Source organism: Notechis scutatus, chromosome 3 (genome assembly GCF_049901735.1).
Source record: "Notechis scutatus isolate UNSWTSFEM ecotype Mainland chromosome 3, rNotScu1.2, whole genome shotgun sequence".
Lineage (NCBI taxonomy): Eukaryota > Metazoa > Chordata > Lepidosauria > Squamata > Elapidae > Notechis > Notechis scutatus.
This window is the reverse complement of record NC_142011.1, coordinates 195,904,183-196,192,540: the sequence shown is the minus strand read 5'-3', so window position 1 is coordinate 196,192,540 and position 288,358 is coordinate 195,904,183. Positions and strand designations below refer to the sequence as shown.

Genomic DNA, 288,358 nt, shown 5'->3' with positions numbered 1-288,358 from the left:
GGTTGAAGCTTGGCTGATGCAAAGTCCTTAGGAGATTGTGCCATGTGGCGAGTTCTGCTGCTAGATGGGTTAATCCTATTATGTCCTAGAGGGTCATGTCTTAATTCCATCACCCTGGAGCTGGAGGTCTTTTGTCTTGTAGATAGGCTGGTCCAGCCTCTCTTAATGGGCATCAAATATCTGCTAGGGACAGGGAGCTGGAGCTCCGAGTTTCTGTCTCCCTTTTATTTCTCTTCTAGAGGAAATATTTTATCCTGCCTTTTTTAATATTTCTCAAAATATTTCTTCTAGGAGGTGGGTGTTAACTTTCCACACATCATTAACATTATCATCATCATCATCATCATCATCATCATCATCATCATCATGATTTCTAATCCACCCAATAACCAAAAACACTCTGGGAAAATTACGAAGTTTCTTTAAAAATAAAAACTGTGGAAGCAATAAAAGAAAACACATCCATAAATAGTGTCAGAAAGATGTTTTAGAATTCAGAGTGTGAGCAGGAAAAACCACTTTATCCACATATCAAAGGCCAAGTGAAAATTTGGAGACCTGCAATAAGTGTTGTATAAAGAGAAAGGCAAAATACAAATGTAATAAATAAATATTTTCCTAAGTGTTTTCTCCACTGCTTTTTACTTCCAGTTCCCAGTTTGACAAACTGGCCGTTTGCTTTGACATAGATGTTTTCTGTTTTTTGTTTTTTAACAGGCTTTCTGTCTGCCAGTTAGAGATGGGCGGGAACTAAACTATTGTCTATTATGAAAACTGTACCTTTGTGAAACAAAGAGATTTCTTGTGTCTTCTGTTTTCTTTTTGGGTTACTCATCCACTTTGTTTATCTGCTCTTTGGGTCAAAGAACAAAACTGTCTGAAGAGTTCTTGATGAAGACATTGCTAGTTCAGCTTTATTACTCATTCTGGGTATATGCATGTTAAAACTAGATGGATTAGGAGTAGGCTTACTGTTCTAATGTGTAGGTAAGGACTACTCAGTGATTAAAGGTCAACAGTAAGTTGATTAAAAAGACAAACATCCTGTTCCAAATTAACGCCCTCCAGATGGATTAGGTTATATATTTCCTATCATTCTAAAACATATTGAAACAAAGGGAGCTGTAGTCCAACACCAGATACTATAGACTAGTTGAAAAAAAAACCTGAATGTGATCCTTGAGAATACCATGGACAGCCAAGAAGACGAACTAATGGATCATTGAACAAATCAATTCAAGAGTTCTTGCTCAAGGCTCAAATCACCAAGCTCACATTATCTTTCTTTGGACACCTTATATGAAGATGTCTCTGGAGAAGGCTGTGATGAGGTGGCAGGAAAGAGAAGAAGAGGACAATAAGATGGATGGTGTCAGTCACGGGGCAATGGATCCACCATTGGATGTCCTGAAGGACCATGATGGAAAGAGGTTGTCATGAATTCTACCAGTGTAGTCAGTAGGCATCCACAATGACTGGACGGACATAATTAGTCAATCAAATGCATTTATTTGTATGTATTTGCCTCTGAATGTGTGATCGTTGCATGAAAAGATTTATTTCTTGTTCTTCAGCAGAGCTTCCAAGTTGCTCTGCAAAAACAAGCAACAGCGGAAAAAATGATAAATAAAGAAGTACAGGTAGTCCTCGCTTAATGGCCACCCATTCAGTAAATGTTTGAAGTTACAGTGGTGCTGAACAAAGAGCACACACCATGGGTTGTCGTAGTTGGACTTAACACAGCATCCCTGTGGTCAGATGATTGCAATATGGGCTACTTGGCATCTGGCTCACAATTGCAAGGTTGCAGTGTGCCCCGGTCACATGATTACCCTTGAGACCTTCCCTGTCATCCTCCAATAAGCAAAATCACTGGGGAAGCTAGGAAGAGATCACAAATGGTGATCAGGTGAATATAGAGTGCTGTAATTATTTATTTATTTGGCATATGGTGATGTTACATTAGCCAGGATGCTACGGTGCTAATACAGAGTAGTACTTTGGCTACCCTGTTTGGTTCAAGCTCGCACGCTTTCCAAGGTGTGCTACGTGGGGAAAGCTAGCTCCATGTCAGAAATAAAGATGAATGGCATCCTGCAGTATCATCCAGGATCCTCTCCCTCTCCATTGAAGGTGCCTCACAAATGGGCAGCACAACTGGGAAGGCCTGGCAGGATTCTGACTGTCCACACGAAGCACCATCTCGCTTTCCCACTGAAGTGGTACCTATTTATCTACTTGCATGCAGTATGTTTTCAAACTGCTAAGTGGACAGAAGCTGAGGCAAGCAACGGGAGCTCACCCCCGGTATGCAATGCTAGGACTTGAACCGCTGGAGCAGAGACGATCTCCAGTGTCACTGAGCCACTGCACCTCTTGCGAGATTCACACCTATATTATTTTATGAACTAAAATACCCAGAAAAATAAAACAGCCTAGGCTAGCATCAGAAGGCACAACTGACTTCAGTTTAGGAAAATTTACACAGACATTTCTGTAATCTTATTTTTTAAAAAATAATGTTAAATTAAATGACTAACTGCTTTTTTGTCACAACAGGAAAGTAATAGGATAATTTTGAAACTTTGCAACTGGCAATTCTATCATATATGTGGGTGGAGTCCTGTGAGTGATAAAGTGATGTCTCAGGTGCCTCCGGAAATCTTCCTGGGGACAACAGGATGCTCTGTCTGTTATTATTTTTATTTTTATTGCTGTTTGTCACACAGTCAGCCAGATGTTCAGACTGGATGTGGCATTTTTATCCACCTAATGAGTCCTTTCTGAGAACCTGGTCTAGGTAGATGTTTTTGATGTGTGAAGGTGTTATAGACACCTTTGCAGAAGTACAACTTCCTTCCCCTGTCCTTACCACTTTCTATACAGGGACGATCAAGAGCATCCTGTCGTATTGCATTATTGTCCAGGCAGGAAGGCAGTGCAGAGGGTGGTGAGGATGGCAGAAAAGATGATTGGTAGTTCATTTCCTTCTGTCCTCAGGATCGTCTGGGATGCTACACATCCTCTTCACTATTTGTTTCCCTTGTTACTTTCTGGGAGGATTCATAATACCCGAAGCAGAACATCCAGATTCAACCACAGTATTGTTCCATATCGCATCAACTTTGTGAATTATCAAGTTTCCTCTTTCCGCTATGTATACAAAATGAACAATGATTAATATTTGTATGTATGTATATATATAGTGTATGTGTGTGTGTGTGTGTGTGTAGCACATGTATACGTGTGTTATGCATGTGTGTGGGTAGATATATACTTTTTGTTATGAGCAGACAACCGAATTTCCTTTTTAATGTGGGCCAGTTTGCTCACAGTAAAAAATGACAATCAAGGTTATCTTATCTTATGTAAGCTGTTCTAAGTAAGGCTGCCTTTTGCAATTGACTGAGGGTCAATGACAACTATAAAATGTGTATAGAAAATGTCAATGCCGATGGTGTTCAAGTGATGGCCCCCAAAGTGCCTATTGCCACCATTGCTGTTTTTTGCCCCAGTCATTCTATTTCTATTTGCAGATCTTCGTATTATTTTTTATCTTCTCCAGTTTTATTATTACTATTTTTGTTGTACTGGTTATTTTGTATTCCAGTGTTTTGAAGGCTCCAGTTAAAAAAAAAGAAATCTCGTAAAATGTACAACAACCGCCCAAACCACCAAAGTACTAATGAAGCTCCCAAATAGATCACGTAAATGTGTATTAAAATAAGCCCATGTATTGTTCTTAATACGCAAACACTCTTTATGTAGACCCAGCTTATTGCAATGCTGTATGATTAAACCTGGTACGGCCATTTTAAAAGAGCATCAGTGGCATGGACCTATGATATGAGAGGTGCCCCCTGTGACAAAACTAAGTTTCAATTTGATAAAGACAGCCTAGGTTTGGGGCAGAACTCTCCAAAGCGGAGAGTCCAAGGGATACAGTAAAGAAAACTCAAGGTAGCAGACATGGTGTGATCAAAGGTCAGACAAATTGTATGTGTGTTTTGAGTCACATTAGAAAACAGGTGGAGCTTTGATTGCATCATCTCAGCTATTGTTTTGACTGTTTTTGCTATGTGAGTGGACATTCCTGCTCCAAAACACTTTCTTATGAACTAGCAGCATTTAAATAGAGAAACACCTGGTAACTCCCGATTTCCACAAGACATTGGTTGGTGCTCCATCTATGCTTTGCTGTATACATGCAGCACAGTGGTGGGATTCAAATTTTTTACTACTGGTTCTGTGGGTGTGGCATGGTGGGCGTGGCAGGGGAAGGATACTGTAAAATCTCCAGTCAGAAGGTGGTATTTGACGGTTCTCCAAACTACTCAAAATTTCCACTATCGGTTCTCCAGAACTGGTCAGAACCTGCTGAATATACCACCTCTGATGCAGCACCATGTGAACTGAGATGCTGAACCCTTACAGTCTGGGCCTTTCAAAAAACAATAATAGCAATAGCACTTAGACTTACATACCGCTTCACAATGCTTTACAGCCCTCTCTAAGCGGGTTACAGAGTCAGCATCTTGCCTCCAACAATCTGGGTCCTCGTTTTACCAACTTCAGAAGGATGGAAGGCTGAGTCAACCTTGAACCGGTCAGGATCGAACTGCTGGCAGTGGGCAGAGTCAGCCTGCAATACTGCATTCTAACCATTGCCCCACCAGAGCTCATAAAATACTGTAGAGTAAAAACACTGTAAAGAGAGTTGTATCCAGGGTATGCAGAATTAATTATTATACAGGTGGTCCTTGAGTCATCACGACCATACCTGGAACTGGAGCTTCCATTGCAAAGCAAGATGGTTGTTACGTGAGTTATACTCAATTTTAGGATCTTTTTTGCCAGAATTGTTAAGTGAATTGTCATGGTTGCTAAGTGAATCACGTGGTTGTTAAATGAATCTGGTTCAGTGGTGGGATTCAAAAAAAATTGCTATCAGTTCTGTGGGCGTGGCTTGGTGGGCCTGGAGTGGCTTGGTGGGCGTGGTAGGGGAAGGACATACCGCAAAATCCCCATTCCCTCCCCACCCCACTAACCTGCTTTCCAGCTCCGTTCTCCTGTGCAAGGCAACAAAAGAAGACCCAGCCAATCAGCTGGGACTCAGGAGGCGGAGAATAGATGGGGGCGGGGCCAGTCAGAGGTGGTATTTGCCATTTCTCCGAACTACTCAAAATTTCCACTACCGGCTCTCCAGAACAGGTCAGAACCTGCTGAATACCATCTCTGATCTGGTTCCCCCCTCCCTTGTTTTTGCTTGTCTGAAACTGCCTGTGAAGATTGCAAATGATGATCATGTGACTTCTGGACACTGCAACCATCATAAATACCTGCTGGTTGCTAGGCAACCAAATTTTGATCACATGACCATGGGGACCTTGTGACAGTCATAAGTGTAAGGGCCATAGTAACTTTGAACTGTTATTAAATGAGTGGTTCTAAGTTGAGGACTAGTTGTACAATGTTCTTTAGATTTTGCCATTTAATTTTTTTTTTACTGTGGGGGTATTTTATTTTTATGTTTACTTGTGTAGACCACCAAGAGGCCTGGGACTGCAGCAGATAATAAATCTTATGAACAATTTACCTAAAGTAGCTACCTCACAAAAATGATTTCTTTTTTACATAAAATGATAACAAAGTACCAGGTTTATGTGACAGTTCTAGGATGAACTGTTTGAGTAAGTTAGTATCCTGTCAATACAGTTCAGAAAACAGAAAAACATTTACATTTTCCTTGTTAACATTTTTTAATTAAAAGCACAGTTGTTTGTTAAGCTGGTTGTATGGATTCCTTCATGTCCCCAGGCGTCATTTTTGCCTGAAAATATCATAACAAGGGCATGTGAAGTTTGGTGTCACATAAACAAAACTTTTTCTACAAGATATGAAGCAGTAAAAATATTGGCTTTGATATTCTCTGTCAAATATTTCCTCTTATCTGTTTCTACTAAAATGCTCTAGTATTTCTAAAACGATGCACTGCATGAACAGAATTGCATAATTGCTCCTGAAAATGGGAAGGAAAAGTGAACAAGGGAACGTAAACACACCTTTGCAAATCCCAGTGTCTACTGCATCTACAAACAACAGGCACAGGTGTGATGGTCTTCAGCTGTAGAGTATTTAGGCATGTGAAAGACATGATTGAAGAAGGAGAAGAATGATGTTAGCTGGCTGTCTGACAAAAGTTATGGAGCCAAAAACTAAAGGTTTCTCAGCTGATAAAACATTACCCAGACATATCATGTCTGACCTTGCTGGAACACCACAATTAAAGCCAGATAAAAACTACGCTGGCAGGATCACTACACACATCGCTCAGTCCAGCCAGCAATATATATATTGTTCAATGTTTAGATATTAAACAATGGCAAACTTCAAAAACAGTTAACTGGCAGAAAAAATGGGATTAAAAACAGGCAGAGAAGAAAAGAGTCACGAGTAATAGGCAAGAGGTAAGGGCAGAGGTTTTAATGTCAACAATTTAGATTATTTATCTATACATAGATAGCTCTGTAACTAAAGGCGCAGGACTTTTTGGGGCCATTAGAAACACTATTGTGGAAAATTAGCATAGATAGTTCCAAAGGCATGGCCTTTGCTTATTCCAGATTTAATCCTTTCATGTGGATAATGACCAGCAGACCAGAGATGGAAAGTAGGACACCAGGTGATCCCTCCTTGATTCTACACCATGACAGAAACAATTTGGCAGAACAGATATGATATATCCAACAGATTTAAGAATCTAAGAAGAGTTCTGAAGGGATCGGACAAGTGGTGGGATTCAATTTTTTTTTACTACTGATTCTGTGGGTGTGGCTTGTTGGGCGTGGCATGGCTTGGTGGGCACGACAGGGGAAGGATACTGCAAAATCCCCATTCCTTCCCCACTCCACTAACCTGCTTTCCAGCTCTGTTCTCCTGTGCAGGGCAACCAAAGAAGACCCAGCCAATCACCTGGGATTCCGGAGGCACAGAATATATGGGGGCGGGGCCAGTCAGAGGTGGTATTTGCCGGTTCTCCGAACTACTCAACAATTCTGCTACCAGTTCTTCAGAACTGGTCAGAACCTGCTAAATACCACCTCTGGATCGGACCATGGGTTCATCAGTATGGATAAAAAATCTGGAGATTTAATTGATGGTTTTGCATGTTTTGGTACCTCTTGTAAACACTTCTGATAGTGTAATAGCCAGTGGGAGACATGAAGAAGAGTTGTAGACCAGACAACCATCATGTAAAAGATACCTCAACCCACAGGAGGAAGGAAGGCATGGGAAACACTTCAGAAGGGACCTCCCTATTTTTCCAGAAATAAAAGGAAAGGAGGAGAGAAATACTTTCGGTGTGGCAAAATTCTGTTAGGGTAAACTTACAATAAAGATAGTCCGAATACTCCTGGTCACGTGTCTCGCCTGGACTACCTCGAAGGGCTAACAGACATGCAAGATGATGTAATAAACGCTCTGTAGTGGCGCAGTGGTTAGAGTGCAGTATTGCAGGCTGACTCTGCTCACTGCCAGGAGTTCGATCCTGACCAGTTCAAGATTGACTCAGCCTTCCATCTTTCCGAGGTCAGGAAAATGAGGACTCGGATTGTTTAGGGGCAATATGCTGACTCTGTAAATTACCTAAAGAGGGTTATAAAGCACTGTGAAACAGTGTGTAAGCGTAGGTGCTATTGCTATTATGGAAAAGGTGTGTCATGCTCCTGGTGGAGACTGACTCTGAGGGAAAGGAGGAACAATCTCTAGTGTATTGTTCCTCTCTGAGTTTGGCGGCCTTCCCAGTGTGTGTTCTGATATCTGTGGACATCTTCAAGCCCTTATCTTGCCTGGTTTGTGTTGGTTTTTTTACTCTTTATAATTTAAACGACATTTCCTCCTTGTAACTGCTTGTGTGGGAATTTTTTGTCTCTAGTCAAGGATATTTGGAGCTAGGAAGCAAAGTGAAGGAATAAAAGGGGCTTCACCTGTTTTTTGTGATTGTGTTTATTTTGTATCCCACCCTGGGTCACCACAGGTGAGGGATGAATACCAAATTATGGCATCCTCCCCTGCCTATTTTCCATTTTATCTTTCAATTCCTGTCAGGTTCTGTGCTCTGCCTTGACATTGGAAGGCTTAAACTGGAAAAAAGAAAGAAAGAATCTTGGCCTGAGCGCTAAATAAATCTCTGGGCCAGGCTTAGGGTTCATTGGCTTTGATCCCAGCTTACTCAGAGAATCTTTTAAAAAAATACCAATTATGTTTGATCAGCCGTTGCAGCTTTCCCCCTCATTCTGGTAAACCTTTCTCTGGTATTTCCTGTAGTTTAGCATTCATTCACCTTTTTTTGTTTTGTTTTTGCCTGTGTCAGATCATCCGCTTAAGCCTTATAACGGCGCACCTGGGCTCTTTCCAATCTATTTCTGATCTTGTGTGATTTCTTATGCTGACTGAGCAAATTCCAGGAAAGCCAGTGATACAGCAGGAAATGACGTGGTAGGTTGTGCCTTTCTCATGTTGAGTCAGAAATGATGTGGGATCATGAAGAATCAGGTGAAGAGGGAGCCGTCAGGAATTAGCATAATTAAGCACAGTCATTTCTTCTTTGATTTTCTAGAGATTTCCTTTTTACAAGTTCCTATCTTCCCAGACTGTGTTAAATTGCAGATTCTGTCCCTGGGCCCAGCTTTAGAAAATGCTTTGTTAAAAGTACAGGTGAGTCCTCAACTTGCAACAGTTCATTTAGTGACCGTTCAAAGTTACGACAGCCTCGACAAAAGTGACTTATGACCATTTTTCACACTTATGACCTTTGGAGCATCCCCATGATCCTGTGATCAAAATTCAGATGCTTGGCAACTGGTTCATACTTATGACCGTTGCTATGTCCCAAGGTCATGGGATCCCCTTTTACAACCTTTTGACAAGCGAAATCCATGGGGAAGCCAGATCCACTTAACGACCGTCTGACCAACTTACTAACTGCACTGATTCCCTTAACAACCGTGGCAAGAAAGGTTGTAAAATAGGGGCAAAACTCACTTAACAACAGAAATTTTGGGCTCAATTGTGATCGTAAATTGAGGACTACCTGTACACCAATGCATTACATTTGTTTCAGCTGAATTGGAGAAGGGCCTATCAAGGAGGAAGACTCTAGACTGCTGTTTCTCAAATCTTTATCACTTTAAGGTGTATGGACTTCAACTCCCAGAATTCTCCAGCTGGCATGACCGGCTGGGGAATTCTGGGAGTTTTTATCCATTTATTTATTTATGAATTTTATAGGCCACCTATCCCCTCGATAAGGTGACTCTGGGCAGCTTAACCAAGGATAACAATATAAAACCAATGTATAAATATAAAACCAATTAACATTTGAAAAAAACTATATAAAAACTAGAACTAAGGAGACCAATGGCACAGAGATGAGAAGATCTTCTTATCCTGTCAACCATCTCCAGCAGTGAGCAAATTCCAGGAAAGCTAGTGATACAGAGAAAATGATCTAGCACAGGGTCTCCAATCTTGGCCACTTTAAGACTTGTGGACTTCAACTCCCAGAGTTCCTTAGCCATCAAAGCTGATCAATGGCTCCCAGCAAAGCTGGCTCTGGGAGTTGAAGTCCATAAGTCTCAAAGTGGCCAAGGTTGGAGACCCCTGATTTCTAGCGAGCTGTGCATTGAAATTCACACATCCTAAAATGGTCAGCGTTGAGAAACACTGCTTTAGAAAAATGATTGTGAGCTTCTGGGTAAAGTGGGTGCCACATTTCTTCCAAGAAAAGAGACACTGTGTTTAAGATTCCCCCACCCTCAAATAAGAAATTATTAGAAAAAAGTTGTGCCCCTGTCAGCTGCATAAAGTAAGTTGTACACTGATTATTATTATTATTATATACAACTAGTCTTCAACTTACAATTGGAATTGAGCCTGGCAATTAAGGGTGTAAAGCCAGTCATCACATGGCCAAACCTCTTTTTTTTTTTTTTAGCAGTCATTAAGTACATTCCCTAGCCTGGTAATGAAACATTTGGAAACCAACCACAAGCTCGGAGAACAAACCTTCACCCTCAGTCATTAAGTAAACATGGCAGCAGTTAAGAAAATACCACGGTCGTTAAGTGAATGCTATGGTCATTAAATGAACCCATTGTGCACGACAGGCTAGGTTTTGCCAGAAACCACACAAGTAAAGGCCAGTTTCCAGCAAAAACATTGCGGGACATTGCAAATGAATGTAAATGCAGGCAGGTTGCAGAGCACCCAAAATGTGGTCCATAGATATAGAGACAGGTAGACAGATATAGATGATAGATAGATATAGATATAGATATAGATATAGATATAGATGATATAGATATAGATATAGAGATAGAGATAGAGATAGAGATAGAGATAGAGATAGAGATAGAGATAGATAGATGATAGATAGATAGATAGATAGATAGATAGATAGATAGATAGATAGATAGATAGATAGATAGGAAAGATAGATAGATGATGGATAGATAGATAGATAGATAGATAGATAGATAGATAGATAGATAGATATAGAGAGAGAGAGAGAGAGATGATAGATTGTTAGAAAGATGATAAATAGATAGATAGATATAGAGACAGACAGACAGACAGACAACAGATAGATGATAGATAGATTGTTAGATATATGATGGATGGATGGATGGGTAGATGGATGGGTGGGTGGGTGGGTGGATGGATAGATAGATAGATAGATAGATAGATAGATAGATAGATAGACAGAAGACAGACAGAGAGAGAGAGAGAGATGATAGATTGTTAGATGATAGATTGTTAGAAAGATGATAGATAGATATAGAGAGACAGACAGACAGACAGACAACAGATAGATGATAGATAGATTGTTAGATATATGATGGATGGATGGATGGATGGTAGATGGATGGATGGATGGATGGATGGATAGATAGATAGATAGATAGATAGATAGATGGATAGATGATAGATAGATGATGAGAGATGAGATGAGATAGATGATAGAGATAGATGATAGATAGATAGATAGATAGATAGATAGATAGATAGATAGATAGATATAATACCAATAAAAGACAAAAATAAACCTGTAGCCTTTGAAACAATAATAAAAGCTATGCATACATTTCAAGAGATGTATAGTGGCCATATTGGAGGCATCGAGGTCAGAACCAATTCTTAAAATCGGTTCCCCTTTTTAACTTCCTAGACCTCTGATGAATAAATACTCTCTTTGGTGGCTGTAACAGATGTCTCTTTTAAGCACTTAGATCTTCCTTGTCAGCACAAAAGGTTTTTCTTTTGCTAATTTACCCTAATGAAATATAAAGACAATTGATCTTTCTTTCTAGTTTAAACTGTCTCTCTTGTAGAAATCAAAAGCTGAAAAGGGATGCTTTCATATTATCCTGTTGGGCTTATCAAGGAAATGTTGTATTCTATTAATTACCCCAGCCGGAGGCAAAAGGCTGAGAACTCTGGGAGGCTATAATTATACCCCATTTTACAACTTCTTGTAATATTAGAGGACCTTTTTAAAAAAATCCCTCCGCCAAGCTTTACAAAAGCATAGAATCCAGCATCATGGTTGTTTCCCTCTGACTGTCTCTCAATAGCAGCAAAGCAAATGCATTTATAGCTGACCTACTATGCGTCTACTACTACTACGTGCTTAATGGGACTACAAGTATACACAAGCCCCTAGGCAGCAGGCTGATTTCTTAAGAAGGCGTAGTTGAATAAGAAAGGCTTCAATTGCTCCATTTGCTGCTGTAGCTACTAATGCAAGCTCCATTCAGATGACCACTGCAGTCTTTCAGGCCCTTAAAAAAGCCTCATTATTTCCTCTTTTTCCAATCCTCTTTCCCATAAGCCTCAGGTCAGGGGGAGAAAGAGATGGAAAAACCAGAGCAGGAGCAGCAGAATTGAATACTTTTCTAAGGGCACAACCATCAGCCAGCCTGAGGGGGTAGCATAAAGCAGACCAAAAGAAATGAGTTCTTTCTAATGAATTAAAATTGTTGACAGGGTCACTCAGTGGTGCTGTTATTACAGTTTACTGCAGGGTAAATTAAGGTGCAGGGATTGGTGGATTTCCCAGCCAGTGGGAGGAAATATCCACCAACTGTTTTCCCTAATGTCAGCTGGGCAGAGGCTACAGAAAGAGGCGAGTTTTAACAGATAGTTCTGGCAATAGGTTTAGTCCTCTGTCAAAACTTGAGGTATGAAATTAAAGGGGCGGGATGGCAGTTTTCTTTTCTTGCTTTGTCTGGGAGCTTCTATACACCCATGGATTGCCTGTGTGGAGTTCAATCCACATAGCTTCTATCTGTCTATTATCACCCCCCCACACACACGTGGTTCAGGAATTTACAGCCAGTTTCATCTAGTGGTTAAGGCATCAGGATAGAAAACAGGAGATTTGAGTTCAATGTTAAATTGGTGTCGGGTAAAGGTCAATGGAATTCAAGAGGGGTTGGACTTGGACCATTTATAGGAACGTAACAACTCTAAGCTAATGATATTCTTAACTCCGCCCACCAGCTCTGCTTGCTCTTCTATAGTCACCCACACAATCGCACCATCTCTCTTCTTCCTACATCACTTTATCACCTGTCGAGAGTCCCTTCTGTCTCTACTCCCCTCCATATCTCTCTCTTTCAACTCTTGCTGGCATCGTTTAAATGGAGCACACAGTCTATTTTTTAATAAACTACTTGAACTCTAAGGTCTGGCGTATTGCATACTCTCTCTGTGCAGCTGGGTACCCAAATTGACACAATTGCAGAGGTGGTATTCAGCAGGTTCTGATCAGTTCTGGAGAACCAGTAGTGGAAATTCTGAGTTGTTTGGAGAACCGGCAAATACCACCTCTGACTGGCTCCGCCCCCATCTATTCTCTACTTCCCGAGTCCCAGCTGATTGGCTGGGTCTTCTTTTGTTGCCCTGCACAGGAGAACTGAGCTGGAAAGCAGGTTAGTGGAGTGGGGGAGGGAATGGAGATCTTGCAGTAACCTTCCCCTGCCACGCCCGCTAAGCCATGCCCACCAAGCCACTCCACGCCCACTAAGCCATGCCCACAGAACTGGTAGTAAAAAAAAAGTTGAATCCCACCACTGCGCAATTGGTACATTGACTTTTGATTGCAAATCTCCAATCTAGGTATGTGTGAATTATCCACCCACTATGGATACTCTAGTTTTCATTTCTCAAGCAAATCTTATTTCTGGTGGTGAAGTCATGATCATTAAGCTGGGAATGAATCTACCAGGATCATTGTGAGGCATTTTCTAAAAATATCTTGGTTGAGCACTTGCTATTAATCACAAAATAATTCCTCCTTGTGTAAAAGGATGAGCAATATTAAATTTCCAACATGCTACACATCAAATGTTCCATAATCTGTTGAGTCTGAGTAATTCATACAGAGGGGAGGAAAGCAGCAAGACAGAGGAACATTTCTCGAATGGAAAGATGAATTTTCAGAAATGGTTTTAGTGCAATTGAGGATATTTTCCCTCTTCAGAAGGGGCAGTACGACTGAACTGAAGTCAAAACTATCCCCATGACAGTGTAGATCTTGCATAAGATTTCCCAATTAAAACCTTTCAAAGTTTTCCTTGAAGTTGCACGGCGAACAGCTTCTTATTGTCAGGAACTCCTGCCTTGGCCTCTCTCCCACCTCCTAGGAATTAGTCTTCATTTTCTTCATCTATATTGCAAAGGAAGGGTCTATGGCAAGGGTCTCCAAACTTGACAAGTTTAAGACTTGTGGACTTCAACTCCCAGAATTCCTGAGCTAACATGACTGGAGGAGGCATTCTGGGAGTTCGAGTCCACAAGTTTTAAACTTGCCAAGTTTGGAGACCCCTGGTGTAGAACATAGAATAGCAGGGTTGTAAGGGACCTTGGAAGTCTTCTAGTCCAAAATCCCATGCTTGAACAGGAGACCAGGTGGGTTGAACAGTGGTCGCCAACTGGTGGTCCACGAGAAAATTTTGGTGGCCCGCTGAGAAATGTCCCCCCCAAAGCAATTAATGCAGGCTGTGCGGGAACACAAGGCTTGCTGCTGACATGGCCCGTGGTAACACGAGGCTTATGTTGCTTGCATTGCAAACAACATGAGGTCGTGAGGAGAGGGGGGGAAAGGGCGGGGGGGAACTTGCCCCACTTGCGCCACGTGCCTGGCCTGGCTACCAGGCTGCTTCTTTCCACTTCTTTCTTCTTCTGCTTTTGGCTGCACGCAAGGAAAGCAGCAAAAGTCTTTCTTTCTCTCCCCCAAACTCCGTCAGAAATGAGTCTTTGGGACCCTGCAAGGCATCCTGCTCCAAGAGGCTGCACCAATGTGACAAGTCTCACAAAGACTCATTTCTGGCCGAGTTTGGGGGAGAGAAAGAAAGACTTCTGCTGCTTCTGCTGCTTTCCTTTCATGAAGCCAAAAGTCTCTCTCTCTCTCTCTCTCTCTCTCCCCATGAGAACAGAGCTGGAGATGGTATCCTTGCGATCCCAAATAAAGAATGATCGATCGGTAGGAAAATGGGGCGGGGGACTTTCTTGCAGGCTTTTTTGGAGATTTTCCCAGTGTCTCTGGTCTGCGGGATTCAAAATTATGAGTTTGGTGGTCCCTGAGGTCCAAAAGGTTGGTGACCCCTGGACTAGAAGACCTCCAAGGTCCCTTCCAATCTTCTGTTATTTTTGTGTTAATGTTACAAAATCTCTACAAAAGTTAAGCAAGCAATGTGAAAATAGCTCAGATTTTGCATTATTCTATTGGCAAATGGAATTATATGGGATATGAACACGTGATATGAACACTTTTAATCCTCGGTCATTGCTCATCTACAGTCGCCATTTTAATTACAATTATTCTGCCAATGACGATCCTATTCCAAATCTTTGTGTCACTCAGCTCAGTTCAAATCTCTGAACTGAATACTTTTGAGCTACAATAAGAAGTAAAACACGAACAGCTGTTACTGAATTATGCATTTTTTATGTTTTTTAATGTAATAAAATTCAATAAAGTTTATTTTTTTAAAAAAAGAAGTAAAACCCTAGAGGAAGCTAGGAAAGAATATAAAGTTAAAATTTCCATCATGAAACCCTACTGGCACTAAAGATTTTAGTGATATTTGCATCAACTGTTCCAAATATAACTAAATCATCAACAGGTTCAGAGGTGGTATTCAGCAGGTTCTGACCAGTTCTGGAGAACTGGTAGCAGAAATTTTGAGTAGTTCAGAGAACTGGCAAATGCCACCTCTGACTGGCCCCACCCCCATCTATTCTCTGCCTCCCGAGTCCCAGCTGATCGGCTGGGTCTTCTTTTGTTGCCCTGCACAGGGGAGAACGGAGCTGGAAAGCAGGTTAGTGGATGTGGGAGGGAATGGGGATTTTGCGGTAACCTTCCCGCTGGAGTGGGGTGGAAATGGAGATTTTTCAGTATCCTTCCCCTGCCACACCACCAAACCATGCGACACCCACCAAGCCACGCCCACAGAACTGGAATGGGGTGAGGTCCACGGTAGACAGTTTGAGGTTGAAGCTGTGAGAGGTTGAGGCTGTAACAACGGAGTCTAGTAGGATGTTCCAGGCATTGACCACTCTGTTGCTAAAGTTGTATTTTCTGTAATTGAGTTTGGAGTAGTTTACCTTGAGTTTGTATTGGTTGTTTGCCTGTGTATTATTGTATTTGAAGCTGAAGAAGTCGTTGACAGGCAAGATGTTATAGCAGACATTTTTGTGTACTGTGCTTAGATTGGACCACAGGCGGTACAGTTCCAGATTGTCTAGGCCCAGAATTGCGAGCCTGGAGGCATAGGGAGTTCTATTGTGAGTGGAGGAGTGAAATACTCTTCTCAAGAAATACCTCTGAACCTGCTCAATCATGTTAATGTCCGATATACAGTGCGGGTTTGTGAGTTTATTTTCTGAATGTTTCATTACCAGGCTAGGTAAACATCTTCAGCAAAATTTACGGGATGTCAGTGTCAGTGTTCTGTTTATAAGGGCTTCAGGTATGGGTGTGTCTTGTGACAGGGCTTGTGATGAGTCATCTGTGAGTCATCTGTGAGTCATCTGTGAGTCATCTGTGAGTCTTGTGATGGGAATTTGATAAATAGATTATCTCAGGTCTTGGTTGTTGGGAGGTGAACCCCTAATATGTGTGTGTGTGTGTGGGGAATTGTATGAGTTAGTTGAGGGTCAGTGCTGTCTCTGATTGACTGTGGTTGATTTGATTCTGAGGGGTTCAAAGGCTGGTTGTAGGTCCGTGTGTCTGTTGATGAAATTGCTTGTGTGGAGGCTTTGATGAATTCATGTGCGTGGTGGCCGGTAGCTTGCCTGAACATTTTTGTGTTGCTCCAATTGAACTGGTGCTATTTGGTGTCAGTGTGGGTAGAGATGACTTAGCTCTCTTGTGGGTGTGGAAGGGATTCAAGACTGATGATGCATTTGACTCCTTCTTCAGGCTCAGCCTGGTCATCTCCTATACCTTTTCTTGTAACTTCTCTCTCTATCTCCCTATTATATAGGTATAGATAATCCTTGAACTTATGATGAAAATTTTGAGACAGTTAACTGAGTTTTGCTCCCATTTTATGACCTTTCACGCCACCGTTGTAAAGTGAATCATTGCAGTTAAATTGGTAACACTGGTGTTAAGTGCATCTGGCTTCCCCTTTGACTTTGCTTGTCAGAAGGTCACACTAGGTGATCGCATGACCCCAGAACAACCGTCATAAATATGAGTCAGTTGCCAAGCAGCTGAATTTTGGTCACGTGACCATGGGGGATGCTGCAACGATCGTAAATGTGTAAAATGGTCACAAGTCACTTTTTTTTTGGTGCCGTTGTAACTTTGAATGATCACTAACTGAACTACAGGTAAGACCTTGACTTAGGACCAGTCACTTAGTAAACATTCAAAGCAGGGGTGGAATTCTACCGGTTCGGATTGGTTCTATAGAATCGGTTGTTATGATTCTGCACAGTTCGGGGAATTGACAAATCGTGGCCCTGGCTGGCCCTGCCCCTCTCTGCCCATTCCTCCCCTCCCAGTCAGTCCTTATCGCGCATGCCTGACATCGCTGATTGCATTGTCCCCCACCCAGTCACTCCTTAAGATATTTCTCCCCCCCCCTCCTGATAATCAGCTGTTCCAATGATCAACTGTGCATCCCCCCTTGCTCAGGAGGCTTCTCTAAGGCTCAGAATGCCCCAAAATGGAGCACAGGGGAGTGCTGCGTAACCCCACCCCCCATCCTCCATTTTCTGCCTTCCTGAGCTGAAGGGAAACCTTCTGGGAGCAAAAATCCCCCCCCTCAAAAGGCTTCCCTGAGGCCCAGGAGGCAAAAAAACAAACAAAAAAAACAAGGGGGGTGCTGCAAAAAAAGAAGCCACGCCCACCATCACATAGCCACACCCACCTAGCCGTGCCTACTTAGCCACGCCCACCAAACTGGTTGTTTAAAAATTTGAATCCCACCATTGATTCAAAGTTATAACAGACATCCCCAAAACTACTTGTGACCTGGATTCGAATTTTCAACATCTACCCTGCTCGGTATGGTCAGGTGGCCACATTTGGGGAGTCTGATGATGTGACCAAAGCTCGTCCTCTGTTATGTGCGGAGGCAAAGATGTTTGATCACATCTTCATGGATCCATCTTGTTTGTTTTTTTAACCATACCTTTTAGACACCTCTGCCCTGGGCCTCTAATTTTCACATAAAAAAAATTACAATCTATATTATAAAAAAGGAAAGGTGGCAAGCTGCAAAACAAAAACACCAGCTAGCTCAGCCTTTAGAGTAATCTTCTTTGAAGAATGCCTTGGGCCCAGGGAGCCGTATATTCTGCATCCCTGCTATTACAAACAAAATAAAACATACACTGCAAAGTTGCATTTATAAGTTACTGACTTAGCTCATTTTTAATGGGTCAGTGTATTGAGCGAACAGGCTGAGCTCTTACAGTCACAAACATCTCAAAAATAACGATGCTTAACATATTGCATGGAAGCAGCTTTTTAATTTACAGGGTAGAGGATGAACGTTATTATTAAAACAAAAACAATGCTTGTCATAGTGAAAACAGTATTTCCCCCAAGCTAATGTCTAGATTTGCCAGAGAAATAATAAGAGACATTTCTGCGCATATGTAGCCAAGACTCCAGTTCACATTTTCCAAACCAGAAGCATTAATTTCTCATCATCCTGTTGACTTCTGTGTTGGCAGTCACATTGGGAGCAGTGAGGTGGGGGGAAGAGTCAGAGGAAAAGGATTACCAGATCGTTTCCAAATCTATTCAAGAGCTATGGAGATAGAGAGAGAAAATATCTGAAACAGAAAATACGGAGATTCCCTACGGAAAATCTATTTTCTTTGCTAGGAGACCTTGGTAGAAATCTATTTATTTATTCATTTAACACACATTGTAAAACAGTTGAGTACGAGATCAGCGTGGATGTTAATGTCTAGATGTACTTTTTACTCACGAATGAAAGCAAATATACGAGTCCCAAGATAGCAATAGCACTTAGACTTATACACCGCTTTACAGTGCCTTTCCAGCCCTCTCTAAGCGGTTTACAGAGTCGGCCTCTTGCCCCCAACAATCTGGGTCCTCATTTTACCCACCTCGGAAGGATGGAAGGTTGAGTCAACCTTGAGCCTGGTGGGATTTGAACTGCCGGCAGTCAGCAGAAGTAGTCTGCAGTATTGCACTCTAACCACTGTGCCACCACGGCTCAACAGGATTATGTTGCCGGATCCAATCTGGGTCTGTCATGGGGATCTGAGTTTTAGTCTTCTCAGCGTTCGGACTCATGTTGGAGCCCATCCTCAGGGAACTTCACTCTACTGGAGTGTATGTTTTGGGCATGTCATATTTATGTGGTGCGTGGTTGGGTGTACTTTTTGCTGTTCTTGTTTTTAGACTGTGCTTTTAAATGTACAGAGACTGTGGGATCCCTGTTACTCTCTGAGCTTGGTTGCTTTCTTGCAATCGTTTCATTACCCAACTAGATAACATCATCAGTGCTTAGCATCTAGAACTGATTGGGTTATCTAGTTGGGTAATAAAATGTCTGCAAGAAAACAATCGAGCTCAGAGAACATCAAAGGTCCCACAGTTCAGCCCTGAGCTACAAATATTACCTTCTACTCCTATAGAAATTTCTGAAACCCCAGAATGAAGCTCTACCTAAAATCCGCCAAAGGGGTTCCCTTGGAGTGTGTGATGCAACTATTATGGTTTGTGGGACGTAGCATTATCTGATCATCACTGCTTTGATGACCAATAACTTCGCATCTCGCTGTTTAAGGAAGTTGCACAACATTCTCAGAGACTCTTCCCATCCTGCTTACAATCTTTATGAACTGTTGCCTTCTGGCAGAAGTTACAGAACAATTAAAACTCGGACCGCACGTTTTCTGAATTGTTTTTATCCCAGAGCTATAATTGCACTTAACAATAAACTTAAGGAGCACCATCAGTGAGCGGTTGGACAGTATTACTTGGTCTGTTGTGTGGATGCTTGTGTGTTTTTAGGAGGCGGGGAATTTTGGTGGGTTGGGAGGTGTTTGGGGATTGTCATGTGTGTGTGTATGTTGAGTCTGGTTGTTGTTATGTGAATTTTGTTGTATGTATACTGTGTATATACATACAATGACAATAAAGAATTTAATTCCATTCCATTCAAACTTGGTGATTGTGAAGGAACAGAAGAAACAGAAGGGAATACAAATGTGGTGATAATTCCTATATCTGATTTGCATAAGGTCATTGACTATGGCACTGGTGTCAAACTTAAGGCCCAGGGGCTGGATCCAGTGCTTAGATCTGGCCCACGGGACCCCCCTGGAAACAGCGAAAGTCTGGCACGCAGTGCCTCTGCCAGCGAAATCTGGCCTCCTGAAGCCCTCGGCCAGGAAACATGGAGCTCGAGGGGGCTCCGTTTTTGCTGGCAGAAGGCTGCAGGAGACTGTCCCAGCCAAAAACAAAGCTTGGGAGCCCATTTTCATGGGCAGAGAGCTAAAGCCACAGGTGCCCCGACACGAGTGATTTCAAGCTGGCCACGCCCACCCCTGGCTCCCCGAGGGTCAAACACAACCCTGATGCGGCCCTCAATTAAATCAAGTTTGACATCTACGGGCTACGGTAACTTTTAACCATTTTTAACCACGGTTAATTAAATAAACCTTTGATACCTGCATTTACATAAGAGCCATAAACCAGAGTATTTCTCAAAACTTATGCAGTGGTGGATTATTAAATAAAGACTTAAAATGTTGGCACCATTAAACGAACACCTTCTTCCCTATGTTTTCTTCTTTAAAAGCACTAAAGTTCGCATTTTAGGGGAGAAGATATGGCTAGGACTGCATTTTAAAACTAAAATTTATATAATAACTAAATACATCTAAAATAAAGTATTTATTTCCTCTTTCAAATGTTTTCCATTACCTGTGGCAAAACAACAAGAACTTGTAACAGATTATTGTTGGTTGAGAATGATGTTTGAGAAAAATATCTTAGTACAGGTAGACCTCAATGTATGACTACATTTAAACCAGAGGTGGTATTCAGCAGATTCTGACCAGTTCTGGAAAACTGGTTGCAGAAATTTTGAGTAGTTCGGAGAACCGGCAAATACTACCTTTGACTGGCCCCTGCCCCCATCTATTCTCTGCCTCCTGAATCCCAGCTGATCAGCTGGGTCTTCTTTGGTTGCCCTGCACAGGAGAACGGAGCTGAAAAGCAGGTTAGTGGGGTGGGGAGGGAATGGGGATTTTACAGTATCCTTCCCCTGCCATGTCCACCAAGCCACGTCCACCAAGCCACACCCACCAAGCCATGTAAAAAAATTTTGAATCCCACCACTGATTTAAACTCAAAATTTCTGTCGCTAAGCAAGACAGTTGTTAAGTGAGTTTTGCTCCATTTTCTTAATCTTTCTTGCCATAGTTGTTCAGTGAAACAATGCGATTGTTACGTTAGTAACGTGGTTGTTAAGTGAATCTGGCTTCCCCATTGATTTGTTTGTCAGAAGGTCGCAAAAGGGGATCACATGACTCCAGGACACTGCAACCGTCATAAATACATGCCAGTTGCCAAGTATCCAAATTTTGATCACATGGGGAAGCTGCAATGGTTGTAAAGTGTGAAAACGGTTATTTACTTTTTCAGCGCTGTTGTAACTTTGAAATGTGACTAAACAAATGATCGTAAGTCAAGGACGATTGACTAGCTAATAAACCTCCATGGATCATTCATGGCCCACAGACCAATTTTGAAAATCACTGCCACAAACAATGGTTTGCAAACCCCAGTGTTGATCTAGAAATGTTCTGAATTTGGCAGAGAAAACAACTGCAAGAATATATTTTCTATTATCTAAATTACAGTTAAATGTGTGGCAGAAAGTGGACTATAGGTGAGTGGTGTCAAGTTGGCCACGCCTACCCAATCACATGACCACCCAGCATACCCACCTAGTCACATGACCACCAAGCCATGCCCACCAAATAAGACACGCCCACAGAACCAGTAGTAAAATAATTTGAATCTACCGCTGCTTAAAGGCTCAAATAAGTACATTTATTGTAAAAAAAACAAAAACCCATGAAGCTGTTATGAAAGAGCCCCATAGCAACTGCTATGCTCTAGGAAGAAATGTCAGCAAAGGTGTATAATCAAACTTCTGATGCCTTTTTCTTCTACTGATTCTACTTGAAGGACCAGAAGTCATACTTCTCTTCTTCATTTTGCTACTGATCTCATATCAGGATGTTTATTTTTGATCGTGTGAGAACTAACTTCCATAGAACTAAAAATCAAAATAAAACACATTAAGATTCAGCGTGTCTCAGGATCACAGAGATATTTCATTTAAGGATGTTCAGTCAAAACTCCAAAACAAATCAACTTTCCAAGTCAAATCGGAAAGATTAATTGAAATGACAAATAGAATTTATTCAGTTTGAATCAAGAAGAATTCTTACCATGTCTGTGAACCAATTTAAAAAAACACAACAACTTGATTTGACAATTTGGAACAGTATTTTAAATTAAAGCATACTGACATTTCAAAATGTGAGGATTCAAATTGAAATAATGAATGCTTCAAATCAAAATGCTTATTAAAATAGGAACAGAGCCAGTCAATGCATCATGGGTGCAAACCAATCTTTGGGTGAGGAAAATCTGATTGTCATAAGAAGCAGGGGTCCCCAACCACCGGGTTCGGACGGTCCCGGTCCGTGGAGCACTCTGTACCGGGCCGCAAAGGAAAAAAATAAAAAAAATGGCGGCTTCTTCGCCCGGTGAATGCTGCTGGGATCGGGGATCAAGGACACAAATGAGAGAAGGGGAGGGAGGAAGCAACCGAAGCCTGTCCTGCTCTCTGGCTCAGTGGCTTCGGCTTCCTCCCGCCTCATTCCTCTCTCTCAGTCGGTCTCTCGCTCCACCACCAGCCCAGGAAGAAACTGCTTCAAAGAAGCCGGGGGTGGTGGTGGCTTTTCCTGTCGGCGCAGCTCTCCGAAGCCCCGTTTCACCCCCCGCCGCCAATCAATCCAGGTTCAATCCAGTGCTCCATTCTGCCTGCCTGCCTTCGTTTCTGGTAGTTTCGGAGCAGCTTCGGCTGAGAATAATAACTATTCGCCTCTTTTTCAGCGAAGCTGCTCGAAACTACCAGAAACCAAGACAGGCAGGCAGGCAGGCAGAACAGAGCACTGGATTGAACCGCGGCGGCGGGGCGGGCGGGGCGGGTGAACGGGCGCTTCGGAGGATCCAAAACCACCAGAAACGAAGGCAGGCAGGCAGGCAGAACGGAGCACTGGATTGAACCGCGGGCGGCGGGCGGGGCGGGGGTGAACGGGCGCTGGAGAGCTGCACTCCGAAACCACCAGAAACGAAGGCAGGCAGGCAGAACGGAGGATTGAACCGTGGGTGGCAGGGTGGGGGTGAACGGGCGCTTTGGGGAAGCTGCGCCGACAGGAAAAGCCACCCTGCCGGCTTCTTTGAAGCAGTTTCTTCCTGGGCTGGTGGAGGAGTGAGAGCGACTGAGAGAGGAACGAGGCAGACACCTGAGGGATGAGGCTGAGGGAGGGAGGGAGACACCTGAGGATGGGGCTGATGAAGGCAGGGCCGAGAGGCGAGGCTTCTCAGCCGTCCTGCAGGGACTATCTGTCGCTCAGGGTTGCAATGAGAGGCATTGGCGTTCTCCTGAACTTGGTGGTTTGCTGGCAGACGTTTTATTACCCGACTAGGTAACAACATCAGATGTTACCTAGTCAGATAATGAAACGTCTGCAAGCAAACCACCAAACTCGACACCCCCCGGTCCTTGAAAAAGTGTTTCTGAGTGAAACTGGTCCCTGGCACAAAAAGGTTGGGGACCACTGATATGAGAGATAAAAGGTTTCATTGCTTTCAAAAATACAACTCTTGTCATTTAGTTACCCCAATTTCCAGTCAATAGCATGCTGTTTGTTAACTATTAGAGTAGAGAAATTGTGTGTGCTACAACACCAGAAGTTTTTTAAGAAGAGATTGGACAACCATTTGCCTGAAATGGTAGAGGACAGTGATGGCGAAACTTTTCGAAACCAAATGCCCAAAGCACACACGCGCACATCCCCAAAATGCAGTGTGCGTGCACAGGGCTGGGATTCTACCAGTTCTCACCTATTCACTAGAACCGGTTGTTAACATTCTAAGCAGTTCGGAGAACCAGTTGTTAGAAGAAATCACTGGCCTAATCCTGTAAGGAAGGCAGGAAGGAAACATTCTGGTGTTGCTTGCAGAAACTGGCTCTCCATTAACCCTTTTTACATTCTTGGCAGGACTAGACTTCCTGTCTCAGGAACTTCTCTGGAGGTTTTTTTTTCCTCCTTTGCTGGTACTTTGTTTGTGTGGAGTGACCTTTTAAAGTTATAATGGCACTGAAAAAAGTGATTTATGACCCTTTTTCACACTTATGACTGTTGCAGCATCCCCACAGTCACGAGAGGCTAGGCGAGGAGATGCGCACCTCAATGTGAGTGATATTGAGTTGGCCACACCCAGCCAATAACATGACCACCAAGCCATGCCCACCAACTAAGCCACAACCACAGAACTGGTTGTTAAAGTTGAATCCTACCCCTGTACGTGCGCCCTGTGCATGCACCCCGTCCCCCATGCATGATGTGTGACCCCTTGCACATGCACATGACCTTCCCACATGTGTGCCCCACCCCATGCATGACATGTGACCTCCCACGCATGCGCCCTGCCCCGCATGCACACACAACGCCCCATTCATGCACCCACCCCACTGCGCATGTGACCCCTGCGTGTGTTTCCTGCCCCCGTGCATGCATGGCAGAGATCCAAAGACCAGCTGGCCGGCAAGAGGTGCGTGTGCATGAGTGGCAGAGCTGAGCTGGGCGATGGCTCATGTGGCCAGAGAGAGGGCTCTGCGTGCCACCTCTGGCACGCATGCCATAGGTTCACCATCACGGATATTGGATTTCCTGCTTGAGCAGGCGGTCAGACTAGAACCGTGATGGCAAACCTATGGCACATGTGCCACAGGTGACACGCGGAGCCATTTGTGCAGGCACGCGAACCCCAGCCAAACTTACCTGCACTGCGCATGCGCATGCCTCCCAGCTAATTTTCAGCCCACTTGAGGCTGTTTTCGTCTCCCTGAGCCTCAAGGGAAGCCTCTGCAGCCTTGGGGGGCCGAAAAACGGACCCTCCAGAAATACTGGAAGTGCCAAAATGGGCTCGTTTTCAGCTTCCCGAGGTTGCAGAGGCTTTGTTCGAGCCTCCATGAGGGCGAAAATGGCCTCCCCCGGGTTCCAGAAGCCCTCCGTAGGCTGAAAATGGGCACTTCCAGTATTTCCCACGAGCCTCGGGGGTGTGTAAAAACGGCCTCAAATGGGCCGAAAATCACCTGGGAGGCGTGCGCATGTGCAGTGCAGGTAAGGGGAGTTGTTGCGCTTGCATGCACAGGGCGGGCAGGGCGCATTGCATTGTGGGTGCCGGCACATGCATACACTTTCAGCACACCACAACAAAAAGGTTCGCTATGACTGGACTAGAAAACCTCCAAGATCCCTTCAATTGCTTATTCTGTTCCTTTGTTACTGTTAAATCTAACCTGCAAAAGTCTAAAGGACCATTAGATGGAAACAAAGTGCTTGAGTATCTCTTCACTGCCATCTAGTGGTTGTGTGTAGTCTGGCATCCTTGTCCTAGAATTTGTGCTTCATATACAGCTTGTCCTCCACATGCAACCATTGGTTTGGCCACCATTCAAAATTACAACGGCACTGGATAAACATTGACTTACAACCAGTCCTTGGGTTTACAACAGTGGTAGGATTCAAATAATTTAACAACCGGTTGTCTGTCCTAATGATTTCTTCCAACAACCAGTTCACCAAACTGCTCAGAAAGTTAACAACCGGTTCTCCTGAATTGGTGCAAACTGGCTGAATCCCACCACTGGTTCACAATCATCTCAATATCCCCACAGCCATGTGATCGAAATTGGGCTCTTGGCAACTAGCATGTATTTATGAGGTGTCGCTGTTTCCGTCCTTCCCATATGGCTTCTGAAAATCAATTTGGAAAGCTGGGTTCGCTTAAGAACTGAATGATTCACTTAACAATCGTGCTGGAAAGAGTCGCAAAACCAGGCTGGCTCACTTAACAACTGGCCTTGGTTAGCAACAGAAATCCTGATCTCAGTTCCAGAACTCCAGTCCTGAAGTTATCTGCCAAACTGCAAAAGCTACTCACATTTACAGCGGGGCTACAACTCAACTTCGTTCTTCACGTCTAAAATTAAAAGACAAGCTTTTCCTTTCCCGTTTATTTGTGGAATGTGGTAAATTAGTACATTGGCTTCTACAGAAAAAAAAAAAGGAAAACTAATTAAAGGAGTACATAATAGCATCCAGTCACCGCTATATTTGTCTCTGGCTGCAGCTTGACCTCAGGCCCATTCAGTTTGGTTCAAAGCCCAGATTCCATTCTATGCAGAGCTGTCTACATCACGGTCTATGCTACAAAAGGAAAGGAGGGGGTGTGTTGCATTTGCTGCTTGTCAGTCTCCGCATTACAACAGACATTTCATTTTATTCTCACTATAAAAGCTTTTTCCCCCCCCTACCGAAACCCAACCGCCTATTGTAACGCTTGATCCAAAAGCAAGTTGGATATTTATTTTCACAAAGTACCATTTTGTATTCTTCTCCAGCAAAGGACATATACAGGTAGTCCTTGATTACAATCACAATTGGGCCCAATATTTCCGTTGGTAAGTGAGGCAGTTGTTAATGGGTTTTGTCCCATTTATGAACTTCCTTGCATAGTTGCTGTGATGACCCGGGGTGTGGCACAAAGGCAACAGAGTCAGATAATCAGTAGGAGTCCCTTTATTAGCTCCAACTTTGCCCCCAATGTCCTGGTTACCTTCTGGCTGGAGAAAAACTCTCCCAGGAACTGCCTGTAGAGAATCAAGTCCAAAACGTGGTCAACAAAAACTGTAACTATAAGTCCAATCAAGGCAAAATGAGATAATTAGTCTGGCAGGGCAAGAGAAAGAATTCCAGATGTGAATGCACGGCAATAACTCAACATGGTTGGGAGGATGCCAGGAACACAGATAATCAAAGCCAACACAAGATAAACTCAAATTTGCTTCCAGCAGCTGCCACATTCCGTATGCATCTATTTTAAATTCTCTTCCCAGATGTGCCTAATGAAGGGAATCAGGGCCCTTTCCTCCCCCATAAGTCATGCAACCCACGTTGCTCTCTTCTCCATTCCTCCCTGCGTTCCCTAGAATGAAGAGGGGGTGGGCCTGGGTCTTCCTCTGAACTCCCTCTCATTTGTTCTACCTCTGCCCTGCTCTGCCCAGCCAGACTTTGCCCTTCGCCAGTTTCCTCCACAGCCAACGGAGTCACATTCCCACTCCCTGTGTCAGCTGTTGTCTTCGTTCTCGGATTCAGACTCCAACAGGGGCGTGACAGTTGCTAAATGAATCCCTCCAGTTGTGAAGTTAGGAGCATGGTGGCAAAGTGAATCTGGCTTCCCCATTGATTCTGCTTGTCAGAAGGTCGCAAAAGGGAACCACATGACCCCGGGGGACACCTCAAGCATCATAAATATGAGCCAGTTGCCAAGCAGTTGAATTTTGATCATGGGACCATTTGGATGCTGCAATGATTATAAGTGTGAAAAATGGTCATAGCTTAGTCACATTTTTAAGTGCCATTCACTAAACAAATGATTTTAAGTCAAAAGGACTGCCTGTAAATCTTGGGTTAACAGAATATGCCATGCCCAATTAAGGGAAATTATGAACTAATGTGATGACCTGGGTTTCTACAACATGCCTAATCATACAGCAATAGCACTTAGACTTATATACCGCTTCACAATGCTTTACAGCCCTCTCTAAGTGGTTTACAGAGTCAGCATATTGCTTCAACAATCTGGGTCCTCATTTTACCCACCTCGGAAGGATGGAAGGCTGAGTCAACCTTGAGCCTGGTGAGACTCGAATTGCCAAATTGCAGACGGATGGCAGTCAGCAGAAGTAGCCTGCAGTACTGCACTCTAACCACTGCGCCACCAAGGCTCAATATGTTACATTTGTGTTCTTAGATAGCATATTGTGTGACCTGCACCTGTATGAATATTCAATCCTTCCTTCCCTCTTCTTAGCTATATACGTATTGCTTCCTGTATTAGGCAGTATACAGGTAGTCCTCAACTTACGACCAAAACTGAGCCCAACACTTTTGTTGTTAAGTGAAACATTTGTTAAGCAAGCTTTTTCTTGCCAGAATTGCTAAGGGAAAATCATCACAGTTGGTACATTGGAAATGCTGCAACGGTTGTAAGTGTGAAACATGATCATGTGTCACTTCTTTAGGTGATGCTGTATCTTTCAACGGTCACTAAATGAACTGCTGTAAGTCAAGGACTACCGGTACAGAGCGTCTTCAGTTAACAATGACAATTGGTTAACTTGATGGTACATAATTAAGCAATTGTAGCATACTGGCGGCTTACCAGTGGGGACAAAATTGTACGTGAGATAATGAGAGGGATGTGAAATCCACTGGCCCATTTTACTGTGTTCTAAAGTAATTGATGACCCATCCAGACCGCTCTTTAAATTACATCTCATCTCTGTATAACTAAGCATATCCCCTGAACAGATTCACAATGGATGGTTCTCTAGTGTGTATTGGTTGCTTAAAAAGAAAGAGGGGGGAGAAGGAGGAGGAGGAGAAGGAGAAGAAGAAGAGGAGGAGGAGGAAGGAGGAGGAGAGGAGATAGGAGGAAGAGAAGGAGAGGAGGAGGAAGAGGAAGAAGAAGGAGGAGAAGGAGAGGAGAAAGGAGGAGGAGGAGGAGGAGGAGGAGGGAGGAGGAGGAGGAGGAGGAGGAGGAGGAGGAGAGGAGGAGAAGAAGAAGAAGAAGAAGAAGAAGAAGAAGAAGAAGAAGAAGAAGAAGAAGAAGAAGAAGAAGAAGAAGAAGAAGAAGAAGAAGAAGAAGAAGAAGAAGAAGAAGAAGAAGAAGAAGAAGAAGACTGAATAGTAAATAAATAGCTGGTTGGCAAACATCATTTCAGATTGCTATCCTTGCTTTGTTTCTCTGAAACAAATAAAGATTATTCTTCATCTACTTCTCCCAGACTTTCTCAAGCCTACCCAGTTCTAAGTCAGCCCTACAATTATGCTTCCTCCCAAGTACATTTTGTTTTCTAAAATAAGACATGAGAACTTCCCAGCTATCCTCAGCGGTGTCTCCGTGGGGAACTGTAATTCTCCTACGAAGGGTGTTCCCATCAGCTCCAATTGTCTTGACCCACTAAAGATTGGGTCAGCTTCTCATGCGTGTCTTTTTTTCTTCTTCTCATTTTTTCAAATGTGGATTTGTCGAGTTTGGATGGTCAGTTTTCATTTCCTTGAAATGTGAATTGGTTTTCACATACATTTCCTCAATTGATGACACAACAGTGATTGGTCTCATTCGAGACAACGATGAATCTACATACAGACAGGAGGTTATACAATTTGCCTCGCGGTGTAACCGGAACAATCTGGAACTGAACACACTCAAAACCGTAGAAATGATGGTAGACTTTAGAAGAAACCCTCCCATACTACCACCTCTTAAAATACTATACAACATAGTATCAACAGTAGAGACCTTCAAATTTCTAGGTTCTACTATATCACATGACCTAAAATGGACACCTAACATCAAAAACGTCATCAAAAAAGCACAACAAAGAATGTTCTTTCTGCGCCAACTCAGGAAGCTCAAACTGCCCAAGGAGCTGCTGATACAGTTCCAAAGAGGAATTATTGAGTCTGTCATCTGCACCTCTATAACTGTCTGGTTTGGTTCTGCAACCCAACAGGACAGACACAGACTCCAGAGAGTAATTAGGACTGCAGAAAAAAACAATTACTACCCACCTGCCTTCAATCGAGGACCTGTATACTGCACAAGTCAAAAAGGGGGCTGTGAAAATATCTACAGACCCCTCACATCCTGGACATAAACTGTTTCAACTCCTACCCTCAAAATGACGCTATAGAGCACTGCACACCAGAACAACTAGACACAAGGACAGTTTTTTTCCTCGAAGGCCATCACTCTGCTAAACAAATAATTCCCTCAACACTGTCCAACTATTTACAAAGTCTGCACTACTATTATTGTTATCTTCTCATCACTCCTTATCACCCATCCCCTCCCACTTGTGATTGTAGGACTGTAACTTGTCGCTTGTATCCTTACGATTTATATTGACTGTTTCCTAGTATGATTTGATTGTTGATTGTACCCTATGACTATCATTAAGTGTTGTACGTTATGATTCTTGATTCTTAACAAGTGTAATCTTAACGATCTTTTCTTTATTTATACTGAGAGTATTTACACCAAGACAAATTCCTTGTGTGTCCAATCACACTTGGCCAATAAAGTATTCTATTCTATTCTATTCTATTATGGATATAGATATCTGCATAATTTTCATGAGGTAATACATACATTCTTGTATATTATTTTTGGTGAATGTGCTAATTCAATTTGGTTTTATTTGCGAGGTTTATAACCTGCTTTTCCTTCAGGTGAAATCAAGGCAGCATATATTTTTATCTCTACAATTTATCTCTAGAACAACCCTGTGAGACAGGTTGGGGAAAGAGAAAGAGAAAGAGAGGGAGGGAGGGAGGGAGAGAGAGATTAGAGCCATATCACCTGGTTAACATTTGTGGCTAAAGGTGAACACCAGCATGGGGGTGTATTTGTCCCTAATTCAATACCTTAACTACTATATCCCACAGGCTTTCAACATATGTACAGGTGGCTCTCACCTCCACAATTCACAATTGAGTGCAAAATTTCTGTTGCTAAGCAAGACCATTGTTAAGTGAATCACTGCAGTTATTAAGTAAGTAAGACGGTTGTTAAGTGAATCTGGCTTCTCCATTGACTTTGCTTCTCCATTGACTTTGCTTCTCCATTGACTTTGCTTGTGAAGGTTGCAAAAGGATCTCGGGACACTGCAACCGTCATAAATATGAGTCAGTTGCCAAGCATCTGAGTTTTGATCACGTGACCAGGGGGATGCTGCAATAGTCGTATGTTGTGAAAAAGCGGTCATAAGTCACTTTGAACGGTCACTAAATGAAGTGTTATAAGTTGAGGACTATGTATATGGTTTGGGTTCACACAAAATGCTAAGGCTTCTTTCTCAGAATCTAACCCAAATTAAGACTGGCCAAGCTTAATATACATTGTTCAAATGTGATAAGGCTTTTTAACTAATCCAGTTAAATTGGTTAAGTTAATAAAACTAAAATCATCCTTCAGTTGCTTTGGTTTTGGCCTGAGAGTGAAGTTAGTCACTATCAGGAGTGGGCTGATAGGGGTTCATAGGGAGAGCCCCTAGCTAAGATTCTGTGCAGTTTGGAGAATCCCATTCCTGGCTGGTCCCACCCACCCCGGCCCTCCCCTCCCAGGAGTCCCCACGTGGCCCATTTTGGATGCAGGTCAGTGCAGAGCATGCACAGAGGCTCAGGGAGGCTGAAAAACGGCCCTCCCGGAAGTTCGGAAAGGCCGGAAATGGGCCCGTTTCCAGCTTCCAGAGAGCCTCCGGAGCCTGGGGAAGCCGTTTTCACCCTCCTGGAGGCTCGAGGAAAGCCTCCGGAGCAAAACCACCACCACCCCGCCATGGTGCAGGAGGTCAACTAGGCCACGCCCACCATGGCCACACCCACCCAGCAACCAGGAAACCTTTTCCTAGAATGTTTGAAGCCCGCCCCGGTCACTATGATTTATTGAGGTACTTGTCAAAAAGCAAAGTGTAGTTTGCAAAGAGTAGTTTTAATGCAATCCACAAATGTGAACCTTTGTTAAGTGAATTTTGTTCCATTTTACCACCTTTCTTGCCACAGTCGCTAAGTGAATCGCTGCGGTTATTCAGTTAGTAACACAGTTGTTAAGTGAAACTGGCTTCCTGTGCTGGTTAAACAGTATGTAGTTAGTTTTGGAATGAGAGCTGTCCCCTTAAGGGAATGCCTCATGGGAAATGTAGTCAATACCTCATGGGAGATGTAGTTCATGTCATGTGGTCACATCTGTACTCCTGATTGGTCACTGAATTGACCTCTGGCTCGGTTGGGGAGAGTTTTGGTCATCCTTACCTGGACCTAGCAACGTGCTGGAGTCTCCCCTTGCTGTATCATTATGGGATGAAGATAACTATCTTTTCACACTATGAAGACGACAATGCAAATATTGGACATTAATTAGATGAATCTCAGCAGAAATATAAATAAGTAAATAAATATAAATAAATAGATAAATATTGCCTGAGATGAGACGCTTCCCCATTGACTTTTCTTGCCAGAAACTTGCAAAAGGTGATCGCATGACCCCAGGATACTTCAACCGTCATAAATATGAGTCAGTTGCCAAGGATTCAAATTTTGTTCACGCAGCCGTGGGGATGTTGCAAAGGTCATTAAGTATGAAACATGGTTATCAGTTACTTTTTTCAGTGCTTTTGTAACTTCAAACGGTAACTAAAGGAAAGGTTGTAGGTCAAGGAGTATCTGAAATTGTGTACAGACTTTCTTAGTATATATTTCTTTAAAAAAATTGCTGAACAATTGAAAAATTCCCTAAAGATTGAATCTTGAATCATTGTTAAGTCACGATTGGTTCGAAATGAAATTGGTTTGAAACCCTTTGAATTTATTTGCTACCTTCGCATCCCACCATTCTCAATGATGTGCAGTAGTGACTCTGTGGTTTCTTCCCCAAACCCCAAAAACTTTAACCTTAGACTGTCTACTATTGACTTCAACCCCTTCCTAAGAGGCCTATAGGGGGCGTGCATAAGCGCACCAATGTGCCTACCGTCCCTGTCCTATTGTTTCTTTTATTTTTCTTATATGTACCCATTTCATGTATTCATAACTATGTATATACTTACCGTATTTGCCGGCGTATAAGACGACCCGGCGTATAAGACGACCCCCACCACCACCGGAAACGCCCTCCAGAAATCCCCGGGGCTGCAGCGGCAGGGCAGAGTGCCAGGGGCCGTGGGAAGAGCAGGAAGGCTGCAGCCTCGGGCGGAGCGAGGCGAGCGGGATGAAGCGGAAGCGACGCAGGGGATCCGGGAAGCCAGAGGCGCCTTCGCTGCGTCCAACAAGCATCCAAAGCCGGCAGTGGATATACCGGCGTATAAGACGCACCCCCACTTGGAGGCATGTTTTTCGGGCAAAAGTCGTCTTATACGCCGGCAAATACGGTATACCTATTATCTTATAAGCGATTGACAAATCAAATAAATAAAAAATAAAATAAATATTCTGGAAAATAAGAACGCAAGTCGTCCCTGCACAAAAACACAAGAAGTTGCACACACAGCCGCCAGCCTTGAGAAATACTTTCTGTTCACATGACTGAAGTCTCTCAGGCCATATCAAAGGTTACTTAGGGACAAAAGGAAGCAACTTGAATTCTCAAGCTCAGGATCCTCCCAAACCCCAGCTTTGATGTCAAAAATGGTGGAAGTGATGCATGCATTTACAAAATGCTACTAGAACTCGTGAGTGTTTTTTCCTCACTCAATTTTTTTTTTTGCTTTATTCAGCTATATTAGATGCTGCAGCCTATTCAGAAACTTCAGCAATTTTTAGGTTTTCGCCTTTACGAGCCATAGGAAGGATGAAATAACAGACGGAACTTCTTAATCAGCTGGTTGTCATTTACAGAAGACTTACCCTCACCCTAGCAGCTGTACAAAGTCAGAATAACAGAATAACAGAATAATGAAGTTAGAAAGGACCTTGGAGGTCTTCTAGTCCAACCCCCTGCTCAAGCTTATACTATTTGAGACAGGCTCTTCTTAAAAACTTCCAGTGATGGAGCGTCAATGACTTCTGGAGGCAACTTCTGTTCCACTAGCCAAAAGAATTACAGAAGAATATTTGGAAGGGGCCTTGTAGGTCATCTTATCCAACCCTCCAAGCCAAGTTACTTGGTGTTGTTCTCAGATTTACGGTCAGTTGCCCAGGAGAACAAACTGAGATTGGACCACCAACGGTTGAGGACAACATAGGAACAATTGAAATTTTGTGTGCGTCAGCAGCCAAAAATAAAATAAAAATCCAATGCAATCCTAGGTCACCTTAACAGAGGAATAGAATCAAGATCACATAAAGTATTAGTGCCTCTTTATAAACCCTTAATAAAACTACACTTAAAAGTACTGGATCCAGTTTTGGTTCCCCATATTATAAAAAAGATATTGAGATTCTGGAAAGAGTGCAGAAAAGAGCAACAAAGATGATTGGAGAAAGGGAAGCTAAAACATATGAAGAATGGTTGCGGGAATTGGGTATGTCTAGTCTAGTGACAAGAAGGACCAGGAGTGACATGATAGCAACGTTCCAATGTTTGAGGGGCAGCCCCAAAGATGCATCAACCTATTTTCCAAAGCACCAGAAGGCAAAACAAGAAACAATGGGTGGAAACTAATCAGGGAGAAAACCAACCTAGAACTAAGGACAAATTCATTAAGCAACTAACCAGTGAAACTGCTTGCCTCCAGAAGCTGTTGGGTGCACCATCACTGGAGATTTTAAATAAGGTATTGGACAGCCATTTGTCTGAAATGGTATAGGGTCCGTCTCTTACAATACCAGGGGGTTGGACTAAAAGACCTCAAAGGTCCCTTCCAACTCTGTTGTTCTGATTTCTATTTGCCGTGGTTTTTAAAAGTGGGAACGAAGATCTTTTAGATTCCTCCTGTTCCCATCTCCACCCACCCCAAAAGCAAATGAAAGCAAAACAAAAACCCGTTGAAATATATGAGCCCTGCCTGTGCCAGTAATGGGAAAACCTCACCAGATCCACATACAGATTAACAGAGTTGGAAAGGACCTTGTAGGTCATCTAGTCCAACCCCGCTCCTGCCTAGACCATTTTTGACAGATGGCAGCCCTGCAGAAGATCAGGAGACTGCAAGGATGGCCTCTGACCTTTCTAGGCCTGCTTCTTCTGTTTTGGAGGTTTTGTTTATTGAAGAACAGATAGCCCTGGAGACTTAGCGTGTTCCTCTAACATTGTTTATTTACAGATAGAGAAGCAGCAAAAGACAGAGGGGCTGTTTAATGATAAAGCAGCCTTCGGCTTCCTAACCGTCCAAACATACTGTAAATCTTACAGCCTGCTTGATGCTTTCTAAGAAGTCAGATTCCAGGAGATTTCCTTTGCTTTCAGTGGCAGCGTTGGGAAGCATTGGGTCCAGCAAGGATCAAACACAAGAGGTTAAAATCATCAGCGTGGGGTAGTTCGTTTATTGTAATTTCACAGTTTAATTTGAGTTTGCTCTGGGGGAGGGTTTTATATCTCAAAAGGTGGAATGTAAATATGGTGAACTTCAAAAAGTTCCTACAAGAGCGAGTGAAAGCTCTCCTGGTTGCAATGTTCGAGGCTTTGTAGTTTAGAAACATCACACACACACACACACACACACACACACAAAGGGAGAGGGAGAGGGAGAGGTAGGAAGGGAGAGAGAGGGAGGGAGAGAAAGAGAGAATGAGGACACAGTAAGCAGGGCAAAGGGGATTTTGGCCTTTACAAACTTAGAAGATCACCTTAAAATCACCTAATAAAACTGAGTAGGAAGAGATTTTTTGACAAAGGAAAGAACTCTTCACACAGTGCATATTTAAAAATGGAGTTCACGGCCACAAGATATACAGGTAATCCTCGACTTACAATATTTTGTTTAGTGACCAAAGTTACAACGGCACTGAAAAAAAGTGACTTATGGCGGGTCCTTGCACTTATCATCATTGCACCCCCTTGGTTACATGATCAAAATTCAGGTGCTTCACCACTAGCAAACATTTAAGTCTGAGGTTAAGTTTAAACTTTATTGTCATTGTACATCATGTATACCAGTGGCCCCCAACCTTTTTTGTGCCATGGCCCGGTACCGGCATCACAAAATGAACCACGGCCCGGTACCGACATCAGCACGCATGGCAAGGCAAGCCGAGCGACGACCCAGCCAGTTGTCCCCGCTTCTCCCCGCCACCTTCAACTCCTCCTTTGTACCTTTGTCGATGGACTTCGGGATGGCTTCGGGACAGTCGCTCGGCTTGCCTTGCCTTGGGTGCTGAAAGAATCCTCGCGCCTTAGTTTTGTTCGAAGCTGCCCCCCCTTTGATGAAACTAAGGCGTGAGGATTCCTTCAGGACCCAAACGCCGCTTTCCAACTGGAAAAGCTCACTGGAAGCACTTTCTCATCAAAACAAGATGGCGGCACCCAGCAAACCGGCGGCCTGGTAGAAAATGTTCCACGGACCAGTACCGGTCCGGGGCCCGGTGGTTGGGGACCCCGATGTATACAACAAAATTGGTTTAGCCTTTCTGGTGGAATCCAAAAAAGAAAATACAAGACATGATGAAGAGTATAGATCAGGGATCTGCAACCTGCAGCTCTGGAGCCACATGCGGCTCTTTTGGCCCTCTGCTGTGGCTCCCTGTTGGCTGATCCCACCACTGGCTGGCCCCTCCCCTCCCTGCCCCTCCTCACCTGGCCTGAGAAGGTAAGGGTGATGGCTGGGGATGGAGACTCACTCCATATTCCAGAGCAGGAGGTGATTGGGTGGGAGTGAGTGACGTGGAGTTGGCCACGCCCACCCAGTCACACCAGTTGTTAAATTATTGGCTCCCAGGGTTTTCTTTTCTGTGGGAAACTGATCCAAATGACTCTTTGAGTGTTTAAGGTTCAGACCCCTGGTCTAGAGAATAATCCCTATGCAAGTAATTGGGGGGAAAAAAACCAACTAGTCATATATTTCCGTATGTATGTGAAGTGATTGTGATTGTGTTTGTCAACCTTCAAGATTTTTCTCCCTTTGCTTTGCATCTTTCGGCTGTCATAAGTAATGGGGGGTGGAGTGGGGAATGGTTATGGGAAGTAAGCTGGAGGTGTTACAAACCAGAACTGTATAAGCTGGGGGGGTACACTCTTGCTTAGGTTTCTATCCTATGCTATGTGCAGCTGCAACCCTTTATCAAACTATGTCAAGGTCAATGGACAGAAGCCTCATCACCACCTGGAGATGCCCACATGATGATATACACAACTTTTAATTGGATGAGCCAATTGAACTATTGGGGGTGGGAACGTTGCCATTACTTTGTATATGTGATTTACGCGCCCATTTTCTCAGATTCAGAATTCTTTTGGTGCTACCACTTGATTTCCAGTAAAAGATATCTTTTCTCTGATTAAAAGAGTTGTTAGGGATAACATTGGTTACCTAACTTAGTTTGGGTAAAATAATATATATAAACTATGTTAGTGAGTTTAAGTGTATGTATCACTTTAAACTGTAAACCAAGTATTTTGGGTGAGGTTGTAAAATCACCATAAGAGGGAGCAAGAGAGCTCACTGTTTCCCGGCTTTTACTGGATTGCTGACAATGATGCATTGATGGTGATAACTGCGTGTTTGCTGAAAGAAGAAAAGAGGTTTGATTTTCCTTCATATCTCTGACTGCAAAAGAGATATATCACTGGACTGATTGATTGTAAGTTTACTGACCTCTTTTTCGACACTGGACTTTGCAAACTGAATAACCCCCGGACTGACTGAACTTAGTGTATGACATATGGACTGTTTGACTATGCTATAAATCTTGCTGGAATAAAAACTATTTAACTTGCACAGTGTATCTGTCTTACTGAGTGTAAGCTACTACAACGTTTTGTCTCACATATCTGCCTGCCTGCTAGACTGTCGTTGCACGTTCTGCTAGGGTGTATATCCCTAACAAGAGTCTAAGTATTTCTTTCTTGGATTTTGAATGGAGCACCAGCTGACAGTGTTTAAGAGATTTATGATGGCTGGGCATCCCAGGATCACATGATCACTATTTGCGACCTTCCCAGCCAGGAAGAAGAGACTCCTCACTAAATTTATTTATTGTCCACCTGTTTATTTACTATACTTAATTTCACTACAACTGGGAAAACTGGTTTTCCCAGTTGCAATGCATGGCTGTGAAAGTTGGACCATAAGAAAGGCTGAGCGCCAAAGAATTGAGGCCTTTGAACCAGAGGTGGTATTCAGCAGGTTCTGACCAGTTCTGGAGAACCAGTAGCGGAAAGTTTGAGTACTTCAGAGAACCAGCAAATACCACCTCTGACTGGCCCCGCCCCCATCTATTCTCTGCCTCCCAAGTCCCAGCTGATCGGCGGGGTCTCCTTTTGCTGTCCTGCACAGGAGAACGGAGCTGGAAATCAGGTTAGTGGGGTGGGGAGGGAATTTTGCAGTAACCTTTCCCTGCCACGCCCACCAAGGCACGCCCACAGAACTGGTAGAAAAGATTTTTTAATCCCACCACTGCTTTGAACTACGGTGCTGGAGAAGACTCCTGCGAGTCCCTTGGACTGCAAGGCGATCAAACCGGTCAGTCCTAGAGAAGATCAACCCTGACTGCTCTTTAGAAGGCCAGATCCTGAAGATGAAATTCAAATACATTGGCCACCTCATGAGAAGGAAGGACTCGCTGGAGAAGAGCCTAATGCTGGGAACGATTGAGGGCAATAGAAGAAGGGGACGACAGAGAATGAGGTGGCTGGATGGAGTCACTGAAGCAGTCAGCGTGAGCTTAAATGGACTCCAGAAGATGGTAACGGACAGGAAGGCCTGGAGGAACATTGTCCATGGGGTCACGATGGGTTGGACAAGACTTCGCAACTAACAACAACAATAATTTAGCTACAGATCAAAGGAAATAAAGCAATCCAGAAGTTTGTGTAGGGTCTATGTTGTGGTTCACCAGCAGCAGGTGCAGACGGCTGAGGTCTCGGAGAGTGAGGACTCAGATGAGGGGCCTGTGTGTGATGCAGGGATGGGGCCAGGACCATCAGGGAGTGGAATGCTACCTTTGGAGATTGTGGAGGCTGGCAGTAGTGATGAAGAGGCCCCCGAGGAGCCCGTGCCCAGTGCACATACGCGCAGGGCTGCTCGAAGGAAAGAGCAGCTGCAGCAGTCCGGGCGACTCGGGAGTAAGGCTGCAAGGTAATGTCCCCTCCCTGAGAAGATAAAAGCCTGCTGAGAAACCGCAGTTCTTTGCTGAAGGCTAAGAAGTTTGATACTCGAGCCTGGTGAACATTAGGAATATCTGAGTTGGTCTTTAGTTGGTTGCTTTGATTTATTGTTTAGTAATTTTATCTGGTGTTCTTGGCAGCCTTGCAAAAACTTGGCAAGGCTCTTTCTTATCGGAGCTAATTAGTTGGAAGCAGCCTTTTATATGTGAAGGACCAGGATTCGTAAATGGAACTTTAAAAGGTTGTGCTATTAACCTTTGTCTCATGTTTGCTCTCTTGGAACCAGGTTTGGGTCAGAACAGTCTAGCATCATCCAACAAAAATGAATTCCACACCTATAGGTAGTTGTCGACTTACGGCCACAACCAAGCCCAAAATTTCTGTTGCTAAGTGAGATAGTTTTTGAGTTAGTTGCACTCCAGTTTACAACCTTTCTTGCCACAATTGTTAAGTGAATCACCACAGTTGTTAAGAACACGGTTGTTAAGTAAATCTGGCCTCCCCATTGATGTTGCTTGGGAGAAGGTCACCAAAAATGGTCACATGACCCTGGGACACTGCAACAGTCATAAATCCATGCCAGTTGTCAAGCGTCCAAATTTTGGTCACATGACCCTGGGGATGCCGCAAGTGTTGTAAGTGTGAAAAACACTCATAAGTCACCTTTTCCAATGCTGTTGTAACTGTAGATGGTCACTAAATGTGACTTATTGTTTTGGAAAAAGGAGAAACTTTTGAGTATAGTGATGGAGAAGCCCGAGAAACTTTCAGTACTGGCTTCCATCAGTTAGTGCCAAGATGTGTAATGAAATAAAATAGTTCTTTGAGGACTTACGATGCCTCTGAGTTCGTTTTATGATGATTGCATTGCTTGGAACCTGATACTTTTGCAGCCTCATCTAGTGGCTGTGGGTAGGCTGTTTGCTACCTGTAAGCTGTAGAGTACCTGTAATTCTTTACCCGTGTAATTGGGGGGGAAAGTGGGTGAGAGAAGGCAGGAAAGGATAGATAAATGAAAAGTTAGGGCCTCCTTTAACATTTTCTGGATAATGCTGCATGATTGTAAGCTGTAGACTACCTGTAATTATTTACCCATGTAATTTGGGAGGGGAGGAGGGCAAGAGAAGGCAGGAAAGGATAGATAAATGAAAAGTTAGACCCTCCTCTAACATTTTGTGCAGAAAGCGAGAGGTTACATGACTACTTTTTCATGGAAGTTTCCCAAAGCAAAAGGATGTGACTTTACAGCTGTCCCAGATTCCAGCTATTTTGTTCTCCCCCTTCCAACATTTTCACCTTCCACTGAGCCTACTTGATTCTCATCTAAATGTTTTCTGACAAGTCCCTCTCTAGATGCGTTTCCTTTTTCCTAACACTTTCTGGCAGTGGGGTATACACTTCGGCAAAACCTTGTGCCCCTAACTTCCCTCTCATATTTGAGTGACATATTGAGGCCACAAATGCAGCCAACACTCGGAAACAGAATGCTGGAAATAGAGACGATGATGGTAGAACAATAAATCGTCCCTTTCCACAGTGGTACAGTAGCGGTTTTACTTTGTAACAGCAAAACGACAAAGCATTTTTGTCCACCTGAAAGTCTAAGGTGTTTACTATAGTTCTCCAGAGATGGTTAAGCACCCAGCATTCTTCATTGCTGACAACACAGGTACTTCTTGATTTATGAATGGTCACTTAGGGACCATTTAAAGATTCGACAGATCTCCCCAGAACTTCTTATGATCTGGTTTTAAAATCCCCCCATGGACATGGGATCACAAGTCAGGTGCTTGATAATTAGCCTGCATTTTAAGGCTGTTTATAATGTCCTGAGGCCAACTGATCATCATGTATATGTTCAGTGTTTCATCAGGCCCAAGCAACCTGGTTGTGATGACCTGTAGTCTCTCAAAATAACTCAAAACCCAAAACGTACATTAAAGTCCGGTAAGGCCTTCAACTTAACTTCACTGTTTTATTAGGCACAGTTTAAAGTCACAAAAGTAAATAATGAGGCAAAAAGAAAACCAAAACAAACCGCATTGACGAGAGTTCCGAAGCAAGCCAAGATAACTAATCATAAACTCCAGGGAAATAACCGAGGAGAGTCCATGGGAAGAACGCCAGCAAAGATAAACCGCTTTCAAAGTAAACACTAAACTTCGACTCCAGCAATTCTGACTGTGCAGTTACAAACTTATATACATAGCTCCCAGCTGCAAGCCACGAGGAGGATCATAGTAATCTCCTCCTGAGTAGACCTCGCTTTTCCCTGATCCTCTCCTCCCTGCGTGACTTAGGATGGATAGGGGATGGGCCTGGATCCTCCTCTGATTGCTCAGCCGGCCTCTGCCCTTCCCCAGCCTCCTCCACCACCTCTGGAGCCACACTCCCACTCCCTGTTGGCTGTTCTTCCTCTTCCTCAGAGTTAGTCTCCACCAGGGGCATGACACTGGTTTATTATATGCTACATTTTTCTCTTGGTGTGAAATTTTGTTCAGCTGCCAGGTGAATCGCTAAAAACTTCCTGTTGCACACTGCAAGGCGAAGTTGGCTCAGAAAACACTGCCCCAAAAGGACCTCACATAAATCAGATCCAGTTCGGTATTGGCTGACTTCACAGGATGCCTTAAACTATAAACTAGCCAATGACACCATCAGGGAATCGTGCAGCCAGTGTCCAAGTCAGAGACACAGAATAGAAGAATAGAATAACAGAGTTGGAAGGGACCTTGGAGGTCTTCTAGTCCAACCCCCTGCCTAGGCAGGAAACCCTACACCACTTCAGACAAATGGTTATCTAACCTCTTCTTTAAAACTTCCAATGTTGGAGCATTTACAATTTCTGGAGGCAAGTTGTTCCACTGATTAATTGTTCTAACTGTCAGGAAAGGCTGACAAGGACTTGTGGTTTTATATAAATAAATATATTTACAGTAAATAAGAGAGGCAAACAGGAGCATCATCAGGTAAATCAATGACAAGGAATAATGGATGGAAACTGAACAAGGAGAGATTTAACCTGAAAATAAGGAAAAACTTTGTGACAGTGAGAACAATCAACCAGTGGAACAGCTTGTCCTCAGAAGTTGTGGGACCGCCATCACTTGAGACCTCCAAGAAGAGGTTGGACTGCCATTTGTCAGAAATGGGGTAGGGTCTCCTGCTTGGGCAGGGGGTTGGACTAGATGACCTACAAGGTCCCTTCCAAATCTGATTATCTGTTATTAACGCAGCAGGAACATCACCAGCTAAATCACAGAGAGCACACACAACACACAGAGAAAGAAGACGGGGAATCAGGAAAACTCATCCTTTATCCTCACAGCAACAAATTACAGCTCAGATTCCCCCATGCAATGGCCAGCTCTCTTTAACCCATTAGCTATAACTGGGTGTTCTTACTCATTGTCCAACCCTTCAGTGCTCCGGCTATTAAATTTTCAAATGTCTCAAACACACCATAGTCTACCTATGGCCTACATTCTGACTTAGTATGTTGTACACATCCAAGCAACTGGGCTAATTAAGAAACCGCATTAGTCATGGAGTAAATATGTTGTGCGAACAGAGCTGCTCTTAGATATTATGAGATAAGAGCAAGATTATGTTGCCATGGAATCGGACAGGTTTTTATTCCAACACCCCTCCTCTTATAAAGGCAGAGTTGCTGTGTGCGTGTATCTGTGAGCCAGTGGTAATTTGATGATAATAACTTCTGAAACTGCCTTGAGGGTTTGAGAATGTTTTACAAGTAATGTTTGCAGGAAGCCACTCGCCTATAGCAACGTGATCTTCAGATGACCGATCAGCAGAAGGCTCCCCCATGATCTGGTTGACAGTTTCATGTGGTGGTGGTTAGAGCATGATAGACTAAAACCAGAAAGCTTCAGGAAAGCATAGGATGGGTATACCTTCTTGTCTATGGGTGGGAAGACTTTGATATTGCTTAATCGACTACACCTTTCTTTTTAATCTAGAATAGATAATAAATGGGAATAAATGGGGATAGTAGGACAGGGATGGTAGGCACACTGGTGCGCTTATGCACGCCCCCTTACAGACCTCTTAGGAATGGGGTAAGGTCAATAGTGGTTAGTTTGAAGTTAAAGGAGTGAGGGTTAGAGGATGTAACAACAGAGTTAGGTAGTGAGTTCCAGGCATTGACCACTCTGTTGCTGAAGTCGTATTTTCTGCAATCGAGTTTGGAGTGGTTTGCTTTGAGTTTGTATCTATGGTTTGCCTGTGGGTTATTGTGGTTGAAGCTGAAGTAGTCATTGATAGGTAGGACGCTATAGCAGACAATTTTGTGTACTAAGCTTAGGTCAGACCGTTGGTGGCATACTTCTAAGTTGTCTAGGTCCAAAATTTCAAGCCAGGTGGTAGAAGGGATTCTATTGCAGACTGAGGAGTTAGAGTACTCTTCTCGTGAAATACCTCTCGTGAGATACTCTATGATATAATCGTATGCTAAAATATGCAAGAATATACCCTGTTTCTCCAACAATATGGCCTCCCCCAATAGGAAGTCCCAGCATGTTTTATAGGCATGAAATGAAATTAAGCCCTTCCCCCCAAATTAAGGCCTATATTAAAACATGCGAAATGGGGGGGAATGGTAGGGGGGCTTGCCGTTAGGAAGTACTTTTGTTGCACACCCGGATATGGTGCTGCCTGCGTTGACCCCAATATGAAGTGCCCCACAAACGCCGAGGTCAACATCCAAACCATCGCTGCCTGCCTGCCCAAAGATGCAAGGGGGGGAATTAAGTCACCCCCGAAAAGACGGCCTAGCCATTTTTGGGGGGCTCAAAAAAAAAAGAAAAAAAAAGACCCGGCCTTATTATATGAGAAACACGGTACTTATTGGACAGGCTGCTTAAAACTGGAAGCATAATGACATCTTAGAAATAATCCCAAATCTGCAGTCTTGCTTAACAACCATTTTCTCCAATCAGCTGTCTTCCTGATTCATTAGATTGAATCCTATTATCCCTAGAACTCAGCCTGGGTTATAAGAGTTGAAACCCACAAATTTGGAGAGCACCAGGATGCAAAAGGTTGTTTAAGGGTGTCAGGATTCATGTTTTATAGTTGACAAAGGGTACATGACAAATTTTATTGAATCAAGTCAAGATCCATTCAGAGGTTTGGTGTTCTTTGCAACTTCTCAGTGGATCAGAAGGTAACACAGCAGCCATGGGTTTCTGGCTATCCGAACCTTTAATATTTCGTACCAAGGGCCAACCTATAGGGAGTGGAAGAGAGGGGAGAGAAGAGAAGAGAAAAGAAAAGAGAAGAGATGGCAACATGTCTCTTGACTGCGTTCAGAAACTAAAGGAGATATACCCTGCTTAAGATTTGAAGGAGAAACCACTAGAAATAGCCTGGTGGTAACTTGAATTGGCAAGGAAAGTACCTGGATAAGTGCTCCCTCATAAACATGTGAATGTGTCTGCATTCAGTCTGTCCCTAACATGGTCATTCACATCTTCCAAGAGTGTACTCATTGTCACTATAAACTGAATCTTGCTCTCTTATTATAGCCAGTCTCAATGAAAGTCTTTTTAGCATGCCCTTAGAATTGATCTCTTGGTCTGGTCTACCTAGTGGAACTGAGAACCTCTGGCCTGTTGCTGGAGCTGGAGCACAAAGATACACTGATAGAATTCAGAAGTTATTTTGGCTAACAAAAACGTGTACATACAATAGAAAGACTACTTTTTCTGATGTTTTGTCAGGCTTTCCAGATACACCAGACAGGAGACATGACTAGATGAACTGATTCTACTTAGTTGTAAGGCTACATTAAAGTAAACTGCAAGTCTGAAAGCACAAACTTTTAACCGTCACTTTTAACTACTTGATCCATTAGGACAGATCCTTCCTAAGTTTACCTGACTGTTAACTGACTGGGGGCTCCTGCCACTCTTATCTGATTGCTTCCTAGGTAGCATCTCTACCCCCTTGATGCTCAAGATCATTCACACATTACATTACAAGTCTGCAGTTTGGAGTTCACAAATGGCTTTGAAGTAGTCAAAACATTTCAGCCCCACCCCCTCTTTTTACTGGATTAACATAGATGTGAATACATCCATCTGAAGTCTCTGAATTTTGGTTCAAAATATGCTTTTCTTTTTTTCTATAGAATAACAAAGCATTGTGTGTGTATGAAATAATATAATACACACTACTATACTATACTAACTATACTATACTATACTATACTATACTATACTATACTATACTATACTATACTATACTATACTATACTATACTATACTAATTATGCTTTTTTATCTTAAAGAAAAAGAAAGAAAGAAAAGCATCTTTTGAGTCAAAATTCAGGGATTTCAGATGGTCACATCACCCATCTTACCTTATGTCCATATATTTATAGATATAAATATGACACACAATACTAAAAATATCACATATATAAATGTATGTGAATTGCATAGAACCAACAAGAATTTGAAATATTTTCTCTGATTCCCCATTTAGGTATATAAAATTGGTTTGCTGACAATTTAAGGCTATTTCTGCACCTTCCGTTTACTCCCACTAATCCCTTACAAAGCAGTTTAAATCTGATCTGTAATTGCTCTCATTTCTTCCAGCCTCAAATACACAGATAGAAGACGCAAGAAGCCAACACTCCGGCTGACCACTGAGCAAAACTATTGTCTGGATCCTGCCCTCTTAGCTCTCACCAGTCCAATACTCTCCTCACTCTCCCTCTGTATAAAAAGAACATACAATAAATGGCTACTATTCCCTCAAGTCATTTTTCAGGACATGTGTTTGTCTGCATTTCTTTGCTGGCTTCCAAAAGAACGTGAACAGTTTCTAAGAGAGGAAACTGGATCAAGGAAGGTCAATTGTAAAGATGTCAACAAAAACATTGAAATCCTCCGAAGCAGTGGTAGGATTCAACATGTTTTACTACTGGTTCTGTGGGTGTGGCTTGGTGGGCGTGGCAGGGGAAGGATACTGTAAAGTCTCCATTACCTCCCCACTCCATTAACCTGCTTTACAGCTCCGTTCTCCTGTGCAGGGCAACAAAAGAAGACCCAGCCAATCAGCTGGGATTCGGGAGGCAGAGAATAGATGGGGGCAGGGCCAGTCAGAGGTAGTATTTTCCGGTTGTCCGAACTACTCAAAATTTCCACTACCGGTTCTGGTCAGAATTTGCTGAATACCACCTCTGCTCCGAAGGTTTCCTGGCTGCATGGCTGCTATTCCTCTGTTACATTTAAAAGCCCCATGAGCTATGAAGGTAAAAACTGCCATGCTTGCAATTTGGGAACTGAACGCTTCTTGTAACGACTGTATGTTTAGCAACACACTAAGGCTGATTACGAGGAAGTTATTTAAGTTCTGACTGATGTTTTCAGGAAAAAACAAGCTTTGGGAATAGAGTGATGAACTGCTACTCTGATGAAGTTAGGAGGAAAACAACACAATGAACCTAGGAGCCAGAAGTTAGATGAGGAAACCGACATTTTCTCAGTGATTCAAAGAAGGAAAATCTAGCCTTGCTGCAGTTTCCAGTACAGCGAGTCCTCAACTCACAACTCATTCTTGTCCAACCTCTTTTTAAAAACCTCCAGTGATGGAGCATCCATAGTTTTAGAGGCGAGATATTTTACTGATCAATTATTCTCACTGATAGGAAATTTCTCCTTGCTTCTTGTCCTGCCCTCAAGTGCTTTGGAGATTAGGTCAATGAACTTTTCTTTTAGTTTACTGATGTAACTGCTGAGAATCTTCCTGTGATTGCAGAGGGATCTAAATGTAATACCTAAACAAACAACAGCTTCTTTTTGGAAAATGATCAACGTATTGAAAATCACAGTGTTGGACAGAAGTAGGAAAATTACTGGAATGCCACAGTCAGGCTGACTGCCATATAGTATTGTAGGAAGTTAGCACCCACCCCTCTCCTAGAAAAATGAAATATCCTATGAATATTAAAAAGGCAGAATATTTCCCCTAAAAAGAGAAATATAAACTAAGAAGCAGAAACCCACCTCAGAAGCAGAAGCTCACCCCACCATTGTTAATGGGCAGGCCATTAAGGCCTGGGCCAGAATATTCTACATAACAAAGGCTTCTACCCATCTCACCACCTGGCCTGGGAAGATTGCATCAGCCAGCACTTAGGTGAAGCCATGTGGTCCAGCTAAGACCCCCCCACCCCTGGGAGTCTGACAGCCAATGGGATACATTTCTTACACAGGAACAGGAAACACTAAGATGGGGCCCATCAGAGGGTATATAACTAAGGGTCTCTCAGCATCTTCGCCCTTCTTTTCGTTCACCCAACATCTTGAAGCATGTGATCGTCCTTTTCACTTTGGAGCTCCAGGCCATGTGGTCCTGTCCACCATTAAACCACCTTTCCAAACAGCTTCCATGTTTCCAGTGTCTTTTCCCCCACTTGGAACTGAACCCAGAAGGATAATTCTTCCAACAGTATGCTAGAAACCTATTTATATACAGGTAGTCCTTGACTTACAACAGTTCATTTAGTGACCGTTCAAAGTTACAATGGCACTGAAAAAAAGTGAGCTATGGTCATTTTTCACACTTACAACCTTTGCAGCATCCCCATGGTCACATGATCAAAATTAGGCCCTTGGCAACTGTCATGTATTTAAGACAGTTGTAGTATCCCGAAGTCATGTGATCATCATTTGTAACCTTCCCAGCTAGTTTCTGACCAGCAAAATCCATGGGGAAGTCAGATTCACTTAATGACTGCACCATTCACTTAACTGCAAGGATTCGCTTAACAACTGGGGCAAAAAACATCGTAAAATGGGTCAAAACTCACTTCTATATTCTTTTTATTCCTTTATTAAACTTGCTAACCATATTAACAACTCTCTTGCTTAGCAGCGGGAATTTTGGGCATGGTTGTGGTTGTAAGTCAAGAACTACCTGTAAACGGGAGCAAAGTCAAAGAGAAATAGGATTGTGTCCTGAAAACAGACCACAATCAGGTTTGGAGCCAACCCAGAAAAGATACAAAACACTCCTTAAGAAGTCTCCTAAATTGTGCAACGGTTGTTATATAACGGAAGGGTGTGATATGAGAGAAATTTGTTCTTGGTCAGAAATGAATTCAGAAAAAGAGGGTGTGGATTTCAACAAACCATGCGTGTGGTTAGTTGCTTGTCACGAAAGCCCTTCCTATTCCTATTCACCTGCGTGTTTGCTTTCCTTACCCACAGCCGCTGTATCTTTGCATGGCTTCCATCACTACCACAGTTGGGTGGTGGTGATGCAAGCCATAATCCTGTCTATCTACTTTCCCCAAAATGGCATCTTGCAAAAGTATTGTAGGAAGTTAGCACCCACCCCTCTCCTAGAAAATTGAAATATCCTAGAAAATATTAAAACGGAAGAATATTTCCCCTAAAAAGAGTAGAAACTCAAGAGCAGAAACTCACCTCAGAAGCAGAAGCTCACCCCCACCTTTGTTAATGGGTGGGTCCTTAAGGCCTGGGCCAGAATACTTTACATAACAAAGGTCTCCAGGTAAAGCTATAGCAATTGCCAAAAGCCGTTTTCAGTGCATCATCATCATCATCCAGCAAGGCTCAACCAAGCCTGGAACTCAGGACAGCCTACAGAGTTGCCCCTGCATGGCCTCATGGGAGTCTGACAACCAATCAGAATACAAGCTTCAATTCAAATCCCAACAAAGGTTATAAAACCCAGGCACTCTCAGCACCACAGCCCTTTCTTGATCTCTTCCTTCACCTTGAAGCATGTGATCATCCTTCCTTTTTCACTCTGGAGCTCCAGGCCATGAGGTCCTGTCCACCATTAAACCTTCCAAACAGCCTCCATGTTTCCAGTGCCTTTTCCCCCACTTGGAACTGAACCCAGAAGGATAATTCTTCCAACACCACCAGTTGGGTGGTGGTGATGCAAGCCATAATCCTGTCTATCTACTTTCCCCAGGATGGCATCTTGCAAAAGTATTGGATCTGGTCAACCATGTGAGTTGCCACCTGAAACCTGCCGAGTGAGAAGTTTTGGGAGGGGCCGTCCTAACATGTCCGAATGGAGTCATTCCTGGGAAAAACCAGCATATGCATGTAGCATAGAAATCTCAGTTGGGAGTCCACTTCAATGATGGGTCAAGAACTCACAGCGGGACCCACGAGGAAACAGCTGCACGCTACTACTAATAGTCCTACAGTAGTGGAAAATATTGTCAATGCAGCCCAGCATGTGCGGATAATCACATATATAAATTAGACAGGGAAGCTTAAGTTTATTTAGCAGGTTGTTGCTTTCTGGTTTAGCGGTATCAGAGCGAGATCAGCCTTCTTATTATTCATTGCCTAACTTTGCTCAAGCCCAGGTGTGGGAATTAGGAAGCTATCAGGGCCATCTAAGAGCCCACAGCAAATAATAGGTAAAAGTATACACATAAGCATAATGTTGGAGTTTTGTCTTTGCATTCGTTCACTGCTGCCAAGTGACTCGTGCAAACTCAGAGCACATAGCTGTACAAAGTTAGCACCCAACCCTCCCTTAGAAGAATGAAATATTTTGGGAAATATTAAAAAAGGCAGAATATGATATTTCCCTAAAGCAGAAAACTTCTCTTGGAAAGCAGCCTCCACCTTTCTTCATAGCCCCAGCAGGACTGGGCCAGCCTATCTGCAAGATAAAAGGACTTTAGCTCGAGGATGGATTCACTTAAGGGCCATATTATTCACTTAACAACCACATGATTCACTTAATAGCTGCAGTGATTTGCTTAAAACCTTTGGCCAAAAAGGTCATAAAATGGAATAGACCTCACTTAACAACTGCTTTGTTTAGAAATTCTGGGCTCGTATCTGTATCTGTATATTAAAACATCAATATTAAAATAATATTGGCTACATATTATTAATGAGGATATTAAAACACAGAGAGGGGCTTGGTGCCAACAATGCTGAGCTTTCAAAATTCCCTCAAGATTATGCCAGAAGATCTGAAGAGTCCTGAACTTGTGAGGTGATTCCATTATTATTAACGTTTCTCCATCTCTTATTGTCTTTTCTGCCTTTCTTCTGCTTTTACAGTTGGATTTTTTTTTTAAAAAAAATCATAATTATATAATGGTTTTAGGTAATGATTCATTATATATTTTGTTTTATTGGATTTTTGTACTCTGCCCAGAACCACTATAAATTTCATTAATAAACATCCAGAGTTGAAAAATGAAAGGATTGTAACCTTATTTCAAAAGGGAAGAAAGAAATCTATGCTTACGTGCAGGTCATTGAGGATTATTAGCCCAATGTCATACAAGTTTATTCACAAGGAAGTTCAATTAATGTCACTGGGAGTTTTGCCCAGGTAAACATAACATGCAACAGGTGTCCTCAGAATGAAACCGTAATGATTTTCCAGTATAAAAATGTTCTGTACTGGGCTAATTTATTGCCATGAATTATTTCTTTCAGCTACTCCTCAATTTCCTTTCGTATCATTAGGCAATTTTTCCTTAATGGGAACCCTCTCCCCCAGGAATATAAATTCTGGATCAGTAAATCTGCTTATGGAAACATTTCTTCAGATTGAAGGAATAACCCATGAGAGAGACACATGGCTGCAATGTAGTACAGGTAGTTCTCAGCTTACAACACTTCATTTAGCGACTGTTCAAAGCACTGAAAAATGTGATTTATGACTGTTTTTCACACTTAATCATCATTGCAGCATCCAAATGGTCACATGATCAAAATTCAGCCTCTTGGCAACTGGCTCATATTTATGACGGTTGATGTGTCCAGGGGTCATGTGATTCCCTTTTGCAACCTTCTGACAAGCAACATCAGTGGAGAACCCTGATTCACTTAACAACCGTGTTACTACTTTAATAACTGCGGTGACTCACTTAACAACTATGGCCAAAAATGTTTGTAACACAGAGCAAAACTCATTTAACAACCGTCTTGCTTACCAATAGGAATTTTGGGCTCAATTGTGGTCATAAGTTGGGGATTACCTACAGTCTGTAATTACTATGCTTTTTTAAACTCTGATTTATTCTGCATAGAATTGGGACATACAACAGAAATAGGAGTAATATAATTTCAATTATTTGTTACTTTAAAAAAAAAAATCTAGTCTACATTTTATGAGTATTCAAAGAATACCATAAGATCAAGAGCTTCCAGATGACCCTATATTTTTATTCAAAGAATAATATCTGGAAACTTAGTATCATCTCATAATTAATTTTTATTTCTAGCTCACTTTTTCCATGCAAGTTTAAAGTACCGTACCTGGATTCTATCTACCTGTGATGTAAGTTAAGTAGTGAGTGTTTGAATCAACCATGGAACCATTAAACAGCCAATTAATTTAGCACAGTGTACTATGTGAAAACAGACTGGTGGTTAATTTGTAGATCAGTATGGTGCGTAAACTCAGAAGATAAGATTTATTCAATAAATAATGGGATACAGAGATATTATGTCGCATTACAGGTAGCTTTAGCTGTGCTGGAGCCATGGTTTGCTCTATCAAAAGCATTTTCTGGGTTTGCATAAGTAACCAGGCTAAATGGATTTTGTTTAGCTTGTTTTGCTACGTAAATGCAAATACAAATGCAAATTCAGCCAATGAAGCTGAAACTTAAGATAGAACAAGTTCTAAAAGCAATGCTTTTCAGCCTTGGCTACTTTAAGATGGGTGGACTTCAACTCTAATTTAAATTCTTCGGTTATAATACCCACATATATTTCTTGATCAAGTAAGGAACAAGACTATCTTTTGTTTGTTTACCTTGTGGCTTGGAGGTATCTGTTCCTGTTTTGTCTGTCTGGTTATACCACTCCTGCTTAGCAGATGACAGAGATAAAAAGAATTGATGGGAAAGAGATACATATGCAGAAGCCATTCTGACTTTCTTATTTCAAACAGAATCTGGACATATTTCTACTTGCAGGCTGTAACAGACAATTTATCATATAAATTACATTTAAATACTCAAACTGGTGGTTATTTCCTTCTGAACACTTCCTTATTTATGTGACCCATGACTTTTGAACATTCCTAAGTATCATTCCAATAACAATTTATCTGAAATGAAAATTAAAAGATATGATGATTGGCCCATGGGACCTAACTTTCCAAACATTCTGTTCCTGTGTGCAGAATGTTGGATTTCTTCATACAAGTAGTCCTCCACTTGCAACTAATTATTTTTGCTACGTAAATGCAAATGCTAATTATTATATTATGTTGGAAGTTACAACGGCACTGAAAAAACTGTCTTGTGCCTGGTCCTTGCATTTATGACTGTTGCAGCATATCGACAGGTCATGTGATCAAAATTTGGGCAGTTGGCAACCAGCAACCAGGGCCACATGTTTGCCATTTGGCTTCCGACAAGCAGTCAATGGGTGAAGCCAGTTTCACTTAATGACGGTGTAATTGTACTGTTTAACCACTACAGCAAAAAGGTTATGAAATTGGATGCGACTCACTTAACAACTGCATCACTGAGTGACAGAGATTCCAGTCCCAATGGTGGTCATAAGTCAAGGACTACCTGTAGTCTCTCGCTCAAATACTGAGCATAATCCTGCATAGCTTTTCCAAGATCTGATAAGTTGCTGATGTGCCTTTCTGTAACAGATAATGCCAAATCAACACAAAGACAACTGAGGTAGGAAGAAGTGGCTCCATTCATATGAGGAGATACAGGCTTTTGTCATTTCTTTGGGCCCAAGTTTTGCATATGCAGGGACTCATATCCTGGACATAAAGTGTTTCAACTTCTCTCAGAGTGCTGCTATAGGGCATTGCATGCCAAAATAACTAGGCAGTTTTTTCCCCTCATGCCATTCCTCTGCTGAATACCTAGTTCCCACATTTATGTCTAAGGATGTTTACCCATGTAGTAGGGCTGTATTACTACTACTCTTCTTATCTTTTCTACTATCTTCTCCTATTGGTTTCTTATATTTCTTTGTTGTTTGTATGTACACTGAGAGCTTATGCACCAGAGACAAATTCCTTATGTGTCCAATCACCCTTGGCCAATATAGAACTCTGTTCTGTTCTGTTCTGTTCTGTTCTGTTCTGTTCTACTCTACTCTACTCTACTCTACTCTACTCTACTCTACTCTATTTTACTCTACTCTACAGCTTTAGCTGGTGTAGAATGCAGCTGCAAGAGTTGCAAATGGTTTTGGTTATTTGGCACATATAACACCACTGCTTCAGGGCTGCATTGATTGCCAATGTGTTTCTGAGTGGATTTCAAGGTGCTGGTTGTCCCCTTTAAAGCTCTTTTGTGGCTTGTTTAGTGTGTTCGAGTGATTTGCATTCAGGTACATGTGTTTTTGAGGGATTACAATTGGTTGATTCCAGTGGTGGGATTCAAATTTTTTTACTACTGGTTCTGTGAGCATGGCTTGGTGGACGTGGCAGAGGAAGGATACTGTAAAATCTCCAGTCAGAGGTGGTATTTGCTGGTTCTCCAAACTACTCAAAATTTCCACTACTGGTTCTGAACTGGTCAGAACCTGCTGAATACCACCTCTGGTTGATTCTCACAAGGCCATTTTTTCTTGTGTTGCAGGGAACCATCTCTTGCTGCTTGTTCACAGGCATGTTATAAGCTAGAATAGGATAGGAATAGGAATGGAATTTGAATTTGAATAGAATTCTTTATTTTGGACACACAAGAAATTTGTCTCTGGTGCACAAGCTCTTGGTGTGCATACAAACAACAAAGTGATAGGTCATATGTCATAGACCATACTTATAATCAATCATAATATGCAAGTGACTAGCTCGATAACTGTGCTTTGCTACGAAACTATGCAGTCGGGCTTAGTTTTTGGGGAGGAAAATAAGGGGGGAAAAATTCTGCCTGTCTACCAGCATCCATCGGTATTCATCTGGCTAGTGTCCTGTCAGCATGTGAGAGAGTTGAGGGCTGTTTGGAAACTGAAACAGTGTTTGCTGTGTGAGCAAGGAGACAGCAAGGAGCCTGGGTGTGGCTTAGCTCAATTGTTCTGTACTAAAGTTGGTTGCTGCTGTGAAATTAAAACTGAAACTCCTCTCCTCTGCTTGTGTTTTGCCTTTGGAACAGATTTCTTTTCAGGTGGGGAGGGGGAGTAGAACTCCTTAGCATCAGAGCGTGTTAATAACAATATATGAAAGACTAATGCTCTGATGGTCATTTCGAAAAATCCTTTCTTAGTGAGCACCTAGAAGCCAAGAGATGTGCCAAATTTCAAGTTTGTAGGCTTTATGGTTCTGGAGATTTTATTTATTTATTTATTTATTTTATTTATTTGATTTGCCAATTGTTTACAAGATAATAAGTATAAGTGTATACATAGTTGTGAATACATGAAATGGGTACATATAAGAAAAATAAAAGAATAAGAGAAACAATAGGACAGGGACGGTAGGCACGTTGGTGCGCTTATGCACGCCCCTACAGACCTCTTAGGAAAGGGGTGAGGTCAATAGTAGACAGTCTAAGGTTAAAGTTTTTGGGGTTTGGGGAAGAAACTACAGAGTCGGGTAGAGTATTCCAGACATTGACCACTCTATTGCTGAAGTCGTATTTCCTGCAATCAAGTTTGGTGCGGTTAACTTTGAGTTTGTATCTATTGTGTGCTCTTGTGTTGTTATGGTTGAAGCTGAAGTATTCATTGACAGGTAGGACATTGCAATGTATGATTTTAGATACCATGTTAAATCAGACCGAAGACGGCGTAATTCAAGGTTTTCTAGTTCTAGAATTTCAAGTCTGGTGGCATAAGGTATTCTACAATGAGTAGAGGAGTGAGAACTCTTCTTGTGAAATATTTCTGGACTTTCTCAATTGTGCTAATATCAGATACGTAATGTGGGTTCCAGACTGATGAACTGTATTCGAGTATTGGTCTAGCAAATGTTTTGTATGCTCTGGTTAGTAGTGTGATATTACCAGAGAAAAAGCTACGTAGGATTAGGTTAACAACTCTTAATGCCTTTTTGGCTATGTAGTTGCAGTGGGCTCTAGCACTTAGATCATTAAAGGTGAGTATTCCAAGGTCCTTTACAGAGCTTGGGTCATCAACAAGTTCTTGACTATTCAGCTTGTATTTTATTTTCTAATTTTTTTTGCCAATATGTAAGACAGAGCATTTATTTGTTGAGATTTGAAGTTGCCATTTGTTTGACCATTCTGATACATAGTCAAGATCTTTTTGTAGGGTAGCAGTATTGTCTGTGGTATTGAACAGCTTTACATCATCAGCGAAAAGAACGCAATTGCTCTTAATATGATCACAGAGGTCATTTATGTAGAGTATGAAGAGAGTTGGTCCTAGAACACTGCCTTGGGGGACACCACTATTGACAGGTACAGAATTTGATAGGACGCTCCCAATTTTGACCATTTGTTGTCTGTTTGCCAGGAATGCTTCTATCCAGTTATTCAGTTGTCCAGAGATACCATAGGATTTTATTTTTAGGAGTAGTTTGTCGTGTACCACTGAATCGAAGGCTTTACAGAAGTCTATGTAGATTGCGTCTATTGCTTTGCCCTGGTCGAGTTGTGTCATCCATGTTTTTGCAGTGTAAGAGTTGCAGATTACAGGATAGTTTTTTTCTGAAACCAAATTGTTTATTGGAGAGTAGGTTGTTTGTCTCTAAGTGGAGGATGATGGATTGATTAATAATTGATTCCATGACTTTACAGGTGACGCAGCATAAGGAGATTGGTCTGTAATTTTGTGATGTGTGAGTGGTCTTTTGCTTTTGTATGTGTGTGTGTGTGTGTATGTATGTATGTATGTATGTATATAGAATAAATAAAAAATAAATAATAGATACCAATAGGAGATTGGTAGTAGGAAAGATGGGAAGGTAAGAAGGCTGATATCAATACAGCTCTACTACATGGGTAAATATCTTTAGGGAGATACATTGGGAGAATTCAGCTAACAAACCAAGCTGAAATAAAAGCCTTGGACCCCGCAGAACGCACGGAGGGAGGGAAGCCCTTCAGCCGCGGCCAAATCCTCTTAAAATAAAAGCATCCAAGGGCCAAGTATCTCCCAGTCTCTCAGGTAGAGCTGGCAAAAAGGCAGCGACTCATTCCCGCCTTCTCGCAGCCTTTCCACCAATCAGAAGCGGCGGCCCGGGCAATTGGCGTCCCTGACGTATCTTCCCGGGGAATCTGTGCTGCCGGAGGAGCTGCTCCAGCCTCGCGCTTGCGTGCAGCCGGTCGCGCCTCGGTGGAAGAGGGGAGACGGGGTGGCGGGGAGGAGGAGAAGGAGGAAGGAGGGGTGTTAGCTGTGGAATCAGCACGGCCGGAGGGCTTTGCTGCGGGGGTGGGTGGGTTTTCTTTTGTATTTGGCTTCCCTCCCTTTTGGAGGAAGGAATGGACGTTTTTATGATGTGGGAAAGAAAAGAAAAGAAAAGGGGAAACCCCCCCCCCACAGTTAATCTGATGTGTCTGTGAATTTTTTTTTTAAAAAAAAGCACCAGCGATCCCCTTCCCTTTCTACCAACTCAATGCATTCCGCGCAATTTTGCTTTTATTTTTATTTTATTTAAAAAATAGCGCTTTGGGATTTCTTTTTGCTAAAAAAACAAAAAATAAGCGACGTGGTTTTCGTTTTTGTTTTTTTAAAGGAAAAACTGGAACGCGCCTTTTTTTTAGAGCAAGACGTAGCTCTCTCTCTCCCCCTCCCTTCCCCCCCAAATCCCCGGGTATATATATGTATATATGTCTTTTCTTTTTTGGCAAAAACCGGATCCGCAGCTGCTCCACATGAATAGTGGCTAGCGAGGGAGGAGTGGGAGGGCTGCTGCTGTGGGCGGCAGAAGCCCGGCTGGTGCATCCGAGGCGTTGTTCACCCGCTCGCCTCTTTCCTGTTGAAACCACCCCTCACACTCCTCCTCCTCCGCCCCCCCCTCCCCGTAGTCTAGAAACGGAGTGGCTGCTTTGCACGGGGCAGGAGCCGGGATGGCTATTCGTGGGGTGGTGGTTGCTCTCTGCCCTGGCGCGGGGGGCTTGCAAGCACCTTGATCGAGCCTCTCCACCGCCCGCGTCCGTGGGAGCTTCCTCGGGGGGGTTTCCTAAAGGTGCTGCCGCTTCCAAGTCGCGGGATCCACCCGGGCAAGCGAAGAGAAGAGAGGGAGTAGTTGGGGGCCGCGGGCTACAACAAGCCAGCCACAGCCTTGCCTTGAATTGCCAGCCTTGCCGCCTTTGCATCGTGAAGGGGGGGAAACAAAAAAACGAGAGCCAACCTCGGGATTATTATTTCTCCTCATCCTTTTCTCCCGCCTTCCTTTTATATAGAGCCCGTCCGGTCGGGATCCCAAAGGCGACGAGGCTCTTGGTAGGGGAGAGGGGGGAGAGAGGTGTAAGAAGAGAAGATCGCCCCCGTCGTTGCTTTGGGGAGGGGGTTCTCCTCAGAAGCTGGTGGGGGTGGGCAAAGGAAAGAAACATGGAGGCGGTGATCGAGAAGGAATGCAGCGCCCTTGGAGGGCTCTTCCAGACCACCATCAGTGACATGAAGGTAAGGGGGGCCTCGTGGGGCGGCGGTGGGGGTCTTTCTGGATGAGGGGAGACGCTAGGGGTGGGGTGGGGCGGGAAGAAGAGCCCCCCCCCCCGATCGCCTTTTGCAAACCCGCGCAGGGAGAAGGGGGCTCTACCTCCGTCCCACCTGACTCCTGGAGGTGGGTGGGTGGGGAGGTGGGTCGCTTTAAGCAAGGCAGCGAAGCACCCAAAGGCGAATTCCCAGGGCACGGAGGGAGCCCTGCCTTGCTTTGCCTTCCCTTCTTCCCGCGATCGGGGCCTTGCTTTTGGGGTCCAGGTCTCTCCCCGTGGGGGGTGGGCCCCCCAGGGGGTTTCCTTCGGGGTCCACGAATTCCCCCTTCCCCCTCCTGGGCCCGTGTTGATCATCCCTAGAGTGGTGAATGAATGAATAAATGTGCTTTTGGGAGCCGAAAGGGCGCAGCCTTTCCACTATGGCATCCAAAGGAAAAGCATTTCTGTGGATGGAAGGAAGTGTCTATATCAGGGGTCTCCAACCTTGGCGACTTCAAAGCCTGGTGGACTTCCAACTAGATCGGTCGTTGTGTAGAGTTGCACCTCTCCGTAGCTCTTGCTTTTAATCTCTCGATCGGAGGGAAGATCCGTCAGCGTAGGATATCAACTTCGTACAACGCAAAGGCTTGCCCTTGTTTAAATGCTCACGCTTGCCTTTCCTGGTGTCAAGATATGGGAGATAATTTTTTTTTAAAAAAGACATATGTCACCAATAGATCTATCTAATAGTATATCCGGGTTGCCAAGGCTTTTAACATTCCCAGCTAGTTTGCTGAAATGGAACTTCCATATTCAGTGGCAAGATACCTTTGAGGATCAATCGTGGGCCATTGGTTTTATGCCTCCCTTTTCAACCCTTGGGAGTCCTGTAAAAAAAAGAATTGGGATGAGGTCTGCTGGGATAAATCAAGCCAGTGTTCAAATGTTTGAGGGGGGGGCGGAAAAGCATTTGACCTGATTTGAGTGGCTGTCCTTTCATGGGATATGCTGGTTTTGTATAAAAGATACTGCCCTGTTTTTTTTTCTGTGTAAGTGTCTGGCTGAGAAATTATTGGTGGAAATAGTTTTTGCAGATAGTGAGAACTCTGGTGAAGCGGTTCAAATCCACTCTCAGCAACAGGAAAAGTCTCTGGAGTGACTTTGAACCACTTGTTTTCTCACCGCCTGGGTTGTGATTGTGGAGAAAAATGAAAGGAGGGCACAATGAGTACACTGTGGAATGAAAGGATATTAAAAAGCTAACAAATAAAAAAAATTAAAAACCCATTCTTTTTTAAAAAAAAAGCTCCCCCCCCCAAGAGGCTATTTGGAACAAGGTCTGTGGTCTTTCCTCTCCCAATTTTGCTTGATTAATGGACATCTTCAGTACCCCTCATCCTTATGCTGTCCTATTTGTCCACTCACCTAAACAAAATCCTTTTGTTTCTTTTGGCAAGAGCTTAAAGACACAACTGGACTGAGCCCAGAATTGTAGTTAAGGTAGTCCCTTAGTGTGACTTGTTCCCAATGGTGTCCACAGTGAAGCCTAGTCAGGATAGGCTCAAGGCTTATCTGGCTTTTTGTTGGGAAGGGAGAAAGAATCACATAGGTGAGGTGTGTTATGCATCCAAACTTTTGTGCATTTCTCACATAAAAGATCTTTGAGCACTTGGCAAGCCGTGCCAGCCCAAATAAACTGTAGGAAGCAAGAAGGGACAAATAATAATGATATAAAACAACTCCATATGTATCATGTATATGTGGCAGTACATAGTCCATGATAGTGCCAGCTTCTTGTTTAAATCCCTATGGATTACCTATATCACTTGTGCGCATCTTCAGGGTTGGCCCTGATTTCTTTCCTCCAAACCCCATTGAGTTTGCAAGGTTTTGTTCACCATCCTGCAGATTCTTGCTGTTTAGAACTATCTTGCATCCATTGAGGTGGGGTTGCACAAATAATTCCCAGTTACTTCAGCTGAATTGCACAACTGGAAGCTGAGATTGCAGTTGGAGAAAATGTGGAGTCTTTTCTTTTTTTAAAAAAAAAAAAAAAGCATGAAGCTGTGTGGGTGAAGAAACGAATGGTCAAAATTCAACTGATGGTGGCATTTTTTGAACCCTTAAGAAATACAGCTTTAATAGCATGGAAGATGGATTTCTCTCTCTCTCTCTCTCTCTCCCTCCCCTCCCTTCCCCTCCCCCCTCTCTCCCTCCCTCTCTCTGTTTCTTTTGGCAAAAAAAAACCCCAGGATTTTGGAAGTGCATCAATTGGTAGAGTGGGAACAGTCCCCATGAACAGTGTTAATCAGACAGTGGGCCTAATTCCACTGTTTTCTTTTTAAAAAAAGAACCTTTAAAACTGGATTCTTTTGTACTGCCATCTGAGCAGGACTCTGCAGATGTTAACAGGGCTGCTTGCTTCCATGTAAATGGGAGGGAAAATAGTATGTCAGGAATCTTGTCATAATGAACTCTTTGTGATGTGGCTGAATCTCAGCTCTCCCTTTGTTGAACAGCGTGCAAAATCTCTGGGGAAGGAGGTCCGGAGCAAAACCTGTAATCATTTTCATTAAGTCCATTTTAAATGCTTTAACAGATGCCTTCTTCCACCAGATGGACTCTATAAGTAGGCATTGCTAAAAGCCCGAGAGCTTTTATTCCCACTCTTAAAACAAGAAGCAAACATCAGTTTGGGAAAACCTTGTTTTGTGGCTACTTGCGATGGAGGGTGTGTGTACACCTGGAACGCCTCCGCACATCGTAGCATGTATTTATTTAATTGCTGGGGCTAGATAACAGAAATAAACTGGAGCGCTAATATCAGGGTGCCATTTTTGTCTGCATTTGTTAAAGGGGGGTGGGGGGGAATTCACGGAGAAGTCAAAAGATTTTTGATCTGTTTTCAATCTTGTGATGTCATTTTTTAGACCACAATCTTTGCTGACAAACTCCAGAAGAGGGAGCTGTGTCAGGCTCTTAGCAATTGCAGATCGGAAGAATCCTGTGACTCCTTTAAGACAAGCAAATTTGCAACCCCATATAAGCTTTCCTGGACTGGAAGTTGCCTTCCCAAATGCCCAGCCCTTTGGCTAAAGCGGTCTATTTCCAGAGCCAAACCCTTAAATGAAGCAGGAGGATGTTTTCCCTGTTTGCTGCTACTGACTTTGCTAATTGGGGACATGAGGAGGGCTTATTCTGGCTGTAATCCCTTGCACATTTATTTGAGAGTAAGAGTCATGAAATCCAGTGGGGTTTGCTTATCAGTAAATGTGACACAGGAGTGAAGGACCTGACCTTTTTTTCAGACACAGCAAAAAAAACAGTGCATGGGTAATGGGGCAGATAACCATGCAAAAAGTATTTTGAACTGGCTTGTGTGTCTGGTGATAGATTATTAGCAGGCCAAAAGGAAGAAACAAAATGCAGACTCACTAGGATGCATGCTTGAAATGATGAGTGAATTTAAGATAAGCACAATGATGTGGTTTTTTTTTCCATGGCAGTATCAGCATTGCTTTGTTTTAATTAAATGGCCGTATGGAGTTGTGCAATTTTAACAAAAACCTAGCATATCTGGCTTTCTATTGTCAGGCAGAGTTAACAGTGGGGCTCCCTTCTTCCCCTCAAGCCAACTACTTGACTCTATCTGTTTGCACTGGGGCATTGGTTGCTGGGGAAAAAAAACCTCCAAGAACCTCTCAGATGCATTTTAAATATTTCAGAAGGTAGCTTTAAATATTTGCAGGGATCCGTTCCGCCTGACGGGTTGAAAACCAAAGAACCTCTAGTATTACCTGTCACGGGATACCTGGGGGTGTAGCTCTGACAAGTTAAGGCAAAGACAAATCCTGTTGAACACCCTGTCCTGTCCAAGCTTGTTGGACATGGTTTTAAGTGCTCCAGTTGAGTTACCACCTTTGCGAAATAGTGGATAAATTAACCTTTGTTCAGAACAGAGGCCTCCAACTTTAAATGGCAGCAGCATGCTAATTAGGCCTTCAAAAGAGTTCAGTGTCTTAACAATTCTGATTTGTTACACTGTCCTTTTCAGCTGAAGTATTTTATTTGGGTATGACAGATGCTTTTTATCTTTTTTCCTGGTACTAAAATCTACCAGCTGTCCACATTCTAAGACTTCTGTCTTGGTTACATTCTTCAGATCTCATTTTAACCTTCCCTACTGATCCTAAATACTGGAGAGGTTAAGCCAGTGCTTTTCAACCTTGGCAATTTTAAGAAATATGGACATCAATTCCCAGAATTCAATTCCCAGCCTTATTGGCTGGGGCCATTCAGGGAGTAGGTACACACCTCTTAAATCTTTGAACTCTGATGCTGGAGAAGACTCCTGCAAGTCCCTTGGACTGCAAGGCCATCAATCCGATCAACCCTGACTGCTCTTTAGAAGGCCAGATGCTGAAGAGGAAACTCAAGCACTGTGGCCACCTCATGAGAAGGAAGGACTCACAGGAGAAGAGCCTAATGCTGGAATGATTGAGAGCAAAAGAAGAAGAAAAGGGACGGCAGAGAAGGAGGTGGCTGGATGGAGTCACTGAAGCAGTCGGCATGAGCTTAAATGGACTCCAGAGGATGATAGAGGAAAGGGACGCCTGGAGGAACACCTTCCATGGGGTCACGATGGGTTGGACACGACTTCGTAACTAACAACAACAATATCTTAAAATTGCTAAATTTGAGAAGCATTGAATTTAACTGTTTTAGGATGCCTAAGAAAATGCGGGGTAACCTTTTAAGTAAAGAACTTGAATATTTTAATTTTATTGAAACAAAAAGTTTGGAAACTTTAAACATAATTTCAGATGTTACAGTTCTTAAAGTAGTTCTTAGTTTAAATTAAATTAAACATTCCCTGTTTTCACCAGCTTTGTAATAGCAAATGGCATTTCCAGGATTAAAAGTGTCAACTATATCCACATATGTACTGTGTTGAGTGAACCATCAAGATGTGATTTGTTCAATAAGCCATGATAGAACATGGTTGAATGTGTTGTGCAAGCTTAGCCAGCAACATTCTGAGTGGCAGATGAAGAACTGCATTGATTATGGATTTATACAATCTGAAGAAAATTCAGAGTAGCTACTGCCTTAAAATTTGGCCTAGCAGAAATTTTATACTCTTCCTTTTTAAAAAAAACAAACAAACCTTGAAATAATTCAAGAAGTTGCAGAACATTGAACTGGGATCCCCTGAACATAGAAATATACATGCCACATGGTGTAAAGTTGTACAAATTGTCACTTTGCTGACCTCTTCTGCGCTCTAGTAGTTGGATCCCACTGCAACTTTTTGTAAGTGTGTGAGAAAATGCTGCTTTTAATGTTTTAAACTCAACTTAGTCTCATTCTCCCAAGTTTATGTTGGATCAGGGTCAAAAGAATTCTCCCCAACATATGCAAAATCACCAAATAAGGGATGTTTTATAGCCCAATGTGTTTTAAACATCTTTTCTTCCAAAGGCTATTTTAAGAAATGGGAAAAAGGGTTTAGCCTGAGGGGGTAACCACTAATAATGTACTGTATAGATAAAACTGATTTGTGTCCATTCCTACATTCAATGAAAGGCAAGATAACTTTTCACTGTTATCTTGTTATGTCTTATGATATCACCATATAAAAATATGGTTAATACAGTATTTTATTGGCCATCTTGTGTACTTAACATTATGTTAGGATTGTAGCCTATAGTTAAAGGGATAGAATAGAATTCTTTTATTGGCCAAGTGTGATTGGACACACAAGGAATTTGTCTTGGCACAAATTTATTTATTTATTTATTTATTTGATTTATATTGCCGCCTATTCGCCCATGGTGATTTGTCTTGGTGCAGATGCTCTCTGTATACATAAAAGAAAAGATACATTCATCAAGAGTCAAGAATCATAAGGTACAACACTTAATAATAGTTATAGGATACAAATAAGCAATCAAATCATACTAGGAAACAGTCCATATAAATCGTAAGGATACAAGTGACAAAGTTACAGTCATACAGTCACAAGTGGGAGGAGATGGACGATAAGGAGTGATGACAAGATTAATAGTAATAGTAGTGCAAGCTCTGTGAATAGTTGGACAGTGTTGAGGGAATTATTTGTTTAGCAGAGTGATGGCGTTTGGGAAAAAATGTCCTTGTGTCTAGTCGTTCTGGTGTGCAGTGCTCTATAGCGTTGTTTTGAGGGTAGGAGTTGAAACAATTTATGTTTGGGATGTGAGGAGTCTGTAAATATCGGGCCTAGTTTTGGGGGAGGAAAATGGGGGGGGGGGAACTGTGCTTCTGCCTACCAGCATCCATCGGTATTCATTTAGCTAGTGTCCTGTCAGTGTGTGAGAGAGTTGAGGGCTGTTTGGAAACTGAAACATGGAAAGTGAAACAGTATTTGTTGTGTGAGCAAGGAGACAGCAAGGAGCTGAGCTCAACTGTTCTGTACTAAAGCTGGTTGCTGCTTTGAAACTGAAAACGAAACTCCTGCTTGTGTTTTGCCTTTGGAACAGATTTCTTTTCAGGTGGGGAGGGGGAGTAGAACTTCTTAGTAGCATCAGAGCGTGTTAATAATAATATCGGAAATACTAGTGCTCTGATGGTCATTTTGAAAAATCCTTTCTTAGTGATTTTCTAGAAGCCAAGAGGAACATACTTGCCAAATTTCAAGTTTGTAGGCTTTACGGTTCTGGAGATTTTGTGATGATGCGTGAGTGGTATTTCACATAGATAGATAGATAGATAGATAGATAGATAGATAGATAGATAGACGATGAACACACCACTAATTCCAAAGTGAAGTTCTGATTTCATTTATTAAAGAGGCGTAGAGGGCCAGCACTGCCATTTCAATTTTGGCACCCATCATCATCACAGTGAAGTTCTTACCTCAGGGATCGTAAAGGCACATCTTGAGCCACTCAGCAGAAATTTATGGAGCCTTCTTTAGAAAGGTGGGATCATCAATGCTTATCTCCCTGGATGGATTACAAAATGATTTCTAAAAATTCTGGAGAGAGAGAAAATTTAGGGCAGTAGTGAGTCTTCCCAAGAATAGCCACGCGGTCAAAATCACTCCAGGAGCCCCAGCATGAAATCATCACAGAGCATTCCAGAACAACAATCATCGGTAAACCCAACAATGGCATTTGTGATCTCAATATCAGGAAAGCACTGGATCAAATAGGGGTCCGCGGGGCATAGCTGGACAAAATCTATTGCTCCCTTAGAATAATATTAATGCTTATCTTAAGCACTGGATGATTCTCCAGATGTCTGGATGAATAGTCCACAGAACTGAGTTTTGTGAATTGAAAGTAGAACTTTTTATGCTTTTATGAATGTTGCACTTATTTTCCAGAAAACAAAACACAGTTCTTCACATACTCATGTTGACTGCTAGGGATGATGCAGAAAGACTTTTTCCTGTGTCAGGTAGTCCTTGGCTTACAACGGTTCATTTAGTGATGGTTCAAAGTTACAGTGCCAGTGAAAAAAAAGGTGACTGATGACCGTTTTTCACATTTATGACCGTTGCAGCATCCGCCTGGTCACCTGATCAAAACTTGGATGCTTGGCAACTGGTTCGTATTTATGACGGTTGAAGTGTGCCGGGGTCCTGTGATCCCCTTTTACGATCTTCTGCCAAGCAAAGTCAATAGGGGAAGCCAGATTCACTTAACAACCGTGTTACTAACTTCACAACTGCAGTAATTCACTTAACAGCTGTGGCTAGGAATGACACAAAATGGAGCAAAACTCACTTAACGAAATAGCAATAGAAACGTGGAGTTCAATTGTGGTCATAAGCCAAGGACGACTTCCCACTGTTGAGAGAAATATGGGTTTCTACAGGACAGCATATTGGGCCATCTGTCTGTCCACGTGAAGTGGGTCATCGGCAGGACAATGATCTCAACATAAAAGCAATCCATAAGAAGGAAATACGACTTTGATATTTTGAAACAGCCATATCAACGCTTGAATTGAGACCCCCACGAAAGGATTGGAGCAGGGGCCCCTTCATGTCAGAATTCAAATATGAATCCCCGTAGAGGAATTGATTAAAATTCAACCCAGAGATAGGAATCCTCCCAATTACAAAAAGTGTTATATAATTAGTGCAGCAAAAGGTGGTGAAGTCAGCCTGAATTTAAAAGGGATTATTACTTGTTCACACTAACACGCTACATGCTGGATGACTTCGCTTAAAGGGAAGAGGAGCAACAAACAGAATCTTTGTTCCTCTGGTTAACCTCTGATAACATTTGTGGCAGAGATAAGCAAAATCCTGAAAGAGGGCAAATAACTTTTTCACAGAGTTATTATTTCACAGTTATTCCCTTCTTGAGCCCATATTTTTTTTTGAGTTACCATAATGCTTACTTTGGAAAAAAGCTACTCTAAACACAGCAACACTTAGTATGAAACATTCAGGCTTTGCTGCATTGCAGGTAGTCCTTGATTTACAACTGGTCACTTAGCGACCATTCAACGGATGCCCAAAAGATGGTTAACAATCAGGATTTGAAGTTCCAATGGCTGCCCCCCCTTGCAGTCACCAAAACTCATTCTTGGTGCTTGGCAGTCAACCTGCATTTACCGCTGTTTGCAGCATCCCATAATCACCAACCAAGATTTATAGGTTGTTTTTTTTTTTTGCCACAAACCATCATTTACTTCCAATTTCTGGCAGAAAATGTCCCTTAAGTGAACAATGGGTTCGCTTAACGACTCTGGCATTTGCATGGTGACCACCGCATTTGTTTTACGACCGCTGCCATTACTAAATGATTGCTGCAAAAAATAATGTTGTAAAATCGGGCCTGTCCCTCGATGACAAGGGCTGGCACAAGTTATGACCGCAGTTCTGGGCTCAATTAGAGTTGTAAGTCAAGGACTACCTATAGTTGTAATTCGAATCTGCGACTTGTGATTTTTCACACACCTTTCATCATGTTGGTATAACGATGACACTTATAATAGTGGATGTGTTGTGAGTAGGGCTCAGCACATATACCATTTAATTTTTACTAAAACATACACACACAGAGCTATATTTTAACAATTCACACTTGAATGTGTCACTTTATACTGATCTGTCTTTATTCTGCAGTTCTTCCCTCCTCCTGGAGATTTTCTTTCTTCTTTTTTTCTGCCAACACATTGTACTGATTCAAAATACAGCTGATTGTTCACTTGTTTGTTTGTAATTATGTGCAACCAACTGGTCTTCCTTGTTCTGCATTTCCTCGCCATTATAAACACTGCAGTATGTTTCTTTTCAGGCTTGGAAAGTGGGGAGGAGGGGAGGAAAAAACAACACCCTTCTGATTTCTCTCCTCTGATCTTGCGTGTTGATTTTGGAAACAGTCAACTGAACAGCTGTCACACATCAGGGTTTCTTTAAACCAATGGCATTGCTGAGTAAACGGTTAGCTATTTTTAGATGTTCGGGCAGTTGCTCTGGATGGAGGAGGCATAGTCCCTAAAGAAGGGGAGACGACTTCCAGAGCAAAATCTTCTCTTCCTTTGCATCATGTTCTAGAACAGGAGTGGGCTACTACGGCGATTTTACGACCTGTGGATTTCAACTCCCAGAATTCCTGGGAATCCTGCTAGGGATGCTGTCTGAGGAATTCTGGGAATTCTTGTAAAGTTGCCAATAGTTGCCCACTAGTTGTTCTAGAAATTTGGGTTCAACTCAGGTGCTATTCCATGGTCATCGTTGGCAGCTCAGGCCACTGCAATAGCTTTCATTATGACCATAATTAGGACAAGAATTTCCATTGCCAAGTAAGGCGGTTGTTAAGTGAACCATGCCAGATTTTATGACCTTTTGTGCTACAGTTGTTAAGCGAATTACTGCACTTGTTAAGTGATTCACACAGCTGTTCAGTGAATCCAGTTTCTGTTCTGACCCAAGCCTCAGTTCAAATCAAATAAACACAAAGTATATAGAAAAGCAAACCTTTTTAATGTGCCTCTGTGAATTCTGTTCATTCACAGCAAGGAGTCATTAAAACTAATTGTCCCAGATAAGAGCAAGCCCTTTCAAGGTTACGAAAGGCTGCCAAGAACACAAGATTAATTGCAGAGAAATATCCAAAACCAAAAGTCTCCAAAAACAAACCAGAATAGACAGGACTTGGAGTTGAAAGAACTCCAAGCAAATAACCTAAATAACCTTCCTGCAAATAACCCAACCCCTGAGGGCTGGGAGGGGCCATCACCTTGCAGCCTTACTCTCTAGTTGCCCCTGCTGCTGCAGCTGCTCTTGCGTTTGAGCAGCCCTGTGTGCATGCGCACTGGACACAGGCTCCTCAGGGACCTCTTCATCACTGCTGCCAGACTCTACAAGCTCCAAAGGCAGCACCCCACTCCCTGATAGTCCTGGCCCCATCCCTGCATCACACGCAGGTCCTCGTTCTCAGAGACCTCAGCTCAGCTGACCTCTTAGGAATGGGGTGAGGTCAATAGTGGATAGTTCAAGGTTAAAGTTTTGAGGGTTTGAGGATGTAACAGAGTCAGGTCGTGCATTCCAGCCCTTGACCACTCTGTTGCTGAAGTCGTACTTTCTGCAATCAGGTTTGGAGCGGTTTACATTGTATCTGTTGTGTGCTCTTGTATTGTTGCAGTTGAAGCTGTCATTGACCAGTAGGACATTGTAGCAGATAATTTTGTGTACTATGCTTTACGTCCAACTGTAAGGTGGTGTAGTTCTAGGTTGTCCAAGCCCAAATGTTCTTAGAGAATTTTCTTTGCTGTCGAGTCCCAACTTTGGACAACAAAAGAGTTTTACAGAATGAGTTTTTTTGCAAGGAATTCCGTCAATTGCTGTGGGAATATATTAGCCTTTAGACCTTTGATATGTTTGTGTAGTTGAACGCAATAGAGAAATTAAGGCATGATAAGGATGCTGGGTCAGACATAACATTTTTAAATGTTGCCAAGAGGTGTTGAGTTCTGGCTCTCGAGCGCTCTAAAACAACTTCTCTACCATGGCATGAGAAGTTCAGAGTTTTTTCGCTCTGCTTCTTTTTTATAGCAGAAGGATGACCAAGTTTAGTGGCTTAAAATTATAGCTGATATAGCAATAATATCAGCTATGGCAGTAATGCTGAGAATTTTGGCATCTCTTCATCACAGCTGGATTATGTCAGCATGACGTCTGTTAAGGAAAGTAATTTGCCTTATCAAGGAAGAAGGCCAGATGTATTTATTAATTTGATATTTTGCCCTTCATTCAGGAGCTCAGCTTGAGCATACCTGGTGTTTCTTTTTCCTAGTTTCTCCTAACATCAACCCTATGAGTTACAGTCATGGGATGTTTCGTTGAGCAACTAGAAGAAAAGTGAGGTTGTAAGCTGGTCATGGTCCTGTGATATTCCACTTAGCAACTGCAGCATTTGTCATCAATTAGATCGTGCAAGTGGCTGGCTGAAGCGTGTGTGCAAATGCAGCTCAACTTGCGCAGTCCAGCGGCACTTGGGTGGGTGTGCCTGCCACTTGCGAAAATCAAGCTATCTACATGCCGCTGGCCCGCCACTTGCACAAGGGCTCCATGCGCCTCCCCCTCCCCAGCCAAGCCGCAACAGTTGGGAGCCGCTGGTGTGTAGAAGAACAGCAAGAGCTGCAAATCTTTTCCAGGATGGAATTTGCTCTTTGCTTTCTGTTTTGCAAGTGGCCTTTTCCCTCATTGATTGAACGAAATATTTATGTAACAAATGTTACTTTGGCTTAGTAAACCCATTTCTTAATCGGCGAGCAATGCACGAGTTGACGTATCCGTATGGGCAAAGTTCTTTCATGCAGCATTTTGAGATGTTCCGTTTAGGTTAGCAGGTCTACAAATGCTCAGATCATCCTGTATGGTAGATTTGACAGCATTTGAACAACAAAGTGTTTGGCTGATTTCATACTGGCTGGGGAGTTGAAGTCCACATTTTAAAGCTGAGTTTGAGGAACACTGGTCTAGGGACTTAAAGCAGTGGTGGTATTCAGCCAGTTCGCACTGGTTTGGGCGAACTGGTAGCAAGGATTTGGCATGCATCACTGAACCGGTAGTAACTTCTGGCTGGCCACACCCCTGACCCTGTCGCAGGTCGCTCGCTCACCCCACCTGCCTGACGCTCACCCGCCTAGTGACTCCTTAAGGTATGGTTTTAACCCCCCCTCCCGATAATCAGCTGTTCCTACTACGATCAGCTGTACCGGGATTCCCCTCGCTGTCTTACTGCTTCACCCAGGAGGCACAGAAGGTCCCAAAATGAAGCATGGGGGTGTGCTGCACACCCCCTCCAGGCTCCATTTTTTTTCTCCTTCCTGAGCCCCAGGGAAGCTTCCTGGGAGCAAAAGGAGGCTTGCCTGAGGCCCAGAAGACCCAAAAAATGGGGGGAGGGCCTGCTCCATGCCTAACTGGCCACGGCCACCAAGCCACGCCCACAGAACTGGTAATAAAAAGTTTTGAATCCCACCACAGGTAGTCCTTGACTTGTGACTGCAGTGCAGCCCAACATTTCTGTTGCTGAGTCATTTGTTAAGTGATTTTCCCCATTTTACGACCTTTCTGGGTTCAGTTGTTAAGTGAATCACTGCAGTTGTTAAGTTAGTAACAGGGTTGTTAAGTGAATCTTCCTTCCTCATTGACTTTGCTTATCAGATTATCACAAAAGATGATCACATGGTTCCAGGACACTGCATCCGTCATAAATACATGCCAAGCGGCCAAATTTTGATCATGTGACCATGGAGATGGTGCAATGTTCATAAGTATGGGGGGGGGGAGGGAAAAGTCAGAAGTCACTTGTTTTCAGTCTCGTAACTTTGAACAGTCACTAAATGAACTGTTGTAAGTTGAGGACTACCTGTACAGGGTGTGTCCTTGACATGTGACTGGTTGCTTAGTGAATGTCTGAAGTTATGATGGATACCCCATAAAGATACTTACAACCTAATTCTGAAGTTCTGACAACTGCCCCCCCATTATATGACCATCTTTATGACTGTAGCATCCTAGGGTCGCATGATTGTAATTTATGAGGTTTTTGCCCTAAAGTGGCATTTATTCGTAGTTTTCAGCAAAAATGTCCCATAGTAAACAATGGATTTGCTTAATGACTCTGTGGGTTTGCTTAACAACCACTGCAAAAAGTCATAAAATTGGGTTGCTTTGTGGGTGGCCACATTTGCAACCAACATAACATACGACCGTAATGGGCAGCCCACATTATGGCTATAAGTCAAGGACTACCTGGAATAACATTGGAGGAGTAGGGAAGAATCGCAAATAATCATGTGTTAAGGGACTGTAATTTTCTCGTCTTAGGACCTTGCCAAAATTGGAAGGTATAAAGGCACCCGCTCCCTGCTCAGTGAATTACATGGGCAGATTTGTCCTGAGATGCTGTCTTGATATGTGATTTCTACCCCACCTAGAGCAGATACCTGTTTAAGATAATTATTTCTACAGCTGCAATTCCCAAAATATTATTACCAATGTATGCAATTCTAATGTCCCACTAAGAATAGCTGGCAAAAGTGTAAAAAGAGGACTCTTTCCTTAGCACTTCTAATAAAGGAGAATATTTGTAGCTCAGGGTTGACAGGAGGAATCCTTGGTGCTCTCTGAGCTTGCTTGTTTTCCTGCAAATGTTTCATCATTCCAGATCAACATAGATCAGGGATCCCGAACCCCTGGGCTGCGACCCACTACCACAGCCTATTCAGAATTGGGCTGCGCGAGTGGCTGGCTGTAGCATGCGCCCATGCACGCAACTCTACTTGCTTGAGCGGCGGGCTGGTGGACACTCACATGCGCGCGTCAGCCCATCGCTCAAGTCGAGCTGCGTGCAGGCCAGCTCACCTCTCGCGCAAGGGCTGTATGGGCACAGGTGCGTGTGCCAGCCCGCCATTTGGGCGGCTGAATTCCCCTTTCCCCCCAGCCAGGCCGCCAAGCCCCAAAGATTGGGGACTGCTGGCATAGATTAATTCCAAGGTTAACATCAGACCAACAATCAAGTAAACAATACCCCAATCAAGAAACTGCCAAAGACCAACAGTGAACTGATCTACCAAAGAATCTCTTAAGACTACCCTCCCTAACATGGACAGGGCAAGCCACTGCAATACCTGTAAACTAACAACAAACTGCACTCCTTACTATGGTACCAGGTTTTCCCGAAAATAAGACCCTGTCTTATATTTTTTTTGCCGCCAAAAAAGGCACCAGGTCTTATTTTGAGGGGGGATGTCATCCACTGACTAACCACTTGCGTGCATCACCTCCAGCCTTCTTTTTGCTGTCAGAGGTCTTCAGAAACTATTTCTTCTGCGGCCGGCAAGGCTTCCCTGAAGGCCTCTGCAGCCGATAACAGAGTTCTGGATCGATCTTCAGGAAAGCCTTGCCGGTTGCAGAAGAAATGGGCCGGCAAGGCAGGTGTTGGGGTGTGCAAGGCCTGGCTACAACTGTCCAAAGGTAAGTAGTAGGGCAGCTCTACCTCCCCCATCCCCCACCCTAGCTTAATTTTTACCCATGCACTCTGTAGTGGGTGGGGTCTTAATTAGGGCTTATTTTGGGGGTAGGGCTTATATTGGGCGCACATGTAAAAATCAAGCTAGAATTTACATTCGCGGTAGGTTGTATTTTCAGGGAAACGGTAGTAGTACTGATGGTGTTACTTAGTTTGGGTAATGAAATGTCTGCAAGAAAACAAGCAAGCTGAAAGCTCACCTTCAAGGACCCTATAGCATCTCTAAATAAAAGCCACATTTTAGTGATGTATGTATAATTCAGCTGTGAGAAGCATTTATTTTTCTAATTTTGTGCATTCATGCTACTCTCAGATAGCTAAGCAATTTTCTTCTGTGCTCATGAAAGAAAGTGCGAGAAATTTTGGGTCAGAAAAGGCCAGACATGAGATTAGTGATCATGTTGTTGTCTTCAGTCATAAAAGTTTTCCTCTAAATCTCTTTTATTCCACAGTTAGGACAAACAAGGCAGAAAAATACATTTAGGGCAACTGTATCTCAGGAGATATAGCTGAACCACCCAATTGTAAATCAGCTAAGTACAATTGATTTAATTTAATCAAGGTTGTGTAAATTCAAGACTAATTGAATTATAGCAATTAACCTGAATTAATGATCTCTTCAATCATTATGCTGGATGGATTCATCCCCCTTTTAACCTCTTCGGTTGCTTAGTAGCTTATGGGTAATATGAATTTTTTAATTTTTTAATTTAGTACTGAGGGACAGAAAATACGTAAAGTATTGTAGGGCAATATATTTGGAGTAAAAGATTGTGATGAGGTGTGTAACAACATAGCTGATAGGTTTAGAAAACTGAAAATGGGAAAAAAGCAACAATCTACACACATGAACAGTAAACTAGCTAAAATAAGAGCTTTCTTTCAAGGGATGGTGAGTTTTTAAATCTTGGTACTTAAAACACAATGATAGCAGTCCTTGACATTAGGATTATGCTAGAATGCAACCATTTTCCACTTGTTGTTCTCCAGAAAGTTATCATTTAGCCTATTTGGATATGCTTGTTTTCTTAATGACAAATGACAATGTTCCTTTGGTTTTAGACATGTGTCTTCTTGTGCCAGAGGAAGACGATTTGAGTGGCCCTTTCTCAAAATACAGGGTAGTGGTGAAAAATCTGTGCCCGTGTTTTGGGGCTATACCTATACCGTTGCCCTTTTCATTTGTTAATCTGTTCGAGGTTGCCTGGAATTAGAGTTTTGAATCACCTGACATTTGTATCATCTTATTTTGGTTTGAGGGAGAATAATTGCTGTATTAGGTTGCATGTGTTATTCCCTCCTGGATTTTCTCTCCCTAGTGAACATAATGAAAATATATATTAACCATGAAGAGAGGCAGAAAATTGCATTGAAGTATAACAAATAATAAGAGATTCATCTTCTGTTTGATAGATTGGAAGAGTTATCGCAGCCAGTTGGCACTTGTTAAGTGAAGAGGATAGAACATAGAATCATAAGGCTAGAAGGGACTTTGGAGGTCTTCTAGTCCAACCCTTTGCTCAAGGCAGGAGCCTTACACCATCCTGCTCAAAAGGTTGTCCAGTTTATTTTTAAAAACCTCCAGTGAGGAAGCACCCACACCTCTGGGAGATAAGCTGTCCCATTGATTAATTATTGTCACTGTCAGATAAATTTCTCCTTAGTTCTAAGTTGGATCTCTCTTTAACAAGCTTCCACCCATTACTTTTTGTCCTGCCCTCTGGGGCCTTGGAGAGTAAGTCAATCCCTTCTTCTCTGTGACAACCCCTAAAGTACTGGATGTTGTTGTTAAATGAATGGGATGATGTTCAATAGATTTCTCAGGATGAAAGAATCAAGGTTTTATCTTTTCGCCTTGAAAAAAAAAATCTGTACACCTACATCGATATCTACAAATCCCCTTCTTTATCAAGTGGGCCACACAGCTGCCCAGTTTATGAGCCGCAGAGCACATAAGGATGCCATTGGTGCCGTTAATGTGACCCTGATGTTGCTGTACATATGGTACATTGGTTAAGCTCTTGAACTACGGCAGGCCTAGTTAAGGTCTTAGTTTACCTCCCATCATGAAACTCAATGGGTGATCTTGATCAACCATTCAGCTCAACTTGATGAGTTGGTGATATGAAGCAAGGTTGGAGAAGTCTATGTTAGGCCATGATTGTCTGGAACAAGGGTCTTCAACAGTGGTGTGTTTCAAAATTGTCTACCACCGGTTCAGTGGGTGCATTTTGCGTGCGTGGACACACTTTGCATGTGCGCGCACACCAAACGCACGCTTTGTGCAGGCACAGAGGCATTCCAACCCACCTCCTGCAAGCCTGCACTCTCAGTTGCGTCAGCAGCTACCGCACTGCACTCTGCTGTGCCGCGCAAAGCAGCTGTGCTTCAAAAGCAGGGAATAGAGGTGAGTATGGTAGACCAGGCAGGCAGGTGGGCCCAACAGCAGAGTGGCGGAGAGAACTGGTTCCGTCTCCACTGCTCATCGGTGCTACCGGCTTGACAGAACCGGGCCGAACTGGTAGAATACCACCACTAGTCTTCAAACTTGGCAAGTTTAAGGCTTGTGGACTTCAACTCCCAGAATTCCTGAGCTAACATGATTGGAGGAGGAATTCTGGGAGTTGAAGTCCACAAGTCTTAAAGTTTGAAGACCCCTGGTCTAGAAGAAAGGCCTGTTATAGTTATCTGAGGACTAAATAAATAATTCGGTAAAGGATTAGGCTAAATGTTATGAAATCTCATACAACGAAAACATAGGCAAACACTACATGTTGTGTTAAGAAACAAAACACTTGTCGGGAAAAAAATCCCTGACAAGTGAAGTGGATGGTTTTGAAGCTTGGCGAAAATGAACCAGAGAGACAAGAAATCTGAGAATGCCTGAATGAATTGCTGTTTTGTTTGGAGCTTGTGCTGTAACAGGTGAGGCTGAGGCCAGAGTGGGAGTCTTACCTACTTCTTGGTACTTCAAAATCATCAACAGTTGACAGATCTTTTGCTCAGCCTAGAGCTGCTCCGATCTGGTTTCATGATTACCGAGAAGTGACTGATTCTTGACAGAATGGTGTCTTTATCTCATGGGTCTTTTGTGGTGTCTCCTGGGGAAAGTGGGATGATTCTGGAGTTGTTGAATTGCCCCAGAGCAATGGCAGCCTTCCTGTCAAAACCAAATCAGAGTTTGGGCTGAGTTTAAGGGGAAAGGGGATTAAGGAGGCTGGGAGTGGAGTTAGGAATTGACTTGCCTCATTGCATTCCCTCCAGACTTTGTGGTTCAAAATTTGGACGTGGGGAAGAAGAGAATTGCAGTTCATACTTAGAAGGATGCGTCATTTTATTTATTTGATTTTTATCTTGCCTTTATTATTGTTTACAAATAGCTCAGGATGGAGAACGTGCGTAATATTCCTTCCACCTATTTTCCACACCTGTGAAGTGGGTTGGGCCGAAAGAAAATGATTGGCCCAAAGACACCCAGCCGGCTTTCATGCCTAAAAACTAGAAGCCACTTTCTCCTGGTGATTGGCCCAAAGTCACTCAGCTGGCTTTCTTGCTTAGGGCAGGATTAGAACTCTCTCCTGGTGATTGGTCAAAGTCACTTAGCCAGCTTTCATGCCTAAGATGGGACTAGAACTCACCCTCTCCTGGTGATTGGTCAAAGTCTTCCAGGGTTTTCATGCCTAAAGTGGGACTAGAACTCACACATCCTCCTGGTGTAATTAGCCCAAAGTAATCCAGCCAGTTTTTATGCCTAAAGAACTCAATATTTTGGTTCCTAGGCCCATCGTGTTAATACTAAACCAAACTGTTATTCTTTATGTCTCAAATACACCAAATAATTTTATTTTATATGTTGGTTAACATATAACAAGTTTGGTTAACGTATAAACAAACGTAAGTCTTGAACCAGACCTCTATAATTAGTTGGCATGGATTTGTCTCTTTCCTGGAATCTTTTCCTCTGTCATCAGAGATCTGGAGCTTCAGGGGAAGACTTACCCAGATGGAGGAAGTCTTAGGAAGGCCTTCAAGTCGTCATACTTACAAAGGAGTTACTTCAGGCTGCTCCTTGCACTCTGGAATAAATTCTCTCTGCAAAAAGGCAGAGTTTTGCTACTACTCAATGATGTCACCCAGCCTACAAGACAATATCTGAGGACTAATCAGACTTTTGAGGCAGGTGCTCTTCCCGAACCTTGTTTTAAATAATGTTTTTCATGTTGTCAGTGCAATCAAATGAAGCTCGGTAGAAAATGTTGCACTTTTTAACATAACATAGTAGCTGATTAATGTGAGATAAAATATTGATTAGAATGGTTATATACTGTATGTAAACAAATAAGAAATGTATGATATTATTATGCGCACAGGATATATATACCCAACGGACACATTGTTGAATTGAAAGATGGTTTTACTTGTTTGTCTTTGTTGTAAAAATAAAAAAATAATAATTCACCAAATAAAAGAAAGTGTTGCACTTTTTCCAAAATTTTCACTCTGCATCCCCTGCTCCTGGTGTGATATTTTTCCCCTCACACGGTTTTTATAATTTCTGCAAATTTCATATCCCTGTGTACTAGAAAGTAAACGTGTATGTATGCAGGCCAGTGGTTCTTCAACTGGAAACAATTTGTCATTGTTAGTTCAGCATCCCGTTTGGGACTGCTGCTGCTGTTGAGACACTTGTGTAAACCAACAAAGTCTGTTTTTTTGTGGGTATACTGGAATAAAATTATTTGAGACCGGGAAAATGGGGTAATTGAATCAAAGAGTTTAGAAATCACTGATATATATACTATATCCTTATTCCTAGGTTGCTCTTTGGGTCAGTTTAAACAAATTTTAAAAATGCCATTAGTAAAAATGTGTGGGATTCATCGACTTTTGACCGTAAATAAACCCCACAGTTTTGCTCATAAGTTGTGATAGTCGTAAAGCAAGTCACCACATGACAGTACCCAATGTTGTGGCCTTTTGAGGGCCGGTTGTGAAGTGAACACAGCAATCATTAGGTGAACCCATTGTTTTCTATGGGTAAGGTGTTTTTTTTTGCCAGAAACTGGTAGTAACTATTGGCTTCCCCTAAACATATCATAAATCATGTGACTGCAGGACTGCTGCAAATAGTCGTAAATGTACTCAAGTTGCCAAATACCTAAATTGAGTCATGTGACTGCAGGGGGAGGGCCCTCATGAAATTTCGAGTCTGGGTTGTAAGTAGTTTTTATTTATTTTATTTATTTGATTTGATTTGATTTATCAATCACTTACAAGATAATAGATATAAGTATAAACATGAGTAAGAATACAGGAAATAGGTACAAATAAACGGGGACAATAGGACAGGGACGGGAGGCACAATGGTGCACTTATGCGCGCCCCTTACAGACCTCTTAGGAATGGGGTGAGGTTTTTCGAGATTGCAAAGCAAACCAGTCATAAGTTGAGAATAATCTGTATCTATATGTTTGAGAATTGAATGTCTTTCCATTATGGCTGATGATGGATTTAAAATTCTGTATAACCAGGTTCTATCCTGGTTGAAATGAATTTTAACAATCTTCAGTTGGTTGTGGGCTGATTGTGTGAACAGGTTGTTTGTTTTCCCCAACTCCTTTGTAAAGTTAAGAGTAACGGTTATTCCAAAGTAGCCTCCATTTTTGTCTACATGCAATCAAGGTTAGTTTACGGATTTGATTAGAATAAATTATTGGTTACAGGAACTGGGCATTATTATAAGATGAATTTTTCCTCCATCCTGAGTCTTTAAGGAAGAACATTGATCAGCATTACCTGTGTGTTTGTTTATTGCCACTGTGAATTTTTCTTTTTTGTAAGTTTCTTTAATATTTTTAGACATGGGGAAAGATTTGCATTGATCAAAGTTTTGTGCTTTTTCTCTTCCAGGGAAGTTATCCAATTTGGGAAGATTTCATAAATAAAGCGGGAAAACTCCAGTCTCAACTTAGGTAAGCTGTTCTTCTGTATATTGGCCTGGGCAGTCCCATGTGGTAGCAGGACATACCTTGCTTTTTTTAAAAAAATGGGTCTTCAAGAGTTGTAGACTGTTTGCGGGCATTCATTTTCAAGCAAAGCGGTGGAATTATTGGCTGTGCAAGGTTAATTTTGGAGCAGTAAGGAAGAGACACGTTAAACAATGAAGTAGGCTCCTTAAATACCACAAAAATCGAAGCATTCATTTTGGGCCCTTGTTTTAGGGAAAACGGGAGAGGTGGTAGCAGAATAAGGCTACTATGAATGGATTTGCCCAGTTTTCTTTTGATTTTTAATGTTAATTGTTTTTAATATTTTTAACGTAGAGGGCCTTTTAATATTTTTTAATATATACAGTAGATTTAATGTATAGGTATTGGGTCTCCTGCTTGAGCGAGAAGGTGCCTTCCAGCTCTATTCTGATTGATTGATTGATTGAACATTCTGTTTTATATCGTCGTTTTATGATGTTGTAAGCTGCCCTAAGTTGCTTGATAGTGAGATGGGCAGCATATAGATTTAATAAATAAATTTTATTCGCTATTGCATTCTGGTAGCATGCTCCAGATGCAACAAAGCAGATATTTGGGGACTGAATATAGCCACAAAATTGATCATTCATATCATGTATCAGTGTTTGAACATTTTTAATTTTTGATTATCAGGCTTCCTCTTAAGAAGGCCCTGTTAATTTTCTTTAATCTGTTGCATTAGCAGGGTTTAACCGATTTTCTAAGCATGGATTGTTTAACCATGGCTTGCTGAAGAAAGCAGAGTTACATGCTAAGACATTCGTTGTCATTGTCTAAGACACTCATTCAGTTGTTGTAGTTTATTAACTACATTGCATTTAACATATGAAAGCATTTTTCAAAAGCTGAGCAGGCAAAAACCCCAGAAAGGGGAACTTACAAGATTTTACATTTGAGCAATGCTGGCTGGTTGGGTTTAACATTAAAGGTAATTAAATTTACAGTCTAAGTTAAAGGGAAAGTGCAATAAAGCTAATAGAAGAAAATATTTGTACCTCAGGGTTGAACTGAGGGGTAGATGGTACTCTCAGCCTGATCGGTTTTTTGCAGACATTTCATTACCCAGCTAGGCAATATCATCAGTGCACGGATGATGTTACCTAGTTGAGTGATGAAACATCTGCAAGAAAAATAGCTCAGAGGGTACCAAAAATCCCACAGTGATAATGCTTCAAGGCATACTGAGTGGTTTTAATCCTTGTCTGATGCACTTACTGCCTTACAAGAAGCTTTTTGTATCTTAATTGTTAGTAAAACTGATCTTTTTCCCAGCTGGCCAACGGGAACTGAAAATTAAGAGAGGAATGAATTATGCAACTAGTGAATAATAGGCAGATCCGTCTTATGTCCTGTTTTTGTGAGGATTCAAAAGCATTAGCACCAAAAAAGGAAAGGAAAAGAAATCGGTTAGCAAAATCTGGAATATTACTTGCTCCTTGGAATTTATTTTCCCTTGCCAAAAAATCAAAGAACCAAAGAGTTGGATGGAGCCATGCAGGATAGCAAATGCAGATTCTGCTCAGTTCAGGAATCAGAATGGAAAACTCCCAGACATATGACTTACCAGCCTCTAGCGAAGAGAAGCTACTGTTGAATTACTCTTAAAAGATTTTTTAAAGTTGGAAAAACTGTTAATTCTGTCTGGAAAAGTGTAACTATTTAGAACTAACTAGTGTCCGGGAATGCTAATGGAGCAATTTTAATTGGTGTGTGAAGCCAATTGTTTCTACTAATAAAGATTTGCATATGAAAAGTAGTTATGGATTGGCAGTTATTTTAGAGGAAGGGAAAGAACATTGAAAGCTAATGTATTATAATAGTTAAGATACTCTACCATGTTTCTAGTACATCATCAATCTTGGAAACTTTGGACTAGACCTTTAGCTCAACCTCGCAGGATTATTGTAGAGAAGAAGAGGTCTCTTTAGCTCATTTGGGGAAGCTTGGAAATGGAAGAGGACCAAGAAGATTGCATGTCTATGAAGATTCTCAAACATCCTGGACATGGTTGTCCCAAAGGTGCTTTTTCCAAAAGGCAACTGGACATTTTTTTCCTTTGAAAATATTTCGCTTCTCATCCAAGAAGCTTCTTCAGAACTGTTCTTCAGAACTGAAGAAGCTTCTTGGATAAGAAGTGAAATGTTTTCAAAGAAACAAAACCAAGAAAGTCCAGTTGCCTTTTGGAAAAAGCACCTCTGGGACAAGAAGATTGTATGTTTCTTTCTATACCTATTTTTTTCCCCTTTCAAGTTAGTTTCCAGAACCATGTAATTCTTGGCAACATTTTTGGAATTGGTTTATCCTTGCCTTCTTCTTGGAACTACAACGGAGTAATTGACCTGAAGTCACCGACTGACTGGCTTTGTGCCTAAGGCAGGGCTAGAACTCACAGTCTCCTGGTTTCTAGCCAATTCTTTAACCACACCACCAAATTGGCTCTCCTTTTTGTAAACTTGTACTACAGAGGAAAAAGAACACACATGGCTATGAGAAAAGAGGACTAAGAGAAGCAAAGCTGTCGAGAAATACAATAAAAAACTCTGGTTTTACTGGAAAGAGTTACTTGGTTCGGGTGTGCTCTTTGCTAAAAAAAAAAAAAGCAGAGTAATTAGTATACTTGTAGGTTTGCTTTTGGTGGCAAATATGAAAATAAGGGGGAACCAGTGTAAAATGAGAAATGAAAAGTCCGTAACACGTACGAAGCAACAAGCATAATTTTTTGCTTGTTTCAGGATGATTTGATAGCAATTGGATCTCACTAACTTTGTGAAGCATCTGGCTGTATCTAGAATTGCATGAGGTGTTAACAGCTACTCCTCGAGTTACAACTACAATTGAGCCCAACTCACTTAAGCCCTGTTGCCTTAAGTGAGACATTGATTTAGTCCCATTTTATGACCTTTCTTGCCATAGTTGTTAACTGAATCACTGTGGTTGGTAAGTTAGTACCACCACTGTTAATCTGGCTTCCCCATTGATTTTGCTCATCAAAAGATTGCAAAAGGTGATCACATGACCCTGGGACACTGCAACCCTGTTGTAAGTCGAGGACTACCTGTGCTGGTTCACATATCATTGATTGTTGGGGACAATATGCTGACTGTAAACAGAGAGTCCTATAAAACACTATGAAGCGGTTTATAAGTCTTAAGTGCTACTGCTATTGCTGTTCTGAGCTATCATGGGCTTGTTAGGTTTGGGGTTGGTGTGTTCTTGGGCTGAGCAAAGATCCATGGTCAAAGGAGAAAATGTGACTGTGTATATGTGTGTAAGGCACACACATCATACTTGCTGAAAAGATTTTCAGAAGCAACCAGGATGAGTAGGGGACTGGAGACTAAAAACATACGAAGAACAGTTACAGGAACTGGGCATGGCTAGACTAGTGAAGAGAAGGATCAGGGCAGACATGATAGCAATCTTCCAATATTTGAGGGGCTGCCACAGAGAGGTGGGGGTCAAGCTATTTTCCAAAGCACCTGTAGGCCAGACAAGGAATAATGGATGGAAACTGAACAAGGAGAAATTCAACCTGGAAATAAGGAGAAATTTTCTGACAGTGAAAACTATCAACCCATGGAACAGAAGTTGCCCTCGGAAGTTGTGGGAGCACCATCATTTGAGACTTTCAAGAAGAGATTGGACTGCCATTTGTCAAAAATGGTGTAGGGTCTTCCGCTTGGGCAGGGGGTTGGACTAGATGACCTACAAGGTCCCTTCCAACTCTGATTATCTGTTATCTGTTACACAGTTTCATCTTTTTCTGGGCTGGCACAGCTGCTTCTTGGGTTTAGAGCAGGGGTGGGCAAACTACGGCCCGCGGGCCACATCCGGCCCGTTGGTCTGTCCAATGCGGCCCGCCCCTGAAAAAAATCGATGCCATTGGTCTGTCCAATCCGGCCCGCCCTGAAAAAAAATCGCTGGGTGTGGCGTATTGCCCTGTGCCGCGTGGCCCCCAAAGCTGCAAAACAGTGCGGAGCGATCTAGGGGTAGGAAAGAAAAGAAATTTGCAAAGGCCTCGGCTGGGAGTTCGAAATCACCTTCGAGTGCGACCTCTCCGAAGGTGAGTCCCCGCTGATCCCCTTTTTTCCGGGCTTCCAGGCTTAAACTTTGCAAAGGCAAAGCTTGCAGGCTGGAGCATCTTCCCGCCGAGGAGCGGGAAGGGTTCCACCTGGCGGGCGGGCGGGCTGCTTGGAGCCACCTAAAGCTAGGCCGCTGCTGGTGGAGCCTTGCCCTGCCTTGGTGCCCCGTTTCCCGGCTCGGCGGTCCTGCTCGGGCGGCACTTTAAAAGCCTGCTCCCAGCACCCGAGCAACTTCCCAGCAACTTTCGGCTTCGTTTTAACTCGCGGGCGCTCGCGCCTGGCCCGAGCCGCGCAGCAGAGGGAAGCCTGGCGGGCAGGCAGGCTGCTTGGAGGAGGCGACCGGCGGTGCTCCGGCAGCAGCAACAGGCAGTTTCGCCCGGGCTCCGCTCAGGTGTCTGGCTGGGGCTGTCAGGAGTTGCTACCGCCGGTGCAGCTCATGGCGGCTCCAGTCCCAGCGTTGCCTTGGGAAGGAAAAGGCAAAACCAGGAGCCGCTGAGCCTGAGCCTCCGGTGCCGCTGCTCCCATTGCAAAGCACCGCCACGGCTCTTCCTTTTTGCCTTTCCCTTCCCGAGGCAACGCGGGACTGGAGCTGCGCGGAGCCGCGCCGGCGGTAGCAACTCCTGACTCAGGGGCCTCCGAGGGGAGGGGAAGGAGGAGAAGAGGGGGAGGGAAGGGTGGGGGCGATTCCCAAAAAATCTTGTGCTGACCCGGCCCGTCTGTCAAATTTAAAAGTCAATGCGGCCCCCGAGCCAAAAAGTTTGCCCATCCCTGGTTTAGAGGCATTGTTTAAGATACACCCAACAGATGCTTCCTATGCATCACCATATCCATTTTTTACTTCTTGAACCCCTATTGCTGTGCTTCTATACTTCTATTAGATAAGCAGAATCATAACTCTGTTTTGCTATGCTTGAACAGAGAGGAACTATAAATGAACTATAATAGGCAAGTGCAAATTTATTTATTTGCATTTGCCTATAATAGCTCATTTTTAAAAAAGCACTCACCATAAAATCATGGTTTATTGTCACTCACAAACTGATGTAAGCTGTAGAATGAGGAAGTCAAGATACTGTTATCTTCTCTTTGTTCCTCAACTTGGAGATAAGGCACTTAAAATAGCACCAGCGTTAAGCTTGCTAGCAGCTGTAAAATCTTTAGTTTTTTTCCCCTCTGATTTCAGGATTTTGGATTATTATTATTATTTTTTCTTCCACCTGCTGTGTGCCCCTTTTTTTAGTTCATCCCCAAAGTCATGCCCCAGATTCCTTAAAATTTAAATTCGAACATGCAATTAAGACAAAGAGAAGAAACAGTTCAGTGTTTTTAAGTTTTTAAAGTGAACAGTGTCTTTTCACAAAATGCCTACTATATTTAGGGAGTGTCTTATATTTGACTGAAGGGAGAATCTGGGGAGCTTCTGCCACTCGGATTAGTTCTGAAATGAAGCTAAATGTCTATACAGATAATCCTCAACTTACAGCCATTTGTATAGTAACTGTTCAAAATTACAACGGCACTGTCATGCTCCTGGTGGAGACTGACTCTGAGGGAGAGGAGGACCAACCGACGGAGTGGAAGTGTGGCTCCGGAGGTTGTGGAGGAGGCTGGGGAAGGGCAGAGGCCGGCTGAGCAGTCAGAGGAGGACCCAGGCCCATCCCCTATCCATCCTAGGGCACGTAGGGAGGAGAGGATAAGGGAGAGACGTGGTCTACTCAGGAGGAGAGGGCTTTGATCCTCTTCATGGGCTGCAGCTGTGACAACTGAATAAGAGTTTGGACCTGCGTACTGGCAAACGCTGGAAACAAAGCGTGTTTTATTTTGGTCTGAAGTTATATTGGTTGGCCTCCTTCCAACAGACAGTGCCTTGTTATCTCCTTGAATTTGGTATATACTTCTCTTGTTCCATTGTGGAAATTTCGTCATTGTAGTTTGTTTTTTTATTTCACCTCTATCTGCTCATTAAATTCGGACTGTATTGCTTTCTTTTGAAGACTATTTTTGAGTACGTTTTATCTCCAGTTGAGTATTATTGAACAGTGGGGCCAAATTGGAGGCATTAAAGGACATTTATTTATGTTCTGGATTTTGTTACGTTTGTGTTACACCCTGGGTCATCACAGGCACTCAAAAAAGTGACCTATGACCATTTTTCACATCTTTGCTGCATTCCCACGGTCACATGATCAAAATTCAAATGCTTGGCAACTAGTTCATATTCATGACGATTGCAGTGTCTCGAGGTTGTGATCTCATTTTGCGACGTTCTGACAAGCAAATTCAATGGGGAAGCCGGATTCCCTTAACAACTGTGTCACTAACTTAATAACTGCAGTGATTCACTGAACAACGGTGGCAAGAAAGGTCATAAAGTGAGGCAGAACTCAGTTAACAGAAAAATTTGGGCTCAATTGTGGTCATAAATTGAGGACCGATAGAGTGTTTGGGAATAGGTGCTGAAAATTTGGCATGGCTACGTTTGATTTTTATTCGGCAGACATTTCAATTGAGAACCAAATCCCACTGATTCCGGATTACAGGTAGTCCTCAATTTACAACAGTTCACTTAGTGACCATTCGAAATTACAATGGCACTGAAAAAAGTGACTTATGACCATTTTTCGCACTTATGACCATTACAGCATCCCCATGGTCATGTGATCAAAATCCAGACGCTTGGCAACTGATTAATATTTCTGACGGTTGCAGGGTCCCAGGGCCACATGATCCCCTTTTGCAACCTTCTGACAACCAAAGTCAAAGGGGAAAGCCAGATTCACCGAACAACCGATTTACTAATTTAACAACTGCAGTGCTTCACTTAACAACTGTGGCAAGAAAGTTGGTTAAATGGGCTCCCCGGGCTGGTCTGCAAGCCAGAAATGTTGGGGAATTCTGGCCTAGTAGACTACTGAATCCTAATTTTACATCTGAATCAGGCCGCTCTGAGTTTCTATATGCTGTGGCTTATCGCAAATGGAACATAGCCTGAGTTAAGATGGTTAAAACCATCTTAAAATACTTAACTCAAACATGTCAGTGATGACTTATTTTTCCTGCTCATCAGCATCGTTGTAATACATCAACACGTCCTTTGACAGAGGCTTCCTCGGACAGATGCATGATTCAGAAGTTTTATGGACATCCTGTTTCCCTTATGACTTCCATTTATTCCAGAAGGAGTTTTGCGAAACAGTTTCACGATGGGTAGTTCTGTGGAATTAATTTTTGCGAAACAGTTTCACGATGGGTAGTTCTGTGGAATTAATTTTTGCGAAACAGCTTCACGATGGGTAGTTCTGTGGAATTAATTTTTGCGAAACAGTTTCACGATGGGTAGTTCTGTGGAATTAATTTTGCATTTCGATGTCCCTCATGACATTCCATGGGTGTTACCTCAGGAAGCCATTTCATCTTGACATTTACTGTAGAGGACATCTAAAGCAGGGGTCTCCAACCTTAGCAACTTTAAGCCTGGCGGACTTCAACTCCCAGAATTCCCAGCAAAGCTGGCTGGGGAATTGTGGGAGTTTTGAAGTCCGCCAGGCTTAAAGTTGCCAAGGCTGGAGACCCCTGATCTAAAAGCGCTCTTAACTTAAATGAAAGGAAGTCCTCCCTGCAGTTCATTTACAGAATATGAAGCTTCTTGACCAAAAGATTGCTTGCTCTGTCAGATTGGTCATCGAAGATGTAAATGTCTTGCAAAGGTGAAATGTTCTGTGACTGACTCATGAGACAAGCCTGAATAAACTCAATGTAAATGTTAAATTTCCATTTGAAATGTAAGCTCATTAAACAGAGATCCAACTGAGAACTCAGGAGAAGTTTGCTGACAGTGAGAACAATTAATCCATGGAATGACTTGCTTCCATAAGTTGTGGGTTGGAGATTTTCAAGAAGACGGTTATTTCTCTAGGATTGTGTAGGGTCTCCTTCAGTGGTGGGATTCAGGATTTTTTTTTACTACCGGTTCTCTGGGTGTGGCTTGGTGGGCGTGGCAGGGGAAGGATACTGTAAAATCCCCATTCCCTCCCCACCCCACTAACCTGCTTTCCAGCTCCCTTCTCCTGTGCAGGGCAACAAAAGAAGCCCCAGCCAATCAGCTGGGACTCGGGAGGCAGAGAATAGATGGGGCCAGTCAGAGGTGATATTTCCTGGTTCTCTGAACTACTCAACATTTCCGCTACTGGTTCTCCAGAACTGGTCAGGACCTGCTGAATACCACCTCTGGTCTCCTTCCATTGTCAGCAGGTTGGACTAGAAGACCTTTTATGTCCCTTGCAACCCTATTGTTCTCTGTTCTAAATAGTCTTTTGGGTTGATCCTAAATCCTTTTAGATCAGGTGTCTGCCATTTGTTTGATTGAAACAGGTAGATGTTTGCATGTCTCTGTTACCTTGCTTTTTTCTAAAATAAGCCACTAGTTTATCCTTTATGTAGTAGCAAGATTTACCCTGAATAGGGCAAAGATGTACCCTGAATACAGAATAACTTTGTTTCCAGAAGGGAAACGGTCTTATGAATCTTAGATGGATGGAGTTGGAAGAGGCCATTTAGGACATGAATAGTCCAGGCCACTCCAGCTTAGCACTGGAATCCAAACGGAAGCATCTGCAACCAATGGTTATCTTCCAGTGGAGCACATTCAGTAAAGGGGAGCCTTTTGGATCATGGCATTTGATGTTAGCGTTCTAGTTTTTAATCATTTAAAGCCATGATTTTATGTCATTCTCTGGAATGTCAAGATCAGGTCTTGGCTAATCTCTGGTGATATCGTATTTCCTGCTGCTAAAAAAATTATATCTCAGCTCTTCTTTGGATGGGATAATGTACGCTAAGCCATGATTTCCTAAATTAGCCTCAGTAGGCAGAGTTTACACAATGCTGAGCCCCAACTATGGTTTATAAACCAGAAAGGTTGGGTTCTCCTGACACACACTGGGCTCACATCGGCATAGACTGCCCTTCGTAAGGCCCCTTAGGTTTTGCTGGACTTAACTTAGCTTGTTGAATAAATCCCACATAGCTAGATAGGTTCATAATGCTAAGCGGTGAAGCATGCTTTACTAATTGCACCAATGGGGTTTTGCACAACAGGGCAAGTCAAAAACAAATGAATCATGTACTTCAGTGCAATGTGCAAATTCAGTCAATAAAATATGCATTTTTGAGCACCCTGTCTATTCTTTTTTAATTATATACTGTAGGTAATCCTTGATTTACAACTACAGTTGGGAGTGGATTTTCAGTTGCTAAGCAGTGTGGGTGTTAAATGAGACATCCCATGACTGGCTCTGGTTTTCCAATCATTTTTTACTGCAGTCGTTAAGGGAATTACAGTCATTAAACGAATCTGGCTTCCCCAATTGACTTTGTTTGTCAAAAGATTACTGGGAAGGTTACAAATTATGTGACTGCTGGTCACGGTATGTGTGTGTGTATGTATGCGTAGGGTTTTCTTGCTTGAACAGTGGGTTGGACTAAAAGGCCTCTAAGGTCCCTTCCAACCTCATTATTCTATGTTCTAGTTGTCATAAAAGAGCTTGTTTGCCAAGTGCCTGAATTGTGATCATGTAACTGTGGAGATGTGTGCGACAATCATGGCTTCGAGGACAAGGTTTTGTATGTCACTTTTTCCAAGACTGTTGTAACTTCGAACCATCATTAAACAAATGGTCATAATTCGAAGACTTACCTTTATTAATATACCTCTTACTGCTACATTTTGGACAATAAAGAAATACTTATGACCACCATGGAGCCCAACATTTCTCTTGGTAAGCGAGACATTTGTTAAGTGAGTTTTGTGCCCCCCCCCCCCATTTTACGATTTTTTTCTTGCCACGTTTGTTAAGTAAATCACTGCAGTGGTTAAATTAGTAACGTGGTTATTAAGAGCCATGGTGGCGCAGTGGTTAGAATGCAGCATTGCAGGTTAACGGTGCTCAGTGCCAGGAGTTCGATTCTGACCGGCTCCAGGTTGACTCAGCCTTCCATCCTTCCGAGGTGGGTAAAACGAGGACACAGATTGTTGGGGGCGATATGCTGACTCTGTAAACTGCTTGCTGGGAGCTGTAAAGTGGTATATAAGTCTAAATCAGAGGTCTCCAAACTTGGCACCTTTAAGACTTGTGGACTTCAACTCCCAGAATTCTCCAGCCAGCATAAGCTGGCTGGAGAATTCTGGGAGTTGAAGTCCACAAGTCTTAAAGGTGCCAAGTTTGGGGACCCCTGGTCTAAATGCTATTAAATGAATCTTGCTTTCCCCTTGACTTTTGCTTGTCAGAAGGTAGGGAGCAAATGAGATCGAAAAGATCATTACCATTTCTTTGTTCTATATACAGCCATCTTATTAGCTTCTTTTTTTACCGTCTAATAGTATTTTTTTCTCCTTGTGTAAGTGACCCAAACAGACTGCAACAATCTGTTTCTAATATTATGCTGTCTGCTTGTATTCTAGGACGACGGTTGTAGCCGCAGCTGCCTTCCTGGACGCTTTTCAGAAAGTAGCAGACATGGCAACCAATACGCGTGGTAAGCAGATGTGTCAGTTTTGGGTTTTTTTGTCTTTAACTTTAGCAGTTTGGTATGTGGACTGCAAAACCTGTAGGTGCTGTCTCCCTCTTCTCTTCTCTCTCTTTTTTTTTTTGTGTTAATTGGCTATTGGGACCCATGGCATATCTGTTAAAGACATCTGTGAGTATTCCGTTTTCCCCTCCCCGAGTGTGAATCTCTGCCCGTGGCTTCAAAGAATGTAAGCCAGAAACCTGTCACTGAAACCTGCTTGGTGTGAATAACGGGCATGTGTGGTTTCATTGGCCATCTGAATGTGCTATTGTGGCTTTGAAACAAAAGGGCTGCTTCGTTTTATTGGAAGAGAAATTTATTGGGCCAGATTAAGTCTACGGTCTTGATTTTTGGAAAGAGTGGGGAGGAAAGCCACAAATGCATTAAACGAGATGCAGTGTAAATATATATTTTTCCTCCCTCCCTCCCTCCAAGAAGTAGAGGAAAATAAGCACAAGTTGGATCAAGCAGGGGTGTCAAATTAGATTTCATTGAGGGCCTCATCAGTGTTGTGTTTGACCTGGGGGGGGGGGGGGCAGGGGGCATGGCCAGCTCGACCTCACTCATCGAGGCTCCATTTTCAGCCATGATGGCCTATTGCAGCCCTCTGCCAGCAAAAATAGAGCCCGCGGTAGGGCTGCACGTGTCCCCCCCTCCGGGCTATTATTTTTGGCCACGACGGCCTCCTGCAATCTTCTACCAACAAAAACAGAGCTCCACTTTTGCTGGCAGAGGCCCCACGGGCCGGTCCTTCACTGTTTCCAGGGCAGACCCGCAGGCCAGATCTAAGCACCCCGCAGGCCGAATCTGGCCCGCCGGCTTTGAGTTTGACACCCCTGATGTAAGGTGTCCTCCCTGTAATATACAAGACAGTCCATGAGCTGAGATGTAGCTACTTTCTCAGACTTTAGCTACAGGCTTTTCATATAGTAGAATTCTTAGGTTCACCTGCTTATGTTTCCAAATGAGTAAGTGCATTTGAAGCTGACTCGTCAGCATTTCTTAATTGATCCCGTCCAATACGAGACCCACTGAAAATGCATATTCACCGCAGTCCTATTACCTGGCTTTTATTGTGGGTAGGGTGGTTTCTCCAATCCTTCTAGTGCCTTGCAGTTGTTTTGAGACTTCACCTCCCAAAATTCCAAACTGAGTAGGAAGATTTGAAGGTTGTACCCATTGGGGAAATGTGAAGGAAGGATTATGTGTGTCTTCATCAGCAAGAAAAGGTTGTGGCTGACCTGGGTGCATTCCTTTGCTAATTAACAAAGCATGAGTTTTTTGTTTATCTTAAGGTGCTATATTTCAAACCTGTGTGTTAACGTTTGCTTTACAAAATTCTGTTTGTTTTACAAAGTTCTTTCTAAGGTTGATAGAATTGCTATTTAGCGCTACCATTGGTTTACTTGCCCTTTTGAAGATTGGTTGGCCTTCACAGATAAGCTTTCTAAAAATATATTTTAGAAATATATAAAGACTTCATCTCATAGATTCTCCCTTTCCAAATATGCAAATATGCATTTTCTGGAAAATGTAAATAATACACAATTGATAATAATTCTGGGAGTGTCAACCAGGTTCAAGTTTCACCTTAAAAGAAGTGCACAGGTAACTTTAGTCATTTTCTTTCAGAGTTTATTTTATTTTATTTGTTTGTAGAAAAGGAGGTCTCATTTGAAGCAGTTAAAAACAGCCATCATTTTGTGCAGCTGTAACATTCTTGGATTTTTGGCTTAACATAATATGAGAACCCAATTTCTGTGGTTTAAAAACTGTGGTTTGGGGCTTGGTGTGACATAACCCAAGCTGAATGTGCTTAGCCAGCAGCTACGGTTAAAACATATCTGGCTTAATAGGGTGATGCATCCTCTTGTTACATTGCGCAGTAATTGCTGCACATTTCATGCATATTACCAGCAGCAAATTTCAAGTTTTCAGTGATGTAACCTGCTTGTCTGTTTCTCTTGTAAAAAGAATGTCATATTATCACATTGATCTCCCATTCAAGTAACAATCAGATCCATCTTGCTCAGCTTTTAAAAGTCATTTGGTGTTAGCTACATGTTGTCATCTAGTTAATGATTTCTATATGACTTATACCCGTGATGGCGAACCTATGGCATGTGTGCTGGAAGTGGCATGCAGAGCCATTTCTGCTGGCACATGAGCCGTCGCCCCAACTCAGTTCTACTACCCATGTGCGCACGACTCCTGCCAGCCAGCTAATTTTCGGGTATCTGCCGTGCATGCATGGGGCGGAGCACCTATGGGAGACGCGCATGTGCAGGGGGCAGGGGGTCGTGCACGCATGCGCAGGGGGCGGGAGGAGCACGGGGGTCATATTATGGGTGCAGGCACGCATGTGCATGCACTTTTGGCACGCAACTACAAAAAGGTTAGCCATTACTGACTTATACTATGTATGATGTACGGGTACTTCAGTATTTTGGGGGTTGTGGATAGACACACTGAGGAAAATTTAGCCAAGTCAAATTGTGCGTACTATAAAACCATGTTTTACCAGAATTTGATGCAACGGATTACATGCTGCAGCTTAAATATCCTCTGCAATTTGTGTCATGGATATAACAATGCCATTCCGCCAATAACACAAATTATATTATTTGCATCAGTTTCCTTCCTTGTCAAGCAAATAATGTACGTGCCATCTGTTCTTTGATTTGAAGACTTTCTTGAATAATAGACATCCCTCCGTTTCGTTCATCTGTTAAACCAGGCACCCCCATTGCATTTTCATATACAGGCAGTCCTTGACTTACAATCGTAATGGAACCTGCCCACCATGCTGGTAAATTGTGATAGTCTTAAAATGGATGGATCACAACCTTCTCTCCCCGGCTTCCAAAACAAAAAAGTTAAGCATGATTGACTGGGGACAGTTTGGCTCAAAACTGGAAGTGCTGGCTTTTTAGCAAAATTGTTGTAAAGCAATGCGGTCACAATGCAGTCACATGACCAGGGGTGGAACACAGCCGTAAATGTGTCTATATTGCCAGTGGAGCCTTGAGTCCAGAGGTGGTATTCAGCAGGTTCTGACCAGTTCTGGAGAACCGGTAGTGGAAATTTTGAGTAGTTCGGAGAACGGCACATACCACCTCTGACTGGAGATTTTACAGTATCCTCCCCCTGCCACGCCCACCAAGCCATGGCCACAGAACCGGTAGTAAAAATAAATTGAATCCTGGATTCCGGTCGTGACCCGATTTGGTCGTGTCCGGAAGTATGAGAGGCTGCATATATGCACAGTAAAAAAAAAAAAATGGCAGCAAAGGGGAAATCAGCACCAAAAGGGAATCTTTCCGTGCCGATTTTTTTTTCGCCACCCGATTTGGTCGTGAACAGGAGCATTCGCTACCTGAGGTTCCACTGTGCCTGACATTTGGGCATGTGACAGTCCCCTCAATCCCTTGGAATTTTGAATCTGGGTCATAAGTAGCCCCAAGGTAGATAAGTCATAATTTTGAACTGTCACTAAGTGACTGGTCTTACATCAAGGACCTATATGTGTTTATTAAATTTGTAACGCTCTTTTTAATAACTAGATTCTCCTTCATACTGATGCCATAATATGATCAACAGTACATTGGCCCCTCCAAAATACTAAAAACTACAAAGGACAAAGTTAAAAAAAAATCCAAAGGAGTAGCCTTAGATTCTATACTGCAGTTCCTCACATGCTGATGTTTCAGTATGTTTCTGTTTGTTTGAGTTTCTGGTAGTTTCTTCCTAAGTCATGTTTATTTTTTTTTCCTTAATATTTTGCAGTTGCCATTGAGAACTTCTCTGTGTTATGTATATCTGCCTTCTGTTAGAAACAAGTTAAAAACCTGCCCTGGGTTTTAGCTTTCATATACGTCCTATGTAGGGTCTTGGTTTCCATAACCATCTGTCTATGAGTGCTTCACAAAGTGAGGTCCAGATACAGTTTGACTATGAGGTTTATGCCTACGCTTCATTTCTTTAGGAGTTCTGTAGCATGGCTTATTTTCAGTGAATTTCTTCACATAGGATTATGGTTCCTATAGTGATGACTGTCTAGGAATAAGTTATCATTAAGATAATTGGGTGTAATGATTTTAACCTAATATATGCTGCTTTTTATTAAGGTTATTCCTGGAGGAAATGCATTATGTTACGCATGACACAACCTTAAGTACCAAGATTCTGTTTGCTTTGCTGGACTAGACAAATAAATTAAGCTGTCATCTTTTCCCAAATATAATGGCTTTAAGGAAGGCATAGTTGCTGCGAGTGCAAATTTTTGGACAGGCTCTTGAGCTTTGGTGGAATTTTGGGTTTATAAAAACATAAAACTTCCTCTTTCAGTCCTTTCTTCAAAATGCTTTAGCCATCTACTCAGATATGGTGGTTTTATATTAGAAGAAGTCACGGGGTGGGCTTCAAAAATTGCAGCAATGGGTTTTCTGCCGGGTTGCTGGGTGGGTGTGGCCATGGTGGGCGTGGCCTAGTTGGCCTCCTGCACCATGGTGAGGGGGGGTGTTTTCGCTTTCCCCAGGCTCCGGAGGCTTTCCTCAAGACCCCGGGAGGGCAAAAATGGCCGCCTCTGGAGGCCAGAAATGGGCTTGTTTCTGGACTTCTGGAACTTCTGGGAGGCCTGTTTTTCCCCCCTCCCTGAGCCTCCGGGCGGGCCTTGCACTTACCTCACATCCAAAATGGGCCGCATGGAGACTCCTGAGATGGGGTGGGCAGGACCAGCCAGGGGTGGGATTTGGTGGTTCTCTGAATCAGCCATAACGTTAGCAATAGGTCCTCCTGAACCCAGGCGAACCCATAGCAGCCCAGCCCTGGAAAAAGACAGCCTTTTGACCTAGGCACCATTTTGTCGTTTTCTGTCCAGCCTGAAGAAACTGGTGGGATCAGTTTTGAAGTTTTGAGAATTCAAGTTTTGGAATTTCTAGATCAGGGTTTCCCTCCATTGGCAAGTTTAAGATGCATGCATAAGATGCGTGAACTTCAAGTCCCAGAATTCTGCAGCTAGCCATGCTGGCTGGGCAATTGTGGGAGTGGAAGTCCACACATATTAAACTTGCCAAGATTGAAAAAACCTGATCTAGATGGAGGTTTATGAAATGATAAATTGGTGCCCCTAATCTTACAGAGGCTTTAAAACCTCGTTAATAAACCCAAAAATCAGTTTTGTTTTTTTTTGTTAAAAAAATTAAGGCACTCGCTTTACCATGACTCAGTTTTTAATTGGATTTATATCCATCTCTATCAGGGGCAAGGGGTTCTCTCATTTTATCTCCATTACAAAAATCTGTGAGTAACTTGCAGTGAGTGTGAACAGTTGACCCACACTCCTCCAGCTAATTCCATAGTGGAGTGGGATTTGGAGCAGTCCAAAGTCTTAAGGCTTTAACAACTATATCATATTGTCTCGTCTTACTTTCTTTATCTCCAGGCTCTAAAGTGGTGACGGGTACCATAATCAGCTTGGTAATGACCTATTCCTGCCTTAAATAACACTTAATTTCCAAGTTGTTAATTTGTTCTAAGGAACATCCCTTGGCACTCATCCATTGCAGCACTGCATCCTTGTGTAGGATTTTAAAAGGGCAATGCGAAGGTACGCCCACAAAATGACATGGAAATACTGTATGTGTTACAAGGTGTGGTGTATTTGACTTGCATGGAAGCATTCCTTTTCTGTGGGTAGTTGAAACAAAAATGCTGACTTACTCTTGCCTAATGCAAAAAAAAGAGGGATACATTGCAAATTTTATTTTGAAACCCTAATGAGCTGAAAGCTCTCTTGAACGGTGCTTATTGTAGTTGCTGGAAGTTGCAATCTATTTTAGGGCCCAGCCAATCCTGCTGAGAAAAGGGTTTTATCCTTGAAAAGTCAGCAGGAGACCACATGAGCTGTTCATCAGCCTTTATGAGCACTAGATTTGCAAGAAAAAAAGGGGCTGTATACAATAATCCTGTGTACACTTATTATTAAACAGGTCTAAACTACTGTTATGATCCGTGTTTTATGTCTTCACCACACCTGAAGTTTACCTGGTACGGCAATAAAACCTTTGTGAGTTCAAAATCTGAGTTGGTGGACTCAACAAAACAAGTCCTATCTCTCTTCTCTTAATTTCCTCATAGACACAATGCAGTTTTGGAAATGTGTGTGCAATAGAATTTCTGATTTGATGAATTCTTCTCCATTCCAACCATATCTTTTTTTTTGGGGGGGGGGTTCAATTTATCCAGTGGGTTTTGTTTCTTAGGATTTGTGAAGGAGAACAAGGTAGTGTAAAGGGAAATATCAGTAACCTTTCTTTGGGGATACTTTTCCAAGTTTAATCAAGTCACGATGTCAGGACTTGGGTTAGCAGCCCATTTTAGTCTGTGAGCTTTCGGGCGGGTTGCTACCGGTTCACACTGGTTCAGGCAAACCGGTTGTTAATTTTATGGCCAGTTCAGCTAACCGGCAAATCCCATCCCTGCTGGCTCTTCCCACCCCACCCCTCCCAGGAGTCCCCATGCAGCCAATTTTGGATCACAGGTAAGTGTAGGGCCCATGCGGAAGCTCGGGGAGGGGGAAAAATGGGCTTCCTGCAGGTTCCGTTTCCGGTCTCCAGAGGGTCGCTGGAGCCCGGTAAGGGTGAAAACAACTTCCCCCCATGGCCTGTTTTCCCTCCCAGGGTGGTGCAGGAGGTTGACTAGGCCACGCCCACCCAGCAACCGAGTAGAGAACCGGTTGTTAAATTATCACCTCTTCAAGCTTTATTTCTATTATAAAGGGGATAAACAGTGACCATAGAGGTAACTTATAGATCAAATCTGCCTTCACCCTATATCCTGAATACATGATGGACCACCAGCTCATTTCATTGACCAGTACCTCCCTGCATAGTGCTGGAGAATCTTGTTGTGGTTGTGTTGCAAATTTGTGTCTGATGCTTTGTGACTCCATGGACCACAGCACAACAGCTTCCCCCGTTCTCCACTGTCCCTTGGAGTTTGCTCAAATTCATGTTCATTGCATCGATGATGCGGTTGTGGTTAGCCGGCCGCAGGTGCGGACGGTAGAGGAGAACGAGGACTCAGATGAGGGGCCGGGACCATCAGGGAGTGGACTGCTGCCTTCAGGGATTGTGGGGGCTGGAAGCAGTGATGAGGAGGTTCCCGAGGAGCCTGTGCCAAGTGTGCGTGAGTGCAGGATGATTTGTAGAAGAGAACAGTTGGAGCAGCACAGGTGACTCGGGAGTAAGGATGCAACGTAATGGTGTGTGTCGTCCTTCCTCCTCCTCCCAGGAATATAAGCCTAGTTTGCAGAAGGCAAAAAGCTCTATGGACCCAGCATCATGTGTAGAGACTCTGGCTTATCTGAAGAATTCTGTCAAGGCTTTTCTGGTTGGACTAATTGGCTGCAAGCCATCTTTTATCTACAAAGAAGTTTATTTGTAGATTAAAGCTGTGAAGTTTTGAGTTGCTGCGTTTGTTTGAGATTTTCTTGATGGTAACAGGGTTGGGTCAGAACAGACACTATCTAACCATCTCATCCATTGTTGTCCCCTTCTCCTTTTGCCTTCAATCTTTCCCAACACACCGGGGCCTTTTCCAAGGAGTCCTCTCTTCTCATTAGGTGGCCAAAGTATTTGAGCTTCAGCTTTCAGTATCTATCCTTCCAAAGAACCTGCCTTAACTCCCTGCATAAAATGTATATGACTTATTCCTATTATTCTTCCCCCTGCCCCAAGTGTTTCTCACCTACCCAATGAAGACCTTTACATCTGATCATGTGAGCATTGGAAAGGATTGAACCCATGTTCCATGAACCATTGTATTATGTCTGGGATTGTTGGGGCAGAGCAAAGTACAATGCCTTACGTTCCGTTTCGTTTAGGCCTTGGTTCAGTCAGCAGGAGGTGAATTGAAATTGATATTCTTTTGATTGCCTGTTTTAAATATTCACGTAGAAGAAGCTTGGAAGATGCGTTTTAAGTACCATTGTTCCCTCTTCTACTTCCGTTTTGCCCCCTTCCTCTCTTTCCAGGAGTTTGCATTTATGAGACTGATGGGGAGAGATTATTTGAAAGCCGAGTACTTCCTCCAGGATGGGACAATTGAGCTTCAAAGTACAATTGTTAACAAATCCTTTGATACTCCCTTTGATGTTTGTATTTTTCCTCCCCGTTTCTCAATACAGCATGCCTTTATTTTCTTTAGCTTTTTATTCTGTGTTATTGAGAAGTAGAATTAGAAAGGGTTTTAACCTCTCTCTGAATCACCTCCCCACCCCACCCAAAAAATAGACAACTGGACTCAGCAGACGATGGCCAAGGTGTGTGGGTACTTAACTATTTAATGTGCCTTGCACTTCTTCAAAATATGCTGAACTAACTTTGCATTGTACATGTTAATTGTTACAAGGAGTTTATATACCTTTTAGGGGGAAAGGATCTTTGATTCCGGTCTTGGATGAATGACTAATCAAATTATGAGAGTGAACTTCGATGTCGAGAGCAAGCAACTTCACCTCTAAAAAGTAAATCTGGTATAAAATTGAATTTGAAAACCATTTCAGAATTACGATGGTGCTGAAAGTTATGAATTAGGGTGCATGGATTTGTACCGCATGCCAGCTTGACTTTTCCCCCTATATATAGAATCTGCAGTATCTCTAAATTTCAGGGAAAGTGCAAGTCAATCAATCAATCAATCCTTTAAGAAGATATTTTAATGTTAAAAATTTATGGAGAACCAGGAGCAGCAGCTACAAAAAATAGCTTTGATGGGTCTGGACAATTTGGTTTTTGGACCATTTTCTTATTAATTAATTAATTAGCAATAGCACTTAGACTTATATACCGCTTTATAGTGTTTTACAGCCCTCTCTAAGAGGTTTACAGAGTCAGCCTATTGACCCCAAACAATGTGCTTTTTGGACCATTTTCTTATTAATAAATTAATTAATTAATTAGCAATAGCAATAGCACTTAGACTTATATACCGCTTTATAGTGTTTTACAGCCCTCTCTAAGCGGTTTGCAGAGTCAGCCTATTGACCCCAAACAATTTGCGTCCTCATTTTATCCACCTCAGAAGGATGGAAGGCTGAGTCAACCTTGAGCCTGGTGGGATTTGAACTGCCGAATTGTAGGCAGCTGGCTGCAGCAGAAGTAGCTTGCAGTATTGCACACTAACCACTGCGCCACAGAGGCTCCTTTAATTAATTAATTAAATTTATATTATTATATTCTTCCGTGCAAGGGCCAACCAGATGCTTTGGGAGGCATAACTTTTGTTTGTTTTTGGCTCTGCTTGGGCTTTTCGGAATTAAAGTGACTGGTTTCAATAGAAGAGACTATTTGTAGCTCAGGATGAAACTGCAGGGTCCTTGGTGCTCTCCGACTTTGGTTGTTTTCTTGCAGACATTTCATTATCAAACTAGGTAAAGCATCTTTGCTTTGAGGTAGCACTGATGATGTTATGCAGTTTGGTAATGAAACGTCTGCATGAAAACAAGCAGGCTTAGAGAGCATCAAGGACTCTGCAGATACTGGTTTGTACAAAGCATAATTTGGAAACCTAACCTTGTGTGTGGTTGAATGGCTTAGGGAAAAACTAACTCTTTCCCAATTAAATTAAATTATATTTTAGGTTAACATTGTGGCCTGGTTCCCCTTACATAGTTTTAATGGCTAATCTTTCCTACAAGATGTTAGATTGTCCAGTAATGTGCATTTACCTACATTTAATAAAAAAGTTTTTTTTGACAGTATCTTAGATGAAGTTCCCACACCCACTTAAAAAAGTAGCATGGAAACACATCGCTGGAAAGCATTACTTAACATAACCTAATAATTAAAAAAAACTGAACGATCTAAAACAATGTGTATTTCTGCACTGGAAAAGGTTTGGTTCAATGAATGAGCAGTTTATAAAACCCCATCCAGCTTTTCTTTTTTCTTTGTTTGCTGACAATGACTGTTTAATTCGATCCTCTTGTAAGAGGAGGAATTAAAGAATGAAAGAAATCAGCGTGTTTAATCTTTAGTTACAGTTGGAATCCAGTGACTTGCATTGTTTTGTTCTTGGCTGAAAGAACCTTGTATTAATCTTAATTAGTGGTGGAGGAAGCTGCCCACAACATTACAGATACCCTGTCTATTCTTATTCATTGATTATTATTTTTTCTTAAATTAAGACTAGAGCTAGCTGAGAGTTCACACAGTCCCAATTAATACGGCCCAGGAGCTTTTCCTGGGAGGATATTTCCAGTTCAATAGGTTAAATAGTCGCTATGGTAACCAGCATGGATGCTTTTTTTTCCTCCTGTGGACCTTTAAAAACACAATACATAAACTCCAACAGACTTTCCTTCCTTCTTTGGAAGCCTTGGATTCTTTGAAAAGATTATATCACGTAAAGAAAGTGTACATTGTGGAAACTAAATCTAAAGTAAGTTGGAAAATACTATTTTGTATTCAAGCAATAGGATGCATATTTATGCCAGTGGAAATGAAAAGAAGGTGCAGGGCAGATTACTAGTGTATGTAAATAAGGCATAGCAATGATGATATATCCCTAATCCCTAGCACCACGTAATGGAGTGAGCTCCCGTTACTTGTCCCAGCTTCTGCCAACCTAGCAGTTCAAAAGCATGTAAAGATGCAAGTAGAAAAATAGGGACCACTTTGGTTGGGAAGGTAACAGCATTTTGCGCGCCTTCGGCGTTTAGTCAGTCCGGCCACATGACCACGGAGAGGGATCTTCAGACAGCGCTGGCTCTTCCGCTTTGTAATGGAGATGAGTACCGCCCCCTAGAGCCGGAAACAATAGATACAGCAATTGGATAATCTAGTCATTCATGGCCAGAAGTATATCCTATCTAATCTTTTTTCTTAAGTTTAAGGTGAATAGGGTACATTTTTGGCCTGTAAAGCATGGTGTTGATTTGAATTTGGAGAGTTATCCAATTGAAGCTGCCTGAATTATCTAATTTCTTCTAATCTCTTTAATCCTGAACTGTGCCCTTTTTCAGATTTCTTAAAGAAAATGTTTACGATAGACTCAAGCCCTTGTTTACGTAAGGGAAATAGAAAGATCTAAGCTTTGTCAGCATTCTTTGGACGGGACACTGAAAAAGAGGAAATCTGCCCAGCACTTTCTAAATTGCATAAGACTTCTGTTTGGAAATGAGATCTTGTGCTCTGGTTTAGGATATTCTCCCCCACCCCCGCCCCCTTCCCTGCCTGGGACCCATTGCAACATTCCCTAGTTATTCATTTGCATAAATGGGGCTTAGCATGAGCCCAGTTGAGCTGTTTTCAATTCCTTTGATGGCGATGGCACCATTAACAGTCATTTTCAGAAGGATGCAAGCTACACCGTGGGTCAGGCCTTGCATTTAAAGATAAAACACTTTGTGTAAAAAAAAATACATTGTGATTAAAAGCAGCTTTCTGTGTGTTTCTTTTTTTCCTCGGTCATGCCTCCTTTGGTTTGAGGCTTACATTTCAGGAACTTTTTTGCAGCTAATATTTTAAAATCCTGCTTACCTTCCTTTTTTTTTCCAAGGTGGGAGGTTTTCTACTTTCCTAAAACAAATCTAAAACATGGGATGAAGATGGAAGTTCAAAGGAGAGAGCAAAACCTGCATTTTTGGAAAGTGTAAAATGCCCAGCTTTTTCAAATGCTTGAATTTTACTTCTGATCTTTAAAAAAAAAAAAAAAAAGATTGGGGGTAGGGGGGCAAATCTCAATTTCTAAAATATTTATAATTAGGGCTATTTTCCCCAGAGAAAGCAGGGCTTTTGTTACTTTCAAGTCTTGTTTCCCCATCAATTTTTGATGCGTTAGAAATCAGGTAATGGGTGCCATGGCAACAGTAATTGATGCAACCAAACAGAAGAAGGTTTTCTTTTCATAAATCTGACGCATGGGATGGCAACGGTTGCCAAAAACATGTACTTGCTGCTAATTATTAAAGGAAAGCAGCGTGTTTGTTTAGTTTCATTATTACTTCTCAGTAGATAGTATTCATGTTGTCCGTGATTCTTAAGGTGGTATACAGATATTAAATAGCTCTTGATTTCATAGCCAAATGCATTACTAATTTGGGCATCTGGTGGTGATGAATGCCGTGTTCTTCTTTTTATTGATTTTGGGTTCTGTAGGAGATAAACAGGCTGAGCCCGAGGGAGGGATCAAACATATCATCAGTCATGAGTCCCTGCGCTCCCACAGGAGAGCTTAAGTGCAGCCCACCTTGAATTCCTTTCTTATCTCCCACTCATTTCCCTTGACTGTTAGTAGTTCAGATTTTCGTAGAGAGCTTAAGCTTCCAGTAAATCTTTATGCTCATTTGAACTGCCGGAATCTCCTGATTTCCCTGGTGCTTGACAAGATCCCTGCATTAACTTTAATGGATACCATAGAGTTATAGCCTTGCTACAATAAGGTTAGGAAAATACTCTGCATTTCACATACCTCTGACAAGAATCTACCTCCATTCCAGGCTACAAATCCCCACAATCATTCTAGAGGTTTTTGGATAAGCGAACTATTGTGGCTACATAAAGATTTTGGCTATCCTTCTTTATACCAGTAGTCCTTCGTTTAGTGACCGTTTGAAGTTACAGTGGCATTGAAAAAAGGAACTTATGGCTGTTTTTCACGCTTACGACCATCGCAGCATTCCCACAGTCATGGGATCAAAAATACTGGCTTGTATTTAGAATGGTTGCTTGGCAACTGGCTTGTCTTTATGACGGTTGCAGTGTCCAGGGTCTTGTGGTCACCTTTAGCAACCTTCGGACAAGCAAAGTCAATCGGGAAGCCACTCAGCCATGTTCCTAACTTAACAACTCTAGTGATTCACTTAGCCCTCGTGTCAAGAAAGGTCATAAAAAGGGGCAAAACGCACTTAACTATCTCACTTAGCAACATAAATGTTGGGCTCAATTGTAGTCGTAAGTCGAGGACTGCCTGTACCTTTCCCAACTTTTCTGATTTTTTTTCCCCCCTGGGCCTTTCTTTTTAATAACCTTGCATCAAGCTTCATCGCTGGTTTTAGGTCAAGGATTTGAACCAACAATTTCATAAGGAAGAAGCAAATATTTCAAGGAATTGGACAAAGCCTGAGGCAGGAAAAAGATGCAGCCAAATGAAGCATAAAGGCCGCCCAGATTTCATTCACATAAGCACACAAAAACGCCTCTTTTAAAGAAATTCTCCTGTTCTTTTTTTTTTTTTTTTGAAAAAGATTCTTGGCACAAGCCTCTGGTTTGTGATGCAAATTATACCCTAAAAATTGAAATTGGATGGGCAAACCCGTTTTGCACCCTTCTGCCTGCGTTATTTGTGTACAAAACAAGGTCAGGGGTATAAGAAGTCCTAAGATGATGGGTTTGGGAAATTAAGGGTTGGCACATCAAAAGCAGCTTCATTTCATCCTTGAACACAATGGCCAGTGGCGCTGATTTTCTTGCTTAGGCATTTCCTTCTCTTATGATGCAGTCTTCCTTCCAAAGCTGCTCCTGAGCCCTGCTCTCTGATGTCCCCTTCATCCCTGGAGGATTAAGGCCTCTGTGTATTTTCACACATTCCTGTTGTACAAAAAGTCTTGCTCATTAGCGGAGGTTTGTTTCGTGCATGGGCAAGGTTGATCACTGTGGAACACTTTTACTCAGGATGTGCTCCTTATTTGTATGCTCAGCTGCATCGTACGCCCTTCACATAGTCTATCTTTGTTTTTTTTTCTGTGCACTAGGTTTTTCACAAGCCAGTTATTTATCTTGCTGTTTTGTGCCAAGAATCAACTTGTCACAACAAGGCTTCCCCCTCTGCACCTGCCTTTTTTTCCTCCCCATTCCTGCTCCCTCTTCCTTCCTTTCATTCTTCCCCTCCTTTCTCTCTCCCTCTCTTGTCCTTCTTCCCTCCCTCCTCCCTCCTTCTTCCTCCCCTTCTCTCTTCCTTCCTTTCATTCTCTCTCTCCTCTCCTCTTTGTCCTTCCTTCCTCCCTCCTTCCTCCTCCCCTTCTCTCTTCCTTCCTTTCATTCCTCCCCTCCTTTCTCTCTCCCTCTTTTGTCCTTCCTTCCTCCCTCCCTCCTTCCCTCCCTCCTCCCCTTCTCTCTTCCCTTCCTTTCATTCTCTCTCCCTCTCTTGTCCTCCCTCCCTCCCTCCCCCCCCTTCTCTCCCTTCCTTTCATTCTTCCCTCCTTTCTCTCTCCCTCTCTTATTCTTCCTCGCCCCCTCCTTTCCTTGCTCTTGGTTCCTGTATTACCTGTACTCTGATGAATGGAACATTTTCAATAGAGGGAAGCCCACCAAATATCATATAGTTCAAAATGGATTGCAGAGTGTATATAAAACAAGCCTTTTTTCCCCCCATTTTCACAGGCAAAACTGGCTTTTTCTCTGAGCCAAAGGAATATATTACAGAAAAAAATCTCAAGATTTTTCTTGAGATTGTGGTTCTTTTTCTTTGAAAGAACAGGTTGTTAAGGCTCTATTATAAATGCTAACCCCATTCCATTTCCAAATGCTATCTCCGATTAATGAGGATTGGATTACAAAAGTTATTTTGTTGAGGAATGTTTTTATGCCGGTGTCATGGATTTGGTGCATGGGCAACCCAAATATTTTGATTGAATTGTTGCTTGAAAAGTTCAGTACAAACATTGCTATCTTTTACGTTAAAAAATTTTTTTTTTTCAAACCCCCCCCCCCCAATTATTTCCACATGAAACAAATAATCCAGGCTTTGAGGTTCATGACTTAGGGAAAATGATTTTTGGTACACTTTACCGCTTTATTGATCTTTGCAGTGATCAGCGTGCAAGGCCTCGGTTGTTTCATGTAATCAGAATATCTATACTGACTCTGTATTGGAAGATCATAGACTTCATGTTTGCCCAAAGCTCCATTATGAGAAGGCTAAATGAGAGAGCTAAGGGGTCTAGTTTAAACTTCAATAGATAGAGTTTTTGATTTCCTCTGTGTGAAATCAGCTCTTCATTAATTTTAAAGCGGTACACTGCAGCAACAGATAAGTTATGCAAGTTAGCTCACTACAGAATTCCATTTATGTAGGTCAGCCACATCAGATTCCCATTTTACGAGACCCAAATCCCATTGATTAATGAAGATTATGTAAAATATTTGCAATTGTCAATGAATACTGATTGATGAGTGCCTGTTTTCAACGGTAAGGCCAATGTCCTTTTAAAAATGAAAGGGCATTAATATGTAACCAGCTGGTATCTCCCTGGGTAACTGGCAGTGGGCACAGTAGAAACTGCTTCTCTTTGCAATGGCGGCGCTTGGAAAGGTTTTCCTCAGCTCCTATCATAACACTTCTTTCTAAGCAAAATGGGGGAAAAAATTTGCATTATTCCCTGCTGCGAGTGTCTGGGCTTAGGGACTGGTTACTATAGAAACTAATGTTGAAGAACTGACTGGGAGTTCGTCCTCTGAGTTTGTGCTGATTTCACAGTATGGTGCAATCCGGCGTGTTGTGATTCCTGCCCACCCTCGTTCCTTTTCCTCACAGGAAGGAAAAACAACACAATATTTGACTTTCGCGATAGAGGCACCAAAAGAGATTTGCTGGTGGGAAAGAAGAGATGCCAAGACAAGTGAATGGCAGCCCTTTGATTAAGATATATCGTAATTTTGGTGTGAAGTAGGTTGATACAAATCCCTGGGCAAGTGGGCTTCACTGAAAAAGTTGTGAATCCTCTGTGAATTTGAGGGTGGGGTTTGTGTTACCCACCCCTTTTCTGACTCTTGCCCTCAGTGGAAAAGAAGAACAGATGGGATATAAAAACAGTATTCCTATGTGAGACAAGACAGTAGATGAGCGGTGGTGGCACAGTGGTTAGAATGCAGTATTGCAGGCTGACTGCCCACTGCCAGGAGTTTGATCCTGACCGGCTCAAGCTCAACTCAGCTTTCCATCCTTCTGAGGTCGGTAAAATGAGGACCCAAATTGTTGGGGGCAGTTTGCTGACTCTATAAATCACTTAGAGAGGGTTGTAAAGCACTAAAGCGGTATATAAGTGCTATTGCTAAGTGCTATGTAATCCTGCTGTATTACCTTCATTACTGATTGAGGGCTGGCCCGGTGGGTTTGCATTTTCTTGCCTTGTGACATCTCAATAAATGATGTAAGTGATATATGTCTGGGAAAGAGAACAAAATGGAGTGAATTGGCCCTCCCTATTCCCCCCAGGAAGTTATATCGAACTTAAACAATGCTGCCATTGATATTTACACTACATATTCTCCGTATTTGGGTCATTCAGAACGGCATAGAAAGGGCAGTGTCCAAGCCTCTGCTTCGCTCACAAGCAGCAAACTGAGTGCCATTAACTTGATTTTGTGTGCTGATGATTATTTTTTATATAAGTAAAAGCTTTGGTTGATTATGAATGAACTATAAATACATTAAAACATAAAGGTTTTGCAAATGAGTAAGTTTTTTAGTCTGGGGATTTGGGAAGTGACTCTTGGTTTATTTGGGTATCTTGATTGAAATTCGTTATGGTAAAAAGAAATCCTTTTCTCCCTCTTTTCTGGTTGCATTTTGGTATAGTGAAGGATAATTGAAAGTTTGAAACCGACCCTGATTTTATAGGTGAAGAGTTCATGCATTTCACCATCTGCAGTTCCTACTACAGTGGTACCTCGGTACTCATTGGTTCTGGGTAGTACCAAAATGATGAGTACCAAACAGTTTTTTAAGGAATAATATAGTGAGTCACAAGATAACCAACACCAGCAAGTTCTAGATTGTGTGTTGAGTACCGGGACAAAATATTTGCATCAAAAATGCATCGAGTACCAAAATGGATGAGTTTCAAAATATTTGAGTATCACGGTACCACTGTGCTAAAGCTATGGGTGTGAATTAGTTGTTGCAGCGTCGTCTTAAAATACAGGTGAAACTCAAAAAATTAGAATATTGTGCAAAAGTTCATTTATTTCAGTAATGCAACTTAAAAGGTGAAACTAATATATGAGGTAGACTCATTACATGCAAAGCAAGATAGTTCAAGCCGTGATGTGTCATAATTGAGATGATTATGGCTTACAGCTCATGAAAACCCCAAATCCGCAATCTCAGAAAATTAGAATATTGTGAAAAGGTTCAATATTCTAGGCTCAAAGTGTCCCACTTTAATCAGCTAATTAAGCCATAATACCTGCAAAGGGTTCCTTGAGCCTTTAAATGGTCTCTCAGTCTGGTTCAGTAGGAATCACAATCATGGGAAAGACTGCTGACCTGACAGTTGTGCAGAAAACCATCACTGACACACCCTCCATAAGGAGGGAAAGCCTCAAAAGGTAATTGCAAAAGAAGTTGGATGTTCCCAAAGTGCTGTATCAAAACACATTAATAGAAAGTTATGTGGAAGGGAAAAGTGTGGAAGAAAAAGGTGCACAAGCGGCAGGGATGACCACAGCCTGGAGAGGATTGTCAGGAAAAGGCCATTCAAAAGTGTTGGGGACTTTCACAAGGAGTGGACTGAGGCTGGAGTCAGTGCATCAAGAGCCACCACACACAGACGGATCCTGGACATGGGCTTCAAATGTCGTATTCCTCTTGTCAAGCCACTCCTGAACAACAAACGTCTTACCTGAGCTAAAGAAAAACAGAACTGGTCTGTTGCTCAGTAGTCCAAAGTCCTCTTTTCTGATGAAAGCAACTTTTGCATCTCATTTGGAAACCAAGGACCCAGAGACTGGAGGAAGAATGGAGAGGCACACACTGCAAGATGCTTGAAGTCCAGTGTGAAGTTTCCACAGTCTGTTGATTTGGGGAGCCATGTCATCTGCTGGTGTTGGTCCACTGTGCTTCATTAAGTCCAGGGTCAATGCAGCCGTCTACCAGGAGATTTTGGAGCATTTCATGCTTCCTTCTGCAGACGAGCTTTATGGGGATGCTGACTTCATTTTCCAGCAGGACTTGGCACCTGCCCACACTGCCAAAAGCACTAAAACCTGGTTCAATGACCAGGTTACTGTGCTTGATTGGCCAGCAAACTCACCTGACCGGAACCCCATAGAGAATCTATAGGGCATTGCCAAGAGAAAGATGAGAGACATGAGACCGAACAATGCAGAAGAGCTGAAGGCCGCTTTTGAAGCATCCTGGTCTTCCATAATACCTCAGCAGTGCTACAGGCTGATAGCTTCCATGCCACGCTGCATTGAGGCAGTAATTGCTGCAAAAGGGGCCCAAACCTACTACTGAGTACATATGCATGCTTATACTTTTCAGAGGTCCAATACTGATCTATTTACAATCCTTGTTTTATTAATTGCATGTAATAATTCTAATTTTCTGAGATTGTGGATTTGGGGTTTTCATGAGTTGTAAGCCATAATCATCACAATGATGACAAATCACGGCTTGAACTATCCTGCTTTGCATGTAATGAGTCTATCTCATATATTAGCTTCACCTTTTAAATTGCATTACTGAAATAAATGAACTTTTGCACGATATTCTAATTTTTCGAGTTTCACCTGTACAGTAGAAAAGGCGTTTATTCCATCAAATTGAATTCAGATGCCTTATGGAAGAGTTCTGCGTCCTTTATTTCACAATTGGCACTGGCACGTCTCTGAGAGTATACTGTTGACGTTAGGCCAACTGAAAATGAATTTTAAAAGATCGTGCATAAGAAACAGATGGATGACACAGGTAATCGTAGACTGGGGATAAGGCGAGGATAGCTGGAGGCATTTTGTGGTGGTAAGGGTGGACTTTCCAGCTGCACATGAAAGAATGTGCATGAAGTATCCTTACACATTGCAATTACCAGTTGTAAGATTAATAGTCCTATAGTGGGGGGTGGGGAAACGTTCAGTGAATCTATCAGCAGATAACTGGGGCTTAGATGTTGTCTGTGCCAGTAGATTTGATGTCACCATGATTCTTGCAATAGGAAGACTAATTATAATACTAAAAGCACATCTTGCTGTTGGCTTTCTAGTGAGGAGAAGTCTTTTTTAAGCAGTTAACAGATGAGGAGATAAGAATGCTGCTTAACTTGACAGGTTGTTACAAATAGTTATTTTGGTTGGTTCTTCCCGAGCTTGGAAGATAGTTGGGGTCTGTGGGTTTTTTTCCAGTCTGCTTTTAGTAATGGCCTTTTAAATACCCCAATAGCCGAAATAGAATCTTAAGATGCTGCTTAACAGGTAATCCTCAATTTACTACCAGAATGTTTGTTACTAAGCAAGCGAGCTGCACCCAATTTTACGACTTTCCCGTCATGATTGTTAAGCAAATCACTGCAGTTGTTGTTATAAGTGAACCACACAATTGTTAAAGCCCAATGATTTTGCTTGTCGGAAGCTGGCTGGGAAGGTCACACATGGCAATCACATGAACCTGGGATGGTGTAATTGTTGTAAATACATGCCAAGTGCCCAGACTTGATCATGTGACTGTGGGGATGCTACAGTGGTCATACGTGTGCGAATAAGTCACTTTTTTTCAGTGCCGTTGTAACTTTGGATGGTTGCTAAATGAATGGCTGTGAGTCAAAGATTACTTGCAAATCAGTTGGTGGATTTCATAAAAATTGTGTGGTTCTTGCCGTTTATCTATAAATAACAGAAGGTCCGCTTAAATTGTTGCATGATCCACGTTAACATAAATATTTAACATGGTAATAATCTCTTGTAAGTCTTAAGTCTTTGAATGTGGAACCCAGTGGCTCAGTTAACACATAACACTAAACCATAGTTTGTTTTAATCATGCTTTGTTGAGTAAATCAAAAGGATTGACTTCACACAACGTGCTGAAAATGAAACAAAACCCATCACGGTGAATACATTACTAAAAGATAGCCCAGTTGCGTGGTGTGTGTATATTTTGTCTAGACAATAAATTGAAGGGTTTATTTCTTTTTCTTTTGAGAAAGCAGGTTGGGCAACCTATTAATTTGCTCTGTTTATTTTCGATGCATTTAAGTTCCACCACATGGATTCCGTGGGTGGCTAACAAAATACGGTTCTTTACTTTGTTGTTCCCTCTCATCCCTTCAGAAACCACCAGAACGCTTTAGCAAATCCATTTGGCAGCTCATAAAATGTAATTTCAGTTATCAGTAGAAAACATTGAGTGAGTCCTCCGTATGTTTGAAAAAAAACAACAAACCTGATCAGCAACTTTATGAGGGTTTTTTTTCCACAATTGTTAAGCAAATCATTACAGTTGTTAAGTGAATCGTGGGGTCATTAAACAGGGCATGTTGCCTGGATGAAGGTGAAGTTGTGGAAAATGCACCTACTCTATTAGGCTGGAAACAAATAACATTGAAGAGTTCAAACGGCTGAAGCAGTGTTTTCAATAGTTCTACTCTCTGAATAGGATTTAGAAATAGTCCTCAGCTTGCAACTATTAGTTTAGTGTCCGTTCGAAGTTACAATGGCACTGGAAAAAGGGACTTATGACATTTTCCACACGGTATTTGTGGAAGTGTTTATGTCACCTTCATTGAAACTGGCCTTCAGATTCCATGTCATCTCTGAATGGGTTGGGTGTGTCTATTCTCTTTTTAATAGTGGATATGGATGGATGGAATCTAGTATTTATATTTTATCCTTTATTTAAAAAAAACAAACCAAAAAACCCCTGTAGTTCTTTCCATGACATGCAAAACCTAAACCAAGTTGAGGCTGAAATTTTACAAGTGGACCCCAGCTTATAGCCATAATTGGGGCCAGAGTTGCGAAGCAAGGAAGTTCTTAGGGGAAGCATGACTTTATGAGGGTTTTTCCCCCACAATTGTTAAGCAAATCATTACAGTTGTTAAGTGAATCATGGGGTCATTAAACAAATTCAGCACACACACCCCCCCGACTTTGATGTCAGCTGGAAAAGTTGCAAATGGTGATCATAACAAATGTGGCAAGAAAAGTTGTAACGTGGGGCAAAACTTATGTTGCTAAGTGAGAAATTTGTGAAGGAATTTCTCACCTAGCAACATAAATTTTGAGCTCCATTGTGATCATAAGTCACTGTATTCTGAAATTATTAATTCGCTTTCTCTTAGCAAATATCACTTGTAACAGCATTCAGCCATCCTATTAAGCCAGAGAAGCTACAGGGTTACTTAGCATATTGGCTGCACCTAGATGTAAGCTATGGGAAACTAATGTGGTGCGCGAACCCAGCCATTTATGGTTTAGTCAACAAGCAGTGGTTTAAAAATGCAGGTGGTGTTTTGTATTCCCAAGGTACTTTATTTTTGCAGTTAGAAATGTGAATGGTTGAGAAGAGAGTGCTGTTTTTATTGTTAAGTTGTCTTTGTTTTTCCCTGAGTCAGTTGAGGCATGCGGTCATTAATCAGAGAACACTGCAGTATCACAAAATAAAATATATCAGCAGCACAAAGAAGAGAGAAGATAGCACAAAGGCAGCCCTAGTAATGCAGCTGAAACTGCATAATGCAGTAACTGATTTTAACATCTTTAGCACAAATTACAGTGCGCTGTTGAGTTGCTAAGTAGCTGGTTGACGGCATGTGGTTACTTCTGTAATTAATATATTTGTGCATCACTTAAAAGAGATGGTAAGGTAGAGTCCTCAGTCATCTTTTGGATAACATGTCAAGGGCTACCATCCGAGTGCAGGCCAAAGACAAATTAAATTTATTAGATGGAATTAAAAATAAAATTAAGCTAAATGAAACACAGACCCTCCCAATTATTTAATAATTCTCCCTTGCTTGTCATGTTATCACATGGAAGTTATAATTTGGTGGAAAAAACACGGAATGAGCCACCAAATTATAACTTCCATGTGAGCTCTTTCCAGATTAATGATTGGATGCATGGACCCAATCATAGACCATGGGTGTCAAACTTGATTGTGTCACGTGACCAGAGGTGGTATTCAGCAGGTTCTGACCAGTTCTGGAGAACTGGTAGTGGAAATTTGGAGTAGTTTGGAATACCACTTCTGACTGGTCCCGCCCCCATCTATTCTCTACCTCCTGAGTCCCAACTGGTCGGTGGTGGGTCTTCTTTTGTTGTCCTGCATAGGAGAACGGAACTGGAAAGCAGGTTAGTGGGGTGGTGAGGGAATGGGGATTTTACACTATCCTTCCCCTGGAGTCGGGTGGGAATGGAGATTTTACAGTATCCTTCCCGTGCCACACCCATCAAGTCACGCCATGCCCACTAAGCCACGCCCACAGAACCAGTAGTAAAAAAAATTTAATTCCACCACTGCATGTGACATATTTTTGTTTTGCGGAGCTGGGATGGGCATGGCCGGCCCACGGGCTGGTTGTAAACCATTGTTTCTCAAGGTTTGGGCACCTTTTAGTTAGGTTAGGTTAGTTAGTTTACTTTATTGTCATTGCACCTCGTATAACGAAATCAAACACCCTCTTCAGTGCACATCGTGACCATGACCATGAAAATAAACACAAACACACATCCTTCACCCTCCACACAGTGAACCGACCCCCCGACCACGTACCAACACTGCACTATATACAGCAGAATTCAAAAGAGCTACTGCCCTGGAATAGAAGCTGTTTTTCAGCCTATTTGTCCTTGTTTTTATTATCCTGTACCGTCTGCCAGATGGTAATAGTTCAAAAAAGGGTTCCCAGGATGAGGTGGATCTTTGAGAATGTTTTAAACTTTCTTAAGGCAGCAGGAGCTATAAAGCTCTTCCAAAGAGAGGAGAGGGCAACCAATGATCCTCTGGGCAATGACGTTAACTCTCTGGAGCGCTGTCCTATCTGCCACTGTGCAATTGGCAAACCATACACAAGTGCAGTAAGTTAAGATACTCTCTATGGTTCAGCAGTAGAAGGTCACCAGCAGTTTCTCATTCAATTGTTGTTTCCTGAGAAGACTCAGATAGTATAATCTCTGCTGGGCCCTTTTGACCAGTGCTGCAATGTGAGCATCCCAGGTCAGGTCCTCTTTTATGGTAACACCCAGAAACTTAAAACTGACCACTTGCTCTACTCGGTCTCCAAGGGCTGGATGTCTGCTCTTACAGTGTATCAACTTTAATTCCCAGAATTTCCTAGCTAGTTTTGGGAATTCTGGGAGTTGAAGTTCACGCCTATTGTAGAATCTGGCACCTGTGCATAGAATCATAATTAGTTCGGTATTGTCACCAAAATGCAAAACAACTATTTAAGAATTCATATAGGGAGAATATTAGATGGCGTGAATGAACACAAGTATTTATTCTTGTAATAAAATTTGTAGGGAAGCTGTTTGCATGCCTGTGTAATTAGTTCGCTTCCGAGAATTTTAACAATTTCTGAATTTACAATTTGAACACCCATTAAGTCTTTGCCTTGGCACATCTGATTTTCAGAATTCCTGCTATAAAAGTATTTCAACTAGAACTGCTACTGCAGTGTGTTGGCACAACAGTGTTTTTCTCCTGTGTGGCATTGTGAAGCTTCTAGGTGCCTACTACTTAGTTATCTACTACAAAAAAGATGACGTGGTATAGTCTTAGCCTTGGAGACTTTTTTGGCATCTCTTGGTATTTGTAATCATTCGGACACCAAATACAGCATATTTATTCTTTAAAAAGAAATTCATTGGAACTGAATTGCAGTTACTTCTCCCAAGAATTCTCAAGTTGGATGTGGAAGAGAGATTTTGCTGTTGAACTGCCTGGTCAATTTTGCAATTGTGAAGCTTCCTTAAGAAAACAGTTTAAATGTTGTATAAGGATGAATGCAAACAATTTGGTATATTGTAAAGGAAAGATCTGGACTGCTGAACGTATTGATTTAGCACCCAATAGAAACAACGGTCCCCAGTTTTCCTGTTACTTTACAGAATAGGAAAGTAATCTACCTGCCTATCAAGAATGGGGCGGAGGGGGACATTAATTTTTTTAACTATGTATTAGAAGCAATTAAATCTGTATTTTTCAATCTTTTGAGAGCATGCAGTTCTTTAAAATAGCAATGAATGGACAATACTTGAAAATTGTTTTTTTATATGCAGAACATTTAGAACTGTTTCTTGAACGTCTTCTGGAACAGAATATACATAGGTGGTCCTTGACTTACAACCGGCCACTTAGTGATCATTTAAAGTTACGATGGATTTTTTTAAAAAGCTACTGGTGATCCATCTGTGAGGTTTATTTATTTAGCGTATGGCATATCATACATCGTATATCATAACTATCCGTGAAGTTACAATTGCTGCACGCACATATACCTCCTCTTGGTCATGTGATCGTATTTGGAGCGCTTAGCAACTAGCTCACATTTTACAACATCCCAGAGTCATGTAACCACAATTTGCGACACTTTTGCAGAAAACTGCAAAAAACACCTATTGGATAGGCCGGATTTACTTAACCACGTTGTTTTGCTTAACGGCTACATGATTCACTTAATAAGCATGATGACTTGTTTTTTGACCATCGCAAAAACAGTTGTATAGTTGAGTCTGTTCCCATGGAGCTTTGACTTACGACTGGGCTCTGTTAGGGTCATAAGTTGGGGGCTACCTATAATGCTGGGTTTCCTTTTCCAGTCCTGCAGTGCTCATGATTTTTTTTTAAAAAAAATGATTCAGTATCCCTTGAAAGTGGGAGAATGACTTTTTCTTCTCTTGGGCATTCTTTTCTCTCTCGCCTTTCCTTCTCTGTCGCTGTATATATCGTGCTTTTATTCTATGTCACTTTCAGGTATTTATGTTAGGGAGATATGTGTGAAAACAAACTTGGTCAGGGCTGGGCAGCCATGGCTAATTTACAGCCGATGGACTTCAACTCCCAGAATTCCTGAAACAGCAGATCACCAAGTTTCCATAGTTGACTACTAGAGTGCCAGAGAACTATGGCAACATCAGCCTTAAAACGGCGGATCTGAATTCTCAATTTCTGATGACTTTGTGTATGTTCTTCTTGCAAGGAGCTTGTCAATGGCCTCTCTTCAAAAGTTATTTGATTTCCCATTTTAGAATGCAGAGCTGGGATTTCTCGATGACTCCCATCCTGTTGCCACAAGGTCTACTTCCGTTGAACTTTTTGAGATCAGCCAATATCAATTCATTTTTGCCACGGAGAAGCCAAGGCAGTTGTTTTGGTAGTCAAGGGCAGGAAGAGAAATAGGATGAGCTGCTGGCTCCCTTCGTCCTTCCTTAAACAACTCCTTCCCTTCCTGTCATTAGTGCTCTACCAGGAAGGGTGGGTGTGGGTGTGGATGCAGGCTTTGCTTTTGTCTCCTTATTGGTGCTTTGCATAGTTAGTTAAAAAACATGAAAGGGATGGAGGGGAGAATAGATAGCGAAGAAGAACTGGACTTTATAGTCCTGCCCTAGGCGAATTGCTCATAAAAGCTTGGAACTGTGTTGTAAATCAGACAGCAGGGGAGGAGGAGAGGATGGTGTGTAAGCAAAGCTCTGTTAAATAGAGTTTTATATTGAATATTTGGCGTAAGAAATTTACTTGCTTGCTTTGAATCAAGGGGTGCAGATGATAACTTATAAAAATAACTCTTACGATTCTACAATTCTTCTTTATCTCTGTTGGAACATGAATGGTTTTCAAAATGCATTGAAACATTTTAAAAATAAAATAATATCCAAAACTACAAATGGATTTTAAGTGGATTCATATGCTTGGTCATATTGAGTTGTCTGCCGTTGTTCATGCATTAAAAAGATTTCATTGCCAATTTTTGCATTATCTTGGGAGTTCATAGTTTAGTGCCTGTTTGAAGTTACAACGGCACTGAAAAAAGTGATTTGGGATAGTTTTTCATGCTTGCAACCAATTTGCATGATCAAAATTGAGACACTTGGCAAATGGCATGTATTTGTGATGGTTGCAGGGTCCCAGAATCATGTGCCACAAAGTCAATGGGGATGTCAGATTGATTTAACAACCACGTTACTAACTTAACAGTTGCAGTGATTCACTTGGCAAGAAAGGTCATAAAATGGGACAAAACTCACTGAACAAGTATCTTGCTTAGCAATGGAAATTTTGGTCGTAAGTCAAGGATTATCTACACATTCTCTGCATTAGCCTGCCACCAGCTGCAAAGAAATGCTGACGCACCACAGACTGGACAAAACTCCCCAATTTTGCTTCCTTTGAGTAAAATCTTCTTTGTCCATAGCTAGTCTAGCTCCTATCCTTTGTTCTGCAGTTGGAAGATAGGCTTTTCGTCTCCCATTTATTGAAATTCTGGAGAGGAAAAAGTTAGAGCAACCTGACACTTCTGTGTGCATGCTTTAGTTCACATGTGTCAAACTCGATTTCATTAAGGGCCACATGAGGGTTGTGTTTGATCTCAGAGGGCCAAGGGTGGATGTGGCCATGGTAGGCGTGACACAGGACTTGTATTGGGGGCACTGTGGCAGTCAAGTGCTAAGGCAGGACTTCTCTGAGACCCTCCCTCACTCATAATTTCCTTCCTTCCTTCCTTCCTTCCTTCCTTCCTTCCTTCCTTCCTTCCTTCCTTCCTTCCTTCCTTCCTTCCTTCCTTCCTTCCTTCCTTCCTTCCTTCCTTCCTCCCTTCCCTTCCCTTCCCTTCCCTTCCCTTCTTTTTGTTCCTTCTTCCTTCTCCTTTCTTCTTCCTTCCCCTCCTTCCTTATTTTTCCTTCCTTGCTCTCTTCCCTTCTTTTCCTTTGTCTTTCCTTTTTCCCTTTCTCTTTTCCTGTCCTTTCTTGCATGCTCAAATGCAAAAGGGGAAACGTTTCTCCTTTTGTTTTGTGTTGCATTTAGTTTGTTTTGCTATTCCTCTGCTAGCGAAAATGGAGCGCGGGGGGCCGAGGTACCATGGGCTGGTCCCTTGCGGTTTCCAGACCGGCCCCGCGGGCCAGATCAAAGCACTTCGCGGGCCATATCCAGGCCTGCGGGCTTTGAGTTTGACACCCCAACTTTAGTTCATGCTTCCTTCCAGGAAGCAATTGACCTCTTGTCACATCTGGGAAGTGTACTAACAAGGTGTGCTTTGCAACATCACTGCAAGCTTTTATGTGTTCCTGCTTTTTAGTAAAGCGATGGGTAAAATTATCAGGAGACATAAGGGCCTCTCCAGATAAATAAGTGGAATTGGTAAGTGAGTGAGGAGCCAGGAAGACTGCATGCAACTAATAATTCAGCTATCATGTTAAATTATACCTGGTGAACAATTTTGGAAATGACAAGGAAAAATGGTAATCTGTTGTTTAAATTAACACACTATTGTGCAGATGAATAGGTACATGTGCCAAGATGAAGCTGTAATTAGCGCTCTGAACTGAACCTTCTATTTTTCAAGTGTCTCCAACATAGTCTGGAAAGAAAAGCCAGTACCGAGACTAAAATCTGATTAGATGGAGGGAATAACAGTTTTGATCTTGTGTTTAAAAAATGAAAGACAGAACTACAAATAAAGAACCAAATTTCTCTGTGATTCCTCCATCGGAGACTATAAAACAGATCTACTTAGCTGTGGCCTGTTCTTAAACTGTACAGACTTTAATGTAGAGTTTGGAAGCAGCATGATTGGCCTGTTCCCATCTGCCTGCTTTTTGTTGCCTCATGCAGTCTAAACTTCAGTGAAAAATTAGGTGGATAAAAAGCAAATTGGACAAATCTAAGCTTATACTGAATTTAATACTTTTTTTTTTGATACAGATAGTCCTCGACTTACGACCAGTTGCTTAGCAACCACTTGAAGTTACGACAGACCTACCAAAAGCTACTTACACGTTCCAATTTTGAAGTTACATTGGCTGCACACACACACACACACAAGCACACACATCACATGATCACATTTTGGGCAGTTGGCAACTAGCTTACCATGAGGCCGTTTACAGCACCTCATAGTTACATGAGTGCCATTTTTGACAATTTTTTTTTGCCAGTTTCCAGAGTTTATGGTGGCTCAGTGGTTAGAATGCAGTATTGCAGGCTACTTCTGCTGACTGCCATCTTTTTGCAGTTCAATTCTCACCTGGCTTAAGGTTGGTTCAGCCTTCCATCCTTCTGAGGTAGATAAAATGGGGACCACCCAGATTGTTGGTGGCAATAGGCTGACTCTGTATAGACTGCTTAGAGAGGGCTGTGAAGCGGTGTATAAGTTTGCACTATTGCTACTTATTATTTTATTGGCAAGAATACCCATTGAGGTAAAATTGAATGTAACAACTGAAGTGTGTACTGAATAACTGCCGTGTTCACTTAACAGTCATGGTGTTTACTTAACGAAGTGCAAAAAAAGCCCATCAAATCTGGTCTGGTCACATGATGAGCTGCTTAACGACCGTACCAATCTACAACCGGGCTCAGTTACAGTTGTAACTTGAGGACTATTTGCTATCTATCCTATCTTTATGATTCCAGCTGCATTCCAAAACAAGGACAAATAGGAACCAGTGGGGCTTTTTGGACAATATATAGGTAACCCTCGACTTACAACGATTCATTTAGTGACCGTTTGAAGTTACAACAGGACTGAGAAAAGTGACTTAGGGCTGGTTTTCACACTGATGTCCATTGCAGCATCCCCATGGTCTCGTGATCAGAATTTAGATGCTTCGCAGCTGTCTCGTATTTATGACCGTGGCCATGTCCCCCGGGTCATGTGATCCCCTTTTGCAACCTTCTGACAAGCAAAGTCAATGGGGAAGCCAGATTCACTTTACAACCATGTACAACTGCCTCGCTGAGCAACAGACACCTTGGGTCCATTGTGGTCGCAAGTTGAGGACTACCTGTAGTTTTCAGATAGTTCCTTGGACAGAACAAGATTCATTCTGTGCACATTTCATTTTCATGCCCGTTTATGGACATTTGTATCATGGTTGTTCAATATGGCTGCTCTATCAGAGGGGGATTGAGCTGCATTCTTTGTTTTGTCTCGTTTAACAGGAATTTGAGCAGGTGATTAAAGCTTAAAATAATCCCCCTTTTAATGAATGGGGATTCCTTGGACATAATCTATATTTAACTGTTGGAGTAAGGTTGGGGGTGTCTTTCTGGACAAGAATAAACAGCTGTTGCATACTTGACAAATAACAGCTGAAGGAGGCCAGTAGGCCCCTTGTGGTATTCTCATAGGTCACCAATGCTTATTCTACTCTAAGCATTGATGACCCACAAAAAAACTATGGACAAATGGTTGTGGGAATACCAAAAATAGTACTTAAAACAGCAACAGGCTCTCATCTCATAGCTAATCAATTGCTACTTTAACTGGTGGAGTTAAATTAAGCTTCAGTGGCCATATGCTTTATCCACAAGCTACTTATTCATTACTACAACTGGAATATGGCAGTAAACAATAGAATGCCCTCAGTATAAAATTAGAATGCTGAAGTAAAATAAAGCAGCAATAAAAGTAATAAGCTTTTAACAGAATTATTTTGTTCTCTATAAATTCTCTGAAACAATTTTGTTTCCAAAGTCTTACAGTAAACACATAATGTAGCAAATAAGACAAAAGAAAAAAAAATACAAAGCAAATGGTTGCGATTTTCCCTCACTGCAGATATAAATATAAATTCACATTAAAAATTTCACATTCAGAAATGTGAAAATAGATAAAATTTAAAAATTTCACATTCAGAAATGTGAAAATAGATAAAATTAAGCTCTTATTCTAAGCTTACAACATAACTTTATTTTTTTCTACTATTTTTTTCTGATTGTCACATCCATATGTCATCATTTCATTTTTTTTCTGTCATAAAAAGGGGTTTCCAGTCAGCATTAAAATCAATCAATGTCTTTCCTTAATCAAAACCCTCAATTTCACCATCTCAGCCAGCTCCATCGACTTTACCATCCATTCTTCCAAAAGATTAAGTTTCCAAGCCTCTGGTATAGCAACGTATCCCAAAATTCTTTAGGCCTTTCTGATTTGTTCAGGTTATCAATGCTTCAGAATCCTATGGCATTTATAAATTTCTCTTTTGTTTTTGCATCTGCATCCATGGGATCTTCTCTGTGATTTACCCTTTTGTTGGTTTACTTCAGCGGCACAATATTTTTTTTATGATGGGAACCGATGCTGCTGTTGTTCTTTTGTCCTTTGGTGGTCCCAGAGAGTGGGCAGGTGATCTTAGAATCTTATGGGGGGGCTGATTTAGTAGATATTTCCTTTACTTCTTTATTGGATTTTTTTGGGTGGTTTCTAAGTTTGTAGAGTCTAACACAGGGGTGTCAAACTCAATTTCATTGAAGGTTGCATTAGGGTTATGTTTGAACTCAGTGGGGGGAATTGGGGGAGGCAAGGTGGGCGTGCCCAGCGTTACTCGTGTTGGGGGTGCTTGTGATGGCCTGAGCTCTCTGCCAGCGAAAACGGACTTTGGAGGGGCTGCTGGTTTTCGCTGGCAGAGGCACCATGGGCCAGTCCTTTACTGTTCACAGGGCAGCCCCGTGGCCAGATCTAAGCACCCATGGGCCGGATCTGGCCCCTGGGTCTTGAATATGACACCCCTGGTCTAACACCTTATTTTATTTCATTTCCCCATAAAAATCAGAGAATACAACACTGTTGTATGGCAGTCTGCTGCTAAACTTTGATTGCACAATTCTAGTTTTGTGTGTGTGAGAGAGAGAGAAGGGGAGAGAAGGAGGGAGTGGGGGAGAAATAGATGATAGATGATAGATAGATAGATAGATAGATAGATAGATAGATAGATAGATAGATAGATAGATATAGGTAGGTAGGTAGGTAGGTAGGTAGGTAGAAAGATGAAAAGACTTAACTTTTTACAATATCCAAAATATTCCATTATGGGCAATTCTGGGAATTATGGTGCCAACACATTTAGAGGGCACCAAGTTATTAAAGATATAACTTGCTAGAAGGTTCTTCTCTAGAAACCAACAATCAAGATAATTGGTAAATATCAGGATAGAGAATGAGCACCTTTATCATTTACGTTGTAGAACTGTTCAGGCAGTTAACCACCTGGGAACAGGTGGATCTGTTTTCGGCATGTCTGCTTTGAATTTGGTAGGGGATATTCAAAGAATTGGCATGAGAGATCTTACCACACCCTCTGGAGAGCAGATGGTGGTAAACTTCCTTTCTGCTGAACCTGCAGTGGAATTGGGTTAATTGAGGATTAAAGAGATCTCTTTGCCTAATTAACAGCCAGAAGATATTATTACTGATTTGTGTCATAATATTGTATCTGGATGCCAAGTTCCATCTTTGTAATTAAATTTATATCCTGCCTTTCCTCTAGGCACTCAAGACAGATCCCTCCCCATGTTATCTCCACAATAAACAGTCTTGAAAGATAAATGATGTGTAAAGAGAACTGACTGGTTCAAGGTTACCATTAAGCTGAAAGTCAACTTTAAATTTGACTTTGGGTTTCACCAGAGAGCTAATCATCACAGTACATTAGCCTCAGACACCTTTAAGTTGTTTGGAGGTGTTATGTGTAGATAACTAAGTGCAAAATTTATGGCTGGATAATGTCTTTCTTAGAATTAATCAAGCAGCATAAAAGGATCTGCAAATATTTGAGTTTTCCAGAACCCTTCACTATGCAAGATTTTACAAAGAGGGATAAAGCAGAAGCAAAGGGCTAACAATTTAGAATGTGAATTTTGAAATTTATTTTTATGAGTCAACACAGAACCTGTATTTTTCATGGGACTCCTACTGTGGCATTTTAACATGTGACAAAACTACTCTGGATTAATATGAATCATTGTAGATTGGAATGTAGTGACCCTGATGTATATTTCTGAAAATCGGTATGTTTGAACAAGTGTGGACATAAAAAAGTTCTAATTCAATGTTTTATACTGGTGCACCTAAACGGGAATCCATCACACATTTGGAACTGGGCAGATCCATGTCTAGTCACATGCTCACCTTGTAGGAACCATGAAGTCGTGAGGGCCCTCAGATTGTGGCCATGTTCTTCAAAGAAACCATAGCCCTATGATGAGGCAAATATGCTACAATCCCAGAATTGGTAGACTTCTGGAGGTTTATTCGAATCATTGGTAAACAAGCTTAGCAGCCCAGGTAGTCCTCATTCACCAACTGCAATTGGGATGGCAACTTTGTCAGTAAGCAGCGTGGTCATAAGTGGAATGTCATGTGATGCAACCAACTTATGTCAGTTCTGCGATCATTAAGCAGATTACTGTAGGTTGCTAACTGAGAGTTTTGTGGCTACAACTTTCGATTTTCTGCTGGCTTTCCCACTGACTTTGCTTGTTGAAAGCCGACTAGGAAGCTTCATTATTTCTGAAGTCAGCAAAATTCCATTAAAGTCACCAGAAATGTGTTTATAGAGAGAAGAGATGGGCTATGGGAAGAAGAGGTCATTTGTTGTATATTAAGAGAAGGTGATAAGTTACTGAAACTGTTTATACTTGTTGTGATTTCTTTACATAATTTTTTTACTTTATTATTTGTCTCCCCCCCCCCCCCCAATTTTTCTGGGTTTTAAAAAAATTTTGGACCTCCCTTTTTTTTCTTTTTTAAAAATAATTTTTGTTAAGATTACAATTTAAAAGGGAAAAGCTAATATAAACTACAGAAAATATACGACTAAAAAAGAAAAATGAAAAGTGCAGAAAAAGAAAAAAAAATAGAAGAAAAAAAATAACAGCCCTCCTTCATCTCAACATTTACAAACAATTTTGGCAACTTACCACCATCCCTTAAGATACGGTGCAACAAACAGAGGTGGTATTCAGCAGGTCTGGAGAACTAGTCATGGAAATTTTGAGTAGTTCGGAAAACGGGCAAATACCACCTCTGACTGGAGATTTTACAGTATCCTTCCCCTGCCACGCCCACCAAGCCATGCCCACAGAACTGGTAGTAAAAATGTTTGAATCCCACCACTGACAACAAACGCTATCTTCCCATATTTCATCTCTTTCAGTGCCTTCTAACAATATTCACAACTTTGATTTCTTTTCCTCTTGTCTTTCTCTCCTCTCAGCAAATGCTTCAAAATTTTACAAATCTATTTTGTAAATCCAGTTTAAAAGAAAGTTATCCAAACCACTCTTCTAATTTAATCCTTGCATGTCTATATGCATATTTTCAAATATCAAGACATCAATCTATTTCATTTGTATATTCAGTGTATCATGTTTTGCATATTATTCTTGTAGCTTGCCATATTTAAATACATATTCAAATCGATGTCACTTTAATTTTGGTATGGCTTGTTCTTCTGAAATAGCATTTGCATAGCTTCTAGCTATAATGTGAGACATACTTTCTTTTTCAGTCCATAGTTCACAAATCTCCATAAAAACATCCAGTGTCAAAATGTTTTGCTCCATTCTGTACTAACTTGTTTAATTTGAGTCTTCTTTTAATTGTAATCTTTAGTTTCTCCTGGTTCCCTCTACTGTCAAACTTACAAGGTCCCACCTTACCATGTTATTTTTTCCAAAAAACTAACCACAGTTTCCCATAGGAAGGATTCTTATGTTTAACTACATATTCTCATTTCAAATCTACCTGGACCCATATTTCGTTTTTAACTTTACAAAATCAACCCTTTAAACGTTCTTTTGCTTATTTAAGAATGCTATTCTTCTAAATCTTTAAACTCCTACTTAAAGCTTTGTCAAGAAGAGGAGGAGAGTCCTCCAGTGAATGCAATAAAAACTTGCCATTCCAAAAGTTCTCAATATTTTAAAAGCAGTAAAAATTCCAAAGGTGATTAAGAAATGAGGCTCAATTCAGCTTTTGGTCCATAAAAAGGCTGTATTACGACTATGAGCTAAAACATGGTATCCCTCAATTCCCAACCACTGGACTCAGAACAGCAAAAACTTCAGTTTCTATGGCCTACTCATGAGGAGTGGTTGTCCGGAGTACATGTGGGTTATTTATTTCACACTATATCAGGGGTGTCCAACCTTGGCAACTTTAAGACTTGTGGACTTCAACTCCCAGAATTCCTGAGCTAACATGACTGGAGGAGGAATTCTGGGAGTTGAAGTCCACAAGTCTTAAAGTTGCCAAGGTTGGACACCCCTGCACTATATCTTTTCTCCAGAGGGATTTCATCAACCAGGATTTGCCTGCAATCTCTGTTTTAAACACTGTTCCACTTAGACGAGAAAATCTAGCTTGCCATGGCCACGCTGGAACTACAGCTTCTCTTTTTTTCTTTTTTCTTTTAGTTTTTATTGTAACAATAATTTTTAACAAAATTGCTACTTTAAAAAAAAAGGAAGCTGACTATGAGGATCACAGATGGTGATCAAGTGACTGAGGGACTGTTGTGGCTCGCTGGTGGCTAACGGAGCTGGCAACAGAGTCAGACAGTGGTAAGGAGGTTGGGGAGGAACCTGGGCCAGTCTTGGAGACTGGTGAGGGCTCGGACGAGGGCTCTGCATCGGAGGCAGAGATGGGGCCAGGACAGGCTGGCAGTCGTCAACTGCCTTCAGACTCAGACAGCAGTGAGGCGGGGGAGTTTCTAGAACCAGTTCCCAGCCTGCGCAAGCGCAGGGCTACCAGAAGACAAGAACAATTGAGAAAGCAGAGTCGACTCGGGAGTAAGGCCACACCTCAGAGATGATTGGCCCCTCCCATAGGACATAAAAAAGAGGAGCGAAGGGACGTGAGCTTTTGCAGGAAGCAATTAGTTTGTCTGGTCGATTCAAGCTTTGAAAAGTTCTCTTTGATTCTGTGTCAAGTTTGGCCTTGCCCTGCGTTTGGCAATTAGTTCTCTGGCAGCATTCCAAGTGCGATAAGGTGGGTGTTTATAAACGTTCCCCTGAAAGACTGTTTGTGAAGCCTTGCAGGCTGTGAATGAACGTAATTCACAGCCGTGGAAATAAAAGGTTTTGCTGGAACGAAGATTGTGTTTTATGCTTTCTAAGGAAGCCCAGGTCAGAACAGGGATACTGTGACTGCTGTAAATGTGCCCCCGTTTCCAAGCCTTTGCATGGTGACTGTGGGGATATTGCAGTAGCTGTAACTTTGAGAATCAGTAGTTAGTCTTCTCCAGCGCAGTTGTAACTTTGAACAGTCTCTGACTGAGTGGTGGGCAAGGACTACGGATAGTCCTTGACTTAACCACTTGTTTGGTGTCTGTTTGAAGCTACAATGGCACAGAAAAAAGAGACTTAACGTTTCTAATACTTACGGCCATTGCAGAATCCCCATGGTCACATGATCAAAATTCAGACGCTTGGCAACTGGCTCATATTTAAGATGGTTGCAGTGTCCCGGGGGGTCATGGGATCCCCTTTTGGGACCTTCTGACAAGCAAAGTCAGTAGGGAAGCCAGGGTCACTTAACAACCATGTTACTAATTTAACAACTGCAGCGATTCACTTAACAGTGATGGCAAGACAGGTTGTAAAATGGGGCAAAATTCACTTTAACCATTGTCTCACTTAACAACCGCAACTTTGGGCTCAGTTGCAGTTGTAAGTTGAGGGCTACTGTACGTCTAATTACAAAGTTAGCCTTAACAATTTGCTTCAGAATTTGCTCAGTGGGGTTCACACATGCACGAGTGGCGTGTCTGCGCATGAATTCATCCTGTGCAGAGGTCATGCTAATCTTCTCTGCACCATTCCAGTTTTTTGTTTTTTTTTGCATATGAACTACCAGAGAGCTGCATGTTGGCGAGGATTAACAATACCCTTGGTAGGAAAGGCAACTCCTGCTCTATTGCTAGATATTATTCCCACACCATCTGCACTTTTATGCTTAGCAGGAGTTAAAAAGAAACTCTGTATATAGGGCAATATTCATATTCAGCAAATCCAATCAGAACAGCGTTTCTTCTCTGCAGATTAAATCCCTTTTGAGAGGGGGCTGCCTTGAAGATTGATTTGGGCCCATTGCAGACCGAGAGCTGTTGACACCAGCAATCAGGGGACTTTGTCTGGCAATTCTGCCTTTTCAATCTTTTTTTATTGTGTGTTGTGTAGTAGAAAGAAACAAATGCTCTAAGCCTACAAATGGAAGACTGTAATACGATGCTCAAATGACCAGGTGCTGAGTTTTTTTGTTTTTTTTTTGTAAAAAAGGCCACTCTAGAGAGCCCCTGCATCAATTTTTCCAAATAAAAAGGACAACTTATAACCCAGGGGTCAACAATATTGTATCTAGTTGTAGCAAGATGTCATAATATGCCTATCTGGCAATTGCAAATCTTAACCAAAACATGACATTAAAATTTAACCACCTTAGAAATGATCGGAATCCCATGAGATCAACAATACATTTTTTTTACACAAAATGTATTTTTGAATGAGGGCTGCATTGTTGGAGAGATTGTTAGAAATTGTAATATGAAAATTCTGCCTTGGAGGAATGAAATGCAGAAGATGGACGAAGGCTGATTCAGAATTACCTACAATGTTTTAGCCGTTGCCACATATCTACACTGTAGAAGGGTAGATGGGCAAATGTAGGTTGCAGATGACTGCAGACGGGACGACACTCATGTTCTGACCAAGGCTTCCGAGACCGTAATTAAGCACACACTTAATTAAAACAACTCTTGTTTTATTTCAACACTGGGAATTATATTCATTCCCAGCCTGTAATGAGTCCCAAACAGTCCCTCGAGATAAACATCCATCATTCTCTCCTTTGAATTGCTGCCAACAACAAAACTGCCAAATGAATTATAAAAAACCAACTGAAGTACAAAGTCCACACAGAACTTCAGGGTTTAATCTGAACAGAGCAAATGACTTTGCTTCCTGCAAAGGTTTCTTCACCTAGCCTTACTCCTGGGTCGTCCCTTTTGTCCCAGCTGCTCTTGCCTTCTAGCAGCTCTGCGCACACGCACACTGGGAACAGGCTCCCCTGGTTCCTCTGCCTCGCTGCTGCCAGACTCCAGAGGCTCCGGAGTCAGCACCCCACTCCCCAGGTCTGAGGTCTAAGTCCTCCCCAGATTCCCGGACTGGTCCCCTTTCTTCCCCACTGTCCAATTCTGCTGCAATCTGCACAGGCTGCCGGCGAACCACAACAGCTCACACTTCCCAAATCCCAAGTGAGCATTCTATGAAAGTACACATCCTGCGTGCTGATTGGTTGATCTGACTTCCTGTTCTGTGCGTTATTGTTTGAGCGACCCCTACCAAAAATGTTACATTTGCAAAAATATAATTAATAAAATTTTTAAAAATAATTTAAAAAAAAAAACAAAAACCCAAAAAAAAAAAAAAAAAAAAAAAAAAAAAAAAAAAAAAAAAAAAAAAAAAAAAAACAAAAAAAAAAAAAAACAAACCCCCACCCCCCCCCCCCACAAAACCCAAAAAAAACCCCCCCCCCCCCCCCCCCCCCCCCCACCTATGCCAGAAGTTCCCCAACCTTGCTTCTTCTTGGGCTACCCCATCCACCACAAAAACCCCCCCCCCCCCCCCCCCCCCACCCCCCCCCCCGCCGGTAACGAGAACCCCCCCCCTCTCCCCTTACCCCCTCCCCCCCCCCCCCCCCCCCCCTGTCGACGCCCTCGGAGGAGGGAAAGAGGAGATGATTTTGTGGGAGGGACAGGCGAGCAGCCATTATTTGCACGACAATCACGTGAGTGGGGCCGTGAGTCCCAACTGACATTGTGTGTGGGTGGGAGCCTCCTGCGGCCACTGTGGCAAACGCCCTACTCGCGGTGTCCTGCTGAAATCCCGGAGGTTGATGACCCCATTGTGGGGCTCCCGTTCCCCCCAGCCCCCGCATAACCAGGACTGGCGCCCGAGGGCCCCCCTGGCCCTCATTTCACCAGGTCTTCCATCCGCTGGCTACCCCGGAGGCTGGTGCTAAAGGCTGTGACGGTCACCTGTGCCAGCCACTCCCACCCGCCATTCTGGAACAAGAGACATTCCCTGATGTACAGTGACTGCTCGACCCTTAAAGATGGTTCCCTTATTCTTAGTGGCCTTTACAAAACCTCCGGCTTTGTGACTCAACTTATGACCACAATTAAGCCCAGGTTTACCCCCCTGAATTGTTTTTATCCCCACTATGTAGACATTTCTAAGTGAATTCTGCCCATCTTACGACCTTGCTTGCCATAGTTGTTAAGGTTTAACCTCACTTGCAGTTGTTAAGTTAGTAACATGGCTGTTAAGTTCTCCAACAAACTGCTCTCCTTCCCTTTCTCACCCCCCCCCCACCCCCAACCCGGCCCCCCCCCCCCCCCCCCCCCCCCCCCCCCCCCCCCCCCCCCCCCCCCCCCCCCCCCCCCCCCCCCCCCCCCCCCCCCCCTACGCCCCCCCCCCCCCCCCCCCCCCCCCCCTTCCCCCCCCCCCCCCCCCCCCCCCCCCCCCCCCCCCCCCCCCCCCCCCCCCCCCCCCCCCCCCCCCCCCCCCCCCCCCCCCCCCCCCCCCCCCCCCCCCCCCCCCCCCCCCCCCCCCCCCCCCCCCCCCCCCCCCCCCCCCCCCCCCCCCCCCCCCCCCCCCCCCCCCCCCCCCCCCCCCCCCCCCCCCCCCCCCCCCCCCCCCCCCATTAAATAGAATCTGCTTCTCCCATTGACTGTGTTGATCAGAAGGTCAGTTGTCAATCATCCAGATTTTAAAAACGGGATGCTGCAATGATTGTAAGTATGAAAAATGGTCATAAGTCACTTTTTTTTCAGAGAAGTTGTAACTTTGAACGGGCCTCTAAATGAACTGCTGTATATTGAGGACTACCTGTATTAAAGTTCAATGTGTTTGCTGAGAATACCTTTATGATCTGTCCTCAAACTTATGACTGCCACATCTTCCCCACACTCACATGATCATTCGTGGGTTTCAGAGCCAGCTTCCAACTAGCAGAATCAATGGAGAAGGTGGCAATAAAATTGCAAGATGTGGTAATTAATGTCTGTGGGTGATTCACTCAATGACCACAGCAAAAGTGAATTTCTAAGCCCGTCATGGTTACGTGATGCCTTAACTGCAACGCTTAGCAACAGGGTAGTCAGTCCCAATTGTCATTAAGGGAGGACTGTCTCTAAAAGTGGTGTCAAGTCATATTGATTAAAAATAACCATAAGTTATATAAACATACCTGTGTGGGGAAGGCTTCTTCAATTCTCATTTGAATATGGTAATCTTTCTCTGATGTTTTAGATGCTGTAGTTTTGTAAAAATAGGAAAATTGCCATGTTTATCCCAAAAAGGAGAATAAACCCCAAATCTTCCTAGATGACATTTTTGTGTGTGTGTGTGTGTGTATTTTTTTTTGATGATGAATGATTTTTTTTATTGGCCAAGTGTGATTAGACACACAAGGAATTTGTCTTGGTGCATGTGCTCAGTATACATAAAAAGAAAAGATACATTTGTTAAGAATCATAACGCTTAATACACTCATAGGGTACAAATAGGCAATCAAATCATACGAGAAAGTAGTCAATATAAATAATAATTTGTGTACTGACAAACCAAATAACACTAGCAAGTGTAGGATCTGTCTTACGTGTATTCATTGTAGATACTTTTTATACAGTATTTTGGGTTGCGGGGAAAGGGTTTTGGCTTGGTTTTCAACTATTCAATTTAGTTTTTGGCAAGCGAATTCACATTTTACAGTAACTAGTGCTTTGTTGTGCCAACCATAATTACCTGGAGTCTTGTATTCCATTAAGCCATAATCTCTATGTTTTATAGTCCATAACATTTGAGTTCATACCTCTTAGACCAAAAACCAGATCAATAGCATCATGTGCAAACTAGGTCAAAAGCACATTACTTCAAACAGCCACTTTAATTTGGTAACATGTTGTTAAATTTATAGTGGCATGAACATGCTGAGGCTTTATATTTATATTTAAATATATATTTATATAATGCCTCTATGCTTTGGATATTTTTTTAAAGGCTTCTGTTTTGTTCTCCAAATCATCTTCCGACTCTCCTTCATGGTAGAATTAGCAATAATCCTTTTGGGCCATATGATTCCTGTGCTTTATCAGTAAAGTTGCATATTGCTGGTTTCCTTCTCCACAGAGAAGCTGTTTAGTGATGGAATCTAGACAGCCATTGGAGTGTCATCTCTCTTGGGATAATGAAGAGCATTGTAGGGTTTCCTTTATCAACAGCACAGTAGCGCTCAGATCTTCCAAGAATTTAATTAGTGTTACCATTGACCACTTTTGGTCATCCATATGGTAGAGATGAGCAGTTTAAAGCCCTCTGACCTCATTTTTTTTGTGACCATCTGAGCATCCTTCTATCCTGATGGCTACACATCAGTGACCTAATTTCCTGCTATTTTGCAGTGAGCAACAGATGTAATGTCAGTTTTAAAACAAGCATATCATAGAAAAACAAAAACTCCTGTGGAAAACATTGTCTCTTTGGTTATCCCAAAATGTTAAATACCGCCTTACTCTACAGCAGAGGTGGGCAGCTGTGGCCCCTTTACAATTGGTGGACTTCAAGTCCCAGAATTCCTGAGCCAGCTGGCTCAGGAATTGTGGGAGTTGAAGTCTGCAGGTCATAAAAGGGGCCATAGTTGCCCATCCCTGCTCTAGAGCAATGGTTGCCAACCAGTGGGCCGGGGACCACTGGTGATCAGCGAGAAAATTTTGGTGGTCCGCAGAGAAATGTCCCCCCCCCAAAGCACTCCCCCCAAAGCAATTAATCCAGGCTGCGTGGGAACACAAGGCTGCGCCGCCCACATGGCCCACCCATCCGCTCACCGCCACCCTTCGGCCGAGTGCAAACCTTACCTTGAGTAGAGCCATGCGAGCTGGAACTGGGGAGAGAAATCCGCTCCAGGGTGGCTTGCTGACGTTGGTGGAAAAGTCAGTCCCATATTCCAGAGCTGCAGTAGTCACAAGACTGGCCTTTTGGTCATCTGGAGCAGCTCCTCCAGTCCATGGCAGGCCGGTGCACCCAGGTGGAGGAGCAGCTGCTCCGGGATGACCAAAGGGCCAGTCCTGTGACTACGGCAGCTCCAGAATATGGGACCGACTTTCCCACCAATGTCAGCAAGTCACTATCAGTCAAAATTAATATTAGCGGTCCGCAGGATTTAAAATTATGAGTTTGGTGGTCCCTGAGGTCCAAAAGGTTGGCGACCCCTGCTCTAGAGGTTGATTGCTGTGGCCTCCATTTAAGAAATCCATACAAGGTGGAATGCAGGGCCATGTTAACTGGAGTCATGAACTTAGTGCAATATTTCTTTTTGTGTGTCATGAACTTAGTGCAATATTTCTTTTTGTGTGTTCTTGTCCGCACCTTCTCTTTCATGTGCAACTACCCCCATGTGAAGGTAGCTTTAGAATAATATTTCACTTAATCTGTGCCATAGAATTTTTTTAAAAAATTATTATAGAATGCAATTCAAATGCTTCTTCATAGTGTACAGTCACCATTTTATGGCATATGGGCAGGTACCCTTGATGTCAAATCAGTATAAGTTCTCTAGGGTTGGGAGGTACCAGTGTAGCTGCTATTTAATTAAAGTCGGCTTTTATTTAATGTCAACATGACACAGCAATATAACCATGTAAATCTTGGTTGATTCCAGGTGTCTGTAAGCTAATTCCCTCCAGTTATGTTGGCATTACTGTTTCTGAGAAGTCTTCGGTCTCATACCTCACAGCTGATTGGGAATTATGGAACTTGACCTAATACCTTTTGAATCACCACATATGGGAAGCGGAAGTGCTCCAACCTGAATGTTCACTTTTTAATTTTTTTAATTATAAAGTGTCTAGAACTTTTCTATATGGATAGCCGGTGCCATTTGGCTACAAAGCAGATGCGACTCCATTCTTGCTAAGGAAAAACTCATTGTGACTCTTCAATCACCAAATGCATATGTATTTACCAGGAAGGTGCATTAGTAATGTAATAATACTTTATATTATATCACACTTTGTTGTTCAGTCTTTATTTAAAACAGTGAATTTTTGTTTTGGCACACTAGTATGATGTACAGGTAGTCCTCGACTTACAACCATTTGTTTAGTGACCATTTGAAGTTACGACACTGAAAAAAGTGACTTATGACAGTTTTTCACACTTTTAGGACTGTTGCAACATCTCCACGGTCACATGATCAAAATTCGGGGGCTTGGCAACTGGCATGTATTTATGACAGTTGCCGTGTCCTGGGATCATATGATCCTCATTTGTAATCTTCCTTTGGACAAGCAAAGTCACAGGGAGAAGTCAAATTCGCTTAACAACAGTGGCAAGAAAGTTGGTAAAATGGGGTGCAACTCACAACTTAGAGAGGACTGCAAAGTGCTATTGCAGTTGCTATTAATGAAGGCTGCTCCCTCCCACCACGTCATGTAATTGCATTTTGGATGTTCAGCTGCCGACCATTTGAAGCATCTTGTGGTCATGACCAGGGATCGCCAACCTTTTGGACCTTAGGGACCACCAAACTCATAATTTTAAATCCTGCGGACCACTAATATGAATTAGTACTGATGGTGGCTTGCTGACGTTGCTGGGAAAATAGGTCCCATATTCCAGAGCTGCAGCAGTCACAGGACTGGCCCTTTGGTCATCCCGGAGCAGCTGCTCCTCCACCAGGTGCACTGGCCTGCCATGGACTGGAGGAGCTGCTCCAGGATGACCAAAAGGCCAGTCTTGTGACTACTTCAGCTCTGGAATATGGGACCAACATTCCCACCAACGTCAGCAAGCCACTTCTGGGGTGGATTTCCCTCCCCCGCCGTTGGTCTTACCTTCCAATTTCCAGCTCGCATGGCTCTACTCAAGGTAAGGTTTGCGCTCGGCCGAAGGGTGAGGGCCAGCAGGTGGGTGGGCCATGTGGGTGGCGCAGCCTTGTGTTCCTGCACAGCCTGGATTAATTGCTTTGGGGGGAGATATTTCTTTGTGGACCACCAAAATTTTATCACGGATCACCAGTGGTCCCCGGCCCACCAATTGGCGATCACTGGTCATGACTATAGCTTGCAACCTTTTTGTTGGAAATTGCCATTTACTTCTGGCAAAAAGAACTCCCATTGCGTACAATGGATTCTTGCAATGACTGCTTTACAACCATGCAAAAGTTGTGAAATTGGGGCAGTTCAACCCTGAGTCAGAAATATTCTTTTTTATTGAAACGCTGCACTCTCTAGCACTGATGGTGTTACCTAGTTTGGATAATGAAATGCCTGTAAGAAAACAGCCAAGCTCAGGGAGCACAAAGGACCCTCCAGAATTGTCCTTGTCAAGCTTCTATTAAACTTTTTAAATTGCTTTAAATAATGGTATGTCTTTTCTTATTTTGATGTTGAGTGTGGCATATTTTTCATCAATCTAACCATTTCCCCCAAGCTTTAACTTAAAATACAAATATTTGTGTTGAAACTCTCTCTGAGTGTATGAAAGGGAATACTTTGTGGGATATCTCTCTCTGTGTGTGTTTGTGTATGTGTATTTAAAAGACGACAACTGGAGTCCCTGATCTATCCCTTTGCACAAACACAAGTCTTGTGTGCTGTATTTTTTTCCCCTCTACCCATTTAATTTCTTCTGACAAAGCATCCCCTGTTAATCCATTTTTGGGAAGAAACCCCTCTTTTTCCACCGGCACAAATGTGAAAGGAGAGAAATGAAGCTGTGTTCTCTGCTTTGAAATGCTTTAAAGAAAGATTTGGCTGTAGCATGCACATGGATAGTGCATTCTTGCCTCAGCTCCAAGCCATGGATGCCTTGAAAGTGTCCTCTATTTATCTCATTAAAAAGGAAACTGTCCACGAGATGTGCTGATTGTGACTGCTGCTCCCTTAGTTTTCATTCACTGTGTTTTGGGGTTTTTTTCCCAAATGAAAAAATAAATCTGATCTGTTTTGCCCTATAATATGTGGTCAGTTCTTTATAAGGGCTGAGATTTGAAAGTTAAAGGGCATGGATTCTTATTTGGGCCAGACCCAGGTGGGGGATTATTATCAGACTTATTGCAATTTTTTTTAGAGATCCTTCCTTCCTTCCTTCCTTCCTTCCTTCCTTCCTTCCTTCCTTCCTTCCTTCCTTCCTTCCTTCCTTCCTTCCTTCCTCCCTCCCTCCCTTCCTCCCTCCCTCCCTCCCTCCCTTCCTCCTTCCCTTCCTTCCTTCCTTCCTTCCTCCCCTAAAAATCGACAAAATACAGCATTTTGAGGCTATTACCTACTTTGCAAAGACTGATAAATGCTTATAGCCCCCAGATGACTTGGCTGAAAAACAGGAATGAATTAAGTATGCATTTGAAAAGACCTGAGCTTGAAAAACTGGAATGGTTTTAAACAGTTCTTCAGAAACCTGTCTCTTCTCCCCGCTCCCACGTGCATGTTTCTGAAGAACTCTTTAAAACAATTCCAATTGTTTGCCTGTATTAAATTTTAGATTTTAACTCTTTGGAATACAGATGCCTTCTGGTCTATAAAGCACAGCACATAACTGATAGGCTTCATCACATAACATTTGTCCGGAATGGTATATAGGACAAGGATCTTCAAACTTGGCAAGTTTAAGACTTGTGGACTTCAACTCCCAGAATTCCTGAGCTAACATGACTGGAGGAGGAGTTCTGGGAGTTGAAGTCCACAAGTCTTAAAGCTGTCAAGTTCGAAGACCCCTGGTATAGGATCTCCTGTCATGGATAGTGTGTTGGACTAAAAGACTTCCAAGGTCCCTTCCAGCCCTGTTACTCTATGGTCTAGAATAGATTCTGGTTGAAAAGCAAGCAGACATCCCATAATCATTTCCTTCAAGTGTCAAAATTCAGGCAGCTACGAGCTGGTTAAACCATTGATTCAGAACAATCTCTGGGGCATGAAATGGCAAATTGAATCTGTCTTGTTTTTATTATATTTTAACCAGGACACAGTCCTTTGACATTACAGGAATCTTTTTTTTTAAATTTCTCTAAAATTGGAACAAGAGTCAGTGACTTCCTCTTTGGAGATATGAAAGAGGAAGAGAAAGAATGGCACGTCCAAGTCTTATAATGGGTTATTCATATTATAGTGGGAAAACATTTCAAAACATGTTTGAAATGGCCTTTTTAATCCAGCAGGCTTTTTCCTTAAAGTAGTACGGTTTTTTTTGGTGTTCCGTTCCCAACAATTAAACATTCATTTTAGCTTTCTCTATTTTATTCCTGTGACTCTGTATATTAAAATCGGTATGATTTATTTTTCATTACCAGCTTTCATACACACACACACACACACACACTTGTGGGATTCCCATAAATCAGCAATTGTAAGTCTTCTTCTGTTACAGAAAAAGGAGGAAATGGTAAATAGAGAAGAACTTTGCTGGGTACAGCAATCTGCCTTGCACAAAGGCCCACAGGGCAGTTGTGTAGCTACTGAACTGTACGTCAACATTAATACTGATCTTTTGTTGTTTGTGCTGCTGCTTGTTAACATCCTTGTATTTTTCTTGAGCAAAACTTTTCCAGCAGCAGCTGTCATTTTGTAAAGAAGACAGGAAGAATGAAATGTGGTATACAAGATTTGATTTCTCCCTTTCTTCTTTCTCTTTAAGGATTCATCCCGCAAACACAATATCCTCTTTAAAACAAGCAATTTTTCAACAGAAGTCTTTTGTTTGTTGAGGATGTGGAATATGTAGGTTCATTCAAAGTCTTGTCAGAATTATGTGCCCTGGTCCTATATATAAGACACTGCCTATCTTGTATTTTTAATTTTTTCCCAAAGCTACGATTCCGGAGTACTTTTTTAAAAAGTACCATTGTGTAAATTCCCAGTTATTCCGTTCTTTCTAGAAAAAAGGATTTGATAATTTGATAACCTCCAAGATCCCTTCCAAACCAATTATTCTGTGTTCTAGAAAGATTCAGGTTGAAATAACAAGAAACTATCCCTGAGTCATTTCCTTAGAATATCCAAATTCAATCAGCTACAAGCTGATTTAATTTTAATTTTAAAAGCTGGTTTAATTTTGTTTTAAAACAGAAACTTGAACACAACCGTAGGCATTTTTCTGATATGTTGTGAATAATTGCTTTATAATGTTGGCATATTTTTAATAGTAAAAATAATGCTGCCAGTGATTTTTAATTTCTGTTCTCTCTTCATCCAAGATTTAATGTCAAATGAAACTTGGAAGGAAATACAATGGAACAAATTTCCTACAGAAATGTATTTTGCTTGAGAAACAAAACGGTGCCCATTTTAAGGGAGTGAGAGGAAGAATATGACAGTTTGAAACAAATGATTACTCTGTTTTCTGCCTCAATTTGAAATACCTTTAATGCTTCTTGGAAGTACTGGGATTACAATGTCAGACCTGTTGAATTGATTTTGTTGACTTATATGCCACTCAGTTCAAAAGAAAAAAACACAAGTGACTTAAAATCTGTACTAAATAATTAAAAGTAAATGAATTCTGAAACGAAAGGCAAGTCACCTTTCTATTCCTACTGCAGCACAGGAAACAATCCTAGCAGCAAAAATCATATGTGGAAGGCTGAGGCACTGTTTTGCTCTGTGATGTTGTACATATAGATCACAAATCCATTTCTAAAAGCATTGTTCATATTCTTAGTGGGATTGTAGGATTACTTTTGGGACTACTTTTGAGACGAATTAGCAGCTTCTTGTATGGGAGGCAAATTCCATATTTACTTTGCCTTGATGATTTCCACAGGAAAAACAGAGCTGTGGTGGGTTTTTTTTTTTAAAAAAAATACTATATTATATGTATTCAGTACATATTGAAGTCACACTATGATATTTTTAGTGGTTGGGACCAAAATTGTGGACCATTTTTTTTGCTGGGTGGAGATGCTTGAGAAACAAGCTTTAGAGCATTTACCTATTTTTTTTTCCTAGTGGGTGAGAGGTTTCTTTGCTTCTACATCTGTTTAATCTATTTTAAGACTTAACACTAGTTTTTCTTGTGTTTTCTGCCTGAAAATTGCCAGAAACGTTCTACTGATTTTCAAGAATTGTATTCAGAGGACTTCCAAGATATAAAATAGGTTAGGAATGCAAGCAAAGCAGTGGTGTAAGTTGTCTTACTTTGATCGGAAGTATCTGAATTTAACAGAATAATAGAGTTAGAAGGGACCTTGGAGATCTTCTAATCCAACCCCCTCTGCCCAAGCAGGAAACCTTCTACCATTTCAGACCAATAGTTGTCCAATCTCTTCTTAAAAACTTGCAGTGATGGAGCCACCCACATTTTCTGGAGGCAAATTGTTTCACTGGTTTATTGTTCTCACTGTCGGGAAATTTCTCCTTAGTTCTGGTTGCTTCTCTCCTTGATTATTTTCCATCCATTGCTTCTTGTCCTACACTTAGGTGCTTTGGAGAATAGCTTGACTCCCTTTTCTTTGTGGCAGCCCCTCAGATATTGAAACACTGTTATCATGTCTCCCCTAGTCCTTCTTTTTATTAGACTAGACATACCCAGTTCCTGCAACCCTTCTTCATATGTTTAGCCTCCAGTCCCTAATCATCTTTATTGCACTTGACTGCATAATTTGTGCATGAAAACTCAAGTTTTACATTTCCTGTTTGGAGCATTACCAGAAGAATGGAACCTGAGGACTCTGGAACACAAAGAAATTCAAATATATTTATTTTTCTTTCAGCACAATAATTTCTTCTTTTGCAGCAGTGCAGTTTTGAATATGTCCAGCTGACTGAAATATTCTAAGAAAATAGATTTCTTTTTAAAGCCTGTGCAAAAATTTCATGGATGTTTGACTTTTACGCTCCAGTGGTGATAATTAGATATGTGACCCATTTTTATTCTGCCTTGTAGGGATACATAGCCTCATTACAAACACTGTGATGAGCAAGACGAAGGGAGAAATGAGTTGCATTTTTTGCTCTGAGGTATTTCTTATTAAGAAAGTGCCTCAAAGAGCTTTAGGAAGTTTCAAACCTGCCTTATATCTCCTAGTAACTGTTTCCAAAAGAACCTTCATGGAATGGGTTCTATTGAGATGACATAAAAAATATTTGATCGTGAAAAAGTAGTTTGGCTGCTTAGAACCCACTTGTATGTCCACAATGTTTGGGTTTATTGTCTAATTCAATTCAGTTCTACATGAGAGAACCCTTACTCTGTGAAAGCTACGTACGTGCATCAATTTCCAAATGTTGGTAATGAGAACAGAAAAGTACTTGGTAAGTTATTCATTGGAAAGAATATTAAAGGCACTATACTAGATTTAGTTTCTCAATTTATTATTATGGTCCACTATTTGACAAAAAAAATAAAGGGTATTTAAAACTTATAACAGTACTTTAGAAACTATAATGGATAGCCAAAATAAATATAGTGGATGTTTGTGACATAGATATAATAAAGCTTGAAGGATGTCTATACTCCCATCAATTACAGGCACATGACTGTAGGCAATGTGTGGAGTCACTGGACCTTTGGAAGTGGGTTGTACATACCCTCGGGAAGGTCTATTATAATTTTGAACAGATTTATTTATTTATTTGCCTTGATAGAAATTACAGAGAGGACAGAAAAAAATGAGTAAGCTGTGCTTCCTTTTTTTGTTTACAGAAAAAGATTTTGTTTCTTAAAACTCGTGAATGTTCTGTAAGGGACAAATGACTCCATGCAATAGGTGAAATGACTTATCTACTTCAGGGGTGTCAAACTCAAGGCCTATGGGCCTGTTCCGGCCTATGTGGTGCTTAGATCTGGCCTGCAGGGCTGCCCTGGAAACAGCGAAGGACCAGCCCGTGGTGCCTCTGCCAGCAAAAATGGAGCTTGGGAGGGCCACGAGTGGCCCCCAGCTCTGTTTTCACTGGCAGAGGCTTAAAGGAGGCCGTTGCAGCCGGAAATAGAGCTCAGGAGCCCATTTTCCACAGGCGACAGGAGTGATGTTGAGTTGGCCACACACACCCTGGCCATCCCCCTCTCCCCCAATCAAACACAACCCTGATGCGGCCCTCAAGGAAATCGAATTGACACCCCTGATCTACTTGTTTAAAAATGTTCTGTCTTTGGCAATTAGACCATTTCCCCCCCTTGATCTCTGGGATGAATGGGTTAACACCACTATCACTTGACTTATCCCACTTTTAAATGGTAGTGCAAAAGGGGACGGCAGGTTAAGAGGACATCCAAATGTTTCAAGATTGAGGTGCAAATTATTTTGTGCATTGTTTTTCCGTCCCCAGTTAGACATTGGTTGTCACAATGGAATATGGACAATGAAGGAAGAGAGCAGCCACACCCAGCTGAGGTCAGTACAAGCAAGTGAAAGGAAGGACTTCCTTGACAAAACAGGAAGAAATCTTAAGCTCTGGTTTCAGCATAAAAGAGGTGTAGTTAACTCTTTCCTATCAGGTCCATCCTCCATGTTGTATACTAGTAATACTCCACATTTTAAAAGCAAGAAAACTTCATAGGACTTGAGAAGTTCTGATTACTAAGGTCTTGAATTCTCTGTTGTATATTGAGTTTGTGGAATCTTTGTGATGGGTTCAGAATCATCCCATTGTTTTCACAACATAAACAATGCTTGAATCAGACATTTCTGTTGATATGGTACTGGTTTGAATGTATGAAGGGTGTTATCTCAAAGTCAAAGATGATTGTTAATGCAGAGTTCATGGTTTAAGGTATTTATGAATTTCTTGCTTGCTTTGACTCCTGTATGACACAGTATGAGTTGACTGAAATAGTATGGCATAAGAACATTGATCGTTCTTCTCCTTTTTAAAAAGCCAATACAAATTAGTAATTAAGACAACTAACGCATTGTGTTTGGAAGTATCTATAGATGATGTTTGTCCTAGGCAGGAATCTCATTTTAAAGGTGGAGCCTTCATTGATTTAAGATTGTAATTTTGGATCAGGGTTTTTGTTGTTGTTGTTGTTGCTACAATTCCAGTTAGTTTCTACTTATGACTGTAACCGAACCCAGTCATAAGTTGTTGGCGTTAATTAAGTGGGTCATCATGTGGTTGAACCTGATTTTAAACCTTTTTTGTGCCAGTCTTAAACAAACATGGCAGTTGCTCACCAAATGACTCCAATGGGCACTTTTTACAGGAAATCAGAAGTAAATGCTGGAAATTGACAAAAACTGGCAAAAATCACAACCATGTGATTGTTGGATGCTGCAAACTGCTAATAGCTAACAGATAATCAGAGTTGGAAGGGACCTTGTAGGTCATCTAGTCCAGGGGTCCCCAACCACCGGTCCATGGACCGGTACCGGTCCGTGGAACAAATCCTACCGGGCCGCTGGTTTGCTGGGTGCCGCCATCTTGTTTTGATGAAAAAGTGCTTCCGGTGAGCTTTTCCGGGTAGAAAGCTCACCGGAAGCACTTTTTCATCAAAACAAGATGGCGGCGCCCAGCTGATGCCGGTACCGGGCCGCGGCACCCAGCTGATGCTGGTACCGGGCAGCAGCATAAAAAAGGTTGGGGACCACTGATCTAGTCCAACCCCCTGCCCAAGCAGGAGACCCTACACCATTTCTGACAAATGGAAGTCCAGTCTCTTCTTGAAAGTCTCAAGTGACGGCGCTCCCACAATTTCGAGGGCAAGCTGTTCCATTGGTTGATTGTTCTCACTGTCAGAAAGTTTCTCCTTATTTCCAGGTTAAATCTCTCCTTGTTCAGTTTCCCATGTAGAGGTTATTCTGATTTGGAATGCCCATTTCCAAGCACCCAAAATGCAGTGACATGATCATGAAGGGTGTGTGGTCACTGGAACTTCAAAATTAGGTCCTAAATATCTTTTGGGGGGTGGGGTTCACCATAACTTTCAATGGTCACTAAGAGACCAGTCATTAAGCAAGACTAACTGTAGTTTTGATCGTTCTCTCTTTATTGAACGAGATTTGTTTGAATTTGTGACATGCACTCTGCATAGCTCAAAGTGCCTGCAATATTTTGACCTATGTGTTTTGTTCCATATCTGTGTCAAGCTGGCTGGGGAATTCTGGGAGTTGAAGTCCATATATCTTAAAGTTGCTAAGGTTGAGAAAGGCCCTCCCCAAATAAGCTCTGTACCTCTGTCCAAGCCTTCTAACATCCTGTTCAGTTCAGATGTATCTGATTGCAAGTTCCCTCATCTCAGCCAGCATAATAATTGGCTGTGCTGGCTGGGGCTGATGTGAGTTGTGTCTTGTCCACAATTTGAGAAAGGCTTCTCTTTAATCAACCTATGTCCTAAGATGTGTTTTAAATGAAAGGGAAAATGAAACTTGGGTGGTTCAAAGGCAAGGAAAAATTGAACAAGATGTCAAAGATCTGTTCAAGGATTTGCTGTCTGAAGGCATCATGTAAGCAAAACTAATATGGCTTTTGTGTTTCACTAGGTGAGGAATGTGACTGGTGGAAAGCCACCTGTTTAGAAGGCCACAAGTCTGCACAGCAGATGGTCTCTGCATTCCTGTTTACAAATTGCAGACTTTTGCAGCAAGAGTTCCTCTCTGGTATCCACCTGCTGTTTTTACAATGATAAGAAGGACTGATAAAATATATACTGTATTTTTCGGAGTATACGATGCACTTTTTCCATCCCCAAAAGTGGAGGGGGGTGTCTTATACAGTGGTCTGTGTGTCTTATACAGTGAATGTTGCTGAAGCCCTGCCTACCAGCCCCCACCCTTTGGCCTCTGCCTCCTTGCAGCAAAAAGCAAACAGCCTGGTCGGTTTCAGCACAGCCTGATGAGCACAAGCAGCTGATTGTCGGTAGGATCGGCTTCCCGACAATCAGCTGTTTCAGACTGCAGGGATTGCCATGGCCGCCTCCGGGCGCCCCATTTTCGGCCTTTGCATCCCATTTTTGGGCTCCATGCGCCCCATTTTCCTCCCGTTCCGATTCCCGCCACCCTGAACAGGTTGAAAATGGGTCGTGCAATAGGCTAATGGCAATCTCTGCAGCCTGAAGCAGCTGATCATCGGGAGGCCGATCCAACCAACAATCAGCTGCTTGTGCTAATCAGGCTGTGCTGAAGCTGACCAGGCTGTTTGCTGCTAGGAGACAAATTGCTGGGAGGCAGAGGCAGATTTTTTTTCTTGTTTTTCTCCCCCAAAAAGCTAGTCTTATACTTCAAAGCATCTTATATTCTGAAAAATATGATAGGTTTTTTTTTGTTGTTTTTTTAGGAAGCCTGTTAGAATTGACTTTATGTTTGTGGGCAACCTGTTGATACAGCGTTATTTCCAGAAAAATCCCAAGTAAACAAACCTGTATCAGTGGAATTTCCAGGACTTTAAAATAATGGGAACCTCCCCCCCCTTTTTTTTTTTTTTGCCAACATGCATCTTTTAATGAGAGTGAGTTTGGTGTTTTGAAATGGTACAGGGCTAGAAATTAGGATACCGTAAATTATAGTTTCCCTTAGATGATCTAAAGGCTGGATGGGTGACTTTGAGCCGGTCACACATTATTAGCCCTGGGAAAAAGACAATGGCAAGCCACTTCCAAAAAATGTTGCGCAGGCTTGTCATATAGGTGCCAAGAATCAAGATTGGTTTGAAGGTACACTCCCTCCAAAAACCCTTTAATGGTCTGTCTCTCTCTCTCTCTCTCTCTCTCTCTCTCTCTCTCTCTCTCTGTGTGTGTGTGTGTGTGTGTGTTTGTTTGTTTGTTTGTTTGTGTACACACACTGTCCTGAGAGCAATTTCCCAACAAATTGTGGTACATTGAAATGGCAGCATGTATTCTTCTATAGGAAGTACAGTTTAATTTTTAATACAGGGTAAGAAGGTCCAGGACACAATGAAAAAATTAAAGTGAGGAATCTCAGGCCTAGAGACTTATTGCTGATTGGTGTAGAGGAGAAAAAGAGATAAGAGCTTGTTTAAAAGGAAGCCATGATGGGTGTCAATTGTCTCCTAGTATTACATGGTTTCTTTCTAGCAGCATTCTGCAAAATTGAGTACAGTAATGTGATAGCTAAGACTTTCTTCTGCCTGGCGCAGTGGTTAGAATGCAGTACTGAAGGCTACTTCTGCTGCCTGCTGGCTGCCTGCAATTTGGAAGTTCAAATCTCACCAGACTCCAGACTGACCCAACCTTCCATCCTTCCGAGGTGATTAAAATGAGGACCCAGATTGCTGGGGGCAATAGGCTGACTCTGTAAACTGCTTAGAGAGGGCTGTAAAAACACTGTAAAGCGGTATATAAGTCTAAGTGCTATTGCTACAGGTAGTCCTCGGCTTAACAACTGGTTGCCTAGCAACTGTTCAGATTATGGTAGATCTCCCAGAAGAGACTTACGATCAAGTGCCAACAGCCCCTCTCCCATGATCCCATGAGTATATTTAGGGCACTTGGCAACTGACCTACATTTGTGCATCCTTGCAGCGTAAAGGTAGTCCTTGATTTATGACCAGAATTGAGCCCAAAATTTCTGTTGTTCAATGAGGCATTTGTTAAATGAGTTTTGCTCCATTTTACGACCTTTCTTGCCACAGTTGTTAAATGAATCACTGCAGTTAATAAGTTAGTAACCTAGTTGTTTAGCGAATCCGGCTTTCCCCATTGACTTTGCTTGTCAGAAGGTCAGAAAAGCGGATCACATTGACCCTGGGATGCTGCAACCGTCATAAATATGAACCAGTTGCCAAGCCTCTGAATTTTGGTCACATCTTCATGGGAATGCTGCAGAGGTCGTAACTGTGAAAAACGGTCATAAGTTACTTTTTTCAGGGATGTTGTAACTTAGAACAGTCACTAAATGAACTGTTGTAAGTTGAGGACTACCTGTATAGTGATCACATAGCGGTTTATTATGATTTTGCCAAAAATTGGTGTTTACTTCCATTTCTTTCCCAGCAGAAGGGTTCCATTTGAATGAATGAATGAATGAATCAATGAATGCTCTATTGGCCAAGTGTGATTGGACACACAAGGAATTTGTGCATATACTGTAAGTGTACATAAAAAGAAAAATATATTTGTCAAGAATCATAAGGTACAACACTTAATGATTATCATTGTGAACATTGTGTTCCCTTAATGACCACATTTTCACTTAATGACCCTGGTGATTTGCTTAACAATTACCGCGAAAGTTGTAAAATTGGGTCCAAAAGGTGATATCTCGCTTTATTGACTGTCATTGCTTATTGACCATAATGAACAGGTTTCATTCAAGGACATCAGTCAAGGACTGTATGTGTGTGTGTGTGTGTGCATGCGTGTCTGTTTGTTTGTTTGTTTATTAAATTCTTTTATTTATTTGCCCCATATGGTCTTCCTGATTTGTCTAGAGCAGAGTGTCCTTTCTGCCATTTATCTTTTATTTTGATATGTGGCTTTCTGAAATAAATTTTTTTACTTGCATTGAATTTCTGTAAATCAAGGGCTGTGCATTTTTTAAGGATGGGTGAGCTCCCCCCCCCAAAGAAACAGCTGACCGAGGTAGCTGCTTGATTGGGCTGGATTTCATTTACATTTATTTAAATGAAATATTGTTAATATGAATAATCTTGAGTGGCCTGTGTTTCATGGCTTTCTTGATGTACTAAAATGTACAATTCGCAAGCAATGTTTGGAAGTCTCTGGGGTTACAAGTTACACTGGAGAATGTTTGGCCTGCTAGTAATCCTGGAATGATATGGCTCTGATGTAAACAATGAATTTAGAAACTGTGTTTCCGTAGTGAAGATGTATCTTAAGTAGAAAAAAAATAGTATTTGAAAATGCTCTTAAAGCACATTCTTCTGGCTGGCGACCTCCAGATATGTTGGTCACCATCTCTACAAATTTCCAGCCAACGTGGCCATGAAGTCCAGCAATATTGGAGGAGGTCAGCTTGAAGGAAGCATTCTTAGACTCATCCTACAGTCTTAGTGGGACGCGGTGGTTCAGTGGCTAAGACGCTGAGCTTGTCGATCACAAAGGTTGGCAGTCGGTTCGAATCCCTAGCGCTGCGTAACGGAGGGAGTCCCGTTCCTTGTCTCAGCTTCTGCCAACCTAGCAGTTCGAAAGCATGTAAAAATGCAAGTAGAAAAATAGAAACCACTTTGGTGGGAAGGTAATAGCGTTCTATTCGCCTTCGGCATTTAGTCATGCTGGTCACATGACCACGGAGACGTCTTCGGACATCGCTGGCTCTTTGGCTTTACAATGGAGATGAGCACTGCCCCTAGAGCCGGAAACAACTAGCACATGTGTGTGAGGGGAACCTTAACCGTACCGTCTTAGTGCTTGGAGTTGATTCCATGTCCCAAGAAAGGTATGGCTAAATCAAAGTGTTTTTCTTCACTACTGTGCAAGTAGAATAAGCAGGATTTTCCAAACCCTTGTGGGGAGACATTACTAGAATGTCTCTGTGTCCCCTCCCCACGTGTTCTTTTTGACATGGTAATAGTGGGGAGTAATTGAAATTTGTCGATACACGCAGAATGGCTTCTAGTTTTGCTGGGTGGGAGCATTTTCTGCAAAGGGGCAGGAGGTGGGGGGGGGGGGAAGTGATGATGTCCCAGTAATTGTAGCTAAATGAACACGGGCCGGATGGCTCTCAGCAGGCTGAACCTAATTTGTCACAGCTGTCGGGGCGATCATGTCAGTTGGATGCCTTCAGGAGTCATTGACTGGAAACCCTGTTAAGATTTATTGAGATGGAATATTTGCTGAGCCCACGATTTGTATTGGGGGCAGCTTCCCCTTCTTTCCCCCTTCCCCTAATTGCCTGCTCTGTTCGTGTGTGCCCGTGGATTTAATAGGCTGCACAACTGCATACCGCCGGAGCTTAATAAATGCAAACAGTCATTGGCCTCTTCTAATTGTAGAAGGGTGGGGGTTTTCGTCCACCATTTTTTTTTCCATCAGGGGACAGAAGGAGTCCCCAGGACATTTCTAACACTAGATCACACAAGGCTGAATAAATCTCCTGAATAGGAAACCAAGATATCTTCTAATAAAGTACAGATGTTATTTATTTTTGTTTTGACTGGGTTCAGAGATCAGATAGATCCATAAACAAAGAGTTTTCAAATCACAGCAACGGAGTTCAAGAAATCTGCTAAATAGCTCTGTACCAGGTCGTCCTCAAGTTACGACTGTAATGGAGTCTGCCCAACACAGTCATAGCTTGTAACAGTCGTAAAAGCAGATCAGTCATGTGAATCCACAGCTGTTCAGCAAATCCGTGCTTGTCAAGAAAGCCAATGGTTCACTATGGCATGATTTTGTCGAAAACAGGAAGTAAATGCCAGGTTTTGGCAAAAATGAAACACAGTCATATGATCGTGGGCTACTGCCAACAGCTGTTTAAATGCTGTCTGGTTGCTTCAGATTCCACTGGGAAACTTTGCACTGGACTGAAAGTCACTTAACTATGTAAACAAAACAGCTTCTTAGGAAGATCCGCGGAAAGGAAGTCAACAGTTGACTTTTTAGTTCCCAAGGCTGCCTTAGCTTTAATTAATGGATTTAGCATATTTCAGGTGTTTGTGTTTCCCATAATTCATAGCTGTTTTGTTCAGGAATGAGAAGAGATTATACCAGGCGTATTTTGCAGGATTGGCTGACCTACTTGACCCAGAAGATTCTGAAAACCACGAGTTCTCTTTGGTGGAATGGAGAATTAAACTTTGCACTTTGGGCATTTGTAGGCTATGCTCGCGCTCTCTGCTCAGTGCTTTTTAAATTCCCCTAAACACTCTTTTTTTGAAGGCATGGTTATTTTGCTTTGAGAAGTAAACCAGAATACCATCCAGAAAGGAAACGTGATAGAATCTAAATCATTGTTCTGCCATTGTGTTTTTTCAGTCATCTTCTGCATGTCCTAGCAACACTTGCTGCCTTAATAATCTGGACATTGCAATAAGAGGCATCTAAATTATTTTCCCTCAGAGCAGGTCGCCTGTTAGGTCTCCATATCAATTACTGCTTTCAAGAAGGCGTTCTCCAAACACTTAACTCATTCAGTTTCATTGGAGACTCTCACCTTTTCAGGTGAAGAACAGCTATAGATGTCTGCTCCTAATCATGATCTTGGAAGAATGATTAAAACTTACTTTGTGACATCTAGCATAAACTCCTCCCCTTTTTAACTTGTATTATGACCAGAATATTACCTCTTGTTTTGTTGTTACTTGGAAATTCATGGGCCTATATGGCCATGAAAAAGAAAACTGAGCCATTATTTCACAGTTGAATTCTTTTGTCTGTCAATTGTCTAATTGCTCTGGGCCAGTTGTGGGATGATTTTATATATATGCTCAGTGGCTAAGACACTGAACTTGTTGATCAGAAAGGTCGGCAGTTTCATTAAGAAAATATTGGAATGTGCTGAAATGAGTAGATTGACATTTGAAATTAGAGAACAAGATGATAAACAATTTTATAAAATTTCGGATCTATTCTATCAATGGTTAGACAATAAAATATAGTAATGAAATAGGTAGACTTTTAGAAAATAATAAATATATAAAGATGTACTCTTTTCTTATTATATCTACAAAATGATTCTAGGATAGATCTGGGATGATAATACGAATTGTCATAAAACAAATTAAGTAAAATATGATCATTTTGGAAAACATGAATGAATAAAAGTATAGTCAAATGATTGATTAATAATGATATTAATGTATTTCATATATTGATTGAAAATACGAGATTATATACAATGTAATTATAATTGAAGACTATGAAATGGAAGCACAAAACAATTTGTAAACCAACCAGCACATTGTATGTACATATATGGAAGATGATTTGATGTTTTTATGTTTTGTTTGTTTATGTTTGTTTTAAAAACCAATTAATTTTTTTTTTTTAAAAAGAAAGGCCAGCAGTTTGGCAGTTCAAATCCCTGGTGCTGCGTAACGGAGTGTGCCCCTATTACTTGTCCCAGCTTCTGTCAACCTAGCAATTCAAAAGCATGTAAAAATGCAAGTAGAAAAATGGGGACCACTTTGGTGGGAAGGTAACAGCGTTCCATGTGCCTTCAGCGTTTAGTCATGCCGGCCACATGACCACGGGGACATCTTTGGACAGTGCTGGCTCTTCGGCTTTGTAATGGAGATGAGCGTTGCCCCCTACTATGGAAAGGCAGATCCTCACAATTTGTTACTTTTAGTTTTTCTGTAGAATGCTGTAGAAAGAATGGAATGAGAGAGATCAACAACATTTCTAACCACAGGGAGATATTCATCTTGCATTTTCTGTTTGCAGGGCTTTGGAGAAAGGATTATTATTTTACCTTTTGCTACAAATATCATTTAAACCAGATCCAAAGAACAGACATTGGCTTTAAAATCAATTTATCCAGAATTTAAAGGAGAGCAGCTCCAAAATTCCTGCATCTATTACAGCGAAATTGAAAAGGCTTCATTCTCTTAAAAAAAAAAAAGTCAACTATGCTTGCAAAAATTAACACTATTTTACCACACTAGTAAGTTGGGAGCATGCATGGTCAGCTTCCAAAATCTCTTTTGATTTGATGTCTGAGTTGAGCTGGATAACTTCTGATCCTTTCCAGATCAAACTGGGTTATTTTTTTTTGAAATAGTTTTGAATTGCTGAACTAAATCATGTTTGATATGCATTCTTACTTTTAAATAATGATTTGCTGAGAAAGTGATCCCCTTGTAAGATGATTTGAGCTCCTGAAGGAAAAACAGGATGTAAATCTAACACAGTGAGATAACGTTAGTCGTAAGGAAGGGGCTTTAATCTCAGATTAAAACTCTGAGTCATTTCACTTATTGATTGATTGAAGCTGTCCAAAGCCCCTTATTTTTAAGTGAAGGTGTCTTACTCGAATTTTCCTGTATGGATTATTCTCTAGTTTAATTTCCCTTGAGAACCTATGCATCTTTCCTGTTTAAAATTGTGTGTGTAAACCCATCAGCGCTAATGTGAGCATAACCACCCTACAAGGACTTTTTTCCTCCTGTTATTTATTACTTACGTTGTCACCAGTGGATTCTAATGGGCTGTTAAAGAGGCTTCTCTGTTTACATAACAATGCAATTTTTCATAATGGAGGACCTAGCTTGATGAAGCTGGAGCGTTCATATTCCTTCTTGATTTGCTTCTATTTCCCAAACAGATAAACTGGGAAGGAGTTGTGCTCTGTGACCTTAGATCAGGGGTGTCCAACCTTGGCAACTTTGCTGGCTGAGGAATTCTGGGAGTTGAAGTCCACAAGTCTTAAAGTTGCCAAGGTTGGACACCCCTGCCTTAGATGATTCATGAACTATTGCCAAACAGAGATTAACTATGAAGAAGAAAAGAACAGAATTGGAAGGGACCCTGGAGGTTTTCTAGTCCAACTCCCCTGGTCAAGCAGGAGACCCTACCATTTTGGACAAGTCTCTTCTTAAAAGCCTCCACTTAGCAAATTAACAGCTTCTTGTATGGGAAGCAAATTCCATACTTATCTTGCCTTGATGATTTGCAGATGAAAAACAGAGCTGTGTGTGTTTGTTTGTTTTTTTAAATACTATATTATATGTATTCAGTACGTACTGAAGTCATGCTAGGATATTTTTAGTGGTTGGGACCAAAATTGTGGACCATTTTTTTTGCTGGGTGGAGATGCTTGAGAAACAAGCTTTAGAGCATTTACCTATTTTTTTTTTCCTAGTGGGTGAGAGGTTTCTTTGCTTCTACATCTGTTTAATCTATTTTAAGACTTAACACTAGTTCTTCTATTTTCTGCCTGAAAATTGCCAGAAACGTTCTACTGATTTTCAAGAATTGTATTCCGAGGACTTCCAAGATATAAAATAGGTTAGGAATGCAAGCAAAGCAGTGGTGTAAGTTGTCTTACTTTGATCTGAAGTATCTGAATTTAACAGAATAATAGAGTTAGAAGGGACCTTGGAGATCTTCTAATCCAACCCCCTCTGCCCAAGCAGGAAACCTTCTACTACTATTTCAGACCAATAGTTGTCCAATCTCTTCTTAAAAACCTGCAGTGATGGAGCCACCCACATTTTCTGGAGGCAAATTGTTTCTCTGCTTTATTGTTCTCACTGTCGGGAAATTTCTCCTTAGTTCTAGTTTGTTTCTCTCCTTGATTAATTTCCATTCATTGTTTCTTGTCTTGCCTTCTTCTGGTGCTTTGGAAAATAGAGAAAAGATATACTTTAAAACCTGAGGGAAAAGGGATGGAATACAAGAAGGAGCTTGAGGATTTTCTAGGAGCAAAATGTAGGATCAAAAGCAGAGTAAGAAGGGAGGGTTGGTCCGTGAAGAGCTATGTCACTGCAATGGTAACATTGGATTTTTGGGTGAAGGAAATATCTGGAAATATGCGTAAGGTGAAATCAAGTTGAAATACACTAACTTTTCCCAATCAGGTCTGTCCAGGATTGTTGAGACTTTAGTTCCAGGTTTCCAGAGATTTAACCTGCTTAGATTGTTTTAAATTTTTATTTGTATGTATGTATGTATGTATGTATGCATGTATGTATGTATGTATGTATGTATCCGGCCTTTATTATTTTTACAAATAATTCAAGACCAACAAAGATACCCAACATACCTCTTCCTCCTATTTTCCCACAACATCAAGCATGTAAGGTGGGTTGGGGTAAAAGACAATTATTGGCCCAAAGTCACCCAGCTGGCTTTCATGGCAAAGGTGGAACTTAAACTCACAACCTCCTGCTTTCTAGCTTGATGTCCTAACCATTAGACTAAGCCAGCTCTCAAGGGTAGTGTTTTATATTGTGAATGGAGAGTTCGAGAACTAAATACATTAAAAAAAAAAAGTATAGATGTAGCCTAGAAAAAATGTGTTGACTTGTGAATTTGTTGGTTATTATTAAACAGAAGATAATTATGTAGATGAACTCCCTAATGTGTATTCATATTGCGAACTTTCTGCACCAAGGAGACTAAAAGAAAGGAACCCTGTGTTTAAAACTATTATCTGGCTTACTCTTTTCCTGGTAGATGCTTCCAAGATACTGCCATGGTTTCTCTATCCTGGTTTTGTGTTCCTTTTTCTTTCCCTTTTGTTATTATAGGGAAAAAAAGAATGAGTAGTTATATTAAGTTTAACAATTCCATCAAGTGGCTGACAGGCCATTAAAAAGCTGCTCTCAGTGCTAAGGAGTGTTAAATAATTTTAATATGTTGTGATAGTAGGCAGGAATGTATTTTTCTCTGGAAGGGATTATTTAAGGTAATTTTCATTCTTATTGTGAATTGACCAGTTGCTGGATGACAAAACAGTGCTTTGAAACATAGAAGATTCTAATGTTTATTCATATTTGGAAAGTTTTGGGGAATAGAAAGGGCTCAGGATTAAGCAAGAGAAATTTTGTTGTCCATAAACAGAAGTTGTAGATGGTGTTAAAAAAAGATGCACTAATACTCAAATTCAGTTATAAGAATATTTCATAAATGCAATAGAAAATTAATGGCTAGAACCATTTTTTTTTCAATCACTCAGCCTAGTTCCAAGTAACTTCTGTCTGATGCCTTTTTAAGGTGGAGTTCATCAGATATATTTTGAGTTTGCTTCTTGCCCACCCTTAAGCCCGCTAGCAGAAGCCTCTAGAAAAGGAAGTATCTGGAGCTTTATATGCATTTTTTTTTCCTGGCTGGATTATTGTGGACTTTGTTGGGAAGCAGCTGTTTAGTATTTTTGTACAGGAAGGGAACTGAACTTCTCATTTTGGGGTGAACTTTAGCTGACAAGGGTGGAGCTTCCTTGTATAAGATTTGGAGTTGAGCCAAAGTTCAGTCATGGGTCCTGTTACATAAATTCTAGGTTTTGATTTGATTTGACTTGAATTGGGAGTGGTGAGTTGGTTGGTTTTTGAGGGTGGAGAATTCAGAAAGAGAATTCAGATTGAGGATCTTTGGTCCTCTCTGAGCTTGGCTGTTTTGTTGCAGACATTTCATTACCCAAATTAGGTAACATCTAGCACTGATGATGTTATCTAGTTTGGTAGTGAAACATCTGCAGGGACATAGCCAAACTTAGAGAGTACCATGATCTCATTTCAACCCTGAGTTATAAATACATGTAGTCTTTGTCTTACAACAGTTATTTAGTGGCCATTCAAAGTTACAATGCACTAAAAAAAAAGTGACTTATGGCTGTTTTCCCCCACACTTATGACCGCTGCAGCATCCCCATGGTCACATGATCAAAATTCAGACGGTTGAAAACTAACTCACATTTATGATGGTTGCAGTGTCCTATGGTCACCTTTGGAGACCTTCTGACAAGCAAAGTCAGAAGGGAAGTCAGATTCACTTAACAACCATGTTCCTCACTTAGCAACTGCAGTGATTTAACGACTGTGGCAAGAAAGATTGTAAAATGGGGCAAAATTCACTTAACAACTGTCTCAACTTAACAACAGAAAATGTGGGTTCCATTGTGGTCAAGGACTACCTGTGTTCTGCTTTATTAGAATTCAGATTGCTTTGCTTGATTGTTTGAAAGACACGGCGAAGTTAAATTTTCTTCAAGTCCAACGGCGGAACTGAGCTCAGCCAGATTTGGCCTTGTTTAATCACTTATGGAGCTGCTTGTTATCACTCGGCTCTTCCCAGAAGAAGTCTCCTAATCCAACTGTCAGAAACTGACCTTGTTAAGTTTTGCAAGGCCAGCCGAGATCCCTGTGGCAGTGACAAATGGAAGCATATTAGAAGTGTCTAATTGAATTGTTGCATTGCAGAGATATGGTGATTCAGAGGGTGGCATATCCACCTGCTCAGTTTTGGGCCACAATAATAAGAGTCGTGAGCTTAAGGATGTTGTTAGGAATATCTGGTAGGCTCCCTAGTTTGGTCTTTAAAGGTGTCCTGCAAGAATAGGTCAAACCTTTTTAGCATTTTACAGTACAGGTAATCCTTGACTTACAACAGTTCATTTAGTGACCATTCAAAGTTACAATGGCACTGAAAAAAGTGATTTATGACCATTTAAGCAGCCTCATGGTCACATGATTTACATCCAGATGGTTGAGAAGTGACTCACATTTATGACGGTTGCAGCGCCCTGGGGTCATGTAATCCCCTTTTGTGACCTTCTAACAAGCAGAGTCGATTGGGAAGCCAGATTGACTTAACAACGGTGTTACTCCTTTAATAACCGCAGTGATTCTCTTAACAAACATGGAAAGAAAAGTTGTAAAATGGGGCAAATCTCACTGAACCAGTTTCTCACTTAGCAATATAAATTTGGATATCAATTATGGTCAGACGTCAAGGACTTACGGCTAGTAGAACTATTTTGTTAAATAAGCTGTAATGTTAACAGTTCTTACATAGAACTCTGGTTGGTCTGTTTTTTGTTTTTTTTTAAGTTGACAACCACTTAGATGGTTGTCTAGAGTAGGGGTCCTCAAATTTAGCAACTTTAAGACTTGTGGACTTCAGCTCCAAGAATTCTAGGAGTTGAAGTCCCCAAGTCTTAAAGTTGCCAAGTTTGGAAACCTCTGGTCTAGAGATTGGACAGGACCTGCTGGTTTAAACTGCCATCATTCTTCTATTTTGTGAAGAGGACCAATAGAAGGAGAGAAGCGGGTTGCAGAAGAAGAAATCTCTTTTGAGATGCCTCCTCCCTGCATTTTGGAAGATTTATAGGTCTTGAGTTTACACAAGTTTAGTACATATTTTGGGCTTAACTAATTGAAACAAAAAGGGCTCAGTGGCTAAGACGCTGAGCTTGTCGATCAGAAAGGACAGTGGTTCGAATCCCTAGCGCTGCATAATGGAGTGAGCTCCTGTTACTTGTCTTAGCTTCTGCCAACCTAGCAATTTGAAAGCATGTAAAAATGCAAGTAGAAAAATAGGTACTACCTTTGGTAGGAAGGTAACAGTGTTCTGTGCGCCTTCGGCGTTTAGTCATGCCGGCTACACGACCACAGAGACGTCTTGGATAGTGCTGGTTCTTTGGCTTTGTAACGGAGATGAGTACTGCCCCCTAGAACCAGAAATGACTAGCACGTATGTGCGAGGGGAACCTTTACCTTTACCTTAATTGAAACAAGTAGAGAAAATTAATTGGCGGAAAACCATCAGTTTGCTGCTGATTTTGATCTACGGAGGCCATCAAAATAGGGCTTGGGAGAACTTTGTAAGTTATTCATCCTGTGGTTGCCTTCTCCATTGCAGTTTCTCCATTAAAGCAGTTGGACTCCATGTTCTCCAAGCTTCCCTTTTATCTCTTAAATTGAATGTCTCAAGTCTTGATCTTGGTCCTTTTTGTCAGAAAGATGCAGGCTTCTGTAGAGGCAGCAAGTCACTCTCATAGGTATGAACCTAATCCAAAAGAAATTGATGGGTCAGCAATGAACTTTCTGCTCTCACTTGGGGGTTGTGCATTTAAATTAATAAGGCATGGGATAAATTCAGTGAATTTGCTTCAGGAGCAATGCAACCTTCCCTGGGGCACTCTGGATGTATTACAATTGCTTCAATAGCATAGGAATTACAGTCCCTGTGTACCATGATGGACAAAACCATTATATTGCTTTAGAACGAGGTCCCTCAATTAGGGAGCAGGTGATACAATTTATTGGCAGCACCTGTAATGTAGTGTCACTCTTTTTCAACCATGTTGGAATGTAAACACTAGGACCGTAAAGTCTTGAGAGTCAATTATGTGGCACGTCTTAGGGCTAGAGGTGTTTCTGAAGGAAATTCTTCCTTCCATAAACAAAGATGCTTATTTTTTATCAATGTGGGTCAATGCATGGGCAAGACCAGGACCAGGGATGACATGATAGCAGTGTTCTAATATTTGAGGGGCTGCCACATAGACGACGGAGTCACACTGTTTTCCAAAGCACCAGAAGGCAGGACAAGAAGCAACGGATGGAAACTAATCAAGGAGAGAAGCAAGCTAGAACTAAGGAGAAATTTCCTAACCGTGAGAACAATCCGCCCGTGGAATGGCTTGCCTTCAGGAGTCGTAAATGCTCTGACACTGGAGGTTTTTAAGAAGAGATTGGACACCCATTTGTCTAGAATGGGATAGGGTCTTCTGCTTGTTCAGGGGATTGGATTAGAAGACTTCCAAGGTCCTTTCTGATTCTATTATTCTGTTGTTTTCTTTTGACGTAACCTTGCTTTTGAGATGCCTTCACTGAACATTAGAGGCCTCTGTGATCCCTTTAATAACCTGCTGTTGTCTGGGCTTAAATTAGTCCTGATGACACCAGACCATGTAAACAGCTAACATTTTTTTTTTATGCTGAGGTTGGTAGAGGAATGATTGTACTTAATTACTTCAGGAATCCATCCAAATCCTGATTTAGTGCACATGTCCTTAAAAAAATATATATCTCAAGAGCCTGTTCATTACTTCTTTCTCCTCTTCTACTAAGAGCCTCCTTTAGGGGAACAATTTATCAATCGTTTGGACTTGCAGGCTGGAAGAGTGCACAAGAGTACACAACTCGGCTATGACACTGAAATGCTGTAGTAGAAATTCTTTCTCTACTGCCACATAACATACAACAAACTCAAGGCCCGAGGGCTGGATCCAGCCCATGGGGTGCTTAGATCTGGCCCACAGGGCTGCCCTGGAAACAGTGAAGGACCGGCCTGCCAGTCCCTCTGCCAGCGAAAACGGAGCCCTCCCGAGCTCTGTTTTCGCTGGCAGAGGGTTGCAGGAGGCCATCACAACCAAAAACGGAGCTCGGGAGCTTGTTGGCGGAGCGCTTGGGACTCCACAATATGAGGGACATCGAGTTGGCCATGCTCACACTAGCCATGCCCATCCCAGCTCTCCAAGGTCAAATACAACCCTGATGCAGTCCTCAATGAAGTCGAGTTTGACATCCCTGACGTACAGTATTTAGTTCCTGAAGCATGGAGAAAATTCCCGTTGAAAATGGGCGTTGGTTCTTACCTGATACACCCCTTCTCGGCGAGCCGCGAGGAGCATCCAGAGAGTGGGATGTGCTTCTGAGTCCTCTTCTTGCAGGCTGAGCTTTAGATGAGGAAACGCTCCGCCCCTCACGTGACACCGCGCAGCGTCTCCCCAGTTTTTGCGATAACGAAGAGAGGTTATGAATTTCTTCTAATCAACTATTGGCTCCTTGGCTGAAACAAGAGTCCCCACCAGACGGAGAAGCTAGGGTGGGGCTGGATGCTCCTCGCGGCTCGCCGAGAAGGGGCGTATCAGGTAAGAACCAACGCCCATTCTCCCTCGAGCCGCTCGGAGCATCCAGAGAGTGGGACATACTAAAGCTTGGCTGTCCTACGGTGGGACTCCGTCTGGGCCGGAAGCCCCTCTGGGTCACTGATGACCCTCTGTAGGACCCGTCGGCCAAAAGAGGCCTCCGCTGAGGCATACGTATCTATTTTGTAATGTCTGATAAACGGGACGGAGAGGCCCAGGTGGCTGCCCGACAAATGTCAGCGATGGGGCTTGCGTGGCCCAGGCCGCCGAGGTAGCTGCACTCCTGGTGGAATGGGCGATTATTCCACCAGGTGCGGGCAGGGATTGAGAAAGGTAACACCTGGCGATAGTCGCCTGATCCAACGACTGATGGTGGAGGGAGAGACCTTGAGCCCCAGTGTCCTGGGCTGAAAGGAGAGGAAAAGGGATTCCGATCTTCGCAGGGATTGAGTGCGCTTAATATATATACACAAGGCCCTTCTAACATCTAGGGTGTGCCAAAGGACCTCCCTGTCCCTCGAGGGCCTGGGGCAAAAGTTTGGTAGGACCAGCTCCTGTGACCTATGGAAGGGTGAGTTAACCTTGGGTAGGAATGTGGGGTCGGGACGAAGGACCACCCGATCAGCATGGAACACGCATAGATCGCTCCTAACTGACAAAGCTGCTATTTCTGAAACTCGACGAGCAGAAGTAATAGCCACTAGAAAAACTACTTTAAAGGTGAGAAATTGAAGGGATGACTCCTCAGAGGTTCAAACGGATGACGTGTAAGAGAAATGAGGACTTTGTTGAGGTCCCATGTGGGAACCTGTGAACAGTGGGAGGGCACAGGTTGGTGGCGCCCCTAAGGAAGGATCTAAGCCGGGGTGATGAGAAAGGGAACCGTAGTTATCACAGGAGACCACGGTTGAGAGGGCAGAAACCTGCCGTCTCAGGGTGTTAGGTGCAAGCCCTTTGCGAAGGCCTTCCTGAAGAAATTCCAGGATCTGTGCAATAGAGGGAGAGAGGGGGTCAATCTGGGACCCACTACACCACTTGCAAAACCCCTTCCAAGTGGCATCATAAATTCGTGTGGTGGAGGGTTTCCTAGCGGCCAAAATAGTGTCGATGACTTCACTGGAGAGTTTCTCGCTGGTCAAACGGATCCGTTCAACCTCCAGGCGGCTAACTGGAGCCATTGAGGCTCCGGATGCAGAAGGGGCCCTGAGAGAGGGAGACCCTGTCCGGGGATCCGCCATGGGGCGCTACCGATAAATTGCGGAGGTCCGCAAACCACGGTCGCCTGGGCCAATAGGGAGCCACCAGAAGAAGGTCTGCTCTCTCCTGTATGAGTTTCTGTATGACTCTGGGAACTAACGGGAGCGGAGGGAAGGCATATAGGAGCCCTGGGGGCCATGGGCAGCGCAGTGCGTTGTGATTCTCCGACCCGTGGGACGGTACCTGGAGAAAAACCGTGGAAGCTGCGTGTTGGACGGGGAGGCGAAGAGATCCACCACTGGCAGGCCGAATATTCTGGACGCCTCTTTGAATAGGGATGGATGGAGACGCCATTCTGTTTGGTCCACCGTGGCCCTGCTCAGCCAGTCCGCCTGAGTATTGTCTATTCCGGAGATGTGTTCGGCTTTTAGTGATAGGAGGTTGGACTCTGCCCAGCGGCAGACGCTCGGCCTCCTCATCAGCTGGATAGACTGGATGCCCCCTTGCCTGTTGATATGGGCCTTGGCCGTGACGTTGTCCGTGAGAATGAGGACGTGATGTCCGCGGACCTGAGGGAGGAAGCTGCGCAGGGCCAGGTGGACGGCGTGAAGCTCCAGCTAGTTGATGCTGCATCTTTGCTCGATCGGCGACCACTTGCCCTGTGCTGAGAGCGAGTTGACGTGAGCGCCCCAACCGGATAGGCTTGCGTCCGTAGTGATGGTAAGCCGTTGAGGTTCCGTGAAGAGGTGGCCCTGTTGATGGCGGGGTTGGTCCACCAGAGGAGAGACGTGAGGACCCTTGGAGGAACCTTGACTCTGGCCTTGAGTTGCTCCTTCCGGATCTTTGGAACGGAGCAGGAACCACTGAGGGATCTGCTGTGTAAACGGGCCCAGGGAATGATTGAGATGCATGACACCATTTTACCCAACAATTTAGAAAGGTCAAGTAAGGCCACCCTCCTTGAACGCCTAACCTGTTTGACCAGAGCTTGAATGCTAAGGAACCTCTCCGAGAGAGGAAAACCCTTTGTGAAACCGAATCAATTATGGCTCCCAAGTGGGTGATTCGGGTAGATGGGGTAAGTTGGCTCTTTGCCAATTGACTAGGAACCCATGTGCCCGTAGGGCGGAGAGGGTGACTCTGGTATCCCTGACTGCCTGGGACTTGGACGGGATAGAATAAGGATATCGTCCAAGTAGCAGTGGAGGCGGACGGGGCGCCCTAAGGTGAGCCGCCAGGGCCGCAAGGACCTTGGTGAAGGTCCTGGGGCCGAGGCCAGTCCAAAGGGTAGGGCCACGTATTGATAGTGAAGGCTATTATAACAGAACCTGAGGAATTTGTGGTGAGAGGGCCTGATTGGGATGTGGAGGTATGCCTCCGAACGATCTATGGAAGATAACCAGTCTCCCCGCCTGGTACCTAAGAGAATTGATTGCAAGGTGTGCATTTTGAATTTGCGCTGGATAAGGTGACGGTTGAGCCGTTTCAAGTCTAGTATGGCTCTCCAGCCCCAGAGTGTTTGGGCACCACAAAGAGATGGGAATAGAATCCCCTTCCTCTCTGAGCCGGTGGGACGGGTTGAATGGCCTGGATGTCAAGCAGATGATGGATGGCTGCATCCATTAGTGCACGCTTGGCGGGATCCCTTGATGTGGGGATGGGATGAAACAATCAGAGGGGGTGGACCTAAACTCAAGGGTGAGACCAAACCTGACGGTGTCCCTAACCCATGCATCGGATGTGGATTTGTCCCATTGGGCGGCGAAGTGACTGAGGCGGCCGCCAATGGGGAGGAGGGAGAGGCTCTATCTGGTTCGGCTGGTAGGGCCTTCCTCCCGATCCCCGAAAAGGCCTCTTATAGTTGCCGCCGCGTCTGCTTCTGTCTCCAGAGTCCGAACGATCCTGGGATCGGAAGGAAGGGGGCCTGGTGTATCTGGGTGGGAAGGGGTTGGTAGAAGGGGCGGGGGAAGCCCCTCCGAAAGGGCTGTGGGCCCCTTGTCTCTGACCGTCGAAAAAGGGAGGGCAGATACTTCCTCTTGCTGCGGCCCTCGACCAGCAGGGTTCCAAGGCCGGGCCAAACAGTTTATCTCCCTTGATGGGAGCAGTGGCCAGCTTGACCTTGTTCTTTACATCCGCCTGCCAGTGTTTGAGCCACAGCAGGCGGCGAGCCGTGACATGCGATGTGATGGCCCTGGAAGAGAACTTTACCGATTGGTAAGTGGCGTCAGCCGAGAACTGGCTGCAGCCACCAGCCGCTATGTCCTGGTGTGCTCTCACATTGGACGCGGGGACGTGTTCCCTGAGCTGACATAGCCAATGGATGGAGGACCTTGTGAAGAATGACGCGCCGTAGCCGATTTAATGGCCCAGGCGCCGGATAGATGGGCCCTGCGCAACGCCAGTTCCATCCGCTTGTCCTCAGGTTTCAAGGCCTCTAAGGCCTCACTGGGGGTAGAGGAGGAAGCAAGGCCCACAATGGGATCATCAACCTCCGGTATGTTCAGAAGGCTAGACATTGCCGAATCAAGATTAAAGAATCTCTTGTCTTGGCTAGAGGGTGTAGGAGGGGTCCCTGTGGAAGTAAGTTGTTTCGCTACTAGGTCTACGAAGATGGGTGGGGACGGGATGACCTCAGCCTCCACCACTGGTTGAGTGAAAATGGAGTCCTCTGGGCCCTCTGGGGCGGGGGGGAGGTCAGTAGGAGACTGGGGAAGAAGGCCAGAGACGTTCTTGGCCTTAAGGAGGAGGGATTTAAACATGTGAGGCTTGAACAGCCCCCAAATGCGGGTTGGTCAGGAGAGGTCCCCTCGCGTCCTCCGACATCTCCCCTCCATGATGTCCGCCTCTAAGAGGGGTTCACTGTAACGGGAGGATCCCATCCGGGAGTCCTCTTCCTCTTCCCTGAAATCCCCAAAGTCCCCTTCCTCCTCCTCCTGGGCCTCAACCGGAGGAGGGCTGCCCCTCTGAGAGAGTACCTGATCAACCGGAAGGACCGGCTGTGGAAGGGATCTGACGGATAAAGAGTCGTGCTCGGAAGCTCGTGGAGAGTAACCAGATCTGGTCATGTGCTGTAGGCCCTCTGCAATGCCCTGGCGGATGGCGATTCCATCCAAGCCCTGATGTGGGCTGGTATCTCGGAGGTAGAGGGTTCTTCCTGGCGCAGGCCAGCAGCCGTGGTGTAAAGGTGGCTTCAGGGGTCCGTCTAATCGGAGGTCCAGGGGTCAAAAGACCCTGAAGTGGACTGCGCCTAGGTAGGGAAGAAGGGTCTGGGGGGAAGAGGTTGAGTAGTGATAGGGGTGGGAGAAGGAAGGGCTGAAGGCCCCGGGCGGGACTCCCTTGATCGCCTGTCAAACTCTCTTTCCAACGCTTTATGGCGCCTTAAGGCGTCACGTTGGGAGGCCTTGGAAGGTTCCTTGGCCTGCCTGAGCAAGTAATGGGACTTTGCCTTAGCCTTCAAGGAAGGTTGTTTAGAGAGATTGTTGTCTGCCATTTTGGTAAGGATAATAATAATAATAATAATAATAATAATAATAATAATAATAATAATAATAATAATAATAATAATAATAATAGCAGTAGTAAAAGCAGTAGTAATAGCAAAAGGCGGTTGGCTCGCCTAGAAATTGGCCTGGGAGTAGGCCGGGTGAGGCTTGAGCTGGCCCGCTCCCCCTTTTGGAATTTAATATGTACAGTGATAACAGGTAGCCAGGAATATATATATATAAAATAATATGTACAGGTATATAAACTTTTTTTTTTGTAAGGTTATCTATGTATATAGATATAATATATACAATTTTATATATAAACTTTGATTCTTTGAATACTTTTTAAATTTTTTAATTTTTTAATTTTTATTTTGTATATATAAACAATAACAGTAAATGAACTAGGAATGAATCACGGTACTGGCTAGATTGACCAAATAACGCCTGAGGCCTAGCGAGAGAGAGGCCTCTGGCAGCCTGCCTCCAGGCAACAAACCGGAGGGGGGTGGGCTGCAACTTCACCCCGATGAAGGCTGCGGGAGGCCAACAATAAATGAGAGCGAGCCAGGAAGATCGCTAGAGGAAGTTAAGCTCTTGACCAGAGGTCTGAGACGTTTACATCCACCGCAGCCGCAACAGTCAGAAATAAAAATGGCTCCCGACCACGATGCGGGCGCCAAGATGGCGGCCGCGAGCTGAGCTATGTCGGCCGCCTTCGGACGGTAGGGAGGGCTTGCCCGGTTAGCTCAGCGCCTGGTGTCCCTAAGGAGCGGCTAGCCCTTCCCGGTCGGCGCTTTTGGGTGGGGGAATCCAGCGAAATTGCGTGCGCGCGACAAGGCAGCGCGGGAGGCAGAGACGCGATATACCAATGGGGGGTCGCGCGAAACGCTGCGAACCCGCCCGCTTGGCCCCTAGGGGCGAGGGGAAACTTCCCCTAAGTCCCAGCCCTTTGCGCAGGAGGAAGAAGGAAGAAAAATGCCAAACCTGAGAGGAATAAATTAGGCAGAATAACCAATGTTTGAATCAGCCAAGGAGCTCTTTCTAACAGCAGCCTGACTCTTCGAGGCTGAGCAAAAGACTGGGAGACGCTGCGCGTGTCACGTGAGGGGCGGAGCGTTTCCTCATCTAAAGCTCAGCCTGCAAGAAGAGGACTCAGAAGCACATCCCACTCTCTGGATGCTCCGAGCGGCTCGAGGGAGAATGGGTTGAGCGTGGTGCACCTTCTTCTCGCTAGAGAAAGCTTTTATGGGGCAATTGCCCTTCAGATTCTTGTAGGCAAAGTGTGCTGCCGGATGATGTATAAAAATTATGCCAAGGCAAAATCTAAGCCAACCAATCCAGTAGCTTGCTCTTTTCATTCCCAGCCTGCAGAGCCATCACCTGTAAGCTAGGCTGTCTCAAAAAATGGGAAAGATTGTTGCAGGGACATTTTGATCATGTTGCATGATGTACTTTGGTGGATCCTTTCACTAGTTTTGAATGAGCTCCTATATACACACTTTGGATAGGTATAAATAATGAACAGTATTATTACAACGAAATCTTTAGGTCCTAGTACAGGTAGGATATGAGTCACGTTGGCGCAGTGGTTAGAGCGCAGTCCTGCAGGCTACTTCTGCTGACTGCCGGTTGCCTGCAATTTAGCAATTCAAATCTCACCAGGCTCAAGGTTGACTCAGCCTTCCATCCTTCCGAGGTCAGTAAAATGAGGAGCCAGATTGTTGGGGGCAATAGGCTGACTCTATAAACCACTTTAGGATTGTAAAGTACTGTAAAGCGATATATAAGTCTTAAGTGCTATTGCTATTGCTACCTCGCCTTACAACCAGAATTAACATTGCTAAGCAAGGCAGTGAGTCACACCTGATTTTATGATCTTTTTTGCCCTGGTTGGTAAGTGAATCACTACAGTTGTTAAATAAATCATGTGGTTGTTTAGCAAATCCAGCTTCCTCCATCGATTTGGCTTATCAGAAGGTCGCAAATGGTGATCACATGTCATCCGGGACACTGCAACTGTCATAGATACATGCCAGTTGCCAAATGCCTGAATTTTGATCACATGACTGTGGGGAATGCTGCGATGGTTGCAGATGTGAGCACCAAATGTGCTGTTTGAACGGTCACTAAATCATCATCTCCTTTGAATGACTCCATAATCCCTTGTGGAGTGTAGTCTGGGCAACTGAATGGAGCAGAGTATTTACTGGCCGGATGCCCTTCCTGTCGCCAGTGCTGAGTTTTATTCAGCAGATGAATTCTCACTGTGCCCAGAGAGAGAAATATCTGCCTCTACCTAGGATCTCACTCACAGCCTCCGGATTGTGAGGCGAGAGCTTTGCCTTTAGGCCACCGCAACACTCTGAACGGCCACCAAATGAATGGCTGTAAACTGAGGACTGCCTGCACAGCATCGGTTCATACAACGCAGTCCATGAAGAAATAACCCCTTTTGGTTGTGAACTGGTTTGTCCACTTCCTAACGAAGAAGCGTGCTGCAAGTAGCCATCATTTAGACAGGAAGCCTCAATAAAGTGAGGCAACCTAGTTTTTATTGCATTTATCCAGGGGTGGGATCCGACCGGCATAACAACCGGTTTGGCGACCGTGCGCATGGGTGTCAAATGCATGCTGCACACATATCAAATGCACACTGCATGCACATGCGCCCTACTGGCTCCAGCAAGCATTTACCTTCTCCAGCTGACGAGTGGCACTCAGATGTGCCACGCAAAGCAGCTGAGGAGGAAAACGCAGCCGCTAAAGGACAGCCTCGAGCCCGGGCGGGCGGGCCAAACAGCAGACCAAAACCTCGTCCCAGTGAACCAGTTCGTTGTCAGCTGCCCTTCGGAGCTACCGGTTCTATAAAACCGGACCAAACCGGTAGGATCCCACCCCTGCATTTATCATAACCAGGCGGAGATGCAAAGAGTGTATACTCTGTGACGCTCAACCGACAAAGCAGCTTGGATTTTTGCATTTTTTTTTTATGGAATGGAACCTGAAAAAGAGTCTGATTAGTGATTTTATGTGATGCACCCAGCAGGCGTATATCGCTGATGTCATGTCTGGGTCTGTCCTTCACAGCAGTAGAATCCAAAATGGTGCCTCGTAGTCCGAACGTGTGGTTTTATAACTGCCACTTTCCCCATCTCATTTTGCTTGTCCCCGGCCAGAAGCAGCAGGGATGAATCCAGCGTTTACTCTTTTGTTGGCTAAGTGGCAGAGAATGCCTTGAAAAAGGCACAACGCATAGGCCAGCCAGGAATTTTTTAAAAAGCCAGTTGTGCTTTTGTGAAGATTTGGAATGTTGCAACTTGGGTTGGTTTCTAGGTTCTTAGCTTGGAACAGTCAGAATTTTCCAAACTTAAAAAAAAACCCCAAACATTTTGCATATCCCCAATTAGTTCTTTGAAAGCTTTTTTTAAAAAACCTTCCTTAATTTTTAGCACGAGGATGTTGCATTTCATTGAGATAAATGCATTTCATGCCTGCAGGTGCTCTTTTTCTCCCCCAAGTAGGACCATTGGAACTGTATTACAGGTAGACCTGGACTTAACAACCATCTATTTTGCGATTGCTTGGAGTTACAGTGGCACTGGAGAAAGTGACATGGCAACTGGCATGTATTTATGATGGTAGGGACAAGGTCATCAACCTTTGTGACCTTCCCAGCTGGCTTTTGACAAGCAAAATCAGTGAGGGGAAGCCAGATTCACTTAATGATTGCATGATTCACTTAACAACAAATCACAGCAAAAACAACTGTGATTTGCTTAATAATCGTGATTAAAAAAAGGTTATGAAATCAAGCAGGACTCACTTTAACTGCCTTGCTTAGCAGCGGAAATTCTGGTCCTAATTATCATCTAAGTCAAGGACAATTTGTGTTTTATTTGATTCCACATCTTTAATAAATTAAGAAATAAATGGTGGTGATTCTACGTGAAGTAGATCTTAAGCAAGAATAGAAATTTAAAGATGCACTGGACCAGATTGAGGGTTAGTGCCAAAGCAAAGAGTTCTCCATAATAATAGTTAGCTAATTCTAAACAGCAGGTGCATCCTTCAAATTCATTTCCTTCAGTTCTGCAGTCTGAATTTTGAGTACCCTTCTCTTAGTGCCAAGATCAAAATCCCCTTAACTGTTGGTTGGAAGTTCCTTTTATTACGGTAATGGACAGTTTATTGGCAAGAGGTAACAAGCCATTGTATAAATCTCCCAGAAAATGGTTTAGGAGGTCTGTTAAGCATGTGCCAAAAGATAGAAGCTTAGCTTCCCCCCCCTTTTTTTTCTTGTGATGAATTTGTTTCCTGAATCATTAATTGGCTGGAGCAAATTTTAGGTCATCTTGACATAGAATGTTCCCAAATTACAACTAGCTGGCTTTAATATGCACAGAGAAAAAGAAAGTCATCCATCATTAAATATTGAGATGATACGATCCTGATTTTCCCTACGAAGAATAGTGAGATTTGTAGCTCAGGATTCCATGGGGTCCTTGGTGGCTTTCTGAGCTTGGTAGTTTTCTTGCAGATGTTTCATTACCAAACCAGGTAACATCATCAATGATAGCTTACTACTTTGTTAATGAAATGTCCGCAAGAAAACCACCCAGCTCAGAGAGTACCATGGTTTCTAGCACCGATGATGGTACCTAGTTTGGTAGTGAAACCTCTGCAAGTAAACTGCCAAGCTCAGAGAGCATCCAGGGCACCAAAGAAAGGAATCTTGGTTGACTTTCTTCCCATTGAACATCCTACAAGCAGACAATGTCAGAAATGGTGTAGGGTCTTCCACTTGGGCAGGGGTGGGTGGGTGGACTAGATGACCTACAAGGTCCCTTCCAACTCTGATTATCTGTTATCTGACAAAGTTGATTCTTCATCTGGAGGTTGGTAATCCGGTACATTCCCTGTCACCGTATAATGTCTGCAGCTATTCTCTCTTGGCCTTTGCAACTATTTTAAACATTTTTTAAAAAAAAAGGCACTGAAACTTGAAAAGTGGGGTGGGAAACTCTCCCTTCCTGCTGGATCTCTTATCCCTTTCATAGACTTGGGCTTCCCCAAATTCTGTTTTTAACTTTAATTTTAATGGGAGGAAATCCATTTCATAGCAAAGCTGTCCAGCCAGAGATACAGAGAATTTAAGCTGTTTTAACATTGTCTTTTATCTCGATGCAATATTTATAAGGAAGAGTTAGTGTACGCTGGGGCATGCCTGGTTAAACAAAGTGCTTGTGTTTGAAACACACTCACCGGTAGAAATGTCAAGCGTTGGAAAAATGTTTAGGGATCCAGTAATAATGTAAGTGGGAGAGAAGGAAGGAAAGTTGGTATTCACTGCAATCTTTTTTTCCCCTGTTGAGTCTGCATGTTTTCGGAGGGTATTTATTTTGTGTTTGCATTCTGTTTCTCTTCTTATTCTCTGAATTTTTTGACTGCACTTAACCTCCTGAGCAGATGGGGGGGAGAGAAAGAGAGGGCGGGAAGAGGAAGAGAAAGAGAATGAATGGTAAAGGATGGAGAGGCAGATCGAAATCCTTTATTTTACTTTTATTGCTTAACTATTTGAAGCTTCTGGTGTTAAGCTGTAAATAACTAAAACAGCAAAGTGAAAGAATACCATACTTTGTTTGAAAATGCAGTTGACTCGGCCTACATTCTTGTATGCACATATCCTGAAAATACGACTCTTTTGAACTCACTGGGGTTGTTCTTTAAGCACATCGACGACGTAGAACTACTCTTTTAGTGTGGTCATTAGGGCAGGTTAAAGAATGTTTGATGATTAGCCAGGAATGACGGCAATTTTGCAGGATGCTTTTACACTAGAAGTATTTTATCTGTCTGTCCATCCGATTTCCATAGCTGCTCATTTCAGTAAACAACAACAATTTCTCATCAATTACCAGTTCCCCTAGGTGAAAATGCATCAAACTGCATCACGGGAGTATCTAAATATTTGGGCTTTTGAACATAAGTAGAAGGGTGAGGGTAGATGGTTAATGAAGACATTTGCAATGCTTTAGAAAAACTGCAAATTCATAAAATGGGTGCCGGGGTGAATGTAACCAATCAGAAGGCATTTGTTAGTCTGGTGGACTAATCTTTTCCTTGCCTCAAGAGGTACTCCTACCATCCATTGAGGTCCTCAGGGACATTCCTCTATTAAAATGTGATGCTAGAACCAAATGGCTTGTTTTGCAGCAGTCCTATTCCTTCCTTCCTTCCTTCCTTCCTTCCTTCCTTCCTTCCTTCCTTCCTTCCTTCCTTCCTTCCTTCCTTCCTTCCTTCCTTCCTTCCTTCCTTCCTTCCTTCCTTCCTTCCTTCCATCCATCCATCCATCCATCCATCCATCCATCCATCCATCTTGTCACGTTCAAACTTCTACCCTCTGAAATCATTTGGGTTTGTTGCTTGTCTTAAATCATATGTGGTTAGTTTGACAATGCAATAAAGTGATCAGAGATTCAGCTGATAGATGTGTAAATATACATTTATTCTGTCCCCTTTTGAAAACTATATTTTGAATGAGAAGCTGTGCTTATATTGTCCCAATCCAAAATAAACATTCTGGAGGGAAGTTGTTCTACTGATTAATTGTTCTGTCAGGAATTTTCTCCCTAGTTCTGGGTTGTTTCTTTCTCCGATTAATTTCCGTCCATTGCTTCTTTTCCTGCCTTCAGATGCTTTGGAGAATGGGTTGACCCGCTCTTTTTTTTTTGGCAGCCCCTTAATGCCCAAAGCTTCTGAATTTTGCTAACTCACCAATGTCATCATTCTTCCTTCTGATCTTCCATTATCCATTTTAAATTAACTGAATTGTGAATGCTATTTTCAGTTTGCTGTAGAATCCTGCCTTTTCAACCCATAGACTGGATTCAGGTTCATTGAAAACCCAAACTGTTTAGAGAAAACAGCAATGATTCCTCAGTCTCCTGGCGCAATGGTCGCCAACCAGTGGGCCGGGGACCACTGGTGGTCCGTGAGAAAATTTTGGTGGTCTGCAGAGAAATGTCCCCCCTAAAGCACTCCCTCCAAAGCAATTAATCCAAGCTGCGCGGGAACACAAGCATGTGCCGCCCACATGGCCCGCTCATCCGCTGGCCCCACTCTTCGGCCGAGCACAAGCCTTACCTTAAGTAGAGCCACGCGAGCTCGAACTGGAAGGAAAGACCAACAGCGGGGGAGGGAAATCCGCCCCGGGGTGGCTTGCTAACATTGGTGGGAAAGTCAGTCCCATATTCCAGAGCTGCAGTAGTTGCAGGACTGGCCCTTTGGTCATCTGGAGCTGCTCCTCCAGTCCATGGCAGGCCGATGTACCCGGATGGAGAAGCAGCTGCTCCAGGATGACCAAAGGGCCAGTCCTGTGGCTATTGCAGCTCTGGAATATGGAACCGATTGTCCCACCCACGTCAGCAAGCCGCCATCAGTCAAAATTCATATTAGTGGTCCGTGGGATTTAATATTATGAGTTTGGTGGTCCCTGAGGTCCAAAAGGTTGGCGACCCGTCCTAGAGTTTGAAATCACCCATTGGTGAAAAATGAGAATAGGTCTGTGAGAGTGAAAAGAATAAGCCTATAAAATTTCTAGAAATTCTCAGAAGAAGGACCCTACCTGCCTAGGTGGGAAAGAATTTATGATATCTCTGTGGCATTCTTTAATGGCACTGCATTAACTTTAATGGCTTTGCAATCTTTCATAGTTAACATGAAGGCAAGGAGAGGTAGAGTAAAAATGGAATGCTATAAAACAGATTCAGGGAAAAAAACATATCAGTGACTGGATGAGATCTATATTCACTCATAGTCATATTTCTTGACTGGTGCTTATAATAAACAAAGGTTGGATTGTCTTGGTTATGCTATGATCTTCCTCAAGGAAGTCTATCTTTTCCCACTGATTCAGCAAGACAGTTTTAGCTAAGTTCTCATGTCCTTTAGAAACAGCACCATCTATTGTTCATGTCTGTTATGTGCAATCAAATATACAGTTTTTTGGCTGTGTAGGATTCTTGTGAATTGGTTTCTGAATGAGAAGGGGATCACACTTTGCATCCATCTCACAAGCAAGGAGCAACTAAATAATTAGATACATTGCAGCTCTATAAAATCCAATCTTAATTTGTCTCATTTCCTATTTCTCTTTTATGTTCCTGATACTTGACAACTTTAGAATTCTTAGCATGCTTCATTTTTTTTGATGTGGGTTACAAAGATAGGCTAGGGTTAGCATTATCTTCCAAATGTTCTGGGCTTCAGTTCTTACAGTTCCCAGCTTGCAAGAGCAAGCTAAATGATCATTATGGCAAATGAAATCCAGCCATATGAGAAGCATTAGTTTGAGGAAGTCTGACCATTGAAATCAGCTGACTTCCTTGCTCTAGTAACACTCAAGTGCTGGATAAAATTTTATTTGTAAGCTATTTCATTATTATTATTTTTTAAAAAATATTTCCACGCTTATTGCATCACACTCAAATAATTTGGAGGGATAACTTTCAAAAATACAATCTCATTCCAAATCTGTTTTGTTTGTTTTTTCCTTCTACCATTCAGTCATGTCTGATTCTCTAAGAATGCCTGTATTTTTTCTGGCAAGGTTTTTCCAGAAGTGATTTGCCATTGCCTCCTTCCTAGGGTTGAGAGAAAGTGACTGGCCCCAAGTCACCCAACTGGCTTTGGGCCTAAGGCATGAGTAAAACTCACAGTCACTCAATTTCTAGCCTGATCTTTAACCACTACTACACCAAATTGGCTCTCAAAAGTTTTATACTTTATTTCAAATTCCATATACATCAAAATCTATATGGAAATGTGTTACCCAGTTATCAGTCTCAGCAGGATCCAAAAATTTGTATAATAATGTTATGGATTTCTGTAGGAGCCCCTCATAAGGTTTGATCAGGTTCTTGAACCCCAATGCTTCGTACCCTCAGTCTAATCTGGATTTTACATGCTTATTTTCTTTGCCAGCATGAACTTGTGGTGCCAGCTTTGATATGTTAAGTCCATTTCTATTTTTTCTTCCTTTTCAGGTGCTACCAGAGAAATTGGCTCTGCTTTAACCAGAATGTGCATGCGACATCGAAGCATTGAGTCCAAGCTGAGACAGTTTTCAAGGTGAGTTATGCATGTTGCCAGCTGACAGCCTGGGAACAGAGTTTCATTAGATATTGGATGGCATTCAGAATTTAATTGGTACTCAGGTTTTTTCATTCAGGACCATATTAAGCTGTTTACTGGGGCTGAGTTCCAGCTAACCTCCACTTTTTGTTGCTGGGAACATCCTTTCATTTTTCTCCCACTCTACAAATTGGGCTTTGCAAAGGGGAAAACTCAATGTGAGAAGTCACATTCTGACTCTGTATTTTCAAAATAGGAATTCCTGTTTCAGACATTGCTGTAACTCAGCAGTGGGTGAAGAATGGCAAAACGCGTGATTTCCAATTTTTTGAGAACATTGATTAGTGTTGCAAAAAACAGTTTTTCCCTTGCGGGCCTATTTCTGGTAACTCTTGAACAAATTGGGGAGTTGTTCTTGCGTAATGATTAAGAGATTGAGACAGAAATTAAGGAAGTGTTGCTGCAAATCTAAATTGTGCTTCGTAGTCACAAAAGCAAGGATGCACATATTGAGCCTCCCTAGAGTTTTGGATTTGGCTTGTAGCCTTTTTGCAGAGATGCCACAAAACTGTCATTTTTTTTCTTAACGTAGCAGATGGGGGAAATTATCAGATAATGGCAAATCATCACATTAACTGTAAGTAATTGAACTTAGATTACATGCCTGTGTAATTAAATCAGATTTAGCATGTGATTTGTCCTGGTAATTTCTTTGTCCTGAGCATTCCATTCCAGTGGTGGGTTTGCAAACCCACCACTGAAGGATTAAGTGTGGCCCTTTCTTGCCACTCTTGCATTGAGTGGCCTTGGGCTAAACCAGTATTTCTCAACCGTGGCAACTTTAAGACGCTGGGACTTCAACTCCCAGAATTCCCCAGCCTCTCAATCTCAAACAGCCTGCTGTTTACTCTGTAAGGCAGCCTTGAGGCAATACATGAATCCTTTCTTACAGGATTGCTAAACCCAATTTATGGTGCCTGTCATTGAATCGGACTTTCTAAGTTCTGGATTTTGGTTCCTGTGTGGGAAAAGTGTGCCTTTAAAAGGTTTAGAGGTGGATTCAGATTGGTCCTTTTCCTGCAGGATTTGATTCCTCTTTGTGTTTTCTCAACAAAACTAGTGCTTTAATTGACTGTCTGATAAACCCACTTCAAGAACAGATGGAAGAATGGAAGAAAGTGGCCAATCAGCTGGACAAAGACCATGCAAAAGGTAGTTACATGGCAGTGGGACTGCAGGGGGCTGGGTTGGTGTGTGGGGCACACAGCAGAAATGATAGAATAATATGGGTGGAGACAATAGAGAAGAGCCTTAAAAGAACAGAAGGAGAATTGATGTCAGCCCAATGAAATAGACCAGATTAGAAACCAACAGCATAATCTCTCTGAGAAACCGGTTCACCAGATGGGATTAGCCCACCCGCTCATAAGGGGCATGCTGCGGTAACCATCAGCCAAGGAATTTAGGCGGGCAGAGTCCAAAAGAAGACCTTTTTCTACCATGGCTCCCTTGGAAACATTCTGCCCCTTGAGGTCAGATCTGTTCCCATCCTACTGGCTTTCTGAAAGGCCTGAAAACATGGTTGCGCCAACTCACCTGGGACCCCAATGGGGGTGTGGTACCTTGGAGGTGGCTCATTGAATAGTGAATACCCCCATCTCCTCCTCTCAGTGCACGCTTTACTCCCTCTGTCTCCATCCTGCTTAGTTTTTTTTAAATTTAATTTTAAAATTTAAGGTCTTTATTGTTTTATTCTGTATTTTATTCAATGTCTATAAGCCTCCTAGAGTCTCCTTTGTCGACATTTAAGATAGGTAGCTAGGTATCTGGATAGCTAGACAGACAGATAGACAAAAGTAGTCCTTGACCTGTAACCATAACTGAGCCCAAAATTTATGCTGCTAAGCCAGATAGTTGTTAAGTGAGTTTTGCCTCTCTTTACAGCTTTCCTTGCCACAGTTGTTAAGTGAATCACTGTTGTAAAATTAGTAACATGGTTGTTAAGTTGTTCTGACCCACGCCCTTTTCTGACAAATCAAACACAATCCAAAAGGAACAAAAATGCTTGTAATGCTTTTACAAAATAATTAGATGTGATAAGCATAAACCTTGCCAAACTCTGCGAGGCTTGCCAAAAGACAACAGACAAGAAATTTGCAAGACAAAAATTTTCAAATACAAACTCGGGATACTAGAATGTCCACGAGGCTGTGGTTTCAAAATGACTTTGCCTTCTGCAAAAAGAACGTCCGATTCACAGCTGGCTTTTATCTTCTTGAAGGAGGGGCCATTACCTTGCAGCCTTACTCCCGAGTTGCCCGTGCTGTTGTACCTGCTCTTTCCTCTGAGCAATCCTGCGCGCTTGGCACAGGCTCCTTGGGAACCTCCTCATCACTGCTGCCAGCCCCCACAATCTCTGAAGGCAGCAATCCACTCCCTAATGGTCCTGGCCCCTCATCTGAGTCCTCGCTCTCCTCAGCCGTCCGCACCTGCTGCCGGCTAAACAAAACATAAGTGAATCTGGCTTGCCCTTGTCAGAAGGTTGCAAAAACTCATCCCATGATCACCAGACACTACAACTCCCATAAATATGAACCAGTTGCCAAGCGTCTGAATTTTGATTACAGGACCACACAGGTGCTGCAACTGTCATTAAACGTGAAAAACAAGTCATAAGTCACTTTTTTCAGCACCATTGCTGAACGGCCACTAAAACGAATGGTTGTAAGTTGAGGACCACTTGTAGATAGATGTCAGAACAGCTACTTACAACGGCTATGAAAACAGAATTTTGCAAGTCTAAATGTCCTTCTCTTCTTCTGGAGAACGAGGGAGGGGCTCGTTTAATACATTTTCTCAAGTTATTTTCTTGGCCTGGGCTCTAGCCTCGTGGATCTGCCCCATGCCTTGGGAAACAGCTCTTCTTCCTGTGTCCTTCAAGGCCACTCGCTGTTTCCCCGACAGGTTGTTAAAAATCTGCCTGCTGACGGGTTCCTTCCTTTCAGACAATGGCTCTTACAATATTAACAGTAACATTCCCCAAACAATTATTGCTGATGCAAGACTCCAGTTGTCTCAGGACGCGAAACAATAGTCTTTATATACAAGAAGGCACATTGCTGCAGATATTAAGAAAAATTTCCTAACAACGGAAACTATTCAACAATCCAGCCAGTTGCCTGGTTGCTGCTGGGCAGGAGAACTTAAATCCCTGATATTTGCCCACAGATCTTCTTTTTGTAGTAGGAAATCAAAGGTACATTTTGGGTGACATTTAAGATGGGAAGCAATGTAAAAAAATTACATTGTAGTTGTAAATAAAATATATCCTGTAAGCCTACCATATTTTAAATAAACCTTTCAGAATTTCCCTAAAAATACATCCCACTCACATAACTCACCCACATTGTGGCCTTTATGATCACAATAGTTAGTCCACCATCTCTCTCTTTAGCCCAGATATCGTAGCTTAAGACTACGATTGTAAGCCGCCCAGGGTTGCCTTGAGGTAAGATAAGCAGTCTATAAATTAAATAAATAAATAATTAGATGATATAGGATGGATGGGTGGGTAGGGAGGTAAGTAGGGGGATGGATGGATGGATGGATGGATGGATGGATGGATGGATGATACAAGACACAAAGGGTCAGCCATCAGAAGATATCCATTTCTGAGCAGGGAAATGGTAAGTTTTCCATTGCTGGATGTCTTCATTTAAAAATTGGATAGATGTTGAAGGTGCTTTAACCGGGATTCCTGCACTGAGCAGTGAGTTATGCTCCATGGTCTTACATTTTCAACAGTATGATAATGCACAATAGCTTCTATTGATAATGTGATGGCCTTTTTTTCTCCAGGTTTTGCTCTGATCCCACAGTTTACAATTTAGCTTCTCTTCCATATGTTGCATTTATGCACATGCTGTACACACACACGCGCACACAGAGATAGATTTTTAAGCATCTGCTGATATGAATGAGGTCTTAAGTCCACGTTGTGATAAATTTGTCGGTGTCTAAAGGTGACACAAAAATATTGCTTGGTTTGTCCTATATTTTGGCTTTGGCTACGGGAGGATATGTATGTCATTCAAACTGCTGGTCAAAAATGATCCTGCTTGTTCCAGATCATAAATTGATTTGTCTGGTGACCTTATTCTATGTAAAAAAAAAGGAAGCCATGGCAATCTGTTGCAATTGCTAAGAATCCCTTCTGTTATTACTTATGACCCTTACAACTTCCGTTGATTATGTTTTCCTAGTCTTTCTTGACCTTCGTTTGTGCAAAATGTTAAATGCACCAAGCCATTAAAATGAAAAGTGCTTAAGCTTCAATCTCATATAAGCTTACCTTGGCATATAAGCCCCACTGAATTTCAGCAGAGCCTTCGCTTACTCAATACTACTATTAAAATTCATCTCCAACATTGCTTGTCTAACTTGAGCTTCTAGCCCCACTGCCTATCAAATATGTTTATATACGATCTCTTTCTCACTCTCTTGGTAGAATACAAAAAAGCGCGCCAGGAAATAAAGAAGAAATCTTCAGACACCCTGAAGCTTCAGAAGAAAGCAAAGAAAGGTACGGTTCTCTCATTTTTCTTTCCTTTCTTGATAGAGACCTGATCAGAAGGTTCCACTTTTATCCAAAAATGAAAAATTGCAAACGTATCACTACATACTGCTGTTTAGCTGGCTTTCAGTTCCTCCTCTGTGGAAACCCTGAGAGACATCCTTTGTTGAACTTGCTAGAGCAAACTATTGCTTCTGAGTGGAATGCAACATTGGACAAAAAGCAGATTTCACTTAATTCCAAAGCCCACAAGAGCCTCTTGGTACATTTGTGATTTAATGGAATTAGATTACAGATGTGCATGTCTTCTCAGAAATGAAAATAAACAACACAAATAAAATTAAAGTTTTCTGCTCCAGAGACATTGAAGGTCTAGGACTGTTGGAGGCCAAAAAAAGAGCACGTAAATATTTATTCATACCAATTTAATTTTCACCTGCAATTCTGTGGTATACAGACATGATATTCTTCCGATTAAAATCGGAATTCCGATTTTTTTGGGAATCGCCCCCCTTTCCCCCTTCTTCTCCTCCTTCCCCTCCCCTCGGAGGCCCGAGTCAGGAGTTGCTACCGCTGGCGCGGCTCTGCGTGGCTCCAGTCCCGCGTTGCCTCAGGAAGGGAAAGGCAAAAGGAAGAGCCGCGGCGCTTGCAACGGCAGCAGTGGCTCCTGGTTTTGCCTTTCCTTCCCGAGGCAACGGGACTGGGATGCCGCGAGCGCCCGGTGGTAGCAACTCCTGACAGCCCCAGCCGGATACCTGAGCGGAGCCGGGCGGGTGGGTGGGCGGGCGGGCGGTGCGGCGGAGCCCGGGCGGGCGGGTGTGGGCGGGCGGTGCGGCGGAGCCCGGGCGGGCGGTGCGAGCGGAGGCCGCTGAGCGGCAGGAAAAGGGAGCTGGGCAGAGATTTCTTGGCGCGTGGTGGGGGGTCTCTTGGCCGGGCCCGATTTTTTTTTCAGAGGGGAATATCATGCCTGGTATAGGAGTGTTTCTTGCATTGTCAAAGGCATGTTTTTTTTAAATTCAGAATTGAAAGCTGCGTTTGTACATTATATTTTCTTAATTAGAACAGACGTGCTACTGAGAAATAATCAGTTAGAAAATTATGGGGAAATGTCCCCCTTCTCCAAGCGAATCACTTCGGTTAGAGAATCCTTGCCTTTTATTTCAAGAAATTGGGGAAATATTGGGGAAACAGGGCCACAACATTTTACTCACAAGAAAAGGAAAGATCTCTATTCTTCAAGTAACACACACGTTTTAGTATTTAAACGCTCCCACTTGGAGCCCAAAAATGGTTGGCATGCAAGTTTTAACTGAAGTTACAGAATATCAAGGGTTGGAAGGGACCTTGGAGGTCTTCTAATCCCATCCCCATCTCAATCAGAAGACCCTATACCAGTGATGGCTAACCTTTTTGCCGTCGCGTGCCTGCACCCATAATGCAATGCGCGTGTGACACCTCCCCATCCCCCTGCGCATGCACACGCAACACCCCCTGTGCGTGCCTCCCGCTCCCCACGTGGCAGATACCCAACAATCAGCTGGCTGGTGGGAGGCACGCATGCATGCGCAGTGGATTTGTTCCGGGCACGGCTCACCTGTCGGCAGAAATGGCTTTGGCATGTGTGCCATAGGTTCGCCACCACGGCCCTATACCATCCTATACTGAGCTGAGGTGGCGCAGAGGTTAGAATGCAATACTGCAGCTACTTCTGCTGACTGCCGGCTGCCAGCTATTTGGCAGTTCGAATCTCACCAGGCTCAAGGTTGACTCAGCCTTCCATCCTTCTGAGGTGGGTAAAATGAGGACCCAGATTGTTGTAGGATGACTCTGTAAACTGCTTAGAGAGGGCTGGTAAAGCATTGTAAAGCGATATATAAGTGTTCTTGCTCTTGCTATTCCTGTCTAACCTTCTTAAAAGCCTCCAGTGATTGAGCACCCACCATTTCTGGAGACAAGCTGTTCTACTGATCAATTACTCTCACTGATAGGAAATCTCTCCTTGATTAGTTTCCATTCTGTTGCTTCGTGTCCTACCCTCAGGTGCTTTGAAGACTAGATCAACGGGCTTTTAGTGTACTGATGTAACTGCTGAGAATCTTCCTGTGAAGAGGGTGTGTAATAATATCGAAACAAATAACAGCTTCTTTTTGCAAAATTATCAATCTATTGAAAATCACTGTGTTGGAAGATTACTGAAATGCAACAATCACGCTGACTGCCACATAGTATGCTGGGAACCTGTTAATATATAGGTAAATCCTTGACTTTCAACATTTAGTGACCGTTCAAAGTTACAACAGCCCTGTTTCACATTTACAACCTTTGTAGCATCCCCATGATCGTGTGATCAAAATTCAGATGCATGGCAGCGGCTTCATACTTATGACCATTGCAGTGACCTGGAGTCATGCGATCACCTTTTGCGACCTTTTGACAAACAAAATTTTTGATCGCGCGACTGTGGAGATGATGGAATGTTTGTGTGAAAAATGGTCATAAGTCACATTTTCCAGTGCCGTTGCAGCTTTGAAGGGTCACTGAATGAACTGTTATAAGTTGAGGACTACCTGACCCAGCCTTCTGAGAGTGGGGCAGGACTTTTTGGAGCTGAATTATCTTGTAGATTTTCCAGATAAGCCTCCGTTAGGCTGAGGTCTAAGTATGAGGTAAAAAAGCTTTTGGGCCAAGCTTGACCTTTGGTGACTGGATAAATATATCACTATTGCAACAGGACAGAATTATTTTGTTATTGCTGCCTTCTGATCTACAGTACTAGAATTTTCTGCTGATCTTGCTTGTAAAGACTAATCTGCTAATCTGCTTGGCCCTTTTGTAGACCCCTTGAGATTAACAAGCTCAGCTGTTCAGTGAAAATTAAATATTGCAACTGTTCTGCCTTTGCAACCCAGGTTCCCTTTTCTTGACCTAAACTTTAAAACCTCACATTACAAAGGGATCCTCTATTCATTAGATTTGGTTTTAGCTTAAATTTGAGATAATTTACATTTTAAAAGAATAACGGGACTGAATAGCCTCTGGTAGCGGCTATCGAAGTGTTTCAGTTATATCTTTAACTTTTAAGTAAGTTATATCTGTAAAGGTTTATTAGTAGATCCTTAACTCTTCCCGTTTGCTTTTGCTTGAAATTAAGAAGACAAAAAAGTGTGAATACATGACTGCCCTGTTGAATTTTGTGAAGTTCAAAGCTATGTTTTTTTTTAAAAAAAAATCAGTATTGTTTGGGTCCTGATGTAGGATTAGTCCTAGAGCATTGTCTTTCAAACTTGACAAATTTGATGAGTGGATTTCAATTCCCAGAATTCTCTAGGCAGACTCACTAGCTGGGGAATTCTAGGAATTGAAGTCCACACGTCTTAAAGTTGCCAAGTTTGAAAAAAACCACTGCTCTAAAATCTTGTTTGAACAGACAATACAAACCTGATAGTCCTCAGCCTACAACCACAATGGGGAACCGAGTTTCTGTTGCTAAGCAAGGTAGTGGTTAAGTGAGTTGCATCTGATTTCATGGCCTTTTTTGTTGTTAAATGAATCACTGCACTTGTTAAGTGAATCATGGGATCGTTAAGCCAATGCGGTGTCTCCCATTGGAAGCTGGCTGGTGATCACATGACCTGAGGGTGCTGCAACCATTTTAAGTAAATCTTAGTTGCCAGGAGCCCAAATTTTGATCACTGTGACAGTGGGGATGCGACCGTTTTAAGAGGGACTAAGTCAGTGGTGGTATTCTACCAGTTCGGCCCGGTTCTCCTGAACCGGTAGTGCTGATAAGCAGCGGAGACCGAACGGATTCTCTCCAATGCTCTGTTGTTGGGCCCACCCACACCCGCCTGCCCGGCCTCCCATACTAACCTTTATGTCCTGCTTTTGAACCGCAGCTGCTTTGCGCGGCAAGCAGATTGTTGCACGGCAGCTGCTGAAGCGACCGGGAGAATGCAGGCTTGCAGGAGGTGAGTCAGAAAGCCCCTGCTCTTGGGCAAAGTGCGCATTTGGCATGTGCGCGCGAGCAAAGTGCCCCCACCAAGCCACACCCACCAAACCAGGGGTGGGATTCTACCAGTTCGCACCTATTCGCTAGAACCGGTTGTTAACATTCTAAGCAGTTTGGAGAAACAGTTGTTAGAAGAAATTACTGGACTAATCCTGTAAGGAAGGCAGGAAGGAAACATTCTGGTGTTGCTTACAGAAACTGCCTCTCCATTAACCCTTCTTGGCAGGACTAGACTTCCTGTCTCAGGAACTTCTCTGGAGTTTTTTTCCCCTCTGCTGGTACTTTGCTTGTGTGGAGTGACCATTCAATGGCACTGAAAAAAGTGACTTATGACCATTTTTCATACTTACGACTGTTGCAGCATCCCCGCAGTCATGAGAGGCCAGGCGAGGAGATGCGTTCCTCGAAGTGAGTGATATTGAGTTGGCCACACCCAGCCAATAACATGACCACCAAGCCATGCCCACTAACTAAGCCACGCTCACAGAACCGGTTGTTAAAAATTTTGAATCCCTCCCCTGCACCAAGCCGGTGGTAAAAACATTTGAAACGCACCACTGGACTAAGTCACTTCTTCAAGTGCCATTTTTACTTGATGGTTACTAAACAAATGCTTGTAAATTGAGTAATGTAACCTGTAATATATTGAAACTAGCACAAAAACCGGTGTATGCAACACTTTAGATCTTAAAGCATATTTTGAGAAGAATTTCCAAAGGATTAGTTGTACCTTTCTTTTTTCTCTTATGCATTTTTTTCCCAGCCCAATTATTTTTTAGGTCAGCTGCTGAACTAGACTTTTTAACGATGGGCAATTATGGTATCCCCTCCTTTCAAAGAAGAGAGTAACCATTTTGGTTGCCGCTGACAGATGCAAAGAGGTTATAAGCGGGAGTTATTTTACTTTCTGGCAAAGCATTTCCAAAAGTCTTCCAACAGAAAGTATCTCACTGGAAAAGTATATTGTCCGTGGCAAGAGTTCTTTTTCTTGGTAGCAATTCAGAAGCAACATCTGGAAGTATTTGTAGCTAAAAATGAGCAATCCTTTTAAAACCCATTTAAGAAGAAATTAATTTGGGGGAGAAAGGAAGGAAGAAGGGGGAGGAATCTACTGTAAGTCACTGCAGTGAATGTTGCGGTATAGCATCTATCACAGTTTTAAAAAGCAGTTGTTGAATATCGTACTATGAATCAAAAAAAAAGGTGCAAAGTTAGCTGTGGCCATAAGCTACAGATAGCTGCAGCATTGTGATGGAAGCTCCACCTGTTTTTACTGTGTATCACACGTGTGTGTGTGTGTGCGTGCTCATGCATGCACAGGCCTTTGAGAGAGTATTGACCCCTGGCAATTGCCTGGACAGGTCCCTGCAGTTTTCTTGGCAAGATTTCAGAAATGGGTTATCATTGCCTCCTTCCTTGGGCCGAGAGTCATTGACCGGCTTAAAGTCACCCAGCTGGCTTCATGCTTAAGCAGGACTAGAATACACAGTCTCTTGTTTTCTAATTTGGTGCCTTAACCCACCAAACTGGCTGTATGCCTCACATGTGCAATGTGTAAATTAAGGAAAAAACCAAAACAAAACAGTCAAAGCTTTAATTGTACTCTTGTGGCCATCGTGTTGATTATTTTTACTACATTTTGTGACACTCCCTGGAAAAGGAGTACTGTGTTTTAAAAGCGTGAACAAAAAGGACAACAGCAGACATATGTGTGTTTCTGAAGAAGTTGGAAATAATTAGTTAAAATTCATCCCAGGGAAGATTTGAAGGCTGAATGTGGCTTTCCCAATTCTTCGCAAGCTTCAGTAAAGAAAAGAGCAAGGGAAAAATCTCTTAAAACAGTGGCCCCCAACCTTTTTTGTGCCACGGCCCGGTACCGGCATCACAAAATGATCCACGGCCCGGTACCGGCATCAGCACGCATGGCAAGGCGAGCCGAGCGACCAGCCAGCCAGCCGTCCCCCACTTCTCCCCGCCACCTTCAACTCCTCCTTTGTACCTTTGTCGATGGGCTTTGGGATGGCTTCGGGACGGTCGCTCGGCTCTCCTTGGGTGCTGAAAGAATCCTCGCGCCTTAGTTTTGTTCGAAGCCGCCCCCCCTTCGATGAAACTAAGGTGCGAGGATTTCTTCAGGACCCAAATGCTGCTTTCCAACCAGAAAAGCTCACCGGAAGCACTTTCTCATCAAAACAAGATGGCGGCGCCCAGCAAACCGGCGGCCCGGTAGAAAATGTTCCACGGACCGGTACGGGTCCGGGGCCCGGTGGTTGGGGACCCCTGTCTTAAAAGACAGTGAAGTACAATATAGGTAGTCCTCAGCTTATAATCAGTTGCTTAGCCACCATCAAAGTTATGATGGACACCCCTAAAAACACTTAAGACTCAGTTATGAAGTTCTGACAGCTGCCTTCCTGGTCATGTGATATTTTGGCTGCTGGGCAGCTGACTCCCATTTATGGCTCTTCACAGTGTCCCACATTCACACGGCCGCAATTTAAAGCATGTTTGCCGAAACCCAACATTTATAGGAAGTCCTCGAGTTAATGACCACAATCGAGCCCAAAATTTATGTTGCTAAGCGAGTTTGTCCCATTTTACGACTTTTTTTGTCCCAGTTGTTAAGTGAATCTGCATTCCCCATTGAGTTTGCAAATGTCAGAAGGTCGCAAAAGCTGATCACTTGCCACCGTCATAAATATGAACCAGTTGCCAAGCGGCTGAATTTTGATCACATGACAGTTGGGAATGCTGCAACGGTTGTAAGTGTGGGGAAAAAAACGGCCATAAGTCACATTTTTTCCCCCCAGTGCTGTTATAATTTTGAATGGTCACTGTTGTGAATAGAGGATTTCCTGTACTTTCAGTTTTTGGCAAAATGCCCCAAAGGGAACCAGTTTCATTTAATAGCCGGAGTGCTCCTTTAACGAATGCTGTCCAAAAAAAAAAAAGGTCAGTTATGGGATGACCTACTTTGTAATCATCACGACTTCTAAACCAGAAATAAAATGCTGGTTTTCGGGAACAATTTTGTTAAGCTGCAGTCATGTGACAGGGGGATGCTGTAAACGGTTGTAAAATCAGATCAGGACTGTAAATTCTCTTGGATTTTTTTTTTCTCCTAGATCTATTAAAATATAGTTATGGCAAGTTTGTTATAAGCTTCAGAAACTATTCCAACTGTTCAAAGAATACAAAACACGTGGGATAAAATAAATTTTTTTTAAAAACCCTACACAATACGGAGATAAGTATTTGGCCAACTCCAGTTTTATTGGTTTGCCGCCGATGAATTGTTAATATATGAGGTTGAACAAAATTGCTTTATATTGAGCCCAGAAAGCAATATTGAGCCCAGAAAGCAAATGATAACCACAGCAGCAAGCATAGCTAATGTTTTGTAATTGTGTTGGGGTGCAATTGTTACACGGTACATCTCTGTTGCCTTTTGTGGGCCATTGTCGCTTATTTATTTTTTAAAAAAGTGTGGTTGCTTATTATATACATGAACCCTAGATGGCCAGCAAAAATGCATAAATCATAAAAAGGAAAGATTCAAACTCTTAACCCAACATCAGGGAGAGGTTGTTCCATTTTGTAGGTAGAGCTACAAAAAGCACTGCTTCTGCCTAAAGATCAGATTTAATAGAGGGGACCTGGAGTTGAACCCACCCTATATCTAATCTAATGGGATGGCTAGATCCTCTTTAGGGAGTGATGTCTGCACAGGTAAGCTGGTTATTAATGTAGTATTGAATTGCAGCTGGATAAAAGTGGGGAGCCCATGCAGGACACAGCAGGGATAAAACACAGGCAAACTACTGAAGCTTACTGAATAATAGTATTTATAATCCAATTTTCCTAGAGGATAGAGGTTTGAAAAGCCCCCTTTGAAGGCTCTTTTCAACAGGAGCCACTTAACTGAAGGTTTAATATACGCCTTTGTTTCCCCACCCCCCTTCTCTGTCGCCTTTCCAGTCTCCACTTCTATTCCTCTTAACTAAAATTTTTTGAACCAGGAACCGCTTTGTGCCAAGCGGTAAAATGTTCGATTTGTGACCCATCGTTTGCGAATCCATTTCATGGGATCATTTTTCAAATTCTAGCTTAGGGCATTGGGTCTCTTTGGACTTTGCTTTGCTGGTATTTTATGGCTCGCTTTGGCCAAAGGATTTGGGGGTGGGGGTGGAAGGAGGTAAACAAAAAAGGATCTTCTGAGTCATGATTTGAAGGATCAGAATACGATTCTTCTGAGATCTTTTTTAGATGGTTCCTGTTCCAATTTGTCAAGATATGAATCATGTTGCGTTGGAAAAGACTTACGCAAAAGGTTTTGTTGGAAAAAAAAATGGAGCTGGGATTCAGTGTGTTTCTCTTCAGGCTTAGAATGATGCTTGAACCCTTGGAGTGCTGGTTTTGACTTCTTTTATTTTCCTTTTTTTTGTGTGTGTCAATTTTTGCATCCTGCTATTTCCCATCATGCTCATCTTCTTGACAGCAGAGGCACTCGGTAAGTTTCACCTTGCACTTCCCCCCCTGGTGGCTGGTTGGGGGTCACTCTGGCGGTGGTCACTTTACGGTACTAGTACAGTGATGGCAAACTTTTGTGGGTCAGAAGTTTGGAAAATGCCTAAGTTTTGACTCTTCTGGCCTATCACACCCACCTACCCTCTGAACAAATGAGAAACAGTTCTCTTCCTCCCCCCCCCCCCTTTCCCATCCTGGCCAGACTGAACAGTGACCCTTGGCAATACCAAGACTTGTCCAGAAGTGGAGCCACCACTGCTGTTCTGCTTCACAGTATTCTCCAGGATTTCCTGCACGCTGTGTACCTTCAGGCATTGTTCTCTTTCTCTTGATAGGTCCAGTGGTGGGATTCAGACATTTTTACTACTGGTTCTGTGGGCATGGCTTGGTGGGCGTGGCAGGGGAAGGATACTATAAAATCCCCATTCTCACCTCGCTCCTGGGGGAAGGATACTATAAAATTTCCATTCTCACCCCACTCTGGGAAGGATACCCCACCTGGGGAAGGATACCCCACTCCTGGGGGAACTATCTCCATTCCCCACTCCTGGGGGAAGGATACCCACTCCTGGGAAGGATACCCCACCTGGGGAAGGATACTTAAAATCTCCATTCCCCCACTCCTGGGGAAGGATACCCCACTCTGGGGAAGGATACCCCACTCCTGGGGAAGGATACTATAAAATCTCCATTCTCACCCCACTCCTGGGGAAGGATACTATAAAATCCCCCACTCCTGGGGATTCTCCATTCTCACCCCACTCCTGGGGGAAGGATACTATAAAATCCCCATTCTCACCCCACTCCTGGGGGAAGGATACCCCACTCCTGGGGGAAGGATACTATAAAATCTCCATTCTAAAATCCCCATTCTCACCCACTCCTGGGAAGATCCTGGGGAAGGATACTATAAAATCCCCATTCTCACCCCACCTGGGGGAAGGATACCCACTCCTGGGGGAAGGATACTATAAAATCCCCATTCTCACCCCCCCCCCTGGGGACTCCTGGGGAAGGATACCCCACTCCTGGGGGAAGGATACTATAAAATCCCCATTCTCACCCCACTCCTGGGGGAAGGATACCCCACTCCTGGGGAAGGATACTATAAAATCTCCCATTCTCACCCCACTCCTGGGGGAAGGATACCCCCATTCTCACTCCTGGGGAAGGATACTATAAAATCCCCATTCCCACCTCACTCCTGGGGGAAGGATATTATAAAATCTCCATTCTCACCCCACTCCTGGGGGAAGGATACCCCACTCCTGGGGGAAGGATACTATAAAATCCCCATTCCCACCTCACTCCTGGGGGAAGGATACTATAAAATCTCCATTCTCACCCCACTCCTGGGGGAAGGATACCCCACTCCTGGGGGAAGGATACTATAAAATCCCCATTCTCACCCCACTCCTGGGGGAAGGATACTATAAAATCCCCATTCCCACCTCACTCCTGGGGGAAGGATACTATAAAATCCCCATTCCCTCCCCACCCCACTAACCTGCTTTCCAGCTCCGTTCTCCTGTGCAGGACAACAAAGGAAGACCCAGCCAATCAGCTGGGACTTGGGAGGCAGAGAATAGATGGGGGCGGGGCCAGTAAGAAGTGGTATTTGCCGGTTCTCCAAACTACTCAAAATTTCCACTACCAGTTCTCCAGAACTGGTCAGAACCTGTTGAATATCACCTCTGGCACAAGTCCCTATGGCATACCTGAGGTTGCACAAGTCCTTCGCCCTTAAAAGTAGCTTCAGAAAATGCTTTTCTGCAGCCTCTAAAAACTGAAGCCTGCCTGGTTGTCACACAGTTTTTGGAGGCTCCAGAGACCACATCTCTCTCAAGCAACTTCCAGCAGGTCTAGAGATTGTGCAAGAGCATACTTTATTCTCAAGCAACCTCTGTGAGTCTGCAGCCTCCCCACAAAATATCACATGAGAACGGGATGTGCTTTTGAGAATAGCTGTCATGTGAATGTTGGGGTGTCATCCAAAACATCATGGTGTGTCACCTTGGATGCACATGTCATTGGTTTGCCATCACTGTTCTAGTATCTACTAGCTTTGCAGGTTTTCAATTACAGCTAATGTTGGACCTGCCATCTTTAAGAGCAAGGAGATGCTAAGGTCTACATCTTCTTTGTCTAGAAGTAAATAAAAGCAGTAGCGCATTTTGTAATGCATGAAAATATTTATTCTGTCATCAGATGTTAAAGGAGGATAGGACAGAACAGAATTCTTTATTGGCCAAGAATGGTTGGACACACAAGCAATTTGTCTCCGGTGCATAAGCTCTCAGTGAACATACAAACAACAAAGTGATAGGTCATAGATCATAAATCATAGTTACCATCATTAATTGTAAGATACATAATATACGATTATTCAAGTTTCTGGGCTAAGTTTCTACTTGTGGCTAGCAATAGATACAGATTTTTTGCTACTAAGATTGCAACCCATTTTGGTAACCAAAATGATCATATAATAGATCGAATCAGCAGGCTTTAGTTTGCGTAGTTAAGATTGTATCAGACAACCCGGAGCAGTGGGAGACTCAGAAATTTCTGAAGATCTTTAAAGCAGTCTGTTTAGAAAAAGAGACACCTTTTAATGTCTGTAGAACCTAAAATCATTAATTTTTCTAATCCCTTGATCTTAAAAAAAAATCTTTTCTGTCTTAAATCACTTGCATGTTATATCACGGTTATTAAAAGAACTCTATTAGAAATGGGTATAAATAATTCATCTCGATGACGATGATAAAGATGATGATGATGGGGCTGAAAAAGTAAAATACATCATTCTATATTTATATAACATTTTTATTATTTTAATAAATAAATCAGTGCAGAGAACATACCTAATAAGTCGTCCTCCTCCTATTTTCCCCACAATAACAAGTGAATTGAGCTGAGATACAGTGACTAGCCTAAGGTTATACCCATCTGGTTTTCATGGTGAAGGCAGGACTTGAACTCATGGTCTCTTGCTTTCTAGCCTGACACCTTAACCACTGCACCAAACATTTATCCAGAATTTAAAGGAGAGTAACTCCAAAATTCTTGCATCCATTTCAGCAGAACTGAAGAAGTTTCATTCTCTAAAGATAAGATAGAACTCAAAATCTCCCAGTGATTGGCCCAAAGTCACCCAGCTTAGCTTTCATGCTTAAGGTGGGATTAGAACTCATAGTCTTCTGGTTTCTAGGCCAGTGACTTCACCATTAGACCAAATACCTTATGTTGTGAATTTTAAAATGCTTCTATCAAGGTAGCTAGATGGAGTGCTTTTTTTAGTGGATGAAATATTTAAGGAATTATTTTCCTATTCCTTAATCAGTTATTTTTATAGACCACAAAAAGCTCCTACTGAATCAGTTTGGGATTTTTTTTCCTCCTGCTACTTCTTGGTAGCTTTGATGCTTCTCCAGTCTTGAAACTTAAACATTAATTCATGGAATAATCTCATAAACCTGAGAGGAGTAAAACATGCTACATTATATTGATTTTATTACAAAACAAGCAACTTTTGCTTAACATTTGCCTAACAACTGTGGTTAAAAAAAAATTGGGTGTGGGTGTAACTCACTGCTGAACAACAGAAATTCTGAATTTAATCGAAGTTGTAAGTCGAGGATTACATGCAGTGTGTTTGTGAGCATATGGATCCCACAGACAGTTTATCCATTTCTTCTGGAAAATGCATATCAAATTAGATTATGATCCAGGTATTCTTATCTGCTGCCCCTGAATTGATCTGACCTATCTCTCCTCTTCCTTCTGTTGGCATTCTGAATGGCTTCTCTGAGGTCATGGAGAAGTAATGGATAGGTATGAGTGATTGGGTATATGTGCTGGTGAAACAAAGTAAGTGATGTATGTATACGCTGTGCCCTAAACTTAACCTATGCAAGGAGATCCATTAAATGCAAATGATATGCTGCATAATGAAAAAGAAGAAGAACTTAATTGTGAAATTTGATAAAGAGAACTTCGAGCAAACGCTTAGATACTGTGAGCTAGGATTTTGCTTCCAAGAACTACTGCAAATCACCTTCATCTTTAAGCTAGTTGACAATAATATTAAGTAAGAATCTGAAGTGAATGTCTTCTTAAATTCTATCCTGCTAGTAAAAAAAACCTGATTGAACCATAATCAGTTTGAAACTCCTGTACATCTAAGCTCCTAGTTACATTCATATGGCATCTCTCAGTACTTAACACGAAATTTAAGGCTTTAGCTCTGATTTTTAGGTATATATGCCGACATGCACAGTTGCACTTGACTAGCCAGATAGCTCCAGTCCAAACTCATTTTAGTAGTTCTTTTCTTTGAAATTCAACTAACAATTGATATATCTTTGGTGGGTCTTAAAAATTGCAAGTAACCTTCAATAGAGATTGAATAAATCTGCAGAAAACAGCATTCCTATCCTCAGTGATACTCTGAACAATTGTGGTTCCAACTTTTGTTCTGAAGGTTAGTGATAGCTGAGTGACTTTGAGCCCCATGACCTATGAAAACCATTCCTTGACGGGGAACTGAGACATTATTGGTGATTGATTCAGCCTATCAAAAGGCCTCTTATTTGAAGGTGAAATCAAGCTGGTTCTTGGTTGGTGGCTTCCATGGTAGAAACTGAGGCTTTAACAATTGCTACTTGCCCCTTCAGCTTCTTATATTATGCTTCTTGATAAAGTTGTAAGAGTGTGATGGTTTAAGATAAAAAAACAGTAATACTTGGAAGAGTTGGAACGGAGAAAAGAATTGTTAGGATAAAGGAAGTGAAATTTACACATGAAGTTTCAGAGATTGTATTCCTATTAAACACAGTATTTATGGAATAAATTAATTTTCAAGATTTGTACAATGTGCTGAAACTTATTTTAACCAAATTTCTTGAGTGAGTTTACATTTTTTTTTAATTTTTATTGGTTTTTAAAACGAACATAAACAAACAAAACATAAAAACATCAAGCCATCTTCCATATATATACATACAGTGTGCCGGTTGGTTTACAAATTGTTTTGTGCTTCCATTTCGTAGTCTTCAATTACAATTCCATTGTATATAATCTCGTATTTTCAATCAAATATTAAATACATTAATATCATTATTAATCAATCATTTGACTATACTTTTATTCATTCATGCTTTACGAAATAATCGTATTTTACTTAATTTGTTTTATGACAGTTCATATTATCATCCCAAATCTATCCTAGAATCATTTTGTAGATATAATAAGAAAAGAATACATCTTTATATATTCAGTATTTTCTAAAAGTCTAAATATTTCATTACTATATTTTATTGTTTAACCATTGATAGAATAGATCCCAAATTTTATAAAATTGTTTATTATCTTGTTCTCTAATTTCAAATGTCAATCTACTCATTTCAGCACATTCCAATATTTTCTTAATGATTTCCTCCTGTGATGGTGTTTTTTCATTTTTCCAGTTTTTAGCAAATACAATCCTAGCCGCTGTTAATACATTTACAATCAGGTATTTCAAATCTTTACTATATATTTCAGGTAAAATTCCCAATAAAAATATCTCTGGTTTCAAATCTATATGCTTTTTTGTCATTTTTTTCCAACCACGTGTGGATTTTAGTCCAGTATTTTTTAGCATCCGCACAAGTCCACCACATATGGTAATATGAGCCAGGTATCTGATGACATTTCCAAAAATTTTCGGATTTATTCTTGAACATCTTTGCTATTCTTGTCGGGGGAAAGTGCCACCTGTAAAACATCTTATACAAATTTTCTTTATATGCTGTTGACATTGTCATTTTATAATTGTGAGACCACAATTTTTGCCATTTCTCTAGATCAGTCCCATATCCAAAATTTTTCCCCCAAGCAATCATAGTTTCTTTAACTTGTTCTTCTTCTAGTTTAATTTCTAATAAATATCCATACAATTTTTTAATCACCTTTTCATCAGTTCCTGTCAAAATCTTATCTAAATCAGTCAATTTATCATAGAAACCTTCTGTTTTAGAATCTTTATCATACCTTGAATGTATTTGCGCATATGAAAACCAATTCATCTTTATACCTTGTTCCTCTAGTTTTTGTATAGATTTAAGTTCACCCTTTTCATTCAATATTTCACCATATCTAACTGTTTGTTCCCTTTTGTATATTATAGGATAAGAAAATGCTTCAATAGTTGACAGCCAGACTGGAATTTTCAAATAACATTGTCTTTTAATCTTCGCCCAGTTTAACCACAGAGACTCCCGTGGATATAATGTCTTCTAAAGTACCCCTGTGTTTTAGTTCCTTTATACCATAGAAAAGCATGCCACCCCAACAACAGATCATGTCCCTCTAATGTCAACAATCTAGTATTTCTTAATGTTATCCATTCCTTAACCCACATCAAATTTGTAGCTTGGTAATACAACTCCCAATTAGGCAAACCAAATCCTCCTCTTATTCTAGCATCTTGCAAAAGTTTTAACTTTATTCTCACTTTCTTACCTTGCCATATATATTTCAACACAATTTTATTTAAATCTTCAAATAGTCTTTTCCAAGCCTAATTGGAATTGTTTGAAACAAACATAAAATTCTGGGTAATATATTCATCTTGATTGTTGATATTCTCCCTATTAACGACAGTTGTAAATTTTCCCATTTCGCCAAATCTAGTGCTATCTGCTGTTTAAGTTTGATATAATTATTCTCTTTTAGTGTACTGCATCTTGCTGTCAAGTATATCCCCAAGTACTTGATCTTATTCGTGACCTGAATTTTCAGTAGGTCTGCCAGTTCTTCCTTTTGTCTTGATAGCATATTCTTTGTCAAGATCTTTTGTCTTATCTTTATTTATTTTCAAACCAGCCACCTTTCCATATGTCTCTGTCTTTTCTATCAATTTTGATGCTGTTTCTAGTGGGTCTTCTAAGATAAAAACCAGATCATCTGCAAATGCTTGCAACTTAAATTCTTCCTTTTTAATTTTCCTCCCTTTTATATTCTTTTCATCTCTAATATTTCTATTTAGCACTTCCAAAATTAACACAGACAACAGAGGTGATAGTGGGCACCCTTGTCTTGTTCCTTTTCTTATATCGATAGAGTCTGTCAGTTCTCCCTCTATCATTACCTTTGCCGTTTGCTTATGATATATAGCTTCTATTGCTTGAATAAATTTTCTAGCAAAGCCCATCTGTTCCAGCAGTAACAACATGAATCGCCAATTCACATTATCAAATGCCTTCTGTGCATCTAGAAATATCAGAGCCATTTGTTTTTCAGGATGTGCCTCGTAGTATTCCAAGGTGTCCAAGATTACTCTCATATTGTCTTTAATTTGTCTCTTTGGCAGAAATCCATTTTGATCAGGATGGATAAAATTATTTAAGTATTTTTTAAATCTTTCTGCCAATATTGAAGCAAAAATTTTATAATCTGCGTTTAAGTAGGGAAATAGGTCTATAGTTCTTGATTTGTAATGGATCGGCCTCCTCTTTTGGAACAAGTGTAATATAAGCTTCTGACCATGATTTAGGTATCCTCTTCTTTAACATAACTTCATTCATAACTTCTAGCAATGGAAGATTCAACGATTCTTGTAATTTTTTGTAAAATTCTGCCGGAAGTCCATCTGGGCCTGGTGCCTTTCCATTATTTTGCTTCTTGAGTGCTTCAGTTAACTCCATCATCGTTATATTGCTTTCTAACATTGTTTCAATCTCTTTAGGTATCTGGGGTAACTTAGCATTCTGTAGGTACTGTTTAAATGAGTGAGTTTACATATTAAACCTCTAAAAGTCATAACTAAATTTAACACCAACTTAGCTTGTTGTGCAAATATAATTACTGAGTGGTTTACTTGACCTGGTTAAACATTTGTAAATATAGACACCGGGTATGTGGGCTTCAGAATCCCTGTAATCCTTCATTTCTTGCAACTGTATTTTTTTTTAATCCATATTATTCTACAGCTGAAATCTCATGGAACATTTTTTGTTTAGCCACATGTAAAAACGTGCTTTTTAATCCAAGAGCCAACCTCACACTAAGCCTTCTGAACCACCTCACAATTTCAGTTTCTCTTCTGCAGTGTCCTCCACTTCTCATGACATATTTGATTGAATTCATGCCTCTGCCTTCCAAGAGTATTGTTTAGCTAGGATTTAGATACCATATTTCCAAAAAAAATCTAGAAATTAAATATAAACTTCATAAGATGCTATTAGCATACTAGAAGAATATCATATGTTCTTACCATACATTTATAATATTGCTGAAATGTTATTTTGTAGGAGGTAAACACTCTTCATACATTAAAGATACAAATATTTGCAATGCTTTGAAATGTTGCAGTTTAAACTTTCGTGGCTGTGAATGGCAGAAGACAATTCCTATTGTCAATCTTCGTAAGAACCTAAAAATCTGATTTTTCTGAATTAAACCAAAAGTCTGTCCAGAAAACCTGTCTCATCCAGCATCCTAAAGTTTCGGTGTCTGCTTGGGAGATTTTCCATAAGCATCAGCTGCTGGGATTGTTTTCCATTCAGTAGTGTTGAGGGTCATAGGGCCTCATTCCTCGTCTTTCAATTCTATTTTAAAGTAAGCAAAATTGGCTAATGAAGATTGTATCGTCTTTGACCATTTTATTGTGTCCCCAAAAAACTTGTCCGCTACTTTTTTTCATTTAAGAAAACCTTAAACAACTAGTCCACCACTTCTCCCCTGACTACCATTGAAGTCAAAATAGGAAAAAAAAATGTTTATCGTTTGATTGGGAGCCATCCAAGATGGACAGTTATAAAAGTGCTATAAATAAATATTGTAATTTATTTGTCTGAAAGTCAAATTTTAAATCTTGAAAAAAAATCTCTATATCATCCTTGGAATAAAAACACAAGAATGCTTTGTGTAACAGTTGCAATAGAATTCTGCTTTAAGTTAAAGGTGAAATATATTGTTGTTGCTTTAGACAAGGTTACGTTGGTTGACTTTGATGTGACCGCCAACTCTTTGATATGTACACCCACTGCTATGGTTGTGAAGTTTGACTGCATGGAAGACAATGGTCCAAATATTCACGGCCTTCATTGAGAATTGTTTGGGCTTGGAACAACTTTTGTTTTTTCTCTGTTGTGAACAGGGAGAGGAGACATCCAGCCTCAGCTGGACAGTGCCCTGCAGGATGTGAACGATAAATACCTTCTTCTTGAAGAAACGGAGAAACAGGCTGTTAGAAAAGCATTGATTGAAGAACGTGGCCGATTCTGTTCATTTGTTTCTATGCTGCGTCCTGTAATTGTGAGTCCCATTCCCAATGCTTTTATTGTTCCCATGTCTTTGAAGGAGAGTGAAGTATTTCTATAGTAGCATATTGCATTTCTGATTCCTATGTATGTTTAAATATCCATAACTTCCTAAATGCTCCTTTCCTCACATGCGTACTTATGCGCAAAAGGTCTGTGACAAGATGAGATAGACGGTATGCATAAAACAATAGGCAACATATTGTAAATGTTGCTTTGGATATAAACGCCAGCACCTAGAATGGAAGGCTTTCATGGATTATTTCAATTATAAAATATTTAAAAGGGCTTTGTGATCCATATTCTGAAGAATCACAATTGTGTAAATCCTCTCTTCTGTGCATACCATGAAAGGAGATCGTCTGAAGAATATTATGGGGCATTTCAGAGATCTTCTGAAGAATTATATGGCTGAATTTGGTGATTAAGATGCAATGAACATGACCATTTGCAAGGTTGGGAAGCAATGGCTCACAATGTTCAAAAATGCCTTATTTTTTCCCTGACAGTTGCACAGTAATGAATACGGCCTTCTTGAATTCAGTGGAACTTCAGTACAATTTATAGATGTACACAATAAAAGAACAAGATACAAAATTGTGGTGTGTGCAATTCTTGCACAGTGTAGTATGAGGGTGATAATGGCCTACATTTACAGATTGATTTAAGGACATGCGGTGAAGGTTTGACACTTAAAAGACCTTTCTATTCATTCATTTAGTTTTAGTTTTATTTACCTGATCCTTGCAATTCCCTGCGCACCCTTAGATTTATTTATTCAATATTTTCTATGCAACTTTTCATTCTAAACATTCTCAGGCAAGGTAACAAATATACAAAAAGTATTAAAGTAGCTAGTTAAGAATTGCAGATCATCACGAGACTTTGAAAGCTGGGAAATTTTTTAAATTAGTTGCCTGGCTCTGATAACTGCAGATTGGGTGACAGTGAAAACTTCTGGAATTGAATTCTCAAGAAGTAATATCTGCTGAAAATGACAGAGGCCATGTGCGTAGCTGTCCTGGGAAATTAGGAGTAGGAAAATGGAATTGCTATTGAGCATGGCGGAAATGAGAAAACTGCCACTTAGTTCTTCTCTTTGCTTAGCTAGCTCCTCTGTGAATGAATCCATTCTGTCAAAGGCTCTTTGTAAACTGGATCTCAATACTGGATGTATATGCAGAAGGAAGAGATGTAACTAGCTATGTGCTGCTATTCCATGGCTATAGAAAAATCTGAGATCACCTTCCCATTTAGAACTTCCAGATTGCTTTGTGATAAGTCTGTATAAGTTAGTATATATAAATAAAAAGAGGGGTGCAATGGCTCAGCGGTTAAAGATGCTGAGCTTGTAACCTGGAAAGATGACAGCCCAGGTTTGAGATCCTAGTGCCATGTGATGGAGTGAATTCCTGTCCTTGCCCAGTTCCTGCCAAACTAGCAGTTCAAAAGCATGCAAATGCAAGTAGATAAATAGGTACCACTTCAGTGGGAAGTGTACTCACGTTGGCTTCATGATCACGGAAGTATCTTTGGATAATGCTGGCTTCTTCAGCTGGGAAATGAGTACCGTCTTCTAGAGTCAGGCACGACTGGACAGGGGCAACACTTACCTTCATATGTAAATGAAGTTATCTCTTGTTTCCTTCCTCTTTCCCCGAACCATGAATTTAAGAAATATCCCTCCCCAAATTCATACTTAGAGGTAGATAATGAGGTTTTACAACTCCTGTTAGCTTGTTTTAATGAGAGTCATGAGAATAAACTATTGAAGAAATATAGATGTCAACTAAAAAAGATACTCCTTTGGTCTTTTTAGCTGCCAGAAAAGGGGAGTGGGGGAAAGCAAGGCATTCTTGAAATGCCTAGATAATCACCTCAGCAGCCCAAAGTTGTCGGAACATCAGAAGGTTACTGGAGAGCATGATGGATGACTCTAGGAGATGGATGTGTGTCCCATTGGAGAAGTCACATCCAGCGGGTGGGGGAAAGACCAGGGTCAAGGGGGAAATGTGTGATGTGATTTAGTATTGGCTGCACCCAGCCATGCGCCAACATGGCAACTTCTAATAAACCGATGTACTTTTTCTGAGATGCGGCTAGAGACTTTTGATTTGGATGAGGGTGGATTTGTTGGAGCCCTGACAATAGATCTGCCGTACTGTATTTCCATGTTGTGCTAAGATTGTCCTCTCTTCACAGAACTGAATACACAATAAAACTGAGTACTCATAGCAGATTCTCTGTTTTTTATTTAAAAAAAAATCTTCCAGGAAGAAGAAATATCAATGCTGGGAGAAATAACTCACCTGCAGACCATATCGGAAGATCTGAAAAGCCTCACCATGGACCCACACAAGCTGCCATCATCAAGTGAACAGGTATACTTGTTTATTGGGACTCCTGACTCAGAAATACTAAGGCAGTCCTCGGCTTACAACCATTCATTTAGTGACCTTGAAAAGTTTCAGTGGCATTGAAAAAAGTGACTTATGATCGGTTTCCAAACATAACAACTGTCGCAGTATCCCCATGGTCACATGATCCAAAACCAGACGCTTGGCAACTGGCATGTACTTATGACAGTTGCAGTATCCCGGAGACAACCAACCAACCAATCACCTTTTGTGATCTTCTGACAAGCAAAGTCAATGAGGAAGCCAGATTCTCTTAATCCCTGTGTTATTAACTTACATCTGCAATAATTCACTTAACTGTGGCAAGCTAAGCTGTAAGTTAACTGTCTTGCTTAGCAACAGGAATTTTGGGCTCAATTGTAGTTGTAAGTCGAGGATAACCTGTGCTTCTTTTCATTCATTTAGGGAATTAGGCAGAAACAAAAATCTCAGTCAATATCCCTTTGATTTTTGCAAGAACTGGAATATTAGAGCATATTTTTTAATACAATAAGTTGATTTTGAAAATAGAATTGCGTTATAGGATTCATATAACATGCAAGAAAGCCAGTTTGATGCAATGGTTAAGGCATCAGGCTAGAAACCAAGAGAAGATGAGTTCTTGTCCCACCTTCGGCACAAAACCAACTGGGTGACTTTGGGCCAGTCACACACACTCAGCCCTAGGAAGGAGGCAATAGCACACCTCCAAAACCAAAATCTTGCCAAGAAAACTGCAGGGATTAGGGTGACTGCAGGCAAATCACCACAAATCAAAACTAATTCAAGAAGTCATACAAAAATTGCATCATAAGAAAAAAGATTTTATTTCAGCCCATAGTCCATTGTTTTCATTGGAACAAGTGAACACATAATTTGGAAGTTATTCTGGCGGGTAACAAATTTGACTTGGTTTTTATTTCATCTAAACATAAGGGTGTATTTATCGAAGACTTTAAAATATATATTGAGGGACGCACAATTGAAGGTTGCACTGGATAATCTATAAGCCAGTTGTGGCATCTTTTATTCTGTTCACTCAATTATCAGTGTTCCATGATATGCTTAATGCTATATTGTCTCTGAGGTTTTTCAGAATGTTTGCTTGATTTTGCATCCCTGAAAATCTGACCCTGACTTATTTTTATAATTAAACAGTTCTCGGAATCACCCAAGACACAGTGATAGTATCTTTTGGTTTATGGGTTACATTGCATTGCTATCTGAAGAGCAGAGCATTATTATTAGTAAAGAGCAGTGTTTCTCAACCTTGGCAACTTGAAGATGTGGATTTCAACTCCCAGAATTCCCTAGTCAGCCTTGGATTTGGGATACGAAATCCACACATCTTCAAACTGCCAAGGTTGAGAAAATCACAGTCACCACTTCAGATTAAAAGTGCTTAATGTCATAGTAATTGCTTCTAAGGGCAGGACAGGAAGCAATGGGTGGAAACTCATCAAGGAGAGAAGCAACTTAGAACTGAGGAGGAATTTCCTGACAGTTAGAACAATTAACCAGTGGAACAACTTGCCTCCAGAAGTTGTAAATGCTCCAACACTGGAAGTTTTTTAAACGATATTGGATAACCATTTGTCCAAAGTGGTGTAGGGTTTCCTGCCGGGGGTTGGACTAGAAGACCTCAAAGGTCCCTTCCAACTCTTATTCTATTCTATAATATGACTTTTAGCTTTTAAGAATGCCTTTGAGACACTAGGATAATTTTTGGATCCAATTTAAAACAGCTGCCCCCAATCTTTTGGGCACCAGGGGCTGATTCCATGGAGAGAGGTTTTTCCATGGACCAGAGTGGGAGCATGGTTTCGCATGCTGCCTGCATCCTGCAGATGGGGCTTCGCTTGTTTGCAAGGACCAGTTTCTGACATGTCGCAGACCAGTGCCGGTTCACAGATCAGGGGGCTGGGGATCTCTGAGTTAGAAGACCCCAAACCAGCCTTTTAAAGTCAACTTTGATCTTTCATAGTGATTCTTGCTTTTTTTCCAGGTGATTCTCGATTTGAAAGGTTCCGATTATGGCTGGTCCTATCAGACTCCACCTTCTTCTCCCAGTACCACCATGTCCAGAAAATCCAGCGTGTGCAGGTAAGTGTGGTAGACTGTGTTTAAAGATTTTGAATTTGGGCCAGGAAAACCCAACATTGCATTTGTTCTTAAGGGAACTCATTGTCTGTCAGCATCTCAGCTTTGCTTATCGAGAAGATAGACAACATATACATTGGATGAATGAATAAAAAATAAATTTCAACTGTATGGGAATTTAATCAAGAGTAAATCCCATGTACATCTCTTTCAGCAACCAGAGGGCGATGGAAAAACAGGATAATATGCAGTAAATAAAATGAAATAATCCTGTTTCTTAAAGGAGAAACTGTTGTTTAAACTTTTTAGTGTATTTGGATTTGAGCTTAGAACATTCAGCAAGTCTGAAGTAATCATTTTGGAACTGATCGAAGCATCACTTCTGCTGAGTTTTGTCAACTTTCCCATTATTCATTTGTGGCGTTGAATTTAGTTGCAATCCTTATGTCCTGTCTCGGGTTGTGTAGGTAGATGCAGACACCAGTAAAGTCCTTTATTGCACTGCTAAATCACAACAGACGGCCCTTCAGGGATATTATTAATCCCCGATTCCATTCCCCCCAAAAAAAAAACCCACCACCCACCCACAGTCAATATAACACAGTCTCACCCTCTGAGTCCAATAGTCGCCAGAAACAAGCCCCCAAACAGGAAGAAAGATGAAGTCCACAAACCCCAGAGGTTGCAAAAACAAAATCCGTAAGTCACCATCCAGAGTCAGAGTCCACAAAGCAAGATAGGCAAATCCAGAGGTCGAAACATGACTTGGGAGTCCAGAAGTCAAGGTTGTTTCCCAAAGTCAGGGGAGTGAGTGCTGAGACAATAGTTCCTGACGAAGACCCCCTCTCCCAGCCTCTGGTTAAATCAGCCCAAGCCTAGTGTTCCTTATGAGGAGGGGTGGGGCGGCCTCCTCCTGAGCAGCCTCACAGACCTCCTCTGAGCTTCCCACCGCTCCATTCCCCAGGCCCTCGGATCGGGTGGTGGGGGAGGCAGCTGTTCCTTGTCAGAGGGGATCTGTTGCCTCTCATCCCACTGCGTTGGTCAAGGTAGGCCGGTTGACCAATTCCCCCAAGGCTGGAAGGGCCTGGGACAGCATTGTCCTCAGCCCTGGACTCTCCAGACATTCCAAGGGAGATGTCCCGTCCCTGTCGGATGGTCCCGGTTCCAACTCCCCCTCCAAACCAGGATTCCCAAGGGGCCATGTCACCCTACCTCTTAACATTTTAGAATCCAGACGTGTCTCCAGATCTGATTAATACCTTCGTTAAAATTCCGTTGATTTGCTCCCAACAACATTGGAGTGATTCAGAACGCGTGTGGTTGAGGATTCCAGTGCTTAAAGAATTTTACCAAAAGCGGCTTGAGAAAATTAAAAAGGTATCTTTTAATTGAGTCGGCTTGCCTGTTTGACTGCTGATTCAGAGCCTGCTCTTCTCTGTGCTGCTTTCCTGGCCTTGAAAATTTAAGGTGAAATTAAAAAAAACCAGAACTAATGATGAAGGAACTTTAGTCGCGTAGCAGATTAAAATTGTCTGAGTGCACCAAACGTCTCTCAAATGGTTGGGATAAAGTTGTTTGTTGTTAGATGCAATAGCTGTGAACTGTTCAGCACTGTTTTAATATGTTAGCCTTATTTGTGTGTCTTGGAACTCTTGAGATGCCTTTTCAACCTCCTCCAAGAAACTGTTTTTCTCATGGCTAAAACAGTTGACCGCATGCACACCTAATTCCTTGCTTCTTCCCAGGTGTATTGAAACCTTACTTTTCTCCTTTTCTCCAGCAAAAGGAAATACTTCCTGCTGTGTGTCTTTCTGTCCTTTCATTTCTTCCTAGCCCCCGATGCTCTCGCATTGTTATCACTTTATTTTAAAATGTTTGCCTTTCTAAATCACACAGATTGGAGAGGTGTTGTACAGCATCCGCGGCATGAGAGAGAGCAGTTCATTTGCATTTCCTTGCAAAGCTAGCCGTCTATGCATGCCTTTGTACAGTATCTATATCCAAGAGAGCTATAGATATTTATGTTGATGGCGGGAAACACGGGCTTTTGAAAATGCAGTATCCTGAAACGTAAAAGGAAAATGGCAGGCTGTACATTTACTGGAAGTCTTAGGGCCAAAATAGGCACAAGACGGTGTTGCAAGGAGATATGTGGTCTTGGCGATGACCAAATAAGCCACATTGCTCCTTCACGTGTCCTCCAAGAGGCCCGCTATTACACCTTAAAACAAATCCATAACGATTTCCACTTCGCTGCTGTTCACTTCTGTTACCTGAGTATTGGAACCAACAAGATTAAAGCAGGAGTGATCCTTCAAGGTTTTGAGAATGGCCTCTGGAAATTTGCAGACATCCCCGAAGATTTGTCAAGGAGTTAAGAACGTTGTCAAATTGTTGGGCCAATTCATTGAGAGAATCCCGGGGGCACCAAAATCTTTTAGAGCAGGGGTGTCAAACTTGATTCCATTGAGGGGCTCATCAAGATTGTGTTTTACCTCAGGGGGGTGGGTGTAGCTGGGATGGGTGCATGGCCAGCTCGACATCACTTGTTGAGGCTCTGTTTTCGGCCACGACTGCCTCCTTGTAGCCCTCTGCCAGCGAAAATGGAGCTCAGGGGGCACCACAGGCCGGTCCTTTGTGGTTTCTAGGGCAGCCCCGTGGGACAGATCTATGCACCCTGCAGGCCAGATCTAAGCACCCCATGGGGCGGATTTGGCCCTCAGCCCTTGAGTTGGACATCCCTGTTTTAGAGCATCATCAGTGGCACACTAGGCCTTCCTTGTTTGAACTGGGTGGCCAGTAATTGAAATGAAGGAGTTCAGGAAGACAGTGAAGGATTATGAGCAAGAGGATGAGAATAAAAAAACCTTTGATCACCTATACAAATCCCACAGAAAGCAGCAGTTTGTGGTATAACCATTGTTCACGCTGATTTTACTGGGACTTGCATAGGAGAATTATCCTCTTGATTGTTCCGGACACAGATGTTTACTGGAAGGGCTGCCAATTGAATGTTCCACCTGCCTGTAAAATAATTTGAAGAAGAACCAAATAGCCACGCTATGCAGATCGTCCTCAATTTACAACCGTTCATTTAGTGACCATTCAAAATGAAGCAAAACTTACAACTGTTTTATAGTTATGACCATCACAGCATCCCCATGATCACGTGATCAAAATTTGGCTGCTCAGCAACTGGCTCGTACTGATGATGGTAGCAGTGTCCCAGGGTGATCACCTTTTGTGACCTTCTGACAAGCAAAGTCAATGGGGAAGCCAGATTCATTTAACCAACTGTGCTACTCTCTTAACTGCGGCGATTCACTTAGCCACTGTGGCAAGAAAGATTGTAAAATGGGGGCAAAACTCCCTTCACAAGTGCCTTGCTTAGCGATGGAAATTTTTTGGCTCAGTTGTGGTCATAATTCGAGGACTACCTGTACTGCAGTATTTGTTCAACTTTAGCACCTTTATAAGCTGTGTGGGTCTCAGCGTGTGCAGTTGAAAAGTGATGCTGAATGCCACGAGCCAGAAATAAAGTTCTTCCCTTTTACCCACTAGCTACCTTGTTCCCCTGAAAATATGACCTACCCAGAAAGTAAGTCCTAGCTTGATTTTTTACATGTGCGCCCAATATAAACCCTACCCCCCGAATAAGCCCTAAATAAGACCCTGCCCACTCCAGGGTGCACAGGTAAAAATTAACCTCAGGTGGGGATGTGGGGATGGAGCTGCCTTACTACTTACCTTTGGATAGTTGCAGCCAGGCCTCGCACACCTTGGCCCATTTTTTCTGCAGTCGGCAAGGCCTCTGTAGCCGATAACAGAGCTCTGGATCGATCCAGAATTCTGTTATGGGCTAGAGAGCCCTTCAGGAAAACCTTGCTGGACAAAGTTTTTAAAGGCCTCTGATAGCGAAAAAGAGGCTGGAGGCAACACGCATAAGTGAGGTGAGTCAGTGAATGACATTCCACTCCCGCCCCCCCCAAAATAAGGCCTGGTGCCTTTTTGGTGGCCAAAAAATATAAGACAGGGTCTTATTTTTGGGTTAAAATGGGTATTCTCCTGGAAGAAATTCTGAGACACCCCAGGCAACTGGATTACTTTTTACGTCCAGTTGTAGATTAGAATTTGAGCATCCCTCCCTTGATGTGCCATTTTCTGTCTGGTTACTAAGGATACTGCAGCAAACCTATGCCTCAGAACTACTTCTTCTGGTTTCACCATTTTATGATTTGCACGCATGCCTAGCCGGGGAATCCATGGGACGTTAATTGTATTGTGCCGGTTTCTCCCTACCTACCCCTTTCTTTTTTGTTCTGTTTCGTTCCCTTTCCTCTTCCCCCCACCCCTTCCCCCTTCCCCCCCCATTCTCTTCCTTTGTATCTCACAGCAGTCTGAACAGTGTAAACAGTAGTGACTCCCGGTCAAGTGGCTCGCATTCTCACTCACCCAGTTCACACTATCGCTACCGCAGCTCCAATCTGCCTCAGCAGGCACCCATGAGGCTCTCCAGTGTCTCCTCGCATGACTCCGGATTCATGTCCCAGGACGCTTTTCAATCCAAGTCACCGTCCCCGATGCCACCCGAAGCCCCCAACCAGGTATGTCTTGAACTCGCGCGGTATGACAATGATGTCTTATCTGGTAATGCTGTGGGAGAAAGGAAGGCCTAGTGTGAGGGTTCCAAATAATACACCCAAAGCACTACAGATATTCCAAAGCAGATAGATTCCTCAAAGAACAGCTTTATTGGATATATCATATTGGCACAGACTGGTGAAAACCGACTCTGAAGGTTCCCGTGGTTTTCACCTAATTAGAAGTGAATGTTTTTCCCTTTCCCCAAACAAACAGTCACATCGTCCAATCAGGGTGCTGTCCAGTTGCTTGGTAACATCACTCCTCCTCTCTTCAGCCACCTGAAGAGAATGTCCTTGGTTCCCAGGAGAAAGTATTTTGTTTTGGCTACAAACCCCCAGCTATCTCTGTTCCCTCCTCCCTAACCCTCATCTCCATTGTGGCAACACTGAAGCCTCAAAGATGGCCTCAGTCAGGCCAGCTTCAGAGTTGACCCTAGCTTTGGTGACCCCAGGAGGTTTCCAGGTATTCCAGCCAAAGTTAGTTGGTTATCTGTCTGCTGCATTCTGCATTCTTGTTGAATTGTATCTTAAGTTAGGTGTAGAAAAGTCCTGAATAGCCTTTACCCTCCCAACAGTTTGGGAGGCGTAGCTGAAATTAGTTTGTCGTTGATAAAGAGAAGACCAGAAGATGGCTTGTGACCCATAGGAAATCTGTCTCATCCAATAGCAATAGCTATTAGACTTACATATCACTTCACAGAGTGCTTTACAGCCCTCTCTAAGCAGTTTACAGAGTCAGGCTATTGCCCCCAATGATCTGGGTCCTCATTTTACCCACCTTGGAAGGATGGAAGGCTGAGTCAACCTTGAGCCTGATGAGATTCAAACTGACAAATTGCAGGCAGTCAGCAGTCAGCAGAAGTAGCCTGCAGTACTGCGTTCTAACCACTGCGCCACCACGCCTCTTAAAAATAGAGAGCCCTTTTATGTCTTATAACATATCATATTTTGTAATACCTGGAAGATTGAGGTAGCAAAATTGGATTTGCAAGCAAGTAGAAGAAGAAGATTCAGCACGAATAGTAGCTGCTAGTCAAGATTTCCGTCATTCTTGGGGCAAAACACAAGCTTAGATTTCGTATCATATCCAGATCATTCTTATAACTTGTCTTAATCCAAGATCCCTGATTTCAAGAACAAGCATTATGTTAATATGTTGGCTGTGTCTGAGGCCAACTTAATGTCTACAGGCAGGAGTGAACAACCTGTGGCCTGTGAATGAAATATAGATCTCAGCCGTCCTAGCCACCATAGACAAAAGGGAAATGGATTTCTAGCTCAGTCTGAGTTTATCAGGGAATCCTCGACTTACAACAGTTCATTTATTTATTTTTATTTATTTATTTAATTTATATTGCTGCCTATTTGCCCATGGCAACTCGAGGCGGCTTACACAATGTAAAACCATATTTAAAACAAAAAAAATAAAAACTAACAAAAAGAATCAAATAAATTAGTAAAGTACAATAGAACAAACTTTGGGAAAACAAAAAAACAAAACAAAAAATAAAAAACCGACTCCCCCCCCAAAAAATAGTTGGTCTATTTAGGGACCAAAGTTACAATGCGACTGAAAAAAGGGACTTGTGACCATTTTTCACATGACCCTTGCATCACCCCCATGGTCACGTGATCAAAATTCGGACGCTTGGCAACTGACTCCTATTTAATGATGGTTGTAGCGTTCCAGGGTCACACAATCCTCTTTTTGTGACCTTCTGAGGAGCAAAGTTAATTGGGGAAGTCCCGGATTCGCTTAACAACCGTGTTAACTCACTTAACAGCTTCAGAGATTCACTTAAATCACTGTGGCAAGAAAGTGGAGAAAAGGTCACTTGACAGCCGTCTCACTTAGCAACACAAAACCTTGGGCTCAGGTGTGGTCGCAAGTCGATGACTGCCTGTAGTGCCTTATCCATCTCTGATAGCGGATACTGAGAAATATCCGTTTTCAGAAATGTGTGAGCTGAAGCCATATGAGCCATTTGCAAGAGGTTGAAAAAAGCTGCGTTTGACACCAACACTCTTTGGGGCGTGCGTGTGAGTGACATCATGATGCATATATCCAAAGGCAAGGGTTTGGGGTCATTGCAGGGAGGTCCCTGTTTTCCTCCTTCAGCCCCCTGCAAGGTCTCCAACCTTGGCAACTTTAAGACCTGTGGACTTCAACTCCCAGAATTCCCCAATCAACATGGACACCCCTGCAAGTTAAAACAGACTTAGCATAATGTGTAAACTAAACTTCTATTTTCTCACTTTCAAAAAAAAAACATCCAGAATTGTCTGTATCTATGTAACCAGACAATCTAGAAACAATTCTGGGAGTTGAAGTCCACAGGTCTTAAAGTTGTGAAGGTTGGAGACCCCTGCCCTGCTTCTTATGGGCCAAGTTTGCCTTTAATGCTACGTGTAATATCTGAAATTTCAGCCTTGAAAATCTTTTTAAACTCTTGGTCCTTAAAAAATGGCCACCAAAGAGAAATTTTAAAATTAGGAAATTAGAATAGGAAAATTACTAACAGCGAGTAATTGTAGTAAATGGTTTATTGAGTCTAACTTCACTTAGATGCAAAATTATATAAAAACTAAGGCCTACCTGGTTCTGGCAGTTACATGTCGTATTTTAATTGATAAACAGTCCATACAAGTTAAAAAAAACCCACCTATTATAGAGATTGACAGCATAATCTAAGCATGCAACAGAAGTATATTTTTCCTCCTTTGGTACAGCAATTGTGTTTGAAGTCCTGCTAGGTAGACAGTGCCAACTAACTTGGTTGACAGATTTCCCCGAAAGCTGTTCATTGTGCGCAATTTGTGTTATAACCAACTGACAAGCAGTAACTTTGCAGTTTGTGTATTAAGGGCTGAGTGTGACAAAAGAAATAGTCGTACAATGCCATATGTTATATTTGAAAGCAAAATATTGTCTTTAACAGAAACACTGTGGTGAAAACCGCCTCCCATCCACCTCCCTTTTAGGATGCTTTTTATGTATTTTTAATGTCTTGTTCTCTGTTGCTGAGGGACAAAAGAATGCATTCAACAGGTCTCGCAGCTCTTCCAAAGAGTGGAAGAAGAAGGGTTTTTTTTCATGTTACATTTCAAAATTATGCCACATTATTGAACACTTTTGCGTGTTGTTTAGACTGTGAGAGAAGGGGTGGTTGACTCAAAGAGAAATAAAGATTTCCGACAGTTAGTGTATTTCTGTAAAATGCAAACAGTTGTATGGGAGAAGGCCAGGTGAGATTTTCTCCCTCTGTCCTTCCATAATCTATATAGGTGAGTAGTACTATCTTTTATCTCCTTCCTTTCTTCCTTTCTTCCTTCCTTCCTTCCTTCCTTCCTTCCTTCCTTCCTTCCTTCCTTCCTTCCTTCCTTCCTTCCTTCCTCTTCCCTCCCTCCCTCCCTCCTAGAAATAGAAATAAATAAGCATAAGTAGGATTCCATGATTTGTTCTGTCTGTAATAAACAAGACAGTCCATGAGCTGAGCTGTAGCTACTTGCCAGGACTTTAGCTACAGGTTTTTTATATCCTAGAATTCTCAGGTTCATCTGCTCATGTTTCAAAATGGGAAGGAATATATAAGGTACCTTCCCTAACCCTGACAGGAATGGGAAGCCGTTAGGAAGTCCAAATGTTGAAGGCTAGATTAGTAAGTTTCAAAAGAAAAAGAAAAAAAAATCCAAGACAATTTGCAACCTCCTTCTATATAATTACAAAAAAAAAAAAAAAAACCAATATGGAAGTTGCATGTGACCAATAGGAATTGAACTGAAAACGTGAAGAAAATTTTATTGAGAGATGGCTTGATCATGTGTTGGGTGCATCCTTCAAAGTGTCATTTGTAGAGTAATCTGGTGTACTCCTGGTCAGACTTTAAGAAGTGCTCTGAGTGAAGAGTAAGATTTTACAGAAATAGAAATGTTGATTGAATAGGTTTCTCTTATACTACCCTGGTACTTCTTCGCCCCTCAGTCTCTTTCAAGAATAGCCATTATCAGGTAAATTGATGTAGGGTTAGTCTTGACTTGTCCTGCTTCCTTGTTATGATTCTGCCCAGCATAGACATTCAAAGCTAAAGGCAACCTTCAGCCTGGTCAGAGCTGTGTTTACCAGCTGTACATGCTCAGCCCCTGCCAGGCCAGACTATCCTAAATGGTATCCTTGGAATAAATGATGCCCACCTGGTATCTGGAGCAGCAGATACACACTCTGCAATTATGCCATCTTAGTGCCAAAGAGTTGCTTGAACCTTGTTCCATGGGTGTATCTGGCTTGGGCCTCTTCCTTGCTCACTTCCGTGGTGACAGGAGCCATGCTGTGGGCTAGAAAAAGGTGTGCTGTTGAAGGTTCAAAAACAGGGAGTCTCACCAGTAAAAGATTGGTCCGTGGAAGGAAGGAAGCATCCTTCTTAGTCCTTCAGCAGGAAGGCAGGGTTGAGATACTCCTATCTTGTTTTGTTTATGATTTCATGACATTATTTGGCACTTTCCCCAACGTTGATGCCCTTCCAATTGCAACAAGATGGCGAGTCCCAAATCTGCAGCCAGGGCACTTAACTTGTCCACCATGCTTTTTGGGAGGTCATTAAGTTGATCGGCTCTGCTGCGAAGAACCTACCATGTAGAACCCATTGCTTTGGTCCCTCTGCACTCTTCAAAAACTTATAATCATGTTTAATGCTTGTATATTTTCCCCCTGCCGTTTAACGCCTAACACGCTGCTTTTCTTCTTCTTCTGTATGTAATTGTCCTTTGCTTTCTTTGTTTTTTGTTTCATTGGCTTGTCTTTCTTCCCTTCTTCTTCGTGGTGCCTTTTTGGCTTTTTTTTTTTTTTTTTTTTGAACCCCCCAAGCAGAATTCGTCCAGCTCGGCCTCTTCTGAAGCTTCTGAAACCTGCCAATCAGTGAGTGAGTGCAGCTCCCCGACCTCTGTCAGTTCAGGCTCAACCATGGCGGCTTGGGCCTCCACAGAAAAGGTGAAAAAGACTTAAATCTCGAAGACTCGTGATTCGGTTTTTCCAGGCTCTGAAATATTCAGGAGAAATATACTGTACATATATATATACAACTGCAAACAATAAAAAGCTACAGAGTTGAAGTGAGGGGACTCATGAGTGAAGCTATGAGGAAAGCTGTTATGATATGTACAGAATAACCCTTGAGTAACAAGGATATGCACATGGAAACATTTATGAGAGTAGTTATGAATAATTATCCAGCCACACACAGATACACTAAATTGAGTTAAAGTTTAAGAAATAGCACAGTCCAATAAACGGTCCAGGTCATATATGTTTAACAGTCCAAAGAATATCCAATTACAAAGTCTTCTTACTGGTTGCCTTTGTCATTTACAGTAAACCAAAATATCGAAGTATAAGTACAGCATAAATACAACAGAGAACCTTAGATAGCAACAGAATGTCAGAGAGACAGAATGTCAGAGAGAGCAAGCTATGATCTCTAGCTCCCTCTTATGGTGATTTGTAATATAATCAACCAATCGGAATATAGTATAAATCAATACAGTGATTTTGTCTTAAAGCTACAAACATACATTGTTGGTTTATATATTGCCAACCCAACTAATTGGTGGACAGATTCCTAACAAAATTAATTAAGCTTTGCCAGAGAAGTTGCCCCCAGTTCAGACATAGTTAAGGAGCTCCGCAGATGCCTCCAGTACAGGTAGTCCTTGACTTATTACAGTCCACTTAGTGACCAAAGTTACAACAGCACTGAAATAAAGTGACTGCCGACCATTTTCCACACTTATGTCCATTGTAGCATCCCCAGAGTCACATGATATACATTCATATGCTTGACAACCGACTCACATTTATGACGGTTGCCATGCCCCTGCATCATGTGATGATCCCCTTTCACGACCTTCTGACAAGCCGAGATTCACTTAACAACCATGTTACTAATTTAACAGCCGCAGTGATTCACTTTAACGAATGTGGCAAGAAAAATCACAAAATGGGACAAAACTCACTGAACAAATTTCTGGCTTCACAACATATAAATTTTGGGCTCATTGTGGTCATACGTTGAGGACTACCGGTAGTGCCAGCCATGTCCTGAAGCGAACACAGTTAAGGCTGGGGAGACATTTTTCCAGGGCACTTGAAAAGACATCTGTTAGGGCTGTTGTTGTGAGCAGCTTTCTGTCCCGCAAATCCACCTTTGAGAAATAAAACAGTAAGAAAAGTCTATCTTTTCTAAAGAGAGAGACCAGAGAATAGACTTTCTCCATCTCCGAATATAAATTCCATTGTCCATTTTTCCAAATTCCCCTGGAAAAGCCAGATCCTTTTGGCAGGTGTACATATATCTGCCCAGCATCCTAGAGGTCAGAGGGAGGGAGGGACTGGTGGGATCCATTCCAATGAGCAATTTCCTCTTCCATTCCTCCCATCGTCGTTTCTTTGTTTCTTGTTTTGTTTTGTCTGCAAACGAGTCATTTTCTGAAGCTGAGCTACCGCAAGAAATGATATATGTGAATATCCTGAGCTATCAGGCCCAGGAAGAATTTGACCACAGAAGTTCTTTCAACTTCTTGTGGAATGAAGCTCTTGAGGAGGTTCTCTCAGCCTTTTGCTGCGAAGTGTCTCCTCGCGACCAACCTATGAAGAAGCACTTGTGCCTCTGGGGCATAGCTTTGTCCAACGATTCAGCTCCCGAAAATTGATTTTTGTTTGTTCTTGTTCCGGTTTTCTTTTCCAGAACATGGCTGCCTAGTTGAGTGTCATTAACAAAGCATGAGCAAGCATTGGGCTAGGGGTGTAGACCAGCCAAAGGGAACTAGAACCCATTGGGAGCATTCCCCTTCCTTTCTCCCAGCGATGCATGCCTGTTTTCACTTTGTACTTCCCCCATATTTGGACCTATTTATATTAATTTCTCTCCTTTTTATCCCTTTTTATTTATTGTTCTTTTTGTTTGTTTCCAGTTGTCTAACGGGTATTATCACTGTAGTTTACCCAGTGGCTCATCTTTAGCCCCAGTTGGTGTGGGTTCTTTCCCTCATGTTCCGTCTGTCTCTCACGCATGGACCCGGGCCACCTCCTCCACCCTCCTTCCAGACTACGTTCATTATTACACCATTGGGCCAGGCATGTTACCATCACCTCAGATTCCTAGTTGGAAGGTTTGTGTTTCTTTTCGTTAGAGTCTCTCCTTGTCATCCCTCACCCCTTGCAAGAAATTGCTTCTCAACTCTTAACTTAATTCTTGGCGGGCCTTTTCCTCTCCCTTCAGCTCCCTTTCTGAGTTCTTGATCTGGTGGTGGAATTCTTCTCCTCTATCCTGCTTTACCAATAATCAATTTTTTAAATATATATATATATATATGTGTGTGTGTGTGTGTGTGTTTGGGTGGGGGGGATCAGGGGTTTCCACTTGACAACATTAAGGCTTGTGGACTTCAACTCCCAGAATTCCCCAGCCGGCATAGGATTGGAGAATTCTGGGAATTGAAGTTCAAAGTCTTAATGTTACCAAGTTTGGAGGCCCCTGGTTTGGATGAACATACTCCCAGCTTTGTAATCTATGCAACTCTTTGACTTTTTAGATTGTGTATGAAGTAGCAATTGGTATTTGCAGATGGGAAATATATATAATTTAATTCCTCGTGTATTTATTTTGTATCCTACCTTTATTAATTTTACAAACAACTCAAGAGTTCCCCACAACAACAATCCTGAGGTAGATTGGGCTGAGAAAGAATGACTGGCCCATGGTCACCCAACTGGCTTTCATGTCTAAGGCAGGACTAGTTTCTGGCCTGGTGCCTTAACTGCCTATGTGGGTTACGGATAGTATAAAGCACAATCTGTGTTCTTTACTTTCAGCAGTGATCCCACTAGTAAAATCCTTTATAAGGCCTGCTGAAAACTTGTTCATGATTTCATTCCTGGAGACTTTTAGATTATTACTGTGGGTGCAGAGTTTTTTATTGACAAATCTCACTCTTCATGGGATCACATTCAGAACATCTTCTTGCTGGTCTCAGATATCACGAGAAACCGGCCATTTTAGTTACTTTTGCAATAGAGTTGGTATCTGGACATAAGCAGAGGTCCCCAAACTTGGCCACTTTAGGACTTGTGGACTTCAACTCCCAGCACTGAAGGGAGTTGAAGTCCACAAGACTTAAAGTGGCCAAGTTTGGGGACCTCTGCTTTAAAGTTTTGAGAAATCATGAGGAAAACCAACATGATTCTTGGGCGTAGGAAATACAGAGGGAACTGCCAGGGAGACCCTGGAGCAACATTTTCTGGGAATATTGGGACTCTAGCTTCCAGGTTGCTTAGGAATTCTGGGAAATGTAGTCCCCACTAAAAGATCGCAAATTCCTTTTGAGGTCAAAACCTTCTGAGTCTGGAATGGACTTGCCTGACTCCAAAATCTATTGGAGTAACTTCTTTTGAAGTCACATAACTTGATAAGGTCAAAATGAGATAATTCCAGGCTGAGACACTTTCGACCTAACATTTCACGCATTTGGACACATCTGGAGAAAACTGAAGTTTGGAAAGACAGCTGCATAAAGAACCTATGCTTTGGGTATAATATCCTTCTCCACCTGGCCCAGGAGTCTGGAACCGGTTGTGATCCCAAAGCAGTTGTTGTGATAGTTAACAATAGATGCATGCATAGATGTTTCCCTTTCTCTGAAATGTGAAGAAACAGAGAGCTAGAAACCAATGGTTGCAGGAAATGGGTATGTTACTAGTTTAATGAAAAGAAGGCTTATGGGTGACATGATAGCAATGTTACAATATTTGAAGGGCTCCCACAAAGAAGAGGGGGACAACGTACACTCCAGAGCAGGGGTCTCCAATCTTGGCAACTTTTAAGACTTGTGGACTTCAACTCCCAGAATTCTGAGGGTTGAAGTCCACAAGTTTTAAAAGTTGCCAAGGTTGGAGACCACTGCTCCAGAGCACCTGAAGGCAAGACAAGAAGCAATGGTTGCATATTAATTAAGGAGAGAAGCAACCTAGAACTAAGGAGACATTTCCTGACAATGGGAACAATTAACCAGTGGAACAACTTGCCTCCAGAAGTTGTGAATGCTCCAACACTGGAAGTTTTCTAAGAAGAGATTGGACAGCCATTTGTCTGAAATGGTATTTCAGCAAAGGGTTGGATTAGAAATCCTCCACGATCCTGTCTTGACTCTTCCATTATTCTGTTTATTTTAAAGAGGAAAGCAGTTTTTACATCAAGGCACTCCTCTCAAAAAAGGCAAAGTTTTAAATGTGGACATTTGCCTCCAGGTTCAAACCTGCCCTGGGAGTGGCCATCAGAGATTCACAACGTGAAACTCGTCGCACTTTGAATTTTAAAATCCCTCCACCAACCTATAGTGTAAATATTCACTGACAATAAGGTTTTAAAAAGCTTCCTACACCCCAGAGGGTGTCAAACTCGCACTGTCACATGGTCACGTGATTTATAGCGACTTCCCCCCCTTCGCTAAAACGAGGGTGGGCGGGGCCAGTGCGTGATGCATCTGGACCGTGGGCCACAAGTCTGACACCCCTGCTATACACCAGTTATTTATACGCAGTTTAATTTGTCTTGGATGTTTGCAGGTTTCAAGGTAGTTGTAGGTTTGGTTCAGGGACTCTGATTTTTGCTAATTGATGGCCAAACCAAAGGAGATATTTGCCCCAGGAATGAGTAATTTCTTGTCAGCATTTTCTTCCCTTGCTTTCCCCTTAGCATATTAACCAGATACTTGTCAATGGCAAACTTGTATTAATAGGTCAGAGATAGCTATTTAGCAGAGATCCCCCAACACATTCCATGTTTTAGTGGTCCAAAATATTTTACTCGTAACACTGCCTGATAAAGACATTATTCTAATGGAAGAGAATATTTATAGCTCAGGGTTGACATAAGGGGTCCTTAGTGCTCTCTGAGCTTGGTTGTTTTCTTGCAGACGTTTCATTACCCAACTAGATAACATCATCAGTGCTAGAAGGGGAGTGGGATTAGAGTAAATTCTCTGTTATATTACATAGCACAGTGGTGGCTAACCTTTTTGGGTTAAAACTTGTGCGCGCGCTAGCACGCTCACGTGCCAACACCCAGAAGGCAATGTGCACCCACCATGCCCCCTGCACATGCGCACGCAATCCCCCATGCCCCTCCCCCCATACTGCCTCCCCTTACCTGCACTGCATCTCACAGCTGGTTTGAGGCCTTTCTCGGCCTCCCAGAGGTTTGAAAAAAGCCTCTGCAGGACGAATAGACCCGTTTTGTCACTTCCGGTGTTACAGGAAGTGACGAAACGGGCCTATTTGGCCTGGTGAGGCTTTTTTCAAACCTCTGGGAGGCCGAGAAAGGCCTCAAACCAGCCGAAAATCAGCTGTGAGGCACACACATGCGCAGTGAGGTACATGTGCCTGCGGCTCGCGTCCCGGCACAAATGGCACACATGCATGCCACTTGTGGCACACATGCCATAGGTTCACCATCACGGACATATCAGTTTCTATTTGAAACACCTCAGAATCCAGACCTGAAGAATAAGGGAATAGAGCAAACTAAGACAAGGTCTACTTGTCTTGAGATTAGTTTTTAGTCTCCTAAACGTATTTCAGGCGACATGTTATGGAAGACTCTCGCACATTCGCCCAATCTTGCATGGCCAGTGGTGATGGAGGGTGATGTCATTGGGATCATCGTAACAGGCCCATTTCCCTTCCACTGCTGTTTCTATAGTATGGATAGTCCTCGACTTACAACAGTTCATTTAGTGACCATTCAGAGTTACAAGAGCTTTGGGGGAAGGGGAAGGGGGACTTACGACCATTTTTCACACGTATGACTGTTGCAACGTCCCTGTAACCGCAGGATTAAAATTCAGATGTTTGGCAAGCAGTTCATATTAACGACGGTTGCAGCGTCCAGGGGGAGTCACATGATCACCTTTTTGTGGACTTCCTGACAAGCAAAAGTCAGTGGGGGAGCCAGATTCCTTTAACAATCGTTACTAACTAAAAAATAAATAAAAAAAATAAGGACCGTGTCAAGAAAAGCCATGAAAACGGGGCAAAACGATCTCGCTTAGCGACAGAAACGCTGAGCTGAACTGGGGGCGTAAGTCGAGGACTACCCGTACAGGTGAAATACCTAAGCCTAACCCTTGAGAATTTTGCAAATGTAATTCTATCTCGCCCGCATTTAAAACTGGTCACTGGGTCTCGGGAAAGGGGCTCCCTTACCTGAATTGTATTGGATGTTCTTTTGTGAGAGGGTTGTTGTGGGGTCTGCCGCTTGCATCTTACACAGGGGAAAGAGACAGAAGCCTGTATAAGCTTTGACTAATAAGAGGTTTTCTTCCCTAGGATTGGGCTAAGCCTGGTCCTTACGACCAGCCCATGGTAAACACTTTGCAACGTCGCAAGGAAAAACGAGAAGTAGACTCTCCCGGCGGGGCTCAGAGTGGTCCTTCTCTGCCCACAGAAGACCCCCAGAGGGCCCGGAACATGACTGTATCAGCTGCCCCAAAGGTGTGAAACTCTGCATAACTCATATGAGCTGATGTATTCCTATTAAAAAGGTTCAAGGCACGCCCCTTGCTACTAAAACCTCCCCTGGCCTTGGCTTTTAGCTTGATGGGATCTGCCAGCCAGGGCAAGCAAACCATGGTTAAAATCATCACAGCTCAGCACAGTGTGTGGGGCCATCTAGGTTCACATCCCGGCTAAGGCATGATGTGGCTTTGTTTGGCTTTTGGCCTGCAATCTTTCAAAATCCAACAGTTTGAGAGGCCAAGAGTTGGTTGATTGTCTGGTTACATAGATACAGACAATCCTGGATGTGTTTGCTTGTTTTTAAAGTGAGAAAATAGAAGTTTAGTTCACACATGATGCTAAGTCTGTTTAACTTGCAGGGGTGTCCATATTGATTGGGGAATTCTGGGAGTTAAAGTCCACAAGTCTTAAAAGTTGCCACGGTTGGATATCCCTGCTTTAGGGAATAAACAATAAGCACGTAGACTTATATATCGCTTTATAGTGTTTTATAGCCCTCTCCAAGCGGTTTTACAGAGTCAGCATCTTGCCCCCAACAATCTGGGTCCTCATTTTACCCACCTCAAAAGGATGGAAGGCTGAGTCAACCTTGAACCTGGTGGGATTTGAACTGCCAAATTGCAGGCAGCCGGGAGTCAGCAGAAGTGGCCTGCAGTACAGCACTCTTAACCACTGTGCCATCAAACAAATACAATTGTTCAAATACGATTGTACAGCATGCTAGCCTAAATCACCCTAATCCATTCGTGGAAGATTTTTTATGCAATTTACAGGCTTTCTCACATACCAGTTCTGCTGATAAGCAAAACAAGTCATTTCAAAAGCAGATCGAGTTACATGGAAATAACATGTAGTACTTTGGACCATAATGGAAGAATGGCAATCAAAGGGACTTATTTGGACTGTAAAAATCTGAGTAAACTTTTGAATGGCGGCAAAACTCTTTGCAGTCCTCTAGCTCTGCGATTGTCAACATTGCAACTTGAAAATGTGTGGACTTCAACTCCCAGATTTCCTCAGCCAGCCGTGATAGCCAGAGAATTCTGGGAGTTAAACATACATCTTTAAATTGCCAATCGAGAAGTTCTTGCAGGTGCCCTGATTTTTTGCTACCGAGATATGGTAGCTTTATGCTTATTGATCTCTCGCTTCTACATTCATTTGTTAAGATCACCCTGTGCCGTATTGGATTTTATGTAAAATTGGATGACCCAATCCGCAAAAGATACCAATGCATAATTTATCAAATTACAGTCGGATCATTAATAGTTAGTATGGACCTACTGAATTGATAGGTCTTCAGTTATTCACATCTTTCCCCATTGAGCTCAATTCATATATCCTTTTAAACCGTAATGTGGTTTGTTGTGATTGTTTGACTCGGTGAAAGATGTGGACTTGGCCGCTACAAATTTTATACTTGTGTTCTGGCTTGTTGTTTTCTGCAAATCAGGACACTGCTTTGCTCTATAACCGAAGTAAAAAACAACAACCATGGCTTTAGCCCATTATATCAACCCAATTGTGGGGCCTTCCTTAACCAGGTATCCTTCAAGCATAATGACAGGATGCTTTTGCGACAAGCCAGATTAGCTGAAACAGCTTGGGATGACAGAAAGTATATTCCCAAGACAGATGGAGGGGGCTGGTGTCGAGTTATGGGGTGTGCTTAAATCCAACCTATTCGTATTGTGAATCAAAGTCCAGCTGAAAAGAGACAACCAGACTTTGCTATACTAGGTGGGTGTAACTTCTCTCTTTTTTTGTGCCCCCCCCTCCACACACACACGCACTGCAGGTTTTTTTGCCTAGGCCTCAGCGGAACCGGTATTTATATTTTTTGTCCTCCTGACGATCAGTTGTTCCAACGATCAGCTGTTCCGGGATTCCCCTCGCTGTCTTACTGCTTCACCCAGGAGGCTTCCCTGAGGCCCAGGAGGCAAAAAGGGGTGCGCGGGTTGGTGGTGCTCCCTCCTGGGAGCAAAAACACCCCCCTCCCGGGAGGCAAAAAAAACGAGTGTGTGTGTGTGTGTGTGGGGTGTTTGCTGCACAAAAAAAAAAGACAGAAGAAGCCACTCCCACCTCGCCACTCCCACCTAGCCCCACTCACAGAATTGGTAGTAAAAATATTTGCATCCCACCCCTGGTGCTGAAGCTTCCATGGCTGTCTGGGGAATGCTGGGAGCTGAAGTCCACAAGTCTTTAAAGTTGCCAAGTTTGGAGACCCCTGGCCTAATCTAATGAGGGACCTTCCTTGTGTTGCTAGCCAGGAGAGGAGATGGAAGCCTGTGAGGAGCTGGCTCTCGCTCTTACCCGAGGGCTGCAGCTGGACATTCAGAGGAGCAGCAGGGATTCCTTGCAGTGTTCCAGCGGCTACAGCACTCAGACAACCACACCTTGCTGTTCTGAAGACACAATTCCCTCACAAGGTAAGGAGCCAGGAGCCTTTCCATCTCGGGTTTTGGTTTTGCCATATGCTGCTTGGTTTTCCCTAAACCCAGGTCCCTCACCCGTCAAGGTGCCTGTAGATTGCTACACCCTTCCTCAATTATGCAAAGTGGTTCCTGGAAAGGGGAAAAGTGAAGTGTTGGCCATCCACAAAAAATACCTAACAATCAAGAACCACTTGTGTCAGTCCTTTGAGGGCAAACCACAAGAAGAGCAGAACTGCAGGTAGTCCTCAACTTAGAACAAAGTTACAATGGCACTGAAAAAAGTTGATGTATGACCGCGTTTCACACTTACGACCATTGCAGTATCCCCACAGCCACGTGATTTACATTCGGATGCTTGACAACTGATTCACAATGTATGACGGCTACAGTGTCCCTGGGGTCATGTGATCACCTCTTGCGACCTTCTGACAAGCGAAGTCAATGGGGAAAACCAGGTTCCCTTAACAAACGTTGTGACTAATTTGACTGCTGCAGTGATTCACTTAACAAATGTGGCAAGAACCATCATAAAATGGGGCAAAACTCAACAAATTTATCACTTAGCAAACATAAATTTTGGACTCAATTCTGGTGGCAGATTGAGGGCTTGCTTCCCGTATACAGGTAGTCCTCAAAAATTGAGCCCAAAATTTCTCTTGCTAAGTGAAATATTTGTTTAAATGAGTTTTGCCCCATTTTACAATCTTCCTTGTCACAACTGTTAAGTGAGTCACTTGGTGGTTAAGTGAATCCTGCTTCCCCATTGACTTTTGCCTGTAAGAAAGTCTTAAAGGGGGAATCACGTCACCCTAGGACAGTGACGGCTCACCTTTTAGTCATCGTGTGCCAGAAGTACATGCGCGTGCCTGCATCCATAATGCAATGTGTGCGGGACCCTCCCTCACCCACTGCACATGGCACGTGTGACCTCTCAGTGCTCTGCGCATGTGCGCGCAACCCCCCACCTGTGTGCGTGACCCCGCCCACCCCCTGCGCATGTGTGCATGACTCCCCCGCACTGCGCACCTCTGCGCATGCGCGTATGACCCCCGTGTCCCGCCGCATGTGCATGCATCTCCTGCGAGGGCATCTCCCCCCACAAATGTGTGGCAGATAACCATCAATCAGCCGGCTGGCGGGGGCGCGCGCATGCCCAGTGGATCTGTTCTGGGCGACAGGGCACATGCTGGCAGAAATGGTTCTGCGTGCCATAGGTTCACCATCACAGCCCTAGGACACTGATTGTCATAAATATGAACCAGTTGCCAAGCGTCTGAATTTTGCTCACGTGGCCATGGAGATGCTGCAAAGTTTATAACTGCGAAAAATGGTCGCAAGTCCCTCTTTTCAGAGCTCCTGTAACTTTGAATGGTGGTTAAATGAACTGTTGTAAGTCGAGGACTGCCTGTATTTAGTGGAGATCGATGATCTTGCTTGGTTTGTATTTGAGCAAAAACAATTGTCAAGCAAAGCATGCACACGACTGCTTGCCTCAACGACTGCGATCCTGGCACAGTCTCACCGATGGTTAGGCAAAGAGAGTGCCAGGTAAAGAATGCAGGGACCCTCAGGGGTGGAAGAGGCAACCACTTAAGAGCAGGGATGGGATCCAACTGGTATAACTACCGGTTCTGTTGCTCTGTGTCACGCGAGTGCAATTTATGACCTCCTGAGCTGCCCAGACAGCTGAGCAGTGCTGCGTGCACAGCAGTTGGAAAAGCCCTTTTTTCCTGCTTTTTCAACCACAGCTGTGTCGCGCAAAGCAGCTGCAGTTGAAAAAGCAGAAAATAAAGGTCAGGTAAGAGCCCGGGCAGGTGGGTGGGCCAAAACAGCAGCAGGCATAGAACCGGTTCTATGGATGCTCTCTGTTTGTTGCTTTTCAGAGCAACCGGTTCTGCAGAGGTGGACAGAACCGGTAGAATCCCACCCCTGCTTAAGAGCTGAAAATTCTCCCTGCTGGGATTCCCAGCAGGATTTTTAGCCTGAGCAAGAGAGCCAGTCCATGCTTTCTCTTCCCCGCCCATTCGAAGCAGCCCACATTCCCTATTATGCTGCCTCTCTGCTTGGATTTTGGCTCCTTCCTGTCTTTCAGGAGTGAGTGAAAAAGCTGACTGCTGAAAGGAAGGTCATATTGAGGACTGTCTGGAGATTGAAGGAACGTTTCATTTTAGTTGGTGGATATGTACAAGCTAGAAAATTTTGCATTCAAATGCATACACACGGATTCAGAGGCCTTTAACGATTAATATATCATTGAGGCTAGAGTTGTTGTTTTTTGTTTGGGTTTGATAGACAAATGTGTTGGGGGGAAAATGTAATGGAACTTTGTTTTTATAAATGATCACTGTAGATGATGGAAAGATCCAGCATTATCCACAATGGAAGAATGGTTGATGATGATGGAACTTGTTGAGATAGCCAAATTGACCTCTTTGATTAGAGAAAAGACAATATCTATATTTATTGCTGACTAGAAACCCATAAGATCCCTATATGGATTTTTGTGTGTGTGTAAAACAGGAAAAAATAAATTTAGGGTTTTGTGGAATGGACAGAATAGATTATAGAAAGAAGAAGAATCCCCCTGTAACTTTAAGAGATAAATGTATAATTCCAACTACTGTAGAGAAAATCAGAAGTTCTTATCTACTTCATTATGTTTTCCTTTATTCCTTTCTTGCACTTTTAATCTTTCTCTTTGATTTCTTTTCCTTTGATCCTTCTTACTGTATATCAGTTTTTAATCTTCCTTTTAAAAAGTTTTAGTAAAACATCGTATCCAAGAAAAAAAGGGAAGCGTAGATTTAAAACATTCACTGGAGATTGCCAAGTTACTCCTGAAGATTTGCTGTTCTGACTCCCCCTTTTTTGACTTCCTAGTTTCAGATTACGACTACTTTTCTGTGAGTGGTGATCAAGACACCGAGCAGCAAGAATTCGACAAGTCTTCAACTATTCCGAGGAACAGCGACATCAGCCAGTCCTTCCGTCGCATGTTCCATGCCAAGCGTCCGGCTTCCACTGCGGGCCTCCCAACCACCCTTGGCCCTGTGATCGTCACACCGGGTGTGGCCACCATCCGACGGACGCCTTCCACCAAACCAGCGGTAAGGCGCGGGACTATTGGCGCGGGACCGATTCCCATTAAGACCCCCGTGATTCCCGTTAAGACTCCGTCTGTGCCAGACGTGCCGGTGGGGCTTCCTGGTTTCCCGAGCGGGGCAGAAGAAAGCTCCGAGCAAAGTCCCGAGGCTGGAGGGGGCAGCACCCCCACTATGTGTACCTCCTCGTGGAGTGGGCAAGCACCCGCCAGCCTTCCCCCCGTCGTCAGTCAGAAGCCGAGCAGCACAGAGGATCAGAGGCCGGCGGCGGCTGAAAACGAGAGAGAGGAGAACGAAAGAGAAGACGTCGGCATCACTGCTCCTCCGTGCCAGCCCACTGTGCTCCATACAGGTGGGCAGAACCCAGCGGAGGCCCCGCAGGGCGAAGACATGCTGAATGCCATCCGCAGGGGCGTTAAGCTGAGGAAGACCACCACGAACGATCGCTCGGCACCCCGTATTTCCTAGATGCTGAATCACTGCTCAAGTTGAGTTGAAAAAGAGAGACCGACCTACCTGATGATATCATCTTTTGTGTCTTGGTCCATTATTGTACAATCAAGATTTTTTTTTCTAGTAGAGACAGCTGGCAGCGGTCTCTAAAACGGGGAGGGGAGGTTAGAATTGGCCAAGTGAAATTCTTAAAAGGAACATCTTCCTTGACTATTTGATGATGATGATGATTTTCTTCCTAAAGCTGGCTGATTATATTTTCCTCTGCACATTTTCAAATTCTCAGTTCCTCCTTTTTCCCCCCTCCCCCACCCCCCAAAGGTGCCAAAATCCCATTTAACCTTTTAATAACTCTTTGTAAAGTGTATTCATTCACAAAAAGGACAGTTATAAGAAATGTTTAAGTAGTTAAAATTTTAGCAAGGGCTGGGAGGAGGAGTCCGGTGATAACGCAGTTCTCCTTCTTGGATGGTTTTATTGAGCACCTTGTCTGTCATAGTGGGAGTCTCAGATCGGTGTTCGTTTCCCTGTACAAAGTTCCTAGCAAGAACACAACTCCTTCACTGAAATACAGCTGAGCCGTTTTCTCCTGCCCCAAAAGCAGGGAACGGAAGCTGATTAAAAGCAATATATAATGGGAAGACAGAAAAGAGAGAACGGCTGTATTTGGTTAATTTTTAGGGATTAGGAAGGGAGGGGCTTAATTTCTTGCACAAAAAATGTAGCCTAGGGGGATAGTTTCATTGTAAATGCGTCCAAATAAGCCATAATGAATCACAGTGTTCATTTTAAGTAAGGTGTTTCAAAGATGTTTGGGTACTGCCTGCTAGGTATTTTTTCCTATGTTGGCCCTGTTGAAAAGGACTGTGTTAAAAAGATTTCTTGCCTCTGTATGCTTTCATTTCCGGTCATCGTAAAACCCTCGTTATCAGTTTTGTACCATCTTGGCAACAGGCTTAAACTTTGCATTCCTCTCTTCACCTTGTTGTTCCTTGAAAGAAGTAAACAGAACACGACATAAAGCAAGGCACTGTGAAGGCAGAAAGGGTGTCTACGTTGTTAAAATAATAATAATAATAATAATAAAGAGCAAAAAATTTAAAAGAAAACCAGGGAGCTCTTAATTATAACTTTATACCTTTTAGTGGCTGCGCCCAGCAGGCTGGGTAGGCAAATAAATGGAAAAACCTTCCCCAGGACTTTTGACAAAACAACTCATAGACGGATGGGCAACTAACTGGGAACTCCAGTAAAACTGCAAATGTTACTTTTAAGGGAGGGGGGGCGATTGTTTATCCAAAGGGGCAGTTTGGGTACAAAATTTGGGGACTGGGAAGGGACGGGAATGCTCTTAGGTTTTATTTATTATAGCGGGAGGGATATTCGCAACTACTTTCCTTTTTATTCTCCCCCTCCCCACAATTATTGGGGAAGGGGGAGCATTGTTGATACATTTATAAATAAGGTATTCTTTTCTTAACATGAGCATTGCCGTGGTATTTTCTGTTTCATGGGGTCAGTAGAAATGTGCATAACTCAGGCACCACTCCTCCCTCCTGGTCTTTTTCAGTTTCGTGGTTTTTTGTTTTTGTTTTTTTTTAAAAAGCATTCTGCAGTCTAACTGGATACCGTCTGCCTTATTTCTACATGGGCGATGCTAGCAGAATTCTTGACTTCAGAGGGGTGTGTTTGCAGTCGCAGCGATGCGCCCCACTCATCGTGGAAGGAGCTGGGTTGTGAGTGCGTGCACGCCCACAGTCTCCTCCGCCATGGACACTCGGGAGATTCGTATTGGCTGCCATCTTGCCTACGTAAACTACTACTTCTTATGCTTTAATTACATAACTGCATTGGATGTGAGATGTATCGTAAACCTGTTTATAGTCACTGTGTTCTATATACATTTACACAGCTGTGGTTGCTTAACACTTTTTCATTATGGCGTTGGAAGCGAAAAGTTCAAAAAAAAAAAAAAAGGCATGATCCAAAAAATAATAAGCTTTTTTCTTCCTTCGGAAACAAATAAAAATAAAAGCAGTGCTGTCAAACTAGCCCACTTGTCCTGACAAGGAGCAGATGCTCTCTGCAAATGATGCTCCCAAGATTTTGTTTTTCTTAACCACTTGAAATAGAGAAGAAAAATGGACAAACGAACAAACAAACAAACAAACAAAGGGTGCAGGCTGACAAGCTGATCTTTTTAAGCTTTTTTTCCTCTTTTTATTTTTTTAAAGCTGTTTCTGTTAAGGGCTCAGGCATGCCCAGCCCCGTTGCTTTCAGTGAAGCTCACGCGGGATATTTTTCGAAAAAGCACGTTTTAAGAAAACATTTTGGATGAAGCTGTATTTGAGAGTGTAGCCTCCTCCTTTTCAACACCAGAATTAAACCTCAGTTAAAAATAATAACGATATTGCCAAAATTCGATATTAACATGTGGCAAAAACCACTTTGGATAGTTCTGTTGGTTTGTTTTTTGAGGTTTCTTTTCCTTTTTATCTTTTTTGTTTTGTTTTGGTGTTCTTTGCCTATTGTAACAGCAGCGTCACAATGTAAAATGTTTCTAATGGTAAGTTCTCGTGGTTTAGTTTGCTAGTTTGTACCGAGAGTTGAGCTCTCTTTTCCCCATTGAAGTGTTTTCTTTCCGAACTGCTAAAAATAAAAAAAAATAGCTGTTAACTGTGCTTCCCTTCTACCTTGTAATGAATGCTTCAAGCCTATATTACAAATAAAAGACCTGCTGATAAAATCTGCTTTGGGCTGCGTCCTTTGTAAGCCAAGAAAGGATTTGTGTGGCACCTGGTTGGTGCCTTTGTTTAAGTATCAATGTTCCAGGTAATCTTCTCCCGTGTTGTGGCTTCAAAATGGTCTGCAGATTTGGGAAGTTGTCACCCTATAAATTTAGGGGAATGGGCTGCAATGGATAGAAGTTAAATTTGTAACCCAGACCTACCAAGCCAACCTTGCTTATTCCACGACGTTTTTAAGTAGCAACGGGCGTCTTTCTGAATCTCATTTCCAATCCCTCAGCTTGCTAGTTTTCCTGATTAAAGTGATTGAGGAAACAAATGAAAGTTGCCTCAGTCCCCCCCGTCCCCCCGCTTTTTAAAAAATTACTATCTCAAGGGGTTTTAGTGCAGGAGTGTTAAACTCGATATCAAGGGCCGCATCAGAATTGTGTTTGACCTCGGGGTGGCGGTGGCGTATTTGAAGTCACTTGTTTTGGGGGCACCTGTGGTGGCCGGAGCGCTCTGCCAGCAAAAAGGGGCTCATGAACTCTGTTTTCGGCCAGAATGGATGGCCTCCTGCCACCCTGCCAGCAAAAATGGAGGGCCTCCTGAGCTCCGTTTTTGCTGGCAGAGGCACCGCGTGCCAATCCTTCGCTGTTTCCAGGGTGGCCCTGCGAGCCAGATCTAAGCACTCCGTGGGCCTCGAGTTTGACACCCTTGTTTTAGTGGCTCTTGTAGTTTTGAGCTAACAATACCAACTATGAGTGGCTTTGCTTTCATAGCCAGATCAGAGGTACTCCTCAACTTACAACACTTTGTATCAACATTGCAGCGACACTGAAAAAAAAGTGACTTGCGGCCGTTTTTCACGCTTAACCTGCTGTAGCATCCCCATGGTCACGTGATCGACATTGAAAACGCTTGGCAAGTGGTTCATATTTATGATGAGATTGCAGTTTTCCCCGGGACTTATTTCCCGAGTGGCCACAAAACTAGCATCTGTCGTTGAATTAAACGTTTTCTTCTGAAACTTTTCTTTTCTTGGATTTACCCTTGGTTGGCCTATCGAGGGGTCGAAAAGCTCAATGAATCGTGCCAGTGGGTGCCACCCATTGGCGGGTGTGACGCACATTTTGAGCGACGGAGCTGCAGCAAAGGAATGAAAGAGCCACATGCGGCTCCAGAGCTGCAGGTTGCCGACCCCTGCTCTATACCAACATTGTGGGAGTATCCTTTGATTTTTTTTTCAGAGGCACCGCATGTCTTGCTGGTCCGAGTGAGATTGCTATACAGTAATGGCCAGGCAGGCAGGTTCATGGCGGTTTGTATCAGGCTTTTATTGGGTTTGCTAGTACACAAAGAGACCGGCTGCAGGAAGCTCACAGACCATTTCGTGGGGTTAGATCAGGGGTCCCCAAACTTGATAACTTTTACGACTTGTGGATTGCATAACTGGCTGAGAAATTCTGGGAGTTGAAGTCCACAAGTCTTAAAAATTGCCAAGTTTGGAGACCTCTGGGGTTAAGACAGACCTTTTAGAGTGGAGGTTCTTACAACGGGTATCTGCGAGGCTTAGTTACGAAATGCCACCAGAGCGGAGGCAGGTGTCCCTCTTTACGAGCTGGAGGTAAGTCTTCCGTAGTGGGACCTCCGGGTGGGGTTTCTTCCTGAAGTTGCTGGACCTGTCAATGAGAAACAGGGTTAACCCACAACCCAGAACTTGCAGCATTTCACACGCTCGAGGGGGATATGCTTAATTTAGGATAGTGGTCGCCAACCAGTGGGTCAGGGACAACTGGTGGTCCGTGAGAAAATTTTGGTGGTCCGCAGAGAAATGTCATTCCAAATCACCCCCCAAAGCAATTAATCCAGGCTGTGCGAGGACACAAGGCTGCACTGCCCACATGGGCCGCAGGAACACAAGGCTTGCGTCACTTGCATTGCGAACAACACGAGGTAATGAGGGAAGGGGGGAAAGGGCAGAGGGGGGGAACTTGCCCACTCACTCCACAAGCCTGGCCTGGCCACCGGGCTGCTTCTTTCCACTTCTTTCTGCTGCTTTTGGCTGCATGCAAGGAAAGCAGCAAAAGTCTCTCTTTCTCTCCCCCAAACTCCGCCACAAACGAGTCTTTGGGACCCTGCAAGGCCTCCTGCCTGTGCGACAAGTCTCACAAAGACTCATTTCTGGCAGAGATTGGGGGAGAGAAAGAAAGACTTCTGCTTCTGCTGCTTTCCTTGCATGAAGCCAAAAGTCTCTCTCTCCCCCTGAGAACGGAGCTGGAGACGGTATCCTGTGATCCCAAATAAAGAACGATCGATCGGTAGGAAAACGGGGTGGGGGATTTTCCTGCAGACTTTTGGGGGGATTTTCCCAGGGTCTCTGGTCCGCGGGATTTAAAATTATGACTTTGGTGGTCCCTGAAGTCCAAAAGGTTGGCAACCCCTGATTTAGGACACGTCTTAAGCAGCATTTCCACATTACAGGTAGTCCTCAACTTACAACCACACAGTTCATCTAGTGACCGTCCAAAGTTACAACGTCATGTAAAAAAAAATGACATGACCATTTTTCACACCCACGACCGATGCAGCATCTCCATGGTCACATGATCAAAATTCAGACAATTGGCAACTGACTTATGCTTTATGACGGTTGCAATGTCCCAAGATCACGATTCCCTTTTTTGCAACCTGACCAGCAAAAAAAAATCAACCAGATTCACTGAACAACCAGTGTTATTAACTACCCAAGCGTTACTAACTTAACAACTGCAGTGAGGGATTCACTTAACAACGATGACAAAGGTCATAAAATGGGGCAAAACTCATTTGACAATTGTTTTGCTTAGCAGCAGAAAATTTGGGACTCAACTGTGATTGTAAATTGAGGACTATCTGTAATAAAAAGAAGCTTCCAGCAGCACATCTACAGGATTTTCTCATTTGTTTGGTGTGTGTGTGTGTGTGTGTGGTTTTGTAAGGCAGTTGCAAGAGTGGGGGGGGGGGAGAAGAGACTTCAACGGAAGCATTTTTAATGTCAACCATCCCTTTCAAACATGAAAAGCCTTAATACTGCCCTTTATGGCAATTCATAAACTTAATGCACCCTGAATCCAGTTTTTAAAAACCATCAACAGTAAGTGTCCCTATAATCTGGAAATGGGCTGTTTTAAGACATTTTGAGTGTTCTGATTAAAAGTTCATTTCCAATTCCAGCCAGCAACAGATCTAGAAAAAAATACAGTGATATTTTCTATAAAAAGTGTCCCCCCAACACTCCATCCATTTAAAAGCCTCTTTGGAGATTCAGGGATGAACAGAAAAGAATAAGAGCTGTTCTAAGTTGGGAGAAATGGCTCTAAATGGACAGAGGCGGAATGAATGCATCTAATGCTAAACCAGCTCAACTGATCAAGTATCTTTGGGATTTTAGGGATCTCACGTGCTTCAGTGCTATGGGCAAAAACTTCCCTCAGAATAGATAATGAGCATTAAAACATGTTGGCACTTTCTCAAAAAGGCCACATCGTGTTCTAAACTTCCAAAGCAGCCACGTGATCCCAGCAAAAAATTGTGCTTCAGTTAAGAAATCAAACTATGTTATTGTATGATTATCATCATACAAGCACATTATTTTCCTGAGCTTGTGTGGCTATATGAGCCCCAGAAAAGCCTGGTTCTCTTGAGGAGAAAGAGACAAACAAACGGGAGGGAGGGAGGGAGGGAGGGAGGGAGGGAGGAAGGAACGAAGGAAGGAAGGAAGAGAAAGGAAAGGAAAGGAAAGGAAAGGAAGGAAGGAAAGGAAAGGAAGGAAGGAAGGAAGGAAGGAAGGAAGGAAGGGAGAGAGAGAAAGAAAAAGAAAGAAAGAGAAAGAAAGAAAAAGGAAAGAGAAAAGAAAAGGAAAGGAAAGGAAAGGAAAGGAAGGAAGGAAGGAAGGAAGGAAGGAAGGAAGGAAGAAAGAAAGAAAGAAAGAAAGAAAGAAAGAAAGAAAGAAAGAAAGAAAGAAAGAAAGAAAGAAAGAAAGAAAAAGAAAAGTTGATAGCATGCCAAATATTAAGCTCCTTTGGGAAACAACCATTTTGGTGAGGCTTTTAAGAGGCAAAAAGTGCTTTGCTTTTTCTCCTCTCAGGTACCCATTTTACTCCTCAGCTGTCCACTCTGAAAAAGAGTCAAGACTTCTGGCTCCCTCACAAGCTCAAGAAGCGGGGCTAAACAGAAGGTGACAAGCCATGAAGCCACATTTTAAGACCCATATCCCAGAGTATCACCCCACAGATTTGTGACTTGCTTCAAAATTATTTCATGGAAAAGCAATTGTAAAATATAGTCTGTCTGATAACCAACCTCCTTGTCCCAACTTTCCAGGCGCAGCTTCTTCCATTGTTCTCTCTTAGCGAAGTAATCTGGGTACATGGCTTTCTCTGATGGGTGCCACATTTCTAGGATCCATTCAGGTGACTACAGGGTGGAAGCATAAACAGAAGGTTTATTCACTGCATCTTCAAAGGGATAACAGTCTTCTTCTTGCTCTTTCATGTAATTTATTTTGTATCTTCTCCATCTAATAATAGTTAGATTGTGGTTGTTGATCTGTTTAAACCAATGTTTCTCAACCTCAGCAACTTTTAAAATGTATGGACTTCAACTCCCAGAACTTTTCGGCCAATATGCTGGCTGAGGAATTCTGGGAATTGAAGTCCATACATCTTAAAGTTACTGACGTTGAGAAACACTGTTTAAAATCAAAATGATGAGATTCCAAAGATACTATTTCCTGCATTAGAAGACTTAATTCTAGAAAATTACTGGATTATCTTGGTAAGGCAGAATCAGGGCATTTGATATATATAAAGAGTGATGTGTGTGTCAAACAAAAAAATTGGAGGCTCACACAGGCATATCTATGATTTGGAAAAAAAAAACAATGGCAATATAATAATGCAATAGTAAAACCACCAAAAATAAAGATAAGGTAGAAACAACCAATGAGGAGTCTCAGAACAGTTTTATCTTCAAAATTTCCTGAGAAACCAACCATGGGGGTTGATCCAGCCTGATCTCACAGGAAGGTTGCTGTTTCAAAAAGTTGGGTGCTGCTACAGCAATGTAGTGGCTCTTTTACCCTCCCAAAAAGTGTGGATGGGATCAAGGAATGGTAGAAGGCATATTTTAATGGTGGGATGATTAGCAAGCCTCAGAAACCGAATGCCTCAAATAATTAGATCCTTCCCTAGCAACTATTCAGTGCATAGAACACCATCCAGCCATGTGGAGAGTGTGCTATCTTCAGATCACTATGTGTGGCTCAAACTGCTGCCTCTGGATGTCTCAAGCACTAGTTACAAACATGAGAGATATTGCTGAATACACAAACTGTCCTGTGAACTTCTCCAAGGACTGCAGTTTGGCAACAACTTTCCAGAGGAGGGGTGTCAAACTCAAGGCCCGCGGGCCGGATCAGACCTGCAGGGTGCTTAGATCTGGTCCGCGGGGCTGCCTTGGAAACAGCAAAGGCCCACGGAGCTCTGTTTTCGCTGGGAGAGGGTTACAGGAGGCTGTTGCAGCCAAAAACGGCACTCAGGAGCCCGTTTTAGCGGGCAGAGCACTTGGGCCACCACAGGCATCCCAACACAAGAGACGTCGAGCTAGCCATGCCCACCCTGGCCACATCCCCCTGCCCGCCCCCCCCCAGTCAAACACAACTCTGATGCAGCCCTCAATGAAGTCAAGTTTGACACCCTTGTTCTAGAACCTTCTGTTCCCTCACATCCCCTGCTATTAGGTCTCTCTTCAAACTGGAGGTCAAGCGGAAGGGCTCCTCCAAGCAAAGCGTGCCCTGCCCCCGAGCTTTCTCCTGTGTCTTTAAGGTCTTGCCAAGGCAGATAGAGGCTGGTCACTGATGCTGGTCACTCATTAATGTGAGACCTGGACAGCTTCCCTGCGGCCTTCATTCATGGATTCTTCCTCAGAACTAGACGATAATGCTGCATCTTATGGGGAATCTCCTTCTACTCACTAATGAAAAGTTCCTGAAACCTCTTGGCGTTCAGAAGGCCAATATTCTGCAACCTATCAAGGAACTGATTATTTGTAACGCCGGCCACGTCACCTCCTGACCTTAAAGCACTCGTATCTCTCATAGCTTGTGCCACCTGGAGAGTCAGGAAAGATGTACGGCTGAGGGTGTTGCTTTTCCCAAAATTCTTCTTCAGCAGCCATCAACAGCTTAGTTGCTTTAATCATGTCTTTTTCATCCTTATGCTCATCAAATCTTGCTCTCAGCAGACAGGCATGGTATCTATAATTATCCCTGAGAATATTAAAGATAGTATTTATTCCAAGAATGGAAAACCATAGTTATCTTTAGAACTGACAAATACTTCATATTTTCCTTAACGAGTGGGGGATTTTATTCCTTGTTTCTGCTTCTGGTGTTGACAGTTTTCTTGATAAGAATTAAAGAGCTGGAAGGGACCTTGGAGGTCTTCTAGTCCAATCATCTGCCCAAGGCAGGAGTCCTTATGCCATTTCAGACAAATGGCCGTCCAATCTTTTCTTAAAAACCTCCACAACTCCCAAAAGGCACTACTGAACGGTTCCACTACTAAGAGTTCTCGCTGCGTTCTGGTTTCAAGGTTGGCTCTCCCTCTGACAAGCTTCCACCCATGGCTTCTTGTCCTGTCCCCTGACGTTTTGGAGAATAAATTGACCCCCCACTTCCCTCTGACAGCCCTTCAAATATGGGAAGACTGCTATCATGTCAAGGGTATGGAAGAGGCTTGCCACGGATTTCTTCAAAGCTGGCTGGCTAACTTTGGGCGAGTCACTCAAGCCCAACACATTTCAAAGGGTTGTTCTTGCGGGGAATAACTAAAAGTGGGATAAAAATATAGCAAGAATAGAATAGAATTGATAGAATAGAATTCTTTTATTGGCCAAGTGTGACTGGGCACACAAGAAATTTGTCTTAGTGCAAATGCTCTTTCTATACATAAAAGATACATTCGTTGAGAGTCAAAAATCATTAGGTACAAAACTTAATATATAATAAGCAATCAAATCATATTAGGAAACAGTCCATGTAAATCATAAGGATACAAGCGACAAAGTTACAGTCATACAATCACAAGTGGGAGGGGATGGGTGATAAGGAATGATGAGAAGATTAACAGTAATAGCAGTGCAGACACTCCTTAAAAACTTGTCAAGTGGAAAAATTGTGTTGAATGGCCACTAGAGGGCCCTAATAGTCAAATATTGCACTATAGTGAATCAAGTTACATGATTTCTACCCAGCTGTAATCAATCCATTAATTACATTCCATTTTAAATAGATTATATATCCAATCATAGGATTTTTTTCCCCCTGGAACTTTGTAGCTGGGGATCAGAGTCACTTTTGATGAGATGGGCAGCATATAAATTTAATAAATTTTATGCAGGGCTGAAATGACTATGGTACAGTACTTATTTCTGAAGCTAAATTCTTGTTTTTCTTCATAGAAAAACCTCACCCCATCACCCTAATTTGCCCATTCCAATATGTATATTTGCATATTAATATGTTGAGCCCAACAACAAGAACCAGACATAATATGCAAGTGTGGCTGGCCATTTAACACTTAACAAACAAATGTGGCTCATCTGACAGTATTTTTACCAATATCCCAATTAGGATAACAGGCCTTTATTATTATTTTTAACTGCCACATTTCAAAGTATTTCTAGCAGGACTACCCAATTCTGCAACAGCTTTTTTCCCTATGCCATCCGTCTGGTAAACTCTCAAGATTCATTCTTCTCACCATGTACATGAATACATCCAGACTATACTGTGTTGTGTCACAGATGTGGGTATATGCATAATTTTGTATTTATTTTGTCATGTTTATGTAGTGTATATTGGAGGTAGTGACCCTCTGAGAGCAGTACGCAACGAAATTTCATTTTAATGTATGCCAATTAGGGTACATTCAAAGTGACAATAAAGTTTCTATTCTACTCTATTCTATTTTCTATTCTATTCAATATTCTATTCTAATCTAATCTATATTCTATTCTTATTCTATTCTATTTTCTATATTTTCTTTTCTTTCTATATTCTATTCTATTCTATATTCTATTCTATATTCTTTTCTATTCTATATTTTATTCTATATCTTTATTCTATTCTATATTTTATTCTATTCTATATTCTTTTCTTTTCTATATTTTATTCTATATTTTATTTTATTCTATATTCTATTCTATATTTTACTCTATTCTATATTCTAATCTATTCTATATTCTATTCTATATTCTATATTTTATTCTATATTATATTCTATTCTATATTCTATTCCTATCCTTACTCTTGCCAAGCTGTATTTCCTGAATGAATCCCCACTGCCACGTCCATCCCTACCTCCTCTGCCCTGGCAATCTGCCTTATCCAGCAAAGAAGCAAGGCTCTATCCCAGCCATGGCTTCGCCTGCGGGATGCCCGGTCCCAGCCCTCACCCAACCTTTCTGACCGAGCCCCCCGAGCTGCCCTGCCAACAGAGGCCACCGACTCGAGGATTGACTCGGCGTAGGATCCGCGCAACAAACGCGCAACGGAGGGAAACGCGCAGAGGCGCCGGTAAACCGAGGGAGAAACGCTCTTCGGACCTTGGAAATCGTCCGCCAGGTTAAACAGACTACAAGCGCTCAGACACACCGAGGGTTGGGGATCCGCCCGCAAACCAGGAGGGAGCGGAGGCTCGTTAAGGGGCTGCGGGAGGGGCCGGAGGGGCCAGGGACTCACCGATAGATACACCAGGACTCGAGGTGCCGCATGGCTCGCTTGTAGAGCCGCAGCACCTTCTGCCGATGCGACAGGTAGCCCGCCATCTTGACTGCGCCCCGGTCGACTTTCAGGCCGGGGAAGGGGGGGGGGTGAGCGAGACAGCTTGCGCCGCAGGGGCTGACGGGAAGCTCACGGCCTCTAGAGAGAGAAAGAAGTCAAGAGTGATGCGCCGCCATCGATGCATCCGTCACGGGTTCCTGCGACCTGCGCGTCGATACCGGAAGAGCCCGATCGAAGGCTGGGGAGAGAAGGTCTCAGGAAGGGCGCCTCTTTATAACCCTCGGGAATCTATAATGGTTTTTCTGCAAAGTATAATTCTCAATTTCCTATCTCTACGAGTAATCCTCTCCTCCTCCTCCTCCTCCTCCTGGGAAGGATATGACGTTATCTGCTAGATATGGACTCATAGAGATAATAATTAGAGGGACCTCTCTGCCGGCATGTAGAGAGTCCAGCGGGAGTAGAATATTTAAGTTATGGAAGATTAATATTATAATATATTTAAATCTACCGGTAGTGTAGCATAGCATTGCGTATAGTATAGTGCAGTACAGTACAGTACAGTAATATAATAGTGTATAGTATAGTAGTGTGTAGTATAGTAGTGCATAATATAGTATAGTAGTGTGTAGTGTGTAGTCTAGCTCCGGGGGTCTGCAACCTTGGCAACGTTAAGGCTGGAGGACTTCAACTCCCAGAATTCCCCAGCCAGCAAAGCTACTGTACTATACTGTACTGTACAGCAAGGGCCTGCAACCTTGGCAACTGTTTGAGGCTTCTGGACTTCGACTCCCTGAATTCCTCAGCCGGCAAAAACGAACGTGGCTGAGGAATTCTGGGAGTTGAAGTCCACCAGGCTTAAAGTTGCCAAGGTTGCAGACCCCTGGTCTAGCCTAGTCTACTCTAAGTGCACCAAGGGTCTCCAATCTTAGCAACTTTAAGATTTGTGGACTTCAACTCCCGGAATTCCTCAGCCAACTTCGTTTTTGCCGGCTGAGGAATTCCGGGAGTCGAAGTCCACAAGCCTCAAAGCCAAGGTGGCAGACCCTTTCTGTATAGTACAATACAGTAGAGTGAATTGAATTGTAATGTAATGTAATTTTGCTTCACCTTTTTGTGAACGCATTTTGTGTGCCGTGAGGTGTGGGCTTGAGGTGTGTCTGCAAGATCAGAATTATATATATATAAATATAATACGTATTCCTTGTATGTCCAATCACATTTGGCCAATAAAGAATTGCATTGCATTGCATTGCATTGCATTGCATTGCATTGCATTGCATTATTGCATTGCATTGCATCGCATTGCATTGCATTGCATTGCATTGCATTGCATTCTATTCTATTCTATTCTGATAAATATAATATTAAGATAGGATTGTACACGCACACACATGGGCCAATACAAACGGAGCGGCCCATGCAGAAGGCCAGGAGGAAAAGAGGGTGCTGGGAGTCTGCTGTTATGAAACGAGACTAACTTGACACCGATAGCTATTTCTTTTTATTTATTTATTTTGCTTTTGCATTGAGGCTTGGTGCGCTGTGCAAAACCAACTCGTTGGAATCCCGGCGGCAAGAACGCCGCCGAGCACCAGAAGGCGGGCACTTCCTTCCCTGGAACGTTTCGTTTCCGGACGTTTTGTTTCCTTCAGGGGAGCGAGGGGGATTGGATGGTGAGACAGCCGCGCGATCCCGAGGCAACCGGAAGTGAGGGGCGGTGCTTTAACGGCTCTTCCTCTGCCTCTTTGGAGCGAGCGTGAAAGGTGCGCGCGGGTTCTGCCGTTGTCGTCATGAGTCGCTTCAAGTTCATTGGTGAGAGCGGTTGCCCTGGCAACGCGGGGACGGCGCAGTGTCCAGGGGCAGTCCTGGGGCAGAATACGGGGTTGGGTGTCTGTGGGAATGAGTCCCTGAGGGAAGCCCTTGGAGCTCGCTTCCCTCTTGATGGTCCCAGCTTGGTCTATGGAGATTCTCAGTCATCCTGGTCATGGAGGCAACTGGACTTTCTGGTTTTTTTTTCTTTTGAAGACGTTTCGCTTCTCATCCAAGAAGCTTCTTCAGCTCTGACTGGATGGTGGGGAATTGGAAGGATTTATATTCCTTGCAGACAGTTGGTCATCTGCATCCTTTTAGAGCAGGGCCCCCCCAAACTTGGCCACTTTAAGACTTGTGGACTTAAAAGTTGCCAAGTTTGGAGACCTCTGTTTTAGAGCAGGGGTCTCCAACCTTGGCCACTTTAAGACTTGTGGACTTCAACTCCCAGAATTCCTCAGCCAGCAAAGCAGTGTAAAGCTGGCTGAGGAATTCTGGAAGTTGAAGTCCACAAGTCTTAAAGTGGCCAAGTTTGGAGAGCTCTGTTTTAGAGGGTCCTTGAAGCACTTGGAGGTTTATCTGTGTCCTCAGGGTCACCTGAGTAATGCTTCTGGTTCCTGTAGTCTGCAATTTCTTTTCCCCCTCTGGAAATCCATTCCTACTCCCACACCATTCAAAGGGAGTTAATCCCGAATTGTATAGCTAAACCCGTAGACCTGTATACTGCACGAGTCAAAAAGAAGGCTGTGAAAATACCTACAGACCCCTCACATCCTGGACATAAATTGTTTCAACTTCTACCCTCAAAATGATGGTATAGGGCTCTGCACACCAGAACAACTAGACACAGGGGCAGTTTCCCCCCCAAATGCCATCACTCTGCCAAACAACTAATTCCCACAACATGCTCAAACTGTTTACTATTTACAAGGACGGCACAACGTGCAATAAGTTCACATGGTGCAATAGGATTGTGTGTGTGTTAGTAGGATTCAATGGGTTAGGGATTTTCTGTCTTTCACTGAGTTGTATTGTGTTGCAGGGGGAGTGCACAAAGGGAGACTCAGCCAAGCTCATTGTGCACATGTTCTACTCTGACAATAAAGGTTTGAATTGAATTGAACTAAGGCTATATCACTATTCTTCTTCTCATCCTTCCTATTACCTATCTCCTCCCACTTATGATATAACCATGTGTTGTGGCTCCGGGCTTGGATTCAGCTCCTGTGGCTGATATGAGTTCAAGTGAGGAGGACATGGCAGAAAAATATGAGCCGGCAGGGCTCAGTGATGGGAATAGTAACCAGGATGAGGAGATGGATGTGACAAAGGAAGACAGACCTGATGTATTAGAATTGTCAGGACCTTTGACCTCCTCTGGTTCCTTATCTGATCAACAGCCGGGAATGGCTGACAGGGAAGTTTTGAGAGAGTCTTCTAGTGGAGATGAGAACTTGGAAAACTTGTGGTTAAATGTAAGGAACAGAAGACGATTAAGGAGGCAAACCCAGTTAGAACGAAGGAGGAGGGCGAGTCAATAATTAAGGAAATTAGCACGTTGCCTCAATGAGTATAAAAGGACACAGCTGGGCTGGTAAAATTTGCCAGGAACAAAGTGACTTATTGCGTGAAGACGTTACAGCAGAAGCTCTGAGGCTTGAGATTTTTTGCCAGGACTGGTTTGCCAAACAGAGCAAAGATTGTTGCTGTGGATTGTGATTTATGACAGCCGTTATCTTGTGAGACTTCTTTCTGTTTGATTTACTTTTGAAACGGCTGCTTTCTGTTTTGCTCGCTTGAATTTTGAAGGGGAGTCATAACAACCATGTTACTTGTATCCTTACGATTTATATTGTTTCCTAGTATGATTTGATTGCTTATTAGTAACCTATGACTATCACCCAGTGTTGTATCTTATGATTCTGGATGAATGTATTTTTTTTTCCTTTTATGTAGCATAATATGCACCAAAGACAAATTCCTGGTGTGTCTAATCATACTTGGTCAATAAACAATTCTAATTCTAAACATCTGTAGAGCTTCTCAGTCATCCAGGTCATGGTTGTCCCAAAGGTGCTTTTTCGGGAGGCTACTTGATTTTCTAGTTTTTCTTTGCAGACTACAGGAACCAGGAGCACTCCTCAGGACACACATAAACCTCCAAGTGGCCTCAACTACACTTTAAAAAGGATGCAAATGACCAGCTGTCTGCAAGGAAAATAAATCTTTCCATTCCCCACCATCCAGTCAGAGCTGAAGCAGCTTTTTGGATGAGAAGCGAAATGTCTTCAAAGAAAAACCAGAAAGTCCAGTTGCCTCCTGAAAAAAGCAACTTTGGGTCCCAGCTTGGATTTTGGGGGCTGCCTTCATACAACCTGCTGGTTTTGGTTTAGGGAATGCATGTTAGTTCTGGGTTGGCACAACTCCTTGAACCACATCAGCCTGCAAACGAAATGGTTTGCGTATGTGTGCGTGCGTACACACACACACACACACACACACACACACACAAATTAGCATTAATCAAGGTGAGCTTGTCATGGGAGCTTCATTACCTGGAAGCTTTCAAAAAGAGACTGGACTGCCATCTGCCAGAAATGGTATGGGGTCTCTCCTGCTTGACAGGTGGGGTGGGAGGTTGGACCTTCTGACTCTTTTTTTTCTGAACCTGTTGAAGGGCATCATAGGAATTGAGCTAATAGGATTTTAATGAAGTGTCTCTTCTGTCAACGTGGAGCTGCAGTGAGGGATGCTTTGAGAAGATGCTGAAAACAAAGATTATATTTGCTGCAGGGAGCAAAATTATATACCTGTGCTTAACCTGATTAGTAGCTAATTATTGCTTTTTCTTCTAACTAGATATTGGTGTTAACTTAACCGATCCTATGTTCAGAGGTATATACAGGGGCACCCAAAAACATAAAGGTAAAGTTTTTTATTGGTTTATTCCCAACACCAGATGTTGGGGTATATAGATGCATAATAATAACTATAAGTAGACCTTTTCATGCTGTATTTTCTCTGGACCCTGAAGAGGAAAGAAACCTAAAATGGAGGCCTCCGTGTATTTTGTTTGATGTTCGTTCACTTGATCACTTAAGAGAAACCACTTTCTGTACAACTGCTTTTTCAACTGCTTTCCATTTTTCCAAGCTTCATGGTCTTCTCCATTGAGTGATTATATGTCTAAAATGTTTAAGTGTTAGCTTTTGAATTAGTGTCTCCAGAGAATAGTGTTGTTTTATTTCATGAATTCAATCAGGCTGTCCAAACCTGGGAACTTTAGGACTTGTGGACTTCAAGTCACAGAATTCCCCAGCCAACATGTGGAGGGTTGAAGTCCACAGGTCTTAAAGATGTCAAGCTTGGACACATCTGAACTAAATGATTGAAGATTGGACACTCCTGAACTAAATCATGAATTTCTAAGTATTCATAACTATTTTTGTGGCATATACCACAATTCAGGGGCATCCATTTTTCTTTGTTCAGCATTCCTTGTGATCCTGGTGTTACAGCTATGTAACTCAGCTGGGGAAAGCACAGCTTTGATTAAAATATACCTTTATTGTCAGTGTAATTTCTCTCTGTTTTGGTCTACCTTCTCTCAAGTAACAAGAATATCTATTTCATGTCTAAGGTCAACATTGTTCTGAATTTTTGAGCATGGGAAGATAAATTCTGTTAATACAGACAATTCTTAATTTACTACCGTTTATTTAACAATTGTTTGAAGTTATGATGGCATTGAAAAAAAAGCCTTATGACCAGTTATCACATTTAAAACCAATGCAGTATCCCCATAGTCACATTATCAAAATCTGATGCTTGGCAACGAGCATGTACAGGTAGTCCTCAACTTACAACCACAATTGAGCCCAAAATTTATGTTAAGTGAGAAATGTAAGTGAGTTTTGCCCCATTTTCTGACTTTGCTTGCCACATTTGTTAAGCGAATCACTGAAGTTGATAAATCAGTAACACGGTTGTTAACTAAATCTGGCTTCCCCATTGGCTTTGCTTGTCACATGACTCTGGGACTCTGCAACTGCCATAAATGTGAGGCAGTTGTCAAGCATCTGAATGTAAATCACATGACCCTGGGTATGCTACAATGGTCATAAGTGTGAAAAATGGTCACAAGTCACTTTTTTCAGTGCTTTGTAACTTTGAACGGTCACTAAACTTAACTGTTGTAAGTTCAGGGCTATGATATCTGTATTTACAACAATTGCAACACCCCAGGATCATGTGATCACAATTTGTGGTTTTCCCAAGGGGTTCCCAATAAGGAAAGTCAATGGAGGAAGCTGGGGTTGCTCGTTATTTCAAATACTGTCCCAAATCCTCATCAGTCATTGCTAGCTGTGATCCCATCATTTTGGAGAAGACTATTCCTTTGAAATTCTGTTGGAAAATATATCAGTGCTCCACATATATTGCATTTGTACACAGCAATATTATTCTTGTCAAAAAGTTGAAAAGAGGAATGCTAGATTCAGGTTTACAATTTAATTAAGATGGCATAAGATGATTGCAATGTTTATTGTTACGAAGCTTTGAACAACAATACCTCCCCCAGCAAATAGAAATTGTGAATGTAAGTTTGAGCATCGCTGCATTTGAAAAATATGGGTTTTAACTTTAACATATTTATATATGTGTGTGTATATATATTTTCAGATGATTTCTTGGATGTAATAGACAGAGCAATCAAAATTGGAGTTCAAAAGGTAACTTTGGAATTAAATGTTTTTAGATGTGTTCCTTCTTATTGTCTGAACTGCCCATTTTTCCTTGCTGTTGACTTTCAATTTATGTCCCTCCCGAAGCATATTAAACTTGGTGTTGGGAAATTAGCATTTACATGGGTTTTTTTTTCTTTATTTCAGCTCATCATCACAGGTGGTAATCTACAAGACAGCAAAGATGCCTTGCAGCTGGCCCAAACCAATGGTATTTTCTTTCATCCTGTGTCACCCTTAAGTGGAATGCTTGAATTATCCCACACTTGTATTTACTTAAAAGGAAAGCGAAACTTTTCCTCCACCTGCAAATTAGGAAAGTTGTTTATCTTACGCTCACTGAGAAAAGAATATGTGGAGGATCCAGTGGTCACATGATGAAAGCAAGAGTTTGACACGGGAGGAGAGAAATCGGGAGATGGCAAGTACAGGTAGTCCTTGACTTACAACCATTTGTTTAGTGACCGTTCAAAGTTAAAACGACGCTGAAAAAAATGATCTATGACTGGTTTTCACACTTAACAATCAATACAGCATTCCCATGATCAAAATTTGGACGCTTGGTAACTGGCACATACTTATGACGGTTGCAGTGTCCCAGGGTCATGTGACCTTCTGACAAGCAAAATTAATGGGGATGCCAGATTCACTTAATGACTGTGTTACCAATTTAACAACTGCAGTGATTCACTTAACAAGTGTGGCAAGAAAAGTCATACAATGGGGCAAAACTCACTTAACAAATTTCTCACTTAGCAGCAAAAATTCTGGGCTTAATTTTGGTCATATGTCAAGGACTACCTGTACATGTATGTATTTGTGTTGCATGCTTGTATGTGGGGAGTTTCTCCAGGAAATGTTTGAGAGGCAGCTGACAATTGTTACCTCAGGCACTAGCTACAGAGAAAAAGATTATCTAACTGGCTTTAAAACAAGAATGAATCTGTTGCAATTCTTATGCTTTTGTTTACAAATCCTTGCAGGCAGGGAATAGTAGCTTCTTTTACAAATACAATCACTAGCAAAAAACGTAATCAACATTCACGATCCAAGAGAATGCAGGTAGTCCTTGAGTTAACAATAGTTCGTTTAGTCACCATTCAAAGTTAATGACAGCACTGAAAAAAGTGACATGAGCATTTTTCACACTTACACTCACATCTTTTGCTCCATTGCAGCATCCCCACGGTCACGTGATTTACATTCGCGGGTTCATATTTATGACATTTGTAGTATCCCAGAGTCACGTGATCACATCTTGCAAACTTCTGAGAAGTCAGTGGGAAAGCCAGTGTCACCTCACAACCATGTTATTAACCTAACAACTGCAGTGTTTCACTTCACTGTGGCAAGAAAAGTTGTAAAATGGGGCAAAATGAATGTCTCTCTTAGCAACAGAAATTATGATCATAAGTACAGGACTCTCTTGTTTTAATAGAGTCTGCCTCAGTTATATCAACACTTTCCTGTGGTCTGATTTCAGAAATGTTTTACAGTACTGTTGGCTGCCATCCCACTCGCTGTGGGGAATTCAGTCAGGGTAATCCTGACCGGTACTTAGAGGAGTTACAAGATTTAGCTGAGAAGAACAAAGGGAAGGTTGTCGCAATTGGGGAGTGTGGCTTGGGTACGTATTAACTCCTTGGCATAAGTGCATTTTTTTTTCATGGCAGTTTTTTGAAGGCCTCTTCACTGTCTGTTTTTCCCCTTTCCAGACTTCGACAGATTAGAATTCTGCCCCAAAGAGATTCAACTCAAGTAAGCAATGTACTTATTGTTTCAGATATGTTTTACTGGCCATCCTGTCTTTCAAACTTCTGTTATACTGTTCTATAGGGATTTGTTTTTCAGTGTTGCATTGCTTGTCATCCAGAATCATATTGTTAGAATTGAGAAGCTGTAAATACTATGGATTCAATGATTGATCAATACAATTATTATTTTCTTTCAGGTATTTTGAAAAACAGTTTGATCTATCTGAGCAAACCAAATTGCCAATGTTTTTGCACTGCAGGAATTCGCACCCAGAATTCCTAGGTGAGTTTTGTTAGAAAACTAAAAGAACGAATGTGTACTTTTGAGGGAACAAAAATTCTTAAGATTCTAAAATCAAATTCTTTTTTTCCACAGATATAATGAGGCGAAATAGAGAGAGGTGTACAGGAGGAGTGGTAGGTGCAATGCAGCTATGTTTTTCATCAACACTTTTTTTGTGATTTAAAGTCTATTGCTATATTTCCATCACAAATAGGTTAGACATTTCTCTCTGTTTGCATTCTTCGACCAAACCTTCCCTTGTAAAACACTAGAGGAAGGAATAGTATTTCGGATCTAGCATCAAGCCAAGTTTTTCTTTCAGTTATTGGTATTTTGTAATTCTTTTTGAATTGGGATTTCTGTGATCTGAATCTTTTTATTTTAAATTTGGCAACTGTCCTTCCATGACCTGGTCAACCTTAGGCCTTGCTAGCCGTGTTTAGAAGTTGAACTTGGATAGACTGGGGTACCTGAATCTGGTAGGGTAGCACAAAGAATGACACAGCTGTGAAAAAGGGAACAGCCACATCATCTTCCTAGGTGGAATTGCTAAATTTTTCCTCACATTTTTCATGCATGCACAGCTGCCAGATGGCATCCAGAAAAATCAACAGAAATAATTAGAGGGAATTGTATGACTGAGTACAGGTAATCCTCAGCTTATGACCGCTCCTTTAGTGACATTCAAAGTTATGACACACTTCCTCAGGGATACTTACATTCTGAAGTTTTAATGGCCATCCCTCCTCCCCGTAGTCACATGACTGCATTTCAGATGCTCAGCAACCTAGTCATGTGATCAGCATTTCCAGGTTTCAGCAAAATCAGCCCGTAGCAAACAATTGGTTTACTTAACTCCTACCACAAACTAAGTCATTAAAATCTGATCAGGTTACAGGGGCAACTCGCTTTACGATTGTGATTGGCAGACTTCCATCATGGTCCTTTATTGAGGATTGTCCGTGTTAACAAACATTTACCTTTTGTCTTATGATATATATATATATATATTCTGAAGTTTTCACAGGTATTTGTATGTGGATCTTTGGTTATTCGGGTTTTCTCCTGCATAAAATTGGAAATATCTTGGCAACGTTTTGACAAAATCTCATTCGTCATCTTCAGGCTTGTGTCTTCGGCTTTGTGCTTCTCGGAGTAATGTGAGCTTCTCATTGGTTGGGGGTTTGGCTGTGTTCTGATTGGTTGGGGGGTTGCTCAGGTTAGTCTTAGTTGTCGTACCGCAGCCATACCGCAGCTGCATCACTACCCGCTTCAAACCCCTCCGACCCATACATGAAGCGAACGGACGCCCACCATGAAGATGTGGCACAACCACGAACGCGAAACCAAACAACAGGATCACAGCTCACCAGCTCAAATCCCCCGGCAACTAAAACTAACCTGAGCACAACCAAGCCCCCACCTGAACAGAACACACCCCCAGCCAATCAGAACACAGCCAACCCCCCAACTAATCAGAACACAGCCAAACCCCCAACCAATGAGAACACACCCCCAGCCAATTAAAACACAGCCAAGCCCCCACCCAATCAAGTCACACTCCCACTAGCAGTTAAAAGGAAGAAGCAGCTGCAAGCTCACATTACTCCAAGAAGCACAAAGCCGAAGACACAAGCCTGAAGATGACGAATGAGATTTTGTTGAAACGTTGCCAAGATACTTCCAATTTTACGCGGGAGAAAACCCGAATAACCATATATATATACATACATACATACATACATACATACGCTTCTAATTATTTTTATAGGTTCACTCTTTTGATGGCACCAAAGAAGAAGCGGCAGCTCTAATAGATCTGGATCTTTATATAGGGATTAATGGTTGGTAAGTTATTTTAAAGATTAACTCTTCCCTCAAGCATTCATTTTTAGTTTGGTAGGTATTGTGACTTTTAAAAAAATAAAAAGATCATTAACCACGTCGTGAAGAGATGGGCAACTTTACCTGTGGACTTCAACTCCCAGAATTCCTGAGCCATTTGGCTCAGGAATTCTGGGAGTTGAAGTCCACAGGTCGTAAAGTTGCCAGAGTTGCTCACCCGGAAGTAGTTTGTCTTGCCAGAGACATGAAAAATATAAGCTCCTTATTTTTTGAAGCTTGAAACAGGAAACATCAACAAAAGATGCTCTTAGGCAATCAGTTCTGTGTTGATGGGCCACATTAACTTCCGAAACCACTGCAATTATGTTACACTCATAACTAAGAATAAAAATAATTAAGTCAGTAATATACAACAATCTAAATCTCAGTCAGTTATACTACTAGTCTTAACTCAGAATAATCCTTTATCTGCAATTCTCAGATAAGTTATCCAGTTCAACAGCTTGGGAAGTCCTCCTATTCCCCAAAGGTTCAGAAATAATTTTGAATACAAAGTTACCCACCTTTATCTCAACCCTACCTTACAAAATACAGAAAATGAAGAGTGAACAGGATATAAAACTATGCCACATTTAGCTTTAGAAGCCCTAGAGCTTCTGTGTATCCAGAGATGCAATAGAATTCAACTTGAATTAAATTTAAATTTAAATTTCAGGCATTGAAATGTAAAGCTCTCCCAGTTTTTAATTGGAAAAAAAAATCAGTCTAATGTCAATGGGTTAGAAGCACAATATTGGAGCATTCCAATATTTTTGTTCAAAAACCAAAAACTATTTGTTGAATTTTGGGAGAAATTTCTTTTTTATGAGCTCCCCAACAATAGGAAGTGATAGACAACTTCATCTAACAAACTTCTACAATTATTTCCAGTTCTCTGAAAACTGAAGCCAACCTAGAAACGGTGAAGTCAATTCCCAGTGAAAGGTTAATGATAGAAACAGGTAAGCCACTTTGCTTTCATTAATTTGTCATTTTAAAAACTTTTAGATCTGAGATATATTTGGGTTGTAATCTTGAGAGTGTGCATCCAAATCACAGGCCAGTTGCAAGGTTAGCTTTAGTATGTATATAGAGATGCTCAATCATCCAGGTCATGGTTGTCCTAAGCAGAGGTGGTATTCGGCAGGTTCTGACCAGTTCTAGAGAACCGGTAGCAGAAATTTTGAATAGTTCGGAGAACCGTCAAATACCACCTCTGATTGGAGATTTTACAGTGTCCTTCCCTTGAGACACCCACCAAGCCACGCCCACAGAACCAGTAGTAAAAAATTTTTGAATCTCACCACTGGTCCCAAGGATATTTTTCCAAAAGGCAACTGGACTCTCTTGGGTTTTTTCTTTGAAAACATTTCACCTCTCATCCAAGAAGCTTCTTGGGTAAGAATGGGAGAAGCTTCTTGGATAAGAAGCAAAACTTTAAAAAAAACAACACCAAAAAGTCCAGTTGCCTTTTGGAAAAGCACCTTTGGGTTAGCTTACCATGATTATCCAGAGAGCTAATTCTTTTATAAAAAAGGGAAAATGCCCTTTAAAAATGTCAGTCCTTTGGTCATATTTAGCCATGTACAAAACATAGATTCAGGAATAAAATATTCCAAAGAAACCTGGAATTTTCCATTCCTGTTCTGATCATGCCATTCTGGGGACAGTTCAGTGGGTTTCTGGAAGTAAGTCTGGTGAATAAAGATGTGCCCCAGACAACACTTCCAGAAAACTGTTGAACCAGCCTCAAAAATAGCATGATGCAGAGAAGGAACTCCTAACTGTTGTGCTCCCAAGCCTGCATTTTGCCAGATCCTTGTCAAATATTGGATTATACCTTTCTCTCTATTATCAGCAAAATCCAGGCTGATACCCTTTGGGGGTATTAGGCCCATAACTTTCATAATCCTAAATAAGGCTGAAGTTGAGGATTGCATTGCCAAGGTTTCTGGAAAGTACCATCTTGGTGGCAAAACCTGTCTCATCCTGCAAGAATAAGTTCTTGTATCCGTTTTGTGATGTAAATATGTGAGGGCAGAGTTTGCCCCATGACATCACCATTCTTGTTTTGACAGCAATCTATGAAGGCTGCTTTTGAGGAAGAGCATAAGACGTGGTCACCCTTATATGCCACTCATTCTTTCCTCAAAGTAGATGAAACAAAAGGTTTATTGGCTTCATAATGATCTGGTGGGATGTAATTCTTTCCATCAATCAACTTGCAATGCGCAGCCCTTCTTACATATGACTGTAAGCTGGGTAAGAGCAGAAAAATACATCAAACTTTGTGCTCGATAATCTCAGAGACTATTTATGTAATACATTTTAAATGAATATGTTGATGGAGCAAGCTTAACCAAATAGAGTGCCTTATTATTTACTTTTTGTTGTACTGACAGCAAATTCTAAAGACTGTTCCAAAAGGGCTGGGTAGTAAGACAAGTTTCAGTGGAAGCTTGTTAACGAAATATTTCAACCAATCTCTTCAGTATCAGTTACCAAAATCAGATATAGCAAAAGCTTAAGTTTAATGAGCTTCAGATAAAATAGCACATTTTCATTCGGATGTCACCAAGTTGAGAATTTATATCCTTCCCCATCCCCCAAATGGTTCATTAAGTGGAGGAGTGCAGTGTCTTTGGAATAATTGTATTGATGTTGCTGTTTTATATTCAGTCTGTCCTTGCAGCTACTAGTAAAAGCCACTTGTATACAGGTAATCCTCAACTTACAACTAACAATTCATTTAATGAACCATTCAAATGGATGCAGTGTCCTGGGGTTACATGATCACCTTTTGTGGCCTGACAAGCAAAGTGGCCACGCCCACTTAACCGTGTTAGTAACAACTGCAGTGTTTCAATTAACAGGAAAAGTTGTAAAATGGAGCAAAACTCACTTAACAAATGTCTTGCTTATCAACAGAAATATTAGGCTCAATTGTGGTCGTAAATCCAGGACTACCTGTATTTACCACCTGTAACAATTTTTAAAAAATCAAAATGAGAATTTTTGATTTATTTACAAAGTGCCATGTGAAAGTATATACTGTTATGTATATGGAGGAAATGAGACAAGCAGGGAATGTAAGACACAAGTGTTCATGTTTCTGAAATTAGTTATAAAACTACTAGTTTGTTTTTTTAAATTATTCTCCGATTAGATGCTCCCTGGTGTGGAGTGAAAAACACCCACGCAGGCTCAAAATTTGTAAAAACCACATTTCCAACCAAAAAGAAATGGGAAGTGGGACACTGCCTAAAGGACAGAAATGAACTTTGCCATATAATGTAAGTACTGTTTGTTGTTCCTGTCAGAGATTCAGTCCAGCAGAGATTAGTCATGATTAAGTCCCCTTGAAGCTGATCTAATGAGTTAGGCATGACAGGCTCAAATTACAAAGCTTTAAATGTGACATGATGGCATCTAAGTCTATCTAGGTCGCAGCAAAAGAATATAATACTTTATAAAACATATTTCTGAACTTCCACCTCTTCAGTGCAACATGAGATTTATTTTGTTGATATCTAGATACCATCTATTTTTGCAGTTTAACAGCAGCGAACAAGATGGCACTGAGAAGTATTAATCTGCTATTGTATCAATCCCACAAATTCGGGCTAACCTTAATTGCTTCAAACGGCTTGATAAAACATGCTTTTAAATTAACCACTATTACCCACCATTCCAGGCTTCCATGATAAAAACTGGTCAGTCATAACCAAACTTCCAGCCCTTTCCCAATCATAAGGAGAAGACCAAGAATACAAATTAGGGTAGATTCGTTGCTGTTTCGTTAGATCATCATTTAGTGTGGCATTTAGTGAATGCAACTCCAAAACTGCTTTTCTTTAAAAATCACAAATATGGCTTACATATCTTTCATGCAATTTTATCAAAAGTTATCATGAACTCCTATAAATTATTCTTTTTTCTGTAACATTTCTGTTTGTTTCCTTGTAGCCAGATACTGGAAATACTAGCAACAGTTCGTGAAGAGGAGCCATTAGAACTGGCCAATATTTTGTATAACAACACTATTAAAACTTTCTTTCCAGATATGTAAATCCAGTTAATTCTGTTCATAAAATAAAACAATCTAAGTCTACTCCCTAATTCTGAAATCATTATTTAAAAGTATGTTTGCCATACAGGATGGCATAGTTAAAAATATGTGTGTGGAAATCCTCGCCTTTATTGTGAATTTTCTGACATTTTAGAAATGTTTTTCCTTCCCGGTAATCAGATAATCAGGTAATTGTGCAACCGCACAATAACCAGACTTCTGCTCAAAAAAATTATAACAGAGTTCCATAAATAAATGTATTTCTTTTATTTCCCAATGTTACGTTTTCTTCTATAAATACTAGAAGGAATGGTATCTTTTAAGGAAACCTAAGCTTTCATTTTTAGCTGTCAAGCCTAGAAATGATGATGTGTTGTTAACAGAACATTTTTAACTTTTGTCCAGGATTGAAATGAAGAGGGATTTAAACATCCCTCTTTATATGGCATTCAATTCTTATCTTAAAAGCCCCTGGCTTTTAAACTATCAAAACGTGAGAGGCTTTGGATATAATGTACACACCGTAATTTTATGTTAATTAAGGAGTGTTTTGTTCGACTTCTTAAAAAAATAGGTGAAAACATTTTATTCCATGTACAATAATGTACATAAAGTTTTAAAGTGGTCACAAAAGAGACCAGCATTAATACCAGCCATATTTACAGTAGCACATCACAGTAAAATGACAACTCATTCACAGATTTTGGGACATTGCGTTCTTGTGCTTAGTTGACGAAGTGAAGCTTTTATTCCAATGCTGAACTCCACAAACACCCGCAGGGTTCGGGTATCCGCCATTTTAACTCGAGCACAGGGTCACGACTGGTGTTCAGAGGGCTGTTCGGGTACTGTGGCATTTGACTGAGTCGAACTCTCTGTCTCTTCTTCGCTCTCCGTATTCTCGTCGTTGAGTTCGTCTTCAGCAGCAGCTGCTCCTTCTCCTCCTCCCCAGGCGGGATTTTCATCAGGGTCATTTTCATCGGGGACCACGAAGGCGTTGTTATTGGAGAGATTGGGGTTCTCCTTCTCATCAATGTCAACTTTTTGATGGCACATTGGACACGTCTCCTGGATGTAGAGCCATTTCCGAAGGCAAAGCGCATGGAAGTAATGGTTACACGGAGTAATGCGGGCGGACGTGGTAAACTCATGATAGCAGATGGCGCACACGTCGTCTATGTCCCGCAATCGCTCCCCTTTGACCTCAGGAAGTGAGTTGATTTTCTTCACAGCCGTTCTACGATTTATGAATGTTTTCCAGCCGTTCTTTGCTTGCAGGTAAATGTTGAAATAGGCATGCAGGCACATCATGCAAGCCCGGATTTTGCTTCCTGATTCAAAGACCATGGTGTAAGCACCATTGCCGAACATTATTACTCCAAATATAAATTCAATGATATTGCCTGATGATCTAACGTAGTAGACATAATCGTCCAGCTTTTCCCATAAAACATTATAGTAGCCATCGATCATGAACAGTACATACACAGTGATAGAGACAATGACCTTGAGGCAGAGTTCCACACAGAAGGCTGTCACGGCAAACAGCCACGTATTTAGTGCATAGTGATGCCAGAGGACGTAGCTAAGCAAAATTGGAAGGAGGAAGAGGCAAGCGGAGACAAAAAGCACAGGGAAGTGTCGGCGAAGCGAGGAGACGTGGGAGGCACTCAGAGACATGAGCACAGGGTCAGTCATCCCGTGGATAAAATGCAGGACTGCTGTCAGCAAAAGGCACATGTTTCGACTTAAGCGGACCAGTCTCTCCTCTGGCTTTAGCCCACTTAAGCCAGTCTGGAGGGCTAAAATAAAAAACAAGACCGGTGCCACAAAACCGAGCCTCCTATCGTCTTCATCTGTGGACCCAATAAAGGCCAAAATACCCAGCCCCAGATAATGAGCCACGGATGAAATTACAGCACTCATGCCTAATACGGTTAACGTGGAATCGCATCCACTGATGATAAGGCTGCAAAGTAATTCCCAGAAATTGTCCCAAGAAATCGCGTAGAATTTCATGCTTGGGTCCGTTTCGGTTGCTTTAATAACATACAGCAGCACGGCAGCTTGAATTGCCAGTCTCGATAGCCAAAAAATCCGCAGCACGTCTGGAAAGCGAATCCTCTTCCACGTGTCTTCTAGCAACAACTGTAATCCGTAAATGCGATACATGTGCCTTATGAGAAGGTAGACGTACCTTGCAGAGTAGTAGACCCATTTCATTTTAGTAAATAAAATAACCAAGCTGTGTAACGTCAAAATGGAACCTGATGCTAAGACTAAAATCTGCCTGAAGTGTAAAGGTAAGTCGAAGATCAAGCCCACAATGGGAAGCAATAAATCCAAGATGATGAGCTGAGAATATATGGAGTCGATATTTAAGAGAGCCACATAACCAATCCCAAAGGCAAGCTGAAGGACAGAGAGTGCCATCCATAAGGAAGGTCCTTTATGAGGAAGGAGCTGAACTCCAAAAGGTGTTGTGTAATAGGCACTGTGGAAGTTTATGTGCAAAAAAGCGTAATAGTTCACCAACACTGATGTTGCAGCTAGCAGGAAAGCACAGCTGATCATATAAAACTTGAAAAGCGATCGTTGTGACAGAATCAGGACAACGCTGGATACCAAGATTCCTACAGGGGGAAAAAAAAGGAAAGTAGTAGTTAAACTTACGTGCGCTTTTTTCAACAGTAATTATACAGTTAGTGAACACTTAGTTCACTTTGAACAAACAGGGAAGCAAATCCCAACAGACCAGAATTTTAAATTATGTATGTGCTTCCTCCAAACAACTGAAAAGCATGCAATGATACTGACTGAACAACAAATGGATGGCAGCTTTTAAGTACAGTAATTACATCTATTCCACTGTGATACACCTATCTAACAAGTCCAATGCTGTAGTAAAAATGAGAAGAAAACAATTCAGGAGTTTGAATCTGGGACATCTCTTGGGCCAAACTAAGCCATCCAGAGTGAATTGGGAGTTGGATGATGCCTATATTAAACAGATCTAAAAAAAACCAAAACCATGACAAATCTTGTACAGTCAATGACAGGCTGCTATAATATGCATTATACAAAACACAGGACACTTTCATGATTCTACAGAAAGGTAAATGGAAAACTGGAACGAATCGTGCAAGGCAGTAATTATACTGTGATTCACATCACATCCTGTTAATTGCCTGCTACACTTAATGGATTCTATATATTTTTTGTGGGGAAGATATATGAATATTTGCTTCCAAGCTTGATTATGTCTATAAATTACGTATATAACTGACTTTACGTGCAATTCAGTAGGCCATCGGGTATGCCAAATTACTAAAGCATTTCATCTTATAACCACCTTAGAACTACTCTCCAAATCAAAGAGATCAGCCAAAATTTTGCTCCATGCAGAATTTCCTTGCAGAGTGATTGTAAAATAGCTATCTCTGGTTCTGGGAGCAGGGGAGGGAAACATCTTGCCTAGGCCACAGTTCAGCACCTTCAGATACTGGATTCACCTACTTCCTTCCTTAACTAATTTAGGACATTGTTTGTTACTGATTTACTAGGTTAAGAACTTTCCATATGATAAACTATATGATGAACAATTGAGGGAACTAGATATGTTTTGTCTAACAAGGAGAAGGATTGGAGAGATTGTCACAGAGAAAGGTGTGGTCAACTTACTCTCCAAACACCTGAGGCCAGAACAAAAAGTAATGGGTGGAAGCTTATCAAAGAGAGATCTAATCTAGAACTAAGAAATCACCTGACGATGACAACTATTTATCAGTGCCTCCAGAAGTTGTGGGAGCTCCATTGCTGGAGGTTTTCAAGAACAAACTGGTCAGCCATTTGTCCAGAATGGTATAGATAACAGATAACAGATAATCAAAGTTCGAAGAGACCTTATAGGTCATCTAGTCCAACCCTCCACTCAAGCGGGAGACCCTGTACCATTTCTGACAAATGGCAGTCCAATCTCTTCTTGAAGGTCTCAAGTGATGGCGCTCCCACAACTTCCAAGGGCAACTTCTGTTCCATTGGTTGATTGTTCTCACTATCAGAAAATTTCTCCTTATTTCCAGGTTGAATCTCTCCTTGTTCAGTTTCCATCCATTATTCCTTGTCTGGCCTACAGGCGCTTTAGAAAACAGCTTGATTCCTTCCCCTCTGTGGCATCCCCTCATACATTGGAAGACCGCTATCATGTCTCCCTGGTCCTTCTCTTCACTGGACTAGCCATGCCCAGTATAGGATCTCCTGCCATGGGGCAGGGGGCTGGACCAGAAGACCTCCAAGGTTTCCAATCCTATTTATTCTATGTTCCGAAGGACAAGTTTTATTGTGTTGGGGGAATCTCCTTTTACTCAGGATAAACGAAGCTCTTGGCAAGTCTGTAAGATTAAAAAGAGCAGCTTTAATTTTTGTAAAACAGAAAAGGAGGACTAGAATGTGGAAAGTTAAGGGACTAGGTGGATTTGAATGAATATTTTCTTAAGGGTATTTAATTTTTTTAAAAAAAACTGTATGAAGTCTTTTGAAATTAACTGTAAGAAATACTCCTGTATTTCTTTTCCTGGTTGGAAAATAAACGGATTATAAGAGGGGACTCTGAAGATTGACTAGAAGGAACCAGAGAGAATTAAGTATAATTGAAGGAAAAGTAACCCATTAATTCAACGAAGCAATATTACTTGATTGTAGAAGAAATCAAAGATGTTTGGGAACAATGTACTCAGAAACTATTTACATGATTGTCTGATACATACGTATATACATACATACAACAGAGGATATAGAAGATTTTATTAGATAAGCAGAGACTAAGCTGATTTGTATGTGGATTTAGACTTTTAAAAACATGCCAGATTGCAAAAGTGACATGGAAAAAGATGCTGCGGATCTAAAAATGGATTTTAAAATGCCAGAATATAAGAGTGACATGGAAAAGGATGACACAAGGGATTTACAAATGAAGCCAGCTGATGTCTGTATACTGTAATCAAAAGAAGATAAAAATAATAAATGGTTTGGAAAGCTTTCTTATCTTGGATTTACAAAAGAGACATGTTAAACTATTGAAGCTGTTCCTGAAAGAAGAGAAAATGATAAGAAAACCATTTCTGGAATTTGATGGGATTAAAGATCAAGCTTTTTAAAAGTAAAGAGAATGATTATACTGTGAAATTATTTGACCAGGGTTAAAATATATATGCTGCGTTTTCTAGTAGTTATTAATGGAATTTGTTTTTGAGCAGGACTGAAACAACGACGCTGTAAAGATCAGCAGAACAGAATATTCGTAGTTCAGGATTATGGAATCCTTGGCACACTCTGAGTTTGGTTGTCTGTTTGCTGACATTTCATTACCAAACTAGGTAACATCACCAGTGATATTATCAAGTTGATAATGAAATGTCTGCAAGAAAACAACCAAGATCATAGAGGATTAAGGACCTCACAGCTTTAAAGATCTTTTTATAATTGGGGGTGGGGGAGGGAGATGTCTTCTGTTTTATTTTGTTAGAAGAAAAACCTGGTCCATTCCATAGATGGGTAAATGAGCCAAGGATGCCAGCTTGAAATGGAGGTGGCATTTATTTTGACAGCAGAAACACAAAACGCACAATTCAGCTGATGAAAAGTGGGCTACCAAAGTAGAACATGGAGAGTGGTGGTCCTTATAGCAGGAATGAATTTTGATCATGAAATAATACACTTTGATATGAAGTATGTTAGATGTGTAAATTGAGGAATTCCTGCCCTGGGGATGTGTGAAGTAGCGAGATTGCGGGGGTTGTTTCTTGCCTTGTGGGGTATGTGATCCCGGATTACTTCTTTGATTTGGAATTTTATGAGGGATCTGGTATCAGGCTGCAGCATTGTGATAAAAGATTCCCCTTATCTTGAGGGGACCCCTTTCATGTTCCCTTGCTGGTTCTTGCTGATTTCCTGGAGAGACCAGGCTTAATCCGTTGCAACCCAACTAACAATACTAGTAAAAAGATTTCTTCATCTCTTTATTTAAAGTTGCAGATAGTTCAGAGGCAGTTGGGATGATTGGGTGACCTGGTTAAAAGGGTGTGTGTGTGTGTGTGTGTGTGTGTGAGTGTGTGTGAGATAGGGACTTTTATTCTTCCAACAATTTCTTGGAGAAAGTGATCAATTAGATTGTAACATAGATTTATTTAAGATTAAAATATATATGTTACTATTTCTGGTAGCTGGACTTTTATGGACTATGTGAATTTTTACAATTTGATCATTGAAAAGGGATGAGATATGGAAAGGAGATTTTTTAAAAAATATTAGAGAAGGTGTTAAGTTACTGAAATTGTTTATACTTGTCTAGAGGGAGGGATAGTGGCACTAATCTTTTAGACACATTTTTCTTACGTTTCTTTTTCTGTCTCTTTCCACTTCTTAGTTTTAATTAATCTTTTATCTCTGTATTTCTAAACAATAATAAAAACTACAACAGAACATAGAATATCAGAATTGGAAAATAAAAAGCTAGCGCCTCTTCTAACTTATTTATTATTTATTTTATTTATTTATGGTTACTGAGGATTTTACATAAAAGACAAATCTAAAAAAAGAACTAAAAGAGAAAGAAAAACATGGCAATTATAAACCTATACTGTTCAGGACCGAAGCAGGAAGAATATATTTCTACACGTTTTGCAACGCACCATGCTGTAACAGGGCAAGGCTTGGCAACATACTCAGATTTCCTATAAGCCTTGAAGAGAACATGATTTCCCAACACACGCAGATGAAAATCTGGATCTTGCTTCAGAAGGAAGCATTCACAGAGCAACATGATTTTTGCCTTAAACTGGCCTTCCATGTATCTATCGAAACTACAAGAACACGTCTGATGTTCTTAAAAAGACACCTGAGAAAGAGTTTGAACAATACAGTATAGAAAGTGGTACAATTTTGATTTCCTGGTAAAAGGGTGAACTGATACTACCAAGTACTGTGTTGTTACATTCCGCCATATTTCTGCCTTCTGAATGCCAATTGAAATAATCTCAAATACCTATTATGGACCGAACAAAATGTACATGGAATTTATCCAGGTTTGTATCATGAGTCACAGTTTCAGAACATTTTATTAATTCCCAGAAGAGGGTGGTGCCCAGGTAGTCTTCAACTTACAACCATAATGGAGGCTGGCAATTAAGTCGTAATGGTTGTAAAATGGATCATTGTGCGACCAACTTGATTTTACAAACTTTTTTGCAATGGTTGTTAAGCAAACCCATTGTCTGCTAGGGGCATTTTTTAGCCAGAAGTCAGGAATAAATGCCAGGTTTTGACAAAAATGTTATAAATTGTGGCACGTGACCACTGGATGCTGCAAATGTGAGCCGGATACCAAGCACCCAAAATGCAGTCAAATGATCGCTGAGGAGGGGTGGCCGTCGGAACTTCAGAACCAGGTTGTAAATATATTTTTGGTGGGGTGGGGTCCATTGTAACTTTGAATGGCTGTAAGTCAAAGATTCCTGGAACCCAAACCTTCCAATTTAATTCAATAGTGCCTTTTACAACTGATTAACGAAGTCTAGGGATAACCCTTCCAAATCAAAGCTGGTGAAACATCCATACTTAGATACAGTAGCCCTCAATTAATAATTGGGACTGGAATATCCATTGCTAAGCAATGCTGTCATGCAGCACATCATTACACAATTACACAACCACCGCAACGGGGACTGCCAGGACTGAAATCACGGCAGCCCCCATTGCTGTGGTTCAGGGAATCCCATCCAGCCATGAGGTGAAGACCCAATCCGATCCAACCTATTCCCAGCTTGGACTGTCCAAGCCTCGAGCCTCAGTACGGCCATCTCTGCCCTTTTGGTGTTCCTCGCAGGGATGGTGGTGCCTGCAATGCTGGGGTTCAAGTAAAAGTCCAACAGTCTTACCTGCCACCATCACTGACCCTCTACTTCAGCCCCGCCACCACGAACACCACCGGTAGTTCCAGCCTGTACAGTTGCCAGCCACCTCCACTGCCCTGCACTCCCCAGCTAACTCTGGCCATCTTCCATCTTCTTCCTGCTGTTGCTGCTGCTGCAGTGCGCCCAGCCTGGCCCTTTCTTCCTGATGAAGCGTGAAGCCTTCTCCAAGTCTCGCATGTCCTCTCCTAGTCACATACATCCTTCTTGTGAGGTTGCCGGTATCTTCCTAGCGAGACCTGGAGAAGGCTATGGATGTCGGTCTCAAGAACCTTGAGCAGCCACCAGCTTCCTCGTGAAGGTCCAAGCCAAGCCAGGTACACATCAGCAGCAGAGGATAGTGAAGGTCAGCTGGGGACAGCAGGGCGGTCAGAAGTATTGGAGGTCAGATGGGGGGGGGATTGAAATACCCCAATGATTGTTAAGTGTGGATGGGCTTCCAAGTGCCCAAATTTTGATCATGTGATCTTGCAGGCACTACGATGGCTGTAAGTTTAGGGACTGACCCCTTAGTACCATTTATTCAGCCCCACCACACCTTCAAACAGACACTGAACAAATGGTCAAATGAAGACTACATAACTGCAATACCTAATGCAGTCTGGCTTTCGTTTCCACAAGTTGAAGTTTCAGCAACAAAACTTGCTAAAGTTAGTTTACAGATCATGATCTAAATTCAGAGAAAGCTAGTCATGCTTCAGTCCTACCCCCCCTCATTTCAGAGCTAGCAAAACATGCTGAGGTTTTGCAATGAGGCCTCTTATTGACACATAGTTTATATTCAAACGCAGCTGCAACCTACTCTACACATTACCTACATGACAATTCCAACTGATGTTACTTCTGAACAGACACGGATAGTTTGTACTACAAGGCATATTTAGAACATTGTAGAGCTGAAAGGGATCTTGGAGGTTGACCCAAGTCCCTACACAAGGCAGGGGACTTTATACATGAGGGTCAAATGGTTGTCCAGTCTATTTTTGAAAACCTCCATTGATGGAACACCCACAACTCCAAGAGGCAAACTATTCCGATGATTAATTGTTCTCACTGTCAGAAAATGTTTTCTTAATTCTAAGTTTGATATAAGAAGCTTCCACCCATTACTTTTGATCCTCCCCTCTGGGGCTTTGGAGAATAAGTCAATCCCCTAACTCAAGCAAAGTCAGGGTAAGAATATTTTGTGGAGTAAACAATTATGCCTTTCTATTTCCTTATGTAACCATCCACAGTCTTTGCCTTCTAAAAAAAAACAAGTACCAGTTCTTAAAAACTCAATCTCAGATAATTCAAATTAAATAGGAAAAAAAGAGGAGTAAATGAGCTTTTTGTATTTACTGTTGAAACTTCTCTTCTCTTACATGAAGCCTATTAAATTGAATTATCAACAGAAGCTGCATCCATTTTTCCTTACTCACCCTCTCTTAGAAAGGCTTTACAGATAAACTCTACTTCTCTCCTAATCCTTTCAAGAAAACAACTATCTGCCCATAGTTCACAAGGGGAACTAACCATTTAACCACCATGCTCCTAACACAAAGGTTATCCAGTAAGGGACCAAGCAAATTTCATTTACTCCACAATTCATTTGGACGCTCTTGTGACAAAGCTTCCTAATGGTACAAATGACATATAATGGATAAGATTTATTATTCCACCACTTCCTCCCCAGCTAATAAAAACCATAACCGAGATACAACACCTCTATATGTTAAAAGAGTTTGCCCTATGACTGTATAATCCTCCTTCAGGAAAAAATAACACATCTAATGTTAAAGAGTTTCAGGCTTCAACCGCCCTTTGCCAACCCCATGACTCTTTAGTAGGCAAACAAAAAACACGGGAGAGTCCCAAGAAGCGACGATAGGGAGACCTGAAGGCGGGTTGCTTAGGAAAAGGTGGTTAAATGCAAACAACATTCCCCCCAACGCCCCACCCCGGACGTGTCCAAGAGGAGGCTCCCCTGAGGTTGTCATCTCCCGAGCGTCCTTGACATTCACAATCACAAAAGGCTCTGAACCCTTGGCAGGCTTGTTTGTCCACTGCCGTTTCAACACCTATTTATAGGGACGCTGGGAATGGGGAAATGCAAAGGGAGAGGAGGGTGCTGATGCCAGCCAGGCCGAAGCTGCCGGGGGTGTTGAAGTGGGGAGGAGGTCGGGAAGTAGAGAGGGGGTCTTTCTGAAAGCCTGCAAGCGGTCTCGCCCCCTCCTCTGCCCCAGGGAAAGGGGAGAAGGGCCAGCAAGGGTGCCCACGTTCACACGGGACGGTGGAACTTGAGGGGGTTTGAAGTGGGTCGGAAGTGAAGTGGGTCTTTCTGAAAGCCTGCAAGGGGTCTCGCCCCCTCTGCCCCAGGGAAAAGGGGAGCAGGGCCAGCAAGGGTGCCCACGTTCACACGGGACGGTGGAACTTGAGGGGGGGGGGGTTGAAGTGGGTCGGGAAGTGAAGTGGGGTCTTTCTGAAAGCCTGCAAGGGGGTCTCGCCCCCCCTCCTCTGCCCCAGGGAAAAGGGGAGAAGGGCCAGCAAGGGTGCCCACGTTCACACGGGACGGTGGAACTTGAGGGGGGGGAGGACAGGTGGGGGGGCATTCAGGATGACATGATTCTCCTCGCTTCCCCCGCCCCCCACTTCCAGGAAGCCGGGCCGGAGAGGAGCTCACCCAGCATCCGCAGGAGCCCTCCCAGGAAGGCGGCCCAGAGGGAGTCCCAGGGGAACACCGGAGGCGAGTTGAGGATGGTGTCGATGAGGAAGAGGGTGGGCACCCGCAGCATCACCTCCGCGGCGACCCGGAGCCGCGGGCCCAGCAGTTCTGGCGGCGGCTGAAGGGGGCCCGGGGCCGCCATCCCCGAGTCCCCGCCGCCTCCTGTCCGTCTCTGGGCGGCTGGCGGGGAAGAGGTAGAGAAAGGAGATGACGGCAGCGACGGGGCGGCGGCTGCGCTGCTTTTAGCGGCCGCTGCTGGCTTCCGTTTCCCCGTCAGCCGCGTGGGATCCCACCCGCGTGGTCGCCATTGCGCGTGGGGTGGCCGGCGCCGCCATTGCGCCGGGCTCCTCTCCTTCCTCCTCCTCCTCCTCCTCCTCCGCCCCCGCCTCTCGCCGCCGACCAGCCAGTGCGCGCCACCTGCGGCAGCGGCACGAGTGACGTCGCCGGCGGCGTCCGAGAGACGCCCTGCGGGGCGAGGGGCCTCGACGTCCTCCGTCACAAACATAGGCCACGCCCTTTCCCAAGAGGAGGAGGGAGGAGGGAGAGGAGGGTGGGTTTACCAAGCTGACTTTTCAGAATAACAGATTATTATTCTGTTTGGTTGGGGTTTTCCCCCTTTTCGTGCCGGCTGCGCGGGCTCCGCTTGAACCCACCTTGAAGACTTTCCTCACTTATTCAGGGGACCTTAGGGTTACTCTCGGGTGGGGGCGCTGACGCTTCCCCTTCCCATTTGCAGGATAACAATGGGCGCTGGAGTGATAGGTCTCCCTCTGTTGTTTGTGAATCTCTAAGGCACCTGGAAAGAAGCCTAATGGGACTGCCCCATTACATATACATATATGTGCTTACATATACATATATGTGCTGTCTTCGACTTTCAACCATAACTGAACCCAGAATTAGAATAACAGAGTTGGAAGGTCCTTGGAGGTCTTCTAGTCCAACCCTCTGCTTAGGCAGGTAACTCTACACCACTTCAGACAAATGGTTGTCCAATCTCTTTTTAAAAACTTCCAGTGTTGGAACGTTTACAACTTCTGGAGGCAAGTTGTTCCACTGATTACTTGTTCTAACTGTCAGGAAATTTCTCCTTAGTTCTAAGTTGCTTCTCTCCTTGATTATATTTATGTTGTTAAGTGAATTTTGCCCCATTTTACGACTTTTCTTGCCACATTTGTTAAGTGAATCATTGCAGTTGTTAAATTAGTAACATGGTTGTTAAGTGAATCTGGCTTCCCCATTTGCCAGAAGATCACAAAATATTATCACATGATCCTGGGACACTGGAATCTTCCTAAGTAGGAACCACTTGTCAAACATGTAACCATGTAAATTATGTGACCATGTGGATGTTGCAATCGTCATAAGTGAAAAATGGTCATAAGTCACTTTTTTTCAGTGTGGTTGTAACTTTGTATGGTCACTAAATGAACTGTGGTAAGTCGAAGACTACTTGTACACATACATATTATCTCAAATCAGTTGGATTGGTCAGTTTAATTTTCTTTATTAGTTCATATTGCCCATCTCATCTGCATGACTCTAGTTAAAACAAATAGGACCAAAGTAAAACACAAGTAATTAAAAATAACTTAAAACATAGAATGGCAGCTGGCAATAATTGAACATTACATAATCAATATAACCAGAGTGTTCAATATTGTTGTGCCTTAATGTGCAGTGTGGTTGGATCAACATCAAGCACACAATGGCATAGCGTATAGTTAAACACAGCTTCAACCTGCTGTTATCCAACCAGAACTCTTAGTCAGCATCTAGTGTAGTGATGGGCAAAGATAGTCTTCTAATTTAGAAGTCTTGTCATTTCCAATTATAGATAATACAGAGGAAATCTTGTTTGTGGTAAACAAGAGTGCAACTCTTATTGCCCAATTCACATGAGAGTGCATGTAAGTAACAAACTGGTAAAATTACAAGCAAATGCATACATTCAAAAAACAACAACAACCTTCTCATCTTTGAAGCTGGGCAGCATATTTGGAAATTCCCACTGGCTGGGGAATTCCAGGAGTTGATGTTCACACATATTAAAGTTGCCATGGTTCCAAAACCAAGTCTAGAAGACACAGCCTGTTTAGAAATTACCCTGGGATTTTGGCACAGGAGCGCAAGTTGTGTTGTGATTTGGTGCACCACAATAAAAAGGAACAGGAGTTCTGGTTCATTTTCCACCGCATCTAGTCAGCCCGGTCTTAGCAAAGTCCCTCAGAACTCAGCATGTAGTGATCACTGTCCATCATGTGAATCACAACATAACTGGAATTTTGTACACCATCCTGGTGCTCCTGTTTTCTCAGAAATCAGTACAGACATCTGTATGTTTATTTTCTATAAAGCAAATTGAAAAGTTCTTGCATATGGGAAAATGTTGTATAACCACTTAGGTCCATTTATACTTGCCTTGGACAGGGGTTGGACTGGAAGACCTCTAAGATCCTTTTCAGCCCTATAATGGTATGATTTATCAGATGTTTAATCAGCCAGAGCTCTTCCTGCTACCTTTCTCCACCCCACAAGAGGTCTGTCCTATCACAGCTGGACAGAAAAATACTCTTTTTTAAAAAAAAAAAAAGTTTTATTGTTTTTTTAAACAAACATAGACAAACACAACGTAAAACATCAAGCCATCTTCCAAATATGTACATACAGTGTGTCGGTTGGTTTACAAATTGTTTTGTGCATCCACTTCATAGTCATCACTTACTATTACTTGTATATGTTCTCATATTATCTATTAACTATTCCTAAATACATTGATATCATTAATCAATCATTTGACTATACTATTATTCATTCATGTTTTGCAAGATAATCCATACTTTAATTGATTTATTTTGTGACAATTCATATTATCATCCCAAATCTATACCATATTTATATTATGATTATGATAACCATAATACATCTTTATATATTATTTATATTCTAAAAATCTACATATTTCATTACCAAGTTTTATTGTCTAACCATTGATAAAATAAATCCTAAATCTTATAAAATTGTTTATCTTCTAGTGCTCTGATTTCAAATGTCAATCTACTCATTTCAACACATTCCATTATTTTCTTAATAACTTCCTCCTGCGTTGGTATTTTCTCATTTTTCCAGTTTTTAGCAAATATAATCCTAGCCACTGTTAATACATTTACAATCAAATATTTCAATTCCTTACTGTATATTTCGGGTAGAATTCCCAATAAAAATATATCTGGTTTCAAGTGTATGTGGTTTTTTTTTGTCATTTTTTCCAACCACGTGTGGATTTTAGTCCAATATCTTTTAGCATCCGCACACGTCCACCACACATGGTAATATGAGCCAGGTATCTGATGACATTTCCAACATTTTTCAGATTTGTTCTTGAACATTCTTGCTATTCTTGTTGGGGGTAGATGCCACTTGTAAAACATCTTATACAAATTTTCTTTATCTGCTGTTTACATTGTCATTTTATAATTTTGAGACCACAATTTTTGCCATTTCTCTAAATCAATTCCATATCCAGAAAAATACTCTTGTTGGCCTCACAGGGTATATTAGACATGGACCATAACCAGATAGGCTATTTCCATCTTACAGCAATGGTGAGATTCGAATAATTTAACAACTGGTTCGCCCAGGGTCAGGTCAATTGATTGCAACTTCACAAGATCTTTTTTTTCCATGAGAAGTTGGAATTGATTGATTGAACTATTTTTTAGTCCCAAAAACATTTGTTTCCCTGCACAAGACGGCGAAAAACGCTGGAACTCAGGTAGGCAAAGAAATGCTTGGGGGAAATGAGGGCATCTAGACATCAGGCACTGAAACAGGCCTGTTCCTCTCCAGCAGTTGGCCAGGCCCACTGGAAGTAAGGCTGGCATCTACTGGCACTTAAAGGTGGTGGCATTCCAGCTCTGGCCAGGAAGGGGCAGCTGGCATGGGTGCTACAGGTAGAATGCCCACTAGCTTCAGCACCCTCCCCGACCTTCTGGCGCACTTGGCTGCCTTATGCACAGGCCCTGTGTGCCAGGCCAAAGCACCACAGGCCAGAAGGATTGAAACGGACATTATTTAGCCGGTTCGCCAAACCCCCCAAAAAATTAGTTACCAGTTCTATTGAACCAGTGCGAACCGGCTGAATCCTACCACTGTCTTACAGTATTGTAAGGCTACACTGACAGTCTTGCAAGTATGATAGTGTAATTCTCCCCTCACCCATCTCCTTTATAGCCCAAGAAAGTAGGGAAGAGGGAACCTTTTATCTAATTGAAGGCTGTGCTGTCTCTGAGTGTTCCCTTGGCAGAGTCTCTTCACCCAGTCTCCGAAGGTCTTTCTCATGAACCATTATGTCTTCTAACTAAAGACTGGCAAATGTTCACTGTTTTCATCTTCTGATAATGTTTTGGCGTCTTTGTGGAATCCAGGGGCATTCAGGAAAATAAAATTGTGTCTGCAGAACGATGGCTCAGAGTGATCACAACAATGATGGCTCCCTCCCTGTGGAACAACAAACCCACAGAGATAAGACTGGTCCCAACCTTGAAATTCTTCTGAAAGGCTCTGAAGACATGGTTTTGCAAGTGGACATGGCTGTCCTAGGCTGATATGGAGCCATCAAATGGTTTGTTTGAATATTGTCACCAAGGGGATGGGATTGTTTTAGGTTTTCTATATAGGGTTTTATTCCTTTAAGCCATCCAGAGTCATCATGAGTGAGTTGGGCGACCATATACATTTCTTTAATAAATAAAAAGTACTGTAATAAAAAATGCTAGAACTCTTACTTTGCACAGAAGCCTTTAGTTTCCAACTTGATTTTAATTAAAATGCCTTTTAAAAAACCAGCTATGGCAAAAGCACTACAAAGCACCTATTAACTACTTGAGATCTAACCCAAAGTTTGGGAGCATCCAGTTTCCAGCTATTGTTGAACTACACTTCCCATCATCCCTCAGCACTAGCCATTGTCATTGTCATTGTGTCTCTCCTGGGAATTGTACTTCTCCAGGATCTGGAGTCCCTCAGCCCAGTTTCCCCAACTCTGTATAAAGTGAGAAGTGATATGTTGTGTGTTAAAATTTGTATGCTATATATTAAAAGAAGGGATTTTTAGGGTGGATGTACAGGTGAAATATAAAAGTGCCAATAGAACCTGTTTATTGTTCTATTTTTCTTCCATTTTTCCTTCAAGGATTATGATATAGCATGTATGTTTTGTCTGTACCATCTCATTTTATTCTGATATTGGTTAAGCTGAGAAATAATGACTGGCCAGTTGAACATTATGACTAGATGAATTTAGGTGTCCCATTCTTAAGCTGACAAGGAGTGCTAAGTATTAAAAAAAAATTAACATAAAACCAACTCTGTACATATTTCCCTTTACTTAGATATGCACTTGGGGCAGGTAATGCTCGAATTATAACCATTCATTTAGTGACCATTCAAAGTTACAGTGGCACAGAAAACAGTGACTTACAACAGATTTTCACACTTAGTGGTGTTGTAAAGGAGGGGCCAATTCTAGTGTATTTAACATGCATTGGATGAAGAGTTATTTGCAGATGTTCAATTCACACCTTGCTATCCTTGCTCTTAGGTAAGAATTCATGTAATTGCTTGTTTTCTTAATTTCAGCTAAAAAATGAATTCAGTAAGGAATAAAATATTCCAAGACTTTTCTCCTCCAGCAATCAGGTTAAAGTACTGCAACTGATTGATTGATTGATTGATTGATTGATTGATTATGTACCATAAAGTCATTTTTAACTTACTGGATGAGCAGAAACTGGGAAGGTAGGCATTTCTTCAAACTGTAAGAAGTAATCACGCACCTCCCTCCTCTGTCGTAGTGACTGAAATATTTTGGGGAACATTAAAAGAGGGAAAATATTATATTTCCCCAAAGGAGAAATAGAGAAAACATGCTCTTAAAGGCAGAAAGCAACCCCAGTCTTTCTTAATAACCCCCAGCAAGAAGCCTCAAGTCTTTAGAGATGGATATTTTGTGCCCTTTAAGAATCTATTCACAAAGAAAACACCTTCAGCTCCAAACGTTGGGATTAAAAACTACATCCCACTACCCAAATCCTAACAACAGGACATAACAAACCTTTAGTACATGATAGGATTAACCCACCACCATTAGAATAGCAAAACAAAAAACCCACCAGGCTCACTACATTCCATAACTCCCTGCAGCATTTCAGAAACAGCATAAAAATCCTTGTACTTATCAAGCTAATTTGTCAGCTGTCCCAAAACTGCATGTTGTGATTCTGATTCCAATAAATAGAACCCTTCTTTCCAATCAGCCTCCATTTTATTTCCAGCACCTTTCTCCCAGCTTGGAACCAGACCAGATTTTTCTTCCTACAAAACAATCTGGCCTTTTCACCTGCTGCTTTAGCCATCAGGGTTAAAGTACTGTGAATGGTTGACTGATTGATTAAATGCCATCATGCCATTTTCAACGCCTAGTCACCCCAGATAGTTTCTCCATGATAAAGCTGTGAAGTCTTACTTAATGAAGTGAAACAGGTAGTCCTTGACTTATGACCACAACCATGCCCAAAATTTATGTTGCTAAGGGAGTTTATTTGTTAAGTGAGTTTTGCCCCATTTTATGATCTTTCTTGCCACAGTTGCTAAGGAAGTCACTGCAGTTGTTATATTAGTAATATGGTTGTTAAGTGAACCGTGCTTCCCCATTGACTTTGCTTGTCAGAAGGTCGCAAAAGCTGATTATGTGAACCCCCCAGGGTGACAGTGTAACCGTCATAAAGATGAACCAGTGGCCAAGCATTTGAATTTTGATCACACGACCATGGGGATGCTGCAACGGTCATATAAAAACCAGTAATAAGTAATTTTTTCAGTGCCATGGTAACTTTGAACAGTCACTAAAATGAACTGTTGTAAGTCAAGGACTACCTGTATAGTAGAGATTTGTCAGGTTCTCTCAATCTCATCCAAGAATCAAATATCTGAACAGTTAACTAAGCTTCCTGGTTCCTAGAAATACAGGTTATTCCAGTGGAGTTAGAAAACCAACAGAGTCTAACATTGCATCTTGTAAACGCTATATATCTATTTTTGTAATAAAATACTTCTTATAAGTTAAATGTTATGACTTCTTATAAGAAATAGAATGTCAAATGTTTTGACTAGGTAAACATCCGTTATGATACCAGTGAATAAATCTGAAATTTTGAGAGTATTCACAAAATAGCTGCCATTGGGCAGGAGTGCCTATTCAGAAATGGTTGCTATGATAGCAGTGGCCAGTTCAGAAAGCAAATGGTTACGTTACTCTGCCACACTTTCTAGCTCTTGATGATATTCCAACTTCAATTTCTTACTTTTTCTGACAGGCAGGCACATTTCCAAACAAAATATGGTTTGTAGCCAACCAACATTTGTTTTTCAGGAATGTCTGTTGGCCCAGAAGCACTTTTATGGATAACAATTATGCTTAACATTTGTTCTTTGCTTTTTAGCATGCCCACTTCCCATATTCTTTTTCTAATTAAAAGGATTTTTTTTTAAAAAAAAAATCAAGATCAAGATTAAAATAAAGAATTTGTAGGCCACCAAAGGAATAGAAAAACGAGCACCTAAGGTGCTTAAATTGTCACAAATCTCCCACGAGATTCCAGTTCATCAGTACAGCAGCCACAACATTGAAGCATCTTAATAAAAAAAATTCTAGTGGATCGAAAATGAAGAGTATCATGATAAGTCATTAAACAAATTATAATTTCAAAACTTTATTCCCAGGCAGAGTAGTGAAAGTAGTATGTTACTTTGGTCGCTAGGCTGGCAATATTTTTTATTAACCAGAACACTTACATCACTGGAGTGTTCTATAATTTTTTTCAAGATCATATGTAGGATGATATAGTCTGGAACTTCCATCTAAATTATACCTTTTTCCACTTTCCTCACCAATCTCTCTTCCCCTCTTTTTCTGCTTTGTTTTTGCATCTCTTCTCTTTTTGTTGGCTGAATCTTTCCTTCCTTCCTCCCTCCCTCCCTTTTCCCCCTCCCTTCTCTTTCTTCCTCCCTTTCTTTCTCCTTCATCTCCTTCCTCCCTTCCTCCCTCTTTCTCATTCCCTCCCTTTTCTTCTTTCCTCCCTCCCTTTCTTTTTCCTTCCTTCCTTCCTTCCTTCTTTTCTTCCTCCCTCCCTCCCTTTTTTCCCTTCCTCCCTTCCTCCTTCTTCCTTATCTTCTTCCTCCCTCCCTCCCTCTTCCTTCCTTTCTTGTTCCCTCCCTTCTCTTCTTTCCCCTCCCTCCCTCCTGCACAGAGATCTTCCTTATTCCTTACTTGCTCACCATCTCTCTCAGTCTTCCCTGAACATTTCAAAAAAGGAATTCACCTGTTTCCAACTAAGAAATTTGATTTAAAAGGCAGAAACTTTCATGGTGGGGAAGCCACACTAGCTCCTCTTCCTTGCCTTCCAAAGGCAGTACAAGACTCCCAGCCTACCGTCCCTAGCCAAAGCTCACTTCTCTGCTGCCCCGTCCCAAGACCAGGCAACCAGGATGATTAGGGGACTGGAGGCTAAAACATACAATGAACGGTTGCAGGAACTGGGCTTGGTTAGTCTAGTAAAGAGAAGGACCAGGGGAGACATGATAGCGGTCTTCCAATGTTTGAGGGGCTGCCACAGGGAGGAAGGGGTCAAGCTATTTTCTAAAGCTCCTGTAGGCCAGACAAGGAATACTGGATGGAAACTGAACAAGGAGAGATTCAACCTGGAAATAGGGAGAAACTTTCTGACAGTGAGAACAATCAAACCAATGGAACAGAAGTTGCCCTCTGAAGTTGTGGGAGCGCCATCACTTGAGACTTTCAAGAAGAGATTGGACTGCCATTGTCAGAAATGGTGTGGGGTCTCCCGCTTGGGCAGGGGGTTGGACTAGATGACCTACAAGGTCCCTTCCAACTCTGATTATCTGTTATCTTTTAAGACTCAGGAGCCACCTGAGAAGAAGAAGCACCAGGAAGTCTGAGAGCAGCAAAAATTCCCAAAGAGCACCGCCTGCCACCACACCATTCTCTTCCAGGAAGGTTTTCCATCTCCCAGCTTCTGCATCTCCAAGACCTTCAGTCCTTTGGCCTTATTGGACAATGTTCTCATCACTTAGAAAGTTATCATTGTGAGCCAAGAAAATGCATTAGCAGGCTATATTTGCTGTGATCTGGGACTGCCCAAACATCACTTGGCTTTCAGAACAGTTTCGGTAAACCTACTAATTAGCTATCTTCCATCACCTTCTCTTTTTCTAGCTATGATACACGGAACATTCAAATCCCCTTCAAAGTATCTTGTACCCGTCTGTGCATATATCCAGTTTTATTCATGGCTTTTGTTTTAGGTTTAGCAACAAGAACATATCTCAACCGTCTGGAAACACTCTGGATTTCTCTAATTTAAAGACAGGATTTTGTTTCTTCTCAGCTTTGTGAATCTTGTATAATGAGCATATCTAGTTTAAGGACACAAACTACTATGAATCAGGACGTCTAGCTGTCTGGAAATAAACTATAATTATAGGAATCATTGTTCTGTTCAGTCAAAGCTGCTGACTCATGGTGACATTAATAACGAAGAGTATTATCTTAAGAAATGCATTCATATTTGGTAAGGATAAACAATCCAAATGAAGTTTGGGAAAGATTTGTGAACAGAAAAAGTGTTCTATCACCTTGGATACATACCAATACACGTGAAAGTACAGTACATACTGGAGTCATTTCAGTGTAGATCAATAATACTGGGGTTGATTTGGGAATGGGATCTCTTGGACACTTACCTGAATATCTACTCAATTGCCAAAATAAACAAAAGTCGACGATTGGGCAGTTCTATCCATCTTGCATCAGCAAAATCATGTAAAAGTAATCCTCAACTTACAACTATTCATTTAGTGACCATTCAAAGTTACAATGGCAGAGAAAATGTGATTTAGGACCGTGTTTCACATGTATGACCATTGCAGGGGCCCCATTGGTCCCTTGATCAAAATGTGGGTGCTCGTCAGCAGGTCTTCCTTTCTTTCTCTTATACGTCCAGGGTTAACACAGCCGTCTACCTGGAGATTTTGGAGCATTTCATGCTTCCTTCTGCAGACAAGCTTTATGGGGATGCTGACTTCATTTTCCAGCAGGACTTGGCACCTGCCCATACTGCCAAAAGCACCAAAACCTGGTTCAATGACCGTGGGATTACTGTGCTCGATTGGCCAGAAAACTCGCCTGACCTGAACCCCACAGAGAATCTATAGGGCATTGCCAAGAGAAAGATGAGAGACATGAGACAATGCAGAAGAACTGAAGGCTGCTATTGAAGCATCCTGGTCTTCCATAATACCTCAGCAATGCCACAGGCTGAGAGCTTCCATGCCACGCCGCATTGAGGCAGTAATTGCTGCAAAAAGGGCCCAAACTGAGTACTGAGTACATATGCATGCTTATACTTTTCAGAGGTCCGATATTGTTCTATGTACAATCCTTGTTTTATTGATTGCATGTAATATTCTAATTTTCTTAGATTGTGGATTTGGGGTTTTCATGAGCTGTAAGCCATAATCATCTCAATTATGACAAATCACGGCTTGAACTATCTTGCTTTGCATGAGTCTATCTCATATATTAGGTTCACCTTTTAAGTTGCATTAAATGAACTTTTGCACGATTTTCTAATTTTTTGAGTTTCACCTGTATCTTAGTGTTTCACATTCTTGTTTTCAGGAATCAGCTCCCACTTGGAGTATTTATTTTAACAGAATAACAGAGGTGGAAGGGACCTTGGAGGTCTTCTAGTCCAACCCCCTGCTCAGGCAGGAAACCCTGTACCATTTCAGACAATTGGTTGTCCAAAGTCTTCCTAAAAATCTTCAGTGTTGGAACACCCACAACTTCTGGAGGTAAGTCATTCCCATGATTAATTGTTCTATTTTACTTTATTTTATGTGTTTTTATCTTGTTATTAAAGGCTGTAAACTATGTAGACTTAGGACTTGTGTATAGAACAATTGTGTAAGAAACAAGCAAGCGAACAAAAGCAAATAATGAGCTCTGAGATTTTCCATAAGTACATAATTCAAGTGCCCTTGCTTTTTTCTTCTTTGCTTGCCACTAGATGGCAGATTTAATTCACATAAATAAATATGGTTCCCTATTACAGTGAAATTTATAAAGGCAGGACAAGAAGAAATTGATGGAAACTAATCAGGGAGAGAAGCAACCTAGAACTAAGGGGAAATTTCCAAACAGTGAAAACAATTAACCAGAAGAACGGCTTGCCTTCAGAACTTGTGGGTACTGGAGGCTTTTAAGAAGAGATTAGACAGCCATATTTTCCTATTTGAACAGGGGCTAAAAGACCTCCAAGGACAAGGTTCCTTCCAAATCTGCTATTCTGTTTTATTGGGTGAAATCCCTGAAAAACCAATAAGCTCTAAGAAAAAGTTATTGAATAATTCTGTCCTACATGGTCCATGCAGAAAAGCTAGAAAGGAAATAATGTTTGCATGTCCAATTCTTTATTAACGGCTTTCCAGATTCTCCCTGTGCTCTTTGTACTTGAACTTGTTTTTAATGATTACATTTTTAAACTAATTAATTACATTTAAAATTTGAAACAAATAAAAAGAAGTAAATCTATAGCAATAGGAATCAACAAAGAAATTACGTATTACAGCAGCAACTGTAGAAAGGTACGGAGATGACTTTGAAGAAAGTTTACAGCACCATCACAAAAACACCCGTTTAGCTCAGAGAGACAGGAGCCGGTGACAAAAAAACTAAAGATTGTCCCACCTCAAGTGACTTGGATAGAGGAGGGAAAAACATAAAAATGCTGTCCAGTTGTTAAGAGTCTCACTAATTCCCATGGATCTCTTGCTGCCTATTTCCTGACCTAGTCTTCCTCAAAGGGCTGACAAGAACCAAAATTGCATGAATCTGGATTAAGAATCCCTATTCTGGATCTAAAATCTAATATTCCCATAGCCTGTTAATATCTAAAAAGGCTAAATTATGGCAACTGCACCAACGTTTATTAAACCGAGACGTTTCGTTACTCATCCAAGTAACTTCTTCAGTCAAAATGACAAATTTAAGCTAGGAAGTCGGTAGGGCAAGAGTTAGTACATTCCAATGACTCTCTGAATCTCTGCCTAACTTAAATTTTTCATTTAATTCCTTAAGTCAACATGAAAAATATAAGTTAGGCAGAGAATCAGAGAGTCATTGGAATGTACTAACTCTTGCCATACCAATTTTCTAGCTTAAATTTTTCATTTTGATTGAAAAAGTTACTTGGATGTGTAACGAAACGTCTCGGTTTAATAAACTTTGGTCTGGTTGCCATGATTTAACCTTTTTAGGTGCTTTTGGCCTGGATGATTGAGTCTTCATTTACATATAGCTTGTTAAATCTGTTAGAATAATTCTACATGTAGCACTCAACTTATAACCCCATTTAGAACCAGATTTTCCACTGCTAAACAAGGTGAATGTTAAATGAGTGACTTCCAACTTTACAACTTTTTTTTGACATGGTTGTTAAATGAATCACTGCAGTTGTTAAGTGAATCATGCAGTCATTAAGAAAACCAAACTTGCCCCAATTTGACTTTGCTTGCAGAAGCCAGCTGGGAAGGTGGCAAATCATGATCTCATGACAACCAGGACACCACAACTGTCATGAATACACACCGGTTGCCACCTGCCCAAATTCTGATCATGTGACCGTGGAGATGCTGCAACAGTTGTTAAGTGGGAGGAATGTGTCAAAAGTGTTTGCAGCATGACTATTATTATGAGACAACCCAGGAGCAAAACACAGCACACAGAGACTTAGACATTTAACAGTGGTTTATATACAACAGTTATGTTAGATCGGGTACTGACGAGACGTGAGACCGGTGAACTTCAAGCTCTTTATTAAAGGCTAAGACCTGTACAAGATCTTGGAGCCGTGGCAGCCCTTCATATAGGGAATGCTCGTGGCTTGCCGGCCAATGACAGGGCTTTGAATCTCCCACGATCGGCTCGGCCAATCGCGGTTGATTCTTAGAAAGCCAATCACGGCCGTTCAGTGGACCAATCGGGAAGCGGTCCGTGTGGACCAATCAGATTTCAACGTTTGGAGTATGTTAATATAGAACAAGTTATATACAGAAATATACGTGGTAGGCAAAATTCCTTACAAGCAATCAATCTTCTTAACTCTATGTGGAGAACTCTGCAATTAATACTGGACACAAGGAGAGAAAACATGCCCTCTAATGGCTGCCTTATATAAACTTCTGTGGACTTATTCTTCATCTTAAAAGAGCAATACCCATGCTATGCTGATTCATCCTTATTTCATCATCCTTATATTGCATCATCCTTATATTGCATTAGCCACATCTGGTCAGCTCTTAAATTACAATACTTTAACAGAGTGGCCGTAATTTTTTTCCCCAGTGTTATGACTTTGAATTGTCACTACACAAGTAGTTATAGGTCAAGGATCACCTGCATGGATTATCATTATCTGGGAAATCAGGAAGGCTGCCAATGTGAAAGCAGAAGCTTTTTAATTGAATGTCTTAACTGGAAAAGACAATACCAGACTCTTTCTGATTTCATGAGCAAATGTTTCAGACAGTAAGAGGAGACTAATTCCATACTACTGTTGATTTGGTATGCTTGAATCTGTCCTAAACAATCAACTGGGCCCTGCCTATCATTTCCACTTTTAAGGCCGTTGCGAAACCTATATAGCACTGACAAACCAAAACTATGAAACTGCAAGCAAGCTAGGAAGATGAACATGGTCTACAGAGATTCAAATAAATGTTTAGGATCCTGTTGGTTTCCTTGCTCTCGTGAAGCAGTTTAGTGATGACTGAGCACATTCAACAATTAAACATAGTCCTTGATTTACAATCATTTGATAAGTGACCTTTTGAATGAAGTTACATCAGCATTGAAAGAAGTCACTTATGACCTTTTTCACACTTACGACCTTTGGAGCATCCCCATGGGTCAAGTGATCAAATTTCAGATTTCACGGTTTCTCTTGGCAATATATTTTATTATATATGCAAAAATTAAACAATGAAATATGTTAAAATTTTATATTCAATACCATAACAAAAATACTCTGGTTTAATTGATTTCTAGACTAATGTTCACTAATTCATTTAGTGACCATTCATTGTTACAACGGCATTGGAAAAAGTGACTTGTGACCATTTTTCACACTTATGACCATTGCAACGTCCCTGGATCGCCTGATCAAAATTGAGATGCCTGGCAGCTGGTTCATATTTATGATGGTTACAGTGTCTCACAAGCAAAGTCAATGGGGAAGCCAGGTTCACTGAGCAACCATAAGTTAATCAACTTACCAACCGCAGTGATTCACTTAACAACAGTGGCAAGAAAGGTCATAAAACAGGGCCAAACTCACTTAACAACCGAAATTCTGGGCTCAATTGTGGCCGTAAATCAAGGACTACCTGTAAGAGAGGCCACTTCTGTGAAGCGTTCCAAGCATGTATTACTAGCAAAAAAAAAAAAAAAAAGGGAAGTTAACTTCTGTGAATATCTGAGTCTGCCTCCTCCATTTTAGAACAAAAAGTATTATTAAGTACAAGCAATCCTTGACTTACGACCATAATTGACCCCAAAATGGCTGTTGTTCAGTGAGACATCTGTTAAGTGAATTTTGCCGCATTTTATGACCTTGCTTGCCTCAGTTGTTCAGTGAATCACTGCAGTGGTTAAGTTAGTAACCTGGTTGTTAAGTGAATCTGGCTTCCCCATTGACTTTGTTTGCCAGGAGGACGCAAAAGAGGGTCACATTATCTTGGGACACAGCAACGGTCATAAGTATGAACCAGCTGCCAGGCATTTCAATTTTGATCAGGCAATCCAGGGATGTTGCAATGGTCGTAAGTGTGAAAAACGGTCATAAGTCACTTTTTCCAATGCTGTTGTAACAATGAATGGTCACTAAATGAATTAGTGTACATTAATCTAGAAATCAACTAAACCAGAGTATTTTTGTTATGGTATTGAATATATAATTTTAATATTTTTTAATTGTTTCATTATTGAATATATAATGAAATATATTGCCAAGAGAAAATGTGCGAATTTGCACATATTTCAGGTCCCGCTGAACCAAATAAAAACCATCTTTTAAACAAGGCAATCCTGCTATTGATGTGTTCTCTAGTACTTGCTGAGATTTCTGATAGAATTTCTATCTTCAGTTGCTTTAATAATTTGATTACATGCTTTTAAAAAAAATTCCCAGAGGCTAACAAGGAGTAATGTCTTATATATTATTCACTTGCTCATTTTAAATGCTTCAGAGAGTTTCCGAAAAACTGAAAGTGTAATCATACACTTGTCTACTTAGAAAAAAAAATCCATATATATATATATATATATAAAACTCTTACTCATATAGGGCACGGAGACAGAATAAATAAATTGCATAATAAAATGAATGCAAAACTTTAAAGAAACAGTCACAACACAAACATAACAAACCTATTGTTTTCCAGAAATCGGAAGTAAACACTAGTTTCGGACAAAAATGTTCTAAATTGCTCACGGGAAACTGCAAATGGCCATAAATTAGGGCCAGTTGCGGAACCACCCCAAATACGGTCACATGTGTAGGAAGTCAGCACCCATCCCTCTCCTAGAAAATTGAAATATCCTAGGAAATATTAAAAACGCAGAATATTTCCCTTAAAAAAAGTAGAAACTGAGAAGCAGAAACTCATCCCGTCCAAGTAGAAGCTTTACCCCACCTTCGTGGGCTATATGGTGGGCCATTAAGGGATCCGGTGGGGTCTCCCACGTAACTATTTTACATAACGAAAGTCTGAATCCACAGATAAAGTGGCAATGTGCGAGAGAGAAAGTGCCCAAAGGCCTGCTTTTATTTCCTGTTCTTTTTCTTCAAACAAGTTTTATTCAATTTTTCCAAAACAAAGGGAAAAAAAGCTCTTTTCAGTGTACAATATAATTCCGGGTCACCACTTTTACATGCAAATATGACAATAATTATATATTCATTTTCTACATTCAACTTCCTATCTTATTACCTCTCCATACATAAGAAAAGGAACAAATTAATCCTGTTCACTGATATTACTTTTATTGTAAACATCTTCTCAATTCATTTCAATTTATTTCAAATATATTTCTTAAGCATTAACGTTTCTTTTAAGCATGACCTTTTCCATGATACTCTTTTCTCATTTAAATCACTAATAATTCCCATATCTTCATACTTATTACCTTTTAATTCTTTTATCTGTCAGATTTGCAATTCCATCGCATGTTCTTTCCATAGATTCTAGATTAATACAAGCTTTTATACATAAAATAGAACATAAATTTCCCCTCCTTTTACTAATTTGGGAGTGTCACTTCAGTGGTTTAGATATACCTTAATTCCCTCATCTTAATTCCCAATAAACATTTATTTTAATTAGTTATAGTAATAATCATTCCTAAAAAAGAACTATATAACATTGTACTTTTCAGTCAGATTCCGCAGTGCATTTTCCCTCTTTACTTCCACGGAGTTTTATTTATAATACAAAAAAAAAAATAGAAGAAAAAGAAACAATTAATCCATTTAGCTAGTCCTGGTCACTGATATTAATCTCATTTTTAAACATCCTCACAATTCATTTCAATTATTTCAATATACTGTATATAACAAACCTTTCTTGTAGCAATAAAAATAAGAACAATCATTCATCTACTAAGCAATATCAGTGCCCCTCCCTCCTCTCAATGGTCTATATTCCCCTATTTTCTAGATAATTTGTAATTGCAACTACATTCTTATTACCTCTCATATCAGTGTGGAATCCCCTTTCTTAATTCATTAACCATTATCCTTATGTATTCTAAATAAACAATTTTTCCATTATTTTACAATTCCCATATTTCTTTCTTTCCTGTTTCTGTTCCTCATTACCTCTCTTCCCTTTTATTTTTCCAAATCTTTTCTCCTTCTAATTTGTGTCCCTCTCCCTCTTTGTATCTTCCTTCCCCCTTTTACTTTTCTGCTGTTTCTTTCTGTCCTTCCTATTTTTACAGGTATTCCCCTTTTTAGTCACTTTTTGGAATCTCCTTCTTTTGGAACCCCCTTCTTTTCTCTCTTCTTTGTGGTGTTCTTTGTGTTGATTGTGAAGATGGCTTCTTCTTGAATTAACTCCTCTTTCTCTGAGGTTTCTTCTTCATGTTCTTCAATCGCCATTTCCATATCTTTTAACACAGAGCCAAGAGATTCACCTCTTGCATGTAGTAGTTCTTTCATAATTTTAAGTTCCATTTTTAGTTCCTGCAGAGATATCATCATTACACACTCTTATATCTTATAGTCTTTAAAATCCACAAATCAACTTCTCTTTTTCTTTTTTATTCTTCAGGCTTTCTAGATTCACAATTATTCCAATGCTGGCTTTATACCAAAGTCCCCAATTAGTCCAATAATCTGTCTTTTCTTACTTTTTCTTTTATTCTAGTTCAACTTTCTGGGCTACTTGTGTGATTGTTTCAATATTTCCTTTTCATTGTATCAAGTCAGATTCATAGAGAAACAGGAACTTTCTTTTTATTTTTCAGTTTAATTTTTTGTCCACAGATGGCACTCTCCATTATACAAAGTCCTCACCTTCCCCCCCCCTCTATTTTATTGTTCAGGGTTTTCCAAGCCTCAATATTCCAAAACAATCAAATCTCCAATTTGTATATTCCCCCCTCTTTTTAATAGCTCTTAAGTCCAGCTTTAATTTATGCCTGTTTGTTGCCAATATATTTTAATTCAATTTATTTAAGTTTCTTCTTCCGGCTTCTTCCTTTCTCGGTTCGAAGCCTCATTCAGCTGTCAAAGTTATTTTTTCTTTTTTCTTTTCCTTCCCTTTATAATTCCACCACTTTCTTTTTCTTTCTTAAAGATTCTTATAACATCAATCCCGGGATACCTTTTATTTAATTGTTGTGCCAAATTGTCCCGATTCTTATGGTTGTCCACCTCTTTCTTCACTCCTGCACAAATCTTAATCCAGCTAAGTCCTCCTCTTCAGGGTGGCCATTTGAGACCACTGCTTGGTCGTCTTCGGGGGAAAAATTGCCAAGCCTGGGGGGGGGGGAGATGAGGCTCCCCTTGACCTGGCTGGTGCTTCCCCTTACTCCACTGCCCCTCTGAGACAGCTTCAGTCACGATGATTGGGGCTCTCCAACAAAAGCACGGACAGAAGCCCCGGACAGTTGTGGTCCCCTGTCTGTCGCTGAGGAGGGCTTAACCCGGAAGTCCCCAAAGCCTTTTTCATTACATCATCATCCAGCAAGGCTCAACCAAGCCTAGAACTCAGGACAGCCTACAGAGTTGTCCCTGCATGGCTGCATGGGAGTTTGACAACCAATCAGAATACAAGCTCAAATTCAAATCTCAATAGAGGGTATAAAAACAGGCACTCTCAGCATCTCAGCCCTTCCTTCTCTTTTCCTTCACCTTGGAGCATGTGATCATCCTTCTTTGGAGCTCCAAGCCATGTGGTCCTGTCTACCATTAAACCATGTTTCCAGTGTCTTTTCCCCCACTTGGAACAGACCAGAAGGATATTTCTTCCAACAACTGGCTGTGGGAGGAAGGACTGCTCTTGGAAGTTCAAATACGAATCGTAAGTACTTTTGCGGTCCATCATAATTTTGATCAGTTGCTAAGCAACTGCTCATTATGCGAGGATTAACTGTACATCCAGTGAGATGATATTGCATATAAAATATTATTGTATAAACAGGACTAGCAACAAAACGTCAGCACATGGAAAGAATTTTCTGTTTGGAGTTCCATGGGTGACATTCCATCCATATCAGTGGTGGGATTCACATTTTTTTTACTACCGGTTCTGTTTCTTGGTCGGCGTAGCGTGTCTTGGCTTGGTGAGCGTGGTTTGGTGGACGAAGCTTGGTGGGCGTGGCAGGGGAAGGTTACTGCAAAATCTCCATTCTCTTCCCACCCCACTAACCTGCTTTCCATCTCCGTTCTCCTGTGCAGGGCAATCAAAGAAGACCCAGCCAATTAGCTGAGACTTGGGAGGCAGAGAATAGATGGGGGCAGGGCCAGTCAGAGGTGGCATTTGCTACTTCCACGAACTACTCAAAATTTCTGCTACCAGTTCTCCAGAACTGGTCAGAACCTGCTGAATACCACCTCTGACACTAGACAAATGATTGTAAGTCAAGGACTATGTTTAATTATTGAATATGCTCAGTCATCACAAAACTGCTTCATGAGAGTAAGGAAACCAACAGGGTCCTAAGCATTTTTGGAATCTCTGTTAACCTTGTTCATCTTCCTAAATTGCTTGCAATTCCGTAGTTTTGCTTTGCCAGTACCTTTTAGGTTATGCATGGCTTTAAGAGAGAAAATGATAGGCAGGGCCCAGTTGATTGTTTTGGATGGATTCAAGCATAACAATCAACAGTAGTATGGAATTAGTCTCCTCTTACTGTCTGAAACATTTGCTCATGAAATCAGGAGGAGTCTGATAACCTCTTTTCCAGCTAAGACATTTAATTAAAAAGCTTCTGCTTTCACAAGCTGCAACTCAGTTCATCAGAAGCAATAATGATTCTTCCAATTAATGGGTCCAATGAAGTGAGCTGCAGCTTAGAAAAGCTGACGCCCTTTAATAAGGGAGCTGGAAAACAGGTTAGTGGGGTGGCCACACCATGCCCACCCAGCCACACCCACAGAACCAGTAGTAAAAAAAATTGAATTCCACCACTGGATTGGCCCCATCACTTTTGGCCTTCCACAAAGCCTTGAAATGCGCCTCTGTGCTTAAACCTCGGGTGTGGGATGGAACCCATCTCCTGTCTGTCTTGAAAGTGAAGGTTTCAAGTTTTTTTCCCCAGCTGCTGTTTTTTATATATATATATATATTACAGAATAGAATGGAATGTTTTTTAATATTGTTACCTGCCCAGAGTCATATACCTGAGTTGGATGGCCATATAAATCAAAGGAAGGAAGGAAGGAAGGAAGGAAGGAAGGAAGGAAGGAAGGAAGGAAGGAAGGAAGGAAGGAAGGAACCAACCAACCAAACAAACAAACAAACAAACAAATAAATTGTTGGTCAGAAAAGGGGCTACCAGGCTCCATCTGTTTTTTTTTGCCACCATAGATTAACATGTTGTCTTCTTACAATCTAAAATGTATCAATTCTTTAAAAATGAATGATTTCTGTACAATATGGTTAATTGCTTCCTGGAGCATTTCTCAAATTATTTTAAATTCTGTTTACACAATTGTGAATTATCTAGGGATGGGATTCTACAGATTCAGACCAGTTCGGGTGAATCCTTTGCTCTGAACATCAGTTGGCAGTGAACTGGTTCGCTGCGCCGATCATGTGGGCCTCCCCGCCAGCCCCTGCTCTTTCCTGTGCTTTATTTCCTTTTGTTAGCGCACAGCTGATACGTACGGCAGAGCAGTTTGCCGCACCGCAGCTGTTTTATTCACAGGGACTGTTGTAGAAGATAAGTGTGAGAGCTTTTTTTTTTAACGTGGAACGCGTGCGCAAAGCGTGTGATCACCGAACCGGTTGTTATACCAGCGGAATCCCACCCCTGGAATTATCATTGCACAGGAAATAGCGGGTAGGGAAGAAGACAGGATAAGGAGGACCAATGAAATAATTCAGGGGTCCCCAATATTTCCAGCTTAGCCTAGCATGGTGGGGTCATGTGAGTGGCAGGCGCACGTGTGCGTGCACAGCTGCATTTGTGCTCGCACAGAAATGGAGGTTTGCACACACGAGCAGAGCTTTGCACACAAGCGTAAGAGCCCTCCATTCACAAAAAATGTGAGCTTGCCCATTTCTCCCATGGTCTGGGTGGGGGACCCCTGAAATAATGGAGAGAAGAAGAACGTAGTGGTGTCATTTTGAAGATAAAAGCAGGGGTGGGTTTCTACCGGTTCTGTCCACCTCTGTAGAACCGGTAGCTCTGAAAAGCAGCAGACATAGAACCGGTTCAATGTCTGCTGATGTTTTCGCCCACCCACCCACCCAGGCTTTTACCTGATCTTTATTTCCTGATTTTTCAACTTCAGCTGCTGAACAAGGCACAGCTGCAGTTAAAAAAACAAGAAAAGAGGGCTGCTTCAAAGGCTGCTTCTCTGCAAGCAGCTGCTGATGACGATTTACAGGCGCGCGGTTCGCAGCCTGCAGGGAAGCTCGTAAATCCCAAACCAGTAGTTAACCCTGTTGTATCCCACCCCTGGATACAAGTCACACTTCCATATTTTACTATCAAGAAAGCAGAATTGTGGATGCTCCATTAAAGGTCGTCTTCAAAAACGATTGGACAGCCACTTGTTTGGGATGGAATAAAGTGTCCTGCCTTGAGCAGGGGGTTGGACTAGAAGACCTCCAAGGTCCCTGCCTGCCTTATGATTCTATGATTCTATAATACATGAGTGATGCCTTATATACTTACAAAATACTTCTATTCTGCTTTTCCTCATATTGGACACCAGGGTGGGCTCTTACATACACAATCAATTACTTTAAAAACCCAGACTTTTAAAACTATTATCCAAGAGCCCTAATGATAGAGGCTAACGATTTTTAATACAGAAGCAGATGGAAATGTATCAATTAAAATGCTTGGCTGAGATGCATAGCTTAGCTATACTTCATTGGAGAAAGCATGTTCTAAACTCGGGTTGCAACAGAGAGAAAAAACGATCCCTATGTAATAGTATAAAGAAGACACTAATTTATACTGATATTTAAAAAAAAACTTTAAGGAGATAGGAAAAAAGACAGACCTTTTTTTTTAGTACATTCCCAGATTAAAATTTTCTGAAAGAAAAAAAATTACAAACCACTTTCCTACATATGGGCAGTGTGTTGGCTCAGCTGTTAAGGCACTGGGCTTGTCTGCCAGCTGTTCAGGTTTGAGACCCCAGCGCCACTTGATGGGATGAGCTCCATCCTTGCCGCAGCTCCTATCAACCTAGCAGTTTGAAAGCATGCAAATGTGAGTAGATAAATAGGTACCACTTAGGTGGGAGGATAACAGGGCTCTGTGATGCTGGCCACATGCCCGAAATGACAGTGCTGGCTCCATGCCCTGCAAACGGAGCTGAGCACTGCCCCCTATAGTCATGTACATGTATACAGTACATACATGGCCCTATGTGCAGACTTTGCCTTTGTATTTTTAGCAGAACGTCTGGGCCACTCCCGACAAAATAATATAGATGTTTCCATGAAGTCAGCAGGAGCGAAGGTGAATTCACCACCACACCCAAGAGAGAGCATTCAAGAGACAGCGCGCACTGGCGATGGGAAGGTTGTCTGATTTGAGTTGCAAAGATCCGGATCGCCCCCAAATGGAGGCTTTGGGCTGCCACTCAACGGCTACCCGGATTTTTGCAGCCAACTACAATAATCAAAGGAAGCAAAAAGGGGGGGGCGGTGATCTGCAGGAAGGTGGGCGTGGCTGGAGTCTCATCCTTCCCCGCATCTAATTAGGAGCAGCGGGAAGAGGGTGGAGACGACAAGAGAAGGCTTCTCTCTCTCCCCATTGGTTGGAAGGCGTGGCGGGGGCGGGGCCGCGGCCATTGGCAAGGTGAAGCCAGTGCGCCTGCGTGACGCCGGGCGGCCACCTCCCTCCTTTCAGTCCCGCCTGACAGGCGAGGCGGGAGGAGCTGGTTGGTCTTCGTCGCCCCTGCGGTTGCTGTCTGAGGGGAGATGTGGCGGCTGGCCGGAGCCGTCCTCGGGCTCTGAGTCGCCGGGACCGCCAGGCAGGGGGCGGCCAAGAAAAGGCTCGGGACAGACTCATGAGCACCGCCTTCCCCGCGGCTGGGCGTTGCCGCCCTTCTCCTTCCCAGCGCCGGTAGCCGAGCCGGCGGGCGGGCGGACGGGCGGGCGGCATGTCGTCGCCGACGTGGCTGAGCTGCCGGTTGGCGCTGCGCTTGGGCTCTTCTCGCCTCGGCGAGTGCCGCTGCCTCCTGCTCCTCCGCCGGCGCCTGAGCGCCCTCCGCCGCGCCCCCAGGCCCGTAGACGGACTGTGGCTGCCGCCCGCGGCCTCCTGCTTGGGTTCCCCGCGGCCGCTGGGCACGCACCCCAAGAAGGAGCCCATTGAGGCGCTCAACACGCCGCAGGGAGCCCGCGACTTCATCTACAGCCTCCACTCGACGGAGCGGAGCTGCTTGCTGAGGGAGCTGCACCGCTTCGAGTCCATCGCCATCGCGCAAGGTGAGGAGGGCCACCCCACCCCCACCCCACAACCACCGCCACGGGAGGGAGGGGAGAAACCCGGGAATGACCCCCGCGCACGTGTGAACCGACCCCGGGCGCCGCGCTTTTGGCTGTGGCTCCGCTTGGCTGGGTGGGGAGGGGGGTCCTTGCGAACACGCATCTCTTGGAAAGGGGTGTGTGTGAAGCGCGCTTTGAGGGGCGGGCGGGAGTGCAAGGCTTGCTTTCTTGGGAAGTCGAGTAAAACACGTGTACGCGCGCAGTCGGTGCCAGAGATGGAGACCAAAAAGAGAGAGAGAGAGAGAGAGACTGGTTTGGGAATGTATGCATCGGCTCTTGAGGGTTGCTTTGGCGATTCTCCCTAGGACAAATCCAAATTAACCAAACTGGGTCCGGGGCATGTATCTCTCTGTGTGTGTATGACAACTTCCCACAGCCAACTTGCTGCTGGACAACTCGCTGCAGGACGAAAGTGACTATTATCAAAGAAATACAGGGGTGGAATGGAATCATTGGGGGGAAAAAAGGATGCAAAAAGGAGGGACAGAATAGGTACAGGCTAATACTTGGAATAGGCTCTCCCTGCTGGAGCAGGGGGTTAGACTAGATGACCTCCAAGGTCCCTTCCAACTCTGTTATTCCACGAATGAAATGCAAATCTTAACATTATTTACTTTAAACAATTAGAATTGTTAAATTGTCTCGCAGCGAGTTGGGCGTGGTAAGTTGTCCCATTCCGACTTTGGGAGCCTGTCATTCCGCTTATTAATTGCAATTGAAACAAGCAAAGCTCCCAAATCCTGAGCAGGTGTGTGCATGCCTGCATTTTGCTGTAGGAAAATATTCTCCTCCCTGAGGATCCTCTGTGGTGGCAGCTGATGGCTGTGCACGTGCAGTTGTGAGGTTTTTTTTTTTTTTTGCTTGCTACTTGCTTTTCCAGCTGAATCCCGTGCCAGATGAGTGTTACCATACCGGCTGCTGTGCCCTAAATGATATCTGAATGGGCCTCTTCTCATATTTTCCTTTAGCTGTTTCAGACTATGGTGCAAGAAGAGACTGTGTGTGCAACTTTGATTGCCTCTTTGGGCAGGTCTCTTTTATTAAAAAGAACAAAAACAATGGTTTCTAGAGGAGTAGAGTGTTTTCAATACTGTAGAATGTCTACATCACTTGAGACAACTTGCGTCTCATCACTTGAGACTTTCAAGAAAAGATTGGACTCCCATTTGTCAGAAATGGTGTAGGGTCTCCAGCTTTGAGGGGGGGTTGGACTAGATGACCTACAAGGTCCCTTCCAACTCTGATTATCTGTAATCTGAATGTTTTTTTTTTAAATAGAGTGACAGAGTTGGAAGTGACCTTGGTGGTCTTCTAATCCAACCTCCCCACCAAGCAGAGAAAATCTTGCATAGTTTCAGAAAAAAGGATTGTCCAATCTCTTCTTCTGCAGGGAAGTTGTTCCACTGATTAATTGTTCTGTCAGGAAATTTCTCCTTAGTTCTGGGCTGGTTCTCTCCTTGATTAGTTTCCATCCATTTTTAAAGTTTTTTTCTGGTGTTTCAGCACGTGCGCATATCCCTCCCTCTGTTCTGGTTCTGTCTTATGGTTCATTGGTGTGCCTGATAGCAGAGTGGATTTGATTTAAATCAAGTCTATTTAAATCACTAGTAAAAAGGCTTGATTTAAATCAACTCGATATATATCATAATTTTTAAAGAGCAACTGTCATCTCTCCCACAGTGGCTCCTTCTTTGACCTTCTGTTGACTCACCGACAGTCCCAATATTTATTTATTTATTGAATTTATATTGCCGCCTATTCGCCCATGGCGACTCGAGGCGGCTTACAGAATATAAAACCACATTTAAAACAATAAAAACTAACAAAGAATCAAATAAATAAAGTACAATATAACAAAATCATCCCCCATTTCCTGCCCCAATGACAAGAGATCATACAAGCTATTTAATGGACTCCATGCGCTCTGGGTTCCCCAGGCCCGCTGGCAGAACAAGGTAGTACCTTCTGGCGAATATTGCAGAATATATAGCCTCGTGCTACATAACTAAGCTCCATTTCATGCTGAATAATTATTAATGTATCTTAAATAGAAAACTAGATAGATTTTTACTCCAAAAGCATTTTATTAAAATAAATTTGATAAAAATAAAAAATGATTTTTTTTATTTTTAAATCAATTTTTATCCTCCCTGCCTGTTAGTGTCCAACTGCAGCTTGCATACAGGGACTAGAACAATGTTTTGATGGAGCCTCCATTGGTTTGTTGATGTTTTAAGCAGTGGAACTTAAACAGGTACCATCTAGAGCATTCACAGAGTTGGCTTAATTTCAGTCAGGAATCAAAGCCAAAGCAAACGAGATATTTTTTAAAAATGTGAGCTAGGACATTGAAGAATATTGTGTCAAGTGTTAGTAAAATATGCACAAAAATATAGGGGAAAGTAGTATTTTGACCCAAGATTTGTGTACCTTCAATTTCTTTGGCTTATTTTTTTTCTGCACTCTGCATAATGTTGCCTACCCCAAAAAGAAATATAATGTGTATGTTCAAAACATCTGAGTGTTCATGTTCATTGTCAGTGTTGATTATGGTTCTCCTTCAAATGTAATCAATTGAACTATTTACTATTTGTTTCTGAAAGTCTACGTAGACTACAAGTTTCTTCAATAACTTTTAGCCCCGATAAACAAAACTGGAAAGGAGGCATACTTCTGTAGAGTGGTACTAAATAACCATGTTGCATTGCATTGTGATGATACAGTCAGTTACTCCTAGCTTTTTTTGGGGGGGAGGTGCTAATTAGCAGTTTGTAATTAGCAGCTAACAGATGCACATGTCTCAGTGGAACTTGAAGAGAACTGCCACGCTACACATTTATATGACATATATGATGTTCTGGAAGATTGCATATCCTTCAAGTAAAAATTACGTGATGTGGAGGTACTCCTTGATTTACAACCACAGTTGGGCCCAAAATTTCCATTGCTAAGCCAGGTAGTTTTTCAGCGAGTTGCACTGTATTTTATGACCTATTTGCCATGGTTGACAAGCAAATCATTGCAGTTATTAAGTGAATCACATGGTCATTAAGCAAATCTAGCTTCTCCCATTATCTTTACTTGTCAGAAGCCGGCTGGGAAGGTTGCAGATGGCAATCACATGACTCTGTGATGCTGCGACCATCATAAATAAATGCTGTTTTATTTATTTATTTAGGAGGTTTATATTGCTGCCTATTCACACGTGGTGACTCAAGGCGGCTTACAAAAATATAAGCACCCAAATTTTGATCGTGTGCTGTGGGATTGCTGTGATGGTTATATGTGTCGGGATCAGTCATAAGTCAGTTTTTTCAATGTTGTTGTAACTTTGATCCCTAAATGAATAAGCCAAGGACTATCTGTAATTCCTTTAGTTTTGCTGAGAACAATTATATCAGTAAAACACTGCCATTGGATTGTGCCCTTTATAGCTAGTCCTCAACTTACAACCAGCCATGTCATTGCCATTTGCAACCACTTGTTTAGTGACTGTTCAAAGTTACAGCAGCTCTGAAAAAAGTGACTTACGACTGTTTTTCATATATACAACCATCGCAGCATCCCCATGGTCATGTGATTGAAATTTGGATCCTTCTTAACTTGGCATGTATTTATGACAGTTGCCATGTCCTGGGGTCATGTGATCACCTTTTGAAACCACCTGACAAGCAGAATCAATGGGGAAGCCAGATTCACTGAACAACTGGGTCAAGAAAGGTTATAAAATGGGGCAAAACTCACTTAACAAATGTTTTGCTTAGCAACATAAATTTTGGGTTCAAATGTCATATGTCAAGGACTACCTGTATTTGTAAATGTCTTGACTATTAAAATGGATGAGAGCTTATGAATATAGAGCAACCACTTAAGTTTTAAAGGAATAGAATATAAATATACCTCATTGAAGATTGATCTTATTTTGAGACTTTAATTGGAGCAATTTGGGGCAGCTTTATTTAAATTTTATAGCAGAGATTGGCTTCACATATGTTACATCATAATGTAGTTTTTGTTTTGGCTTACAGTGTTGCCTGAATTGAAACATTATATTATATAAATTCAGCCTCTATGAATAACATTTCACAAAGAAATAGAATATACATCTCTAACTGCTTGCAATCTATATTATTCACATCAGAAGAAACAAAAAGGGAAGAAAAGTGCAATTAGTATTAACAGATACTGGTTAAAAAGAAGAAATCTGACACAGATGTAATTAATTAAGATACATTAATTCATACCTCTAAGCTGTGTTAGTGTAACGTAGCAAAGATAGTCTAATAACATCTTAAAATGAACAAATTTGTTTTTGCAGAATATGACTAGATATTTCCAGCGTCAAAGTGCTTAAGTTGTGTTCACACTTTATGCTAAATCTTGCTTAATGTAGTTTGGTTCACTTTGAAAGAGCCTGATATTGATATCAAATCATTGTGATTTATAGGTTAGGATTATCAATAAAATAGGGTCCTGCCTTAATCAACAAATGTCAATTAAAGCGAATACTGGCTGGCATAGCATGGTGTGTGAATTAATCTTAACGATGAGCAATTGCATTAAATTGCCAGTTACATATGTGAGTTGCATCATAGTACAAATAATGCCTACTCAGCTTTTTCCAAAAAAAAGACAGCTAATTATGAGTTTCAGTCTGCATACGTGTGATTGTGCTGAAGTCTAAAGTAACTATGAGTCTATTATTTTCACATTGATTTTTCACTCTTTAGCAATTCTTCAGCTATGTCAACCTTTCAAATGGAAAAATATCAAAACTGCTTGCTTTGCTTTTTTTATTTTCATCTGTTACAGACTATTAACTGCAAACTATTATGCCGAAGTTTTGTATTTTATGTATTTAGGAAGTTGCTAGCATTTGACCTGGATCCATATAATGGTGTCCTTGAAGGAACTGAATGCTTGGACTGATCCTAGCCTGGGGGATAAGAGACTGGGGTATAATTATTAAGTCTAGAACAAATACTTTCCATCTCCTTTCGTGTATGTTTATGTGTTCTTATTTTCTTAATTACAGGCTATTTTAAATAGAACGGTAAGTAATTTTCCTGGAGTTTAAAATCCCACCTGCCAGTTTTGCTAATATGCTGCAAGTCTGAAGCCTATTTAAATTGGTGTTTGTGGATTGTGGGACAATGGACACAAATATTGAAACTTGTATCAGATACCAGGCAGCAAGTGCATAATTTCTGTGATGCACTACCATGTGCATGTTGCTATTTTTTAATGGGTTGTTGTGATTTATAATTGCTATTTCTTGTTCAGAGAGGGCTTTCATTTCAGCACTTCTGTTATATGTTTACTCACACTTTCCTTAGTGAAAAAATATGCAACAAAGGTGCTGGAATAAGAAGACTCTTACTGCTAGCTCTCTTCTAGGGTATTCAGAAATCAGTTTTGCTGAAAAAAATGTGTCTGATTTTGCCTCAATCCTGTACCTTCCCTGTGGTGGAAAGTCCGCATTTATTATTTTTTTAATGGATATTTTTCATTTGCAGTGATTTAGAAATGTTGTTTTGGATTTTCAGCCTGTCAGAATTTGAAACTGAAGTAAGCCCTCAGTCTTATATATGGTATTAAAGAGGGTATTGTTTTTTTTCACAGAGGAATAAGAACAACAGAATTGTGAATTCACTTCACAGCATTGAGTTAATTAAAAATAACAAAGGTGAAATTTAAAAAAAACCTTATAAGTGTATTCCTTCTTTGTTCTGGAATAGATAGGAGAAAGAGAGCTGGTGGGTTTGGTGAATGCCAAAGCCACTGTCCTGGATGAAGCCCAAAGCATCCCAGGAGTACATGAGTAAGATGGCAGCCAAAGATGAGCTGCTGAGAGAATGCCTGAGACAGCAGCAGACATGGAAGGGAGATCACGCAGAGGAAGCGCCATGGCAAGACCAGAAAGCCTTTGCATCAACAGACAGCTGAGGTGGCAGATAGGAAATCCTACCAGGGATTGGACTAAAAGACAGCACTGCTCACAGCAACACAAGACCAGTCTACCACAGTGGACAGGATCCGGTGTGCAGACTAGGCTAAGAGGCCACAGAGACAGTCTCAACACATATTGGCTGGGTGTAAAATGCAGACAGGCATAGCATACACTTGAATGGCACAATGAAAGCTCTGGCATTGTGTACAAAAACATTTGCACAATGTACGGTCTATCGGGTCTCCAAACGTAGCAGCTTTAAGACTTTAAGCAAAGCTGGCTGAGGAATTCTGAAGTTGAAGTCCACAAGTCTTAAAGTTGCTATGGTTGGAGACACCTTGTCTAGATCAATGCTGTCAAACTCCTGGGCCGCGAGCTGGGTGGGTCATGTGCTGGCCACGCCCATGCCCGGCTTACTGAAGGGGGAAAAAGTCTCGATATGTCACGTGACGCCGCTGTAACGATGTGAGTTTGACACCCCTGGTCTAAATCTTCCCAACTCCAGGTGGGAGATTCAACAGAAGGTTGTGAAGAATTAAGAGAGTTAAGACTATGTGAGTCTTCTGGATCCAAACAGGCCAGGTACTGGCCAATGAACCAGATATCTGTAAGACTAGAAGACAGCAGTGTTGATGGATGTAGTAATGCCAAGAAACAGCAACATCGGGAAGGAGGAGTATGAAAAACCTGGAGAAATGCTAGGGCCTGAAAGAGGAATTAGAGAGGAAGTGGAAAAGTAAAGGTCAAAATTGTCCCCAGGGTGGTAGGACCATGCCACCTTGTGACTCCTAAGCTGGGAAAGTGGCTCCAGCAGAACACTGGAACAATATTGGAGCTCTCTGTCCAGCTGTTCCAATGTTGGGAATATATAAGGCATTGCGCATAATCCGCATCTGGTAAAGGACCTGAGATTGAGAAAGCCACAGACCATTCAAAGGGGTGAGATGATAATGAATAGCACATGACACACAAGTCTACTGGAAAGGATTTTTTTTTTAAATTCCTTATTTAATTTCAGTCTGAATATAATTGAAACAAAAAACATGCTAACTCTTACTTTTATGATCAATCAAATATCATACAGTTCTGATTTTGGATAGAATTTTGTATAGTAGAAAACAAAAGCATTTGCTTTTATGCTTCCATTATTCCGAAATATCACTATAATCCAGTAATGTTCCTGGAAACAGAGTAGTAGTGGCTGAAAAATTTCTTTCTATAACTAGATTTGATTCAGTGATCTGTGCTTTAATGTTGTACCACGATTATTCCTTTGGTACATTTACATGGAGGAATCAAAGTAGGTCACACATTTTTCAACCAGGACATGTAAAACAGTTTCCATAATTTTCTCTCATAACGCCCAAAGAAGAGCAGAAATTATTAAAATAGATGAAATGAAGACTTAAATTGGATTAACAAATAAATTGCTTATATAACATAAAGTATAAAAATAGGAACAGTTGAACAGCTTTCCTGAAAAAGGTGTTATATGGGAGGACATGGTAGCAACTCAGAAATAAAAATTTTGATTGCAGATACAAGTGTCCCTTACTTTGGTTAAAAAAAACCTATTCAAAGCATAATCAGACATAATTCTTTTTATGTTAATTGTTATAATAATGTGATATCAATCATGCTAGATTAACATGATTAAATGCTACACAAATCCACATGTGAATCATACCATAATATTACAAATATTACAAAACAATTACAAGGAATAATGTAGAAAACTACAGAGCTTTACTATTCCAACTTGCAAAAACTTACTTCAGAAGTGTCCAACTTTGGCAACTTTAAGACTTGTGGACTTCAATTCCCAGAATTCCCTGGGATGGTTGTCTGGGGAATTCTGTGAGTTGAAATCCACAGTCTTAAACTTGCCAAGGTTGGACACTATTGATTTATGTGATTACTTTTGCATTTAGGATACATGCATATCACAGATCTTGCAACTAATTATTGTCCAAAATCTTTCTGGAAACTTCCCATCACATCATAAGCATTGTAGGGAGACTGGGGCTATTATTTTACTTAATATAAGACCAGAAATAGAAACATTGAGTACAGCTTTGCACTAAGAGTTTATAAAATGCAGTGTGTATTTATATGGAATTCTATATTTAATTTTTATTTTATTTTATTGGTTTTCTATTAAATACATTTCTTAGTGCTTAATAAACATCGTGTTGTCTGTTAATTTGCTTAACAATACAAATCACATTCTGAATCTCCACCCCTTTTTTTCCAACCATTGGTAAAATAAATTCCATGTTTGATAATGTTCTCCATCCTCTTTCTGTTTAATTTTCAATGTCAATCTATCCATTTCTGCACAATCTAGTATTTTCTTGACTATTTCTTCATCTTGCGGTATATCTTCATTTTTCCAGTACTTGCAAAAATAATCCTTGCTCTATTTACATGAAATTCTTATGAATTCATATTCCATCTGGAAATTGAAGTTCTGTTCTCTAAAGACTATGATGCGACAATATTTGAGGAGAGTTCTCTAGTTCGTAGTCTGGGCTTTTTAAGAACCAAATGTTTGATTGTAAAATTGATGGTTGTTGCCGGCCTGCTGGCAGGGAGCTAAAACACCTGTTTGCCTTGTGGACTTGTTGACAAATTACTGCTACAAGGTTTTTCCCAGACGAAGAAGTCCTCCAGTCAGCCTAATTCAAGGGCTGGGGAAAAGAGGCATGTTTTTATAAGGCTCTTTTAAAATTGATAAGGTGGGGACAAAAGGTCTACTACCTGAGTCCTGCTAGGGGACATTGTTGAATTGATGGAACAAAGAATGAGCCAACTGTCAGATTTATGAGATGGGCAAAAAAAAAAAAAAAAAGGAAACAGGTAGTCTCCCAAATGACCTAAGTCATGTAGGGCTTTAAAGATGTCAGCCACTGGCTTAAATTGCACCTGGAAGTCAACCAATAACATGGGCACGATGCAGTCTTCATTATTCCTTGTGTTGCTATATTCTGTATCTTCCAAATGCTTTTCAAGGGCACATTGCAAAGATGCACCTGAAAGCGACCAAATAAATGATTGTAAGAAGTGCCTTCTGACTCAGAAAAGGGTGCAGCTAGTGCCAGATATTCCATGGGAAGGTTCTCCTGGCCACAGCTACCATCTGTTTTTCAAGCTGCAGCTGTGGAGCCTGTGTAGATTGCACACAAGACCTAAACAAGGCAATCTAGCTCCATTCAGGAACAAAGCTGAAGGATTCCCAGCACCAAGCGGCCCAGACACCCACCGCTACTCAATTTTGCCTGGTTGAGTTGAGCTTGTTCTTTCATGTTCAAAGTTTCACAGGGTCTAAGCATTGGGACGTGATTGCAACAGCATGGCTTGTCCAGTCAAAGGACAAGATACATAAATGTGTATCAACAGTATGGCCTCATGTACATGTAAAACAGATGTGGTGAGAGCATGCAGCTCTAAGGTACCCTGGGAGTGTAGATTTTATTGGGTAGCAGTTTTTTTCCTACAGTGTTGCTCAGTTGAATGGTGGACTGATTGTTGCACGAGTTGTTTATAACTTTGCAAGAATGGCATTGGTAAGGAAAACCACAGGATATTGGGAATCAGTCTGTGATGAGTTGGTGGGACTGAAAATGGTGTGTGAAAATGTCCCTAACATCACCTGGTCAATACAACAAGATGGGTTGGAAGCATGAAAAAACAGACTGTACTGCCATGGATTGTGCTTTATTTTCGTAATGAACTAATACTGCCTTACAATTCAAGTCAGAAAATCTTCACTATCAGTTAAGCTATTTCCTGTTGCAAATCACAAATATTTCATATTTTTTTTTGCATGAGAATTCATATGTTTGTACAAGTGTTTTTTATGAAGTGCAGTGGACCAGACTAAATGAGAATATGGTTACATATTTAATTTGGTGAAGGTGAAGTGAAGGTTCATTTTCAGTTTAATGTTCCATCCTATTAGTGACACAGTGAGAGATGCAAGATAAACAGTGTTTATAAGGAAGTTTATATCCATTAAAGTCAGTGACTGTTACTTCTAAACAAATAAACTTGGGATTCTAGATTTGAATAATGAAAATTTTAAATGTTCAGCTGAAAGTAAAATAACGTGATGTTTCTTTTGTATGAAAACTTTTTAGCATCCAGATTTCCTAAACCGCTGGTACCATTTAAGATGTCAGTGAAACAGGTAGCATCAGCAGAAATACCTAGGGCTTTGGGTACAGTAAATTTTGCTATTTGTTGATAAAACAAGGCATGATGTGAGAAAATGGTGCTGGTCACATAACCATACATGTTTCCCCATCAAATGATCTCGCATGTCCTGATATAAATGCTTTCGGTTATTTCTTCTGTATCAGCATTTGATTTCTTTCAGAGTAACAGTAAGAAGATAAGGATTTTTGCTTCTAAAATAACAGTTATCCCAATTAACTGCCAAACTGCTCTAAAAGAATCATTAGCCAAATTCTTAATCAGAATTTGCTTGCAGTTTAGTTTAGATCAAGTGAGAATGGCAATATCTGAAAAGCTTATACATTCTGATAAGGCCTCTAACATATATTTTACTATGGGTTATATTCAGTTTAATTTTGGACATTTTGACATCTTTGTCTTGTCTGGATGTAATAGCAAACCATGATTTGAAGAATTCTCCCCAGTCAGACGAAATGATCTGTCATTTTATGACCACGCCCTGCTTGTAGTTGAACCTTGAGAACAGCCGTGTTTTTCTGCTGTTTGCTTGCTTGCAAGATTGTCTTTATTTTATTAATATTGTTACTCTAAAAGATATTTTTGAAGAGGCATTTGGCTTTGGAACACATCTAACGTTAAGCTACAGCGTTTATTTGCATGAGATTTAGAAATTCACCCCCAGTCGCTTACTGTGCTCTTTTGCATTTGAAACAAATGGTTGTTGC

The 288,358-nt window shown here is 42.1% G+C and overlaps 5 protein-coding genes across 29 annotated transcripts in view; 3 read left to right on the top strand and 2 right to left on the bottom strand.

Annotated features, from left to right (window-relative positions):
* Positions 1–56,578: 56,578 nt before the first annotated feature.
* On the top strand, positions 56,579–220,082 carry MTSS1 (MTSS I-BAR domain containing 1). Of its 23 annotated transcripts, none has more exons than XM_026679114.2 (16): positions 56,579–57,258; positions 77,717–77,778; positions 88,378–88,451; positions 168,150–168,234; positions 169,358–169,449; positions 172,745–172,819; positions 181,315–181,326; positions 190,483–190,640; positions 192,919–193,026; positions 195,047–195,144; positions 199,619–199,745; positions 204,646–204,768; positions 206,748–206,945; positions 211,159–211,323; positions 213,614–213,776; positions 216,663–220,082. In XM_026679114.2, exons 1-16 carry the CDS (start codon positions 57,187–57,189, stop codon positions 217,349–217,351), a joined length of 2,301 nt encoding a protein of 766 aa, XP_026534899.2. In that variant the 5' UTR covers positions 56,579–57,186; the 3' UTR covers positions 217,352–220,082. The 23 variants fall into 23 exon arrangements, with proteins under 23 accessions (XP_026534899.2, XP_026534893.2, XP_087818300.1 ...); XM_026679108.2 differs by having other exon boundaries at positions 199,538–199,745; XM_026679107.2 differs by having other exon boundaries at positions 56,581–57,258; positions 199,535–199,745; positions 204,649–204,768.
* A 1,292-nt stretch (positions 220,083–221,374) lies between these two features.
* On the bottom strand, positions 221,375–229,245 carry NDUFB9 (NADH:ubiquinone oxidoreductase subunit B9). The gene is made up of 4 exons (XM_026679125.2): positions 228,848–229,245; positions 226,180–226,372; positions 224,407–224,520; positions 221,375–221,744 (listed from the first exon to the last, which is right to left on the bottom strand). The coding sequence occupies exons 1-4, from the start codon at positions 228,931–228,933 to the stop codon at positions 221,613–221,615; spliced, it is 525 nt and encodes a 174-aa protein (XP_026534910.2). The 5' UTR covers positions 228,934–229,245; the 3' UTR covers positions 221,375–221,612.
* Positions 229,246–230,570: 1,325 nt separating this feature from the next.
* Positions 230,571–243,478, top strand: TATDN1 (TatD DNase domain containing 1). Of its 2 annotated transcripts, XM_026679123.2 has the most exons (12): positions 230,572–230,704; positions 233,561–233,626; positions 235,385–235,434; positions 235,594–235,657; positions 236,930–237,073; positions 237,162–237,204; positions 237,398–237,483; positions 237,577–237,617; positions 239,255–239,331; positions 240,259–240,329; positions 242,534–242,660; positions 243,334–243,478. In XM_026679123.2, exons 1-12 carry the CDS (start codon positions 230,683–230,685, stop codon positions 243,434–243,436), a joined length of 894 nt encoding a protein of 297 aa, XP_026534908.2. In that variant the 5' UTR covers positions 230,572–230,682; the 3' UTR covers positions 243,437–243,478. The 2 variants fall into 2 exon arrangements, with proteins under 2 accessions (XP_087818307.1, XP_026534908.2); XM_087962181.1 differs by lacking the exon at positions 236,930–237,073 and having other exon boundaries at positions 230,571–230,704.
* A 517-nt stretch (positions 243,479–243,995) lies between these two features.
* RNF139 (ring finger protein 139) lies at positions 243,996–254,467 on the bottom strand. The gene is made up of 2 exons (XM_026679122.2): positions 254,066–254,467; positions 243,996–246,069 (listed from the first exon to the last, which is right to left on the bottom strand). Exons 1-2 carry the CDS (start codon positions 254,247–254,249, stop codon positions 244,253–244,255), a joined length of 2,001 nt encoding a protein of 666 aa, XP_026534907.1. The 5' UTR covers positions 254,250–254,467; the 3' UTR covers positions 243,996–244,252.
* A 22,356-nt stretch (positions 254,468–276,823) lies between these two features.
* TMEM65 (transmembrane protein 65) overlaps positions 276,824–288,358 on the top strand; it is a 25,182-nt gene continuing 13,647 nt past the window's right edge. Inside the window, exons 1-2 of one of the 2 annotated variants that reach the window (XM_087962167.1) lie at positions 276,847–277,426; positions 287,576–287,656. In XM_087962167.1, coding sequence (XP_087818293.1) covers positions 277,102–277,426; positions 287,576–287,656 — 406 coding nt within the window. In that variant the 5' untranslated portion in view covers positions 276,847–277,101. Of the gene's footprint in view, positions 277,427–287,575; positions 287,657–288,358 lie in introns of both variants that reach the window. The other variant, XM_087962168.1, reaches the window with a different exon arrangement.

Excerpts from the sequence above, each read along its gene's own strand:
- TATDN1 (XM_026679123.2), top strand. The coding sequence starts at position 230,683 with ATGAGTCGCTTCAAGTTCATTG. Across the intron at positions 235,658-236,929 it reads GCAGCTGGCCCAAACCAATG|AAATGTTTTACAGTACTGTT; the intron begins GTATTTTCTTTC and ends GTCTGATTTCAG. Across the intron at positions 242,661-243,333 it reads AATGAACTTTGCCATATAAT|CCAGATACTGGAAATACTAG; the intron begins GTAAGTACTGTT and ends GTTTCCTTGTAG.
- NDUFB9 (XM_026679125.2), bottom strand. The coding sequence starts at position 228,933 with ATGGCGGGCTACCTGTCGCATCGGCAGAAGGTGCTGCGGCTCTACAAG. Across the intron at positions 226,373-228,847 it reads GAGTCCTGGTGTATCTATCG|GGATAATTATAGATACCATG; the intron begins GTGAGTCCCTGG and ends TAATATTCTCAG. Across the intron at positions 221,745-224,406 it reads TGGAAAGTTGGGACAAGGAG|GTCCAGCAACTTCAGGAAGA; the intron begins GTTGGTTATCAG and ends TCTCATTGACAG.
- MTSS1 (XM_026679106.2), top strand. The coding sequence starts at position 57,187 with ATGGAGGCGGTGATCGAGAAGGAATGCAGCGCCCTTGGAGGGCTCTTC. Across the intron at positions 199,746-204,645 it reads CACCCGAAGCCCCCAACCAG|CAGAATTCGTCCAGCTCGGC; the intron begins GTATGTCTTGAA and ends GAACCCCCCAAG. Across the intron at positions 204,769-206,747 it reads CTTGGGCCTCCACAGAAAAG|TTGTCTAACGGGTATTATCA; the intron begins GTGAAAAAGACT and ends GTTTGTTTCCAG.
- RNF139 (XM_026679122.2), bottom strand. The coding sequence starts at position 254,249 with ATGGCGGCCCCGGGCCCCCTTCAGCCGCCGCCAGAACTGCTGGGCCCG. Across the intron at positions 246,070-254,065 it reads AGGGCTCCTGCGGATGCTGG|GAATCTTGGTATCCAGCGTT; the intron begins GTGAGCTCCTCT and ends TTCCCCCTGTAG.